The sequence below is a fragment of the Bombina bombina genome, chromosome 6 (genome assembly GCF_027579735.1).
Source record: "Bombina bombina isolate aBomBom1 chromosome 6, aBomBom1.pri, whole genome shotgun sequence".
NCBI classification, from domain to species: domain Eukaryota; kingdom Metazoa; phylum Chordata; class Amphibia; order Anura; family Bombinatoridae; genus Bombina; species Bombina bombina.
In genome coordinates this window covers 876,941,323-877,229,680 of record NC_069504.1, presented here as the reverse complement: position 1 = coordinate 877,229,680, position 288,358 = coordinate 876,941,323, and the positions used below count along the sequence as shown (strand labels likewise).

Sequence of the window (288,358 nt, the reverse complement as noted above, 5' to 3'; positions counted from 1 at the left end):
GGTAGCACCAGTATCCCGTAGACCACTGACCTCCTTCCCATTAACTTTAACCAGTTGACGGTTATTCCTGTGGGCAGCTTACATGGGGTCTGCTTCATGTAGGATGCCCCAGCATTCTTGCTGCTCTACGTAGTGGGCCGCAGGCTGAGGTTTACGTGGGATTCCGCCGGCGGGTCTTCTCCAGGACTGTGCTTGGTTCGCTGCGTTTAGGGGACACTCTGGTCTTTTGTGCCCTAGTTGCTTACATCCAAAGCACCGAATAGGTTGTGAGTAGCCCCGTGAATTGAACCGGGCTCTCTGAGGATAGTTTGTGGCTGGAGGCCGTGTGGTAGAGCGGTGCGCCGGGGGTTGGTAACTGGTAGCTACTGGGGTGACTGTGGGTCGGTACTCCACTCTGGCAGGGGGCTTAGTGGTAGCAGTGTCCAGTTTGCGGGCATCCATATACTCATCTGCCAAGCGAGCTGCTTCATGCAGGGTGGAGGGTTTACGTCCCGAAACCCACTCTCGAACTCCTGCAGGTAACTTGTCGAAGCAAAGTTCCAACAGGAATAGCTGCAGCACCTCTTCCCCAGATACGGCTTGGCACCCTGCTATCCAGTGAGCTGCTGTGCGGTGCACCTTACATGCCCACTCAACGTAGGAATCTCCAGCTAGCTTAACAGTGTCTCTGAACCGTCACCTGTATGCCTCCGGTGTAAACGCATACCTGGAGAGCAGAGCCTCTTTTACAGCATTATAATCCCCGACTTCCTCATCTGGAATGGCCCGAAAAGCCTCGCTGGCCCGGCCGGATAATTTTCCGGATAATATCATGACCCAGTCCTCTGCGGGTACCTTGTGTAGTGCACATTGCCTCTCAAAATCCGCAAGGTACCCATCAATCTCTCCTTCTGTTTCCAGGAAGTTTTTAAAAACTGCAAAATTTACTTTTCTCTTTTCCACTGGGGTTGCTGTGACTTGGGCTGCTGCAGCGCCGCCTTGGCGAAGTAGGTTGGCCTCCACAGCTGCTATGACCCGGTCGATAATTTCGGCAGATGGGTTGGGGCCATAATGTGCCAGTCTTATTTTAACCGCCCGATCAAAGCTTGCTTTTTCTGGGGTTCTGTCTGATATGCTGGGCCCATTGGTTCCTTCGGTCCCTGGTACTCCTTCCATCTTGGTCAGTATTGTAATAATCCCCCTCTTCCTGAGGTTACTGGCTTGTGTAGTTGCTCTTTTGGGCGATGAGGATCATCCCGTCGCTTGCCACCAATTGTTATGGTATAACCCGGATACCAAGAGTTAATACCAAATGAAAGATGTCCTGAATGTGGGATCAGCAACACACAACCCAGCTAATTCCCCCCAAACATGAGACCAAGCTCCATATTGAAGGTAAAAACAGAATGTGCTTTATTGAGGGCTATATGCCCAGTATTTATGCAGGTTTGAGACCAGATGGGGGGTTGGAAGTATTGTACATAGAGGGAAGACGCCCTTTTGCATGATACAATAGAATTGCGTTACTTAAGCAGATAAACAATTTAAACACAAGAAAACAATGGAGTCCTTCTTATCACCCAGCAGTCTGACTCTAGATGTGATTAAACAATGTGAATGCTTATCACATAAACCTAATTACAGTACACAATAGATGCTGCCAGGAAACCTGTCTTTAGAAAATAGCTTCTCAAAGCTGAACAAAGTTAACCCTTCCAGTACTGACAGAGGGGTCTGTCACAGAGCCTCCTTTGAAATGGATAATTTGGACATTCTGGCTTGTGATCTGATAGGAACTTTAACTTCACACCTTAGGCAGGAAATCTTTGAAAGCAATTCCTTTGTTCTCAGATGTTCTGTTAATCAGGAAAAAGGGGGGTTGAGGCTGGTCTGTTATGAGACCAATTCACATCAAATTAGGTTTTAGCTAAAATAAAATGAAATATTAGATTCTATGATACATCTGTAGTTTACTTAAGGTTACTCACAGATACCCTGACAGTAACCTCCATGGAGATGAGGACATTCCCACCAGATCCGCAAACCACATCCTTCGTGGCCATGATTGAGCAATTTGGATCGCCGAAGCGTGCTCCTGCTTGATGCGGGCCACTACCTGAGGTAGAAGTGGTAACGGTGGAAAAACAAACTAGATTGAACCTCCAAGGCACTGCTAATGCATCTATCAACTCTGCTGCCTGTGGATCCCTGGACCACGACCCCTATCTGGGAAGCTTGGAATTGAGTCGGGACGCCATGAGATCTATCTCCAGCGTCCACCATCTGTTGCAAATTTTTTGCAAACACCTCGGGATGGAGAGACCATTCCCCCGAAACGAAAGGATTGTCTGCTGAGGAAATCCGCTTCCCAGTTGTCCACACACAGAATGTAGATCGCTGACAGCGAGCAGTTGTGGGCCATTCCAGAATCCACGATACTTCCCTCATTGCTAGGGAGCTCCTCGTTCCCCCCTGATGGTTGATGTAAGCCACCGAGGTAATGTTGTCAGATTGGAATCTGATAAACTGGGACAAACCCAGAAGAGGCCAAGCCTTCAGAGCGTTGAGGATCGTTCGAAGTTCCAAAATATTGATCAGGAGAAGAGATTCCTCCCGAATCCACCGGCCCTGTGCTTTCCTGGCACCTGAAATGGCTCCCCATCCAGAGAGACTTGCGTCCGTAGTCACAATCTCCCAGTATCATCTTAAGAAGGATGTTCCTTGGGACAGGCGATCTGGACAGAGCCACCAAGAGAGCGATTCTCTCGACCGGTTGTCCAGAGAAATCTGTTGAGACAGATCCGAATGGTCTTCATTCCATTGCCTCAGCATGCACAGCTGAAGAGGTCTGAGATGGAACCTGGAGAATGGAATATCTATGCTGGACACAATGAGCCCAATTACCTCCATACACCGAGTCACAGATGGTCGAGGTGGTCTGGAGGGCAACACAATTGGAAGTAATTTTGCAATATCTCTGGTCTGTAAGGAATATCTTCATGGATATGGAATCTATTATCGTGCCCAGGAATTCCACCCTAGTACTGGGGACCAGAGAACTCTTTCCTAAGTTTATCTTCCATCCATAAGATTGAAGAAGAGCTCTTGAATGATCTTGTGCCAGCCGGCAGGACGGAGCCTGGACTAGGATGACGTCCAAGTATGGCGCTACTGCAATACCTCTGGACCCCAGAACCTTTGTAAAGACTCTTGGTGCAGTAGCCAGACCAAAAGAAAGAGCCACAAACTGGAAATGCTGGTCTGGAATCTTAAGAACTTGAAGTGATCCTTGTGTATTGGTACATGAAGGTAAGCATCCTTCAAGTCTATCGTATTCATAAACTGTCACACTTGAACTATGGGCAGAATAAACCTTATCGTCTCCATGAACGATGGGACAGACAGAAACTTATTTAGGCATTTTAGGTCTAGAATTGGGCGAAACGTACCCTCCTTCTTTGGGACCACAAAAAGGTTTGATTAGTACCATAGATCTCTCTCTGATAGGAGGTACTGGCACAATTACTCCCAGGGAAGAGAGATCCCTCATGCACCCTAGAAAAGCTTCTTGTTTTTCTGGTCTTGAAGATAGGTTTGATAAGAGGAATTTGCCCCTGGGCAGATAAGATTTGAAACCTATCCTGTAACCCTGAGCGATGACCTCTAGAACCCAAGGGTCTTGTACGTCCCCCAACCAAGTCTCCACAAAGAGATAGTCTGCCTGCAACACAATCTGTCGGATCGGGGGCCGCCCCTTGATGCCAACTTTGTTTCGGCAGGCTTCTTGTGCTGCTTTTATTTATTCCAAGATTGAGATGGTTTCCAAGTTGCCTTGGAGTGATCAGGCTTCATGAAAGGGATGAAAATTAGGACATTTCCTTTAGGTTTATTCTTCTTATCCTGCGGTAGGAAGGCACCCTTGCCCCCTTGCCCCCTGTAACCGGGGATATGATAGAGTCCAGGCCTGGACCGAAAAAAATCTTCCCCTTAAAATGGAATGGAAAGTAATCTAGATTTTAGAACTACCCTCAAAGCCTTAATTCTTTCCTGGATCTCATCGAGGGAAGTTTCCACCACGATCATCTCCGATAGAGAGTTGCACCAATAGGTAGAGGCTCCAGCTACCGCAGCAACTGCCGCTGCTTGTTGAAACAAGTACCCCGTGTGCTGAAACATTTTTCTTAAGAGTTTCAAGCTTCTTATCCATGGGCTCCTTAAACAACAAACTATCCTCCAGTGGGATAGTGGTGCGCTTAGCAAGCGTGGACAAAGCTCCCTCCACCTTAGGGACAGACCCCCACAATCCTAATTGAGAATCTGGAACGGGGAACAATTTCTTAAAGGAAGGGGAAAAAGAAGATCCAAGTCTCTCCCATTCATTCTTTATAATATTTGCCATCTTTACGGGAACCGGGAAAGTCTGTGGCACCACCCTGTCCTCATAAACTTTGTCAAGTTTAGGAATAGAAGGTTCCTCTGGTAATTTAGGTTCTGGAACCTCTAACATAGCCAACACTTCCTTTAAAAGGAAGCGAAAGTGCTCGATCCTAAATCTAAAGTCTGGTTCCTCCGCAGCTGGAGGTTTAGAGGCAGCAGATTCCGACCCAGAAAGAGCCTCCTCTGAACTATCAGAGGCATCTTCATCAGCGGATAATCTAGTATCAGATAAATCCAACAAATTGGTAGATGACCCCTGGGTAGGATAGCAATATTTGACCTTTTGCTTGCTCTTAGCAGGGCAAGATAAAGCACTGAAGTCCACAGACACTGCCGTCTGTAACTGTTGAGAAAAGTCTGACGGTAAGAGGGCCCCTCCCAAAGGAGGATTAGCAGCGCAATGGGAGGCTGCATATGTGTAATAGATGATTGCAGAGAACGCACCGCATGGGACAGAGACCCCTCAGAGGTGGACGGCTCAGTGGTACTAAACATCTTTGTCTTTTTAGATATAACTACTTTATCGAGGCATATGGAACATAATTGAGCAGGTGGGTATACCGTAGCCTCCTCACAATAAAAACAGGTATTAGATTTAGGAAAAGAGGGAGTGCCCTCTAACGCATCAGAATCCTCCATAGTTTGCACTTTAAGATGGACAATAGAAACAAGATAAATGGCACCTTTATACCCCTAATGGCCGGGGCACTCACCAACTCCTATGACATAGGCTCCACAGAGAAACCGCACGATCAGGAAAAAGGAAGTCAATGAGACTGCCCCTGTTCCAGGCGAGAAACCAAAAATAGGACGCAGTTATCTCAAAAACGAAAGTAAAACCTAAATGTTCCACATATGCCTGAGCCTCATCTCACACATATCACAGCATAAAACATAATAAAGCAAGTTATGTATAAATCCCCAATGTTCAATTACCTTGTTCCGGAGATATTAACCCTTGATTCCATACAGATAAAGGAGTCACACTGTGACCCTGTCTTCTTACGTTATATGAAATAAAATGAAACGATCTTGCCGCCTTGTAGCATCGCACCTGACATGGACTTAAATGATAGAAGCAGGCAGTAAAACTCGTCAACACCGATTGCTTAGTAGCTGTTAATAAGAGTCTGGATGGTTTCGCAGAAAGACACTCCCTGCATCTCCAGACCCTAACATTCGTCAATGCGCTCACTGAGAGGATGATAAGACTACTTGAAACTCCAGTCCCATACCGAAGAGTACTACCCTTCATAAGAGACTACTCCGAATCTTCCAACACTTCTCTGCCATCCTCCTGTGATGAAAGGCAAAGAATGACTGGGGGATGAAGGGAGTGGGGGAGGTATTTAAGCCTTTGGCTGGGGTGTCTTTGCCTCCTCTGGTGGCCAGGTTCTGAATTCCCACATGTAAGGAATGAAGCCATGGACTCTCCTCATATTAAGATGGAAGATATAAATTATGCTTACCTGATAATTTCATTTCCATCTGTGGGAGGTGAGTCCACTGCTTCATTCATTACTTGTGGGAATTTCCAACCTGGCAACCAGGAGGAGGCAAAGACACCCCAGCCAAAGGCTTAAATACCTCCCCCACTCCCATCATCCCCCAGTCATTCTGCCAAGGGAACAAGGAACAGTAGGAGAAATATCAGGGTATAAATGGTGCCAGAAGAATATTAAATTTAGTTCCGCCCACCGGAGCAAATAGGCGGGAGCAGGGGACTCTCCTCCCACAGATGGAAATGAAATTATCAGGTAAGCATAATTTATGTTTTCCATCTTAATGGGGGGAGAGTCCACAGCTTCATTCATTACTTGTGGGAATACCCAAGCTCTAGAGGACACTGAATGAACAAACATGGGAGGGTAAAAAGGAGGCAGACCCTATACTGAGGGCACCACAGCCTGCAGAACCCCTCTCCCAAAAACAGCTTCCACCGAAGCAAAAACATCAAATTTGTAAAACTTTGAAAAAGTATGTAAGGAGGACCAAGTAGCCGCCTTACAAATCTGCTCCACAGAGGCCTTGTTCTTAAAGGCCCAAGAAGAGGCCACAGCTCTAGTTGAGTGAGCCGTAATCCTCTGAGGAGGCTTATGTCCCGCTGTCTCATAGTCCAAACGGATAATGCTCCTCAATTAAAAAGACAGAAGTGGAAGAGGCCCTCTGCCCCTTATGCTTCCCTGAATACACACCACAAATAAAGATGAAGTCTGTCTGAAATCTTTCGTGGCCTGAAGATAAAACTTCAAGATTCGAACCACATTCAAGTTTTGTAGTAACCTTTCCTTAGACAAAGAAGGGTTAGGACAAAAAGAAGGAACTACTAGCTCCTGATTGATGTTACGATCTGACACCATCTTGGGAAGAAATCCCAACCCAGTGTGAAGCACAGCCTTATCAGCGTGAAGAACCAGATAAGGGGGCTCAGATTGCAAGGCCCCAAGCTCAGAGACTCTGCGAGCCAATGCAATTGCCAAAAGAAATAGAACTTTCCAGGAAAGAATCTTAATGTCAAGCGCATGCATAGGCTCAAACGGAGCCCTCTGCAACACCTTAAGAACCAAATTTAAGCTCCGAGGAGGAGCAGAATTTCTAAAGACAGGTCTGATCCTAGACAGAGCCTGAACAAAGAACTGAATATCAGTAAACTCCGCTAGCTTCTTGTGCAACAGCACCAACAACGCCAAAATCTGTCCCTTTAAGGAACTGGCAGCAAGACCATTATCCAGTCTATCCTGGAGAAAGGCCAGAATCCTGGATACCCTAACCTTGTGCCAGGTATATCTATGTTCCTCACACCAGGATAAGTAGGTCATCCACACCTTATGATAGATGTGATGAGTGACTGGCTTCCTCGCCTGGCTGAGAGTATCAATTACTCTCTCAGAAAACCCACTCTTGGCCAAAACTAGGCGTTCAATCTCCACGCAGTCAACCTCAGAGTATCGAGATTTTAGTGTAGAAAGGGACCCTGAACCAGCAGATCTCTGCGACAGGGCAACCTCCATGGAGGTTGCTCCTGTTGGATGCGGGCCACCACTCGAGGAAGAAGTAGCAACGGTGGAAAAATGTAAATTAGGTAGAACTCCCAAGGCACCGGGCTAAGGCATCTATCAGCTCTGCCTGTGGGTCCCTGGACCGTGACCTGTATCTGGGTAGCTTGAAGTTGAGTCTGGACACCATGAGGTCTATCTCCGGCGTCCCCCATCTGATGCAGATCTCCGCAAACACCTCGGAATGGAGAGACCATTCCCCCGGATGAAATTATTGTCTGGTGAGAAAGTCTGCTTCCCAGTTATCCACACCGGGAATGTGGATCGCTGAGAGCGAACAATTGTGAGTCTCTGCCCATTCCAGAATCGGAGATACTTCCCTCATGGCTAGAAAGCTTCTTGTCCCGTCCCCCCAGATGGTTGATGTAAGCCACCGGAGTAATGTTGCCCGACTGGAATCTGATGAATTGGGGCGACTCCAAGTGGGGCCAAGTCCTCAGAGCATTGAATATCACTCTAAGTCCACTTGCCCTGTGCCCTTCTGGCACCCCAAACAGCTCTCCATCCTGACAGACTTGCATCCGTTGTCACAATCTCCCAGGATGTCCTCAAGAAGGTTGTCCCCTGTGCCAGCTGTCCCGGTCGGATCCACAAAGAGAGGGATTCCCTTACTCTGTTGTCCAGAGAGATCTGTTGGGATAGATCTGAGTGATCGCCGTTCCATTGTCTCAACATTCATATCTGAAGAGGTCAGAGATGGAACCTGGCAAATGGAATGACATCTATGCTGGATACCATGAGCCCAATCACCTCCAAACACCTGGCCACGGATGGCCATGAGGAGGTCTGAAGGGCAAGACAGGTGGATGCAATCTTGGAACATCTCTGCTCTGTCAAGAATATCTTCATCGATATGGAATTTATCGTACCCAGGAACTCCTCCCTGTTGCTGGGAACCAGAGAACTCTTTCCTTTGTTTATCCTCCATCCTTGGGATCGAAGGAGAAGAAAATCCCTCGAGTGGTCCACCGCGAGACTGCAGGACGGAGCCTAGACCAGAATATCGTCCAGATAAGGAGCCACCGCAATACCTCTGGCTTTCGCCACCACAAGCAGTGCCCCCAGAACCTTCGTAAAGACTCTTGGGGCAGTCGCCACACCAAACAGTAGGGCCACAAACTGGAAGTGTTGGTCCAGAAACGCAAATCTTAGGAATCTGACGTGGTCCTTGTGGATTGGCACGTGAAGGTAGTCATCCTTCAAGTCTATTGTCATAAATTGCCCCTCTTGAACTAGGGGCAGAATCAATCTGATCATCTCCATTTTGAACAATGGGATTGACAAACTTGTTTAGGCACTTTATATCCAGAATTGGGCAGAACGTGCCCTTCTTTGGGACCATGAAAAAGATTGAATACTACCCTTCATTCCGACTCTCTCGGCAGGCTTCTTGCTCTGCTTGGTCTTGTTCCAAGAGTTAGCTGGCTTCCAAGATCCCTTGGACTGCTCGGTCTTCGCAGCAGGCAGCTGGCGTTGAGACTTGTCCGAACAAAAGGGACGAAAAGTAGATCCCTTAGGCTTATTCTCTTGCGGGAGGAAAGCACCCTTGCCTCCCGTGACCGTGGATATGATAGAGTCCAGGCCTGGACCAAAAAGAACCTTCCCCTGAAATGGAAGGGATAGTAATCTAGACTTGGAAGTCATGTTAGCAGACCACGACTTAAACCACAGAGCCCTACGGGCTAAAACCGAGAAACCTGATGTCTTAGCATTCAGACGAATAACCTGCATATTTGCATCACAGATAAAAAGAATTTGCGACCCTTAAGGCCTTAATCTTTTCCTGTATCTCCTCGAGGGGAATCTCCACCTTGACCATAGCTGACAGTGCATCACACCAATTGATAGTCACTCCACCCACCGCAGTGATCGCCGCTGCCGGTTGGAAAACAAACCCAGTGGGTTGGAACATCTTTCTCAACATGGATTCCAACTTTTTATCCATGGACTCTTTGAACGCCGAATTATCCTTGAGGGGAATAGTCATATGCTTAGCGAGCGTGGAGATCACTCCATCCACCTTAGGAATAGCCCCCCCCCCCATAGCTCAAGCTGAGAGTCCGGGACGGGGAAAAGCTTTTTAAAAGAGGTAGAGGAAGAAAAGGACGAGCCCAGTTTCTACCACTCATTCTCAATAATCGTAGCCATCTTCACGGGAACTGGGAAGGTCTGAGGCACCACCCTGTCCTCGTAAACCCTATCTAGCTTAGGGATCGAAGGTTCTTCTGGAAATTTCTGTTCTGGAACCTCCAACGTAGCAAGCACTTCAGTAAAAAGCGCACACCTGCCTCCTCCATAGCCGGAGGTCTAGAAGAAGACGCAGATTCCGTTCCAGAGAGAGCATCCTCCGACGAGTCGGAGGCGTCCTCCTCGTTGGATAATATCTCAGAGACATTCAACGGAGTAGATGTCCCCTGGGATGGAAAACCCTGTCTTCTTGCGTTATATGTGTATAAATGAAATGATCTTACCAGAATCTATGCCGTGGAACAGGAACACGGCCCTTCAAGTGTGACAGGTGAGTAGCATCGCTCCTGACATGGACTTGAAAGAATAAAGGCAGGCAGCAAAACTCGTCAACGCTGATTGCCCAGGAGCTGTTAACATGAGTCGGGATGGTTTCGCAGAGACGACACTCCATGCATCTCTGTCTGGACTCTATCTTTCATCCATGCTTTCACTGAGAGGCTGACATGATTACTTAAAACTCCTGTCCCATTTCGAAAAGTACTACCCTCCATAAGAGACTACTCCGAATCTTCCAACACTTCTCTTCCAACCTCCTGTGACGAAAGGCAAAGAATGACTGGGGGATGATGGGAGTGGGGGAGGTATTTAAGCCTTTGGCTGGGGTGTCTTTGCCTCCTCCTGGTGGCCAGGTTCTTAATTCACACAAGTAATGAATGAAGCAGTAGACACTCCTCCCATTAAGATGGAAATATGTTTCTTAGCATCAACAGGAATCAAGAACTGCAAACATTACTGGTATAATATTTCAAGTCTATGTTCAGGCTTTTCCCAACAATTCTTTGCACTTTTGAAATAATTTCTCCTCTGGTTCCATATGCCTGATTGTGTCCAAGTGAGCATGGCCTGTACTAAAGAGTTTTTCAGAAGATGGTGAACTACTCGAATGTAAGACTAATAGCTCTCGTATTTCACTGTGGTTCCTAAGCTGGTAGAATATTAGCACAAATGGAACATCAAAATGTATAGCATAAGAATCATTCAGGATTGACCGAATGCTCTTTAAAGTCTCATATATATATATATATATATATATATATATATATATATATATATATATATATATATATATATATATATATATATATATATAAAACTGAAATTCCAGCAAAGAGGGTATAAACACGGATGCCTGAAAGAAATAAAACAAGATGTTATCAAAACTGATCAGCAGTCTCCTATCATCAAGAAGTATTGAAAGGCAAGACAACAGGTTGATATTTACCACCACATATGATGTGGACAAGCATATCCTGGTTGATAGCTTGAGACGTAATTGGTCCATAATCAACAAGGATTAAGAACTACCCCTATATGGATCATCTCCCCAAAAATTGGGTATCGCAGAACTAGATCTCTTAGAGATCAGCTAATACAGACGGACCCCAGGAAAAGCTACATCAAAGATACATGGCTAAAAGCAAAACCAGGATGCTACTGCTGTGCAAGCTGCACTACCTGTGGAGGTCTCACTACAGGGGATACGTTAAGACATTCCTACACAAATAGTTTTAAATAGAGTTTTAAGATTAAACATAGGGTGACATGTACCACCACCCACATAGTCTATCTCCTCCATTGTAGATGTGGGTTATACTATGTTGGCAAAACAGTGGACGACCTACGGACCAGGATGGTGAACCACAGATCCGCAATTAGAACAGCCCTGGACAAGGACATCGGACCAGCCTGTGGCCAGGCATTTTGCTCAAGCCAAACACAAGGTGGGACAACCTCAAGTATATAATCATGGATCATATACCACCACCCACAAGAGGAGGGGGCCGTGCCAAAATGCTTTTACAATGGGAGGCACGGTTGATATATGAATTGGAGACAATGGCATTACGAGGCCTGAATGTCCATCTGGACTGGCACTGTTATCTGTAGAGACTTCTACCACATGAATTGACTATGAGAGTCCCTGATCCTCTTTGTTGAGAGTCCATGATCTGTATCGTGTAATATAAAAGATTTTATATACATGTTACCTGTAAGCAGGGACAGAAATTGAGGTAGTATATCTGTGTGTCCCCCCCATTATTATTATGTATACCATACATCATACATTGAGTTATGTTTAGTCTTGGATATAGGTAGTATCGCATATATATATATATATATATATATATATATATATATAGTATGCCTTGTATGCTGTAGATTAATAGGCTGTCTATATTGTGCTTAATGTGATACATTGGGGATTCCAGTCTACAATAATTATTATTACGTTATCTGGGGACTGACAATATTTGATACACTTTGCTGCATCTATGTCTGTCTCCCTACAACATTGTAACTCACATATGAAACCGTTTACTGCGATGCCCGCACAGTGCAATGTAACTTGTTGGTTTTTGATTATTCGCTTGTCTTTACCTCAGGCTAATTAGTACTTTTTCTGCTGTTAAATATTTAGCTGCCTGCTGGTAATGCGCGGCTCATTCTGTACGACTTGGATCCATATACTTCCTTGGAGGTGGGATACCCCTTTTTTCAATCCAGCTCATATCCTCAAAATCCTTTTGCTCTATAGGATATTATTGCCATGTTACACTTTCTATGTACAGTGTTTTTAATGGTTCACTAAGTACATCACGCACAACGGCTTTGCTGAGTAGCTTGCCGGTTACCATATTGATCAATGATGTGGAGTGTTACCACGTGATCACTGGGACTTCTGGTTGTTTGCTAGTGGTGCCGCGGGTGGGGATGCCGGGTTTAAGTTTGGTAAGTCACTTTCTTTGTAAGCTTATTGGTTTGAGGACGAGGACCTCGAAACGTCATCTTAATAAAGAAGTTTTTGTATTTCAAGACCCGGTGAGTGCCTTTCTTTCTGAACTGTACATAATAATATATTTCTTTCTTTCCGGATATTGTGTGTCCACGATATCATCAATTACTAGTGGGAATCTTTCCTGGCCAGCAGGAGGCGGCAAAGAGCACCACAGCAAAGCTTTTAAGTATCACTCCCCTACCCATAATCCCCAGTCATTCGACCGAAGGGAAATGGAAAAAGGAATAACACAAAGGTATAGAGGTGCCTGAGGTTTTGTCAAAAAATAACTGTCTTAAATATAAGGGTGAGGTCGTGGACTCCACCCTTGTAGCTGGAACAAGGGATCTCTTTCCCAGATTCACTTTCCATCCATGGGAATGCAGAAAAAAAAAAAGGATCTCTGTATGCGAGCTTGTTGAAAAGATGGCGCCTGAACCAAAATGTCTTCTAAGTAAGGCACCACTGCAATTCCAGAGACCTGATCACTGCCAAGAGAGCCCCCAGAACCTTTGAAAAAATTCTGGGAGCTGTAGCAAGGCCAAACGGAAGAGCCACAAACTGAAAATGTTTGTCTAGAAAAGTAGGGAGGGGAACAGAAAGACTCCAATAGTGCAGATGGTCACTAAAGCTTTCAAAAACCCAATATTAGGTCCCCACTGTAATTGGATACTCACATATGCTGTGCACTATAATACAGTGCAAGTAGTGCAAGCTGGTATATCAGAGTCTACCAGCTGACTCACTCCAGAATACAAGATCCACAGTCCAATAGAGGGTATGAAACCCCAAAATAAAGCTCATGAACCAAATAAAAATAAAATAAAATATCCCAAGACAAGGGATATATTTTATTAAAAATTGTATAAAAACAATACAAGATATTCTGCTACACGTTTCACGATGTAAGTGGCACCTATTCATCAGGCAGTGGTGACTTACCAGTGCCCCTGGGAGGGAGAAAATTGAATTCTGTCTGGATCTGGGACATTTTGTAACCACTCCTGACAAAACAGGGAAAGTCTGCCCCCCACTTGATCCGACTCCGGACCGTGGGCCGACCCATCATGAAGACTTAGACTCAGCTGAGGGTTTCTAAGATTGCTTCCCCTTGTTCCAGGACTGACTGGGTCTCCAAGAGGACTTGGATTGCTCCTGTTTGGAAGCGGAAGGCTTTTGACCTTTGAAATTACGAAAGGAACGAAAATTACTTTGACGTTCTTTAAATCTAATCTTCTTGTCTTGCAGTAGAAAATATCCTTTTCCACCCGTAATATCAGATATTTCTGCCAGTCAAAGCCCAAACAAAGTCTTACCCTTGTAAGGAAGCACCAAAAGCTTAGACTTGGGAGGAAACATCAGCTGACCAAGTTTTAAGCCACAAAGACCAAACCAGACATTTTGGCCCCCAATTTGATAACTTGCATGTTATCAGAAATAAAAGAATTGGCTAACTTAAGAGTCTTAATACTAGCCTGAATTTCCTCCAACAAAGTTTCCTCTAGAATAGATTCAGACAAAGCATCACACCAATAAGATGCTGCACTTGTCACTGTAGCAATACAAACTGCAGGTTGCCATTAAAGACCCTGATGCACATACATCTTCTTCAAATATACCTCCAGCTTTTAATCCATTGGAACCTTCAGAGCAACTATCCTATATAGGGATTGTATTCAGAGAAGAAATAGCCGCTTCTACTTTAGGTACCGTACGCCAAGAATCTTTTAATGGATTCAGCAAAAGGAAACTTCTTAAAAACTGAAGACGGGAGAAAGGATTCCCTGTTTTTTCCCATTCCGGTGCAATAATCGCTGTCACACTATCTGGAACAGGAAACACTTCAACAGAGGAAGAGACATCATAGAATCTATTAAGCTTACTAGATTTCTTAGGATTAACTACAACATGAGAGTCAGAATCATCCAAAGTAGTAAATACCTCCTGTAATAAAACATGACGGTGTTCAAGCTTAAACCTAAAGCTTTCTTCGTCTACCTTAGACAAAAGATTAACACTGTCAGAATCATAGATTTCACCCTCAGAAGGAATTCAGGTAACGTCCTCCCTAGAGTTATGAGGAAGATCGACCTGTATAGTAGCTGCTGAAACAGGCACCTTACCATCTATTAAGTGTTTGGTTTTCCTCTTGCGTTTACCTAAAACAGGAAAAGCAGAGAAAGCTTCAGATACAGCGGAAGATATCTGTGCAGCGAAATCTGCAGGCAAATATACCCCACCAGGAGGTTGAGAGGAACCACAGGGCACTGCATGCCATAGAGGCTTTGGACATTTGAGAAGGCTGCGGCATTGCCTGAACAGCATCATCCTGAGAGACAGGCTCATAGGACAATCATTTTTCTTTACATTGTAGCGTTCTAGCTAAAGAAGTAGTACAAAATTGCAAAGGAGAAACAATTTGCGCCTCTAAACATAAACATTTATTAAAAACAATATCATCATTATCCATGTCCATAGCTTAGAAAAATCAGCCCCAGAAAAAAAGGAAAACAAAAATTAGAATTAAGGACAACTGTCACTTTTAAGAGAGACCTAAAAACAAAAAACGTTATCAGAAAACTCAAACTTAAGAACCTGCCAACCGCAACTCCAGGAGACTTGAAAAGGACACTGAGATCGACACACAACTGCACATACACTGAGACAGACTGCAGAAACAGACGCCGTTACGTATAACAGAAACACAAGGATCACATGACCAGCACATCCGGAAAAGCGCAGACAAAAAAAAGGTGCGCAATCCGAAAAAGACATAGCACCAACCGTTACTAACAAACAACATAATTTATGCTTACCTGATAAATTCCTTTCTTCTGTAGTGTGATCAGTCCACGGGTCATCATTACTTGTGGGATATTAACTGCTCCCCTACAGGAAGTGCAAGAGGATTCACCCAGCAGAGTTGCTATATAGCTCCTCCCCTCTACGTCACCTCCAGTCATTCGACCAAGGACCAACGAGAAAGGAGAAGCCAAGGGTGTAGTGGTGACTGGAGTATAATTTAAAAAATATTTACCTGCCTTAAAAAACAGGGCGGGCCGTGGACTGATCACACTACAGAAGAAAGGAATTTATCAGGTAAGCATAAATTATGTTTTCTTCTGTTAAGTGTGATCAGTCCACGGGTCATCATTACTTGTGGGATACCAATACCAAAGCAAAAGTACACGGATGACGGGAGGGATAGGCAGGCTCTTTATACAGAAGGAACCACTGCCTGAAGAACCTTTCTCCCAAAAATAGCCTCCGAGGAAGCAAAAGTGTCAAATTTGTAAAATTTGGAAAAAGTATGAAGCGAAGACCAAGTTGCAGCCTTGCAAATCTGTTCAACAGAGGCCTCATTCTTAAAGGCCCAAGTGGAAGCCACAGCTCTAGTGGAATGAGCTGTAATTCTTTCAGGAGGCTGCTGTCCAGCAGTCTCATAAGCTAAACGAATTATGCTACGAAGCCAAAAAGAGAGAGAGGTAGCAGAAGCTTTTTGACCTCTCCTCTGACCAGAGTAAACGACAAACAGGGAAGACGTTTGTCGAAAATCTTTAGTTGCCTGTAAATAAAATTTAAGGGCACGAACTACATCCAGATTGTGCAAAAGACGTTCCTTCCTCGAAGAAGGATTTGGGCACAAGGATGGAACAACAATCTCCTGATTGATATTCCTGTTAGTGACTACCTTAGGTAAGAACCCAGGCTTAGTACGCAGAACTACCTTATCCGAGTGAAAAATCAAATAAGGAGAATCACAATGTAAGGCTGATAACTCAGAGACTCTTCGAGCCGAGGAAATAGCCATTAAAAATAGAACTTTCCAAGATAACAACTTTATATCAATGGAATGAAGGGGTTCAAACGGAACACCCTGTAAAACGTTAAGAACAAGGTTTAAACTCCATGGTGGAGCCACAGCTTTAAACACAGGTTTAATCCTGGCCAAAGCCTGACAAAAAGCCTGAACGTCTGTAACTTCTGACAGACGCTTGTGTAACAGAATGGACAGAGCTGAGATCTGTCCCTTTAAGGAACTAGCGGATAACCCCTTTTCTAAACCTTCTTGTAGAAAAGACAATATCCTAGGAATCCTAACCTTACTCCAAGAGTAACCTTTGGATTCGCACCAATATAGGTATTTACGCCATATTTTATGGTAAATCTTTCTGGTAACAGGCTTCCTAGCCTGTATTAAGGTATCAATAACTGACTCAGAAAAACCACGCTTTGATAAGATCAAGCGTTCAATTTCCAAGCAGTCAGCTTCAGAGAAGTTAGATTTTGATGTTTGAAAGGACCCTGAATCAGAAGGTCCTGTTTCAGAGGTAACGACCAAGGTGGACAGAATGACATGTCCACCAGATCTGTATACCAAGTCCTGCGTGGCCATGCAGGCGCTATTAGAATCACTGATGCTTTCTCCTGTTTGATTCTGGCAATCAATCGAGGAAGCATCGGGAAAGGTGGAAACACATGAGCCATCCTGAAGGTCCATGGTGCTGTCAAGGCATCTATCAGGACCGCTCCCGGATCCCTGGATCTGGACCCGTAGCGCGGAAGCTTGGCGTTCTGTCGAGACGCCATGAGATCTATCTCTGGTTTGCCCCAACGTCGAAGTATTTGGGCAAAGACCTCTGGATGAAGTTCCCACTCCCCCGGATGAAAAGTCTGACGACTTAAGAAATCCGCCTCCCAGTTCTCCACTCCCGGGATGTGGATTGCAGACAGGTGGCAAGAGTGAGACTCTGCCCAGCGAATTATCTTCGATACTTCCATCATTGCTAGGGAGCTTCTTGTCCCTCCCTGATGGTTGATATAAGCTACAGTCGTGATGTTGTCCGACTGGAACCTGATGAACCCCCGAGTTGCTAACTGGGGCCAAGCCAGAAGAGCATTGAGGACTGCTCTCAATTCCAGAATGTTTATTGGAAGAAGACTCTCCTCCTGATTCCATAGTCCCTGAGCCTTCAGAGAATTCCAGACAGCGCCCCAACCTAGTAGGCTGGCGTCTGTTGTTACAATTGACCAGTCTGGCCTGCTGAATGGCATTCCCCTGGACAGATGTGGCCGATAAAGCCACCATAGAAGAGAATTTCTGGTCTCTTGAATGGAATGAAGGACACGGCATGCACTTTGAAGTTTTGTTAACCTGTCCTCTGTCAGGTAAATCTTCATTTCTACAGAATCTATCAGAGTCCCCAGGAAGGGAACTCTTGTGAGTGGAAAGAGAAAACTTTTCTCTTCGTTCACTTTCCATCCATGCGACCTTAGAAATGCCAGTACTATCTCTGTATGAGATTTGGCAGTTTGAAAGCTTGAAGCTTGTATCAGTATGTCGTCTAAGTACGGAGCTACTGAAATTCCTCGCGGTCTTAGTACCGCCAGAAGAGTGCCCAGAACCTTTGTGAAGATTCTTGGAGCCGTAGCCAGTCCGAATGGAAGAGCTACAAACTGGTAATGCCTGTCTAAAAAGGCAAACCTTAGATACCGGTAATGACTTCTGTGAATCGGTATGTGAAGGTAAGCATCCTTTAAATCCACTGTGGTCAAGTACTGACCCTCTTGGATCATGGGCAAAATTGTTCGAATAGTTTCCATCTTGAACGATGGAACTCTTAGGAATTTGTTTAGGATCTTTAAATCCAAGATTGGCCTGAAGGTTCCCTCTTTTTTGGGAACTACAAACAGATTTGAGTAAAACCCTTGTCCTTGTTCCAACCGCGGAACTGGATGGATCACTCCCATTAATAAAAGATCTTGTACGCAGCGTAGAAACGCTTCCTTCTTTGTTAGGTTTGTTGACAAACTTGACAGATGAAATCTCCCTCTTGGGGGAGAGGATTTGAAGTCCAGAAGGTATCCCTGAGATATGATCTCTAACGCCCAGGGATCCTGAACATCTCTTGCCCAAGCCTGGGCGAAGAGGGAAAGTCTGCCCCCCACTAGATCCGGTCCCGGATCGGGGGCCCTCAATTCATGCTGTCTTAGGGGCAGCAGCAGGTTTTCTGGCCTGTTTGCCCCTGTTCCAGGACTGGTTAGGTTTCCAGCCTTGTCTGTAGCGAGCAACAGCTCCTTCCTGTTTTGGTGCAGAGGAAGTTGATGCTGCTCCTGCTTTGAAATTACGAAAGGAACGAAAATTGGACTGTCTAGCCTTGGCTTTGGCCTTGTCCTGAGGCAGGGCATGACCTTTACCTCCTGTAATGTCATCAATAATCTCTTTCAAGCCGGGCCCGAATAAGGTCTGCCCTTTGAAAGGAATATTAAGCAATTTAGATTTAGACGTAACATCAGCTGACCAGGATTTTAGCCACAGAGCTCTGCGTGCCTGAATGGCGAATCCTGAATTTTTAGCCGCAAGTTTAGTTAAATGTACTACGGCATCTGAAATAAATGAATTAGCTAACTTAAGGAATTTAAGTTTGTGTGTGATGTCATCTAGTGTGGATGATTGAAGTGTCTCTTCCAGAGACTCAAACCAAAATGCTGCTGCAGCCGTGACAGGCGCAATACATGCAAGAGGTTGCAATATAAACCCTTGTTGAACAAACATTTTCTTAAGGTAACCCTCTAATTTTTTATCCATTGGATCTGAAAAAGCACAGCTATCCTCCACTGGGATAGTGGTACGCTTAGCTAAAGTAGAAACTGCTCCCTCCACCTTAGGGACCATTTGCCATAAGTCCCGTGTGGCGGCGTCTATTGGAAACATTTTTCTGAATATAGGAGGGGGTGAGAAAGGCACACCGGGTCTATCCCACTCCTTAGTAACAATGTCAGTAAGTCTCTTAGGTATAGGAAAAACGTCAGTACTCATCGGTACCGCAAAATATTTATCCAACCTACACATTTTTTCTGGGATTGCAACTGTGTTACAATCATTCAGAGCCGCTAATACCTCCCCTAGTAACACACGGAGGTTCTCAAGCTTAAATTTAAAATTTGAAATGTCTGAGTCCAGTTTATTTGGATCAGAACCGTCACCCACAGAATGAAGCTCTCCGTCTTCACGTTCTGCAAACTGTGACGCAGTATCAGACATGGCCCTTGCATTATCAGCGCACTCTGTTCTCATCCCAGAGTGATCACGTTTACCTCTTAGTTCTGGTAGTTTAGCCAAAACTTCAGTCATAACAGTAGCCATATCTTGTAATGTGATTTGTAATGGCCGCCCAGATGCACTCGGCACTACAATATCACGCACCTCCTGAGCGGGAGATGCAGGTACTGACACGTGAGGCGAGTTAGTCGGCATAACTCTCCCCTCGTTGTTTGGTGAAATATGTTCAATTTGTACAGATTGACTATTTTTTAAAGTAGCATCAATACATTTAGTACATAAATTTCTATTGGGCTCCACTTTGGCATTAACACATATAGCACAGATATCTTCCTCTGAATCAGACATGTTTAACACACTAGCAAATAAACAGCAACTTGGAAATACTTTTCAAAGTAATTTACAAATAATATGAAAACGAACTGTGCCTTTAAGAAGCACAGAAAAATATTATAACAGATAAAATAATTAAGTTATAGCATCAATCTTTGTCAGAATATACAGTTTTAGCAAAGGATTGTTCCCCTCAGCAAATGATAACTAACCCAGGCAGCAGAAAAAAAATACACAAATAAACGTTTTTTATATCACAGTCAATACAATCAGCACAGCTCTGCTGTATGATTACTTCCCTCAAAAAAGACTCTTGAGATCCCTGAACTCTGTAGAGATGAACCGGATCATGCAGGAAGAAAATGAACCTCTGACTGAGTTTTTCTGATGCATAGTGAAAGCACCAAAATGGCCCCTCCCCCACACACATAACAGTGAGAGAGATCAGTGAACTGCTCTAATTTAAATCAAAACTATTGGCAAGTGGAAAAAAAGTGCCCAAAACATTTTTTCACCCAGTACCTCAGAGAAAAAAACGTTTTTACATGCCAGCAAAAAAACATTTTACCTCAATAATTAATTGTCATTTAAAACCTATTGCAAGTCCCTGCAAAATAGGTTAAGTCTATGTATACAGTTTAAAAGCCAGAGAAGTACCATTTCCCAGAAAACTGAAGTGTAAAATATACATACATGACAGCCTGATATCAGCTACATCTACTGCATTCAAGGCTGAGTTTACATTATAACGGTATGGCAGGATTTTCTCATCAATTCCATGTCAGAAAATAATAAACTGCTACATACCTCTTTGCAGATTAATCTGCCTGCTGTCCCCTGATCTGAAGTTTACCTCACTCCTCAGATGGCCGAGAAACAGCAATATGATCTTAACTACTCCGGCTAAAATCATAGAAAAACTCAGGTAGATTCTTCTTCAAATTCTACCAGAGAAGGAATAACACACTCCGGTGCTATTATAAAATAACAAACTTTTGATTGAAGATATAAAAACTAAATATATCACCATAGTCCTCTCACACATCCTATCTAGTCGTTGGGTGCAAGAGAATGACTGGGGGTGACGTAGAGGGGAGGAGCTATATAGCAACTCTGCTGGGTGAATCCTCTTGCACTTCCTGTAGGGGAGCAGTTAATATCCCACAAGTAATGATGACCCGTGGACTGATCACACTTAACAGAAGAAAAAACATAAGCCAACAATAAAAATCTAGCAGCACCCGGTCCAAAAAGAACAGTGCAATCCCCATATCACATAGTGCCTGCATACTGCCTATCAAATCATATTTAAAGGATTACTAAATCATATACAGAAAACTGCAGAATATAAATAATGAATCCTAGAAGACAAAAAAGCACTTACTTGCAGTCTAGCTGTCTGGCAGGAACCAACTCTGGCTTTCTATACTTAGGGCACCAATATGTTATGAAATAAAGTAAGCACCACCTTACAACTTCCTGGGAAAGCTATCCCAAAAAACATAATTTATGTAAGAACTTACCTGATAAATTAATTTCTTTCATATTGGCAAGAGTCCATGAGCTAGTGACGTATGGGATATACAATCCTACCAGGAGGGGCAAAGTTTCCCAAACCTCAAAATGCCTATAAATACACCCCTCACCACACCCACAATTCAGTTTAACGAATAGTCAAGAAATGGGGTGATAAAGGAGTAAAAAAAAAGCATCAACAAAGGAATTTGGAAATAATTGTGCTTTATACAAAAAATCATGACCACCATAAAAAGGGTGGGCCTCATGGACTCTTGCCAATATGAAAGAAATGAATTTATCAGGTAAGTTCTTACATAAATTATGTTTTCTTTCATGTAATTGGCAAGAGCCCATGAGCTAGTGACGTATGGGATAGCAATACCCAAGATGTGGAACTCCAAGCTTGATGAATCAAAAGCTTTAACCATGAAGCCAAGGAAAAAGCAGAAGCCTTCTGACCTTTCCTAGAACCAGAAAATATAACAAATAGACTAGAAGTCTTTCTTAAATCTTTAGTAGCTTCAACATAATATTTCAAAGCTCTTACCACATCCAAAGAATGTAAGGATAACTCCAAAGAATTCTTAGGATTAGAACACAAGGAAGGGACAACCATTTCTCTCTTAATGTTGTTAGAATTCACAACCTTAGGTAAGAATTTAAATGAAGTCCGCAAAACCGCCTTATCCTGATTAAAAATCAGAAAAGGGGATAATTCAGAAACTCTTCTAGCAGAAGAGATGGCCAAAAGAAACAACACTTTCCAAGAAAGTAGTTTATTGTCCAAAGAATGCATAGGCTCAAACGGAGGAGCATGTAAAGCCTTCAAAACTAAATTAAGACTCCAAAGAGGAGAGATTGATTTAATGACAGATTTGATACGAACCAAAGCCTGCACAAAACAATGAATATCAGGAAGTTTAGCAATCTTTCTGTGAAATAAAACAGAAAGAGCAGAGATTTGTCCTTCAAGGAACTTGCATACAAACCTTTATCCCAACCATCCTGAAGAAAATGTAAAATTCTAGGAAAACCTCTATAACTAAGAACTAAGCATTCAATTTCCATGCCTTCAAATTTAATGATTGGAGATCCTGACGGAAAAACGGACCTTGAGATAGGTTTGGCATTAATGGAAGAGGCCAAGGTTGGCAACTGGACATCAGAACAAGATCCGCATACCAAAACCTGTGAGGCCATGCTGGAGCTACCAGCAGCACAAACGAATGCTCCATGATGATTTTGGAGATCACTCTTGGAAGAAGAACTAGAGGCGGGAAAATATAAGCAGATTGATAACACCAAGGAAGTGTCAATGCATCCACTGCTTCCGCCTGAGGATCCCTGGACCTGGACAGGTACCTGGGAAGTTGACTGTCTGAAAACAAATGAACGGTTCTATCTTCAACACAGGCCAAAACTGAAGAGCCCTGAGAATCGCACAGAGTTCCAAAAAATTGATAGGTAATCTCGCCTCTTGAGATTTCCAAACCCCTTGTGCTGTCAGAGATCCCCAAACAGCTCCCCAACCTAAAAGACTCGCATCTGTTGTGATCACAGTCCAGGTTGGACAGACGAAAGAGGCCCCTAAAATTATACGATGGTGATCTAAACACCAAGTCAGAGAAAGTCAAACATTGGGATTTAAGGATATTAATTGTGATATCCTTGTATAATCCCTGCACCATTGGTTCAGCATACAAAGCTGGAGAGGTCTCATATGAAAATGAGCAAAGGGGATTGCGTCCGATGTTGCAGTCATGAGACCTAAAACTTCCATGCACATAGCTATTGAAGGGAATGACTGAGACTGAAGGTTCTGACAGGCTGCAACCAATTTCAAACGTCTCTGGACAAAGTCATGGACACTGAATCTATTTGGAAACCTAAAAAAGGTTCCCCTTGTCTTCGAAGAAGCAACAGTAGTTGATTTGTGTGAGATTCAACAGAACGTAAAGACTGAGGCCTAGATTTGGAGTTTGGCGGTAAAAGGGCTGTTAACGCTCCGCGGGCTTTTTTCTGGCCGCACCATAAATTTAACTCTGGTATCGAGAGTTCAAACAAATGCTGCGTTAGGCTCCAAAAAAGGAGCGTAGAGCATTTTTACCGCAAATGCAACTCTCGATACCAGAGTTGCTTACGGACGCGGCCGGCCTCAAAAACGTGCTTGTGCACGATTCTCCCATAGGAAACAATGGGGCTGTTTGAGCTGAAAAAAAACCTAACACCTGCAAAAAAGCAGCGTTCAGCTCCTAACGCAGCCCCATTGTTTCCTATGGGGAAACACTTCCTACGTCTGCACCTAACACTCTAACATGTACCCCGAGTCTAAACACCCCTAACCTTACACTTATTAACCCCTAATCTGCCGCTCCCGCTATCGCTGACCCCTGCATATATTTTTTAACCCCTAATCTGCCGCTCCGTAAACCGCCGCAACCTACGTTATCCCTATGTACCCCTAATCTGCTGCCCTAACATCGCCGACCCCTATATTATATTTATTACCCCCTAATCTGCCGCCCCCAACGTCGCCGACACCTGCCTACACTTATTAACCCCTAATCTGCCGAGCGGACCTGAGCGCTACTATAATAAAGTTATTAACCCCTAATCCGCCTCACTAACCCTATCATAAATAGTATTAACCCCTAATCTGCCCTCCCTAACATCGCCGACACCTACCTTCAATTATTAACCCCTAATCTTCCGATCGGAGCTCACCGCTATTCTAATAAATGTATTAACCCCTAACGCTAAGTCTAACCCTAACCCTAACACCCCCCTAACTTAAATATAATTTACATCTAACGAAATTAATTAACTCTTATTAAATAAATGATTCCTATTTAAAGCTAAATACTTACCTGTAAAATAAATCCTAATATAGCTACAATATAAATTATAATTACATTGTAGCTATTTTAGGATTAATGTTTATTTTACAGGCAACTTTGTAATTATTTTAACAAGGTACAATAGCTATTAAATAGTTAAGAACTATTTAATAGTTACCTAGTTAAAATAATAACAAATTTACCTGTAAAATAAATCCTAACCTAAGATATAATTAAACCTAACACTACCCTATCAATAAAATAATTAAATAAACTACCTACAATTACCTACAATTAACCTAACACTACACTATCAATAAATTAATTAAACACAATTCCTACAAATAAATACAATTAAATAAACTAGCTAAAGTACCAAAAATAAAAAAGAACTAAGTTACAAAAAATAAAAAAATATTTACAAACATAAGAAAAATATTACAACAATTTTAAACTAATTACACCTACTCTAAGCCCCCTAATAAAATAAAGCCCCCCAAAATAAAAAATTCCCTACCCTATTCTAAATTAAAAAAGTTACAAGCTCTTTTACCTTACCAGCCCTGAACAGGGCCCTTTGCGGGGCATGCCCCAAGAAGTTCAGCTCTTTTGCCTGTAAAAGAATAAATACAATACCCCCCCCCAACATTACAACCCACCACCCACATACCCCTAATCTAACCCAAACCCCCCTTAAATAAACCTAACACTAAGCCCCTGAAGATCTTCCTACCTTGTCTTCACCATCCAGGTTCACCGATCCTGCTCCGGAGAGCTCACAGTCTATAGGTTTAGGGTGCAGAGACATAAGGTTGGGGTAGCTTGTTACATTGGTTGTATTTGCAGCAGTGAGCCAGGCAGTTCATGTACATGTATTAGCTTGGTTCGGATGCGGGATGGAGGAGAGATGGTAAGCCTCTCTGAATAGGTGGGTTTTCAAGGATCTTCTGAAGCTATACAAGGTTGGAGACAGTCTGATGGAGCGGGGTAGAGAGTTCCAGAGGACAGGAGCAGCACGTGCAAAGTCTTGGAGGCGGGAGTGGGATGTAGAGATAACAGGAGTGTAGAGACGTAGGTCAGAGGTTGATCGAAGAGGACGGGATGGGGAGTATTTCACGATGAGAGAGGAAATATAGTTGGGAGTTAGACTGTTGAGTGCTTTGTAGGTTAGGGCTAATACTTTAAAATTGTATTCTGGAGTGTATGGGGAGCCAGTGCAGAGACTGACAGAGCGGAGCAGCTGATGTAGATCGTCAACTTAGGTGGATGAGTCTAGCAGAAGCATTCATAATAGATTGGAGGGAGGAGAGGCGGTGTTTTGGAAGGCCATTTAAGAGTAGATTGCAATAATCAATGCGTGACAGGATGAGGGAATGAATAAGTATTTTTGTAGTTTTTTGAGTAAGGAAGGGACGAATTCTGGAAATGTTGCGTAGGTGTGAACGGCAGCATTTGGAAAGCGTTTGTATATGTGGGTTGAATGTGAGTTCTGAGTCTAGTGTGACCCCAAGGCAGCGGACCTGGGGTGAGGTGTTGAGAATAGAGTCTCCAACCATCAGAGAAATGTCAGGTGTCGGATGTCTCGAAGAGGGGGGAATAAGAAGCAGCTCAGTTTTGGACAGATTGAGTTGGAGGTAGTGTGAAGACATCCAAAAGGAAACTGCAGAGAGGCAGTCAGAAATCTGGTTGAGTAAAGAGGGAGAGATATCAGGAGAGGAAAGATAGATTTGGATATCATCAGCATATAGGTGGTACTGGAATCCAAAGGAGGCTATAAATTTTCCAAGGCAGGATGTATAAAGAGAGAAAAGCAAGGGACCCAAGACAGAGCCTTGCGGTACTCCAACTGAGAGAGACGTATATCATCACAAGATATGTTAAAGGAAACTGAAAACGAGCGGTTTGAAAGATATGATGCAAACCAGGAGAGGGCTGTGTCTCGGATGCCAAATGAATGTAGTATTTTTAGGAGGAGAGGATGGTCAACTGTGTCAAAAGCTGCGGACAGGTCAAGAAGAATTAGTAAGGAGTAATGGCCTTTTGCTTTGGCTGATAACAGGTCATTTGTTACTTTAGCAAGAGCGGTTTCTGTTGAGTGTTTAGGGCGGAAACCAGATTGTAGTGGATCAAGTAAGGAGTTAGTAGTGAGAAATTGAGTTAGCCGTTTCTTTGGGACAATGAATAGATTTGAATAAAACCCCAGACCCTGTTCCTGAAACGGAACTGGCATGATTACCCCAGATAACTCCAGGTCTGAAACACACTTCAGGAAAGCCTGAACCTTTACTGGGTTTGCTGGAATACGCAAGAAAATAATCTTCTCACAGGCGGTCTTATTCTGAATCCAATGATTTTGAACCAAATTGATCCAAACATTTTTGAAAAATCTTAATCTGCCCCCTACCAGCTAAGCTGGAATAAGGGCCGCACCTTCATGTGGACTTGGGGGCTGACTTTGATCTCTTAAATGGCTTGAATTTATTCCAATTTGAAGAAGGCTTCCAATTGGAAACAAATTCCTTGGGGGAAGGATTAGGTTTCTGTTCCTTATTTAAGAACAAAATGGTTAGAAGCTGTAGATTTACCCTTAGATCTTTATCCTGAGGCAAAAAACTCCCTTCCCCCCAGTGAAATTATTGACTCCAGCTGTGAACCAAATAATTTATTACCTTGGAAAGAAAGAGATAGCAATCTGGATTTAGAAGTCATATCAGCATTCCAAGATTTAAGCCACAAAGCTCTTCTAGCTAAAATAGCTAAAGACAGAGATTTAACATCAATTTTGACGATATCAAAAAATGGCATCACAAATTAAATTATTAGCATGTTGAATCAAGTTAACAATGCTAGACAAATCGTGATTCGATACTTGTTGTTCGATACAAAAGTTTCCAACCAAAAAGTTGAAGCAGCTGCAACATCAGCCAAAGAAATTGCAGGTCTAAGAAGAAGACCTGAAAATAAATAAGCTTTCCTTAGATAAGATTCAAGTTTCCTATCTAAAGGATCTTTAAAAGAAGTACTACCTTCCATAGGAATAGTAGTACGTTTAGCAAGAGTAGAGATAGCCCCATCAAAATTGGGGATCTTTCCCCAAAACTCCAATCTAACTGCTGGCAAAGGATACCATTTTTTTAAACCTTGAAGAAGGAATAAAAGAAGTACCAGGCCTATTCCATTCCTTAGAAATAATATCAGAAATAGCATCAGGAACTGGAAAAACCTCTGAAATAACCACAGGAGGTTTATAAACAGAATTTAAATGTTTACTAGCTTTAATATCAAGAGGACTAGTGTCCTCAATATCCAATATAATCAACACTTCTTCAACAAAGAACGAATGTATTCCATTTTAAATAAATAAGTTGATTTGTCAGTGTCAATATCTGAGGAAGGATCTTCTGAATCAGATAGATCCTCATCAGAGGAGGATAATTCAGTATGTTGTCGGTCATTTGAAATTTCATCAACTTTATGAGAAGTTTTAAATGACCTTTACATTTATTAGAAGGTGGGATGACAGACAAAGACTTCTGAATAGAATTAGCAATAAATTCTTATAAATTCACAGGTATATCTTGTACATTAGATGTTAAAAGAACAGCAACAGGCAAAGCACTATTACTGATGGACACATTCTCTGCATGTAAAAGTTTATCATAACCACTTATTACAAACCACAGCTGGAGATATAATCTCCAAAGGAATACAACAAATGTACTTAGCACCTGTTCTGTTATCAGGCAGCAGGATTCCAACAGTGTTTTCTGAGTCAGGATCAGATTGAGACATCTTGTAAATGTAAGAGAAAAAACCACATATAAAGCAAAATTATCAATTTCCTAATATGGCAGTTTCAGGAATGGGAAAAAAATGCGAACAGCATAGCCCTCTGATAGAGAAAAAAGGCAAGAGGCATATAGGAATGGGGTTTAAATAATAAAAATATTTGGCGGCAAGCATGGCGCACAATCAGAATTTTTTTTGGCGGTAACAACATCCGGAAATGACACTCGCGTCATTGAAGACGCAACCTTGTGAAAGGACTCAGCATCGGCATTTTCCTAAAAAACAGTTATCAGTAGAGATAACGGAATATGAGAGTATATCGTCGATCTGAAAAGGGAGGTAGGGGATGAATCTCTACGACTGAAAACAGAGAACCTATGAAATAGATCTCCCATGAGGAAAACCGTTGCATTCAAAAGGAGATACTCCCTTCACATCCCTCTGACATTCACTGTACTCCGAGAGGAATCGGGCTTCAAAATGCTGAGAAGTGCATATCAATGTAGAAATCTTAGCACAAACTTACTTCACCACCTCCATAGGAGGCAAAGTTTGTGAAACTGAATTGTGGGTGTGGTGAGGAGTGTATTTATAGGCATTTTGAGGTTTAGGAAACTGCCCCTCCTGGTAGGATTGTATATCCCATACAACACTAGCTCATGGACTCTTGCCAATTGCATGAAAGAAAGTATTTCATTTCTTCAGACACCAAACCTCACCTCCTCCATTGACAGAGGCAAAGACTAGGGATTACGGGTAGGGGAGTGATTGACAAAGCCTACACTAAGGTGAAACGCGTAGACGTGTTTCGAAGGAGCAAACCAAGTGAAAAAAGTGACAATCTGGAACAGCAACTAGCCGTGCAGGCTACAACTCATCTGATACTCTGCGCAGAGTTACTAACCAATTCCAGATCACCAGCATCAACATCGATAAGCAAAGAACGGATTGTAAAAGCAGGAAGGATATCGATACACCAGTAGCGAAGTGGACACCTGGAGAGACCAAAGCAGTAGTGTCCGTTGTGAATGAGAACCGTGACACTATTACTCAAGGTCAGAGGTGAGAGCGTAATCCGACAGGTCAATATAGGGCCATAAGGACGCCACACGATCCACGCTGAAATCGCAACAGAAGGTGATCTGTAAAGTATACCTGCTTGTTATCACCAATCCTGCACTGAACTTTGTAGCACTGAATTTTAAAATGCTATAACTCTTTATATTTAACTAAAATTGAGTGTTTTTGGAGTCACCCCTCCACTCGCCAACAACAAATAACTTTTTGAATCACAAGCATATGAACTTTTAATCTTTTAAACTGATATCGCATGCATATTTCATACCTGCTCTATGTTAAATGTTTGCATATAATGTGTATTTTTATTATTGTTTTTGTATTTTATTGTACCCTATTGTATCAATGCAATGTTTTGTGATCCCAGGACATACTTGAAAACGAGAGAAATCTCAATGTATCCTTCCTGGTAAAATATTTTATATAAATAAAAAATAAATATTAATGCGAAAATCTCACGTCATCAATTGCTGAGTTCTCTATAAATTAAAAGGTGGAATAAACACCGAGAAGTGAGCTATAACAGTTGCAACATTTATGAGCGGATTGCAACACTAATAACTAATTCGCAACTTTGTATAAAGGTGGAGTGCAACAATCTTTTAACAAGAATATATATTATTACAAGCCAATACCTTTAATTTTGAAGGTTTAATTAGAATTTTATTGTTTGAGGAGGTGGAGACGTCCTCTCCTCTTTTTATACTCATATTTACATTTGCATTTTTGAATGTTTTGAATGGTTGTTTCATGAATAATAATTTTTCCTTGAATGTTTTTCTTTGAATTTTCATATATATGAACTGTATCAGTTAGTATGCATATTTATGTATGACTACAGAATCTGTATAAATAAATATCAGTATATTTCAATCATTTCCTTACTAAATCTATATAATCACACACTACATAGCATATTATATGACCAATTGATTAACATCACTAGCAATCCTATATTTAATATAGGTGAAGCGCTGTTTATTTCCTCTTTCATTTCTAACTTTGGAATATTTGTGAGATTATTCTATTAAACAGCTCATAGGGTGTAAGTAAGGCGCTTCATATATATATACATATATATATATATATACATATATATACATATATATATATATATACATATATATACATATATATATACATATATATATATACATATATATATACATATATATATACATATATATATATATACATATATATATACATATATATATATACATATATATATACATATATATATACATATATATATACATATATATATATACATATATATATACATATATATATATACATATATATATATACATATATATATACATATATATATATACATATATATATATACATATATATATACATATATATATACATATATATATATACATATATATATACATATATATATATATATATACATATACATATATATATACATATATATATACATATATATATATATATATATATATATACATATATATATACATATATATATACATATATATATACATATATATATACATATATATATATATATATATATACATATATATATATATATATACACATATACATATATATACATATATATATACATATACATATATATACATATATATATATACATATATATACATATATATATATATATATACATATATATATATACATATATATACATATACATATATATATATACATATATATACATATACATATATATACATATACATATATATATATACATATATATACATATATATACATATACATATATATATATACATATATATACATATATATACATATATATACTAGCTTCACATCTATACCCCAGGTAAGAAATACATTTTCCTAAAAAATGCATTTCCCAGATATGAAACTGACAGTCTGCAAAAGAAAATATACTGAAACCTGAATCATGGCAAATATAAGTACAATACATATATTTAGAACTTTATATAAATACATAAAGTGCCAAACCATAGATGAGAGTGTCTTAAGTAATTAAAACATACTTACCTGAAGACACCCATCCACATATAGCAGATAGCCAAACCAGTACTGAAACAGTTATCAGTAGAGATAACGGAATATGAGAGTATATCGTCGATCTGAAAAGGGAGGTAGGGGATGAATCTCTACGACTGAAAACAGAGAACCTATGAAATAGATCTCCCGTGAGGAAAACCGTTGCATTCAAAAGGAGATACTCCCTTCACATCCCTCTGACATTCACTGTACTCCGAGAGGAATCGGGCTTCAAAATGCTGAGAAGCGCATATCAATGTAGAAATCTTAGCACAAACTTACTTCACCACCTCCATAGGAGGCAAAGTTTGTGAAACTGAATTGTGGGTGTGGTGAGGGGTGTATTTATAGGCATTTTGAGGTTTAGGAAATTGCCCCTCCTGGTAGGATCGTATATCCCATACAACACTAGCTCATGGACTCTTGCCAATTACATGAAAGAAAGTATTTCATTTCTTCAGACACCAAACTTCACCTCCTCCATTGACAGAGGCAAAGACTAGGGATTACGGGTAGGGGAGTGATTCTTAAAGGAAAAGTAAACTATAATGAACGTCTATGTCGCACGAGAAAGTACTTATAAATTAAGGTGGAGTTTAATTCATGATTTTCCTAATTTCGTAATAATAACCATATAATTTTACCTTTAGATCCTCTATTGTAAGTCACCGTCACTCCGCCTGGCTATCTGGAAATGAAGATAGTCTTCTTCATTCTATAATAGGTCCCCCACTGGCGTCAGAATAGACTAACTACACCCCCAAATTAAAGTATGCATGCGTGTCTCATTGAATTGACTGTCAACAAACAAGCGCATTCATGAGACACGCATGCACATTGCCTTCAGTAGCCATAATTCAGTAGCCATAATGAGTCTGGCTCGTCCGACATATTCCACCACCACCTCCTCCGAACCATGCTCCCCAACTTCAGACAACTAGCAAACACAGTGATCTATAGAGATCAATACGCGAAGCGCAATCCAGCATGCTTCACTAGAGCCCGCACGAAGGAACACGTAAGAGCAGGTGGGACTGCTCTTACTTGTGAAAAAAAAATCCGGAAACGAGCAGGTGGGTGGAGGAATGAATAAAAAGGTATTTCTTAAAAAAACAAATTTATGCTTACCTGATAAATTTATTTCTCTTGTGGTGTATCCAGTCCACGGGTTCATCCATTACTTGTGGGATATTCTCCTTCCCAACAGGAAGTTGCAAGAGGACACCCACAGCAGAGCTGTCTATATAGCTCCTCCCCTAACTGCCACCCCCAGTCATTCGACCGAAGACAAGCAAGAAAAAAGGAGAAACTATAGGGTGCAGTTGTGACTGTAGTTTAAAAATAAAAAACACCTGCCTTAAAATGACAGGGCGGTCCGTGGACTGGATACACCACAAGAGAAATAAATTTATCAGGTAAGCATAAATTTGGTTTTCTCTTGTAAGGTGTATCCAGTCCACGGGTTCATCCATTACTTGTGGGATACCAATACCAAAGCTTTAGGACACGGATGAAGGGAGGGATAAGGCAGGAACTTAAACGGAAGGCACCACTGCCTGTAAGACCTTTCTCCCAAAAATAGCCTCCGAAGAAGCAAAAAGTATCGAATTTGTAGAATTTAGAAAAAGTATGACACGAAGACCAAGTCGCCGCCTTACAAATCTGTTCAACAGAGGCCTCATTTTTAAAAGCCCATGTGGAAGCCACCGCTCTAGTGGAATGAGCTTTAATTCTTTCAGGAGGCTGCTGGCCAGCAGTCTCACAAGCTAAGCGGATTATGCTTCTCAGCCAAAAAGAAAGAGAAGTTGTCGAAGCCTTTTGGCCTCTCCTCTGTCCAGAGTAGACAACAAACAAAGCAGATGTTTGACGAAAATCCTTCGTAGCTTGTAAATAAAACTTTAAAGCACGAACCACATCAAGATTGTGTAAAAGACGTTCCTTCTTTGAGGAAGGATTAGGACATAATGAAGGAACAACAATCTCCTGATTGATATTCTTATTAGATACTACCTTAGGAAGAAACTCAGGTTTGGTACGCAAAACTACCTTATCTGCACGGAAAATCAGATAAGGGGAATCACACTGTAAAGCAGATAACTCTGAAACTCTTCGAGCCGAGGAGATAGCTATTAAAATCAGAACTTTCCAAGATAAAATCTTAATATGGAATGCAAAGGTTCAAATGGAACACCTTGAAGAACTTTAAGAACTAAATTTAAACTCCATGGCGGAGCAACAGGTTTAAACACAGGCTTGATTCTAACTAAAGTCTGACAAAACGCCTGAACGTCTGGAACCTCAGCCAGACGTTTGTGCAAAAGAATAGACAGAGCAGAAATCTGTCCCTTTAAGGAACTAGCTGACAATCCTTTCTCCAATCCCTCTTGGAGAAAGGATAAGATTCTAGGAATCCTAACTTTACTCCATGAGTAACCCTTGGATTCACACCAATGAAGATATTTACACCATATCTTATGATAGATTTTCCTGGTGACAGGCTTTTGAGCCTGAATTAAGGTATCAATGACCGACTCGGAAAAACCACGCTTTGATAGAATCAAGCGTTCAATCTCCAAGCAGTCAGACGCAGAGAAATTAGATTTGGATGTTTGAAAGGACCTTGAAGTAAAAGGTCCTGCCTTAGCGGCAGAGTCCATGGTGGAAAGGATGACATGTCCACCAGATCTGCATACCAAGTCCTGCGTGGCCACGCAGGAGCTATCAAAATCACTGAAGCTCTCTCCTGCTTGATCTTGGCAATCACAATAACAAAAAATCAATAGTAGTTTGGGAGCGCTAAAAGCTAAATGAGAAAATTCTGGAAACTGATATATATTTTATCAAAAATATATTTATTAAAATAATATAAAACATGTATATAACATTTAGAATAGATTGTGGGACGTCTCCCTTTGTAGTTTAAGAACAAGTAAAATTTACTGCATCAAAAGAACACTTTCGTATATTTCTCTAAAAGATTCCACCTAGGTTTTTCTTTTTCACCTTAAATCGATTATCTTTTAATTCCACCTTAATTCTGATACTAAGTAGTCGTAAGAAATTTCTCAGATATTATATCGTTTCCTACTTTTGTATTATTACTTTGTATCAGATGGAAACAATTTACATTTCATAGTCCAATAAATTGTTATTTCAGTTGTTGTCTTTTTGTAGCAATGTCTTTTGGTGTATAATGTATAAACAGAGTTGTCTGTACTCAGTAAAAATTGATATTTTTTGATGGGGCTTACCGGTTCTTCTGACACGTCTGTGTCTGATGGTATCTCGGTCTCTCTTACCGTTTTTTTCTTTTGTGTCTCTCCTCCCTGTATACTGTAGGTATCTCCGATATCGAGAATAGAAACCTAGACCACGCTCCTGCGTGTATGGGTTTCCTTCTCTGCCGGTTTGTAGCGAGTTTGGCCTCTATGTTCAGGATCTCGTTTTTTCCCCCCGGCTGCTTCTTGATACAGGTGTGCACGTCTTCTGAATTTCAAATAAGCAGTAGATTATGTTTTTCTGACAAATTAGTTTTCTCCCTTTTTTTCCCCTCTGTATCATGTGACAAATCTGGGTTTCTATTCTCGATATCGGAGATACCTACAGTATACAGGGAGGAGAGACACAAAAGAAAAAACCGGTAAGAGAGACCGAGATACCATCAGACACAGACGTGTCAGAAGAACCGGTAAGCCCCATCAAAAAATATCAATTTTTACTGAGTACAGACAACTCTGTTTATACATTATACACCAAAAGACATTGCTACAAAAAGACAACAACTGAAATAACAATTTATTGGACTATGAAATGTAAATTGTTTCCATCTGATACAAAGTAATAATACAAAAGTAGGAAACGATATAATATCTGAGAAATTTCTTACGACTACTTAGTATCAGAATTAAGGTGGAATTAAAAGATAATCGATTTAAGGTGAAAAAGAAAAACCTAGGTGGAATCTTTTAGAGAAATATACGAAAGTGTTCTTTTGATGCAGTAAATTTTACTTGTTCTTAAACTACAAAGGGAGACGTCCCACAATCTATTCTAAATGTTATATACATGTTTTATATTATTTTAATAAATATATTTTTGATAAAATATATATCAGTTTCCAGAATTTTCTCATTTAGCTTTTAGCGCTCCCAAACTACTATTGATTTTTTGTTATTGTGTATTATTTAACGGTAATTATAGGGAAAATTACTTGTGAGGGAGCTTTGGGGAATAATACCTGGCGCTGCTCTTTATAAACTTATATTTAATGATCTTGGCAATCAGACAAGGGAGCAGAGGAAACGGTGGAAACACATAAGCCAGGTTGAAGGACCAGGGCACTGCTAGAGAATCTATCAGCGCTGCCTTGGGATCCCTGGACCTGGACCCGTAACAAGGAAGCTTGGCGTTCTGACGAGACGCCATGAGATCCAGTTCTGGTTTGCCCCATAGTAGAATCAACTGGGCAAATACCTCCAGATGGAGCTCCCACTCCCCCGGATGAAAAGTCTGCCGACTTAGGAAATCCGCCTCCCAGTTCTCTACTCCTGGGATATGGATAGCTGAGAGATGGCAAGAGTGAACCTCTGCCCATAGAATTATCTTTGAGACCTCCAACATTGCCAGGGGGCTCCTTGCTCCCCCCTGATGGTTGATATAGGCTACAGTCGTGATGTTGTCCGACTGAAATCTGATGAACCTGACCGCAGCTAGCTGAGGCCAAGCCTGAAGAGCATTGAATATCGCTCTTAGTTCCAGAATGTTTAACGAAAGGAGGGCTTCCTCCTGAGTCCACGAATCCTGAGCCTTCAGGGAGTTCCAGACTGTGCCCCAGCCCAGAAGGCTGGCATCTGTCGTCACTATAGTCCATTCTGGCCTGCGGAAACTCATTCCCCTGGACAGATGGACCCGAGATAGCCACCAGAGAAGAGAATCACTGGTCTCTTGATCCAGATTTAGCAGAGGGGACAAAACTGTGTAATCCCCATTTCACTGATTGAGCATGCAAAGTTGCAGTGGTCTGAGATGTAGGCGGGCGAACGGAACTATGTCCATTGCCGCTACCATTAAGCCAATTACTTCCATACACTGAGCCACTGACGGCTGAGAAGTGGAATAAAGAGCACGGCAGGAAGTTAGAAGCTTTGACAACCTGACCTCTGTCAGAAAAATCTTCATTTCTACTGAATCTATCAGAGTTCCTAGGAAGGAAACTCTTGTGAGAGGGGAGAGAGAACTCTTTTCTTCATTCACCTTCCACCCGTGAGACCTCAGGAATGCCAGAACAATGTCCGTATGGGACTTGGCGATTTGAAAATTCAACGCCTGTATCAGAATGTCGTCTAGGTAAGTAGCCACCGCTATGCCTCGTGGTCTTAGAACCGCCAGAAGGGACCCTAGAACCTTCGTAAAGATTCTTGGTGCCGTGGCTAACCCGAAGGGAAGAGCCACAAACTGGTAATAACTGTCTAGGAGGGCAAACCAGAGAAACCGATGATGATCTCTGTGTATCGGAATGTGGAGATAAGCATCCTTTAAGTCCACGGTAGTCATATATTGACCCTCCTGGATCATAGGTAGGATGGTTCGAATAGTCTCCATCTTGAAGGATGGGACTCTGAGAAATTTGTTTAGGATCTTGAGATCCAAGATTTGTCTGAAAGTTCCCTCTTTTTTGAGAACTATAAACAGATTTGAATAGAATCCCTGCCCCTGTTCCTCCCTTGGAAATGGGTGGATCACTCCCATAACCAGAAGGTCTTGAACGCAACGTAAGAATGTCTCTCTCTTTATCTGGTTTGCAGATAATTGTGAGAGATGAAATCTCCCCTTTGGAGATGAGGCTTTGAAATCCAGAAGATATCCCTGGGAAACAATCTCCAGAGCCCAGGGATCCTGGACGTCTCTTGCCCAAGCCTGGGCGAAGAGAGAAAGTCTGCCCCCAACTAAATCCGGTCCCGGATCAGGGGCTACTCCTTCATGCTGTCTTAGAGGCAGCAGCAGGTTTTTTGGCCTTGCTTTCCCTTATTCCAAGCCTGGTTAGGTCGCCAGACTGGCAAAAATTTCCTTCTTGTTTTGCAGTAGAGGAAGTTGAAGCTGCGCCACTCTTGAAGTTTGAAAAGAACGAAAATTAGTCTGTTTGGTCCTTAATTTGTTGGACCTATCCTGGGGAAGGGCGTGGCCTTTTCCTCCAGTAATATCAGAAATGATCTCCTTCAGTCCAGGCCCGAATAGGGTCTGCCCTTTGAAGGGGATGTTGAGAAGCTTAGACTTTGAAGTAACGTCAGCTGACCAGGATTTAAGCCATAGCGCCCTACACGCCTGAATGGCAAAACCTGAATTCTTAGCCGTTAGCTTGGTTAAATGAAAAACGGTGTCAGAAATAAATGAATTGGCTAACTTAAGGGCTTTAAGCCAGTCTAGGATATCATCCAACGGGGCCTCCACCTGTAGAGCCTCTTCAGAAAGCCGCTGCAGCAGTGACTGGGGCAATGCATGCAACAGGCTGGAGAATAAAACCTTGTTGTATAAAGATTTTCTTAAGGAAACCCTCTAATTTTTTATCCATTGGATCTAGGAAAGCACAACTGTCCTCGACGGGGATAGTTGTACGCTTAGCTAGGGTAGAGACTGCTCCCTCCACCTTAGGGACCGTCTGCCACGAGTCTCGTGTAGTGGCATCTATGGGAAACATCTTTTTAAAAGCAGGAGGGGACACCTGGTCTATCCCATTCCTTCGTAATAATTTCTGAAAACCTCTTAGGGATTGGAAAAACATCAGTGTAAACAGGCACTGCAAAGTATTTGTCCATTTTACACAATTTCTCTGGGACTACAATAGTGTCACAGTCATTCAGAGTCGCTAAAACCTCCCTGAGCAACAAGCGGAGGTGTTCAAGCTTAAATTTAGATGCTGTCATTTCAGAGTCAGACTGAAGTAACGCCTTCCATGAATCAGAAATGTCACCCACAGATAGAAGCTCTCCTACTTCGGCTTCTGTACATTGTGAGGGTATATCAGACATAGCTACTAAAGCATCAGAAAGCTCTGTATTTGTTCTAACCCCAGAGCTGTCACGCTTTCCTTGTAACCCTGGCAGTTTGGACAATACCTCTGTGAGGGTATGATTCATAACTGCCGCCATGTCTTGTAAGGTAAACGCATTGGACGCGCCAGATGTACTAGGCGTCACTTGCGCGGGAGATATAGGTTCTGACACATTGGGAGAGCTAGGTGGTTTAACCTCCCTTTTGTCAGTCTGAGAAACCTCTGGTGATAAATCTTTAAAAGCCATAATATGATCTTTATAACTTATAGAAAGGTCAGTGCATTTGGTACACATTCTAAGAGGGGGGTTCCACAATGGCTTCTAAACATAATGAACAAGGAGTTTCCTCTATGTCAGACATGTTTAACAGACTAGTAATGAGACCAGCAAGCTTGGAAAACACTTTAATAAATGTGAAAAAGCAATTAAACAAAAACGTTAAGAGAAAAAAAACTACCACAAACTGCAAAACAGTGTTAAAAAGTAGTAAACTCAACTAAATTTTTACAGTGTGTATAAGAGACTAAAGCAGCATTGCACCCACTTGCAAATGGATGATTAACCCCTTAGGCCCCAAACCGGATTAGAAAAACGGTAAAACCATTAAAAAACAGTCAAAACACACTGCCACAGCTCTGCTGTGGCTCCTACCTGCCCATAAACATGATTTTTGCAGGGGAAAAACCCCTTTATAGTGGTCCTAGATGCCAGAGGACTCCTTTAGGGAAGCTGGATGTCTCAGTCTGAATATCAACTGCGCATAAAGTGCGTGAAAATAGGCCCCTCCCACCATGCACTCAATGTCAGAGGGCCTTAAAAAAGTACTCCTAGGAGTAATCTAACAAGCCATGTGGAAAACTAGGCCCCAAATAAAGATTTATCACCCTCAGAGAAAAAACGTTTTTTTCTGTAAGTTATGCAAACGTTTTTACACTAAGTAATATGAGAGTTAACATGAATATTACCCTTATCTTTTAAGCATGATCCCAGTCGTTGTTAAATCACTGTATCAGGCTTACCTCAAATATATCAGGCACTGTCAGCATTTTCTAGACCTTATCTCTCTATAAAATAATATACTGCACATACCTCAAAGCAGGTGATCTGCAAACCGTCCCCCCAACTGAAGTTTTCTTTCCATACTCTTCAGTTATGTGTGAGAACAGTAATGGACCTTAGTTACAAACCGTTAAGAAGATCAACCTCCAGGCAGATTATTCTTCCAATTTCTGCCTGAGAGTAAAATAGTACAACGCCGGTACCGTTTAAAAATAACAAACTCTTGATTGAAGGTAAAAAACTACACTAAGTCACCACATATCTCTTGATACTTCCTTTCTTGTCGAGAGTTGCAAGAGAATGACTGGGGGTGGCAGTTAGGGGAGGAGCTATATAGACAGCTCTGCTGTGGGTGTCCTCTTGCAACTTCCTGTTGGGAAGGAGAATATCCCACAAGTAATGGATGAACCTGTGGACTGGATACACCTTTACAAGAGAAAAAAAGTTAGCAATTAGATATAGGGTTATGAGATGAAAAGATGTTATTAAAGTTTGGTCCGAAAATTTACTTTCACTTTAACAGCTTTGCTGTGGTGCTCTTTGCCGCCTCCTGCTGACTCACCATATCTTAGGAAATTTTATATATATATATATATATATATATATATATATATATATATATATATATATATATATATATATATATATACACATACATACATACATACACACACACACACATATATATATATATATATATAAGTGTCCACAGCATTCCCCCTGCGCCACTGCGCAGAACCGGGGGTAGTCATGGCAACCGGAATCAACAATACTCACAATCAGACATCAGACACCGGGTCCTATGGTCACGCCCATCTGCACTGTAAGTGCAAAAGGAAGCCGTAAGAGCCGGATAGCATTATACAGGGCTATTTACAATTCTGTTGGAAAGAAATAACAACAACACATTAGTAAGTATTCAATATCTCAGACTATTTGTAATCTGACTAAAGGTTATATATCTAATACAACAAAAGGATACAAGTAACCTAGAGATAAATCTATAGATAAGCCATCAATTAATCATTAACGATTTTTTTAACAATTTTTGTGAACAGATTGGCACTGTTTCCTATAAAAACTTTTCACAATCTAAATTTACATTTAGCCCATTAGGCGTTATAGTATTCAATGTATAAATCCATCTGGATTCTTTTTGTAGAAGTAGTTTGGCCCCGTCTCCCCCTCTATTAGGCCTGGGAACATGATCAATGATGACATAACGTAAGTTGGACACCGCATGGCCTGCCTGCGCAAAATGTCTGGCCACAGGTTGGTCAGATTGTTTTTTATCAATGGCTGCTCTGATTGCAGTGCGATGGTTGGCCATGCGGGTCCGTAGGTCATCAATTGTTTTGCCCACGTAGTATAACCCACAGGGACAATGAATCAAATAGACAACATATTCAGTGGTACAAGTAACACGAATTTAGAATTTTTTGTTAGTGTGTGGGTGTACAAAAAACTTGGTAGCACTGAGTCCACTACATGTAGTGCATCCAAGACATTTAAAGCAGCCTGGTTTTGAACGTTTTAGCCATGTTGTTTTCGTATAACAGTCAATCGGGTCCACCTTGACAAGAATGTCCCGAATGGATCTAGATCTTTTAAAGCAGACTCTAGGTGGTCCCATATTGACAAAAGGTAAAGTCTGGTCAGACTGCACAATTTCCCAGTCCTTTCTTAATACTGCTGGTAAATTCTGTTTGTCCACAGAATATGTTGTCACATATGTCATCCTGTCGGTGTCCGCTGTCCTGGTCGTTGCGCGTAGGGCTTCTTCTTGTGGCAGATCCCAGAATTGTTCCAGATGTTTGTTTAGATGTTGCTCATTATATCCTCGTTGGAGAAATCTGGACTTCATTTCTAACAGTTGTTGTTTTGTTTGTACAGGGTCACTATTATTTCTGACAACTCTTTTGAATTGAGAGATTGGCAATGCCTGCTTCAGAGCTGGAGGGTGGCAACTGGTAGCCTGAAGCAGGGAATTTCTGTCCGTGGCCTTACGGAAAAGTGTGGTAGAGAGACGATTCTGGTCTTTATATATCCGCAAATCTAGAAAATCTTCAGATGTATCACTATACTCCATCTTAAATTGTAGATTAGGACGTGATTCGTTCAGCTGATTGAACCATAGCAGGAGGTCCTGTGCCGATCCGTCCCAGATTAAAAACAAGTCGTCAATATAGCGACGAAATATCCTTATATTGGGATGAGAGAATAGATCAGTGTTGTATTGTTCAAACTCTGCCATGTATAAATTCGCAAATGATGGGGCCACACTCGACCCCATCGCTGTGCCTAAGAGTTGTAAATAAAACCGGGTCTCAAATCGGAAATAGTTCATAGTGAGGCAGTAGTTTAGCATCTCCATGATCCACTAGGTATTTGGTCCTCCAAAAGGATATCTTCTCAGGTGATTGCGGATTGCCTCCATACCTTGACTGTGTGGTATAATGGTATAGAGACTAACCACATCTAGGGTGACCAGTAATTCCGTCCCTTTTAGATTATCATATTGCTTAAGCTCTTGGATGAGGGCCATGGAGTCCAACAAAAAAGAAGGCATATTACAGACCATTGGCTGGAAAAGGGAGTCCAGATATGTGGCAATGGGTTGGAGCAGAGAACCAATAGCCGAGACTATTGGTCTCCCAGGAGGTTGGGTAAGGTGCTTGTGCACTTTCGGCAGTGTGTAAAAACATAATTTATGCTTACCTGATAAATTTATTTCTCTTGTAGTGTAGTCAGTCCACGGGTCATCCATTACTTATGGGATTATATCTCTCCCCAACAGGAAGTTGCAAGAGGATCACCCAAGCAGAGCTGCTATATAGCTCCTCCCCTCACATGTCATATCCAGTCATTCGACCGAAACAAGACGAGAAAGGAGAAACCATAGGGTGCAGTGGTGACTGGAGTTTAATTAAAATTTAGGTCTGCCTTAAAAGACAGGGCGGGCCGTGGACTGACTACACTACAAGAGAAATAAATTTATCAGGTAAGCATAAATTATGTTTTCTCTTGTTAAGTGTAGTCAGTCCACGGGTCATCCATTACTTATGGGATACCAATACCAAAGCTAAAGTACACGGATGATGGGAGGGACAAGGCAGGAACTTTAAACGGAAGGAACCACTGCCTGAAGCACCTTTCTCCCAAAAATAGCCTCCGAAGAAGCAAAAGTGTCAAATTTGTAAAATTTTGAAAAAGTGGGAAGTGAAGACCAAGTTGCTGCCTTGCAAATCTGTTCAACAGAGGCCTCATTTTTAAAGGCCCAGGTGGAAGCCACAGCTCTAGTGGAATGAGCTGTAATTCTTTCAGGAGGCTGCTGTCCAGCAGTCTCATAGGCTAAACGTATTATGCTACGAAGCCAAAAGGAGAGAGAGGTAGCCGAAGCCTTTTGACCTCTCCTCTGTCCCGAGTAAACGACAAACAGGGAAGAAGTTTGACGAAAATCTTTAGTTGCCTGTAAATAGAACTTCAGGGCACGGACTACGTCCAGATTATGCAAAAGTCGTTCCTTCTTTGAAGAAGGGTTAGGACATAATGATGGAACAACAATCTCTTGATTGATATTCCTGTTAGAAACCACCTTAGGTAAAAACCCAGGTTTAGTACGCAGAACTACCTTGTCTGAATGGAAAATCAGATAAGGAGAATCACAATGTAAGGCAGATAGCTCAGAGACTCTTCGAGCCGAGGAAATAGCCATCAAAAACAGAACTTTCCAAGATAACAGCTTAATATCAATGGAATGGAGGGGTTCAAACGGAACACCTTGAAGAACTTTAAGAACTAAGTTTAAGCTCCACGGCGGAGCAACAGTCTTAAACACAGGCTTAATCCTAGCCAAAGCCTGACAAAAAGCCTGAACGTCTGGAACATCTGCCAGACGTTTATGTAACAGAATAGACAGAGCAGAAATCTGTCCCTTTAATGAACTAGCAGATAAACCCTTTTCTAAACCCTCTTGTAGAAAGGACAAAATCCTAGGAATCCTAACTTTACTCCATGAGTAACTCTTGGATTCACACCAATATAAGTATTTACGCCATATTTTATGGTAAATTTTTCTGGTAACAGGTTTCCGAGCCTGTATTAAGGTATCAATAACTGACTCCGAAAAGCCACGCTTTGATAGAATCAAGCATTCAATCTCCATGCAGTCAGCCTCAGAGAAATTAGATCTGGATGGTTGAAAGGACCCTGAATTAGAAGGTCCTGTCTCAGAGGTAGAGACCATGGTGGACAGGACGACATGCCCACTAGGTCTGCATACCAGGTCCTGCGTGGCCACGCAGGTGCTATCAGAATCACCGATGCTCTCTCCTGTTTGATCTTGGCAATCATCCGAGGAAGCAGCGGAAATGGTGGAAACATATAAGCCATGTTGAAACCCCAAGGGTCTGCTAGAGCATCTACCAGCGCCGCTCCCGGGTCCCTGGACCTGGATCCGTAGCAAGGAAGTTTGGCATTCTGTCGAGAAGCCATGAGATCCAGTTCCGGTTTGCCCCAACGATGAATTAGTTGAGCAAAGACCTCCGGATGAAGTTCCCACTCCCCCGGATGAAAAGTCTGACGACTTAGGAAGTCCGCCTCCCAGTTCTCCACGCCTGGGATATAGATCGCCGACAGGTGGCAAGAGTTGGACTCTGCCCATCGAATTATCTTTGATACTTCCAACATCGCTAGGGAACTCCTGGTTCCCCCTTGATGGTTGATGTAAGCCACAGTCGTGATATTGTCCGACTGAAATCTGATGAACCTCAGTGTTGCCAACTGAGGCCAAGCTAGAAGAGCATTGAATATCGCTCTTAATTCCAGAATATTTATTGGGAGGAGTTTCTCCTCCTGAGTCCACGATCCCTGAGCCTTCAGGGAGTTCCAGACTGCGCCCCAACCTAGAAGGCTGACATCTGTTGTTACAATCGTCCAATCTGGCCTGCGAAAGGTCATCCTTTTGGACAGATGGAGTCGAGAAAGCCACCAGAGAAGAGAATCCCTGGTCTCTTGATCCAGATTTATTAGAGGGGACAAATCTGAGTAATCCCCATTCCACTGACTGAGCATGCATAATTGCAGCGGTCTGAGATGCAGGCGCGCAAATGGTACTATGTCCATTGCTGCTACCATTAAGCCGATTACTTCCATGCACTGGGCTACTGACGGGTGTGGAATGGAAAGAAGGGCACGGCAAGCATTTAGAAGTTTTGATAACCTGGCCTCCGTCAGGTAAATTTTCATCTCTACAGAATCAATAAGAGTCCCTAAGAAGGGAACCCTTGTGAGTGGTAATAGAGAACTCTTTTCCACGTTCACCTTCCACCCATGCGACCTCAGAAATGCCAGAACTATCTCTGTATGAGACTTGGCAGTTTGAAAACTTGACACTTGTATCAGAATGTCGTCTAGGTACGGAGCCACCGCTATGCCTCGCGGTCTTAGTACCGCCAGAAGTGAGCCCAGAACCTTTGTAAAGATTCTTGGGGCCGTAGCTAACCCGAAGGGAAGAGCTACAAACTGGTAATGCCTGTCTAGGAAGGCAAATCTTAGATACCGATAATGATCCTTGTGAATCGGTATGTGAAGGTAGGCATCCTTTAAGTCCACTGTGGTCATGTACTGACCCTCTTGGATCATGGGTAGGATGGTTCGAATAGTTTCCATTTTGAATGATGGAACTCTTAGGAACTTGTTTAGGATCTTTAAGTCCAAGATTGGTCTGAAGGTTCCCTCTTTCTTGGGAACCACAAACAGATTTGAATAAAATCCTTGCCCTTGTTCCGAACGCGGAACTGGGTGGATCACCCCCATTAATAAGAGGTCTTGTACACAGCGTAGAAACGCCTCTTTCTTTATTTGGTTTGCTGATAACCTTGAAAGATGAAATCTCCCTTGTGGAGGAGAAGTTTTGAAGTCCAGAAAATATCCCTGAGATATGATCTCCAACGCCCAGGGATCCTGGACATCTCTTGCCCAAGCTTGGGCAAAGAGAGAAACTCTGCCCCCCACTAGATCCGTTTCCGGACAGGGGGCCCTTACTTCATGCTGTCTTAGGGGCAGCAGCAGGTTTTCTGGCCTGCTTGCCCTTGTTCCAAGACTGGTTGCCTTTCCAACCCTGTCTGTAACGAGTAGCAGTCCCTTCCTGTTTTGGGGCGGAGGAAGTTGATGCTGCTCCTGCCTTGAAATTACGAAAGGCACGAAAATTAGACTGTTTGGCCTTTGATTTGGCCCTGTCCTGAGGAAGGGTGTGACCCTTACCTCCAGTAATGTCAGCAATAATTTCTTTCAAGCCGTGCCCGAATAAGGTTTGCCCTTTGAAAGGAATATTAAGCAATTTAGATTTAGAAGTTACATCTGCTGACCAGGATTTAAGCCATAGCGCTCTGCGCGCCTGGATGGCGAATCCGGAGTTATTAGCCGTTAGTTTGGTTAAATGCACCACGGCATCCGAAACAAATGCATTAGCTAGCTTAAGGGCTTTAAGCTTGTTCATAATCTCATCCAATGGAGCTGTGCGAATAGCCTCTTCCAGAGACTCAAACCAGAATGCCGCCGCAGCAGTGACGGGCACAATGCATGCAAGGGGCTGTAATATAAAACCTCGTTGAACAAACATTTTCTCAAGGTAACCTTCTAATTTTTTATCCATTGGATCTGAGAAAGCACAACTATCCTCCACCGGGATAGTGGTACGCTTGGCTAAAGTAGAAACTGCTCCCTCCACCTTAGGGACCGTCTGCCATAAGTCTCGTGTGGTGGCGTCTATTGGGAACATTTTTCTAAATATCGGAGGAGGGGAAAAAGGCACACCGGGTCTATCCCACTCCTTGCTAATAATCTCTGTAAGCCTTTTAGGTATAGGAAAAACATCAGTACACACCGGTACCGCATAGTATTTATCCAGCCTACATAATTTCTCTGGGATTGCCACCGTGTCGTAATCATTCAGAGCCGCTAACACCTCCCCTAGCAATACACGGAGGTTCTCAAGCTTAAATTTAAAATTTGAAATTTCTGAATCCGGTCTCCCCGGATCAGATCCGTCACCCACAGAATGAAGCTCTCCGTCCTCATGTTCTGCAAATTGTGACGCAGTATCGGACATGGCTCTCGTGTCATCGGCGCGCCCTGTCCTAACCCCAGAGCTATCGCACTTGCCTCAACTCAGGCAAATTAGATTTGTAAGGGCCTTGATGTACTTGGCGCCACAATCTCACGCACCTCCTGAGTGGGAGGCGAAGGTACTGACACGTGAGGAGAGTTAGACGGCATAACTTCCCCCTCGATGTCTGGTGATAATTTCTTTACCGGTAAAAACTGACTTTTATTTAAAGTAACATCAATACAATTGGTACACAAATTTCTATTGGGCTCCACATTGGCTTTTAAACATAATGAACAAGTAGATTCATCTGTATCAGACATGTTTAACAGACTAGCAATGAAGGCTAGCAAGCTTGGAAAAAAACTGTCAGTGAATTTACAAGCAATATGAAAAAAACGCAGCAGCGCTTTTAAAAACACAAAAAAACTGTCACAGTTGAAATAACAATGAACTAATTCAGTTATAGCCAACAATTTTAACAATAAATGTATGAATTTAGCAGAGGATTGCACCCACTAGCAAACGGATGATTAACCCCTCAATACCCACAACCGGATAATCAATTTTAGATTTAACATTTTTCTCACAGTCAAAAACACTGTCACAGGTCTGCTGTGACTGATTACCTCCCTCAAAATTGAATTTTGAAGACCCCTGAGCTCTCTGGAGACGTCCTGGATCAAGGAGGAAAAGGCAGGAAGACTGTGCTAGAATTTTATCTGCGCAACAAGGCGCTAAAAAAGGCCCCTCCCACTCATATTACAACAGTGGGAGACCTGTTACAACGGTTTCTATGCAGAAATAAACGTTAGCCATGTGGAAAAAAATCATGCCCAAAAAGATTTATCACCAAAGTACCTCACAAAACGAATAACATGCCAGTAAACGTTTTAAAAACAACTTTTCCAGTGTTATGTAAAGTTATCACTAAGCCTGCTACCAGTCGCTTCTACTGCAGTTAAGGCTCATACATTTATGTCAGTATTAACAGTATTTTCTCAGTCAAATTCTAGTCCCTAGAAAATAACTCAACTGCGCATACATTTAACAGCCTGATACCAGTCGCTACTACTGCATTAAAGGCTGTACTTACATCATATGGGTAACGGCAGAGTTTTCTTAGTCAATTCCATTCCTAGAAAATATTATACTGCACATACCTCATTTGCGGAGGACCCCGTATGCTATTCCCCTTTCTGAAGTTACCCCACCTCAGAATGCGCGAGACCAGCCAGTGGATCTTAGTTACGTCTGCTAAGATCATAGAAAACGCAGGCAGATCTTCTTCTTCTAAATACTGCCTGAGAGAAAAAACAGCACACTCCGGTGCCATTTTAAAATAAACTTTTGATTGAAGAATTAAGTAAAAAACTCCTGTCTCCTCTCACAACCTCCATTGTTGAGACTTGCAAGAGAATGACTGGATATGACATGTGAGGGGAGGAGCTATATAGCAGCTCTGCTTGGGTGATCCTCTTGCAACTTCCTGTTGGGGAGAGATATAATCCCATAAGTAAAACAGAATGAGAAGCAGTCTGCCAGGAACGAACAGCAGCATCAATAGCTTGTTCTATGGCCCGGTTACCACCTGGTAGTAGCTTCTTTCTGCCCAATTGTGCTTTCACAGAGGAAAACTTTCCTGAAGTATATCAGTCTGATCCCGCCGACATGGTCAGTCCAGCCCCGAAATACCAGGCAATTCTCCTCTGAACAAGGAACATGACAACCCCAGACGATCGTTTCGGCCTCCTTTGGGCCTCGTCAGTGAGGTGCAGCCATATCCCTCTAAGCACATTGGGCAAGGAGTCCACGTCTGGTTTCCCCCATCACCCTTAGGGAGACTATCCCCAGGGTCATATTTACATATGCAAAACAGAATGAGAAGCAGTCTGCCAGGAACGAACAGCAGCATCAATAGCTTGTTCTATGGCCCGGTTACCACCTGGTAGTAGCTTCTTTCTGCCCAATTGTGCTTTCACAGAGGAAAACTTTCCTGAAGTATATCAGTCTGATCCCGCCGACATGGTCAGTCCAGCCCCGAAATACCAGGCAATTCTCCTCTGAACAAGGAACATGACAACCCCAGACGATCGTTTCGGCCTCCTTTGGGCCTCGTCAGTGAGGTGCAGCCATATCCCTCTAAGCACATTGGGCAAGGAGTCCACGTCTGGTTTCCCCCATCACCCTTAGGGAGACTATCCCCAGGGTCATATTTACATATGCAAAACAGAATGAGAAGCAGTCTGCCAGGAACGAACAGCAGCATCAATAGCTTGTTCTATGGCCCGGTTACCACCTGGTAGTAGCTTCTTTCTGCCCAATTGTGCTTTCACAGAGGAAAACTTTCCTGAAGTATATCAGTCTGATCCCGCCGACATGGTCAGTCCAGCCCCGAAATACCAGGCAATTCTCCTCTGAACAAGGAACATGACAACCCCAGACGATCGTTTCGGCCTCCTTTGGGCCTCGTCAGTGAGGTGCAGCCATATCCCTCTAAGCACATTGGGCAAGGAGTCCACGTCTGGTTTCCCCCATCACCCTTAGGGAGACTATCCCCAGGGTCATATTTACATATGCAAAACAGAATGAGAAGCAGTCTGCCAGGAACGAACAGCAGCATCAATAGCTTGTTCTATGGCCCGGTTACCACCTGGTAGTAGCTTCTTTCTGCCCAATTGTGCTTTCACAGAGGAAAACTTTCCTGAAGTATATCAGTCTGATCCCGCCGACATGGTCAGTCCAGCCCCGAAATACCAGGCAATTCTCCTCTGAACAAGGAACATGACAACCCCAGACGATCGTTTCGGCCTCCTTTGGGCCTCGTCAGTGAGGTGCAGCCATATCCCTCTAAGCACATTGGGCAAGGAGTCCACGTCTGGTTTCCCCCATCACCCTTAGGGAGACTATCCCCAGGGTCATATTTACATATGCAAAACAGAATGAGAAGCAGTCTGCCAGGAACGAACAGCAGCATCAATAGCTTGTTCTATGGCCCGGTTACCACCTGGTAGTAGCTTCTTTCTGCCCAATTGTGCTTTCACAGAGGAAAACTTTCCTGAAGTATATCAGTCTGATCCCGCCGACATGGTCAGTCCAGCCCCGAAATACCAGGCAATTCTCCTCTGAACAAGGAACATGACAACCCCAGACGATCGTTTCGGCCTCCTTTGGGCCTCGTCAGTGAGGTGCAGCCATATCCCTCTAAGCACATTGGGCAAGGAGTCCACGTCTGGTTTCCCCCATCACCCTTAGGGAGACTATCCCCAGGGTCATATTTACATATGCAAAACAGAATGAGAAGCAGTCTGCCAGGAACGAACAGCAGCATCAATAGCTTGTTCTATGGCCCGGTTACCACCTGGTAGTAGCTTCTTTCTGCCCAATTGTGCTTTCACAGAGGAAAACTTTCCTGAAGTATATCAGTCTGATCCCGCCGACATGGTCAGTCCAGCCCCGAAATACCAGGCAATTCTCCTCTGAACAAGGAACATGACAACCCCAGACGATCGTTTCGGCCTCCTTTGGGCCTCGTCAGTGAGGTGCAGCCATATCCCTCTAAGCACATTGGGCAAGGAGTCCACGTCTGGTTTCCCCCATCACCCTTAGGGAGACTATCCCCAGGGTCATATTTACATATGCAAAACAGAATGAGAAGCAGTCTGCCAGGAACGAACAGCAGCATCAATAGCTTGTTCTATGGCCCGGTTACCACCTGGTAGTAGCTTCTTTCTGCCCAATTGTGCTTTCACAGAGGAAAACTTTCCTGAAGTATATCAGTCTGATCCCGCCGACATGGTCAGTCCAGCCCCGAAATACCAGGCAATTCTCCTCTGAACAAGGAACATGACAACCCCAGACGATCGTTTCGGCCTCCTTTGGGCCTCGTCAGTGAGGTGCAGCCATATCCCTCTAAGCACATTGGGCAAGGAGTCCACGTCTGGTTTCCCCCATCACCCTTAGGGAGACTATCCCCAGGGTCATATTTACATATGCAAAACAGAATGAGAAGCAGTCTGCCAGGAACGAACAGCAGCATCAATAGCTTGTTCTATGGCCCGGTTACCACCTGGTAGTAGCTTCTTTCTGCCCAATTGTGCTTTCACAGAGGAAAACTTTCCTGAAGTATATCAGTCTGATCCCGCCGACATGGTCAGTCCAGCCCCGAAATACCAGGCAATTCTCCTCTGAACAAGGAACATGACAACCCCAGACGATCGTTTCGGCCTCCTTTGGGCCTCGTCAGTGAGGTGCAGCCATATCCCTCTAAGCACATTGGGCAAGGAGTCCACGTCTGGTTTCCCCCATCACCCTTAGGGAGACTATCCCCAGGGTCATATTTACATATGCAAAACAGAATGAGAAGCAGTCTGCCAGGAACGAACAGCAGCATCAATAGCTTGTTCTATGGCCCGGTTACCACCTGGTAGTAGCTTCTTTCTGCCCAATTGTGCTTTCACAGAGGAAAACTTTCCTGAAGTATATCAGTCTGATCCCGCCGACATGGTCAGTCCAGCCCCGAAATACCAGGCAATTCTCCTCTGAACAAGGAACATGACAACCCCAGACGATCGTTTCGGCCTCCTTTGGGCCTCGTCAGTGAGGTGCAGCCATATCCCTCTAAGCACATTGGGCAAGGAGTCCACGTCTGGTTTCCCCCATCACCCTTAGGGAGACTATCCCCAGGGTCATATTTACATATGCAAAACAGAATGAGAAGCAGTCTGCCAGGAACGAACAGCAGCATCAATAGCTTGTTCTATGGCCCGGTTACCACCTGGTAGTAGCTTCTTTCTGCCCAATTGTGCTTTCACAGAGGAAAACTTTCCTGAAGTATATCAGTCTGATCCCGCCGACATGGTCAGTCCAGCCCCGAAATACCAGGCAATTCTCCTCTGAACAAGGAACATGACAACCCCAGACGATCGTTTCGGCCTCCTTTGGGCCTCGTCAGTGAGGTGCAGCCATATCCCTCTAAGCACATTGGGCAAGGAGTCCACGTCTGGTTTCCCCCATCACCCTTAGGGAGACTATCCCCAGGGTCATATTTACATATGCAAAACAGAATGAGAAGCAGTCTGCCAGGAACGAACAGCAGCATCAATAGCTTGTTCTATGGCCCGGTTACCACCTGGTAGTAGCTTCTTTCTGCCCAATTGTGCTTTCACAGAGGAAAACTTTCCTGAAGTATATCAGTCTGATCCCGCCGACATGGTCAGTCCAGCCCCGAAATACCAGGCAATTCTCCTCTGAACAAGGAACATGACAACCCCAGACGATCGTTTCGGCCTCCTTTGGGCCTCGTCAGTGAGGTGCAGCCATATCCCTCTAAGCACATTGGGCAAGGAGTCCACGTCTGGTTTCCCCCATCACCCTTAGGGAGACTATCCCCAGGGTCATATTTACATATGCAAAACAGAATGAGAAGCAGTCTGCCAGGAACGAACAGCAGCATCAATAGCTTGTTCTATGGCCCGGTTACCACCTGGTAGTAGCTTCTTTCTGCCCAATTGTGCTTTCACAGAGGAAAACTTTCCTGAAGTATATCAGTCTGATCCCGCCGACATGGTCAGTCCAGCCCCGAAATACCAGGCAATTCTCCTCTGAACAAGGAACATGACAACCCCAGACGATCGTTTCGGCCTCCTTTGGGCCTCGTCAGTGAGGTGCAGCCATATCCCTCTAAGCACATTGGGCAAGGAGTCCACGTCTGGTTTCCCCCATCACCCTTAGGGAGACTATCCCCAGGGTCATATTTACATATGCAAAACAGAATGAGAAGCAGTCTGCCAGGAACGAACAGCAGCATCAATAGCTTGTTCTATGGCCCGGTTACCACCTGGTAGTAGCTTCTTTCTGCCCAATTGTGCTTTCACAGAGGAAAACTTTCCTGAAGTATATCAGTCTGATCCCGCCGACATGGTCAGTCCAGCCCCGAAATACCAGGCAATTCTCCTCTGAACAAGGAACATGACAACCCCAGACGATCGTTTCGGCCTCCTTTGGGCCTCGTCAGTGAGGTGCAGCCATATCCCTCTAAGCACATTGGGCAAGGAGTCCACGTCTGGTTTCCCCCATCACCCTTAGGGAGACTATCCCCAGGGTCATATTTACATATGCAAAACAGAATGAGAAGCAGTCTGCCAGGAACGAACAGCAGCATCAATAGCTTGTTCTATGGCCCGGTTACCACCTGGTAGTAGCTTCTTTCTGCCCAATTGTGCTTTCACAGAGGAAAACTTTCCTGAAGTATATCAGTCTGATCCCGCCGACATGGTCAGTCCAGCCCCGAAATACCAGGCAATTCTCCTCTGAACAAGGAACATGACAACCCCAGACGATCGTTTCGGCCTCCTTTGGGCCTCGTCAGTGAGGTGCAGCCATATCCCTCTAAGCACATTGGGCAAGGAGTCCACGTCTGGTTTCCCCCATCACCCTTAGGGAGACTATCCCCAGGGTCATATTTACATATGCAAAACAGAATGAGAAGCAGTCTGCCAGGAACGAACAGCAGCATCAATAGCTTGTTCTATGGCCCGGTTACCACCTGGTAGTAGCTTCTTTCTGCCCAATTGTGCTTTCACAGAGGAAAACTTTCCTGAAGTATATCAGTCTGATCCCGCCGACATGGTCAGTCCAGCCCCGAAATACCAGGCAATTCTCCTCTGAACAAGGAACATGACAACCCCAGACGATCGTTTCGGCCTCCTTTGGGCCTCGTCAGTGAGGTGCAGCCATATCCCTCTAAGCACATTGGGCAAGGAGTCCACGTCTGGTTTCCCCCATCACCCTTAGGGAGACTATCCCCAGGGTCATATTTACATATGCAAAACAGAATGAGAAGCAGTCTGCCAGGAACGAACAGCAGCATCAATAGCTTGTTCTATGGCCCGGTTACCACCTGGTAGTAGCTTCTTTCTGCCCAATTGTGCTTTCACAGAGGAAAACTTTCCTGAAGTATATCAGTCTGATCCCGCCGACATGGTCAGTCCAGCCCCGAAATACCAGGCAATTCTCCTCTGAACAAGGAACATGACAACCCCAGACGATCGTTTCGGCCTCCTTTGGGCCTCGTCAGTGAGGTGCAGCCATATCCCTCTAAGCACATTGGGCAAGGAGTCCACGTCTGGTTTCCCCCATCACCCTTAGGGAGACTATCCCCAGGGTCATATTTACATATGCAAAACAGAATGAGAAGCAGTCTGCCAGGAACGAACAGCAGCATCAATAGCTTGTTCTATGGCCCGGTTACCACCTGGTAGTAGCTTCTTTCTGCCCAATTGTGCTTTCACAGAGGAAAACTTTCCTGAAGTATATCAGTCTGATCCCGCCGACATGGTCAGTCCAGCCCCGAAATACCAGGCAATTCTCCTCTGAACAAGGAACATGACAACCCCAGACGATCGTTTCGGCCTCCTTTGGGCCTCGTCAGTGAGGTGCAGCCATATCCCTCTAAGCACATTGGGCAAGGAGTCCACGTCTGGTTTCCCCCATCACCCTTAGGGAGACTATCCCCAGGGTCATATTTACATATGCAAAACAGAATGAGAAGCAGTCTGCCAGGAACGAACAGCAGCATCAATAGCTTGTTCTATGGCCCGGTTACCACCTGGTAGTAGCTTCTTTCTGCCCAATTGTGCTTTCACAGAGGAAAACTTTCCTGAAGTATATCAGTCTGATCCCGCCGACATGGTCAGTCCAGCCCCGAAATACCAGGCAATTCTCCTCTGAACAAGGAACATGACAACCCCAGACGATCGTTTCGGCCTCCTTTGGGCCTCGTCAGTGAGGTGCAGCCATATCCCTCTAAGCACATTGGGCAAGGAGTCCACGTCTGGTTTCCCCCATCACCCTTAGGGAGACTATCCCCAGGGTCATATTTACATATGCAAAACAGAATGAGAAGCAGTCTGCCAGGAACGAACAGCAGCATCAATAGCTTGTTCTATGGCCCGGTTACCACCTGGTAGTAGCTTCTTTCTGCCCAATTGTGCTTTCACAGAGGAAAACTTTCCTGAAGTATATCAGTCTGATCCCGCCGACATGGTCAGTCCAGCCCCGAAATACCAGGCAATTCTCCTCTGAACAAGGAACATGACAACCCCAGACGATCGTTTCGGCCTCCTTTGGGCCTCGTCAGTGAGGTGCAGCCATATCCCTCTAAGCACATTGGGCAAGGAGTCCACGTCTGGTTTCCCCCATCACCCTTAGGGAGACTATCCCCAGGGTCATATTTACATATGCAAAACAGAATGAGAAGCAGTCTGCCAGGAACGAACAGCAGCATCAATAGCTTGTTCTATGGCCCGGTTACCACCTGGTAGTAGCTTCTTTCTGCCCAATTGTGCTTTCACAGAGGAAAACTTTCCTGAAGTATATCAGTCTGATCCCGCCGACATGGTCAGTCCAGCCCCGAAATACCAGGCAATTCTCCTCTGAACAAGGAACATGACAACCCCAGACGATCGTTTCGGCCTCCTTTGGGCCTCGTCAGTGAGGTGCAGCCATATCCCTCTAAGCACATTGGGCAAGGAGTCCACGTCTGGTTTCCCCCATCACCCTTAGGGAGACTATCCCCAGGGTCATATTTACATATGCAAAACAGAATGAGAAGCAGTCTGCCAGGAACGAACAGCAGCATCAATAGCTTGTTCTATGGCCCGGTTACCACCTGGTAGTAGCTTCTTTCTGCCCAATTGTGCTTTCACAGAGGAAAACTTTCCTGAAGTATATCAGTCTGATCCCGCCGACATGGTCAGTCCAGCCCCGAAATACCAGGCAATTCTCCTCTGAACAAGGAACATGACAACCCCAGACGATCGTTTCGGCCTCCTTTGGGCCTCGTCAGTGAGGTGCAGCCATATCCCTCTAAGCACATTGGGCAAGGAGTCCACGTCTGGTTTCCCCCATCACCCTTAGGGAGACTATCCCCAGGGTCATATTTACATATGCAAAACAGAATGAGAAGCAGTCTGCCAGGAACGAACAGCAGCATCAATAGCTTGTTCTATGGCCCGGTTACCACCTGGTAGTAGCTTCTTTCTGCCCAATTGTGCTTTCACAGAGGAAAACTTTCCTGAAGTATATCAGTCTGATCCCGCCGACATGGTCAGTCCAGCCCCGAAATACCAGGCAATTCTCCTCTGAACAAGGAACATGACAACCCCAGACGATCGTTTCGGCCTCCTTTGGGCCTCGTCAGTGAGGTGCAGCCATATCCCTCTAAGCACATTGGGCAAGGAGTCCACGTCTGGTTTCCCCCATCACCCTTAGGGAGACTATCCCCAGGGTCATATTTACATATGCAAAACAGAATGAGAAGCAGTCTGCCAGGAACGAACAGCAGCATCAATAGCTTGTTCTATGGCCCGGTTACCACCTGGTAGTAGCTTCTTTCTGCCCAATTGTGCTTTCACAGAGGAAAACTTTCCTGAAGTATATCAGTCTGATCCCGCCGACATGGTCAGTCCAGCCCCGAAATACCAGGCAATTCTCCTCTGAACAAGGAACATGACAACCCCAGACGATCGTTTCGGCCTCCTTTGGGCCTCGTCAGTGAGGTGCAGCCATATCCCTCTAAGCACATTGGGCAAGGAGTCCACGTCTGGTTTCCCCCATCACCCTTAGGGAGACTATCCCCAGGGTCATATTTACATATGCAAAACAGAATGAGAAGCAGTCTGCCAGGAACGAACAGCAGCATCAATAGCTTGTTCTATGGCCCGGTTACCACCTGGTAGTAGCTTCTTTCTGCCCAATTGTGCTTTCACAGAGGAAAACTTTCCTGAAGTATATCAGTCTGATCCCGCCGACATGGTCAGTCCAGCCCCGAAATACCAGGCAATTCTCCTCTGAACAAGGAACATGACAACCCCAGACGATCGTTTCGGCCTCCTTTGGGCCTCGTCAGTGAGGTGCAGCCATATCCCTCTAAGCACATTGGGCAAGGAGTCCACGTCTGGTTTCCCCCATCACCCTTAGGGAGACTATCCCCAGGGTCATATTTACATATGCAAAACAGAATGAGAAGCAGTCTGCCAGGAACGAACAGCAGCATCAATAGCTTGTTCTATGGCCCGGTTACCACCTGGTAGTAGCTTCTTTCTGCCCAATTGTGCTTTCACAGAGGAAAACTTTCCTGAAGTATATCAGTCTGATCCCGCCGACATGGTCAGTCCAGCCCCGAAATACCAGGCAATTCTCCTCTGAACAAGGAACATGACAACCCCAGACGATCGTTTCGGCCTCCTTTGGGCCTCGTCAGTGAGGTGCAGCCATATCCCTCTAAGCACATTGGGCAAGGAGTCCACGTCTGGTTTCCCCCATCACCCTTAGGGAGACTATCCCCAGGGTCATATTTACATATGCAAAACAGAATGAGAAGCAGTCTGCCAGGAACGAACAGCAGCATCAATAGCTTGTTCTATGGCCCGGTTACCACCTGGTAGTAGCTTCTTTCTGCCCAATTGTGCTTTCACAGAGGAAAACTTTCCTGAAGTATATCAGTCTGATCCCGCCGACATGGTCAGTCCAGCCCCGAAATACCAGGCAATTCTCCTCTGAACAAGGAACATGACAACCCCAGACGATCGTTTCGGCCTCCTTTGGGCCTCGTCAGTGAGGTGCAGCCATATCCCTCTAAGCACATTGGGCAAGGAGTCCACGTCTGGTTTCCCCCATCACCCTTAGGGAGACTATCCCCAGGGTCATATTTACATATGCAAAACAGAATGAGAAGCAGTCTGCCAGGAACGAACAGCAGCATCAATAGCTTGTTCTATGGCCCGGTTACCACCTGGTAGTAGCTTCTTTCTGCCCAATTGTGCTTTCACAGAGGAAAACTTTCCTGAAGTATATCAGTCTGATCCCGCCGACATGGTCAGTCCAGCCCCGAAATACCAGGCAATTCTCCTCTGAACAAGGAACATGACAACCCCAGACGATCGTTTCGGCCTCCTTTGGGCCTCGTCAGTGAGGTGCAGCCATATCCCTCTAAGCACATTGGGCAAGGAGTCCACGTCTGGTTTCCCCCATCACCCTTAGGGAGACTATCCCCAGGGTCATATTTACATATGCAAAACAGAATGAGAAGCAGTCTGCCAGGAACGAACAGCAGCATCAATAGCTTGTTCTATGGCCCGGTTACCACCTGGTAGTAGCTTCTTTCTGCCCAATTGTGCTTTCACAGAGGAAAACTTTCCTGAAGTATATCAGTCTGATCCCGCCGACATGGTCAGTCCAGCCCCGAAATACCAGGCAATTCTCCTCTGAACAAGGAACATGACAACCCCAGACGATCGTTTCGGCCTCCTTTGGGCCTCGTCAGTGAGGTGCAGCCATATCCCTCTAAGCACATTGGGCAAGGAGTCCACGTCTGGTTTCCCCCATCACCCTTAGGGAGACTATCCCCAGGGTCATATTTACATATGCAAAACAGAATGAGAAGCAGTCTGCCAGGAACGAACAGCAGCATCAATAGCTTGTTCTATGGCCCGGTTACCACCTGGTAGTAGCTTCTTTCTGCCCAATTGTGCTTTCACAGAGGAAAACTTTCCTGAAGTATATCAGTCTGATCCCGCCGACATGGTCAGTCCAGCCCCGAAATACCAGGCAATTCTCCTCTGAACAAGGAACATGACAACCCCAGACGATCGTTTCGGCCTCCTTTGGGCCTCGTCAGTGAGGTGCAGCCATATCCCTCTAAGCACATTGGGCAAGGAGTCCACGTCTGGTTTCCCCCATCACCCTTAGGGAGACTATCCCCAGGGTCATATTTACATATGCAAAACAGAATGAGAAGCAGTCTGCCAGGAACGAACAGCAGCATCAATAGCTTGTTCTATGGCCCGGTTACCACCTGGTAGTAGCTTCTTTCTGCCCAATTGTGCTTTCACAGAGGAAAACTTTCCTGAAGTATATCAGTCTGATCCCGCCGACATGGTCAGTCCAGCCCCGAAATACCAGGCAATTCTCCTCTGAACAAGGAACATGACAACCCCAGACGATCGTTTCGGCCTCCTTTGGGCCTCGTCAGTGAGGTGCAGCCATATCCCTCTAAGCACATTGGGCAAGGAGTCCACGTCTGGTTTCCCCCATCACCCTTAGGGAGACTATCCCCAGGGTCATATTTACATATGCAAAACAGAATGAGAAGCAGTCTGCCAGGAACGAACAGCAGCATCAATAGCTTGTTCTATGGCCCGGTTACCACCTGGTAGTAGCTTCTTTCTGCCCAATTGTGCTTTCACAGAGGAAAACTTTCCTGAAGTATATCAGTCTGATCCCGCCGACATGGTCAGTCCAGCCCCGAAATACCAGGCAATTCTCCTCTGAACAAGGAACATGACAACCCCAGACGATCGTTTCGGCCTCCTTTGGGCCTCGTCAGTGAGGTGCAGCCATATCCCTCTAAGCACATTGGGCAAGGAGTCCACGTCTGGTTTCCCCCATCACCCTTAGGGAGACTATCCCCAGGGTCATATTTACATATGCAAAACAGAATGAGAAGCAGTCTGCCAGGAACGAACAGCAGCATCAATAGCTTGTTCTATGGCCCGGTTACCACAGAAGGAACAAGTCTCCCTATGGGTGATGGGGGAAACCAGACGTGGACTCCTTGCCCAGTGTGCTTAGAGGAATGTGGCTGCACCTCACTGACGAGGCCCATAGGAGGCCGAAACGATCGTCTGGGGTTGTCATGTTCCTTGTTCAGAGGAGAATTGCCTGGTATTTCGGGGCTGGACTGACCTTACTTGGCGGGATCAGACTGATATACTTCAGGAAAGTTTTCTTCTGTGAAAAGCACACTGGTCTAAAAGAGGCTGCTTCCGGGTGGTAAATCGCCATAGAACAAGCCACTGAGCTGTTGTTCGTTCCTGGTAGAGCGCTTCTCTCTTTGTATGCAAATTATTATGACCCTGGGGAAGTCTCCCTATGGGTGATGGGGGAAACCAGACGTGGACTCCTTGCCCAGTGTGCTTAGAGGAATGTGGCTGCACCTCACTGACGAGGCCCATAGGAGGCCGAAACGATCGTCTGGGGTTGTCATGTTCCTTGTTCAGAGGAGAATTGCCTGGTATTTCGGGGCTGGACTGACCTTACTTGGCGGGATCAGACTGATATACTTCAGGAAAGTTTTCTTCTGTGAAAAGCACACTGGTCTAAAAGAGGCTGCTTCCGGGTGGTAAATCGCCATAGAACAAGCCACTGAGCTGTTGTTCGTTCCTGGTAGAGCGCTTCTCTCTTTGTATGCAAATTATTATGACCCTGGGGAAGTCTCCCTATGGGTGATGGGGGAAACCAGACGTGGACTCCTTGCCCAGTGTGCTTAGAGGAATGTGGCTGCACCTCACTGACGAGGCCCATAGGAGGCCGAAACGATCGTCTGGGGTTGTCATGTTCCTTGTTCAGAGGAGAATTGCCTGGTATTTCGGGGCTGGACTGACCTTACTTGGCGGGATCAGACTGATATACTTCAGGAAAGTTTTCTTCTGTGAAAAGCACACTGGTCTAAAAGAGGCTGCTTCCGGGTGGTAAATCGCCATAGAACAAGCCACTGAGCTGTTGTTCGTTCCTGGTAGAGCGCTTCTCTCTTTGTATGCAAATTATTATGACCCTGGGGAAGTCTCCCTATGGGTGATGGGGGAAACCAGACGTGGACTCCTTGCCCAGTGTGCTTAGAGGAATGTGGCTGCACCTCACTGACGAGGCCCATAGGAGGCCGAAACGATCGTCTGGGGTTGTCATGTTCCTTGTTCAGAGGAGAATTGCCTGGTATTTCGGGGCTGGACTGACCTTACTTGGCGGGATCAGACTGATATACTTCAGGAAAGTTTTCTTCTGTGAAAAGCACACTGGTCTAAAAGAGGCTGCTTCCGGGTGGTAAATCGCCATAGAACAAGCCACTGAGCTGTTGTTCGTTCCTGGTAGAGCGCTTCTCTCTTTGTATGCAAATTATTATGACCCTGGGGAAGTCTCCCTATGGGTGATGGGGGAAACCAGACGTGGACTCCTTGCCCAGTGTGCTTAGAGGAATGTGGCTGCACCTCACTGACGAGGCCCATAGGAGGCCGAAACGATCGTCTGGGGTTGTCATGTTCCTTGTTCAGAGGAGAATTGCCTGGTATTTCGGGGCTGGACCGACCTTACTTGGCGGGATCAGACTGATATACTTCAGGAAAGTTTTCTTCTGTGAAAAGCACACTGGTCTAAAAGAGGCTGCTTCCGGGTGGTAAATCGCCATAGAACAAGCCACTGAGCTGTTGTTCGTTCCTGGTAGAGCGCTTCTCTCTTTGTATGCAAATAATCCCATAAGTAATGGATGACCCGTGGACTGACTACACTTAACAAGAGAAATACAGGAACCCTTTGGAACTGTACTGTTAAATATCTATAGAGCTGTTCATCTATTAGATTGTTACTTAGTGCATTTTGTAGAGAAGCATCAATTTGTTTTTTGAAAGACCACACTGGATCTCCTGAGAGTTGTTTGTAGGTGTTAACTTCATTCAACTGTGTTATTGTTTCACTGCGGTAGTATGAGTAATCCAAGATTACCACCGCCCCACCTTTATCTGCTTCACGGAATACCAATTCGGTATTTTCTTTTAAACTTTTCAAAGCATCCCTCTCCTGTCGTGAGAGATTATTGCGATGTTTCCCAAAATTTCCTTGTAGTTCTTTTTTGGCTCCATCCTCCAGTAGCCTGCTGTAGGTCTTAATACTGGCATTTGAACTGCTGGGGTCATACTTCCCTTTTGCTCGAAATCTTGGTATCTCTGCTGGTCTATTCCCAAAATGTTCTCGTAAACGCAACATTCTTTCAAACTTATGTTTATCCAGGAAGGATGTGAAAGGGTCATCATATTCGGTGGGTATGAAGGAAAAACCTTTATTGAGTACCCTCACTTCAGTGGGAGACAAGGAGTATGAGCTGAGATTAATCACAATATCTTCTGTCAGAATCTCTGTGGTCTGGGTGGTCTTCCTCTTCCTCTTGTGCTCCCCCCTCCGATTATGTGGCCTGTGCCCCTGAAGTTTTTTGACCGGGTAGTTACACCCTGGGGGACAATTCCTAGTTCCACATGTGTACTGGGGGCCCCATCAGATTCTGAACTGTTCCCAGAAGAATCTACTGTGGTGAGATTCCTTGGTTTGCGATATCTTGGCTTACGTGTGTAAGAGGTGGTTATAATTCTCCTCTCTTCTGGGCTCAAAAGCCATCGGTACACACGTTTATCCTTGTAGTCTGCCATCACTACGTCCCATTTTCTGTTTTTGAATGTTGTTAATTCCAGTTGGTATTGGGCAACTTGTTGTTCAAGTTTAGCCAGCCAATTATGTTCACTGTCTGCTTCCAAAGTTGGTTTGTATTGTTCTTCAAATTTGTCAATCTCTATTTTAGCTGCCTGCATGAGGGTCCTCACCTCTTCAATTACCAGGAGCATGAGATCCAATGAACACTTGTTTAAAATACTGCACCATTTGATACAGAAGGCAGTATTGTTGCGACCTATTGTTGGCACACTTTTCATTCTGAATCCTCTAGGGATCTCTGACTGGTATCTCTGACTGGTAAGGCATCAAATCTGATGCGGTCAGCATCCTCCTGTGTGAAATTGAACACCGTAGCCCCCTGTATGTCTTGTTCAGCATCATAATCCATGTCTGTGTCATGTTCCGCATTTGCGGTTGTCTCCATTATGTTGTGAGTTAGTGCACACCAACAATTAGTGCTCCAAAATATAACGTGAATCCTAAAACAAGTGTACAAACCATAAGGAAGGAGGCAGTCATTAAATTTTTAGGACGCCTAATGGGCTAAATGTAAATTTAGATTGGCACTGTTTCCTATAAAAACTTTTCACAATCTGTTCACAAAAATTGTTAAAAAAATCGTTGATGATTAATTGATGGCTTATCTATAGATTTATCTCTAGGTTACTTGTATCCTTTTGTTGTATTAGATATATAACCTTTAGTCAGATTACAAATAGTCTGAGATATTGAATACTTTCATCTTGGGACACTAATGACAAATGTTTCGACTAATGTGTTGTTGTTATTTCTTTCCAACAGAATTGTAAATAGCCCTGTATAATGCTATCCGGCTCTTACGGCTTCCTTTGGCACTTACAGTGCAGATGGGCGTGACCGTAGGACCCGGTGTCTGATGTCTGATTGTGAGTATTGTTGATTCCGGTTACCATGACTACCCCCGGTTCTGCGCAGTGGCGCAGGGGGAACGCTGTGGACACTTCCGGCATAGAATCTTGGTGGAGGGTAAGGTAATATAAGTCAGCAATGTTTGTATATATTTTATTGGTCTGAGGACGGGGCTTACTACCCCGAAACGTCACTGGTGGATTAAATACATCGTTTATTAAGACCCGGCGAGTGCGTCTCTTTTTCCTATATACATGTTCATTTTGGATGCACCCCGGGCATATACTGCTTATTTATTACAGTGAGTGCGGAGCTCTGGGACTGTTTTGTATATATATATATATATATATATATATATGAGAATGTTTGTATCTAAAATTTATTAAAAAGCCAGTATACATTTTTTTTTTGTATTTAAAGACCTGAGAATGCCTATCTTATTTATCATGTATTTTTATATAAAATGTTTTTAAAAGATAGGAGGGCATTATATTGGAAAGTAGAAAGTGCAAGAAAAGTTTATGTTGAGATATATCAACTCTTTATCCAAATTGCTTGGGACCAGAAAAGGTTTGAATTTCTGAATAGATTGGATTTTGGGCTTTTACCATCTTTAAAATGGGACAGTTTGGAGAGGTGATAAAACCAATTGTAACTCCAGGAGACTTGAGAAAAAGATAATACAGTACTTAAAACAAATATAGACTTTGTAAGACATGGGGTTTCTACATTTTTCCATTAATAGAGTCACAGAATAAAGCAACACCAATGATACACGACTCACAGTATCTAGTCATAGAAGTACTTTATTCCTCATCAAATAAATGAAAACAAAATGGGTGAGTTAGGAATACTTACAGTCCATATACATTTGCAACCAAGCAATACAAATACGTTACTAAAACCATAGACTTTTCACAAGTTTTTACTGTGACCTCTCTATTTTGGGAAAGAAAACCGAAGTGAAAATAGTGGCGCTTCTGCAGAGTGTGAAAACCTTTCAAGCGTTATAATTGGTAGATCAATTACCAAGGTATACACATCCCTCAGCTCCAAAGCAATTAAATTAGAAAATAAATGTCTATATAAGGTGTTCAAATTGGCAGATAAATAGGCAGTCTAGTGCATCTGTTATGCTTAAATAAGGTTTTGAAGTTAGTGACACGCTCACATTAAAGAAAGAAAAATATCATGTATAAAACCGTATTTAAATGCCTTAACATGTAGTTTTGTAATATGGTTAAAGAGACAAAACAGTTAACAGGTAAGTGCCATTAATTAAAAAAAAAAAGTAAAAAAAAGCAGCAAACACTGAATGCAGTGAAGTTTTCCATTACTCACAAAAAGCACTGACTTGTGAAAAGGTGGCTATATCAGCTCAGATAAGCTGCTGGCAGCTTCCCGCAAATATATCCAAAATTCACGGGTGAGGTATTTTTGTGGGCAGTGGAAAACTCAAGTGGCAACTGGGCCTTTCACATTTGGAACTGCAAAAATGACTTTGACAGGTGACCTTCCTGTGTTAAAAAAAAAAGAAAAAAGAAAAAACACTTTCCTGTCAACTGTTTAAATGGACAATTTCATTGTAGGATTTATGCCCCTTTAAACCCTGCAAACATTTATATTAAAACAAATATGGAAATATATCTTGTGCATAAGCATAAACAGTACTCCTGTTTACTGGCTTGTAAGAAGAAAAAATAGTATATTTATTCAGCACAGGAACAATTTGTTAAAATATTAAATACATTTTGAAATACTATTGACTACAACAAAGAAAAGCAATGCCTTCTTAAAGGGCCACTGTAAGTAAATATTTTCTATGCCTGTTACTAACTACCCCAAATACGCTTTTTATCAATAACATTTCATTAACATATCTCTACCGTAGATCAGAAATCTTGTCTGCAAATTTAATTGTTTTCCAAACCCACTCCGTGGGTATCCTTTGCTCTGTACCAATCCGTTTACAATACCTAGGTTTCAAAATGGCACTTTAAACACAAAGTTATTGGTTTAAGTATTTTGAACATGCAGTGCTGAAAATAGTGGGCAGGATAAAGTGACATCATCGGCGAATAAAAGATATAACAGAATAAAATATATAATAGAACGTTATGAAACTTCGTTTTGGAGAAAATATAGGTCAGTAGGTTTTAATTAATGTTTATTAACTTTAATGTTAGTTGTTTAGCTTAAAAATTATAACTGAAAGTAATCCTTTAATTTAGTCTACGATACTGCACCCAAAAGTTTGATTTGATCATAAAATTCATAATTCCAAAACATGCAAATTAAAACGAGTTTTTTATTACAATCTGCAGAAGGTGGCAGTGTTCTCTTATGTTCACCATAAGCTTTATGAATTATCTGCCGCACATTATACATATTAAAAAAAACAGGGTAAAGGAAGCACCATCAAACTTAAATATTATAGAGGAACGTAAAAGCAGAATTGGAAGTGCATAGCATTAAATTTCAGATTTGATTATACAGATTCTTAAAATAAATCTGTTTGCAAACAAGCTTCTTTAAATTTTATTTCTGCTTGAGTGTTGCTTTATTGTACACAAGAAAACACTACTATATTCAGTATGCTGAAAACATGCATTTATCTAGATTGCTGTTGCATGATATCACTGGATAATGTATGTAAGTGCATGCAGCCTATGGACGTGTCCCATGCACAATAAATTCTCCAGCGGCGTTACAGAATTTGTCAGTGTTGGCACTTGAAGCATGCACAGATCAAAAATCCAGGTGAGCACAACCTACTGTCGTGTTGGTAACAGGTCACATGAACAATTAAAGGGACAGCATTCTGTAAAATCGTTTTTCCCTTAATGTGTTTCCAAATAATTTCTTTACCAACTGCACAGTATAAAATGTTTGAGAATTTGCCTTTTAAGGTTTGTCTATATGAATTAGCAGGTTTTGTGTTTTGAAGTCACAACCTAATACAATGGGTTGAAGCTTGTAGGGTATGATAAGATCTCATTATCACAGTGTGTACATATACCTGCTTCTTTATCTTATATCTGTATGTAAATCAAAGACCAATACTTGGAGAGAACAATGGAAAATTAACATTTATTACCTTATCTATTCTTAATCTTTTCCCCACTGGGAGTGTAATTTCCTCTGCTGGCTGTGTTTATACAGCTTATCTATAACTTGGACCTAAGGGCAGAAACTTTCAGAATAGGTGGGGATACCACAGGCTAAATCAACTATTTGAAAAGTCAATATAAGGGTAAAGGAAATACTTGTAAACAATGTCATACACTCCAGCAGATAAAGTGGATAATTGGGAACAAATTAAAGGGGAGAACATTTTTGAATAAACTGTCCCTTTACGGTTGCCCAGAATTTATAACTTGCAAGTCTGAAATGCAATGCTGTGCATTTTAAATTCAATCCATGCTCCTTTAATATTAGCTAGTTGAGGAACAATACCCAAATACAACCACATAATAAAATCTAAACTTACAAGAAACATACTCAAGAACGGCATGGTTCACTTCCAACCAAAACAAAATTAAAAATTTCTTCAAACTGTGAAGCAGTGCAATAAATCTTAGTGTAATAACCCCTTAGCAAAATGTATATAAAAATACACACATACAAAAATACATATCGCCGGGTGTGTATATCCACACAAACCAAAAAAGGTCTAGGGAGGCACATCTGAAAGGCCATGCAGACTTAAAACAGATATTGTCATCACAGATTCTGGGTCTTTAAAGAGTGAGACAGCATGATTATTCAGAGAATTCTCAGTATGTTGGAGGGGAGCACACTAGTTTCTATAGCGGCATAAAATCTTAATACTCCTATACATAGTTCTATATATGGTTGCAATAAATATTTTCAATTTTAAAGTGTTCTAAAGATTTTCTGTTTGTAGTGTTAACAGTTCGCATTGCAAACTACAGCTCTATATTAATATAATGTACTTTTACCATTACTGACTCTAGCTAACTGTGTTTAACCCCCATAACGTAAACTACTCAGATGTCACAAGCATTGTGGCTACCAAACAAGAAAACAACCTCTGGTCATCTGGTATATTCAATTGCAATTCCCAATTGTCTTTCTGGCTACTTTCCTGATCTCGTTGCATGATTAAGGACCTTGTTGTCCGAAACGTTGCACTTATTTTTGTTGCACTTGAATAAACATTGAATTTACTTCACTGGTGCTGCTGCATTTTCTAACTGATATTTCCTGATCTGGAGCTGTGGCGGTTAAATGACAAGTCCGCTGGAACAGGTATTAACATTTGAATGCATTCAAATGTCCTTTTAGAGCATATTTCTAAAAGGCTCCAAATTATTGTTTGAATGTAGTAGAAATAACAAGGGCTGGGTACAGCAACTGGATCAATGTTGCTGCTGGTGAGAAGAGTCTTAAAAAAAATGCCTGTTAACGTTTTGACCTATTTAGTTTTTTTTAAAAAGGACCATTTAGAAATTATAAAATGTAAAATCAAGGTGGGTAGGTGATCCTGGCATATACATAAATTCTTCAATGCCAACTGGTAAGTTAAGAAAGCGAAACAAAATGGCCTGTTAAGAACAGAGGTGAAGAATAAACTAGCTGTGTGTCTAGGAATTATATAATATATTGGACACCAACTTAGATGTTTTTCAAGTGGGCAAATTACTATAATAGATGCCAAACCTTAAAACAAAAGCAATAAAGTGAATTATGGTTATGAAATAATGACCAGTGTTAACTAAAACTTGTATTTAAAAAAAAAGGAAAAAAAAAAAAAAAAGGATAAAATAATACAAATTAGGAGCTAGCCAGAAAGTTGAGGGGCCAGCTAAATGTTTTATTGTTAGACAATGGTGTTATACATTTTGAATAACCTAAAGAAGCAATAGCTAGGGGTAAAATTGTAGGAGCTGTAATTTGTCAAGCTATGAATATATATATATATATATATATATATATATATATATATATATATATATATATATATATATATATATATATATATATATATATATATATTAGACTGACATCTATATCTACATACACACACCTACATCTACACACACACACACACATTACTTACAAGTGTAATATGTGAATGTGTGTATATATATATATATATATATATATATATATATATATATATATATATATATATATACACATACATACACACACACACACGTCTTGTATATACACAGATATGTATACCTGCATGTGTGTACATAAAATATACAATGGTCTCTGTATGTATAGATGAACACACATATACACACATTCATATACAGAAACAAAATATATACACAACAAAATATATACTTATATTTTCTTTAAATTGTTCCATTGTAAGGCACTGTGGGGCACCCCTGCAGTTCCACCATTATATTTTGTGATTGCAAAATATAGACATCCACACATTACTCTGGGAAATCATTAAGAATAACTGAACAGATCAGCAGAGCATTAACTGCATTCCAGCCCAATATTTCAAACTACCACCATGTTTTCACAACTACTTTAAAGTTCTTCCAGACTGATGAATTCAGCTTCCCGGGAAACTGCGATTGTAAATATGCTTTATTGTTTTGTTAAGTCCAAGCTAAATAAAGTGTCAGTGGTTTTCCTCTAGTGTTCAAGACAACTTTTCCTATTCCGAGTATGAAGATTTAAAATCCTCCAATAGCAGCTATTTAATACAGAACAAGCTCGGTAAGGAAGATACTGCTGAGAATTATCAGCTCAGTGAGCGAAAAAACAAGTTTGAAAATATTCAATAGCAAAAAAAAATGTTAAATTGTAGAATTACTTCAATCTCAGTCTTAAAATCTTGTAATACCTTCTTAAATTATGAATGCTACGTTCATTTCCTTTCTTCATTTTATTAACTTTCTGCTTTCATTCTCATCTCCACTCTTGCAGAGAGGAGCCATATGCTCCCTTCCATTATTTTTTTCCTTACCTCAGTGCCTTGTTTTATTTTTTAACCATTCTCATACTTTTATTCTTACATTCATTACCTAACTTTAACCATAATGCATCCTTTTCCCAACACCTCCCACTTTTCACACAGGTGTTTCACTATCCCTCAAATCCGGGGCAGAGTTCTGGCGACGCATCCTTGGGGGTGCTGTATATGGATGGTATTTATACGGCCTCTCCTGTGGAGACTGTGGGTGATTTATCTGTCGACCTTCCACATAACCTTCCCTGCCCTTCATTCCCTTTACTTGCTGTTGTCGATCATCTCCATACTGACGATTGTGCCTGTGTTGTATCCTCTTTCCTCTGGTTGAACCTCCATCTAATGAGTTCCTTCTCTGTCTGCTATGGTCACCCTCCTCGTGGCGTCTTTCTCTACGATCATTCTGTCTTTCAACTTCTTCATCAAATTTTCTCCCTGTTATCCCACCAGATACTAAATCTTCTACAACATATGTGGTACCAGGTGCCCATGAAAAGCGATGTTGTGGGTTGCTTTTAAAGGGAAAGCGAAGCTTGCAGTCTAATGGCGGGATAAATCTACCAGATCCTGGTGGCCGTCTGAAACCACGAGTTATTTGTTGTTGTTGAAGGTTCTGAATTCTTGTTTGCTCCTGCTTTATCCAACGCATCCTACCACGACGAAATACAGCATCCTCCTCCATTATTTGGGAAACACAAGGCTCTTTGGAGGACTGATCTGGGGAATCTCCATTTCTACTGGTTTCCAGGGAATCAATCTCATTTTTGGGGTACCATGAAAAGGACTGGTCATCTGGATAATCCTCAGCACCATCATCCTAATGACAAATAAGTAGAAAGATTAATAATACCAAAATACTTTCAAAGACCCTAATGTAACATATTACATACAGATTATTTACATGGACATAAAAGCAGAAATGTAAAGCTTAGGAGCCGACCATTTTAGGTTCAGCATCCTGGATAGCACTTGCTTATTGGTGGCTACATTTAGCCACCAATAAGCAAGCGTAACCCAGCATCAGAACCAAAAATGGTCCGGCTCCTAAGCTTTACGTTTCTGCTTTTTAAATAAAGATAGCAAGAGAACCAAGGAAAAAATGATAACAGGAGTAAACTAAACATTGCTTAAAATAGCATGCTCTATCTGAATCATCAAAGAAAAAAATGTGTTTAGTATCCCTTTAATGTAGGAGTCCAGAGACATTTGTGCTTTGATCTTTTTTTGCCTAGTTCTGGCCCATTCCCGGTTTTACCAGCAAGGACCTTGTTGATACGATCAGACTGAGTGGTTGTTTGGAGCACAGTTCTTGGCTTTACATTTTTTATTCTTTATAAGGCATCCCTTCCTTAACAGACATACTACCCCTCATTTAAAGGGGGGAATCTGCCCTTTCAAATGAGAGACTGCATGCCATCCAGAATGTGTTTACCATAAAATATCAAAATATGGTTAGTACCTGAAGAAGAAAAAATAAAAGAAAAATGCTTGCAGTTTGACTAAGAGGGAGTGACGGTTCATTTAAGAATAAAAGCCCTTAAAAAACAAAATTTATGCTTACCTGATAAATTATTTTCTTTCCTGACAGGGAGTGTCCAAAAATTCATTAATTACTGTTGGGAATACAACACCTGGCCACCAGGAGGAGGCAAAGACACCCCAGCCAAAGCTATAAGTATCCCTCCCACTTCCCCTACTCCCCCAGTCATTTAGCCGCGGAAATAAGGAAAGTAATAGAAACACTATGGGTATAGAGGTGCCAGAAGAAAAAACGCTGCATTAAAAATAATACGACGGGTTCATGGACTCTCCCCTACCAGGAAAGAATTTATCAGGTAAACATATATTTAGTTTTCTTTCCAATGGCAGTGAGAGTCCACAAATTTATTGATTACTGTTGGGAATCCAATACCCAAGCTAGAGAGGACCCAGAATGAACAGGGAGAGAAAAGGAAGGCGGACCTAATCTTAAGGCACCACTGCTTGAAGAACTTTTCTCCCAAAAGAAGCCTCAGTCGAGGCAAAAACATCAAACTTGTAAAATTTTGAAAAGGTATGTAAAGAGGACCAGGTAGCCACCTTACAGATTTGTTCCAAAGAAGCTTCATTCTTAAAAGCCCAAGAGGAGGACACTGCACGGGTAGAATGAGCTGTAATCCTCTCAGGAGGCCATTGGTCAGCATCCACATTAGCCAAACAAATGACACTCCTCAGCCAAAAAGAAAGAGTGGTCACAATGGCCTTCTGACCCTTGTGTTCACCATTAAACGGGACAAACAAGGAAGGAAATAGTCTAAAACCCTTGGTTGCATGAAGATAGAACTTCAAAGCACACACAACGTCCAGACTGTGCAACAAACGCTCCTTTTTTTAGGGCAAAAAGTAGTATCTACAATTTCCTGATTGATATTGCGTTCAGAGACAACCTTAGGTAGAAAACCTAACTTAGTACGTAAAACAGCCTTATCCACATGAAAAACAAGATAAGGGGGATCACACTGTAGCACAGATAACTCAAACTCTGGGAGCAGAAGAAATAGCAAAAAAAACAAAACTTTACACGATAGAAGTTTAATATCAATAGAATGCATAGGCTCAAACTGTGACTTTTGAAGAACATAAAGAACAAGATTAAGCCTCTTAGAGGAGTAACTGGCTTAAACACAGGCCTAATTCTAACCAGGGCCTGAACAAAGGACTGACCGTCAGAAAGACTAGCCGATTTCTTGTGCAGTAATACAGACAGGGCAAAGATCTGACCCTTGATAGAACTGGGAGGTAAGACTTTCTCCAAACCAAATTGGAGAAAGAAGAGAATTCGAGGAACCCTCACCTTATGACAAGGGAATTCTCAATCCTCACACCACACATATGATACTTGCGATGCGTCTCTATCAACCGGAGACTTCCGGAGTAAGAAAAACTGCGTGGCAATTACTGGAGAGTGCGCCAAGTCTAAACTCCGCCCATCGTGGGCGTCGACAATGTCCAATAATCAGACTCCGGTAACATATCCCAGCATCTGCCCAAAATATAAAAGCATTTACCAGCCCCTCCTGTTGTCTAATAAAGAGTAAGGCTAAATGCTCACAGTGTCCTAAGTGTATTCTTATTAACACAAACAAACACTCTCTGACACATATAGCCGTGTTGGTTAACATTCACACACTCTAAAAATAAGGAAGCCCTTTACTAAGAGCCAGGTTCCCCAAATATGAAAGGAGTACAGCCAGTTCTGAGATATGCCCAAAAGCCCTAGAAATGAAAGACTGCACTCACCTTAATGCCGAGTACCAGCATGACGAGACTCACAGTGTAAAGAGGTCCATTTGCTCCCTCCTTCAGCTCTGTGAACACAGAAGGCCCTTAGTTAATACTCTCTAAGACCATCAACATAAGGGCAGCACAAGTATGGGAGGCGCAGTGAAGCTAAAACCCCAACAGTTCCCATTGCTTTAAAGCCACCTGTAGCTCTACTCTAGAGGCTGACAAGGAATACGGCTACACCCTATAGAAAAATGGCACACTTTGGTACCATTTTCAAAATAATAAACTCTTTATTGAAGAATCTAAACTAACACCTCACTTTACCTCTTCCTATCACTAACACAGGCAAAGAGAATGACTGGAGTGGGAGGAGCTATATATACAGCTCTGCTGTGGTGCTCTTGGTCTCCTCCTGCTGACCAGGAGGAGATATCCCACAAGTAAGGATGAAATCAGTAGACTCATCGTATCTTGTAAAATAAATAATGTTTTTCATTAGAAAACTGCACCTTTATACTCCCAATGGCTGGGGCACTCACCACCTCTTAGACCCAGACAGTTAACAGAGAAAACGCAAGTAATATGAGCTGTGTAAAACGAATGTGAAACTAAAAAGTGAAACCTGTTTGTTCCATCCCAAAACACACAGTCTATCAGCCCAGGAAAAAAATTACACAAAGCAGCATTTTATATAATACACTGATTAATTAACCCCAACTGTTCAATAAACCTCCCCTTCAGAGGATATTAACCCTGGATCCTATCAAGGTATAAAGGAGCCACACTGTGACCCTGTTATAGCATTTATGAGTAAAAAATTGAAATGATCTTACCTCCAGTATCCATGCTGTGGAACAGAACACAGCCTCTCAAGTGTGACAGTCTTATAGCAGCGCTCCTGACATGGGCTTGAGTGAGAGAAAGCAGGCAGTGAAACTCGTCAACACTGATAGCTTAGGACCTGTTAGCAGTAGTCTGGATGGATTCGCAGAAAAACTTTCCCTGCATCTCCAGACTAACTTTCATCAATACTTTCATTTTAAAAGCGCAACATCTGCGTGTATTAAATGCTTTTACTCTTAGATGGGATGCGCTGTGTTTTCTTTTTCTGCAGTTTCATTAATAATCTCACTGAGAGGTTGACATGATTACTTAAAACTCCAGTCCTATCTCGAACGGCAGATACCCTTTTTCGGGATACTCCGAATATTATGACAGTCCTCTGCCACTTCCTAATGTGACAAAAGGCAAAGAATGACTGGGGTAATGAGGAAGTGCGAGGGATATTTAAGCCATTGGCAAGGGTGTCTTTGCCTCCTCCTAGTGGCTAGGTGTTGTATTTCCCAACAGTAAGGAATGAAGCCGTGGACTCTCCCTATCTTAGGAAGAAAAAGCTACTATTTTTGTACTGAAAACAAATTATGCTTACCTGATAATTTAATTTCTATCTGTGGGAGGAGAGTCCACTGCTTCATTCACTACTTGTGGGAATTAAGAACCTGGCCACCAGGAGGAGGCAAAGACACCACAGCCAAAGGTTTAAATACCTCCCCAGTCATTCTGCCAAGGGAACAAGGAACAGTAGGAGAAACATCAGGGTATAAATGGTGTCATAAGATTAATAAATTTAGGTCCACCCACCGAAGAAATGGGCGGGTGCAGTGGACTCTCCTCCCACAGATGGAAATTAAGTTATCAGGTAAGCATAAGTTATGCTTTCCATCTTAATGGGAGGAGAGTCCACTGCTTCATTCATTACTTGTGAGAACAAATAACCAAGCACTAGAGGACACTGAATAAAAAAAAACAAAAAACGGGAGGGTAAAAGGAGGCGGGACCCTATACTGAGGGCACCACAGCCTGCAGAACCTGTCTCCCAAAAGCTGCTTACGCCAAAGGAAAAACGTCAAATTTATAGAATTTTGCAAAAGTATGTAAGGAAGACCAAGTGGCCGCCTTACAAATCTGCTCAATAGAAGCCTCATTCTTAAAGACCCAAGAAGAGGCCACAGCTCTAGTCAAGTGAGCCGTAATTCTGAGGAGGCTTGTGACCCGCTGCCTAATATGACAGACGGATAATACTCCTCAACCAAAAAGATAGAGAAGTGGCAGAGGCCCTTTGTCCCTTGCGCTTCCCTGAATACACAACAAGGACAAAGTCTGTGTGAACTCCTTCGTGGCCTGAAGTTAAAACTTCAACGCCCGAACCACATCCAGATTATGAAGTAACCTCTCCTTCGAAGAAAGAAGGGTTAGGACACAAAGAAGGAATTACTATTTCCTGATTGATGTTACGACTCAACACCACCTTGGGAAGGAATCCCAATCCAGTGCGAAGAACAGCCTTATAGGCATGAAAAACCAAGTAGGGAGGCGCACATTGCAAGACCACCAACGCAGAGACTCTGTGAGCCGATGCAATAGCCAGTAATAGGTCTTTCCATGAAAGAACCTTAATGTCAAGTGCATGCATAGGCTCAAACGAAGCCCTCTGCAAGACCTTAAGAACCAAGTGTAAGTTTCAAGGAGGAGCTGGAATCCTGAAAACAGGCCTGATCCTAACCCCCCCCAAGGCAGAACAGTGTGCGATGTGCGATCTCATCGCAGAAACTGTAGTGTGTCTGCAGAAAGACTGGCCGTGACTGTAAAAAAAAAAAAAATTTGCCTGCACTTTTAATTTCTACCTGCAGGTGTCACTGTTGCGTTCTATCACGGTGTAAATATTTACTACGTTCCTCTCTTTTCAATTTCCTACCACTTCCTGAACTCCAGTGCGGTACAGGGAAACAGCACATTGCAGAAAAGGTCAGGGGTTAAATTTATTCTAGGAGCTAACTATACTAATATACTTAGAAGCCAGATTTTTTTTTTTTTTTTAAATAAAAGTGTGTGTGTATATAATATATATATATACACACGAATGAATGAATGAATATATGTATATATATATATATATATACATACACACACACACATACACACACACACACACATACATACATATTGGACGGTATGCACTACTTAAATAATCAAACCCTACTCATTTGAATGACCTGATTCTTAAAAATTCTTATCAGGACAAGACTGTACACGGGGGGATAAATTGAAAATTGTTACAAGGAGAAGAAAAAAAAAATCTATGGGCTCTAAAGCTCATAGTAAAATCCTTATATCCGGCACCAGAGTTTGGGGTAATATCTCACTAACTAGTAATTAATCAGAAAAGTGGTTTGCCCTGTCTGTTCCCAAATAACTATGGAATACAAATTGCAATACATATTTTTACTCCAAAAATTATATCATACACAGAAAAACAGATTTTAAACAGTGCACATATGGTTCAATTATTGCTGACAGAACCCAAAAGATATTTAGAATAATTCATTAACGAACGTGGGCCCACTTGATATCTATAAAACATTGTGACAATATATATATATATATATATATATATATATATATATATATATATATATATATATATATATATATATATATATATATATATATATATATATATATATACATACACACACACATACATATACACACACAGGTATACCCCGCTCATACAGTGGGTTATGGACCGGATCCCTGCTGTAAAGTGAAAACTGCCTTAAAGTGAAACAAGGCAGTTTTAGCCTTCTTTTCACTTGCCAGTGTGTTTAAAGACTTGAAAACATATTTGCACTAACAAATATTAGGGGTGCAATAGTGCTATGTTTAGTCTACTACTAGCACAGTATTCAATAAATACTGTACCTGTAAAATAGTGACAATTACTGTAGTACAAATTGCCAGACTACAGCACTGAGACACAGGTTGCACTGTAACGATGTAAACAGAGTGAACTAAGCATAACAAAATGGTGCCAGTCACTTTTCTCGCAATCTCCCCAGCACTACAGTAGAGCAGGTTCCCAGGCAGACTGACACTGTGGGAACGTACAGCAGACATCAGCGAGGCCTCATCCTCATGCACACTGAGTAAGGACAAAGAACGCATTACTGGCTCCTGAGACACTGCAGAAAATTTTTCACAAAAAACAAAAAAACTAACCAGAGCCTGAACAAAGGACTGAATGTCAGGAAGCTCTGCAAGCTTCCTATGCAAAAGTACAGATAAAGTCAAGATCTGTCCCCTTAGGGAACTAGCGGCAAGACCCTTATCCACACCGTCCTGGAGAAAGGCCAAAATCCTGGATACCTTATGCCAGGGATATCCTCGTTCTCCACACCTTGTGGTAGATGCGTCGAGTGACTGGCTTCCTGGCCTGAACTAGTGTGTCAATCACTTTTCCGAAAATCCTCTCTTGACTAAGACTAGTCGTTCAATCTCCACGCAGTCAGCCTCAGAGAATCAAGATTTTGATGTAGAAAGGGACCTTGAAACAGCAGATCCCTGCAACAAGGTAACTTCCACGGCGGAGATGACGACATTGCCACCAGATCTGCAAACCACATCCTCCGTGGGCTCGACGGAGCAAATCAGAATAGCCGAAGATTGCTCCTGCTTGATGCGGGCCACTATCCGAGGTAGAAGAGGAAACGGTGGAAATATGTAAATTAGGTTGAAGTCCCAGGGTACCGCCAAGGCATCTATCAGTTCTGCCTGGGGATCCCTAGATCGCGACCCGTATCTGGGTAGCTTGTAATTGAGTCTGGACGCCATGAGATCTATCTCCGGCGTCCCCCATCTGCTGCAGTTTTCTGCAAACATCTCTGGATGGAGGGACCATTCCCCTGGATGAAACATCTGTCTGCTCAGAAACTCCGCTTCCCAGTTGTCCACATCCGGAATGTGGATCGCTGAGACCGAACAATTGTGAGTCTACGCCCACTCCAGAATCCAAGATACTTCCCTCATGGCTAGGGAGCTTCTCATTCCCCCCTGATGGTTTATGTAAGTCACTGAGGTAACGTTCTCCGACTGGAATCTGATGAATCGGGACAACCCCAGAAGGGGCTAAGCCCTCAGAGCATTGAATATCACTCAAAGTTACAAAATATTTATCGGTAGACTTGATTCTTCTCGAGTCCATCTGCCCTGTGCGCCCTTCTGGCACCCAAACAGCTCCCCATCCTGATAGACATGCATTTGTGGTCACAATCTCCCAGGATGGTCTCAAAAAGGATGTCCCCTGAGACAACTGCCCCGGTCGGGTCCACCCTGATAGGGACTCCCTCCCTCACCATTCTGTTTAGAGATATCTGTTGGGACAGAATGTTCCACTGTCAACATTCACAGCTGAAGAGGTCTGAGATGGAACCTGGCAAATGGAATGACATCTATGCTGGATACCATGAGCCCGATCACCTCCATACCCCTGGCCACAGATGTCCGGGAGGATGTCTGAAGAGCTAGACAGTTGGACGCAAGTTTGCAACGTCTCTGATCTGTCAAGAATATCTTCATGGCTGAAGAATCTATTATCGTACCCAGGAATTCCCGCCTGTTGCTGGGGACCAATGAACTCTTTCCTTCGTTTATCTTCCACCTGTGGGACCGAAGGAGAAGAGCTCTCGAGTGATCCTCCGAAAGACTGTAGGACGAGCCTGGACCAGGATATCATCCAGATAAGTTGCCACTGCAATTCCTCTGGCTCTCACTACTGCGATAAGAGCTCCCAGAACCTTTGTGAAGACTCTTGGGGCAGTCGCCAGACTGAATAGAAGGGCCACAAACTGGAGGTGCTGGTCCAGGAAGGCGAATATTAGAAACCTGAAGTGATCCTTGTGGATTAGAACGTGAAGGTAAGCATCCTTCAGGTCTATAGTCATGAATTGCCCCTCTTTAACTAGGGGCAAAATTGACCTGATCGTCTCCATCTTGAACGACGGAACTGACAAAAACTTGTTTAGGGCCTTTAGGTCCAGAATTGGACGGAACGTGCCCTCCTTCTTTGGGACCATGAAAAGGTTTGAATAATACCGCAGGCCTCTTTCTGCCGGAGGGACTGGGACAATTACTCAGATAAGAGATCCTTCACACACCCCAGTAAGGCGTCTCTCTTTTCTGGTCTTGAAGATATGTTTGACAGGAGGAATCTGCCTCTGGGTGGATAAGACTTGCCAAGTTGTAGAGGTTTGTATATATATATATATATATATATATATATATATATATATATATATATATATATATATATATGCAGGTATGTATGCATGTGTATATGTATGTGTACACATATGTTTATGTGGATTTGTATATTTATATACTTATGCCTTTGTTTCCAACCCCATTTTTTATGGTTCTTTTTCCTATATGTCCCTTTATTATGAAATGGAATTTGAGAGTTAATTTGATGAAATAGTTGTACCCTTTTAATATATATGTGCACATATGTTTATGTGGATTTATTTATATATTCATATACTTATGCTTTTGTTTTCAACCCCATATTTTCGGTTCTTTTTCCTATATGTCCTTTTGTTATGAAATGGAATATAAGAACTAACTTGATAAAACAATTGCACCCTTTTTCCCATTGTACATTTCCTGTTTTTGATATAACGCTATTTTGCCGTATTGTGTGGATTGTCATAATTATATTGATAAATTAAGTTTTGTACAATGTATGAAATAGTGTGTGACATATCCTCATAACTCGCCAAAATATTTATGTATATAGTGATATGAATTTGTATAGATTTGTAATCACTTCCTTTTCTAGGTGCATATGTCTAGTAGTTTTGACAAGCAGATTGTTTATTTTCATGTTTGAAATTAGTGTAAATTTGGATCTTGCATAAATTTTAAATTTATCTAATTGTCTATTCAAAATGCATTTGTACACCTTTAAATGATCGATGTTCTTTGTAGTATAATTGAGACCAAGGTTTCATTTACTGTTTTTAATGTGTGAATGAGAAGCACTGCTCCATCCCTTTAAGATTAAACATTTGTTAATAACGTTCAGCTGTTTTTGTGAATGAACGTAAATCGTATAAAGAGGTGGATCAGTGTATGCTCTGGTTATCCTATGACTAAGTGCCAGCAGGCACGAAACGCGTAAGGATGTTGTGTATAGCCCTCAATATCTTTGGAATGTGCTGTTTTAAAGGATACAAATAAAATTGACTTTTAATCTTTCCCTAAAAGAGTGCTGCTTAAACGTGGTTTTCTTGGATAAGACTTGAAACCTATCCTGTAACCCTGGGATACGACCTCCAGAACCCAAGGATCTATAATGTCTCTTCTCCAGGCCTCTGCAAAAAGAGATAGTCTGCCCCCTACATGGTCCGAAGATGGACCGGGGGCCACCCCTTCATGCAGACTTTGATTTGGCGGGATTCTTATTCTGCTTGGACTTGTTCCAAGAGTTAGCTGGTTTCCAAGATCCCTTGGATTGCTCCGATTTAGCGGCAGGCTGCTGGCGCTGAGACTTGTCTGCACGAAAGGTACGAAAAGTAGATCCCTTAGGTTTAGCCTTCTTATCCTGAGACAATAAGGCACCCTTGCCACCCGTGACCGTAGACATGATAGAATTCAGGCCTGGGTCAAACAAAACCTTCCCCTTGAATGAGAGGGAAACCAAGCGAGACTTAGAAGTCATGTCTGCAGACCACAACTTTAGCCACAGAGCCCTGCGGGCTAAAACAGAAAAACCTGACGTCTTAGCATTCAGGCGAATAATCTGCATGTTAGCATCCCAAATGAACCAATGTGCCACTCTTAAGGCCTCGATTCGTTCTAGAATTTCATTGAGGGGAGTCTCCATCTTGACCATAGCTGATAGAGCATCACACCAGTAGGTAACTGCACCAGCCACAGTAGCGACTGCCGTAAGTTAGAACATCTTCCGCAGCATGGACTTAATCTTTTCATCCATGGGTTCCTTGAAAGAGGAGCTATCTTTTAGCGGAATAGTCATTCTCTTAGCAAGCGTGGAGATAGCACCATCAGGAGGAGAAGAAGAACCAAGTTTCCCCCATTCATTCTTAATAATAGCCATGTTGACTGGAAGGGGGACGGCCTGGGGCACTACCCTGTCCTCATAAACCCTATCCAGTTTAGGGATCGAAGGTTGCTCCGGTAGTTTCGGTTCTGGAACCTCCAACGTAGCAAGCACCTCTTTCAGCAGAAAGCGCAAATGCTCCATCTTAAATTTGAAATCTGGCTCCTCAGCGGACAGAGGCTTAGACTTAGTCGATTCCGACCCAGAAGCGGCATCCTCCGATAAGTCGGAGTTGTCCTCCTCAGCGGATAAAATGTCCGAGACATCCAGCGGAGTCGAAGACCCCTGAGACTGATAGCAGTGCTGTACCTTCCGCTTGCGCTTAGTAGGGCGGCGCATTGCATTAATGGCCGCAGAAACCGCCGTCTGTAATTGATCAGTGAAGTCTGGAGGCCAAAGGACCCCTCCTGCAGGAGGATTAGTAAGGCCCCGGGGAACTGCTTGTGTAATCTGAGATGATTGCAGGGAACATACCTCACGGAGCAGGAAGCCCTCAGAGGTGGATGGCTTAGTCGTACTAAATACCTTATTCTTTTTGGAAATAGCAATATTGTCAAAGCATGTGGAACAGTGTTGCATAGGCGGTTCGACTGGAACCTCCTCACAATATACACAGTTAATGGGTTTGGATAAAGAGGAAGTATCGTCTAACATATCAGAGTCCTCCAAAGCTTGCGCCTTATTATGGACTTGTTAAAAAATAAATGGTACCTTTATATCCCAATGGCCGGGGCACTCACCACCTACTATGTCCCGGACTACTAGAAACCGCTTTTGTCTGCTTCGAACACAGGTCGAGAAAGAGGAAGTTGCAGAGACCACACCTGGTCACATGTAGTGCCATGCAGAACCGCCCCTGCACTCGAGAGGACGCTCCAAAAAAGCCTGCCTCAATCTCTCGCTAATGAATGTTCCATACTGAATGTTCCATATAATATTGTTCCATACTGAATGTTCCATACTGATGGAGCCTCATCTCACACAAATGCAGTAGAAAAACACAATAAACAATATTATGCATAATAGTATCCCCCCTGTTCAACAGCCCCCTTCCGAGGGTATTACCCTAGATTCTATAAAAAACAGAATTTATGCTTACCTGATAAATTTCTTTCTCTTACGGTGTATTCAGTCCACGGATTCATCCTTACTTGTGGGATATTCTCAATCCCTACAGGAAGTGGCAAAGAGAGCACACAGCAAAGCTGTCCATATAGCTCCCCTCAGGCTCCGCCCCCCCAGTCATTCGACCGACGGTTAGGAGAAAAAGGAGAACCATAGAGTGCAGTGGTGACTGTAGTTATTTTAAATTAAATTTGAACCTGACTTAAATGTCAGGGCGGGCCGTGGACCGAATACACCGTAAGAGAAAGAAATTTATCAGTTAAGCATAAATTCTGTTTTCTCTTACTTGGTGTATTCAGTCCACGGATTCATCCTTACTTGTGGGATACCAATACCAAAGCAATAGGACACGGATGAAGGGAGGGAACAAGTCAGGTAACCTAAACGGAAGGCACCACTGCTTGCAAAACCTTTCTCCCAAAAATAGCCTCTGAAGAAGCAAAAGTATCGAATTTGTAAAATTTGGCGAATGTATGCAGTGAAGACCAAGTCGCTGCCTTACAAATCTGTTCAACAGAAGCCTCATTCTTAAAAGCCCATGTGGAAGCCACAGCTCTGGTGGAATGAGCTGTAATTCGTTCGGGAGGCTGCCGACCAGCAGTCTCATAAGCCAATCAGATGATGCTTTTCAGCCAAAAGGAAAGAGAGGTAGCAGTCACTTTCTGACCTCTCCTCTTACCAGAGTAGACGAAAAACAAGGATGATGTTTGTCTGAAATCTTTAGTCGCTTTTAAATAGAATTTTAAAGCACGAACCAAGTCACGATTGTGTAAAAGTCGTTCCTTCCTAGAAACTGGATTAGGACACAGAGAAGGAACAATAATTTCCTGGTTAATATTCTTATTAGAAACCACTTTTGGAAGAAAACCAGGTTTGGTACGCAAAACAACCTTATCTGCATGGAACACCAGATAGGGTGAATCACACTGCAAAGCAGACAATTCAGAAACTCTTCGAGCAGAAGAAATGGCTACTAAAAACAAAACTTTCCAAGATAATAACTTAATATCTATGGAATGTAAAGGTTCAAACGGAACCCCTTGAAGAACTGAAAGAACTAAATTTAGACTCCAAGGAGGAGCCACAGGCTTGTAAACAGGCTTGATTCTAACTAGGGCCTGTGCAAACGCCTGAACGTCTGGTATAGCTGCCAGGCGCTTATGTAACAGAATAGACAGAGCAGATATCTGTCCTTTTAAGGAACTAGCTGACAAACCTTTCTCCAGTCCTTCTTGGAGAAAAGCCAGTATCCTTGGAATCCTAACCTTACTCCACGAGTAACCCTTGGATTCACACCAACCAAGATATTTCCGCCATATCTTATGGTAAATTCTCCTGGTGACAGGCTTTCTGGCCTGTATCAGAGTGTCTATAACTGATTCAGAAAAACCACGCTTAGCTAGGATTAAGCGTTCAATCTCCAAGCAGTCAGTTGCAGAGAAACTAGATTTGGATGCTTGAAAGGACCTTGAATTAGAAGATCCTGCCTTGATGGCAGTTTCCATGGTGGGACCGATGACATGTCCACTAGGTCTGCATACCAAGTCCTGCGTGGCCACGCAGGCGCTATCAGAATTACCGAAGCCTTCTCCTGTTTGATTCTGGCTATTAGCCGAGGGAGAAGAGGAAACGGTGGAAAGACATAGGCTAGACTGATTGACCAAGGCGCTATTAAAGCATCTATCAATGCCGCCTTGGGATCCCTGGATCTGGATCCATAAAGGGGAAGTTTGGTGTTCTGACGGGACGCCATCAGATCAAATTCTGGAATGCCCCATAGCTGGGTTAGCTGAGCAAAGACCTCCGGGTGGAGTTCCCACTCCCCTGGATGGAAAGTCTGACGACTCAGATAATCCGCCTCCCAGTTGTCTACTCCTGGGATGTGAATTGCAGATAGATGGCAGGAGTGATCCTCCGCCCATTTGATGATCTTGGTTACTTCCTTCATCGCCAGGGAACTCTTTGTTCCTCCCTGATGATTGATGTACGCTACAGTCGTGATGTTGTCCGACTGAAATCTGATGAATTTGGACTCCGCTAGTTGAGGCCATGCTTGGAGCGTGTTGAATATCGCTCTCAGCTCCAAAATGTTTATCGGGAGAAGAGATTCTTCCCGAGACCATAGACCCTGAGCCTTCAGGGAGTTCCAGACCGCACCCCAGCCTAACAGACTGGCATCGGTCGTGGCAATGATCCACTCCGGTCTGCGGAAACTCATTCCCTGAGACAGGTGAACTTGAGACAACCACCAGAGAAGAGAGTCTCTGGTTTTCTGATCCATTTGTATTTGAGGAGATAAATCTGCGTAATCCCCATTCCACTGCTTGAGCATGCACAGTTGCAGTGGTCTGAGATGAATTCGGGCAAAAGGGACTACGTCCATTGCCGCAACCATTAAACCAATTACCTCCATGCACTGAGCCACAGAAGGCCAAGGAATGGAATGAAGAACTCGGCAGGTGTTCATCAGTTTGGACTTCCTGACCTCTGTCAGAAAGATTTTCATTTCTACCGAGTCTATTAGTGTTCCCAGGAAGGGAACCCTTGTAAGCGGGGACAGAGAACTCTTTTCTACGTTCACCTTCCACCCGTGAGACCTTAGAAAGGCCAGAACAATGTGCGTATGAGCCCTGGCTCTGTGGAAAGACGACGCCTGTATTAATATGTCGTCTAGGTAAGGTGCTACTGCAATGCCCCGAGGTCTTAGCACCGCCAGAAGGGACCCTAGCACCTTTGTGAAAATTCTGGGAGCGGTGGCCAACCAGAAAGGAAGGGCCACGAACTGGTAATGTTTGTCCAGAAAGGCGAACCTTAGGAACTGATGGTGATCTTTGTGGATAGGAATATGTAGGTACGCATCCTTTAGATCCACGGTAGTCATATATTGACCTTCCTGGATCATCGGCAAGATTGTCCGAATGGTTTCCATCTTGAAAGACGGAACTCTGAGGAATCTGTTTAGAATCTTTAGATCCAGGATTGGCCTGAAAGTTCCCTCCTTTTTGTGAACTACGAACAGGTTTGAGTAAAAGACCAGTCCTTGTTCTGCAATTGGAACTGGGTGTATTACTCCCATTTTTAGGAGATCTTCTACACAGCGTAAGAACGCCTGTTTCTTTGTTTGGTCTGAAGACAAACGAGAACTGTGGAACCTTCCCCTTGGGGGAGAATCCTTGAATTCTAGAAGGTACCCCTGAGCAACTATTTCTAATGCCCAGGGATCCAGAACGTCTCTTGCCCGAGCAAAGAGAGAAAGTCTGCCCCCTACTAGATCCGGTCCCGGATCAGGGGCTACCCCTTCATGCTGTCTTGGTAGCAGGAGCAGGCTTCTTGGCCTGTTTACCCTTATTCCAGCCCTGCAAGGGTTTCCAGGTTGCTTTGGGCTGGGAAGCGTTATCTTGCTTTGCGACAGCAGAGGTTGCAGCAGGTCCGCCCCTGAAGTTGCGAAAGGAGCGAAAATTAGCCTTGTTTTTGGCCTTAAACGGCCTATCTTGTGGAAGGGCATGACCCTTGCCCCCAGTGATATCTGAAATAATTTCTTTCAGCTCTGGGCCGAAAAGGGTCTTCCCCTTGAAGGGAATATTTAACAGTTTTGTTTTGGACGACACATCCGCCGACCATGATTTGAGCCAAAGCGCTCTTCGCGCCATGATGGCAAAACCTGAGTTTTTCGCCGCTAGCTTAGCTAACTGGAAAGCGGCATCAGTGATAAAAGAATTAGCCAGCTTTAGAGCATGAATTCTATCCATGACTTCATCGTATGAAGTCTCCCTCTGGAGCGACTCCTCCAGGGCCTCGAACCAAAAAGCCGCTGAAGTAGTTACAGGGATTATGCAGGCAATTGGTTGAAGTAGAAAACCTTGCTGGACAAAAATTTTCTTCAGCAATCCTTCCAATTTTTTATCCATAGGATCTTTGAAAGCACAACTGTCCTCTATTGGTATAGTTGTACGCTTAGCAAGAGTTGAAGCAGCCCCCTCTACCTTAGGGACCGTCTGCCACTCGTCCCGCCTGGGGTCGTTTATGGGGAACATTTTCTTTAAGATAGGGGGGTAACAAAGGGTACACCTGGTCTCTCCCACTCCCTATTCACAATATCCGCCACCCTCTTTGGGATCGGAAATGCCTTAGTGTAAACAGGGACCTCTAAAAACCTGTCCATCTTACACAATTTTTCTGGGACCACCATGGGGTCACAATCATCCAGCGTAGCTAAAACCTCCTTAAGCAGTACGCGGAGGTGTTCCAGCTTAAATTTAAACGCTAAGGAATCTGAATCTGCCCGCTGAGAAACTTTTCCTGTATCAGAAATTTCTCCCTCAGACAGACCTTCCCTCACTGCTACTTCTGAGTTTTGTGAGGGTACTACAGATAAATTATCAAAAGCATCTGATTGCTCATCCTCTGTATTTAAAACTGAGCTATCACGCTTTCTTGGAAAAACTGGCAGTTTAGATAAAAATGCTGCAAGAGAATTATCCATTACTGCTGCTAATTGTTGTAAAGTAATAGGGGCCAATGCGCTAGAGGTACTAGGCATCGCTTGCGCGGGCGTAAATGGTGTCGACACATGGGGAGAGGAAGAAGGACTATCCTCATTACCCTCTGTTAAAGAATCATCTTGGGCTACATTTTTAATTGTCACTGGATGGTCTTTAAAATGCTTAGATGTTTTAGCACACTTGACACATAAATGCAATGAGGGTACCGCCATGGCTTTCAAACATAAAGAACAAGGTCTATCTGAAGTCTCAGACATGTTTGACAGAGTTATACAGCACTACAATACAGAAAAAAACACTTTTTGAAAAAACGTTACTGTCTCTTTAAATAATAAAAAGCACACACTTTTTTCCAAATCACTAAAAAAACATACGATCTTTATGAAAATTTCACCACATGATCCTAATGCTTTGAAATGATTGCACACAAATTTTCAACTCAATTAACCCCTTATTGACCAAACCAGAGCAAATTGCAGTAAACAACCGGTTTAACACACTACAGCACGGTGCCACAGTCTTTGCTGCCCTACCTTCCCTTAGGGTTATTTGGAGCAGAAATATAAGCCTCCTTGATGTCCTCCCGCACACATGAAGCTGCATGAGCTGTCTTGAAAATCAACTGCGCAACTGAGGCGCGAAAATGAGGCCCCCTCCCTCTTCAGTCCAGAGTTATGGGGCCTTCCTGAGTCAGACTAGGCGTCTGATAATATGCCAGGCAAAATAAAAACCCCAAAAAGTGTTTACAACGTTTCAAACACTTAAATAAATATAAGATTCCATTAATAAAATAATCGATTTAGCCCATCACAGTGTCTACCAGTACTTAAGCCCTTAACTGAAGCCATCCTTCTATACTGCTTTTCAGAAAATGGCTTACCTTCCCTCATGGGGATTTCTGTCAGTCTTCTAGCATTACCAGGTCTTGTTAGAAATAAATGACTGAGCATACCTTAAGCAGTTAAGCCTGCAAACTGTTCCCCCCAACTGAAGTTCTCCGGTACTCAACAGTCCTGTGTGGGAACAGCAATGGATTTTAGTTACAACATGCTAAAATCTTTTTCCTCTCAGCAGAAATCTTCATCACTTCCTGCCTCAGAGTAAATAGTACAAACCGGCACTATTTTAAAATAACAAACTCTTAATTGAAGAAATAAAAACTACAAATCTAACACCACAAACTCTTTACCCTCCCGTGGAGATGCTACTTGTTAGAGCGGCAAAGAGAATGACTGGGGGGGCGGAGCCTGAGGGGAGCTATATGGACAGCTTTGCTGTGTGCTCTCTTTGCCACTTCCTGTAGGGATTGAGAATATCCCACAAGTAAGGATGAATCCGTGGAATGAATACAACAAGTAAGAGAAAGGAGCCACACTGTGACCCGGTCTTCTTGCGTTATCAAATATATATATATATATATATATATATATATATATATATATATATATATATATATATATATATAAATGGAACAATCTTACCAGAATCAATGGCGTGGAACAGGAACACGGACCTTCAAGTATGAGAGAGTAGTAGCATCGCTCCTGACATGGACTTGAGAGAAGGCAGGCAGCGAAACTCGTCAACGCTGATTGCTAATGTAGCTGTTAAGCTAAGTTTGGATGGGTTTGCAGAAAGACTCTCCCTGCATCTCCGGACTCTAACATTCACCCATGCTCTCACTGAGAGGCTGAAAGGACTACTAAAAACTTTAGTCATTTCTCCAACATTGGTGTGTCCGGTCCACAGCGTCATCCATTACTTGTGGGAATATTCTCTTCCCCAACAGGAAATGGCAAAGAGCACAGCAAATGCTGTCCATATAGCCCCTCAGGCTCCGCCCCCCAGTCATTCTCTTTGCCGCTCTGAACAAGTAGCATCTCCACGGAGATGGTGAAGAGTATGTGGTGTTTAATTGTAGTTTTTTATTCTGCTATCAAGAGTTTGTTATTTTAAAAGTGCCGGTTTGTACTATTTACTCTAAAACAGAAAGGGATGAAGAGTTCTGTTTAAAAGAGGTGTATGATTTTAGCAGCAGTAACTAAAATCAATTGCTGTTCCCACGCAGGACTGTTGAGCCCAGAGAACTTCAGTTGGGGGGAACAGTTAGACTTTTCTGCTCAAAGTATGACTAGTCCATTTTCTAACAAGACTGTGTAATGCTAGAAGACTGTCATTTTCCCTCTTGGGGATCGGTAAGCCATTTTCTTAGACTCCTAACAGAATGAAGGCTTATTATGGGCTATACACTGGTTGACACTCTTATGGGCTAAATCGATTGCTTTATTTAAGGTTTTTATGAAATCTAGAGGTGATTTATAACACTTTATTGTGAGGGAACGTTTTTAGACGCCAGGCAGTTGTTTAGACACCTTTCCAGTCAGGAAGGGCCTTTCACTATAGTAGGCAGAGCCTCATTTTCGCGCCATAATTGCGCAGTTTCTTTTGGATGCAGTGCATGCAGCTGCATGTGAGAGGGTCTGGTGATCATTGAAAACGTTCCTGGAAGGCTTAATTTGGTATCGTATAACTCCTAAGGACAGGTGAAGTCGCAGCAAACGCTGTGGCTGGGACTGTAGTGGGGTTAAAAAATGTTATTTGATTAAACGTCTCCGGTTTCCTCATTTAAGGGGTTAAAAGCTTGAAAATTGGGGTGCAATACTTTTAAGGCATTAAGATACTGTGGTGAAAATTTGGTAAAGATTGGATAATTCATTCATAGTTTTTCACACATTCAGAAATAAAGTGTGCTCTGTTTAACATTTAAAGAGACAGTAATGGTTTTGTTTTAAAACGTTTTTTTTGCATTATTAGCCTGTTTAAGCCTGTCTAACATGTCTGTACCTTCAGATAGAACATGTTCTGTATGTATGGCGGCCAAGGTGGTCCCCCCTTCAAATGTATGTGATAATTGTGCCATAGCGTCCAGACAAAGTAAGGACAGTACTGTCACATTTAATAAGGTTGCCCAAGATGATTCCTCAAATGAAGGTAGTGGGGATAGTTCATCATCCTCTCCTTCTGTGTCAACACCAGTTATGCCTGCGCAGGCGACCCCTAGTACATCTAGCGCGCCAATGCTGGTTACTATGCAACAATTAACGGCAGTAATGGATAATTCCATAGCTAATATTTTATCCAAAATGCCAGCATTTCAGAGAAAGCGTGATTGCTCAGTTTTAAATACAGTGGAGCATGAAGGCGCTGACGATAGTTTATCTGTCATACCCTCACACCAGTCAGAAGTGGCAGTGAGGGAGGGTTTGTCGGAGGGAGAGCTTTCAGATTCAGGAAGAATCTCTCAACAGGCAGAACCTGATGTTGTGACGTTTAAATATAAGTTAGAGCATCTCCGCGCATTACTTAAGGAGGTGCTATCTACTCTGGATGATTGTGACTCTTTGGTCATTCCAGAAAAATTGTGCAAGATGGACAAATTCTTAGAGGTCCCGGTGCACCCTGATGCCTTCCCGATCCCTAAAAGGGTGGCGGACATAGTGAATAAGGAGTGGGAGAGACCAGGCATACCCTTTGTCCCACCTCCTATATTTAAGAAATTGTTCCCCATGGTCGACCCAAGGAAGGACACATGGCAAACAGTCCCTAAGGTTGAGGGGGCAGTTTCTACCCTAGCTAAGCGCACGACTATTCCTATTGAGGACAATTGTGCTTTCAAAGATCCTATGGATAAAAAATTGGAGGGTTTGCTTAAAAAGATTTTTGTTCAGCAAGGTTACCTCCTCCAACCAATTTCGTGCATTATTCCTGTCACTACGGCGGCGTGTTTCTGGTTCGATGAACTAGAAAAGTCGCTTAATATGGAGACTCCATATGAGGAAGTCATGGACAGAATTCACGCACTTAAGTTGGCTAATTCCTTTATTTTAGATGCCGCTTTGCAGTTAGCGAGATTAGCGGCGAAAAATTCATGGTTTGCAATTGTCTTGGTCGGCGGATGTATCTTCCAAGACAAAATTGCTTAATATCCCTTTCAAAGGTAAGACCCTTTTTGGGCCAGAATTGAAAGAAATTATTTCAGACATCACTGGGGGAAAGGGCCATGCCCTCCCACAGGATAGGCCTTTCAAGGCTAAGAATAAGTCCAATTTTCGTTCCTTTCGCAATTTCAGGAACGGACCGGCTTCTAACTCTGCAGCCTCTAGACAAGAGAGTAACGCTTCCCAGACTAAACCAGCTTGGAAACCAATGCAAGGCTGGAATAAGGGTAAACAGGCCAAGAAGCCTGCTGCTGCTACCAAGACAGCATGAAGGGGTAGCCCCCGATCCGGGACCGGATCTAGTAGGGGGCAGACTCTCTCTCTTCGCTCAGGCCTGGGCAAGAGATGTTCAGGATCCCTGGGCACTAGAAATAGTCTCTCAGGGTTATCTGCTAACCCTAGAAATAGAAATAGTCTCTCAGGGTTATCCCCAAGGGGAAGGTTCCACATGTCTCACTTATCTTCAAACCAAATAAAGAGACAGGCATTCTTACATTGTGTAGAAGACCTGTTAAAGATGGGAGTGATACACTCAGCTGTGGAACAAGGTCAGGGGTTTTACTCAAACCTGTTTGTAGTTCCCAAAAAAGAGGGAACTTTCAGACCAATTCTGGATTTAAAAATTCTAAACAAATTCCTCGGAGTGCCATCGTTCAAAATGGAAACCATTCGAACAATTTTACCTACAATCCAGGAGGGTCAATATATGACTACCGTGGATTTAAAGGATGCGTACCTACATATTCCTATCCACAAAGATCATCATCAATTCCTAAGGTTCGCCTTTCTGGACAAACATTATCAGTTTGTGGCTCTTCCATTCGGACTAGCCACTGCTCCCAGAATTTTCACAAAGGTGCTTGGGTCCCTTCTGGCGGTTCTAAGACCAAGGGGCATTGCAGTGGCACCTTATCTGGACGACATTCTAATTCAAGCGTTGTCTCTTTCCAAGGCAAAGGCTCATACAGACATTGTTCTAGCCTTTCTCAGATCTCACGGGTGGAAGGTGAACGTAGAAAAGAGTTCCCTGTCTCCGTCCACAAGAGTTCCCTTTTTGGGAACAATAATAGATTCTTTAGAAATGAAGATCTTCCTGACAGAAGTCAGAAAGTCAAAGCTTCTAAACGCTTGTCAGGTTCTTCACTCTATTCTGCAGCCTTCCATAGCTCAGTGCATGGAAGTAGTAGGGTTGATGGTTGCAGCAATGGAAATAGTTCCTTTTGCTCAAATTCAACTAAGACCATTACAACTGTGCATGCTCAATCAGTGGAATGGGGACTATGCAGACTTGTCTCCAAAGATTCAAGGTGGTTGTCCCAGGATCACCTGTCTCAGGGAATGAGTTTCCGCAGACCAGAGTGGGTCATTGTCACGACCGACGCCAGTCTATTAGGCTGGGGCGTGGTCTGGGATTCCCTGAAAGCTCAGGGTCTATGGTCTCGGGAAGAGTCTCTTCTCCCGATAAACATCCTGGAACTGAGAGCGATATTCAATGCTCTCCGGGCTTGGCCTCAACTAGCGAAGGCCGGATTCATAAGATTCCAGTCAGAAAACATGTCGACTGTAGCTTACATCAACCATCAGGGGGGGACAAAGAGTTCCTTGGCGATGAGAGAGGTATCCAAGATCATCAAATGGGCGGAGGATCACTCCTGCCACCTATCTGCAATTCACATCCCAGGCGTAGACAACTGGGAGGCGGATTATCTGAGTCGTCAGACTTTCCATCCGGGGGAGTGGGAACTCCACCCGGAGGTTTTTGCCCAGTTGACTCAATTATGGGGCATTCCAGACATGGATCTGATGGCGTCTCGTCAGAACTTCAAGGTTCCTTGCTACGGGTCAAGATCCAGGGATCCCAAGGCGACTCTAGTGGATGCATTAGTGGCGCCTTGGTCGTTCAGCCTAGCTTATGCGTTTCCACCGTTCCCTCTCCTTCCCAGGCTTGTAGCCAGGATCAAACAGGAGAAGGCCTCTGTGATTCTGATAGCTCCTGCATGGCCGCGCAGGACTTGGTATGCAGACCTGGTGAATATGTCATCGGCTCCACCATGGAAGCTACCTTTGAGACAGGATCTTCTAGTACAAGGTCCATTCGAACATCCAAATCTAGTTTCTCTGCAGCTGACTGCCTGGAAATTGAACGCTTGATTTTATCCAAGCGTGGGTTTTCAGCTTCAGTGATAGATACTCTGGTCCAAGCCAGAAAACCTGTGACTAGAAAGATTTACCATAAAATATGGAAAAGATATATCTGTTGGTGTGAATCCAAGGGATTCTCCTGGAGTAAAATTAAAATTCCTAAGATCCTCTCCTTTCTCCAAGAAGGTTTGGATAAGGGATTGTCAGCAAGTTCGCTAAAAGGACAGATTTCTGCTTTATCTATCTTGTTACACAAACGACTGGCAGCTGTGCCAGATGTTCAAGCCTTTGTGCAGGCTTTGGTCAGAATCAAGCCTGTTTACAGACCCATGACTCCTCCTTGGAGTCTAAATTTAGTTCTTTCAGTTCTTCAAGGGGTTCCGTTTGAACCTTTACATTCCATAGATATCAAGTTACTATCTTGGAAAGTTCTGTTTTTGGTTGCTATTTCTTCTGCTAGAAGAGTTTCTGAACTATCTGCTTTGCAGTGTAATCCACCCTATCTGGTATTCCATTCAGATAAGGTCGTTTTGCGTACTAAGCCTGGTTTTCTTCCGAAAGTTGTTTCCAACAGAAATATTAACCATGAAATAGTTGTTCCTTCTCTGTGTCCGAATCCAGTTTCAAAAAAGGAACGTTTGTTACACAATTTAGATGTAGTTCGTGCTTTAAAGTTCTATTTAGAAGCAACAAAAGATTTTAGACAAACCTCATCTTTGTTTGTCGTTTACTCTGGTAAGAGGAGAGGACAAAAAGCTACTGCTACCTCTCTTTCTTTCTGGCTGAAAAGCATTATCCGATTGGCTTATGAGACTGCCGGACGGCAGCCTCCTGAACGAATCACAGCTCACTCTACTAGGGCTGTGGCTTCCACATGGGCCTTCAAGAACGAGGCTTCTGTTGATCAGATATGTAAGGCAGCGACTTGGTCTTCTCTGCACACTTTTGCCAAATTCTACAAATTTGATACTTATGCTTCTTCGGAGGCTTTTTTTGGGAGAAAGGTTTTGCAAGCTGTGGGGCCTTCCGTTTAGGTTACCTGATTTGCTCCCTCCCTTTCATCCGTGTCCTAAAGCTTTGGTATTGGTTCCCACAAGTAATGGATGACGCTGTGGACCGGACACACCAATGTTGGAGAAAACAGAATTTATGCTTACCTGATAAATTACTTTCTCCAACGGTGTGTCCGGTCCACGGCCCGCCCTGGTTTTTTAATCAGGTTTGAAAAATTTCTCTCTTTATACACTACAGTCACCACGGCACCCTATAGTTTCTCCTTTTTTTCTCCTAATCGTTGGTCGAATGACTGGGGGGCGGAGCCTGAGGAGGGGCTATATGGACAGCTTTTGCTGTGCTCTTTGCCATTTCCTGTTGGGGAAGAGAATATTCCCACAAGTAATGGATGACGCCGTGGACCGGACACACCGTTGGAGAAAGTAATTTATCAGGTAAGCATAAATTCTGTTTTCGAAGAGTACTACCCTCCATAAGAGACTACTCAGACACTTCTCTGCCAACCTCCTGTGACGAAAGGCAAAGAATGACTGGGGGATGAGGGGAGCATTTGGCAAGCATTTGGCTGGGTGTCTTTGCATCCTCCTGGTGGCCAGGTTCTTAATTCCCACAAGCAATGAATGAAGCAGTGGACTCTCCTCTCATTAAGATGGAAATTAATGTTTAAAACACAGTTAAGGCAAACAGCTAAAAAATCTTTTTTACAGGGTGCAACAGGCCTAATAGTAAAAGGGATTAAGAAAATCTCAAAAAAAAAAAAAAAATCCATAAAATAATGAAAACTATGGGCTCGCTTGCATTGAGCCATAAGCTACCGAAGTGGCCGACAGCTAAAAGTAGTTTACGGTTCCATTTTAGTACCACGTTTCCGTTTAAATATTTTGTGGATTGTGTGCAATCTCTTTCTCCAACATAGGTGTGTCCGGTCCACGGCGTCATCCTTACTTGTGGGATATTCTCTTCCCCAACAGGAAATGGCAAAGAGCCCAGCAAAGCTGGTCACATGATCCCTCCTAGGCTCCGCCTTCCCCAGTCATTCTCTTTGCCGTTGCACAGGCAACATCTCCACGGAGATGGCTCAGAGTTTTTTGGTGTTTAAATGTAGTTTTTATTCTTCAATCAAGAGTTTGTTATTTTAAAATAGTGCTGGTATGTACTATTTACTCTGAAACAGAAAAGAGATGAAGATTTCTGTTTGTAAGAGGAAAATGATTTTAGCAACCGTTACTAAAATCGATGGCTGTTTCCACACAGGACTGTTGAGAGGAATTAACTTCAGTTGGGGGAAACAGTGAGCAGACTTTGGCTGCTTGAGGTATAACACATTTCTAACAAGACTTGGTAATGCTGGAAGCTGTCATTTTCCCTATGGGATCCGGTAAGCCATTTTCTTAATTTTCAATATAAGAATACAAGGGCTTCACAAGGGCTTTAAAGACTGGTAGACATTTTTCTGAGCCAAAACGATTACTATATAAGCATGTTTAATGGTTTATAACTTAGGAGAGTTATTTTAATCTTGGCAAATTGTTAAAAAAACGGACAGGCACTGTATTGGACACCTTTTTCACTGGGGGCCTTTTCTAGTCATAGGCAGAGCCTCATTTTCGCGCCACTAATGCGCAGTTGTTTTTGAGAAGCAAGGCATGCAGATGCATGTGTGAGGAGCTCAGATCCACTGAAAAAGCTTATTGAAGGCGTCATTTGGTATCGTATTCCCCTCTGGGCTTGGTTGGGTCTCAGCAAAGCAGATACCAGGGACTGTATAGGGGTTAAATGTAAAAACGGCTCCGGTTCCGTTATTTTAAGAGTTAAAGCTTTCAAATTTGGTGTGCAATACTTTTAAGGCTTTATGACACTGTGGTGAAATTTTGGTGAATTTTGAACATTTCCTTCATACTTTTGCGTATATTCAGTAAAAAAGTGTGTTCAGTTTAAAATTTAAAGAGACAGTAACGGTTTTATTTTAAAACGTTTTTTGTGCTTTGTTACCAAGTTTATGCCTATTAACATGTCTGAACTATCAGATAGACGATGTTCTGTATGTTCGGAAGCCAAGGTTCCTATCCATTTAAATATATGTGATAAATGTGACAAACAAAGTAGGGACAATGATACCACTGATAATAATGTTGCCCAAAACGATTCCTTAAGTGAGGGGAGTAAGCATGGTACTGCATCATCCCCTTCTATGTCTACACCAGTCTTGCCCACTCAGGAGGCCCCTAGTACATCTAGTGCGCCAATCCTCCTTACTATGCAACAATTAACGGCTGTAATGGATAATTCTATTAAAAACATTTTAGCCAAAATGCCCACTTATCAGCGAAAGCGCGACTGCTCTGTTTTAGATACTGAAGAGCATGAGGACGCTGATGATAATGGTTCTGACATGCCCTTACACCAGTCTGAAGGGGCTAGGGAGGTTTTGTCTGAGGGAGAAATTTCAGATTCAGGAAAAATTTCTCAACAAGCTGAACCTGATGTTATTACATTTAAATTTAAATTGGAACATCTCCACGCTCTGCTTAAGGAGGTGTTATCTACTCTGGATGATTGTGACAATTTGGTCACTCCAGAGAAATTATGTAAAATGGACAGGTTCCTAGAGGTCCCGGTGCCCCCCAAAGCTTTTCCTATACCCAAGCGGGTGGCGGACATTGTAAATAAAGAATGGGAAAGGCCCGGCATACCTTTTGTCCCTCCCCCTATATTTAAGAAATTATTTCCTATGGTCGACCCCAGGAAGGACTTATGGCAGACAGTCCCCAAGGTCGAGGGGGCGGTTTCTACTCTAAACAAACGCACCACTATCCCTATAGAAGATAGTTGTGCTTTTAAAGATCCTATGGACAAAAAATTAGAGGGTTTGCTTAAAAAGATGTTTGTTCAGCAAGGTTACCTTCTACAACCAATTTCATGCATTGTTCCTGTCACTACAGCAGCGTATTTCTGGTTCGAGGAACTAGAAAAGTCGCTCAATCAAGCATCCTCTTATGAGGAGGTTATGGGCAGAGTTCAAGCACTTAAGTTGGCTAACTCTTTTACCTTAGACGCCACTTTGCAATTAGCTAGATTAGCGGCGAAAAATTCAGGGTTTGCTATTGTGGCGCGCAGAGCGCTTTGGCTTAAGTCTTGGTCAGCGGATGTGTCCTCCAAGAACAAATTGCTTAACATACCTTTCAAGGGGAAAACGCTGTTTGGCCCTGACTTGAAAGAGATTATTTCAGATATCACTGGGGGTAAGGGCCACGCCCTTCCTCAGGATAGGTCTTTTAAGGCTAAAAATAAACCAAATTTTCGTCCCTTTCGCAGAAACGGACCAGCCTCAAGTTCTACATCCTCTAAGCAAGAGGGTACTACTTCTCAAACCAAGCCAGCCTGGAGGCCAATGCAAGGCTGGAACAAAGGTAAGCAGGCCAAGAAATCTGCCACTGCTACCAAGACAGCATGAGATGTTGGCCCCCGATCCGGGACCGGATCTGGTGGGGGGCAGACTTTCTCTCTTCGCTCAGGCTTGGGCAACAGATGTTCTGGATCCTTGGGCGCTAGAAATAGTCTCCCAAGGTTATCTTCTGGAATTCAAGGAGCTACCCCCAAGGGGAAGGTTCCACAGGTCTCAATTGTCTTCAGACCACATAAAAAGACAGGCATTCTTACATTGTGTAGAAGACCTGTTAAAAATGGGAGTGATTCATCCTGTTCCATTAGGAGAACAAGGGATGGGATTCTACTCCAATCTGTTCATAGTTCCCAAAAAAGAGGGAACATTCAGACCAATCTTAGATCTCAAGATCCTAAACAAATTTCTCAAGGTTCCATCGTTCAAAATGGAAACCATTCGGACAATTCTTCCTACCATCCAGGAAGGTCAATTCATGACCACGGTGGATTTAAAGGATGCGTATCTACATATTCCTATCCACAAGGAACATCATCGGTTCCTAAGGTTCGCCTTTCTGGACAAGCATTACCAGTTTGTGGCACTTCCATTCGGATTAGCCACTGCTCCAAGAATTTTCACAAAGGTACTAGGGTCCCTTCTAGCGGTGCTAAGACCAAGGGGCATTGCAGTAGTACCTTACTTGGACGACATACTGATTCAAGCGTCGTCTCTACCACAAGCAAAGGCTCATACGGACATTGTCCTGGCCTTTCTCAGATCTCACGGGTGGAAAGTGAACGTAGAAAAAAGTTCTCTATCTCCGTCAACAAGAGTTCCCTTCTTGGGAACAATAATAGACTCCTTAGAAATGAGGATTTTTCTGACAGAGGCCAGAAAATCAAAACTTCTAAGCTCTTGTCAAGTACTTCATTCTGTTCTTCTTCCATAGCGCAGTGCATGGAAGTAATAGGTTTGATGGTCGCGGCAATGGACATAGTTCCTTTTGCGCGAATTCATCTAAGACCATTACAACTGTGCATGCTCAGTCAGTGGAATGGGGATTATACAGACTTGTCTCCGACGATACAAGTAGATCAGAGGACCAGAGATTCACTCCGTTGGTGGCTGACCCTGGACAACCTGTCACAAGGGATGAGCTTCCGCAGACCAGAGTGGGTCATTGTCACGACCGACGCCAGTCTGGTGGGCTGGGGCGCGGTCTGGGAACCCCTGAAAGCTCAGGGTCTTTGGTCTCGGGAAGAATCTCTTCTCCCGATAAATATTCTGGAACTGAGAGCGATATTCAATGCTCTCAAGGCTTGGCCTCAGCTAGCAAAGGCCAAATTCATACGGTTTCAATCAGACAACATGACGACTGTTGCGTATATCAACCATCAGGGGGGAACAAGGAGTTCCCTGGCGATGGAAGAAGTGACCAAAATAATTCAATGGGCGGAGACTCACTCCTGCCACTTGTCTGCAATCCACATCCCAGGAGTGGAAAATTGGGAAGCGGATTTTCTGAGTCGTCAGACATTTCATCCGGGGGAGTGGGAACTCCATCCGGAAATCTTTGCCCAAATAATTCAATTGTGGGGCATTCCAGACATGGATCTGATGGCGTCTCGTCAGAACTTCAAGGTTCCTTGCTACGGGTCCAGATCCAGGGATCCCAAGGCGACTCTAGTGGATGCACTAGTAGCACCTTGGAACTTCAACCTAGCTTATGTGTTCCCACCGTTTCCTCTCATTCCCAGGCTGGTAGCCAGGATCAAACAGGAGAGGGTATCGGTGATCTTGATAGCTCCTGCGTGGCCACGCAGGACTTGGTATGCAGATCTGGTGAATATGTCATCGGCTCCACCATGGAAGCTACCTTTGAGACAGGACCTTCTTGTTCAAGGTCCGTTCGAACATCCGAATCTGGCCTCACTCCAACTGACTGCTTGGAGATTGAACGCTTGATTTTATCAAAGCGAGGGTTCTCAGATTCTGTCATTGATACTCTTGTTCAGGCTAGAAAGCCTGTAACTAGAAAAATCTACCATAAAATATGGAAAAAATATATCTGTTGGTGTGAATCTAAAGGATTCACATGGAACAAGATAAAAATTCCTAAGATTCTATCCTTTCTTCAAGAAGGTTTGGAGAAAGGATTATCTGCAAGTTCTTTGAAGGGACAGATTTCTGCTTTATCTGTTTTACTTCACAAAAAGCTGGCGGCTGTGCCAGATGTTCAAGCTTTTGTTCAGGCTCTGGTTAGAATCAAGCCTGTTTACAAACCTTTGACTCCTCCTTGGAGTCTCAATTTAGTTCTTTCAGTTCTTCAGGGGGTTCCGTTTGAACCCCTACATTCCGTTGATATCAAGTTATTATCTTGGAAAGTTTTGTTTTTGGTTGCAATTTCTTCTGCTAGAAGAGTTTCAGAGTTATCTGCTCTGCAGTGTTCTCCTCCTTATCTGGTGTTCCATGCAGATAAGGTGGTTTTGCGTACTAAACCTGGTTTTCTTCCGAAGGTTGTTTCTAACAAAAATATTAACCAGGAGATAGTCGTGCCTTCTTTGTGTCCGAATCCAGTTTCAAAGAAGGAACGTTTGTTGCACAATTTGGATGTAGTTCGTGCTCTAAAATTCTATTTAGAGGCTACAAAGGATTTCAGACAAACATCTTCCTTGTTTGTTGTTTATTCTGGTAAAAGGAGAGGTCAAAAAGCAACTTCTACCTCTCTCTCTTTTTGGCTTAAAAGCATCATCAGATTGGCTTATGAGACTGCCGGACGGCAGCCTCCTGAAAGAATCGCAGCTCATTCCACTAGGGCTGTGGCTTCCACATGGGCCTTCAAGAACGAGGCTTCTGTTGATCAGATATGTAAGGCAGCGACTTGGTCTTCACTGCACACTTTTACCAAATTTTACAAATTTGATACTTTTGCTTCTTCTGAGGCTATTTTTGGGAGAAAGGTTTTGCAAGCCGTGGTGCCTTCCATCTAGGTGACCTGATTTGCTCCCTCCCATCATCCGTGTCCTAAAGCTTTGGTATTGGTTCCCACAAGTAAGGATGACGCCGTGGACCGGACACACCTATGTTGGAGAAAACAGAATTTATGTTTACCTGATAAATTACTTTCTCCAACGGTGTGTCCGGTCCACGGCCCGCCCTGGTTTTTCAATCAGGTCTGATGATTTATTTTCTCTAACTACAGTCACCACGGTATCATATGATTTCTCCTATGCAAATATTCCTCCTTTACGTCGGTCGAATGACTGGGGAAGGCGGAGCCTAGGAGGGATCATGTGACCAGCTTTGCTGGGCTCTTTGCCATTTCCTGTTGGGGAAGAGAATATCCCACAAGTAAGGATGACGCCGTGGACCGGACACACCGTTGGAGAAAGTAATTTATCAGGTAAACATAAATTCTGTTTTTTGTGTAGGTGTAAGTCAACGTTGTATTAACGCTTCCATCCAATAATCAAATTTATTGAAAATTAGTTGCTATGGTAACCTGACCTTACACTATAAAATGTATGTTAAATTTCTGTGCTCCTTACCTGTGATCACCTCTAAAAAGAAACAAAAACAAAGTTACACTTATTTAGAATACATATATTTTTTAACTATACGCAAATACTATTTTTTAACATAATTATATTTTCCACTTTATTAAAATATGTCATGTATTGCTGCCCTAGGCATAGGTCTAGTTTGAATTTTGTATATATGTGCTTGCATATATATATTTTTTTACATGTAAATACATACTGATATTTCCATAATAACAAACTGCAATTATTACTACATATGGGTCAACAATAAATATTACATATTTGAGTTTTTTTTCTACTTTGAAACACTTGCATGTTTTAAAATATCAAATGGGAAATAGGTCACAAAAAGCTCCTTTTTCCTCTTTTTACACCTAGTTGAGTTGGCTGTATCGACAGCCTCTGACAGTGTATTAATGCTTTGCACTTTCATTGGAAACCTGATATAAGTTATCGCTTAATGGCTTCTAATACTTTCTACGGGATGCAAAAATGTCTTCTGGCTGCCGATATTGAGGTATAACGCGCCATTGGAAGCAGTCGACACACTAAATTGCTTCCGACAACATATTTATCAGCTCAATGGAAGCAAGCCCTATGTGGGTAGAAATGTTGGCTTCTGTAGAGAACCAGATACCTAAATATTAAAATTACTACATTCTGACAAATCAACCACTGTGTTGTACAACTAATAGTATACTAGTATGACTGAATATGTAGCATTCCTTTCTAATATATAAAATGGATTTCTGATTAATTTTGTTTACCCCGTTTTCTTGCAATGTTTTATACAAACTGTTTCTGATATACAATATACTAGGCGTCATTATTGCTTTTACATTTCTGTTTAATATTTTTACTTCCTAAAAAGACATTCTAATGTGAAAATAAAATGTTCTATTTTGATAGAGCATTTTATTTGTAACCAAATTGCCTTCCATAAAAAGGTAAAACATGTAGTCAAACTTGCACTCCTTGAACACCTCCATCCTACTCCAGAGGAAATACAGCCAGTGACTGGAGCATTTGCATGCATAACCTTCTGCTGATTGGCTCACCAACTGTATCCTAATCTCGAGTGGAAAAGTGGCATGACTGAGCATGCAATTATACCCAAATGAAGGAAAAGAAAGGAATTTCTTTAAAAATAAAATGCTAAAAAAAAAAACGCATAATTTATGCTTACCAGATAAATTCCTTTCCTTCCTGGCAGGGAGAGTCCACAACTTCATTCCTTACTGTTGGGAATACAACACCTGGCCACCAGGAGGAGGCAAAGACACCCCAGACAAAGGCTTAAATATCCCTCCCACTTCCCCTATCCTCCAGTCATTCTGCAGAGGGAACAAAAGAAAAGTAGGAGAAACATCAGGGTATAAAGGTGCCAGAAGAAATATAAAAAGAGAGCCACCCAACAAAAAATAATTATGGCTGGGGTCGTGGACTCTCCATGCCAGGAAGGAAAGGAATTTATCTGGTAAGTATAAATTATGTTTTCCTTCCATAAGGCAGGAAGAGTCCATGACTTCATTCCTTACTGTTGGGAAAACTATACCCATGCTCCAGAGGACACTGAAGGAATAATGGGAGGAAACAAAAAGGAGGCGGACCCTATTCTGAGGGCACCACAGCCTGCAAAACTTTTCTCCCGAAAGCTACTTCAGCCGAAGCAAACACATCAAACTTATAAAATTTAGAAAAAGTGTGTAAGGAGGACCAGGTAGCCTCCTTACAAATCTGATCTATAGAGGCTTTGTTCTTAAAAGCCCAGGAGGAAGCCACTGCTCTAGTGAAATGAGCCGTAAACCTCTAAGGAGGTTGTTGTCCCGCTGTCTCATAAGCTAAGCAGATGACACTCCTCAACCAGAAAGATAGGGAAGTCGTAGTAGCCTTCTGCCCCTTACGCTTCCCCGTATAGATGACAAACCACATCGAGATTATGAAGCAAGCGTTCCTTCACTGAAGAAGGATAAGGACACGAACATGGAACAACAATTTCTCTATTAATGTTACGATCCGACACCACCTTAGGGAGGAACCCTAATTTAGTACGTAAAACCGCCTTATCAATATGTAAAATAAGATAAGGGGGGTCACATTGCAAAGCAGAAATCTCAGAAACTCTGCGCACAGAGGCAATAGCCAACAAAAAAAAAAAAAACTTCCAAGATAATTTAATGTCAACAGTATGCATAGGCTCAAACCGAGCCTGCTGCAAAACACGAAGAATAAGATTGAGGCTCCAAGGTGGAGCCCCAGATCTAAACACAGGTCTGATCCTAGTCAGAGCCTTAACAAAAAGGACTGCACATCCGGAAGCTCAGCCAATCTCGTGTGCAGTAACACCAACAGGGCCGATATCTGTCCCTTCAGGGAACTAGCGGATAGACCCTTCCCCCCTCCATCCTGGAGAAAAGATAAAATTCTGGCAACATTAACCCTATGCCAGGAAAAGCCAGCTCTTCACACCAGTACAAGTTCTCCACACTTAATGGTATATACACGAGTAACTGGCTTACAAGCTTGAATCAGAAAACACTCCTAAGACTAAGCGTTCAATCTCCACGCACTCAGCCACAGAAAATCTAGATTTTGATGTACGGAGGGACCCTGTATCAGCAGATCTCTGCGACAAGGTAACCTCTATGGAGGAGATGAGGACATCCCCACCAGATCCGCAAACCACGTCCTTCGCGGCCACGATAGAGCAATCAGAATCACTGATGCTCTCTCCTGCTTGATGCGAACCCCCACACGAGGGAGAATCGAGGAAAAAGATATGAGTCTAAACCTCCATGGTATGATAGGGCATCTATCAGTTCTGTCTCGACCCGTACCTGGGTAGCTTGGTATTTGAGGCGGGATGCCATGAGATCTCTCTCTGGCGTCCTCTACTCGCTGCATATCTCTGCAAACACCTTGGGGTGGAGAGACCCTTCCCCTGGGTGAAAGGATTGCCTGCTGAGGAAGTGAGCTTCCCAGTTGTCCACACCCGGAATGTGAATCGCTGACAGCGTACATCTGTGAGTCTCTCATCGCCAAGGGACTTCTCGTTCCCCCCTGATGGTTGGTGTAGGCAACCAAAGTTATATTGTCTGATTGGAATCTGTTAAATTGGGACGAACCCAGAAGAGACCAAAGTCTTCAAGGCATTGAAGATTGCCCGGAGTTCCAATATATTTTATTGTAAGGGAGGACTCCTGAGTCCACAGCCCTTGTGCCTTCTTGGCACCCCAAACGGCTACCCAGCCGGAACGGCTTGTGTCCATAGTCACAATCTCCCAGGACGGTCTCAAGAAGCATGTGCCTTGGGACAGATGGACAGAGCCACCGAGAGCAGGTCTCTCGACAGGTTCTCTAGCACAATCTGTTGAGACAGATCTGAATGGTCTCCATTCCCTTGTCTCAGCATGCATAGTTGTAAGTGTCTGAGATGGAATCTGGCAAAGGGAATGATGTCCATACAGGACACCATGAGTCCAATCACCTTCATACACTGGGCCACTGAGGGTCTCAATAAGGCCTGGAGGGCAAGACATGCAGTAGTTTGCAAAGTCTCTGATCTGTGAGAAATATTCTCATGGGTATGGAGACTATTGTTGTCCCCAGAATATTCACCTTGGTATTTGGAGTAAGAGAACTCTTTTCCAAGTTTATCTTCCATCCATATGATCGAAGAAGGCTGAGAAGGGACTCGGAATGTTCTTCCGCTAGATGAAAAGATGGTGCCTGTACTAAGATATCTTCCAGGTAAAGCGCTACTGCAATACCTTGTGGTCTGGCAATGGCTAGAAGAGCCCCCAGAACCTTCGTAAATATCCTTGGAGCAGTAGCTAGGCCAAACGGAAGAGCTATGAACTGGAAGTGCTGGTCCAGAAAGGCAAACCTCAGGAACTGAAAATGCTTCTTGTGTATCGGAACGTGAAGGTATGCATCCTTTAGGTCTATGGTGGTCAAACTGTCCTTCCTGAACCAGAGGAAGGATTGACCGTATTGTCCCCATCTTGAAAGAGGGAACACTCAGAAACTTGTTTAGGCACTTTAAGTCGAGGATTGGACGAAAAGTTCCTTCCTTTTTTGGAACCACGAAAAGGTTTGAATAAAACCCCAAACCTCATTCTGCTGTAGGTATCTGTACAATTTCTCCTAGAGAGGAGAGATCCTGTATGCAACCTAAAAAGGCAGTCCTCTTCTCTGGTCTTGTAGACAGTCTGGAGAGTAGGAATCTGCCCCTGGGTGGATGAGATTTGAATCCTATCCAGTATCCCTAAGATACAACCTCCAGGACCCAAGGATCCTGTACACCCTGGAACCAAGCGTCTAAAAAAAAAATAGTCTGCCCCCTACTCGATCCGATCCCGGATCAGCGGCCGCCCCTTAATGCCGATTTGTTCTCGGAGGGCTTTTTAGTCTGTTTGAACTTATTCCAGGACTGAGCCGGCTACCATGTACTCTTGGGCTGCTCGGACTTGGTTGAGGATTGCTGTCGTTAAGATTAGTCAGAACGAAAATTAGACAATTGCCATCCCTTAGGCCCATTCTTCTTATCCTGTGGTAGGAAGGCACCCTTCCCTCCGGTAACCGTAGAAATAATAGAGTCCAGCCCTGGACCGAATAAAATCTTCCTCTTGAATGGAAGAGAAAGGAGTCTGGATTCAGAAGTAATATCCGCAGACCAGGACTTCAACCAGAGAGCCAGACGGGCTAGGACCGCAAAAGCCAGAAGCCTTTGAATTTAGGCAAATCTGCATATTTGCGTCACAGATGAAGGAGTTAGCCATTCTCAGAGCTTTAATTCTCTCCTGAATAGCCTCAATGGGAGTTTCCACCTCATTGAGCTCAGATAGAGTGTTGCACTAGTAGGATAGCTGGGACATAGTAGCTAAATCCGACAAATATTTAGGTGACTCTAGGTCAGGAGAACTGTTTAACCTTTCTCTTACGTTTGCTAGAGGGAGGTAAGGCTCTGTCAGGCAAGCTAGAATCACTATGAGAATAAAGATTTACTAGTAATTTGAGCCACAGCTGCTGAGATTAATAAATGTGGTTTTGTTGCTAAGTGTGAGGTAAGCAAATAAATCACCTAGTTGGTGATCTGCAAGCCTCATAAACTACTTAGCAGTTTTTATAATGGTTCAGATTGTACATAGAACTCTAATGCTGCCACCTGTGTTAAATACACTAAAACTAGATCAGGAACCAATGAATAATATAACTTTGCAAATAGGCAACTATAATACAATATACTCAAAACAACAGATGGTAATAAGAAGCGTGTGAGAGGTAGTCAGAGCTAATAATATGAAATACAGAGATGAGCTTGACTAAAGTTACGGTAGTCCTGTAAGTAGTTCACATGTATGTAAAACTGCTATAGTACCTTGTAATGTATGAAGGAAGCAGGCAGTACAAGCTTCGGTAGTCAGGAAAGCAATGAGGCTGACCAGTCTTAGTAACGGAGCGGTAGGAGGAATGATAGTGTCGGGTAGATCCGTGAAGCTGGCGTGTGATGTCACCGCGGAGTAATTCTTGAGTCCTGCTGAATGTAGAAAGGTGTTCCGGCTAAGAGAGATCTGGCGATCCGTGCTGCCGAGTTTCAGGGTGAAAAAAGTGTTGCGTTTAGGAGATTAACCTAAAAGTTGTTAGAACAGGTAAAAAGTTACTGAAAAATGTAGATCAGATAACTCTGGCAAGTTTCTAAGATAAATGAGATTTTCTCAAGGCTTAGTGAATAGTTTACCACTTCAATACCAAGCAAAGTAGTGAGGGCTGCTGGGAAATTTATAGGAGTGTGGATTGAATGTAAATGAGATTTAAAGGTACAGCAAGATATATATATACAAACAACGAAAAGGCCGATTGCTGAGTGAAATCCTGACAGGCACTAATTTTAACTGCGCGGTAAAGTCCGCAGGAATAAAGCCCCCTCCAGATAGAGGAATAGTTGAGCCGCGGGAACTGCATGTGGAGCGGTAGTGTAGAAAGGGTAGTAATCTCTTGTGACACAGATTCCTGAGAGGTAGACGGCTAAGAGGGGCTAATAGCAATATGAGTATTAGCAGTCTTGTCTCCCCTCTTAGACTTTAGAACAGTGCTAACGCAAATGGAACAAAAAGGAAATTTATGCTTACCTGATAAATGTATTTCTTTTACGATATGACGAGTCCACGGATTTCATCCTTACTTATGGGATATCGCCTCCTGGTCAGCAGGAGGCGGCAAAGAGCTCCACAGCACATCTGCATAAATAGCTCCTCCCTCCCCCCCTCAACCCAGTCATTCGACCAAAGTTAGGAAGAGAAAGGAAAAACCAAGGAGCAGAGGTGACTGAAGTTTAACAAAAAATAAAAACCTGTCTTTAGAAAAAAACGACAGGGTGGGCCGTGGACTCGTCATATTGTAAAATAAATAAATTTAACAGGTAAGACTTCCGGTGGGCGGGCCAAGGAGTAAGCAGCTCTGAGTGTGAGCTCCGGAGCTGTTCAGCAAAAATACTGATTTTAACTAACCTACCCGTGGCATTTCTACCTGCCCTAACAGAATAATACCCTCCTAGGAGCCCAGGTGCACTTTGGCCTTGATACGTGGGGTATCCGGCACCCTCAGCACTGGTCTAACACCACAGACCCCCGCCGCAAGTCAAACAGCACATAAGGTGCATCTGTAAATACATACCCAGCAATACCGCACTTTGGCACGAAGGCAGTACCTGGATGAGGAGCCTGCTATAACCCGAAGAGAGCTGGAGAGCTGGGCAGCACCTTTTCCCCCGGAGCAACAACCCGGTATCACAGCGGTGACGGGACCGGCCCCCTACCCCACGCATGCCTATGCTTCATACAGGGGTTAACTGAAAGGCGGAGGAGAGACGGAACCCGGGTGAGATAACGACTGCACCCACCTGCCGGTAGGGACCTGAGGGGGGCAGAGAAGTGGAGAGAGAGGCTATCGCATTATATGAGCAGGCTCACTCTTTCTGCAGCAGCGACCCTCATTTGGCGCGAAAAACTCCATGCGCCATCTTAACCCCACGCATAGCCGACTGCCTCAGTTCTCAAACTACGGACAGGAACAGACATCCATGCACGGCTGCACAACTGGCTGATCCCCTACTTGCCTCCGGACAGCATCTGGAACAAAGAGAAGCAGCTCACCACTTGAGACGGAACGACGACAGGGTAAAGTACTTTACACCCGCCCCAGCATAGGCCTGCAGTGTGTTTCCCTAAGGCACATCTCTGTCAAGGGCTAGAACACCCCATCACCAGAATCATAACATCCCCTTAGCTGGAGGACTCACCATTTTGTTTAAACTGCCCCAGCCTGTACAACACCGGGCCAGATACACTGTTCTTTCTCATATCTGATAGAGGGGAATACTATCCAAATAGCGAGTGGTGTGGGGGCTAGACTCTTGGATTGCCTCTGATAGACAGGGCCACAGTCTGGATGTGAGGGAAAGGCTTACCCTCTACAACTCTAAGTGAAACCCATACACCGGGACTGAAAAATTAGCCACCTTCTTCACAACCTTGGGTAATCACTTTGCTAGCCTTAATTATTCAGGCTGTGACTTTGGACATAACACATAGGAGAATAACTTCTGATTTTGGGCCCTCCTGGAACATCAGAACGCACTGAAACCTATACTTTGCAGGACACTGAGTGGGGCTTATATGTTTTGTTTCTTTATGGTTTTGTCTATCTACACAGTGTTTTGCTCTTCTTACTTTTTTTTTGCAGGTGTATGCTCTGTTTTTGCTATTTGCTCATTGAAAAGCCATTAGATCACACTGCATTGGTACATGGATAGATTCCTATCTGGGGGAAAAATGTCAGGCAAAAATAAAAGTGGAAACAAGAACAGGGGAGCTGCTGACCACCTGAAGGAAACAACCCCTGGAGGGCAGGAAATTGCTGCAAATTCCATAGACACCCATGCAGTGGTTCAGCAGCTCTCCTCTATCTTTCTCCCAAAAATGGAAAACCTCCAGAGGGGTCTGGACCATCTGACCGGAGAGATGAAGCAGTTCTCTGTCAGATTCACCGAAATACAGGACAGGGTGTCAGGGCTAGAGGATACCTCAGTAACACACGACACACAGCTAGATGCCCTACTGAAGCAAAACATTAATCTGCATCAAAGGTTAGAAGACCTGGAAAACAGGTCTCGCCGCAATAATTTGCGCATATTAGGTATCCCAGAGAGTGTGAAACCCAAAGATCTTATCTGCTTCATAGAGGAGACCCTACCTAGGCTCTTAAAAATAACACCGGCTGTGTTCAAAGGCAGCGTAGAAAGGGCGCATAGAATAGGTCCAGAGAGACAAACTGATAGGGGTAATACTCAACCCAGACAGGTTATGATCAGGTTGCTACACTTTCAGCTTAAAGTGGAGATGCTGCGAGCCTTTAGGAAAGCTTCCCCTGTTTTGTTTGATGGCTCTAAGCTACTAATTTTTCAAGACTTTTCTGCTGAATTAATGAGAAAGCGTAAAGAGTTCTCCCCAATATGTTCTGAATTAAATAGAAAAGGGAGAAAAGTGTACCTCCTTTACCCCGCTAGACTGAAGCTTCTGACCCCCTCCGGCCCCAAATTTTTTGATACCCCACAAGAGGCCAATGTGTATCTAAATAGTGTGGGAGACAGGGAGGGTGCAGACTCACCCAGATCATCCCGCTCTGACCCAGGGTGAGAGGTGGGGGGGAGGGAGGATGGTAAATGTGTATTTTATACCAGGGGTAAGGGTTAACTTTATCCCTAACCGCTATATTTTACTGTTATATCAATGTGTTTAATATCTATGTTTAACAGGGAAAGCAGTTTGACTCGTTATGTTATACTTTCCTATGTTGCACTGGCTATACGCAATATAATACTTAGTTTAAGTAAGCACTCTCACACACCCTGTATGCTCACTGTTGTTTGTAGGACCTATTGGTATATGCTACTCTTTTTAAATGATGCAGCCAAAATATTAATACTTTCTCTCAGGAATGGATCACTGGCTCTATATCTGGATGTGGCGTATCCAGTGTGCATTAGTTTAAATGTTCGTTACAAAGAAGATGTAGAAAGCAAACTCCATTCTAGAATGCTTTGTAATCTGTCAGGTTTCCTTTCAGAGCTGCAGATGACAGGCGTGCTTAGGTCTCGGATACTGCACAATGTGTGTGAACCAATTGTGGATACAAGTGGGAAGGTGAGAAGTGTTTTTTTTTTTTTTTCTTTTTCTTCTTGTCTCTCCTCCTCCCTCACAGGGCACTGGTGCGATTCGAACTCACATGACATCACATAGATGGCGGTAAGATTTATATCTTGGAATGTAGGGGGGATTAACTCTCCCGCTAAGAGAAGCACTATACTGACAAATTTAAGACGCTTAGGAACTGACATTGCACTACTACAGGAGACACACCTATCTGAGGCAGAACATGAGAAACTGAAGAGGGATTGGGTGGGGGAAGTGAAACATATCTCTTACACTAATTCGAGTAGGGGCATCGCTATACTGTTTGGGAAGAGAGGGAACTTTGAAATCTTGCACACACTTAAGGACAAGGAGGGCAGATTTCTAGTAGTTAAGGTTAGAATAAATCAGAAGGTGCTAGTAATATGCAACATATACGCCCCAAACTGTAAGTCTACAGCCTTCTGGACACGACTTATACAAACACTTATGCCTTTCACGGGCTCCGAGATTATCCTCGGAGGCGACTTTAATTTAGCTCCAAACCCCGTCTGCGATAGAATGAGAGATCCGGAACGTATAGCGGAGGGGCGTCGGTCGGGGTGCAATGGCACTTTTGAACGCAAAATCTTCTCTAGAATCTCTAACTCCTTACAGCTGGTGGATGTTTGGAGGTTAAGGAATGCGGAAAGTAGAGATTTTACATGTATCTCTAGAGCTACCCCAACACTGTCGCGCATAGATTTATTTATGACATCCTCTAGCATGATTCCAAGGATTACTAAAACCAAAATCCACAACGTGGTGGTCTCTGACCATGCCCCAGTTGAACTTATCCTCGCGGTCGGCACCGTGATTGCAAATAAGCAGACGCTTAGATTCCCAGGCTTCCTTTACACCTCTGACGCTTTTTCCAAGCATCTAACACATGCATGGAACGACTTCTATACAGACAACCAAGCTCACCGTGATAATCCAGAATTGTTTTGGAATACGGCGAAGGCGGTTTTAACGGGTGACATTATCTCTTATGTAGCCGCCCTACGGAGAAAAACCCAAACCAAGTTGCAAAAACTACAAGAGGCCTTAACAGAAGCTTATCAGGCCTACTGTGGCAACCCATGTCAAGTCCTGAGGGACAAGTACCTTGAGAGCAAAGGAGAGCTGGATGTGTTCTTGGGTCACCAAGCGGTCACACAACTTCTCAGAACCCAGGCGAAGTATTATAGAGAGGGAAACAGATCGGGTAGGCTATTGGCCTCACTGATTAAAAAGCGGACTGCCCGTCGGCCTATTGCGGCGATCATCCACCGCAACAAGACGCATAAGACCCCAGAGTCCATAGTGGCGGCCTTGGCGGACTACTATACCACCCTATATGCTAGCCAAACGAAACCTCCCCAGGAGGTTGTAACATCCTTTTGGAGAGATCTTGATCTCCCACAACTCAAGGAAGAACAGGTGGCGGCCCTCAACTCACCTATCTCTCCTGAGGAAATTTTAAAATCTATAGCCTCCATGTCCAACGGGAAGGCAGCAGGCCCCGACGGCCTCCCTGCTGAGTTCTTCAAAATGCTGAAGACCCAGATTACACCGACCTTGACTACTTTGTACAATCTATATTATACAGAACTGACGCCTCCTTCTCAGACATTTACAATGGCGCATGTGTCACTGATTCCGAAGCCTGGGAAGGACCCGGGGCTCCCTGAGTCCTATCGTCCCATCTCCCTACTCAATTCGGATTACAAGATACTGATGAAGATCCTGGCTGACAGGCTGAAAGTAATCTTGACCGACATTATTCACTCGGACCAGACCGGATTTATGTGCCGCAGAACGTCCGTGACTAATGTGCGAAGGGTATTGCATGCCATAGCGCATTATGAAAGAGACTCGGAACTTCCCACAGCACTAGATAAACCGGAGGCCTTCCTGCTATCCCTTGATGCGGAGAAGGCCTTCGATAGGGTGGAGTGGAGCCACTTGCTGGATGTAATGCGACGCTTTGGCTTCTCGGGACCCTTTCTCCAATATGTCAACAACATCTACAAGGCCCCATGGATCTCCATCATGGCTAATGGCTTGTTTTCACCGCGTATTACCTTACAAAGGGGCACCCGTCAAGGGTGTCCCTTGTCCCCCCTCCTTTTTAACCTGGCCTTAGAGCCGTTGGCTGTTAAATTACGCAAGGTATATCCAGGTATGAAGCTGGGAAATGAGAAAATGCATCTAGCATTATATGCGGATGACATGCTCCTCTTTGTGGAGCACCCAGCAAAGCACATCCCAAAAATCCTGGCGACAATTGAGACCTTTGGGTCCTTTTCAGGATACAGGATAAATAAAACGAAATCGGAAATCCTGTGGCTTCGGAAGCGTAAGGCACAGACGGACTCCTATCCGTTTCAGGAAGCTAAAGACACTTTGATTTACTTGGGCATTCAATTGTCCACCAACAGACAAGTCTTATACCATAATAACGTCACACAGGTGTGTCAGGAACTGGCCCAAACCTTGGAAGGGTGGAGAAACCTACCGATCTCCCTCACAGGACGAATCAACTTGGTAAAAATGGTTATCTTACCACGGATCCTGTATCCTCTCTTGATGCTACCTTTTTTGATTACAAAAAAAGATCTAGCGACATACACAAAGGCTTTATCTAAGTTTCTATGGAAGGGAGGCAAACCTAGGATAGCTCTCATGAAATTATATGCACGACCCTCCTCTGGTGGACTGGGTCTTCCCGACCTGAAGCTATACAACTGGGCAACACTAAGCCGTCTCATGCTGGACTGGCAACTAAAAACAGAACACTTTTACACGTATGAACTAGAGAGAAATGCTTTGGGGGGATTTGATCCCTCATTCCTGCCATACGCCCCACTTAATGACATCCCTATGGATGTCAGAGATAGCCTTCTATATGGGGATGTATTGAGAGCATGGCGTCTAGCCCTGGGTCACACTGGCCGATGGCACGTGTCCCCCAGACTAACCCCGTTGAAAAATAACACTTGTTTCCCCCCCGGAATGGATACCTACCCGTTTACCATTTGGGAAGCTAAGGGTTTATGTTCGGTGGGGGATGCTTTAGACATCCCTAGAAAATGTGTCAGGTCTTTTGAGGAGCTGCAGACTCAATATGGGCTACCTCGGACCCACTTTTATGCCTATCTCCAGTTGAGGCATTATATCGGTCAACTAATTAGGGAAGAACCACAATTCTGGGAACCGCACGTATTTAACGCGTCGGTCTCCTCTTTCAAGCTTGGAAACTTTTCTATTTCGGGGATATATAAAACACTGCTGAACCAGGTTGAATCTAAGCATTTAACACTATTAGAAAACAAATGGAGGGGACAATTAGATAGGGAAAATATGTCAGAACTAATTCAACACAGTATAGAGAACGTTAAAAGGGCAACACTATCCTTGACACTGAGAGAATCCCAGATCAGAATGCTGCATAAAGATTACATTATCCCACGAAGACTAGCTAAATGGAAGCTTGGGGTGGTAAATAAGTGCAGTAAGTGCGGGATTAACGACCCAGATTTTCTTCATTACTTCTATGCCTGCCCACGAGTTAGACAGTTCTGGGGTAGGATAACTCACTGGATCACAAACATTATCAAAATCAGGGTCAAGTTAGAAGTGGAGCAAATCTGCTTCTTGGATTGGGAGGAACAGGACGCTAGGCACATCCCAATACTAACTACCATAATTTTAATAGCCAGAAAGACTATTCTTGGGGTCTGGACCGAGAATGCTGCTCCTACCTTTAGTGCATTTAAACACAGCATACACAAACAACTGATTACCGAACAGCTAGACACTAAGATGGACACCGACAGACGACTCAGACACTTTATAACTAAATGGCGGAAATATATTGAAACCCTAACTATGGACTCACAAAAACAATTATTGCTCCCCTTTGCCCATACTGAATACATGCTGACAGCCTCTCTGAGGGGAGAATGGAGATTCCTGCAACAGATGAGAGGGGGTGGGGAGGAGGAGAGAGAAAACATCTCTATCTAGGGAGCTGGAGAGATTTATTTTTCTCTTTTTTTTTTTTTTTTTTTTTTTTTTTTGCTTCTCTTCCTTTCTCTATGTACCACAAAGAATGATCTAGAGCAGTTTTAATATTATAAGATGATGGATTCGGCATCATATGGTTAGTGAGTTTAAATGTAGTTAGGTGATGTTTGAATCTTGGGAGGGGGGAGTGGGGGGGGGATGGGAGAGGGAAAGTTAAAACAAGTTATTACCAATTAAAGGATAAGAAAGAATAACTGTAAATCAAGAACTGGGACATGAGAGATTGCTATATGGTATTATCTGTTACTATACCTACCTATACTTAACTGTACAATTGTTCACTTACACTGGATAACGCTGTTTTGATGTAACACTGTAAACACATATGTTCCTGTTCATTTGTAACTGGAAACCAAAAAATGGGACATGAGAGAATGCTCCATGGCAATATCTGACAATGTGCCCACCTGTACTTAATTGTACAAATGTTCATTTACTAATGAGTATGCCGTCTTTGATGTAAAATTGTGACCATATTTGTCCTTTTTCTTGTGTCCTTAATAAAAAAAGAATTTAAAAAAAAAAAAAAATTTAACAGGTAAGCATAAATTTCCTTTTCTTTTACAAGATATGACGAGTCCACGGATTTCATCCTTACTTATGGGATACAATACCAAAGCTATAGGACACGGATGAAAGGGAGGGACAAGACAGGAGCCTAAACAGAAGGCACCACTGCTTGAAGAACCTTTCTCCCAAAAACAGCCTCAGACAAGGCAAAAGTATCAAATTTGTAAAATTTGTAAAAAGTGTGAATAGACGACCAAGTTGCAGCCTTGCAAATCTGTTCAACAGAAGCATAGTTTTTAAATGCCCATGAGGAAACCACAGCCCTAGTAGAATGAGCCGTAATTCGTTCTGGAGGCCGCTGTCCAGCAGTCTCATAAGCAACACGGATGATACTCTTCAGCCAAAAAGAAAGAGGTAGTCGTAGCTTTCTGACCCTTACGTTTCCCAGCAAAAACAACAAATAATGAAAATCTTTGACGAAAATCCTTAGTCGCCTGCAAGTAAAACTTTAAGGCACGGACTACTTCCAAATTATGTAACAGGCGCTCCATCTTAGAAGAAGGGTTAGGACATAATGAAGGAACAACAATTTCCTGATTAATATTCTTGTTAGAAACAACCTTAGGAAAAAAAAAAAAAACAGGTTTGGTACGTAACACCACCTTATCAAAATGGAAAATAAGATCAGGAGAATCACATTGTAATGCTGAAAGCTCAGAAACTCTGCAAGCAGAAGAAATAGCAACCAAAAATAAAACTTTCCAAGATAATAACTTAATCTCTATGGAATGCATAGGTTCAAACGGAACCCCTTGAAGAACATTAAGAACTAAATTCAAACTCCAAGGAGTAGCAATTGGTCTAAACACAGCCCGGATTCTAGTCAGGGCTGACAAAAAGATTGAACATCTGGAACATCTGCCGGACGCTTGTGTAGCAAAATAGACAAAGCAGAAATCTGTCCCTTTAAGGAATTTGCTGACAACCCTTTCTCCAATCCTTCTTGGAGAAAATATAAAATCCTGGGAATCCTAACCCTACTCCATGAGTAGCCCTTGGATTCGCACCAATAAGATATTTACGCCATATCTTATGGTAAATCTTTCTAGTAACAGGCTTACGAGTCTGGATCAAGGTACCAATGACCGCATCAGAGAACCCCCACTTAGATAAAATCAAGCGTTCAATCTCCAAGCAGTCAGCTGCAGAGAAATTAGATTTGGATGATGGAAGGGTCCCTGAATGAGAAGGTCCTGCCTCAATGGAAGCTTCCATGGTGGCAGAGAGGACATGTCCACCAGATCGGCATACCAAGTCCTGCGAGGCCACACAGGAACGATTAGAATCACTGAAACCTTCCCCTGTTTGATCCGTGCAATCACCCGGGAATGAGAGCAAACAGTGGAAACACATAAGCTAGGTTGAACGACCAAGGCACTGCCAAGGTCTCTATCAGTTCGGCCTGAGGATCCCTGGACCGGGATCCATATTTTGGGCGCTTGGCATTCTGACGAGACGCCATCAGATCCAATTCCGGTCGGCCCCACCTGAGAATCAGGTTGGCAAAGTCCTCCGGATGGAGTTCCCATTCCCCCGGATGAAACGTCTGTCTGCTCAAAAAATCCGCCTCCCAGTTGTCCACTACTGGGATGTAGATTGCTGACAGATAACAAGAGTGAGCCTCCGCCCACCGAATTATCTTGGAAACTTCTGTCGTCGCTAAGGAACTCCTTGTTCCTCCCTGATGATTGATGTAAGCCACAGTCGTGATGTTGTCCGACTGAAATCGGATGAATTTGGTCGAAGCCAACTGAGGCCAAGCCTGAAGCGCATCGAATATTGCTCTCAGTTCCAGAATATTGGAAGTAGAGACTCCGATCGAGTCCACACACCCTGAGCCTTCAGGGAATTCCAGACCACACCCCATCCTAGAAGACTGGCGTTACTGAGCCACTGATTGCCGAGGATTGGACATACGGCATGTCAAGAAGATTTTCATGGATACAGAGTCTAATAGAGTTCCCAGGAAAGGAACCCTTGTCTGAGGAATTAATGATCTTTTTTTAGATTCACCTTCCACCCGTGAGTCCTTAGAAAGGACAGAACCATGTCGGTATGAGACTTAGTTGATAAGACGACGCCTGGGTCAGAATATCGTCTAGATAAGGCGCCACTGAAATGCCCCACAGTCTGAGAACCGCTAGCAAAGACCCTAGAACATTCGTGAAGATCCTGGGTGCCGTGGCCAACCCGAAAGGAAAAGCCACAAAGTGAAAATGTTTGTCCAGGAAGGCAAACCTTAGGAACTGGTGATGATCTTTGTGGATAGGAATATGAAGAAATGCATCCTTTAAGTCCAAGGTAGTCATATATTGACCCTCCTGGATCAATTCCTATCACTAACGCAGGCAAAGAGAATGACTGGGTTGGGGGGGGAAGGGAGGAGCTATTTATGCAGACCTGCTGTGGAGCTCTTTGCCTCCTCCTGCTGACCAGGAGTCGATATCCCATAAGGATGAAATCCGTGGGCTTGTCATATCTTGTAATAGAAATTGAGCAGACAGGCAAACCACGGCCTACTCACAATATAAACAGGAATTATTAATCAGTACAGAAGGAGCTGAACCTTCTAATGTAGTAGAGTCCTCCATAGCCAAGAAGGACATACAAAAAAGAAACCGTTTAAAAAAAAACAACAAAAAAAAAAACAGCACCTTTATAATCCCAATGGCTGGGGCACTCACCACCTCCTAGACCCAGACAGCTAACAGTGAAAACGCTCTCCTTAGGAGTGATGTCTGCAGTAGGATCGTAGGAAAAATGAAAACACCGCACCTGGGCACGGTGTGCGTAGGACAGGACATCTTTTGCTATGAAAAAGGTGATAAGCTATTATGAGCTGTGCAACACTCCAAATACGAAAGTAAAACCTGTTTGTTCCAAGGCAGAAGCACACAGTCTATGAGCCCAAAAAACTCTCACATTAAAGCAGTTATAAATAACCCCTAGCTGTTCAAATAATCTCCCTGAAGGAGATATTAACCCTTGATCCTATTGAGGCATAAAGGAGCCACACTGTGACCTTGTATAGCAAAAGTGTATATTAAAAAGGTCTTGCCCTCCAGGATCCATGCTGTGGAACAGGCACAGCCTCTGAAGTGCGACAGTCTTGCAGCTATGCTTCGGACATGGACTTAAATGTGTAACAGCAAGCAGTGAAACTCGTCAACACTGATTGCTCAGGAGCTGTTAGGCGACAGCCTGGATGGGTTCGCAGAAAAACTTTCCCTGCATCTCCAGACTAACTTTCATCAATACTCTTTACCGAGACGTTGACATGATTACTTAAAACTCCAGTCCTTTCTTGAAGGGAACATACCCATTAAAGGACTATCCAAATCTTCTGACACTTCTCTGCCACCTTCTATTCTGTCTAAAGGCAAAGAATGACTGAGGGATAGGGGAAGTGGGAGGGATATTTAAGCCTTTGGCTGGGGTGTCTGCCTCCTCCTGGTGCCCAGGTGTTGTAATCCCAACAGTAAGAAATTAAGTTGTTGACTCTCCCTGCCTTATGGAAGGAAATAAGAATTTTATTATTTGTCCATTTAATTAGTTGAAATGAGGCAAATGTATTATCTATTTCTCTTCTCACAAGTCTAACCAATGTTACCTTACCTGTGTCACAGGCATCACACGCTCCATCTTCATCATCCTATCCCTTAGCGCTCGAATTTCCTCATCCTTCATATTGTTCTGTAATTTTACTTCTTGGAGGATGTCGGTCAGCTTGTCAATATGTGCCTTCAAATCCTGCACCCCACCTCCTCCTTTTCCACTTCCATCATCTTCTCCCACACCTACTGTGTCCCAGACATCCCGGGCCACTGCTTTCCACCACTCCTTCTCATTACCATCAGGTTTGCCGTAAATGCGGCACAACTCCTTCATTTTGATGACAGCCATAGCTTCAATCTCCTGTCTGCTATGTTTGAAGTCATTAAGAGCCACCTCATAGCAAATTTCTTTCACCGCCTGCATCTTCAGATCTGCAAGTGTAGCCCAACGTGGATCTTTGGCAAGTCGTCTCCGCTGGGGTATCTGGTAGACGCGTATAGGCTCCCGCCGCTTGCCACTGCTTGGGAGACCGCAACGGCGAACAATACTTTGAACCCGACCTGCAGGGACCTTCTCCCGCAAAGAGGATATGAGACGCCAGCTCTCCTCACAGGAACGCTTATCTGAGTCATCCCCACTGTCTGAGTCACCATACTGTTCAAGTGGAGAGAAGACAAAGAAAAGAGATGATTGTAACTTCAGAAATTCTTAGTTATCTGTACTGAATTTATGTTAGAGCATTGTTGAAATTTATATAATGATATATTTTATTTAAAAAGGGACATTACACACTAACTTTCTCTACCCCTATGTTCTATGAATTTAATATTACTAGGAAACTGTTCTTGGGAACTGAAAAAATTAACTTATTTTGGTGTACCAATATCCATAGTGTGTAATCCACATAATTTGCCTTAGACTTCTTTGTTGAAGTTTGCATCTCTTAAAACTAAAAAGGGTAACACTAGAGACCAGTAAGGGATGAGAGCTTCGATAGTATGTTGGAACTTGTGTTCCCTTGTGCACTACTGTGATAAACCAACAAGAGCACTCTATATTTTCAACAATCTGAACACTTGCCTAATCTCTAATACTGACACCAGGCAGGGCCGGTGCTAGGAGTTTTGGCAGCACAGTCGAACACACATTTTGCTGCCACCCCCAAAAGAAATTATATATCCTACATTACGGCTTCTTAGCAAAATGTTCTGCTGATATGTTAAGTAGCTATAAAGAACTATTTTATCTATAATGATATAGAAAATAGATTTAATTTATCACTTTAAATGAATGACTGTTAGCTATAATGGTGGGATTTCTCAACCTCGGTCCTCAAGTACCCCCAATAGGCCAGGTTTTCATTATAGCTGAACCAGTGCACAGGTGAAGTAATCAGCTGATCAGTAACACCTTGGTTACTAAGTCTGCTCTCACCCATCAGCTAATTATTTCACCTGTGCACTGGTTCAGCTATAACCAAAACCTGGCCTGATGGGGGTACTTGAGAACCACAGTTGAAAAACAATAACATAAGGTACCAAAGTTGTGGTTATGCAAAATGAATCAGACAGTAGTGGCAATATACAAAAACACAAGCACCTGGAGGGCAGGATGACCTTTTTTACCATTATACCTCGACTAATATAAACATGTCTAACAGAAAGATTTATCAAGCTACAGGCAAACATGTTCTCAAGCATAGAACCTGTCCACTTGAAATCGCCAATTGGCAAAATTTAAGACAGCAGAAGAGCAGGGCCTGTCAATCACCCGAAACAATCTGGTTTGTTTATCTCTGTCATCTTGGATAAGAAGCAAAGACTGCTTCTTAAACTTGTGGTTGGAGACTCACTCTTACAAGCCTGAACTGCAAGGTCTCAGAAGCTTAATAAATTTGGATTGTTATTTGTATTTGAAAAGCAGGAATGTAAGGTTAGGTGCAGGCCTATTTTTGGTTAAGCATCTGGGTAGCGCTTGCTGATTAGTAGCTAAATGTATTATTGTTCTTTTTACAAGAGACTGATAATATATGTGTACTATATATATATATATATATATATATATATATATATATATATATATATATATATATACAGTATATATATATATATATATATATATATATATATATATATATATATACAGTATATATATATATATATATATATATATATATATATAAAACACATTGTGCTCTTTCCCGTGGAGTTGTGCAGGACACAGCACTAACAGGCTAAAATGCAAGTTAATAGATAACTAGCCATGTGAAAAGGGGCTGTCAGAAGAGGCTAAGATACAAGTTAATCACAGAGGTAAAAAAAAAAAAATATTAATATAGCCATGTTGGTTATGCAAAACTGGTGAATGGGAAATAAAGTGATTATCTTTTTAACCAATAACATTTTTGGAGTAGACTGTCCCTTTAAGAAGATGGTTTCAATTAAAAGTCTGAAATTTGAGCTTACAAGTCTCTGCTGTTCCAACGTGAGGTCAGCTTCCTCCTTCTCTTTCTTATATTGATGCTCCAGATCCTGCAACCTTTGTAAAGAGGACACAATTTCAGTGTATGTTGATACTTATTAAAGAGACATTAAAATCAAAATTAAAACTGTTCTTTGTTTAAAAGTTAAAACTTGTATTATCAAATTTAACACATCAACTGCACACAGTGTTTCCATATGTCCTATATAGCTAGTTATCACAAAAAAACTGGAGGTGATTTTCTGACACTTAAAAGGCCCGTAATAGAAAAAAAAAAAAAAAAAAAAAAAAAAGGATGCTTACCCGATATATTCTTTTCTTTCGGAATTATGGCCCACAGTCCTCAATAACATACGGGACATATTTCCCGCCACTAGGGGGTGGTCAAAAACCCATATCAGAACTTAAAATCACTCCCACCCCCCTCTAGTTTAATGTATAATAATAACTAGTATTTATATAGCGCCCGTCTCCCAGTGGGACTCAAAGTGCTTTTTCAGCGCTCGCTCTAAGAATTAACCAAATCGGCAGCTGAATTGTAAGAGTTATTACCGAATTTAATGGTACTCATTTTATCGACCTTAGAAGGATGAAGGGCTGAGTCAGCCCTGCCGGGATTTGAACCTGTGACCTTGGATCTTTTAAACAGGCTTTTTTGTAGTCAGGGCATTTACCAACTGAGCTACCTCACCGGCTGAGTAGAGAATAGGCAAGATATAGGTAGGAAAAACAAAAGCAGGGTCTGTAGAGGTTTCATTAAAAAGGTCACCCAAACATTGAAACGGGCGGGGCCTGTGGACCATCATCATTCCAAAAGAAAAGAATTTATCAGGTAAGCATATTTTTTTTTTTTGTTCTGTAAAATGATGGTCCACAGTCCTCCATAACATATGGGATTAAAGTGAATGTAAATTTTGATGCAAAAGTGCCTGTTTTAAAAAAATAAAAAAAAATAATAAAAAAAAAAAAAAAATCGATTAAAAACAGGGGCACTTTAATTCATCAAAATTTACATTTCACTTGTGAAACAATACTTATCTTTTAAACTTGACAGCCGCTCCAGCTTTCCCCATTTACATTCACTTTAATAGCCTAGCAGATGGTCTATGTTGTGGAAAGGGAGGGACAATTTTTCTGGAAGTTCTTTTTAGACCACAATGCAGCCTGAAGGACTTTCCTGCCAAAAGATGTTTGAAGAAGCAAAAACATCAAAGAGACAAAATTTGGAAAAAGTATGCAAAGAAGACCATGTTGCAGTTTGCAAATCTGCTCCAAAGATGCATAATTTTTAAAAACTCACAATGTTGCAACTGCTCTTGTAGAAAGAGCTGTAATACGCTAAGGAGGAGACTTTCCCGCCACCAAGTAAGCCTTGTGAATCTCTTATTTGAGCTAAGAGGCCAACGCTAACTTAGCTTTCTGCCCCTTACGAGACCCAGAGTAGTGAACAAAAACTAGAAGTTTGTCTGAAATCTTTAGTAGCTTGGAGATGGAATTTCAAAGCCCTGACTACATCAATATGATGTAATAGCTGCTCCTTAGAGTTAGCAGGATCTGCACACAATGTGAAACTGCACTACACGCTCCCAGGCTCCAGACTCTAGCCCAAGTAACTCTCTGGCAGCTACCTGTAAGGGAAGTGCTTAGAAAAATCAATTACTTGTTAAGTATTTTAAGAAATTACTGCCATATAATTTCCTGAGCGGTTTTCTGCCTAGTAACAGCTCCTGAGGAATAGGAAAGCCTAGAGGCGGGGCTACCACCAGGAGAGATGCCAGAGCCTCAGAGAAGGCTGCAAAGCCATTCTGAGTGTAATACAATGTTTATATATATATATATATATATATATATATATATATATATATATATATATACACATATACATATATACATATACACACATATATACATATACACACATACATACACATATATATATATATATATATATATATATATATATATATATATATATATATATATATATATATATATATATATATATATATATATATATATATATATACACACACACACACACACATATACACACACATATATATATATATATATATATTGTGCACCAAGCATAACAAATACATTTCCTTCATAAAAACATGCTCCCTGCCTAACCAGAGTTTCCTGTATTGAACAGCTTACTGCAGTTAGTGGTTTTCTTAAAGGGCCAGGCACCTATTTTCTAAAAAGGGCCATCAATATTTCCCCAGAGATGCCAGAAGGCTGTGAAGGGCAACGGTGTTACCTGGCTTTGTCCCCGATAAGAATAGGGTAGGTAGAGCAAGCTAAGTCCCCTGGCTATGCTGTACCTGTGTCAGACTACCTACAAATAGCCTCTGGGCTGTGTGTGTGCTGTGTAAAGTCACTTGCCTTACACACAGCAGCCCTCCACTGGCTTACCAGGCATGTCAATGCAGCAGTATCCAGTAGAGAACCCATCCAGTCCATGTACGGATACCGCAGAGGATTGCAGTAGGAAATATCTGTGTCCCTCAGGGGGAGGCTAAGGACCTACAACACTTGAGGGTAGTTATGGATGAAGTTCCTTAGTGAAATACTGTACACATAACAGGGTATTCCTATGTCCCTGTGAATGATAATTCCCAGGGACTCTGGGTCTCACATTGCTCTGAGCTCCCAAATGTAATCCCTAACAAGTAGCTGTTAACATCTCTTTTCACAATCAACTCCTACGAGGCCAAGAACAAAACAGAGAGGTGAGAGATTTTAAGCTCAGATATGGGTTCTTGACCTAGTGGCAGGAAATATATCCATATGTTATGGAGGACTGTGGACCATCATCATTTTAAGAAATAAATTACTTTCTCTTATCCGTAATGCACCACAGGTCCCAAGCAACACTTCCACTGTGTGTTTCATCCCTTTACGGGAGATTAAAGCATGTCATATTTCGACTATAATGGCAATTTAAAAAGGGACAGTAAAGGTTATTTTTTCCCCCATTCAAACAGTGATGGTTCTCATTGCAGCAACCGACTGCGCACATAATGCATAATTATTGAAATGGGGAGTAACATTTACAGTCCCCTTACGCAGGAAAAAAATAAAACAAACAAATAAAAAAATAAAAACAGAACAGCAGCATTCATAGGGGTCGATTTATGAAGCTGCGGCAGACAGGGGCACATATATGCACCCCTGTCTACCGCAGCTTGCCTCTGGCAGGCTGAATTCCGCTGCTGGAATTCAGCATTGCACACAAGCGCTATTTTCACACGCGGGCAGGAACTGTCAGTCATCGCGGTCGGACGAGACCGGGGAGATTGAAATTCGACACATAAAAAGTGGCGAAAGGTTAGGGAAGCAGCGGTCTGATGACCGCTGCTTGTTAAATATGGTCTGCAGGTTCTTGTGAGAACCTGCAGTCGTAGGGGGTTGAAAGCTGGCGAAAGCCTTTGATAAATCGACCCCTTAATCTGGTAACAAATTTTAGGGAAACTTAGCGAGTACTGCTTGGGGCCAAAAAAATGGAAATTTTTAAAACAATTTTTCTAGGCTTATCCTAGTAGAACTCGCCAACAAATAATTTACCATGCAGTAAAATACATAAGACACAAATCAGTAATCCTGTTGAAAAATAAGAAAGCTTTGTTTAAAAGCCAATACAGAAAAGATTCCTTCCAAAATTAGTCTCAGGAGATGCGGTTAACCAATCTGCAGTGTTTTCTAAATCTGAGAAGTACAAACTCTTGCTTTAGAATGTAAACTGAATGTCTTCCTGTCCTGTCAATCATTTTATGTAAAGATGGTTTACAGCTTACAGTGACTGAAGGGCAGGGCCTTCTAGTCTTATGATTTATGTAATTGTCTTCTGATTATTGTACATGTCTTCTGTTTATTGTACCCCATAACTGTATACTTAATAGTACAGGGCTGCATATGTTGGAGCTTTATAAACAACAGCAGTGACGGTCACTAGGAGAAAAATCTATTTCAGCTACCAAAGAAGTTGAATCTGTAAATAAGCTTTTAACCGACATTAAACATTTCTTGATTATATGTAAAAATTGTGCTTTGTCCCATGCGCCATAGAAACCAAAAAGCTAAATCTGTAACCTAGGTTTTTCAAATGATACAAACTGCATACCACCACTATTTGATTTGCAGTTAGAGCATTTGCTTTTTGGCCTCATAGGAAGTGTGAACATGCAGTTTAACACAAAAGCAAGGGGGACATACTTTTACGCCCCAGCAGCATTGATGCCTTCATAACGCACCGAAGATCAGGAAACTGAAGTTTTTGCCTGAACACATCCTGACTAGTAGTCTGTCAGTCTGACCTCAAATCTCCTCTTATTTTCTTTTTTTAATAATCATGTGTTTACCAAGTAATGTATGGTCAAGAAGGGTCACAGAAGGAGGGTGGTGTATAATTGTCTGTGTATAACTGTGTACTTAAGACAAGGGACAAATCTATTCTGGGGGGGCAACACCAAATGGACGACTGACCATACATGGGCTTGTCTATCGAGTATATAATCACTGCATTCCTCATCCTCACAATATCCTGCATTACCTACTGAGGTATAATTGTTTATCATCTACCTTTGCTAAATCTACACTTGTTAAATGTATTTTTTTTTTTTTTTACAAAGTTGTATTGCTTTACTAAAATTTATCTCTAATAAAGCCAAAGTTTATGTAGACCGAGTCTCTTAGGTCTGACGGTTACCCTGCATCCACAGCAAACCAAGTGGAAAGTCCAAAAGGTTAGGCAAACTGAAAATGACCCTATGGTAAATCTGAATAAAACTTAGATGCCCAGTGGCAAAAGGAATATGCAGATATGCATCCCTGAAGTGCAATGTCACAATAAATACTAGCAGAGGGAAACACTGATCTGCATTAGCAAAGAATTACAATTAAAATGTTTATTTATTTACATAATTGTTCAATTTCCAAAGATCTCTGAAACCCTTTCTTGGGAATCAGAAATACAGTTTTGCATTTGTACAGCTCTCTACAGAGGGTTTATTGGAATTGGACAATACAGCAATATAAAAGTGCTTAAAAAGGACAGCAAACAACTTCTAAATTACAAGACACGTATGTCTTGCTATAAAAAACACTAGAGACACTGTCTTGTATTTACCTAAAAAGGTTGCGTCTTAGGCTTTGGGTTTACTGTTCAGATCATAATAAAGAAATGCCAGTTTATATAAAAAATGTTTTCTAGACATAAGACAATTCCATTTTTCATGAAAAAACAAACAAACAAAAAAGTACAAAAAATGTAACTGATAAAAGTAAAATGCTTTTATGTTTTAACATACAATTCAGTAGTCTCTCACCTCTTTTCCATCTCCAGTTTGATATCAATCCCCTGCTTTTCCAGAAGTTCACGCTGTGCAAAATTCCAGTCAACAGTTTCTGCCTGATTCTCCCCTGCAGCACTGCTCCTTTCCCGCTCTAGACGTGCTTGCTCAGGATGATTAAAACGGAATACATGATTCTTCCCCATAACGATCCTAGTACCTGCAGAAGACAGAGTTTTCAGCTTTCATCTTATGCCAAACTCTTCAAGGTATTATAGAATTTCTGCCGGTACCATGGACATCCTGAGGTGTGTGCTCATGATGAGCAGATATAGAACTTTCTTCTATGAGTGTCACCTGAGGGTTGGTGTAAATCCATAACCTTTTCCTGTTTGTGAAACCATTGCAGAAGAATACGTATCATATGCCTCTGATACTTACCAGATTTTAACACCAGTGTCTGCGTGACTTGTTTGCCATTGACATATGTCTCTGCTCCTTCACAAGACTCCAGGGTGACTATTACTAAGGACAAATGAAAGAAGAGTTAAAATTTGCAGTGAAAAGCCTCATACTGCCCATATATCTTCCCTCCGGTTTTCCTCACCTTCTCCATTAGCATTGGTGTTGCAATGAAACAAGCAATGTTGCTCCTTGATAAACTGACCACTCAGCTTAATATCAACATCCACCTGACCAACCCTATGATAAAGTAATAAAAGTGAAGACTGAGAAGAGACTGAAATAGGAATAGAGGAGGTGTAGATTAGTGGAGAATGATGTGAAAGAATCTTTTAAAGTAAGAGACACAGCTCTGGTTACCTTGTGACACCCTCTTTAATATGATACAGCAAACATTCTGACATCAGTGGATCTTCATTCAGGTTCACCAAGTGAGGAATCTAAACATAACACCCTCTATTAATATAACAGCAAAGTACAGTGCAGACAATAGCAGTATCAGCCTCCCCCTCACACGACTACACCAGAATATACATACAAAGCCCACTCACAGTACATAAAGCAATGTCTGCATATTCCTCCCAGGCAGGGCTATTGCACAGCAATATCTTCCATACATCTAGCACTACACCAGGTTATGTACAGCAAACAAAACAGAAGCATTATTTCGGTATACATAATGCTTCAACAGGCTTTGTACAAAAAGATACAAGCATGCAGCACTAACGTTAGCTTCAGTACATAGTACTAAATCAGATTATGTACGAGGTACAACAGAGCAGTAGTAAACCCGTTTGTAAAGGTGAAGCACACACAGCTGTGCATAGTATTTTACAATGAATGTGTACAAATTCTAGTGTAGGTTATAGCAGCATCCCATCATAAAATCAGAGGTAAATATACTACTAGATCATCATATGTATAGAACATCAATCTCCCACAGGCACTCACGCAAAGTATAAAGCACTAAAATACTGCAAAAAGTAATGTTAGACTTCACGTACATTTTTAGGAGAAAAGACCCCGACTGTGCCCCCATCTTCTCTTACAGCTACACCAATCTCTGCTAACAGGGATTCTCTACAATGGAAGAAATGACATATTATTGTTAGAGATTGCCATCCTCCCAAACCCCCTGAAATCGCCCCCTATTCTCACCTCTCCATTCTGATGGTCTCTGTTTTTCGCAGTTTCTCTTCCCAGGTCTCATTCAGCTCTGCAATCATTTTTTCAGTCTCCTGAAGCCTCTCAATTGCTTCTTCAGTACATATCTCTCCCTCAGCCTCTTCTACAGGTAAAGACTCCGATTGGCCATTCATAACTGGGGGACATAAGGAGGGTGAGGATGCCGTTTCTGCGGGTGCAGCTATGGTTGGTGGTGGGAGTGCAGAGTGGGGAGCACTCACACTCTCGTCTAAAGTGAGGTCTAAATGGGAGAAAGGTTAAAATAAATAAGAACAAAGAAAGGGATCAATCATTAAAATAAATTCAGTTTAGTCACTTGTTATGATTTTAAAAGGGTTTAAAGATGAATCTTAATACAACCATAAAACAATTGCTAAAATGTTAGTGAATTTATTTCTGCACAAAGTCAATACATTTCCTATTAAATGTACCACAATTCAACAAGAGACTAAATAGTGGATTATTATATCTTCAAATAAACCAGTTTACTGTAAATTAAGTACACCAATCTACAGCTACCTGTGGAAGCTGAATGCCACACCGTTGTGGTGTCGTATGAAGTAGGCACTGGAGTTGATGCATTAACAGAGAATGCATTAATCTACATTTTGAGGGAATTTATGTTGCAAAATTATTCCAATGGGATAACGTTCTTTGATATAATTTATGCTTAAAGGGCCATAATACCCAAATGTTTAAACAGTTGAAAGTGATGCAGTATAGCTGTAAAAAGCTGATTAGAAAATATCACCTGAATATCTCTATGTAAAAAAGAAAGATATTTTACCTCAAAAGTTTCTCAGTAGCCACATCCCATTGTAAAGGACTTCTAAGCAGCAAATCAGTATGTCTGACCCGGGACAGCGGAAGGAGCGAGCTTTCGTGCACACTCATCTTATTTCCCTATTCAGTGTAAGGAAGTTTACAATGAAATCTCATGAGAGTTAAGTGAAATCTCATGAGATCACAGTAAAAGAGTTCATGACCTCAGCACTGTTGATGCTGATTGGCTGCTGTTCCTTTCTTTTTTCTTTTACCTGCAGCTGGGCTGCAGCTGAGTATAACTTTTTACACAGAATTTACTCTGGGGTACCGCTATGGGCACAAGGTTCGCTCCCAGCTATGCGAATCTATTTATGGGATTCTTTGAAGAAACTTTTTTATCCAATGATGTGTGGGAAGCGAACCTTGTGCTCTATAAAAGATTTATTGATGATATCTTCCTAGTCTGGAGGGGTGACTACGAAATTCTAGAACTATTCCTTGAGGACATGAATACTAATGATGTAGGCCTCACTTTCACTTATGAACACAGCACTAGTTCAATACATTTCCTAGACATTGAGGTAGAGATAGTAGAGAATTTAATTAAAACCAAAACCTACTTCAAAACTATAGACTCAAATAATTTTATACATTATCAAAGCTGCCATCTGAATAGGTGGAAGGATAACATCCCAAAAAGTCAGATGCTAAGAGTCAGAAAAAACTGCTCAGACATAGAATCTTATGACTCACAATGTAACATTCTACTAAATAGATTTGCAGATAAAGGTTACAATCAGAAAAAAATCCAAGAAACCATAACTTCTGTAAGAAAAACTGATAGATCCACCTTATTACAAAAGCAACCAAACAAAAGAAAAAATTTATATACAAATAATTCAATGCCTTCTAATGTCAATAATTTTATTCCATTTATAACTGAATATAACTCAAACCACAAAGAAATAAAAACCATCCTTCAAAAACACTGGCACTATATCAAAAAGGATCCTATATTAGGAACTACAGTTAAAAATCACCCAGATCTCATTTTCAAAAAAGCTAAAAATCTCAAAAGCTATCTGTCACCAAGTGAATTCAAAACAAAAAATGATTATTCAAAAGATATGAACTTAAAGAAAGAACAAATTTTTGGATTCTATCCATGTCACAAGTGTAAATCCTGTAGATACAGTAATAAAACTAAAAAGATAACATTTATCAACCAACAGGTTACATTTACAATCAAGGACACCATAACATGTAACGACTCAAATATAATTTACTGCATAAGATGTTCGTGTAATTTATTCTATATAGGTCAAACCAGTCGCACATTCAAAGATAGAATGAGAGAACATATTTGGAACATAGAACATAAAACCACAAAAACCATACTTTATAAACATTTCACTGAAATACACCATGGAGACCTTAAATGTTTTCAATGTTGGGGAATGAAAAAAATTAGACCTAACAAGAGAGGGGGAAATATAGAAAAGGTACTCCTAAAAAAAGAAGCAGAACTCATATTTGAATATAAAACAGTACATCCATTGGGACTTAATAGTTCCTTTGATCTTAATTCTATCTTATAAACAATTACTAGACAAACAAAATAGTTGAACACATATTCCAAATTACATCTATCATATAAAATATTATTTCACTAAAAATCGAACTCATACACTATCGAAATAAACATAAACGAGACTGTACAATAACCGTCTTGAAGCTATATCTACAAAACTTTTACTTTGTATCACATCCTCCCCTTACCCCTTAGCGTATAGACAAGTTGATTTAGCGCTTACTAAAGAACAACCTGATATTGCAATTTTGCAAGATTATTATAATAAAATGAAAAAAACCTTTGGAGCAATGTATATTTACATATATAAAAATCACTTTCAACAAAAACTGCATTAAAGAAAAACTGGTTATAGTATAATGTTGAGATATAGGCGACTATATCTTTATACTTAATTTCACATTCTCATATATAGTTTACAAGACATTAAACCTGAAATGATGGGATTTCTCATAAATTTAAACATTAACCTCTTAAGGACATATGACGGAATTTTTCCGTCATAAAACAATTGAGCAAACTGAAAGCTGTGTCCTTAAAGGGTTAATTCAATATTCCAATTCTGTTTATGTATTTTGTTCATGTATTTAATTCTAATGCAATCATTTCAAAAACACTTAATTTAACACTTAAGTCTTTGAAAAACTCTTTTTTAATAAGATGTACCTCATCTATCTATGAAACTGACTTCAACACATTCACTTTAGAAGCACTTAAGGGTTAATCTAGACTATCCTCTAACCACACCTATCCTGAATCAAACACTCCTTATAAAAAGGCAGTAATTTCATGTAGTAAGCATCTTGATAAAGGCAGCTAACACTGCCGAAACGCGTAGATTTGCTTACTCCTGTCAATTCAGAATTTTATTACTGGTAGTGTTACACTCCACAGGTTCATCCCTATCTCTATGATTAATATAGAGGGAGGACATATGAGTAATTCCTGTGTGTAACCAATTATATACTAAGGCTATTGAACTGCTAAATTGTTTTACTGGCACAAAAACAGGTTCATTTCTATCTCCTTGAATCAACACTGAGATCGATGTATGAATAATTCCTGTGTGCCCCCTTGTTTCTTCCTTTGCTCCCATCATAGCCCTAATATACACTAAAAACCAAGTGCTTAGGAGCTTCTTCGCAAAAGGACAAGTTTCACATTTCAGAACGGACATAAAACCAAACGGATCAACACCTCATAGGATTCAGAGCTGCTGATAAAACAAACCGTTTTTTTCAAAATTTGGACAGATTCTTTGGACATTGGACACTTGCAAGTATTGATACTAACCATCACATAAACAAGTATACTTTGTTACAATTGAGAATTGGATACAAATTTCAAACTTGTTGTGTTTAAGCATATCACAGAGATTGGAGGAATACAATAGTCAGGTGACGTGACGTCACACCTCCCGATCCATCACTCACAGTTACTCCTAACGGCTGAACAGATCAGACGCCTCCACTGAATACTGTGACCAAATATTCCATTGCTTAAAAATAATACTGGTAACATTTAGCCGAGCCAATTTCACTGTGCTAAGAGTCATTTACCTTTATCAAGTTTATTCATATTCGTATATATTTTTAAGAAACACTCAGGGAACCTTTTAGAAATTTTATATCGGCTGTATTTCTCTGTTTTTAATATGATTAATATGTTTGATTGTTACTGATGCCGGCATCTTATGTAATTGAGTATATGCTAACATATTCTGTATGCATTAACTAGTTATCTACTTAAATCACTATAAAAATTCTCTTTTATTATCATTAGTTCCTCTTGTTATTTCATTTTATTTTTCATAATAATCTGGTTGGCTCCACTTAGCTGGAGCGCTTATCCCACACCATTCTCACCTCTATAATTTATGCTTAAAGGGCCATAATACCCAAATGTTTAAACAGTTGAAAGTGATGCAGTATAGCTGTAAAAAGCTGATTAGAAAATATCACCTGAATATCTCTATGTAAAAAAGAAAGATATTTTACCTCAAAAGTTTCTCAGTAGCCACATCCCATTGTAAAGGACTTCTAAGCAGCAAATCAGTATGTCTGACCCGGGACAGCGGAAGGAGCGAGCTTTCGTGCACACTCATCTTATTTCCCTATTCAGTGTAAGGAAGTTTACAATGAAATCTCATGAGAGTTAAGTGAAATCTCATGAGATCACAGTAAAAGAGTTCATGACCTCAGCACTGTTGATGCTGATTGGCTGCTGTTCCTTTCTTTTTTCTTTTACCTGCAGCTGGGCTGCAGCTGAGTATAACTTTTTACACAGAATTTACTCTGCTGAGCTGAGGAGATTGTGAGGTAAAATATCTTCCTTTTTTACATAGAGATGCTCAGGTGATATTTTCCTGTCAGCTTTTTACAGTTATACTGCATCAGTTTCAAGTGATTTAGCATATGAGTATTATGCCCCTTTAAATTATTGAGGCACTTTATCTTTGAGTAATGGATTTACAATTTCTGATGGATGTATAGGACGACAGAGGTTGAGCGTGCTGCGCCCAGCAATCTTGGGATAATAAGGAATATCCATAAGTTGTAAGCTAAACATTAGAACTTTAGCTAGAGGGGTTTAGAAGCCTCTCTCCACAAACATTGAAAGACTGCTGAAATATGAGACAACTACAATAAAATATAGGTGAATTGAAGGTAAGTGAAACACTAATATTTTACTACAGCTACTCAATATGAAAATTGATTTGCAGGATGGCTTACTGTGCTAGGAGCTTATACATTCCCACTCATAATACTGGACTATGGATAAAATTTATATTATTCTAACAAGAAATTCTCATTTCCCTTCTGTGTTTAAATTTAACAGTAAATTAACTTTAATTAATTTTCTAATTTATTGATCATGTTGTTTAGAGAATGAGTTTAGTTCTATTTGTCTAACTGTACATATGCCATAATGACCAACAAAGGTCACCACTTTTATATCTTATGTAACTAGCTATTTAGGATTAGTTGTGAGTTGCAGTGTTGTTAAGCAGGTAGGAAATTCTGTTTATTTTCTTCATAATTAACCATCATCCAGTCTCTTACCTGCCAGACCCTGGCTGAATAGGATCTGTCTCAGTCTGGCCACTTCCTCCTTCAGTTCCCGAATTAGCCTTGCATTCGGATCCTCATTAATAACTGCATTACACTTAATTTGTTTTGCACGGTCTGCATACCTAAGTATAATAGAAAAATGCTATTTATGCCAGAGTTCTCATTCAAAAGCTAAGAAATTCCTAACTCAAATACCTCCCTGGAAGAAACAATGGCATTCTGTGATAGCAATTGGGGCAAGGTAAATAAGTAGTGATGGATACAGAAGTAGAGGACTATATTTAAGGCCACCTTTTAGCTCCAGGACATTAAACTGATTGTAAACTTTGACAAATTAAAGCCTAGTATCAAACAATACTCTTAAAAAATGAATTAAAGCTAGCTTATGATGCTTATTTTTTTTTTTAAAATACTTACCTTTGCGCTATGGTAATATAACGTTGATCCTCCACCCGCATCTGCTGCTTTCTTTAGCAAATGGATGACAAATCCGGCTTCCTCTAATCGTCGTGTGCCCCCTTTGGTGTCCAGCTCGTGGGGCAACGATTGGAGGAAGCCGGATTCGTCATCAATATGCTAATGAAAGCAGCAGATGCGGGCGGAGGATCTGCGTTATGCTTACCTTAACACAAAGGCAAGTATTTTAAAAAAAAAAAAGCATTGTAAACTTTAAAGAATTAAAGTGTCCCTGTTTCTAAGAGTATTATTCGATACTGGGCTTTAATTTGTTAAAGTTTAAAATCACTTTACGTAGGACAGTCAAGCCCCACTTTCAGGTTTTGCATGCTTATAGCTTTAAAAACATGGTGACACTAACACTATATCCGAGCAAATTAAAGTTTTAACAGATCATGTTATTTATAAACTGTTTGTAGTAAACTACAATATATTTGTGTTGCCCATGTTACCTGAGGGTGCTGAGAGTCTCCTCATAATTTATATCAGCTGGGCTTAGAGCAGCGATCATTGCAGTACGGGAGTTACCGCCTGGGACACAAAAGGAAACGTAGGATAACGCCATTGTATTTAATTTTCCATACAGAATAAATATATATTTACAGTCTACATTGCCACAAAATGCATAGGCATATTTTTATGTTTAATTCTTCAGGTTGAGGGAAGACTGTTGGAAGACTGTTGAAAAACTGCTCACAAACCCCCCCCCCCCCATCATAAATAAGGTATATTTCAGAGTGGTATTCATTGAGACATCGTCTCTCTCTCTCTATATATATATATATATATATCCCATAAATAAGGTATATTTCAGAGTGGTATTCATTGAGACATCGCCTCTCTATCTATATATATATATATATATATATATATATATATATATATATATATATATATATATATATATATATATATATAGCAAAAGGAAGAATTTTGCAGACAACGGTCAATATAGATAAAACTTCATCTTTATTGTAGAAAACATTAAAACACTCCAGGGGTCATCACAAGTACACAACACGAGTGTCCGCTAACATGTTTCGGCCCTCAGGCCGTAATCATAGCTAAAGGACTGTGCACCTGTGTTTCTTAAAAAGCAACAGGAACTCTTTGATTGGTTTAAAATTGAAGGCGTGTTGTGTAAAGGTTAACCCTTTGGGAACCAACTTTAATTTACATACATATATGAATGTGTATATAGCCCTTCTAAGAATTAAATCTAATCAATACTAGGTAACCGACGTTATTACATAAATTACTATACTACTTGCTCATATACAATGTAGAGATTTAAGATGAACTTAGTAAATAAAACATTAGATATTAAAATAATAATGTTGATGTTAACCCTTTAAGTTCATAGTAGAATAAATAATTCTATAGTTCCTATACGATATTTATCGACAGGTTAATCTCACTAGTATACACTTTAAAAAATTCAAGAAGTATGTTTCTTAATCGTCTATTGGTATAACCTAAAGAATTGGGAAGAATAATAATAATAATAATCTAAACTGTACTCAACTAGATTATTATCCTAGACTGTACTTGACTAATGTGACTAAGACTAATGTGACTAAGAATGTTTGCATATATATTTTTTTTTTTAAAAAAAACACAAAAAAAATAAAACAAAACACAGGTTCACAACAGAGTGGGCAGTCTAGTTAAAATTAAACTATTCAGTATTCAAGTAGGGCATGCGTTTTTTTTTTGTTTTTTTTTAATTAATATTTTTATTGAGGTTCGAAAATTAAAGTACAAACAAGAAATAAAACACAATACAAAAAACTCTAATCGTATACACTGAGGCGCCAAGGTATAAGCAATTAAACTTACAACACATATAATCTCAAGATGCTAGATTACAAAAAAAAACAAAAAAACACTGTATATTCAAATACCATACTGCGCAATAAACCTCTTTTTCTCGTAATTTTGTTTGAAAGGGGATTTATAGAAAAGGTATAAACATATAAACCTAAAGTACCCCTATTTACAAATAACACGTTATAGGTACTGATTCTATATAATAACGTAGATAATGAATAAACATATAGTAATACACTATATGCAACTAATATAAAGAGAGTATACCAGTTAAGTTTCTATATAATGGCAGAGATAAGAAATAAACATATTGCACTGCACTATGCATAACTGATATAGAAACTATGCACTAACTGAGTTGATTATTTATTAATCTTTTGATGCCCTAAACCCAAAAATAGATGAATAATAAATGGTAACTTGCAATATAGAGGGACTAAAAATGTGAAGGTAAACTGTAATTGAAGAAAATATCTTTAAATGCGGTTTAATTTAAGAAAAACCGTGCAAGGATACTCTAATTTAGTCAGAGTTCCATATATGGGGGGGGGGGAGATTATAATAATAGGCCTTAGTAACTGGGAATAAGGACCTCTGAATCCAATTCCTCTATATAGATGCCCTCAAGAAGGGTCAAACAAGTGGAGCCTGAGGGGAAATATTCCATGGACACACATACACATCTAAATACCCGTTAAGGGACCAGTTCTGTTTGGCGAAATATAGCTATTAGGCTAAAGAAAACAATTATGACATCTCTGATATTTCAATTGCCCTAGTCTATACTGCACATATAAAATCTAAGATCTAAATATGCTCTAAGTATAAGTGCCCTCAGACCAACATTATATATTCCTCCAGATCATTAAGGTGCAAACTGACTTACAGTGATGCAGAAAAAAACAGACATATCTAGAATATCCAAAATGGCATCCACCGTCTGGGCACGGGCCCTATACCCAGCGATAGGAAGACAAGTAAAAGCAGATGTCTATATTTAAAGAGAGTGAGACCTTGCGCACAGCGCTAAAGGCACCCTTATCATATCACAGCAATATCTTACTCTGGAAGGATGGCATACATAAGCTAGGGTTGCATTGTGGTGCAGTGAGAAAAGGATCTAGGGCATAGTAAAAACCTTGTATAACAGATCACTGTAAACGTCACATAAATTAACATATAAACTGCATTTCAAAGCTCTGTAGTCTATATCTGACCCTTAGCCAACTGTCTCAGAATAGAGGATCACTAAGACGTAAACTTGTTATATAGGCTAACAAATATGCTAATGGAGTAGCAAAAATAAGACAGGAAGCAACATTATTTCACACTGAAATTGGTCACCATGAAAGTGCCTTTCTTATAATAAAATTCCATAAAATGAAGGTTTGCGTATCCCAAGATGAGAAAATACAGAATTTATGCTTACCTGATAAATTACTTTCTCTTGCGGTGTATCCAGTCCACGGATTCATCCTTTACTTGTGGGATATTCTCATTCCCTACAGGACGTAGCAAAGAGAGCACACAGCAAAGCTGTCCATATAGCTCCCCCTCTAGCTCCACCCCCTAGTCATTCGAGCAAAGGTTAGGAAGAAAAAGGAGAAACCATAGGGTGCAGTGGTGACTGTAGTTTAAACAAACAATTTTTTACCTGACTTAAATGCCAGGGCGGGCCGTGGACTGGATACACCGCAAGAGAAAGTAATTTATCAGGTAAGCATAAATTCTGTTTTCTCTTGAAAGGTGTATCCAGTCCACGGATTCATCCTTTACTTGTGGGATACCAATACCAAAGCTTTAGGACACGGATGAAGGGAGGGAACAAGACAGGTACCTTAAACGGAAGGCACCACTGCTTGAAAAACCTTTCTCCCAAAAATAGCCTCCGAAGAAGCAAAAGTATCGAATTTGTAAAATTTGGCAAAAGTATGCAGTGAAGACCAAGTCGCTGCCTTACAAATCTGTTCAACAGATGCCTCATTTTTGAAAGCCCATGTGGAAGCCACTGCTCTGGTAGAATGAGCAGTAATTCTTTCAGGAGGCTGCTGGCCAGCAGTCTCATAGGCCAAACGGATGATGCTTTTCAGCCAAAAGGAAAGAGAGGTAGCAGTCACTTTCTGACCTCTCCTCTAACCAGAATAGAAAACAAACAAGGAAGATGTTTGTCTGAAATCCTTAGTTGCTTGTAAATAGAACTTTAAAGCACGAACTACATCAAGATTGTGTAATAGACGTTCCTTCTTCGAGGATGGATTAGGACACAGAGAAGGAACAACTATTTCCTGGTTAATATTCTCGTTAGAAACAACTTTAGGAAGAAAACCAGGCTTGATACGCAAAACTACCTTATCTGCGTGGAACACTAGGTAAGGTGAATCACACTGTAAGGCAGATAATTCTGAAACTCTTTGAGCAGAAGAGATAGCTATCAAAAACAAAACTTTCCAAGATAACAACTTAATGTCTATGGAATGTAACGGTTCAAACGGAACCCCTTGAAGAACTGAAAGAACTAGATTCAAACTCCATGGCGGAGCCACAGGTTTATAGACAGGCTTGATTCTGACTAAAGCCTGAGCAAACGCTTGAACGTCTGGTACCTCTGCCAGACGCTTGTGTAACAGGATAGACAAGCAGATATTTGTCCTTTTTAAGGAACTAACTGACAATCCTTTCTCCAATCCTTCTTGGAGAAAGGACAATATCCTGGGAATCCTAAACTAAATTTGGATGCTTGAACGGACCCTGTATTAGAAGATCCTGCCTCATTGGCAGTGTCCATGGTGGGACAGATGACATGTCCACTAGGTCTGCATACTAAGTCCTGCGTGGCCACGCAGGCGCTATCAGAATCACCAAAGCCTTCTCCTGCTTGATTTTGGCAACCAGACGCGGGAGGAGAGGAAACGGTGGAAAAATATAAGCCAGATTGAAGGACCAAGACGCTGCTAGAGCATCTATCAATACCGCCTTGGGATCCCGGGACCTGGACCTGTAGATAGGAAGTTTGGTGTTCTGACGGGACGCCATCAGATCCAACTCTGGGGTGCCACATAGCTGAGGCAGCTGGGCAAATACCTCCGGATGGAGTTCCCACTCCCCCGGGTGAAAAGTCTGACGACTTAGAAAATCCGCCTCCCAGTTGTCTACTCCTGGGATGTGAATTGCTGAGAGATGGCAGGAGTGATCCTCCGCCCACCTGATTATTTTGGTTACTTCTGTCATCGCTAGGGAACCCTTTGTTCCCCCCTGATGATTGACGTAAGCTACAGTCGTGATGTTGTCCGACTGAAATCTGATGAATTTGGCCGCCGCTAGTTGAGGCCATGCCTGAAGAGCGTTGAATATCGCCCTCAGTTCCAGAATGTTTATCGGAAGAATAGTTTCTTCCCGAGACCATAAGCCCTGAGCTTTCAGGGAGTCCGAGACCGCACCACAGCCTAACAGACTGGCGTCGGTCGTTACAATGATCCACTCTGGCCTGCGGAAACATATTCCTTGAGACAGTTGATCCTAAGACAACCACCAGAGAAGAGAGTCTCTGGTCTCCTGGTCCAACTGAATTTGAGGAGACAAATCTGCATAATCCCCATTCCACTGTTTGAGCATGCAAAGTTGCAGTGATCTGAGGTGTATCCGAGCAAAAGGGACTATGTCCATTGCCGCAACTATTAGTCCGATTGTCTCCATGCACTGAGCCACAGATGGCCGAGGAATGGAATAAAGAGCTCGGCAAGTAGTTAAGAGTTTTAGCTTGGAACTCTTGTGAGGGGGGAGAGAGAACTCTCTTTTGATGTTCCCTTCCACCCGTGAGACCTCAGAAAGGCCAATACAATCTCTGTGTGAGACTTGGTTCTTTGGAAAGTTGACGCCTGAATTAAGATGTCGTCTAGGTAAGGCGCCACTGCTATGCCCCGCGGTCTTAGAACCGCCAGGAGGGACCCTAGCACCTTTGTGAAAATTCTGGGAGCAGTGGCCAACCCGAAAGGAAGAGCCACAAACTGAAAATGCTTGTCCAGAAAGGCGAACCTGAGAAACTGGCGATGATCTTTGTGGATAGGAATGTGCAGATATGCATCCTTTAGATCCACGGTAGTCATATATTGACCCTCCTGGATCATTGGTAAGATTGTCCGAATGGTCTCCATCTTGAATGATGGGACTCTGAGGAATTTGTTTAGAATTTTAAGATCCATGATTGGTCTGAAAGTTCCTTCTTTTTTGGGAACCACAAACAGGTTTGAGTAAAACCCCAGTCCTTGTTCTGCAATTGGAACTGGGTGGATCACTCCCATTGGATGTAGATCTTCTACACAGCGTAAAAACGCCTCTTTCTTTGTCTGATCTGTAGACAGACGAGAAATGTGGAACCTTCCCCTTGGAGGAGTGTCCTTAAATTCTAGAAGGTATCCCTGGGCTACAATCTCTAATGCCCAAGGATCGTGTACATCTCTTGCCCAGGCCTGAGCGAAGAGAGAGTCTGCCCCCTACTAGATCCGGTCCCGGATCGGGGGCTACCCTTTCATGCTGTCATGGTGGCAGCTGCAGGCTTTTTGGCCTGTTTACCCTTATTCCAGCCCTGGTAAGTTTTCCAGTTTGCCTTGGGCTGTGAAGCGTTACCCTCTTGCTTTGCAGCCGGAGAGGATGAAGCGGGGCCGTTCCTGAAATTGCGAAAGGAATGAAAATTAGCTTTGTTCTTTGTTTTAAAGGCTTTGTCCTGAGGGAGAGCATGGCCTTTTCCCCCGGTGATATCTGAAATAATCTCTTTCAATTCAGGCCCGAATTGGGTCTTCCGTTTGAAAGGAATGTTCAAAAGCTTGGATTTAGACGACACATCGGCCAACCAGGACTTTAGCCATAGTGCCCTGCGCGCCAAAATGGCAAAACCTGAATTTTTCGCCGCTGACTTAGCTATTTGGAAAGCGGCGTCAGTGATAAAAGAATTAGCTAGCTTTAGAGCCTTAATTCTATCCATAATTTCCTCATATGAGGTCTCCGTCTGGAGCGAGTCTTCCAGGGCCTCAAACCAGAAAGCAGCTGCAGTAGTTACAGGAATAATGCAGGCAATAGGTTGGAGAAGAAAACCTTGTTGAACAAAAATTTTCTTAAGTAAACCCTCTAATTGTTTATCCATATGTCTTTAAAAGCACAACTGTCTTCAATTGGAATGGTTGTGTGTTTAGCTAGTGTAGAAACAGCCCCCTCCACCTTAGGGACCTTCTGCCACGAGTCCCGCATGGGGTCAGATATGGGGAAAATTTTCTTAAAAACAGGAGGGGGGACAAAAGGGACACCTGGCCTATCCCACTCCCTAGTAACGAAATCCGCAATCCTCTTAGGGACCGGAAACGCATCCTTGTAAACAGGGACCTCTAGGTACTTGTCCATTTTACACAATTTCTCTGGGATCACCAAAGGGTCACAGTCATCCAGAGTAGCTAATACCTCCCTAAGTAAAACACGGAGGTGTTCTAGTTTAAATTTAAAAGCCAATGTATCTGAATCTGTCTGAGGAGGAACTCTTCCTGAATCAGACTTCTCCCTCAGACATCAAATCCCTCGCTCCCACTTCAGAGCGTTGTGAGGGTATATCGGATACGGCTACCAAAGCATCAGAATGCTCATAATCTGTTCTTAAAACGGAGCTATCACGCTTTGCAGGTAACACGGGCAGTTTAGATAAGAAGGCTGTAAGAGAATTATCCATGACTGCCGCTAAGTCTTGTAATGTAAAAGGGTTAGACGCACTAGAGGTACTAGGAGTCGCTTGCGCGGGCGTAACTGGTTGTGACACTTGGGGAGAGGCAGACGGGCTACCCTCATTACCATCAGTCTGAGAATCATCTTGGGCCACATTCTTAAGTGCAACAATATGATCTTTAAAGTGTATAGACATATCAGTACAAGTGGGACACATTCTGAGAGGGGGTTCCACCATGGCTTCTAAACACATTGAACAAGGATTTTCCTTAGTGTCAGACATGTTTAACAGACTAGTAGAGTACACAAACAGGCTTGGAAATCACTTTAATCAAATAAAAAACACAATTTGAAAAAAACGTTACTGTGCCTTTAAGAGATAAAAAGAGCACACAATTTTACAAAACAGTGAAAAATGCATCAATCTTTCTGAAATTTTCACAGTATGTAGCTAAAGCCTTAATTAGATTGCACCACAAGTTTCAAAACGATTAACCCCTTAATGCCCAAACCGGAGCAGCCTAAAGCCAACACCCGGTTAAATCACTACAGCACCTTGCCACAGCCTTGCTGTGGCCCTACCTTCCCTTAGGGATCAGATTTGGGGGAATATAGCTTCTTTTAGGCCCTCAAACATCAGCAGGACCCTCCATGTGAAACAGCATGAACTTATCTGCAATTCTAAGTGCGCATCTGAGTCGCGAAATTAGGCCCCTCCCACTCTACTCCGCAGCTGTGAGGCCTAGTAAATCACTCCTAAGTGACTAAAAAACAGCCATGTGGTAATAACCCTAGAAAGAACCCAAAAGTGCTTTCAAAGTGTCTTGCAAAACGATTTTTCCTTAGCCAAACAATCGATTGCCCTGAATAAGTGTCAACCAGTATATTAGCCCTATTATGTAAGCATTCAATTCCTTACTAAGTCTGTGAACATAGCTTACCCTCCCCTCATGGGGATATTGTCAGTCTCTTCTAGCATTATCTCAGTCTTGTCTAGAAATAAATGACTGAACATACCTTATTGCAGATCACCCTGCAAACTGTTCCCCCCAACTGAAGTTTTCTGGTACTCCCCAGTCCTGTGTGGGAACAGCAGTGGATTTTAGTTACAACATGCTAAAATCATTTTCCTCTCAGCAGAAATCTTCATCACTTTTCTGCTAGAGAGTAAATAGTACAAACCGGTACCATTTAAAATAACAAACTTTTGATTGAAGATAATAAAACTACAATTCTAACAACACATTCACTTTACACTCCCGAGAGAGACCCTAGTGCTTAGAGCCAGCAAAGAGAATGACTGGGGGGTGGAGCTAGAGGGGGAGCTATATGGACAGCTTTGCTGTGTGCTCTCTTTGCTACTTCCTGTAGGGAATGAGAATATCCCACAAGTAAAGGATGAATCCGTGGACTGGATACACCTTGCAAGAGAAATTCTATTTCAGATAAAAGAGCAACCTCTAGCATTAAGCATTAGTTAATACAATATTCATTAAAGTGCAGGGTGTTGCCCCGGCCGCAGACAACCTCCCCACACCAACCAAGCAGAAAATCAGTATTTAAAAATAAAAGATGTATCCTTCTCATCTCAGGCTAACACATAGGAGTAGCTTTATCACAAACAGTTCACACTTTGTAATGCTCAAAACTACAGGCACTTCCAAAACATTCAATTACAATATATATAAATTTCTATATCAAATATCAGGACTACAGCAATCATTAAAAAACAGAAAATGATAGAGCCTGAGTTCACATTCAGTCTGTGGCTTCAATAATAACAAATGCCACCAATGATGAGCCTTGTTGGGGATTTTGTCTTAAACTCCAACTCTGTCTTTTTTCTAAGAGATCTTTATCCTATGCCAGATCGCATGAACATATTTCCGTTGAAAGGATTAATAGGCAGGCTTACATATCATCCTGGAGGAGGTCGATCATTGTGGGCAAAAAGCCCTGAAAGTTCCCAGCTGTGAGAGCAAAGTAGCCGTGTAGGTTTGAAGCGTGGTATCTGGGGTGGTGCTTTCCCGTTACTGTACTCTTTTGGGGTAATTCGAGCTACATCCAAGAACGATGCCCTATAGTCTAGGTCAGTGATATTTTTCCAATCCTCCACTAATCTATGCTTCTGAATGCATGGCCCCATGGGGGATGTATGTAAAGCTGGCAAGCAAAGGTGTGAGGGTATCAGTAATTCCTTACCGCTCTGAGAGAAGATTGCGTGCGGAGTACCACGTGGGTGGGTCGATGGCGAACACTGTGACTCTACGGGAGAAACATCAGCCTGCATTGATAATGGCCCAGGACTCAGCATCCGCGATGCACAACATATCTCTGCTTCTTGAAGTTCCGCCATTGATGGTAGGTTTTACAGATCCCTCTGTAAGCATTGAAAGTGCTGCGTTATTAGTGTCTGAACCTTTCGGTCCCATATATCGACTGCCTCCATTTCAGCGTTACCCCACTTCAGTAGATGTTGTTTGCCGGCAGCTGAACACCTCTGTTTCATCCGTCAAGCTTGTGTAGGGACTAGGGATCAGCAAGTAGGTCTTTGATAGTGGCGTCCGTAATCACCAGTCCCATGGGCCTGTTAGAGTAGCAAATCCCGGTTCCAAGCACACTGCAAGTTCAATAGCTACTCCTGGCCATCAATATGTGGAACTGTCCCAGTATACATTAGATTAATAAATTTTAATGCCATCCAAGTTCACTTTTTGGCTCTAAAAAGACAAAGTCAGGAGCTCTTGATTTTCCCGTCCTGCCATGTTGGTAGTTAGCTCCGCCCCCCAGGGCATGCGATTTTAAACAACTTGTCAATTTACTTTGAATCATCTATTTTTTCTTTGTTCTCTTACTATCTTTATTTGAAAAAGAAGGCATCTAAGCTTTTTTTTTGTTTAGACCACTGGACAGTATTTTTTTTATAGGTGGAAGAATTTATTCACCAATCAGCAAGGACAACCCAGGTTGTTCACCAAAAATGGGCCGGCATCTAAACTTACATTATTGCATTTCAAATAAAGATACCAAGAGAATAAAGAAAATGTGAAAATAGGAGTAAATTAGAAAGTTGCTTAAAATTTCATGCTCTCTCTGAATCAGAAAAAAAAATCGGGTTCAGTGTCCCTTTAACCTAGGTAGGCTCAAATGTTAATTTTTAAGCCTTTGAAGGCTGCCTCTTATCTCAGTGCATTTTGACAGTTTTTCACAGCTAGACAGCGCTAGTTTATGTGTGCCACATAGATAAATAACTCCACGGGTGTGAGCACAATGTTATGAGTCAGCACTTTATTGGCTAAAATGCAAATCTATAAAAAGAACTGAGATAAGGGGGCAGTCTACAGAAGCTTAGATACAAGGTAATCACAGAGGTAAAAAGTATTTTAATATAACCGTGTTGGTTATGCAAAACTAGGGAATAGGTAATATATAAATTTGAAAACAGAAGTAAATTGGAAAGTGCTTAAAAACAAAATTTATGCTTACCTGATAAATTTCTTTCTTTACGGACATGGAGTCCATGACGTCATTCCAATTACTAGTGGGATATTAAACTCCTGGCCAGCAGGAGGCGGCAAAGAGCACCCCAGCAAAGCTGTTAAGTGTAACTTCCCTTACCCTTAATCCCCAGTCATTCAGCCGAAGGAAAATGGAAAAAGAAAAGGTGCCTGGGGTTTAGTCAAAATGCCGAATTATGTATTAAAATGAGGGCGGGGTCGTGGACCCTCCATGTCCGGAAACAAAGAAATTTATCAGGTAAGCATAAATTTTGTTTTCTTTCCTAGGACATGGAGAGTCCACAAAGTAATTTGAATTACTAGTGGGAACCAATAACCAAGCTAGAGGACACGGAATGAACAGGGAGGGAGAAAAAGGCAGGAGGACCTAAACAGACAGCACCACCGCTTGAAGAACCTGTCTCCCAACGGAGGCCTGAGCCAAGGCAAAAGTATATAAATTTGTAGAATATGGAAAAAGTATGCAGAGAGGACCATGTAGCTGCCTTGCAAATCCGTTCCACAGAAGCTTCATTTTTGAAAACTCAAGAAGAGGAGCCCTAGTGCAATGAGCCATAATTTTCTCAGGAGGCAGCTTTAAGCACCGCCTTATCTGCATGAAAAATAAGATACAGGGAATCACACTGTAGATCTGAAAGTTCAGAGACTCTGCGAGCGGAAGAAATAGCAAGGAGAAACAAAACCTTCCAAGATAGCAACTTTATATTAACAACATGCATCAGCTCAAACGGAGCCTGCTGCAAAACTTTAAGAACTAGGTTAAGGCTCCACGGAGGAGCAATAAGTTTAAACACAGGCCTGAACATCTGGTAAGTCTGCCAGACGTTTGTGCAAAAGGATAGATAGAGCAGAAATCTGACCCTTTAGAGTACTGACCAACAAACCCTTCTCCAGGCCATCCTGAAGAAAAGACAAAATCCGGGGAATCCTTACCTGGCTCCAGGAGAACCCTTTAGATTTGCACCAATAAAGATATTTACGCCATATCTTATGGTAAATCTTGTGAGTAATCGGTTTGTGAACCACTTAAAAAAAACCATGTCTAGACAGAACTAGGAGTTCAATCTCCAAGCAGTCAGCTTCAAAAAAAGACCCTGAATTAGAAGGTCCTTCCTCAGAGGAAACCTCCAAGGAGGAAGAGATGACATCCGTACCAGATCCTGGGAGTCCATGTAGAAGCCATTAGGATCACCGATGCTCTCTCCCGTTTGATACGAGCCATGACTCGTGGAAGGAGAGCAAACTGAGGAAACGGATATGCCAGAGAGAACATCCAAGGAACCACTAGAACATCTATCAGAACGGCCTGAGGATCTCGACCTTGAACCGTACTTTGAAACCTTGGCGGGACACCATCAGATCCCACTCTGGAACTCCCCACCTGAGGGTTATCTGAGAGAATACTTCCGGATGGAGAGCCCACTCCCCGGGATGAAAAGTATGTCTGCTCAGAATGTCCGCCTCCCAGTTGTCCACCCCTGGAATGTGGATGGCAGATAGAAGGCAATTGTGAGCTTCTGCCCACTGCAGAATGCGAGTCACCTCCTACATGGCTAAGGAACTCAGTCCCTCCCTGGTGGTTGATGTAAGCCACTTAGGTGGTGATGTCCGACTGGAATCTGATAAACCAGACAAAAGACAGTTGAGGCCACGCTGATAAAGCATTGAAGATAGCTCTTAACTCTAAGATGTTTATGGGTAGAGAGGACTCTTCCCGAGACCACAGGCCATGAGCCTTCAGAGAACCCCAAACAGCTCCCCAGCCTGACGTCCATAGTCACAATTTCCCAGGAAGGTCCCAGGAAGCAAGTGTTCCTGAAACATCCACCACGAGAGAGTCTCCTGTTAGGGGGTCCAGATATATCCTCTGCGACAAATCTGAATGGTCTCTGTTTCATTGACGGAGCATGCAAAGCTGCAGCGGTCGCAGATGGAGCGAGCAAAAGGGATAATGTCCATTGATACCAACATCAGACCAATCACTTCCATGCATTGAGCCACTGATTGACGAAAGGCAGACTGGAGAGAAAGGTCGGAAGCAAGAAGTTTGGATTTTCTGACCTCCATCAGGAAAATCTTCATGGACATGGAATCTATTATTGTCCCTAGGAAACACACTGTTGTAGATGGAATTAGAGAACTCTTTCCCAAATTCACTTTCCACCCGTGGGAACGTAGAAAAGACAACAGCATCTCTGTATGAGATTGAGCTAGTTGAAAAGATAAAACCTGAGCCAAAATGTGGTCTATATAAGGCGCCACAGCAATTCCCTAGTATCTGATCACTGCCAATAACGCCCCCAGAACCTTTGTGAATATTCTGGAAACCGTGGCCAGACCAAACGGAAGCGCAACCAACTGGAATGTTTGTCCCGAAAGGCAAACCTCAGAAACTGGTGACGTTCTCTGTGAAACATGAAGGTATGCATCCTTCAGGTCTATGGTCGTCATAAACTGACCTTCCTGTACCAAAGGAAGAATGGAACGAATAGTTTCCATTTTGAAGAATGGAACACTGAGGAATTTGTTGAGACACTTGAGATCTAGGATTGGACGAAAAGTACCGTCCTTTTTGGGGACCACAAATAGATTTAAATATAGAATCCTAGACCTTGTTCCTGTATAGGGACTGGTACAATAACTCCCAGGGAGGATAGGTCTTACACAATTTAAGAAGGCCTCCTTTACCTGGTTTGAGGATAGTATTGACAGGAGAAATCTGCCCCTTGGAGGGCAAGACATGAATCTCATTCTGTAACCCTGGGATACTATGTCAACAGCCCATGGATCTAGAACATCACGTTTACAGGCTTGACGAAAAAGAGAAAGCCTGCCCCCCACCTGATCCAAACTTTAAATCAGCATGAAGGTTCCGCCCCCGATTAGAGTCAGGAGAAGGCTTCCCTTATTTCAGGGCTGGCTGGATTTTCAAGAGGACCTGGATTGGTCTGGTTTGGAAGAGGAAGACTTCTGTCCCTTAAAGTTGCGAAAGCAATGAAAATTAGAAGTCTGCCGACCCCTAGGTCTATTCTTCTTGTCCTGAGGCAGGATAGAACCCTTTCCACCCAAAATATATGAAATGATTTCCGCCAGACCAGGACCAAACAGTCTTACCCTTATAAGGTAAAGCCAAAAGCTTGGCCTTCGAAGAAACATCAGCCAACCAGGACTTTAACCACAGAGCCCTGTGTGCTAGTACAGTGAAGCTAGACATCTTAGCTCCCAGTCTAATTATTTGCATATTGTCATCACAGATTAAGGTATTGGCTAGTTTGAGAGCTTTGATCGTATCTTGGATCTCCTTTATCATAGTTTCCTCTGTAATAAGATCAGACAAGGCATCACACCAATAAGATGCTGCTCCTGCAAACGTGGCTATACTCGCTGCAGGTTGCCACTGTAATCCCTGATGGATATACATCTTTTTTTTAAGTAAGCCTCTAGCTTCTTATCCATAGGATCCTTAAAAGAGCAACTATCCTCTATAGCAGAGCTTTCCAAACTTTTCATATTGGTGACACACTTTTTAGACCTACATATTTTCGCGACACAGTAATTCAGTTGTGCTAGCAAAAATGAGGTTAAAACTAACTTGTTTTAAAAGATACGGACACATACATAAATTATATAATAACAAAATGCATTTACAAGTAACAGTATGTATGTGCAAGAATTAAAAAAAGTTTAATAACACCAATAGCTACTTACTATTTTAATGGGATGTATGAGGTTGATGGGATGAACAGTTTCGGAATATTTGGTGGAATATTAGATAAAGGCACTCACATTTCATCATCAGGCATTTTTAAGCTTCCACTTCCTATCCATATATCAAGAGCAGGAGAAGCAATGCACTACTGGGAGCTTGTTGCAAAAAAAATCCCACTGACTTCAGCTCAGCGTTTAAGCTGCCACTCTCAGAGCTCTGTGAGTCCGACTGACTACTGCCCACGCTGCAAACACACTGCTGTCCCACTTACTGACTACACGTGGAGTCAGGAGCCAATTAAGTAGACTACACGTGCAGTCAGGAGCCAATGTGCCACCAAATCCGCCAATGGTAATAGTTTCAGTTCCCACTGAGCTGTGCCAATTGGTTAAGATGATCTGTGACCCATTAGGTATCAATCACGTGTCAACCATGTGATATGCGTAGCAAGATGGCGGAAAGTCAGAAACCAAAAAACAATTTAAAAAAAAATAATTAAAATTTTAAAAAAATTGTGCTAAAGCAGGGACACACCTACACACTGCTGCCGACACACTAGTGTGTCCCGACACACAGTTTGGAAAGCACTGCTCTATAGGAATGGTAGTTCTCTTAGCAAGAGTAAAAATAACTCCTACTTTAGGCACAGTGCGCCAGGAGTCATGAATAGAGTCAGCAACAGGAAACATTTTTTTAAAAACAGGGGAAGAGGAAAAAGAAACCCATGGCTTATCCCATTCCTGAGCTATAATTTAAGACATCTTCCTTGGAAAACGAAAACCTCCTCAGAAGATGGAGAATCATAAACTCTATCCAGTTTAGAAGACTTTGTGGGATTGACAGCAACCGAAGGTTCGGAGTCATCTTAAGTAGCTAGGACCTCCTTCAGTAATAACCGGAGGTGTTCCAGTTTAAAACTAAAATTTACCTCTGAAGATTTTCCTGCCAAAGTGTCAGAGTCTGAGATTTCACCTTCAGAAGCTACTGAAGTATGCTCCTCATCAGACAAATGAGAAAGGTTGACCAGAGCAGAATTAAGAGGGGGTCAGAAGCCTTACTAGGAGAGAAATGTTTAGATTTCCTGTTACGCTTACCCAAAGTAGGGAAAGCAGACAAAGCCGCTAATACCGTAGAAGTTATCTGTGCACATTAACTTGTCCTTATACTTTAAGGTCTTAGCTAAACAATAGAACAAAATTGCATAGCTAGTACAATTGGGACTTCTAAGCAAAGTAAACATTAATCCATATTTAATGGAGAATCTTTTTCAGATTTCATTGCAGATAGTTCGCACAAAAAATAAAAATAAAATTTATAGTATAAAACAAATAAATTCACTGAAAAAAACGTTGAAAATATATCATCCAAAAAACGGCATCTGTTACTTTAACAAAAAAAACTCAGAGTGCCTGAGGCTCCTACCGTACCAGAGTCGAATAACCCACTAGCAAGGGAACTCTCCTGATTCACAAGTTCAGATAGGCAATCCTATCATAAGAAAAGAAAGCCGCAGTGTCAGGGTCTTTTCCCTGGTTTGTTTGCCATGTGCTGCTGGCAGCCATTTTACTTACCTCTTACTGAATCTGGTGCAGAGTGTCTGATGCTGCTCCATTCCTGCACGCACTCTTATGGCCGGACTGGTGTACATCATCCGTGTGAGACAGGTTGCAGTCTCAGTATTGTGATGTCATCACTTATTATTTAAAGGGCCTCTGTTCACTATTCTTTGCCCTTGCTTTGTCTCAGACCCGTTTGTGAGTTCCTGTGTATTACATGGCTGTCTGACGTCTCTCCTGGTTCCTGACTCGGCTCGTCTGACTACTCGTTTTGGCTCCTGACTCGGCTCGTCTACCAGCTCTGGCTTTGACTCCTGGCTTGTTATTTGACTTGTGGACTTTTTATTATTTCTTTGTTAATAAAGGTGTGATTATTTTTGAACTTCTCGTCTCAGTCTGATTCCTGGCACCCAGACATTACGCAAGGGCTATGAATCCCGATGGTGCTAATAATCCACCTTTACCTACCATCATTTCCAGGATGGATGAACAGGATCAACGCTTGGATCAATCTGCACTAGCCCGGCAAACCCTGCACATTTGGACGAGAGTGTCCCACAAGTTATGGCTGCTTCTGTTTCCGCTGCTGCACCTAGTCCTATACCAGGAGCATGTTAGGTTCTGCACCTCTACCTCAGCAATATGGAAGCGATCCTATTCAGTGCAGAGGGTTTTTGAACCAGGTTGGCATTTACTTTGAGATGTTACCTCAGGCGTTTCCCACTGACAGAGCTAAGGTGGGATTTCTCATCCCGTTACTCTCTGACACAGCTCTTGCCTGGGCTAATCCCTTGTGGGAGACTAATAAACCTGTGATTTCAAATTACCCTGAATTTATGGCCTCCTTTCGAAGCGTATTTGATGTTCCGGCTCTCTCCTCCTCTGCTGCTAAACGACTCATGTCCATTCAGCAAGGTACGAGATCTGTTGCTCAGTATGCTCTTGAGTTCCGTACGCTTGCCGCAGAGGTAGTTTGGAACAATGAAGCCCTTGTTGCCGCCTTCTTTCATGGGCTCTCTGATGCGATTAGACAAAATTGCTGCCAGAGATTTACCAGAGGATCTTGAGGTATTGGTGTATTTTTTAATCCTAATTGATATCAGACAAAATGAGAGGCCCTCTTTCAAGGAGCGCTTGCGTAATCCTCCTGTTCCGTTGTCTCCTACGTGTTCGTTCCCACCCATGCCTCCCTCTCCTCCCATGCCTCCTGGTCCTGAGTCACCAGGTACTGCTGAGCCGATGCAGTTGGGATTCACGCATCTCTCCGCGGCAGAGAAGGCCTTTAGGAGAAGGGAGGGGCTCCGTTACAGGGCCACCTTTTAAAGTCTTGTCCTACACGGCCGGGAAACACACACCTAAGGTCCTGATGGGGGCAGACCTTGGGTGGTTTATCCTCGTCCCCGGAACCGCTAAAGGAGAAACCTTTGGTCACGGTTGTCCTTTCCTGGGTGGACTCCTCCATAGTCACACAAGTTCTTGTTGACTCCGGTGCTGCGGGCTATTTCATTGAAAGTGCTTCTGTCCCTTCCGCTTTCTATTGAGGCCATTGATGGCAGGCCCCTTAAGCCCGCACATGTTTCTCACGAAACCGCTCTGTTATCCATGGCTGTTGGGGCTCTCCATTTTGAAACCCTCCAGTTCCAGGTGATAAACTCTCCGCATTTTCCTGTTGTTCTGGGTTATCCCTGGCTCCAAAAGCACAATCCTAGTCTCGACTGGCGCAGGTCCGAAATTTTGTCATGGTCCCCGCAATGTATCTCCACTTGTCTTTGGAAACCAGTTAAAGTCTTGTGCACTTCTTCGGTATCTCAATTGCAAGAGGAGTACCGAGAGTTCAAAATGTTTTTGACAAGGTGCGTGCCGGTACGTTGCCTCCTCACCGGTCTAACGGTTGTGCCATAGACCTGCAACCCGGAGCCATTCCTCCTCGGGCCGGGTTTACCCTCTGTCTGTTGCGGAGAATTGTCCTATCGCGGGGGGATCATCCGCAAATCCTGCTCTCCTGCAGGGGCTGGCTTCTTCTTTGTGAAGAAAAAGGGTGGCGAGTTAAGACCATGCATCGATTATAGGGGTCTTAATCGTCTTACCATTAAGAATGCTTACCCTATTCCACTCATTACGGAACTCTTTGACCGCCTCAAGGGAGCTACGGTCTTTACTAAACGTGATTTGAGAGGAGCGTACAATCTCGTTAGGATCAAGGAGGGCCACGAATGGAAAACATAATTTAACATCAGGAGCGGGCATTATGAGTATCTTGTAATGCCCTTTGGCCTATGTAATGCTCCAGCTGTTTTCCATGAATTTATTAATGATATCCTACGAGATATGTTGCAACAGTGTGTTGTGGTGTACTTAGACGACATCCTCATACACTCACCCACACTTGAGGCTCATCGTTCTGATGTTACACAGGTTCTTCAGAGACTACGTGAAAACGGCCTGTTTTGTAAACTCAAGAAATGCGAGTTCCATTAGACTCAAGTAACCTTCCTAGGTTATGTAATCTCCGTTGAAGGGTTCTCCACGGATCCTGACAAGTTGTCTGCGGTCCTGCAGTGGCCTCGCCCAGTTGGTCGTTGCTCTATTCAACGTTTTTTGGGCTTTGCCAATTACTATAGGAAGTTTTTAATAAACTTTTCTTCCTTGGTCAAACCTATCACTGACATGACCCGTAAGGAGAATGATCCACTCCATTGGTCACCTACTGCCAATAAGGCTTTTGAGAGTCTTACGACTGCCTTTACTGCCGCTCAAGTTCTGGCTCATCCTAACCCTGTCCTGCCTTTCATTCTTGAGGTTGATGCATCTGAGACTGGAGTAGTTTCCCTCTTGTCTCAACGTCCTACGTCTGACGGTTCCTTGCAACCATGCGGTTTCTTCTCTAAGAAATTGTCTCCGGCGGAGTGCAATTATGAAATTGGCGACAGGGAATTACTGGCCATAATTTTGGCACTCAAGGAATGGAGGCACCTTCTCGAGGGTACTAGCGTACCAGTGCTCATTCTTACTGACCACAAGAATTTGACTTATCTATCCGAAGCAAAACGTTTGTTGCCCCGACAGGCCAGATGGGCCCTATTTTTGTCTCTGTTTAATTTTGTGGTCTCCTACCTGCCTGGTAGTAAGAATGTTAGGGCTGATGCCCTCTCTCTACAATTTTTGACTCTGTCCAAGAAGGAGTCTGAACCTATTCCAGTTATACCTCCTGACCATATTTTGGCTACCATACGTAGTAATTTGAGTTATCCCTTGGGGGAGGAGTTCCTGGCTGCACAAACCAATGCACCTCCTGAGAAACCTAGTGGTAAGTGGGTTCCTGAGAATCTTCTAACTAAACTATTGCACACTTACCACTATCCTAAAGCCGCAGGTCACCCGGGCAAGAACCAAATTATTTGGTCTGTAACTCGACAATTCTGGTGGCCAGGTCTTCGTTCTGATGTTGCTGCGTATGTTGCCTCCTGCTCAGTCTGTGCACAGAATAAGACTCATTGACGTCTTCCTGTGGGTCTTCAACCTATTGCTAATGGTGAGCGTCCTTGGACACATCTTTCCATGGACTTCATTGTCGAGCTCCCTGTTTCCAATGGCAATACTGTTATCCTAATGGTGGTTGAACGTTTTTCTAAAATGTCACATTGCATTCCCTTGAAGAAGCTGCCTACTTCTCAGGAACTTGCTTAAATTTTTGCCCGGGAGGTCTTCCGTTTACATGGGTTACCCAAGGAGAAAGTGTCGGACCGGGGTAGCCAGTTTGTCTCCAATTTTTGGCGTTTAGTGCTCAAATGGGGATCCAGCTTTCCTTCTCCTCAGCATATCACCCTCAATCCAATGGGGCTGCAGAACGGTCTAATCAAGCTCTGGAACAGTTCCTCCGTTGCTATGTCTCAGATCACCACAATAATTGGTCTGAACTGTTACCTTGGGCAGAGTTCGCTCGTAATAGTGCTATTAATGCTTCCTCCCAGTTATCCCCGTTCATGGCGAATTATGGGTTCCAACCATCCTTGTTGCCCGATTCATTCATGTCTCAAGGTATCCCGGCTTTGGAGGAGCCTCTCTGGCAACTCCGTTCCACGTGGGTGCAGATTCAGAATTGCCTTCATCGTTCTATGCAGCGCCAAAAAATCCAGGCTGATCGTAGGCGTCTGCCCGTGCCTTCCTACCAGGTTGGTGAGAGGGTTTGGCTGTCCTCCCGCAACTTGAACCTTTGGGTGCCTTCCAATAAACTGGCTCCCCATTATGTTGGTCCTTTTTGAATACTCCGACGGGTCAATCCTGTGGCCTATGCTCTTGACCTTCCTCCTACAATGGGCATCTCCAATGTTTTTCATGTCTCCCCCTTGAAACCATTGGTTTGTAATCAGTTTACCACTGTGTTGCCTCGTCCTCTCACTGTTGACAACCATGAAGAATATGAGGTCAGCAGCATTATTGACTCTCGTATGTCCAGGGGCCGCGTACAGTATTTGGTTCACTGGAGGGGCTTCGGTCCGGAGGAGCGTTCATGGGTTCCCTCCTCTGATGTTCTTGCTCCCGCCCTTCTCCGTGCCTTCCATGTTAACCCAATAAGCCTTTTGTCCTCCCGCGGGGGAGGGGTCGTTGAGGGGAGGGTACTGTCAGGGTTTTTCCCTGCTTTGTTTGCCATGTGCTGCTGGCAGCCATTTTACTTACCTCTTACTGAATCTGGTGCAGAGTGTCTGATGCTGCTCATTTCCTGCACGCCCTCTTATGGCCGGACTAGTGTACATCATCCTTGTGAGACAGGTTGCAGTCTCAATATTGTGATGTTGTCATCACTTATTATTTAAAGGGCCTCTTTTCAGTATGCTTTGCCCTTCCATTGTCTCGGACCCGTTTGAGTTCCTGTGCATTACCTGGCTGTCTGACGTCCCTCCTGGTTCCTGACTCGGCTCGTCTGACTAGTCGCTTTGGCTCCTGACTCGGCTTGTCTGACTACAAGCTCTGGCTTTGACTCCTGGCTTGTTATTTGACTTGTGGACTTTTTATTATTTCTTTGTTATTAATAAAGGTGTGATTATTTTTGCACTTCTCGTCTCAGTCTGATTCCTGGCACCTTGCCATGCAGCAGTCCAGGCTCAATGAATGACTAAACTCCGCTCCTCATACACACGAAAGAGCGGAGATTTACGTGAGCTGGCCGAGTGTATAAAAGGAAACTGCACCACTAGACAGTTAAAATGGCGGAAATTTAAAAAACGGCTCAATAGTAAAAAATATAACCGAGCCGTAACAGCCTAAATATTGCCCGGATTCCAATGAAACAGATCTGTCCCTTGCAATATGCATTTACAATAAATGCTTAAATGACGAAACTTTCCAACAGTTTGTCAAATAAAATTAAGTCTTAAGCACACAGCTTAAAATTAACCCCTTAGTCTCTCTACATGCCAGTTTTAAGCATACATTGTGCCTGCAAATCTGCCCCAAAAGTGTATCTAAGAAAACTTAGATAATCTATCTCCCGAATTTGATCCACTAGAGGTTTTACCTCTAAAGTGCTATCCATCAGAACCTAGAAGGAAAATGCACTTACCTGTGGATCCAGCTGCAGGGCAGGTAACAGCTACTAGGTGTGAACGATACTCCACTCCCTGTCAGGAACCTGTAGTAAAAGAAAGAACAGAGTAACTAACTCTGGCTTTCTACAGAGGGGTAGCAAAATGTTAGAAGTAAAGCAAAGACTTCTTCGCCCCTTTCTAACTGCTAAAAGCCACCGCTACTTTTACTCAAAAGATTGACGTGGACAAAGCTAGACCCCAATCCTTGCTTGCAGGGAAAGTACCCATAAAGGGATTATAATCTTCAGACACCAACTTCGCACACCCTCCATTGACAGAGGCAAAGAGAATGACTGTGGATTATGGGTAAGGAAAAATTACACTTAACAGCTTTGTTGGGGTGCTCTATGCCTCCTCCTGCTGGCCAAGAGTTGAATATCCCACTAGTAATCGGAATGAAGTCGTGGACTCTCCATGACATAGGAAAGAAAATGAGTAACATTTTAGGAGCAAATAGCAACCAGAAATAGTCTTTATAATAAAATGCTGATAAGTATGTCCTACAACCATCATTTATACTCACCTAAATTCTCCTTTAAGAGCCAGGTGAGGGCTGAGTCACGATATGGGATAAAATCGGATTTCTTCTTCTTTGTTTGCTAGAAAAACGAAACAAAAAAACAAAACAAAACAAAACAAAAAAAAACTTAAAAAAAGGTCATTTTAACAATGCAGGTGGCTCACTTCCAACTTTAGGACTTAAATACAAGTTGCATTTCCGAGGATACTTACAGTTTATTCTTAAAGGGTTCTCCACAATAAATTATGCAGCATTGGAGAGAGAAATACAGTTATTCAGTTTCACCAGCTTCTTCATACCCTGAGGTCTGGCTTTTGTGTCAGTATTATTGTTAAAAATGGATACCCTGAGTTGATAACAGTACTATAAACTAAAGTAAAATATGGATTCCAGATGTGGACAAACAACCCGCAAAAGGCATCTTTGTAAATAAATGGATAACCGATACCTGTCCATTATTATTTTTACAAATCATGCTGTTCGCTTTCTAACTTTTTTTTTTTTACGTTTACTATAGGTTTACTTCACTTATGTATGGAGGCTCTTTCTATAATTTTTCTGGAAGAGTCAACTTCAGAATAAATAAGTACCATGACCTTTATTTTAAAGGGCCATTATACACTAATTTTTTCTTTGCATAAATGTTTTGTAGATGATCTATTTATAAAGCCCATAAAGTTTGTTTTTTTTAAAAATGCATAATTTTGCTTATTTTTAAATAACATTGCTCTGATTTTCAGACTCCTAACCAAGCCCCAAAGTTTTATGTGAATACCGTCAGCTACCTTCTTCAGCTTGCTCCTGTTTGTGTAAAGGGTCTTTTCATATGCAAAAGAAGGGGGAGGGGGGGTGTCTTATTTCCCACTTGCAGTGGGCTTTCCAACTACCTTTTCAACAGAGCTAAACTGAAAGCTTCTAAGTACGTTTTTAAACAGTTTTATACTGGATTTTTATATCAGTATCTGTGCATCTTATTCTTTATAGTAGTGTCTATTACATGCAGTTATATGAAAATGAGTGTATACTGTCCCTTTAAGTTTGCTTATTTGAGAACCTGTAACAAGGGATTGTGTTGTCAATGGAAAGAAACATCCTACATTTACTCACCATTTCAGCCAATGCAGAAATGACCTTCCCAAGAGTGGTTAGAGACTTATTGATGTTTGCTCCTTCCTGGGTAAAAAAAACAAAACAAACCCTATTGTACCTGGAGACAAAACAAAATGAAACACCTATATTGTCGGTGTAAAGCATTATTTACCTTGAGTCGCATTCCTTTAGCACCTGAGGAATCTGCTCTTTCACTGCCAGCCAGATCCACAAGGCTGATTTTACTGACCTGAGGTCAAAATAAATGCACATAAGACATTTTTATTAAGTATTTTACTGAAAAATACGCCTGTGGAATGCACTCTAGTCCCTTTACCTTTTCTGTATCCAGATCAGTCATTTCATCATGTCTCTTCTGCGTGAACACAATGGTGAAGACAGCATGAGATCGACTGCTTGTCTCATTCATATTAGTGGCAGCAACAGTCCTGCAGAAGGAACAAAAATGTAGGAAAATATTTATGATGCTGTAATTCATTAAAATGATACTTTCAGATAGAGCATGCAATTTTAAGCAACTTTCTAATTTACTCCGATTATCAATTTTTCTTCGTTCTCTTGCTATCTTTATTTAAAAAGCACCTGCTTGCTTATTGGTATCTAAATGTAGCCATCAATAAGCGCGCGCTATGGTGCTGAACCTAAAATGGGCCAGTTCCTAAGCTTTAAATTCCTGCTTTTTAAATAAAGATAGCAAGAGAACGAAGAAACTTTGATAATAGGAGTAAATTAGAAAGTTGCATTCTCTATCTGAATCATTAAAGAAAAATAAAGAATTTAACACTAATACCAGAATGTGAATAAGGGGTATGATCACTTCAATATACAACACCTAATCCAAATGTAGAATTTAAAAAAGGACATTAAACAAAATTTCATCTCCACACAAAATTAAGAAAATAAAACACTGAAGGCATGATCATTATTTTGCCTGCATTTACTGTAACATAAAATCTGAGCATGCAACATTCTATACAGTGATTGGTTAGCTCAAATCTCAAGTTCATTTACATATGACCCTAATTGGCCACAGCAAGGGAGATCAGGAACAAGGATTCCACCAAGCTTTTAAAGGGGTGCATCGCTGATACGCTTTTGATTTTAAAAACCTTGTTTTCTAAAACCCTGTAAATTGTAACACTATGAGAGAGTTAAATATTAAAACATTTATTTTGTAATGCAGTGCTTAGTTGCTGGTAAGTTTAATGTCCCCTTTGGACAGGAATTTTTTTTTTATTTGGTCCATTATTACATTTTCTAAAATCTTCAGACTAGTCTAATTCTATTCCTCTGTTATTATTAAAAGGAGGGGGCATCTGGGTTACTCTTTTGGTTAAAGGGATATGAAACCGAAATGTAGTTTAATTACAGAAAAAGGGGCCAAAATAACTAAAAAGTACATTGTGACACTTCCTCGAGATGTCAGACTTGCCCCTAACCTCTCCTCCTTTAAACGTTCCCTAAAGACCTTTCTGTTCAGGGAAACTTATCACCCGACTTATTAACAAACTAACTTCACTTAACTAACAGTTGCCCTCTATCTCCTCACCAATATCATTCTCACCTCTGCAGTCCCCACCTCCTGTTTTCAATCCTCCTACCCGTCTAGATTGTAAGTTCCCACGGGAATAGGGCCCTCAATTTCCCCTGTATTTGTCTGTAAAATTTTGTGTCGTATCGTATTGTTTCTCCACTGTACTGTTATCCTTGTACCCATGGGCAGCGCTGCGGAATCTGTTGGCGCTTTATAAATAAAGAATAATAATAATAATAATTGTGCAGTTGTTTCACTACACTTAAAGGGACAGTGAAGTAAAAATTAAACTTTCATGATTCAGACAGATAAGATTTATACAACTTTCCAAATTTACATATTTTACCTAGTTTGCTTTGTTTTCTTTGTATCCTTTGCTGAAAAGCCTACCTAGGTAGGCTGAGGCACAGTAATGCAATACTGGGAGCTAGCTGCTGCTGTTGTCAATGGCTCACCCCTTTGTTCATCTAGTTCAGTGTATTGCTTCTCTTTGAACAAAAAGATACCAAGAGAACAAAGCAAATTTGGCAATAGAAATAAAATGGAAAGTTGTTAAAAAAAATAAACTATATCCCTTTAAACATTTTATGGAGAATTCAAATTTTAAATTCATGTGCCTTTAAATCAATGTGTTTCAATCTCCCTTTAAGTTATTCAATGCATTCCACATGCTACCAGATAAGGGGCAGATTCTCAAAAACTCTTGACATGGAGAGAGACCATCAGCTTTTATAGAGCACTATGCAGTAAATAATGTTTCTCTCATTCACATAAAAAATATTAGTAAAGTTCCAAAGTAAAAATTGGCTTTAAAAAAAAACAATCCCAGAGAATCCTCGTAATACTGACGAGGCATCTCACAGAATCTCGGTAAACAGAACTTTAGAGAATCAGGCCCCCGAAGAGAAGTGGGAAATAAGGTTGGTGTCTCAGAGGCTTGCACATCTAGGAGCTGGAGAAAGCTCCTGTAAAACATGAGCATTTGGCATGTTAAAGAAATTAAGTACTGGATTTATGAGTACAGCTATATGAATTCTTCAGTTTGTGTTCTATTTTTATGTAAGATGAAAGAAGATATTATGAATAACAAGGTAATCCTATTATAAAGTATTTTTCCCGTCTAGAATTTTAAATAGCATATTTATATGAATAATCATATTTCCACATTGTTCCTTTCAAAATGTATTTATTATATATATATATATATATATATATATACATATATACATATATATATATATATATACACATATATATACACATACACATACATATATATGTCTACAAGTATTCAGGGCTGTGGGTTTTACAGTGACTTGGACTGTACTCTCAGACTGGACTGGGTACACATCCCATTTCCATGTTTTTATAATATACAGATTGGTGGCTGCACAAATTTGCCTCTTCTCATTGGCTCAATGTGTTCAGCTAGCTCCTAGTATTACATTGCTGCTCCTTAAACAAAAAGTTACTAAGAGAATGAAGCAAATCTGATAATCGACATCTCATTCTAATATTTTTCAATACAATGATGTAAAAGTACTTTGATGGGGCCAACATCAAATATCTACCACCATCTTTCTTACCTAGCCTTGTTTCCACAGTCCATGAGGTCTGCAATGTCAGGGTAAGAGGTCACAGCTAATTTAGACAGGTCTTCCACATATGGCCCCATAATTGGGTGCTCCCTCACACGCAGGTTTCCTTTACTTTTAGGGTTAAGAAGATCACGGACCCGCTCACAGTAAATCTCCATGTAGCTTACCTGTGAAAATAAAGAGGATTCCAAAAAAAAAAAAAAAAAAGGGAGGGAGATGGGAGGAGATTGTAAGCAAACTCATTAAGCAGTAAAGGGGGGGGGGGGGGCAGCTTAATCTGAAAAGATGGGAATAGTAAGGACTAAAACAGAAAAGTGAAACACAAAAGTAGCGGCGAGGAAGTTGTGTTATATATAAAATACATATATACAGTCGTATGGAAAAAGTTTAGGCACCACTGACAATTTCCATGATTTTCATTTATAAATAATTGGGTGTTTGGATCAGCAATTTCATTTTTATCTATCAAATAACTGAAGGACACAGTAATATTTCAGTAATGAAATTAGATTTATTGGATTAACAGAAAAATGTGCAGTATGCATCAAAACGAAATTAGACAGGTGCACAAATTTGGGCACCCCAACATAAATATTGCATCAATATTTAGTAGAGCCTCCTTTAGCAGAAATAACAGCCTCTAGACAATTCCTATAGCCTGTAATGAGTGTCTGGATTCTGGATGAAGGTATTTTGAACCATTCCTCCTTGCAAAACATCTCCAGTTAAGTTAGGTTTGATGGTTGCCGAGCATGGACATCCCGCTTCAAATCACCCCACAGATTTTCAATGAAATTCAGGTCTGGGGACTGGGATGGCCATTCCAGAACATTGCACTTGTTCCTCTGCATAAATGCCAGAGTAGATTTTGAGCAGCGTTTTGGGTCTTGTCTTGTTGAAATATCAAGCTCCGTGGTAACTTCAGCTTTGTGACTGATTCTTCAACATTATTCTCAAGTATCTGCTGATATTGAGTGGAATCCATGCGACCCTCAACTTTAACAAGATTCCCTGTTTGTGGCGTGTGTGCAGAAAAGGCTTCTTCTGCATCACTCTCCCATACAGCTTCTCCTTGTGCAAAGAGCGCTGAATTGTTGAACGATGCAGTGACACCATCTGCAGCAAGATGATGTTGTAGGTCTTTGGATGTGGTCTGTGGGCTGTTTTTGACCGTTCTCACCATCCTTTGCCTCTTCAATAATTTTACTTACGGCGTTAACAAGAACTGTGCCTGTGGTCTTCCATTTCCTCACTATGTTCCTCACAGTGGACACTGACAGCTTAAATCTCAGCAATAGCTTTTTGTAGCCTTCCCCTAAACCATAATGTTTAACAATCTTTGTTTTCAGGTCATTTGAGAGTTGTTTTGAGGTCCCCATGTTGCCACTCTTCAGGGGAGAGTCAATAAGAACAACAACAACTTGCAATTGGCCAACTTAAATACAGTTTCTCATGATTGGATGCACCTGCCTATGAAGTTCAAGGCTTAATGGGCTCACCAAACCAACTGTGTGTTCCAATTAATATCAGTGCTAGGTAGTTACAGGTATTTAAATCAACAAAATGACAAAGGTGCCCAAATTAATGCACCTGTCCAATTTTGTTTGGATGCATATTGCACATTTTATGTTAATTCAATAAACCTCATTTCACTACTGAAATATTACTGTGCCCTTCAGTTATGATAGATCAAAATGAAATTGCTGATCCAAACACCAAATTATTTATAAATGAAAATCATGGAGATTGTCAGGGGTGCCTACACTTTTGCATACGACTGTGTGTGTGTATATATAGACAGGCTCTGGGCCAGATAGATTTGTTTACCTCCACGGAGTAGGAGAGGTCCGGGCTCTTGCTGCTAGCGACTCTGGCAAATAAATCTTCACATAGCTGTATTGAAAACAAAACATTTTTGTTTGTGAATTTCTATACATTCAATCCTAGTATCCTACCACTTTTTTTAGTGGAATTGTCAAATTCCCTCTGCTCTGAGCCCAAAGGGATAACCCACAAAAAGTAGGTTTCTGGTATCATTCACAATCTTCTCAGTATTTTTAAAACAGAAAAAAAAAGAAATAAGATGGGGGCAAGCTCATAAAAATCAGTATATTACTTTCCCAATCAGTAGAACTATCAACAGCTTTTAAAGCAAATAAACATAGCAAACCTTACTACTATTTTCTTGAGAAAACATAAAAAATACAAAAAACAAACAAATGTGTTAAGTGGTTTTCTTGGAAAGCCTAGTTAGGATGATCCCACCAGTCAGAATGCATCAAGTTACCATTTTACTTCTTTTTAGTCCTGTGTTTTTAATTCTTGACCTATAAGTTTCTCCAGCATTATCTGACATGTTTGCTGTAATTGCACCTGTGTAAAGATAATACATTTATACTCTCAAGTACCAACTACCTAAATATTGTTTCCCTTTGCGTGCACTATTCTTCCATAACCTTTTCTATACAATGGGTTTCTGTGTGCCCATATTGTTCCAGTTTTTAGAACAGCTCATATAAAGCATGTAATTCCTTCAATCCTTTTTTAGATTTTCTCTCTTTAAAGGGCCATAATACCCAAATGTTTAACTTTTCACTTGAAAGTGATGCAGCATAGCTGTAAAAAGCCGACTAGAAAATATCACCTGAACATCTCTATGTAAAAAAAGAAAGATATTTTACCTCAAAAGTTTCTCAGTAGCCACATCCCATTGTAAAGGACTTCTAAGCAGCATATCAGTATGTCTGTCCCGGGACAGCCAAAGGGTTGAGTCTCGTGCACTCTCAATATTATCTCCCTATTCAGTGTAAGGAAGTTTACAATAAAATCTCATGAGAGTTAAGTGAAATCTCATGAGATCACAGTAAAAAGGAGTTCATGACCTCAGGACTGCTGATGCTGATTGGCTGCTGTTCATTTCTTTTTTTTTTTTTTTACCTGCAGCTGAGTATAACTTTTTACACAGAACTTACTCTGCTGAGCTGAGGAGATTGTGAGGTAAAATATCTTCCTTTTTTACATAGAGATGCTCAGGTGATATTTTCCTGTCAACTTTTTACAGTTATACTGCATCAGTTTCAAGTGATTTAGCATATGAGTATTATGTCCCTTTAATGAAGTTTCCAGTCTTTAAAAATGGACAGTAAAATCAAAATTAAAACTGCATGCTCTATGTGAATTATAAAAGTTTTTAAACAACTTTCCCTTATCTAATTTGCTTTGTTCTCTTGGTATCCTTTGTTGAAAAGTACACCTAGGTAGGCTCAGGGAGCTAACTGCTGATTGGTGGCTGCACAAACGCCTCGCCATTGTCTCAACCAATGTGTTCAGCTACCTCGCAGTAGTGCATTTCTGCTCCTTTAACCAAGGATAATAAGAGAATTAAGCAATTTTGATAGTAGAAGTAATTGTAAAGTTGAATAATTCTATACTTTATCTAAATCCTGGGTAAAAAAAAAAATTTGGGCTGTATCTTTCAAGGCCATTCAAGTAATTCCTAATGTTTTGCCATTTAGTTGCTAGAAATGATACCTGTGGGATGATGCCATGCTGCCCAGGTTCTGGTTTGCCCATCATGGTATAAGATTTACCAGCACCAGTCTGACCATAAGCAAATATACAGACGTTATAACCCTCAAAAGCGTGCAGCAGCATTTCCTCCCCTATATCCTTGTACACCTGTTGTTGTGAAGCAAAGTTTGGGTCTTCTTCCTGTAAAAAAACACACAAAAGGGAGAAACAATACATTTTAAAGTACAGTGATTTTTTTTTTTTTTTTAAAAATAAAACATATTTAACCCCTTAATGACCGGAACATTTTTCAATTTTCTTACCCTTAATGACAATGGCTATTTTTACATTTCTGTGGTGTTTGTGTTCAGCTGTAATTTTCCTCTTACTCATTTACTGTACCCACACATATTATATACCGTTTTTCTCGCCATTAAATGGACTTTCTAAATATACCATTATTTTCATTATATCTTATAATTTACTATAAAAATTTTTATAAAATATGAGGAAAAAAATGGAAAAAACACACTTTTTCTAACTTTGACCCCCAAAATCTGTTGCACATCTACAACCACCAAAAAACACCCATGCTAAATAGTTTCTAAATTTTGTCCTGAGTTTAGAAATACCCAATGTTTACATCTTCTTTGCTTTTTTTGTAAGTTATAGGGCCATAAATACAAGTAGCACTTTGCTATTTCAAAACCACTTTTTTTTCAAAATTAGCGCTAGTTACATTGGAACACTGATATATGTCAGGAATACCTGAATATCCATTGACATGTATATATTTTTTTTTAGAAGACATCCCAAAGTATTGATCTAGGCCCATTTTGGTATATTTCATGCCACCGTTTCACCGCCAAATGCGATCAAATTAAAAAAAAAGTTCACTTTTTCACACATTTTGTCACAAACTTTAGGTTTCCCACTGAAATTATTTACAAACAGCTTCTGCAATTATGGCACAAATGGTTGTAAATGCTTCTCTGGGATCGCCTTTGTTCAGAAATAGCAGACATATATGGCTTTGGGGTTGCTTTTTGGTAATTAGAAGGCCGCTAAATGCCGCTGCGCACCACACGTGTTTTATGCCCAGCAGTGAAGCGGTTAATTAGGGAGCATGTAGGGAGCTTGTAGGGTTAATTTTAGCTTTAGTTTAGTGTAGTAGACAACTCCAAGTATTGATCTAGGCCAATTTTGGTATATTTCATGCCACCATTTCACCGCCAAATGCGAGCAAATAAAAAAAACTTTAAATTTTTCACAATTTTAGGTTTCTCACTGAAATTATTTACAAACAGTTTGTGCAATTATGGCACAAATGGTTGTAAAAGCTTCTCTGGGATCCCCTTTGTTCAGAAATAGCAGACATATATGGCTTTGGCGTTGCTTTTTGTTAATTAGAAGGCCGCTAAATGCTGCTGCGCACAACACGTGAATTATGCCCAGCAGTGAAGGAGTTAATTAGATAGCTTGTAGGGCGCTGGCAGGGTTAATTTTAGCTTTAGTGTAGAGATCAGCCTCCCACCTGACACATCCCACCCCCTGATCCCTCCCAAACAGCTCTCTTCCCTCCCCCACCCCACAATTGTCCCCGCCATCTTAAGTACTGGCAGAAAGTCTGCCAGTACTAAATAAAAGGAGTTTTTTTTATTTTATTTTTTAAAAAAATGTATTATGCTGTAATGGAGCCCTGCCTTAGCCCCCAACCTCCCTGATCCCCCACCAAACAGCTCTATAACCCTCCCTGCTACTTAATTGCCACCATCTTGGGTACTGGCAGCTGTCTGCCAGTACCCAATTTGCCCCCAAAAATATTTATAAACTTTTGCCCCCAAAAATATTTATAAACTTTTCTGTAGTGTAGCAGCCCCCCCCCCCTCAATACCCCCAACCCCCCCCAGATCCTTTTATATATATATTTTTTAATGTTAATGTTTTGAACTTTTTTTTTTTTCATTGGTGTCAGTGGCTAATATGCGCGCGCTCCCCACGTGCACGTGCGCGCTCCCCACGTGCACGCTCCCCACGTGCACGCGCGTGCCCGCACGCTGCCGCCTCCTTGCTTCCCTTCCCCCCGGAACACAGCACCATTGTTACTGGTGCAGAGAGGGCCACAGAGTGGCTCTCTCTGCATCAGAGGCTTGTTGAAAGGTATTGCAGGATGCCTCCATATCGAGGCATCACTGCAATACCCTGAGAGCTGCTGGAAGCGATTGCGATCGCTTCCAGCACTCTCTTAAACAACTGACGTACCAGGTACGTCCATTGTCACTAACTGCTAGTTTTTGCAGGACGTACCTGGTACGTCAGTTGTCATTAAGGGGTTAAAATTTGCTCAGTTGCTTAAAGAAATGCCTAAATTGTTGGTATGTTAGTAAGGGAGAACAAGATTTTAGGTACATGATTGAGAAACAGGAAACACCAACATTTTCAAAGCTGTTAAATATCACTTCCTACCCACAATCCCCCAGTCATTCGACCAAAGGGAAAGGAGAGAAAGGAAGCAACACAAGGTGTAGAGGTGCCTGAGGTTTATATAAAAAGAAACTGTCTGAAAAACAGGGCGGGCCGTGGACTCACCGTGCAAATAAATAAATAAATCAGGTAAGCATAAATTTTGTTTTCTTTCTAATAACACGGTGAGTCCACGGATCATCATCAATTACAGTTGGGAATCAATACCCAGATGATAAGGGAGGGACAAGACAGGTAACCTAAACAGAAGGCACCACTGCTTGAAGAACATTTCTCCCAAAAGAAACCTCAGTCGAGGCAAAAGTATCAAATTTATAGAATTTAGAAAAAATGTGCAAAGCAGAGCAAGTCGCAGCCTTGTAATTTTGGTCCACAGAGGCCTCATTCTTGAAGGCCCAGGAAGAAGAAACAGCCCTAGTGGAATGAGCTGTAATTCTCTCAGGAGGCTGCTGTCCAGCAGTCTTATACGCCAAACGAATAGTACTTCTCAACCAGAGAGAAAAAGAAGTGGCAGTAGCTTTCTGTCCTTACGTTTCCCAGAAAGGCAAACAAACAATTCAGAAGACTGACGAAAATCCTTAGTCGCCTGCAAAATAGAAAGCCTGCACAACATCTAAGTTGTGCAACAAATGATTCTTATGAGAAGGTTTAGGACAGATAGAAGGAATAACAATTCCCTGATTAATATTTCTGTCCAAAACAACCTTAGGAGGAAAACCAAACGTGGTACGAAGAACTGCCTTATCGGCATGAAATATGAGATAAGGAGAGTTATACTTCAAGCTGAGAGTTCAGAAACCCTCCGAGCAGAAGAAATAGCAGTAAGAAACAAACACCTTCCAAGATAATAACTTAATATGTATGAAATGCATAGGCTCAAACGGAGCCTGTTGCAAAACTTTAAGAACAAGGTTAAAGACTCCAAGGTGGAGCAACAGACTTAAACACAGGCCTGATTCTGACTAAGGTCTGACACAAAAAGATTGCACATCTGCCAGACGGTTGTGCAGAAAAATGGATAGGGCAGAGATCTGACCTTTCAGAATACTGACAGACAAACCCTTCTCCAGACCTTCCCGGAGAAAGGATAAAATTCTTGGAATCCTAACTCTCCTCCAAGAGTATCCCTTGGATTCACATCAATAAAGCAAATCTTTCTAGTGACAAGTTTATGAGCCTGAATCATGGTCTCAATAACCAACTCAGAGAATCCGCGCTTGGATAAAATTAAGCGTTCAATCTCCAAGCAGTCAGCTTCAGAGAAACGAGATTTGGAAGAAGAAAAGGACCCTAACACATAAAGGTCCTTCCTCAGAGGGAGTCTCCACAGTGGTAGAGACAACATTTCCACTAGGTCTGCATACCAGATCCTGCTAGGCCACGCAGGAGCTATTAGAATCACTGACGCACTCTCCTGCATGATCCGAGCATATAACTCGTGGAGGAGAGCAAACGGAGGAAAACAGATATGCCAATCTAAAGTGCCAAGGAACTGCCAGAGCATCTATCAGAAGGGCTTGAGAATCTCTGGACCCTGAACCGTACTTTGGGAGCTTGGCGTTCTGATGAGACTTCATCAGATCCAATTCCGGTTGGTTGTTAACTCAGAGAACACATCCGGATGGAATTACCACTCCCCAGGATGGAAAGTTTGTCTGCTCAGGAAATCCGCTATCCAATTGTCTACTCCTGGGATGTGGATGGCAGGCAGACAGACAGCAATTGTGGGCCTCCGCCCACAGAATGATTCATGCCACCTCCTTCATGGCTAAGGAACTCTGAGTTCCCACCTGGTGGTTGATGTAGGCCATCGAGGCTATGCTGTCCGACTGGAATCTGATTAAACGGGCTATGGCTAACAGACCAATCCAAGGCATTGAAGAGCGCTCTCAACTCCAAGATGTTAAAGAGGAGAGCAAACACTTCTGACCTTAAACAAAACCCAGACCGCTTCCCAGCCCAGCAAGTTGGCATCCATAGTCACATCACCCAGGTAGAAATCATACTAATCCCTTCCATACATTAAATCACTGAAAGTGAAGAAAATGAACTGCAGCTAGGTGCAGACTCCCAAACCCCTTGGTTACACTATCAACAGGACCACCAGAACTTGCTGCTGGTTTGACAATAGACTGCAGAAATAGGAAAGGAACAAGTCCTAGATTATCTGACCTCTGTTAGAAATCTTCTCCTAGATAGATAATCTATTAAGGTCCAGATTAAATTCCTCCATGGGAAAAAAAAGATAGGGAAAGATCTTATGAAGAGAGTGACACCTGAACCTATATATTGTCCAGGAAGGAACCCTTGCAGCATCCCAAGACAAAGTCTCATAGGATGGAGAAACTCAGAAACCTGAGAAAAACACGAAACATGGGAACAATAAATCATGGTTTAGGTTCGTCATGAACAGACCCCTTGAACTAAAGTAGAATTGCTACTACTGAGAAGGTCAAAACCTGAGAAACTCAAGGTAAATACCTAGATCCTGTTCTGGGACTGAAAACATCACTCCCAGAGAAGAAGGCACTGAACCCAGTTCAAGGAATACCTCTGCCCCCGTTAGGAAGTCTTAGAGATTCAACTAAGTTTGGTTGGATACTAACCAACAAGACTGACCCTGCAAAAAGAGAAAAAAGGAGAACATTCCTTTAATCTTACTCTCTTGACGAGTGGAAGAAAAACCCTTTTTCACCCGTAAGGTCTGTCAAGGTATTTGAAATATTATTAAATAATATATAGAGGTATATTTGTCTTTTTTTGATAGATCTGTGGATATAAACATGGTCTGTAGGACAAAGGATTAGATCTCCCCCACTCCAATTGCACAGGAGACATTCTTGGCTGAAAGGAGAACAAAGGATTATCTCTGGGAGATCTCACACACTCAATATGTTAAATTATGCAATTGTATAATTTAGCAAGGAACTAAAATATAACAGTTTCAGGATACAGGCAAATATATGGAGACGAAATGTCTGAATTACCCTTTTGGAACTGATCAAAATCATGGAGAGGCAGCTTTTAGGCACATGGGTGTTAATTATCAAATACACATCTGCACTGCTGGCTAAACAGGAAATATGCTGTTTTAAAGACTTTTACAACTCCTCATGGATTGACCCCATGTGGAGCAATGGAGGCCTTGAAAAACACAGACAAATGCTAAGGTGTGACTCTGGCAGGCAGCAAATAGACATCAATTAATTTTTTTTTTCTATTTGAATGCATGCCTCAGAATGTATCAAATATAGAAATTGAAAATTGTCTAATTCTCTATTATTACATGGATATTTACTAAGCTTGGGAGGTAACTGTTTTAGTCAGTCAAAAATGTGTAATAACCTCTGTTTTGCTTATATTTCTCAGACAGATAATCTCAAATCTACATAGAAATGAATGTGCATATATATATATATATATATATATATATATATATATATATATATATATATATATATATATATATGTTTTGAAAACATGAATATCTTGGCCTCTGTGTGTTTGAAAACATGAGTGGATGTTTGTGGACCTGAGGAGAGGTGATTATTGACATTTATTTATTTTTTTTATTTCAGATCTACATAGACAGGATTCACTTGGAATACAGTACAATACTGAAATAAAAATAGGCTGTTATTTGCAAAGAAGTGCCAGAATGCTGACAAAGTTGTGATGCATTTTGGGCTAGTAATTGGCAGTGTTAAATTACCTTAATATAATAAAATGTTAATAATATAACATATTTGGTATCAGAATAATCAGAAAAAAATAACCTAATATTAACCATCTGTAATTGGGGTTATATATGATTAATGCAGAGAGTGTGATCTGATTAAATAACCATCTTATGAAAGAAATTTTTTTTTTAACTTGCTTAAAAATGTTAGAGATGGTCTTGTTGTATTTGTTTGTTTGTACGTCTGCTGCCACCTAGTGTTATGATGCGGAATTGCAACCATGAGATGATTGGTTGTTGCAAAGAATGCATTTCCTTGACAACACATTTACCAAATAAACCAATCCATGTTCAGTTGCAAAGAACTAATCCAAGACAAGGCCGTGGGCGTTTCCAATATTCACCAATGACTGATAAATAATCAAAAAGGGGAGGGGTGAGATCAGATGATTTAACCCCAGCATAGAGACTAAGAAGAGGTTGTGTTATTTTGATCCAGAAAGGAGTAACTGCGGAGTTATTAATCAAAAGCACACATCTACCATTGGACTCCATATGCTTTACCCCAATTTTGAATTTCTGAGGTGAATTGGATCTGTTGCAAAACATTGGGAACCGGATTGCTGTTTATTTGGGTGATGTATACAAGGTTTTTGTAAGATAAGTTATAAGCATAGCCACTACAGTAAAATTACAATTTTTGAATTGGAAAGAACAAATTGGGCTTTTAGATTGTATTATATAACCTTAAATAGCTCTTAGCCTGCCTGTTTGTACGCAAGCATTTAAATTAAACATTTATTATTGCTATACTTAGCAGAGTTAAGGAAATATTTCAAGTTAGCATTTCACAGCCTATATACATATATTGTTTAAATCTGCGTCTGATTGACCAAGTAACTCATCTATGCAAGTTCTGATATTGTCAGTTAATTTTGTATTAGGATAAATTGCAGTTAAATAGCAGAATATATATATTATCCTATTGTTTTATAAACACTGTTTAGAATTGTATTGCTTGGATGTTAAAGGTTTTTAGTCCCATTGTGTTAAATAAATAAGGCTGAATTGTGAAGGTATATTGTTCTGGGTTTTGTAAGAAGAATAGCATATCTTAAGAGTTGATTTTAACGCATATAAATTTTATTTAGTTTCCTTTTATTGCAAATATAGTTCAATATGTTCATGGATATTAACTAAATAAAAGAATTCAGGTATTTATATTAATTGTATGGTCTAGTAGATGCATGGTTAATTAGGGTTTCTATTTTTTTTTTTTGTATTGTGTTTGTAACCCTGCCATAAACTGATTTATTATTTGGATAGCACTACTAAGATTCTTATAAATATACTGACATAATAATTGGAGGCACTTTTTCTGAGATTTATTAATATTCCATCATAATTGATATAATATATTTGTAAGTAAATAGAAATTATTATAAAAGAGAAGAAAAAAATAAATAAAAAAAAATTCATATTTCGATATTAATATTTTGAAGATATAAATTTTTTTTGAAAAGTTGAAATATTAATTTTCATATTTCGAGATTGTATTAATATCTTGAAATATTATTAAAGATTAATTTTGAAAAATTAATAAAAATATTAATTTTTCATATTTCAAAATTAATCAAAAATATTGATTTTTCATATTTTCAAAGTTAATCAAAAATATTAATTTTTCATATTTCGGAATATTAATTTTTCATATTTCAAAATTAATAATATTTTTTTTTTTAAATATAAAATTTTTCCTTCTCTCTTTTTATTGGCAAAAATTGTATTAGCATTTTAGTTAAATAAATACTAAACCAATACAATAATGTCTGTAGCCAGAAGTGACTCATTTAATTCTATACATAGCAATGAAATTGGTCCCATAACCATACCTATTACTAAAGGTCAGGTCCTTAAGAAAGATATCTTAAGTTACCTTAAAGGGAAGTTTAATATTGCGGGTGAAAAATGATTTTATGGATATGCTTGAAACTAGGGCTAAAAATATTACGGTTAATAATAATATGTGGAATGAAGAGAATGAATTCTTCCAGGAATTATTAATGATTAATCAATGCGAAGCTCCCAAAAAGCGAGATGAACTAATACTAAAATCCTGGCCCCTTTTAATATGCATAATTGACGAAATGTCGTTTTGTGTCACAGACAAACGATTGCAAATACAGGAGCTAGAAAATAGTATTCGTTCCTCGCGCAGACGCGAAGAGGGTTTAAAAATAGCCAAAAATAAAATGGATGAATTTGCCCAAAACCTAGCCACCTTAGATAAGCACAATATGGACTTAATCGCGCAGATACAAGATTTAAATGAACAGCTTGCGCAAAGCCAGAGAGAATTAAGCGATTTAAAAAGGTCACATCGCCATAATGAAAACCCCTATATTAGCAATGAGAATAATACAGATAATGCTAACTCCTTTAGCGAACGCGTCAGGGACGAGGTACGAAAATATATAGAACAACATAGACAAATGACCCCTAACGGGTCAGAAGTAGATTTCCAAAATAGACAATCCCCTCAGGATATAAATCCAGAGGACAGCTGTAGCGCAGCTGATGCGGGGGAGGGAAACTCTAACAGAGAATCCCAAAATAAGTCTGATAAAGTCTATGATTCCCATAAAATAATCACCTTCGTACAACGCGCAGTACCTATATTCTCCAATAAGGGAACAACATCTGTAATTGATCATTTACAGGCTTTTGAAAATGCGTTAGCTATAATGAATGTTACAAGTGAGAAATTGAAAATTGAATTTCTGCCTTGGGTATTTGACAGTAGGCATCACAAATTCTTTGTTTCACTAAAGGATATGAATATTCATTCCTGGAATGGGGTAAAACAACAATGCAGAAAAGAATTCGGGCAATATCGCACTAAAACTGCCGCGAAAATAGCGGTATATGGTTTAAAGTGTCGTGCAAATCAGAGTCCAGTCGAATTCCTTTCTGTATTGAAATATGCGTACAGTATGGCTGAAGATAATCCCAGATTTGATGGCTCAGAATTTGTAAATTTATTTTTTGAAGCATTGCCTACACCCATCAAAATCAACTTAGCTAGAGATTTTGATGAGGACTGCTCATTGGAATGGCTGATCAAAGAGAGTACGAAGTTATACTCTATTCAGCAGTCCAGTGAGCAGGGGGTTAAAAAGGAGTCAAAACCCAAAATTGTGGCAGAAACTAGGGTGTCACCTAGCCCACTCAATTTGGAGTCTAACAAGAGGACTTATGCAGAGGTGGCCAGTCAAAACAGGCCATCTCCACAGAGGTTTAATTCTGCCCCTCCCCCTACACAGGTTGAGGCGCAGGGAGACTATAACCAAAGTGGGGGACATAATCAGGTGAATAATTACTCACAAAGAGAATACTCACCAAATAATTGGTATCCGCGCAAGGGTAGATACAATAGACGGCGAAGATATTCTAAGGGTAACCAGACACCCCAGGTATATAATGCTCCCCAAAGTACTAATGCTGAACAAGCTGAACCCCAGGGGCAACCACGCCAGAATAGAAATAGTGGCCCTGATTCTGAGGGAACCCAATGGTCCAGGAATCAGTACAATGGGGCACCAAGAGATAGGCCCAGGGGTAGAGGTAACTTGTACAATCAGGTAGATATGCTGTTTACCCAATTAAATCGGTTGAGCGAACAAATCGCTAATATGAGTCAAAAATCTACGGCTCAGCAACCGAACAATACTTTTTTAGGGGTACAGCCAGTGGTCAGCAGTGGACCACAGGCACAGTCATAAATACTGCAGTATCACTTGAAGGGGAGGGTAGAGATATACAAACTGTAATAATAAATATCAATGATACTAATCATGTTATCTCCCCACAGACCGGAAACGGACGATTTGGCCGTGATGACAAGCAACCTCATCCGGGAAAAGTTAACAAATCTCTTCCCTTGCAGCTCTCTCCTAACCTTATCTCCACAGATGCAGTACAAAAGAATCCAACCAACCCTGTCATAGAGGAAACAGGTAGGTATGAAGGTTCCTCTGCATCGAATGACACAGCGAATTCAGGTAAAACGTGGCGAAGCCCACAGATGTACAAGAATGCAAATTTTATGTGTGAAATGATAGAAACTGCAGGAAGATATTATGTACTAGTTGAGCTGCAAGATTCAGTCTCCAACCCTATCAGGGGATTAATTGACACTGGGTCACAGGCAACTATCTTATCCCACAGGTACTACACACAGCTAAATGAGCTAACACCCCACAAACCTAAAATAAAAGAATTTGACGGTTCTCTAATAGGTGTTGGGGGTGACTCCCTAAAAGTTTACGGTACTGCCTGGTTAAAATTTAAATTGGGGAACAGGGTCATAAGACACCCTGTCATTATAGTGGATCTGCCAACTGATCGTTTAATTATTGGTAGTGATCTCCTGAAACGATTAAGCACCATAATTGATTGCATAAATAATGTAATTTGGTCACAAGTTAAACGGCCTATCAATTATGAAAAATCTGGTATATCTCGCACCCGACATAGCTGTCACGTGGTGGAAGAGAAACCAGATGCTGTGGAGATTCATTTCAGGAATAACTCTGTACCTGAAATCACTATTCTACAAATAGATGATCAAACTCCTTTTAGTGGCTCTGATGGTAATACTTTTAAAATTTCGCCTGGAAAGATAGCGAATATTTCCCTAGATGGCGATGTATTAACCATATCGCTCCACAAGGGGGATCATAAAATCCCTAAGGGGGGAGACCACACTCAATACCTCACAGGGATTGAGAGAGTTAAAGAGGATCTATTTATCCCTATACAAGTGCATGACCTTGGTAAAACCAAGTATGCTAAAATAAATTTAAAACAGGAAGCTAGCTATATAAGCGAAGGTTTATTAGCGCAAATAGCTGAACCTAAAGTGATTAAATATCTTTCTCCCCAAGACCACTGTGTCAACGGCCTGGATGACAGGTCTGAAAGCTATAACATCACAGCTAAGTGCTTATTATCTATCTCTATTGGTAATAAGTCAGTGAAGCACCTGTTTTTAGTTTTAAATACTCCCCATAATCAAATATACATTGGCAATGATATCTTACATAGATATGCCATATAAATAGATTTGATTAACTCTTGCCTTTGGAGCAGGTTAAAGGGGGACCCTGAAGTATTTCAGGATGAAAATGCAGCCCTAAAATCAAACCAGCAATTGCCATATGCTGTGAATATGCAGGTATCTAGCGATGTTATAATTCCTGCTGGGGCTGATAAATTTCTTTTACCCTTACAGGTAAAGAGAGGTCAGAAATTAAAAACTTCTGAAACACTGATTTGCCTCTCCCATAGAATACAAAATCTGGGTGTCACCGTGACCTACACTCCTATGGTGAATATTGGAACTATTCCAATACATATTATTGTGCATAACATGACCCCACAGGATATAACATTATCCAAGGGAACTACCATAGGATATGCACTGGAATCAAGTTATTACACTTTTGGATTCCAGAATAATGTAATTGGGCTAATACCTGAAGGATACCTAACTGAAGAACAATTAATAGAACAATCCTTTGCATCTATGCCAGAGGGTCTATTTAAAATTCAGTCTATTTATCCCTTCAGCTCAGAGGAAGGCATCTGTAAAATTGAAGAAGCCTCTCTAGTGTTTGATCAGCCAATCAAACAGCAAGATTACCCCAACACCCAGAGTCATGGGAGCAATGTAAACTATAATCAAGGGGATCTCACCTCTAGATTGGAAGAAGCCTATGAAATAGGACAGCCTGAAATCTTTCCAGGATTTCAGCAAATAGTCGAAGAGCAAATATCCTTAGCCAATGGCTGTTCTAGCGATGATGAACGCCAACAGCTGCGAGAACTCCTGATGGAGTACAAGGATATTTTCGCTAAGGATTCTTATGACTGTGGTACCACAGACTTGCACATTGCAAGAATACAAACAGATCCTAATGCGCCACCTGTATTTGTCAAACAATACAGACTTCCCTTAGCCTCATATGATTCTCTTGCAGAGATCATAAGGAATTTGGAAGAAAGAGGTATTATCAGACAGGTGCACAGCTCTTATAATAACCCTATTCTAGGTGTCCTTAAACCCAATGGACAATGGCGTTTGTGTGCTGACTTAAGACAGCTAAACAAACGAGTATACATGTCTGGCTGGCCTGTACCATACATTGACCAGTGCCTAGCACAAATGCAGGGATCCAAAATATTCACTGCCATTGATTGTGCACAGGGATATTGGACCATAAAGGTACATGAAGAGGACCAATATAAGCTAGCATTCTCCTTCCAAAAGGTTCAGTATGCATTCCAGAGACTTCCATTTGGATACATAAATTCTGGACATGAATTTGCTGTATTCATGCATAAGGCTATGCCTGACGCACTGGAAAGGGGGACCTTATCTTATGTTGATGATGTTTTAATCAAAAGCACAGACTTTGAAAAACACATCGCAGAGCTTAAACACGTCCTCAGCCAACTTAAAAGGGCAGGTGTCAAATTATCCCTGCAAAAAGCTCAATGGTGCCGCACTCGTGTAAACTTCTTGGGACATGAAGTTACCTCTGAAGGATTAAATCCCCAAAAGAAAAAGGTGGAAGCTATAGTGAATTCTAAAAACCCAACTAACTTAAAGGAATTGAGATCATTCCTGGGTATGACAAATTATTCTCGCAAATTCATTGATAATTATGCGGAATTAGCTAAACCACTACTACTTCTTCTAAAGAAAGATGTGAAATGGCACTGGAGTGAGTCTCAAGAGACAGCCATCAGAGAGCTAAAGAGAAAACTCACTCAAGCACCTTGCTTAGCGTACCCTGAAGATGGTAAACCTTTCTTCTTAGAGACAGGTTACACAGATATAAGCATGAGTGCTGTGTTATACCAAAAGCATGATAATTTGAACAAAGCCATTGCTTATGCGAGCAAAAATCTATCCCCAGTAGAAATAAAATTTAGCGATTGCGAAAAAGCCCTCTTATCTACTGTATGGGCTCTACAAAATTTCCGCAGCTATATACAGGGCGAGAAAATTATTGCGGAAACAGCCCACCAGCCTTTGCTATATTTGCAAAGTGAGAGAATAAGAGATGGGAATTTGTCTAATAGCCGCATAACAGCTTGGACTCTTTCCTTACAAGGCTGGCCCTTAGAAATTCGCTACAAGCAGAATAAAAAGAATCCAGTCGCACAAGGGCTTGCTGAGCTCCACGACTGTACTGCTAGAGATCCTGGGGAAGAATTATCAGAAGATGATTTTCTGGAGGAACAATTGCTTTCCCCATATAAAATGTACAATGAGGAAAATTGCCAAACATTACCTTGGGTGTATGTTGATGGTTGTTCTTACCATGCCACTATTGATAATGAGCGCAGATTAGTCGCTGGCATTGGTATAACTGGGGCAAATGGATTCCCAAATATATCTATAGGTTTCAACATTGGACCAAGATCCAGTCAAGTTGCAGAACTGCTGTTTTCAAAACCATTGAAATGGCTATTGAACATGGTATTCATGAATTTGTGATCATAACTGACTCAAATTATGTGCGTGACAGTTTTGTTGAATACCTGCCAACTTGGAAAAGAAATGGCATGCAGAAAAGCAATAACAAACCAGTCAAGCATGGCAAGTTGTTCTGCGAGATTGATAATCTGGTAGTATCCAATGATTTAACCATACACTGGAAAAAGACCAAGGGTCATTCCAGAGTTCTAGGTCCTAATAAGGAAGGCAATGACCTTGCGGATTCATTAGCCAAACAAGGAGCCATAACTGGAGAACTCCTTAATATTGACCACTTAATGGGTGCAATTCAGGTAGAAGCCATTACCAGAAACCAGGCAAAACAACAGAGTGAGCCTAACTTGGTACAATGGAGTCAGGATTCTCCTAGTGAGGACCTGATCACTAGTCAAAAAGAAGACCCCATTGTAGGCATCTTCTATAAACACATAGAAGATCCTGAAAACAACCCCATCTCAAAAGATGATTGTATTGGCAAAGAAGATCTGAGAATCTTAATACAATCTAAATCACAATTCAAGTTACAGGATGGTTTGTTAATTAGAACCTCCAAAACTGGCATCCAGCAGTGGGGTAGTACCCACCAAGTTCAGAGGTCTAATGTTTCAACATGCCCATGATGCTCCCACATCTGGTCATCGCGGTGCCAAACTCACGTATGAAATATTGCGTGATTATGCTTTTTGGCCACACATGTTGAAAGATGTTCAAACCTACTGTCAAGGGTGTTTAATCTGCCCACAGTTCCAACCCACTGCACCAACGCATAGAGCGCCATTGCAGAAAAGGGGGATGGTAATGCCATGGTCAGATATACAAATTGATTTTATTGGCCCAGTAACAAGATCATCAAGAGGTAACAAATACATGTTAACCGTGACATGCCTGTTCACTAAATGGGTAGAGTGCATTAGTGCACCTAACAATAGTGCTGAAACATGTGCAGCATTGCTAATCATCCATGTATTTTCCAGATTTGGTTTGCCCCAAAGAATCGAATCAGATCGGGGCACCCACTTCACTAGCGAAGTGATGACAAAAATGTGGAAAATACTAGGGGTTAAAAGAAAGCTCCATATTGCTTATAGAGCTGCCTCAAGTGGTGGTGTAGAGCGTTACAACCAGTCTATTGTTAAAATCCTCAAAAAGTTTGTGAGTGAAACAGGTAAAGACTGGGATGTAAAACTACCTCTAGTCTTAATGGCATTAAGAGCAACTCCAAGTAGTGCTACCAAAATGTCACCTTTTGAACTGATGACTGGTAGAAGAATGGTTCTACCTCAGCATCTGCTGTACCGTACATCAGACCAAAACTTGATAAATGCTGCCAATACACATCAATATGTGGAAAACCTAAGAAAGCACCTGCAATATGCCTTTGCATTTGCTCAAAGGAATTTAGAAAGAGCCGCAACTGCCACTAAAACCTATTATGATCTCAAAACGTCCAAAAAGGAATATGAAATAAATGATAAAGTTTATCTTTATAACTTTGGAAGAGATCAGGTTAGGGAGAAGAAATTTCTTCCCTCATGGAAAGGTCCTTTCGTCATTACTGACAAAATATCTCCAGTGGCCTATAAAATACAGATCCCCAAAAATGAAAGTTTCATAGATAAATGGGTCCATATCAATCAATTGCGAGCGTGTCATCCCAGATCCCAACTACAAGTCATAGAGGGAGAATGAAGTGTCATATCCCCAAATGAACTAAAGACATACTGTAGTTTAAAGATGACCAGCTGATGAACATGAAGGCTCGAAATTGACAGACTATCTACATAGAAGACTGTCCATGATGTGTACGGTCAACATCCTCACCAAATACCACTAACTTTGATCCAATTCAAATACATGTGTCCTACATGTTTTTGAATTGGAAAGGGGGATTTATGTCAAGGTATTTGAAATATTATTAAATAATATATAGAGGTATATTTGTCTTTTTTTGATAGATCTGTGGATATAAACATGGTCTGTAGGACAAAGGATTAGATCTCCCCCACTCCAATTGCACAGGAGACATTCTTGGCTGAAAGGAGAACAAAGGATTATCTCTGGGAGATCTCACACACTCAATATGTTAAATTATGCAATTGTATAATTTAGCAAGGAACTAAAATATAACATAGTTTCAGGATACAGGCAAATATATGGAGACGAAATGTCTGAATTACCCTTTTGGAACTGATCAAAATCATGGAGAGGCAGCTTTTAGGCACATGGGTGTTAATTATCAAATACACATCTGCACTGCTGGCTAAACAGGAAATATGCTGTTTTAAAGACTTTTACAACTCCTCATGGATTGACCCCATGTGGAGCAATGGAGGCCTTGAAAAACACAGACAAATGCTAAGGTGTGACTCTGGCAGGCAGCAAATAGACATCAATTAATTTTTTTTTTCTATTTGAATGCATGCCTCAGAATGTATCAAATATAGAAATTGAAAATTGTCTAATTCTCTATTATTACATGGATATTTACTAAGCTTGGGAGGTAACTGTTTTAGTCAGTCAAAAATGTGTAATAACCTCTGTTTTGCTTATATTTCTCAGACAGATAATCTCAAATCTACATAGAAATGAATGTGCATATATATATATATATATATATATATATATATATATATATATATATATATATATATGTTTTGAAAACATGAATATCTTGGCCTCTGTGTGTTTGAAAACATGAGTGGATGTTTGTGGACCTGAGGAGAGGTGATTATTGACATTTATTTTTTTTTTTTATTTCAGATCTACATAGACAGGATTCACTTGGAATACAGTACAATACTGAAATAAAAATAGGCTGTTATTTGCAAAGAAGTGCCAGAATGCTGACAAAGTTGTGATGCATTTTGGGCTAGTAATTGGCAGTGTTAAATTACCTTAATATAATAAAATGTTAATAATATAACATATTTGGTATCAGAATAATCAGAAAAAAATAACCTAATATTAACCATCTGTAATTGGGGTTATATATGATTAATGCAGAGAGTGTGATCTGATTAAATAACCATCTTATGAAAGAATTTTTTTTTTTAACTTGCTTAAAAATGTTAGAGATGGTCTTGTTGTATTTGTTTGTTTGTACGTCTGCTGCCACCTAGTGTTATGATGCGGAATTGCAACCATGAGATGATTGGTTGTTGCAAAGAATGCATTTCCTTGACAACACATTTACCAAATAAACCAATCCATGTTCAGTTGCAAAGAACTAATCCAAGACAAGGCCGTGGGCGTTTCCAATATTCACCAATGACTGATAAATAATCAAAAAGGGGAGGGGTGAGATCAGATGATTTAACCCCAGCATAGAGACTAAGAAGAGGTTGTGTTATTTTGATCCAGAAAGGAGTAACTGCGGAGTTATTAATCAAAAGCACACATCTACCATTGGACTCCATATGCTTTACCCCAATTTTGAATTTCTGAGGTGAATTGGATCTGTTGCAAAACATTGGGAACCAGATTGCTGTTTATTTGGGTGATGTATACAAGGTTTTTGTAAGATAAGTTATAAGCATAGCCACTACAGTAAAATTACAATTTTTGAATTGGAAAGAACAAATTGGGCTTTTAGATTGTATTATATAACCTTAAATAGCTCTTAGCCTGCCTGTTTGTACGCAAGCATTTAAATTAAACATTTATTATTGCTATACTTAGCAGAGTTAAGGAAATATTTCAAGTTAGCATTTCACAGCCTATATACATATATTGTTTAAATCTGCGTCTGATTGATCAAGTAACTCATCTATGCAAGTTCTGATATTGTCAGTTAATTTTGTATTAGGATAAATTGCAGTTAAATAGCAGAATATATATATTATCCTATTGTTTTATAAACACTGTTTAGAATTGTATTGCTTGGATGTTAAAGGTTTTTAGTCCCATTGTGTTAAATAAATAAGGCTGAATTGTGAAGGTATATTGTTCTGGGTTTTGTAAGAAGGATAGCATATCTTAAGAGTTGATTTTAACGCATATAAATTTTATTTAGTTTCCTTTTATTGCAAATATAGTTCAATATGTTCATGGATATTAACTAAATAAAAGAATTCAGGTATTTATATTAATTGTATGGTCTAGTAGATGCATGGTTAATTAGGGTTTCTATTTTTTTTTTTTGTATTGTGTTTGTAACCCTGCCATAAACTGATTTATTATTTGGATAGCACTACTAAGATTCTTATAAATATACTGACAGGTCAGAGGATAATTCTTCCAGACTGAGTCCAAACAAGGTCTCATCCTTGAAAGGAAAAGCCGAAAGCATGGATCTGGAGGCAACATAAAATATTGAATCTGCAATTGCAGAACTATAAAGCCTAGGCTGTACCACTAAGCCCCAGGTAGGCTTCTCAGCTGCCCAAGATTCCATCCACAACGCCCGGCGGCCTAGCCCAGCAAGTCTAATAAGACAGGGCAATGCTCAAAATGAACATCCAGTGCTAGCAGATGGTTTCAAACCATCAACCTTCGAGTTGCAAAGCCACAGAGAGAGCATTAGCTTGCATCCTAATTTTAGCCATGGGTCCGAAAAGGAGTAGCTATCCTCCATAGGGATCTCAATTCTCTGAACCATAGTAGAAAAAACTCCTGTCTACTAAGGTATTGTGCAGTAAAATGGAGTCAGCGACAGGAAGATCCTGTAAAGGACAGGAGAAAGGTATCCCTAGAGTCAACTATTCCTGGGAAAATATCTAAGGCAGTTCTATGGAAACTTCCTCATAGAAAAGAACAACCTAGAATGAAAAGTTAACAAAACCTTTCAAAAGGTTGACAAGACAGAGGTATCTATGTCGTCCAAGTCGCCCAAACCTCCTTTAACAGTACACCAGGTGAAGAAGCATACATCTGAAAGAGACCACTTCAGCACCAGATGAAAGAATTATACTGTCTAAATCTGAGACTTTACCCATAGAGGCTACCGGTGAATTCTCCTCACCAGACCTAGGAGATAGAGTAATCCGTATAGCAGAATAGGGAACAGAAATCTTACTATTTGAATTTCCAAACGTCCTCTTGCCTTTTCCCTGTAGAATAGGGAAAAAAAAGATAAAACCAGAGATACCGTAGAGGATACCAGGGTTGTAATATCTTTACACAAATACACTCTACCAAGAGTTTGAGAGGAACCGTAGGGCACTGCATGTGACGCCATAAAGGCTTGGGACGTTAAGGGGAAGCTGTGGCATTGCCTACACAGCATTAACCTAAGAGACATAGGGTACAGAGGCAAACACGTCACTACCTGTGAAAGTTAATCTAGAAAACAGCACAAAAAGGCATATAGCCCACAGCTTGTGCCTCTCTAAAGTCACAGCACCTAAAGTTCTTAATGCAGAATTTATATTCTTTTTAAAACATTTGAAAAATCTTGGATCTGATAGGATTAACCTCAGATTGGATACAGAATCTCCGATAGGGCTTTCCTTAACACTAAGCAGGAGAGAGAGAAAAACATTATAAATCAATATAATACATTATCACATTATACAACCTCAGTCTAACTGAAGAAATTACATTAGATCTAATTTAAAGTTGCCAAGGCAGGTCTCCTGAGTAGAGAACCATTATAAAAGAGACGTCACTCCGCTAGCCGACTCCTGAGAAATCAAGGCTCCGGCGGAGAATCTGGTCCGTGACCCGCCAACAACAATGTGCCGCATAATCTGTGAGTGCCTCAAAATTATGAATATTAGAGAAAAGGCAGGCAATCGTAATACCGCCATCACAAATACAACAGAAACTGTCTCCGCTGGATATTAAAACCAGAGGAGAGGTCACGTGTCCTGCTAGGGCACACCGAGCACAGAGAGAAAGCGCACGCTTCTGTCCCGCCATGAAAATGCAATGGCGTATCTAGCACAGTTTAGAATGAGGCACGATTACAAGTGCTTATGACCCCTTCCTGTCCCAAAGAGACAGTCGCATAGTCTTATTTCCTTAAACTATAGCTTTTGAAATAAAGGGGTCTCCTGTAATAGGTTCCTTAGCGTGAAAAGCACTATGAACAACTGAGCATCTAAAGTCTTTCAAACAGTTAAACACTGACTGTAGTGCAGAGCGGGCTGAGTCCGCTGCTGGACTCAGGGGCAGCCCGATTGAGATGAAGATAAATTTATTTCTCTACAAAAGCATAACGTCCAAAAACAGTTTCTGCTAAGCTACAGCCCATAAAAATAAATTAGGATATATACTCTTAAGATTCAAAAGGAATAATCCCAGTCTCAGAAGTCACAAGATCAGTGCCTGCTCCCTGCCAGAAAACATTCTTTATAAAAGGATTATTGTCCCAATAAAGTGCATTTTAGAGTTAACCTCTTCAGTGCCAGCCTCCTCCCTAGAGACAACAAGGCACCTGCACATCTAGCTGTCCGGCAGGAGGACAGTACACCCGGCATGAGAGGATGCCATTTCTCACAGAGACCTGTGGAAAAAAGTTATGACAGAGTAAGCCTACTCTGGTATTCTGACATAGGGCAGCAATCTGTTAGGAAAACACAGTGAGGCCCACCTCACAAGTTCCCAACTGCTTTAAAAAGCCACCACAGCCCTCCTGAAGAGACTAACGTGGAGTACAGCTATACCCAGTTGTGAATGAAGATCAGAGCAATCCTGCCCTGACTTCAAAACAAAAAAATCTTGATAGAAGAATCTTAATCAGGGCACCCAATTACTTCACCTCCTCCTTGCACTAGAGGCAAAGAGAATGACAGGTGGATTGTGGGTAGGAAGTGATATTTAACAGCTTTGCTGTGGTGCTCTTTGCCTCCTCCTGCTAGCCATGAGTGATATTCCCAACAGTAATTGATGATGATCCGTGGACTCACCATGTCATAAGAAAGAAAATGTATAATATTAGTAAATTAGAAAGTTGCTTAAAATGGCATGATCTATCTGAATCATGAAAGTGTAATTTTGACTAGAATATCCCTTTAAAGATACAGCAAGTGCTAAGGTTTCAAAGAGATCAAAAGCAAGGAAATGGAGAAACACACAAGTGGCAAGGTCAGTGAAAGAAACACTACTTAGTAATGGCATACAAAGTACTGAGCATTAGTTTGTAAAGTAAGTGTCTCTCCTTCACATAAAGCAATTAGTGAACTCCCCTTAATTATATACACAGACCCCAATGTAAAAAAAAACAATTCCTGACAATCCTCGTAATACTGACAACGCTTTTTAAATGGGACAGTCTATTGTTTTAAAAGATAGATAATCCCTTTATTACCTATTCCCCAGTTTTGCATAACCAACACAATTATATTAATACACTTTTTACCTCTGTGATTACCTTGTATCTAAGCATCTTCTGACAGCCCCCTGATCACATGACTGTGACTATTTAAAATCTATTGAGTTGCATTTAGTACTGTGTTGTGCTAACTCTTAAATAACAATCGCCTAGATTACGAGTTTTGCGTTAGAAGCTGTGCGGTGCTAATGAGCAGTTTATGCTTACCGCTCACTTACAGACAGCGCTGGTATTACGGGTTTTTACAAACCTGGCGTTAGCCGCAAAAAAGTGAGCGTAGAGCAAAATTTTGCTCCACATCGCACCTCAATACCAGCGCTGCTTTCATTAGCGGTGAGCTGTTAAAACGTGCTCGTGCACAATTTCCCCATAGGAATCAATGGGGGAGAGCCAGCTGAAAAAAACTTAACACCTGCAAAAAAGCAGCGTAAAGCTCCTAACACAGCCCCTATTGGGAAATACTTTTTATGTCTACACCTAACACCGTAACATGAACCCCTAATCTGCCGCCCCGACATCGCAGACACCTGCATTATATTATTAACCCCTAATCTGCCACTCCGGACACCACCGCCGCCACCTACATTATACTTATGAACCCCTACGCTGCCTCCCCCAATGTTGCCGCAACCTACCTACATTTATTAACCCCTAATCTGCCGCCCCCAATGTCGCCGCCACTATAATAAAGTTATTAACCCCTAAACCTAAGTCTAACCCTAACACCCCCTAACTTAAATATAATTAAAATAAATCTAAATAAAATTACTACAATTAACTAAATAATTCCTATTTAAAACTAAATACTTACCTATAAAATAAACCCTAAGATAGCTACAATATAACTAATAGTTACATTGTAGCTAGCTTAGGGTTTATTTTTATTTTACAGGCAACTTTGTATTTATTTTAACTAGGTAGAATAGTTACTAAATAGTTATTAACTATTTAATAACTACCTAGTTAAAATAAAATTGACCTGTAAATAAAACCTAACCTAAGTTACAATTACACCTAACACTACACTACAATTAAATTAATTACCTAAATTAAATACAATTAAAAAAAAATTAAAGTACAAAAACAAACAGTAAATTACAGAACATAATAAAGAAATTACAAGATTTTTAAACTAATTACACCTAATCTAATCCCCCTAACAAAAACAAGCCCCCCAAAATAAAAAAGCCCTACCCTACACTAAATTACAAATAGCCCTTAAAAGGGCCTTTTGCGGGGCATTGCCCCAAAGTAATCAGCACTTTTACCTGTAAAAAAAAAAAAAAAAAAAAAGTACAAATAACCCCCCCCCCCACCAACATTAAAACCCACCAACCAACCACCCAACCCTACTCTAAAACCCATCAAATCCCCCCTTTAAAAAAAGCTAACACTAACCCCCTTGAAGATCACCTTACCGGGAGTCGTCTTCACCCAACCGGGCAGAAGTGGTCATCCAAACAGGCAGAAGTGGTCCTCCAGACGGGCAGAAGTCTTCATCCAGGCGACATCTTCTATCTTCATCCATCTATAATTCCTATTTAAAACTAAATACTTAACTATAAAATAAACCCTAAGATGGCTACAATATAACTAATAGTTACATTGTAGCTAGCTTAGGGTTTATTTTACAGGTAAGGATTTAGTTTTAAATTATTTAGTTAATGATAGTATTTTATTTAGATTTATTGTAATATATTAAAGTTAGGGGGTGTTAGGGTTAGATTTAGGATTAGGGGTTAATACATTTATTATAGTGGCGGCGATGTTGGGGACGGCAGATTAGGGGTTAATAATATTTAACTAGTGCTTGCTATGCAGGAGTGCAGCGGTTTAGGGGTTAATATGTTTATTATAGTGGCGGCGATGTCCGGTTCGGCAGATTAGGGGTTAAAAAAATTTATTTTAGTGTTTGAGATGTGGGGGGGGGGCTCGGTTTAGGGGTTAATAGGGAGTTTATGGGTGTTAGTGTACTTTTTAGCACTTTAGTTAAGAGTTTTATGCTACGGCGTTGTAGTGTAAAACTCTTAACTACTGACTTTTAAATGCGGTACCAGGCTTGACAGGAGAGGGTTTACCGCTCACTTTTGGTCAGACTCGTAATACCGGCGCTATGCAAGTCCCATTGAAAATATAGGATACGCAATTGACGTAAGTGGTTTTGCGGTATTTCCGAGTCTGGCCAAAAAAGTGAGCGGTACACCTGTACCTACAAGACTCGTAATACCAGCGGGCGTTAAAAAGCAGCGTTAGGACCTCTTAACGCTGCTTTTTAACCCTAGCGCACATCTCGTAATCTAGGCCAATGAGTTCACACCCGGGAACTTATTTATATGGCTCACATGAACTATAATCAGTCTCCTGTTGTGAAAAGCAAATACAAAAGCATGTGATTAAGAGGCTGTCAATAGAGCCTTTAAAATAGGCAGACATTTAGAGCTTTAAATGTTATAAACATATATTAATCTAACAATGTAGGTTGTGCAAAGCTGGGGAATGGGTAGTAAAGGCATTATCTATCCGTTTAAACAGTAAAAAAAAAAAAAATTGTGTAGACTTTCCCTTTAAAAGAGTCTTGCCAGGGGTGGCGGATATCTTAGAGAATGAGAGACTTCTTCCATTTTCCGAATTACAGGCAAAATTACTGCCGGACAAGTTACACTGGTATCTATACCTAAAAATAAACTCCTCCCTGCAAACCTTTAAAAAAAAAAAAAAATTCCAAGTAAGGTGTCTACAGTTCTGGAGATGTGTGGTGCTGGTTGTGGTAGAGCTAAGCATTCTATATCTAGAATAATTGTGGCTCTGCAGTCCTACCCGAACAAAATAAAAAACCCTATTATGATAGCGTGGGAAAGAGTTAAATGTATCTAGGGAGGTTCAGGAATGGGAGGAATTATTCCACTCTGCGGACAGAGGCCTTGTGAGTGCAGACCTCCAGGAAAACATGATGAAGACTATATTTAGATGGTATTTAACACTAGTTAGGACTTCCCATATGTATCCACAAGGGAACAACTTATGTTATAGGGGTTGTGGGGAAGTGGGCTCCTACAAGCATATGTGGTGGGAATGTGTTGAGGTGTGAGGGGTGTGGAGACGGCTATCAGATTTCATTAGTCAACTACTAGATGAGGAGTTTGCTTTCACTGTTCAGCAAGCACTGCTACACAAACATATAAAGAGATTTTATAGACACCTTAACATCTTTATTAGAATCTTATGCACGGTCACAAGGACCTGTAATGCAAAATATTGGAAAATAGGCGCCCCCCCATGGTTGGAGATCTACAACAAACTTCAGCACACATATATATAGGTATGAGTCTGCAGCGGGTATTCTAAACAACAGAGACCTAATTAACAAGATATGGTACTACTGGATAAGTAGGGCTGAGCAAAATAATTGAGTATTGTCCTGAGGTTCTAGTTGTTGTTGTGTCATGATTTATTATATAGTAAAGACAAGACGATAGATCAATATTAGGTGTCCTTAGATTAATGGAGGTTATCCTCCCCCACCCTCCCCTTTCCCCCACTAGCTCGAGCTAGTAAGGTTTTATATGAAAAATGTTAATGCATATTGAAGATTGTGGTGTATCACCTGGAAATGTCTAAAAAGTTGTTCACCTTGTGTCTTGACACAGGAAATTGTGTTGCACTCTATGATGTATGTGATTTATAATGTATATTAATGCTTCAATAAAAAAAAAAACTTTAAACATAAGAGTCTTGCCAGACCAGATAGCTTTAGAGAATCTTATGTGCCCTTTGCTACTAGTCTCTTGGTATCGGAGCTGGTAGTTAAAGGGACATTCCAGTCAAAATTTAAATGCACATAGATTAATTACATATTTAAATAGAAACATATTTGCAATATAAATATATTCTCAAAAATGCTTCTAGTAAAAGTTATCACCGTTTTAGTGTTAACATTTTTCTCTGCATGTGCAGCATAGATAGATATTCTCACTGCACCAGAATTTTAAATACTGCAGCTGCTCAGATCATCCCTGGGGCTTGTATCATGTCAGCAATTAACAAATTGAGTCAATACTAGATGGTACAAGCACCTTAGGCTCTCTGAGCAAGTTCTGTGTTTAAAATGCTGGTGCACGGTGCATACTTAAATACACTTTTAAAACAGCTATAGCTTTTATTAGAAGCATTTTTGCTAATGCATGTGTATTACAAAATTGCTTCTGTTCTATACCTAAATGCACCCATGTGGTTTCCAATTTTGGCTGGAATATCCCTTTAGATCTGACAAAAGGATCAAGTAATTATCACTATTTGCATATTATTGTCCAGTAGTGACATAGCATGCCTTTTTCCCCCCCCCCGAGTATTGTAATATTTTCTGAACATTCAGATGTACAAAGAAGTGTAAGAAACAGTCAAAATACTCACAGTAGTGTGTGACCAGTAAGAATAATCAAAGGTAAAATTCTTGGCTGAATCTTTTTGTTGCTTGGGATTGGAAATACCTGGAAAAATAAAGAGAGATTACAATCAAATATTCACACATGGAAATCTATCTATACTATAATCACGTTTGTAACACGTCCGGTGTCGCCAGTTGCGCACGCATCCTCATGAAATTTTCAAAATTAACCAATAGGATAAGAACTATTGAAATCTTATTGGCTGATTTGAACAGCCAATAGGATTTCAGTAGCTCTAATCCTATTGGCCGTTTTGAAAAATTCAGCCAATAGGAATGCAAGGTACCCCAAATTGATTGCGGTACCTTGCATTTAATATTAAGTATACGACGGACATCGGATGAAGAGGAGCCTTCATGCTGCGAAGGACCGCCACAGATGACCACCGCTGAGGATCGCCACATCTGGGAAGATCACTCCGGACCTCCTCTCTCAGTGCCGCCTTTGCTGTGGATGAAGATGATGGACCTGCCTGGATGAAGACCTTCTCCACCGGACTTCTGAAACCATGAGTACCTATTTGGGCTTTAGTGTTAGTTTGGGGGGGGGGGGGGGGGTATTTTTTGGGCAATTTCAAAAAGAGCTGAATCCCCTCCCAGTTTAACATTGTTGATGTAGTCTGGGACACCCACTAAAAAGGGGCTTGGTAAACAAAAAGAGCAGACACTCCCCACCTTCCCTGCATATGAAGAGACAGATAACATAAACAGGAGTCTGTAAACGCGTGTATACATCTGGCAATATGGGGCTTGGTTAGGAGTCTGAAAAAGTAAATTTATGCTTACCTGAGAAATTTATTTCTTTTACGATATGTCCACAGATTTCATCCTTACTTATGGGATATTGCCTCCTGGTCAGGAGGAGGAGGCAAAGAGCACCACAGCAGAGCTGTATATATATATAGCTCCTCACTTCCCTCCCACTCCAGTCATTCGACCGAAGTTAGGAAGAGAAAGGAAAAGCCAAGGTGCAGAGGTGACTGAAGTTTAACAACAAACACCCGTCTTAAAAATTGACAGGGTGGGCCGTGGACTCGTCATATCGTAAAAGAAATAAATTTATCAGGTAAGCATAAATTTCCTTTTCTTTTACAAGATATGACGAGTCCACAGATTTCATCCTTACTTATGGGATACAATACCAAAGCTAAAGGACACGGATGAAAGGGAGGGACAAGACAGATACCTAAACGGAAGGCACCACTGCTTGAAGAACCTTTCTCCCAAAAAAAGCCTCGGACGAGGAAAAAGTTTCAAATTTGTAAAATTTGGAATAAGTGTGAAGAGACGACCAAGTTGCAGCCTTGCAAATCTGTTCAACGGAAGCATCATTTTTAAATGCCCATGAGGAAGTCACAGCCCTAGTAGAATGAGCTGTAATTCTTTCAGGAGGCTGCTGTCCAGCAGTCTCATATGCCAAACGGATGATACTCTTCAGCCAGAAAGAGAGGTAGCCGTAGCTTTCTGACCCCTACGTTTCCCAGAAAAGACAACAAATAATGAAGATGATTGACGATATTCTTTAGTCGCCTGCAAGTAAAACTTCAGAGTACAGACCACGTCCAAGTTATGTAACAGACGCTCCTTCTTAGAAGGAGGATTAGGACACAATGAAGGAACAATAATTTCCTGATTAATATTTTTATTGGAAACAACCTTAGGTAGAAAACCAGGTTTGGTACGCAATACTACCTTATCGGAATGAAAAATAAGGTAAGGGGAATCACATTGTAATGCTGAAAGCTCAGAAACTCTGCAAGCAGAAGAAAGAGCAACCAAAAACAAAACCTTCCAAGATAATAACTTAATATCTATGGAATGCATAGGTTCAAACGGAACCCCTTGAAGAACCTTAAGAACTAAATTCAAACTCCAAGGAGGAGCAATAGGTCTAAACACAGGCCTGATTCTAGTCAGAGCCTGACAAAAGGATTGAACATCTGGAATATCTGCCAGACGTTTGTGTAACAAAATAGATAAAGCAGAAATCTGTCCTTTTAAGGAACTTGCTGATAACCCTTTCTCCAATCCTTCTTGGAGAAAGGACAAAATCCTAGGAATCCTGATCTTACTCCATGAGTAGCCCTTGGATTTGCACCAATAAAGATATTTATGCCATATCTTATGGTAAATCTTTCTAGTAACAGGCTTACGGGCCGGTATCAATAACCGAATCAGAGAACCCTCGCTTAGATAAAAATCAAGCATTCAATCTTCAAGCAGTCAGCTGCAGAGAAATTAGATTCGGATGATGGAAGGGTCCCTGAATGAGAAGGTCCTGCCTCAATCGAAGCTTCCACGGTGGCAGAGAGGACATGTCCACCAGATCGGCATACCAAGTCCTGCGAGGTCACGCAGGAGCGATGAGAATCACTGAAGCCCTCTCCTGTTTGATCCGAGCAATCACCCGGGGAAGGAGAGCAAACGGTGGAAACACATAAGCTAGGTTGAACGACCAAGGCACTGCCAAGGCATCTATCAGTTCGGCCTGAGGATCCCTGGACCTGGATCCGTATCTCGGGAGCTTGGCATTCTGACGAGATACCATAAGATCCAGCTCCGGCCTGCCCCATCTGAGAATCAGGGTGGCAAAGATCTCCAGATGGAGTTCCCATTCCCCCCGGATGAAACGTCTGTCTGCTCAAAAAATCCGCTTCCCAGTTGTCTACTCCTGGGATGTAAATTGCTGACAGATAACAAGAGTGAGCCTCCGCCCACCAAATTATCTTGGATACTTCTGTCATCGCTAAGGAACTCCTTGTTCCTCCCTGATGATTGATGTAAGCCACAGTCGTGATGTTGTCCGACTGGAATCGGATGAATTTTATCGAGGCCAACTGAGGCCAAGCTTGAAGTGCATTGAATATTGCTCTCAACTCCAGAATATTGATTGGAAGTAGAGATTCCGACCGAGTCCACACACCCTGAGCCTTCAGGGAATTCCAGACTGCACCCCATCCTAGTAGACTGGCGTCTGTTGTCACTATCACCCATCAAAGAAGAGAGTCTCTTGTCTCCTGATCCAGATCTGAGGAGACAAATTTGCATAATCTCCATTCCACTGCCTGAGCATGCTCAGTTGTAGAGGTCTGAGATGAAAACAAGCAAATGGAATGATGTCCATTGCCGCCACCATCAATCCAATTACCTACATGCACTGAGCCACTGATGGCCGAGGATTGGACTGAAGGGATCGGCATGTATTCAGAATCTTTAACTTTCTGACTTCCGTCAAAAAAAAAAATCATGGATAGAGAGTCTATTAGAGTTCCCAGGAAAGGAACCCTTGTCTGTGGAACTAGCAAACTCTTTTCTAGATTCACCTTCCACCCGTGAGTCCTTAGAAAGGATAGAACAATTTTGGTATGAAACTTTGTCAGCTGATAAGACGCCTGGATCAGGATATCGTCCAGATAAGGCGCCACTGCAATGCCCATGGTCTGAGAACCACCAGCAGAAACCCTAGAACCTTCGTGAAAATCCTGGGTGCCGTGGCCATCCCGAACGGAAGAGCCACAAACTGAAAGTGTCGGTCCAGAAAGGCAAACCTTAGGAACTGGTGATGATCTCTGTGGATATGAATATAATGATATGCATCCTTTAAGTTCACGGTAGTCATAATTTGACCCTCATGGATCAATGGAAGAATTGTCCAGATAGTCTCCATCCTGAAGGATGGAACTCTGAGACACTATGTTCTATATGCTTAGTTTATAGACAAACTGACAGAATGATTTGCAAAGTCCCTATATTATATTGCTTACAATATGAAAATATTTACTACTGCAATGTCAGGGCCTGAGCCTTATAATGCCCTTTGCCGCATAACATATTAGAATTTGCAATACCTAAAATGATATAGAAAAAAAAAATATATATTTATATATATATATATATATATATATATATATATATATATATATATATATATATATATATTTACAAGAAAGATCAGCACTCACCAATGTAACAACCACTCGAATGCACGGCCAAGATAAATGTAAACAAAAGTAGAAGCATAGAGACAAGACCTGGTGTTGATCCCTGTAGTCCCACGCCACAAAAGCCAGCACACGAGATTTAAGCAACACACCTTCCTTTAATACAAAGCATAACGTTTCAGCTCCCACTGGAGCCTTGTTCACATGCAATAATTCATCACGATAGATCAGGCATATTACAACATACACAAGAAAAACCCTTATATACCCCCACCCACCAATCGGAAAGCCACATAAAAAACCGCCAAATACAAAGCTAATTGATACAGCTGTGTGTCAAGCGTGTCAAACCTGGACCGCAAGCCAAAATGCGTGTCCATGGTAACCTGCTCGTGGGTATAATGCTACTGCGCATGCGCGCTTGACGGAATAATGCGCGCGTACGCAGTGACGACATGGCGTCAGAACTGGTTGTCATGGTAACCCCAAGCAACATATGCTAGAACAGCGGAACACCACGCTACTAAAGAGAAATAATGTATATACGTCAACGCATTCATGTATGGGCACCAGGGCAACACAGCGCATTACACACCTCATTAAACTAAAGATCTAATATTGATCGATGCCATAAACATATGTTAATAGACGTATGCCTAGTAAATGATAAGAACAGGTCAGAATAACTATAGGATACACAAAAAAAAAAAAAAAAGTGAATTACATCCGATTGGACAGTGAAATTAACTTATTTATATCAATTTTAAAACATGTTGTTTTACTAATTGCTAGCCACTTATATGGTTATGAGTATCAGATCTATTACTTAAATGGGCTATATCATGCCACTAGTATATTCCAATTAGGAATTAAAAGTAATTTAGATCATTCATATATTTATCAAAAGCACATAGTGACTAACAAGAGAAAAACTAAAATATATATACACAAAATTTTGCAGCGTGTATCTAGGGTATGGTAGGAACGTCAATAATGAGATGAGAAGAGACCCACAGTCATTTATAGAAGCAACTATAGTCAATGGACATATTTAAGCCACGAGGTGCTATAGTGTCAAGTCGGTAGATCCACCGTGATTCCATTTTTAGTAGAGCCTTGGCTCGATCTCCCCCACGTCTATTTTTCGGTACGTGGTCAATTAGAATGGTTCTCAATGAAGAGATAGAATGTCCAGCTTGTGCACAGTGGCGTGCCACCGGTTGGTCAGAGGTGCCTTTTTCCAAAGCCAATCGAATGGCTGTCTTATGGTTGGCCAACCTCTCTCTAAATGATGTGATTGTTTTGCCCACATAATACAGTGAACATGGGCAAATGATCACATAAATAACATAATCCGAAGTGCAAGTGAGCCGATGACGTATCTGGAAGGTTTGATTTGTGTGTGGGTGATGAAACTTATTTCCAATGATCATTCCATTACAAGTGATGCAATTTCCACATCTATAACATCCCTTCTTCTTAGGGGGTAACCAAGTTTGACTTTGGTAACTAGTAATGGGATCAGTCTTCATCAGTATATCACGAAGATTGCGCGCCCTCTTATACACCAATCTTGGCGGCGGTGTTACTCCAAATGGTAATGTGGTGTCAGTTGACACAATCGGCCAGTGTTGCTTAATTATGTCTTGTACTCTTCGTGAAGCTGGGGTGTACGTAGTAATGAAATTCATCCGTTGTTCGACCGGCTTGAGTGGTTTTGTTAGCAATGATTGTTGGCTGAGTGCTAATGCTTTATCACCTTGTTCTTTAATCAGCGATTTAGGATAGCCTCTGTCGATAAATTTTTGTGCCATTGCTTCTAGTTGAGCCTTCTTGTGGGTCTCCTCGGTGTTATTGCGTACAACACGCAGGAGTTGAGATGAGCTTACCCCCTTTTTTTGAAAGGATGGATGAAAACTATTATAGTGTAAAGTTGAGTTTTTGTCAGTAGGTTTGTTATATAGTGTTGTGAAGAGTCTAATGCCAGATGGTGTATCTTTCTTATAGATCTCAAGGTCCAAAAAATGGATACCTTTGTCATTACAGTCCATCTTGAACCGTACAGTAGAATCAAGACTATTAAGATTATTAAACCAAGAGGTTAAAGACTCTTTGTCACCCCTCCATATCATGAACACATCATCAATGTAGCGCTTGAAGAACCTGATGGAGCCCCGCTCAGCAAAAAAGATATGCTCCCGTTCATACATCGACATATATATATTTGCATAGGAAGGGGCCATGTTAGACCCCATGGCTGTTCCAAGTACTTGCAAATAAAAGGTGTTCTCAAATCGGAAGTAGTTTTTTGCTAAGCAGAGCTCCAAAAGCTCCAACAAGAACTCCACTGGTGGGCCACAGTAGTAAGAATTACCTGATAGGATTCTCCTGACCATCTCCATCCCATGTGAATGAGGGATAATGGTGTATAAATTCACAACATCCAATGTGACTAAAATGTCACCCACCTGTATATCATTCATCTGGGATAGAAGATGTATAAGTTCAGAAGAGTCCCTCAGGTAGGAATCAGTCGATTGGACAACAGGTTGCAGGAAGTGATCAATGTATTCAGCGAGAGGCTGGAGAAGCGAGCCCCTCGCCGATACTATTGGACGACCTGGTGGGTTAACCATACTCTTGTGTATTTTGGGCAATAAATACAAAATAGGACTAATAGGGTTCGCAACCGTTAGATAACCAAAGGTGTTCTCATCAATAAACCCTGCATCCAAAGACATACACAAGAGTTTGTCAACCTGTTCTTTAAATTTGGTGGTAGGATTAAATGACAACTTTCGGTAGGTTATACCATCTTCTAATTGTCTGAGTGCTTCACATCTATACATATGATAATCTAATACCACAATGGCACCGCCCTTGTCGGCTTGTCTAATCACAATGGTGCTATCGTCAGTTAGAGTTTTTAAAGCACTTCTTTCCATTGTGGTGAGATTATCATATGTATTGTTCAAATGAGATTGACTCGCACTGATGTCCGTGTTGACCATACGTGTGAATGTTTTAATCGTTGGGTGAGTAATAGGAGGTTCAAAAGAGCTCCTAACTTTAAATGGTTTAGGTTCATACTCAACACTATTTTTAAAAAACTCTTTGAGTTTTAGTTGCCGTTGAAAACGGTGCAGATCAACACGGATATCAAGTAAATCCGTTTTTGGAGTAGGGATAAATGATAAACCCTTGTTAAGAAGTGAAAGCTCAGCATCAGACAAATTCCGTGTATTCTTAGAAAACCTGCCCTTTTTATTGTAAGTAGTTTCATTTTTCCCATACAACCATCTGTAAACCTTTCTGTCTCTGTAGTCATTCTCGACCGTGTTATATTTTTTATTTTTAAATGTCAGTAATTCCTGTTTGTATTTGGAAACCTGCGTTGCCAATTTATTCAACCAGTCAGTCTCAGAGTCATTACTTAATATATGTAGGAGTTTGTCTTTAATGAGTGTAATATCATTTTTCACTATCGTTTTTAATCTAGATACTTCTTCAATTACCAAAAGCATTAGGTCATGTGAGCATTTATTTAGGATTCCGCACCAGCGCCTGCAGAAATCCATATTAATCCTACCTAAGGTTGGAATATTTTTAACTCTGAAACCCCTTGGTATAAACTTTTCTTTATGGTATTTTGAAAGATATACTGCATGAAGGTAGTAATCAACCTCTTTCTTTTCTAAATGTAATAATTTATGATAAATATTAAGTGGGGTCTCACCTTTCGTCTCATCCAACTCCTGCATGTCAGCCTCGCACCTGATGCGGAGTGCATCATCATCCGTATATGCAAAATCTTCTATTGCCTCATAAGGATCCTCTTGGGATAACATCATGGTGGCAGTCTCTGTATTCATATCCCTATTTATAACACACTGCAGAATAAAGTAACAGCCAATCCCCAAAAGAGTACCGTAGATAGGGCTTTGCTGGACTGTTATAATGAATGCCCAAAATAATATCCACAAGTCACATCCAGGAATCTTGAAAGATCCCACTTGAAAGGGCCAAATAGACCCAATTGGGTGCAAGATCCAAAGAGATAACAATATTTACAAGAAAGATCAGCACTCACCAATGTAACAACCACTCGAATGCACGGCCAAGATAAATGTAAACAAAAGTAGAAGCATAGAGACAAGACCTGGTGTTGATCCCTGTAGTCCCACGCCACAAAAGCCAGCACACGAGATTTAAGCAACACACCTTCCTTTAATACAAAGCATAACGTTTCAGCTCCCACTGGAGCCTTGTTCACATGCAATAATTCATCACGATAGATCAGGCATATTACAACATACACAAGAAAAACCCTTATATACCCCCACCCACCAATCGGAAAGCCACATAAAAAACCGCCAAATACAAAGCTAATTGATACAGCTGTGTGTCAAGCGTGTCAAACCTGGACCGCAAGCCAAAATGCGTGTCCATGGTAACCTGCTCGTGGGTATAATGCTACTGCGCATGCGCGCTTGACGGAATAATGAATAATGACGACATGGCGTCAGAACTGGTTGTCATGGTAACCCCAAGCAACATATGCTAGAACAGCGGAACACCACGCTACTAAAGAGAAATAATGTATATACGTCAACGCATTGGCTTTGGAAAAAGGCACCTCTGACCAACCGGTGGCACGCCACTGTGCACAAGCTGGACATTCTATCTCTTCATTGAGAACCATTCTAATTGACCACGTACCGAAAAATAGACGTGGGGGAGATCGAGCCAAGGCTCTACTAAAAATGGAATCACGGTGGATCTACCGACTTGACACTATAGCACCTCGTGGCTTAAATATGTCCATTGACTATAGTTGCTTCTATAAATGACTGTGGGTCTCTTCTCATCTCATTATTGACGTTCCTACCATACCCTAGATACACGCTGCAAAATTTTGTGTATATATATTTTAGTTTTTCTCTTGTTAGTCACTATGTGCTTTTGATAAATATATGAATGATCTAAATTACTTTTAATTCCTAATTGGAATATACTAGTGGCATGATATAGCCCATTTAAGTAATAGATCTGATACTCATAACCATATAAGTGGCTAGCAATTAGTAAAACAACATGTTTTAAAATTGATATAAATAAGTTAATTTCACTGTCCAATCGGATGTAATTCACTTTTTTTTTTTTTTTTGTGTATCCTATAGTTATTCTGACCTGTTCTTATCATTTACTAGGCATACGTCTATTAACATATGTTTATGGCATCGATCAATATTAGATCTTTAGTTTAATGAGGTGTGTAATGCGCTGTGTTGCCCTGGTGCCCATACATGAATGCGTTGACGTATATACATTATTTCTCTTTAGTAGCGTGGTGTTCCGCTGTTCTAGCATATGTTGCTTGGGGTTACCATGACAACCAGTTCTGACGCCATGTCGTCACTGCGTACGCGCGCATTATTCCGTCAAGCGCGCATGCGCAGTAGCATTATACCCACGAGCAGGTTACCATGGACACGCATTTTGGCTTGCGGTCCAGGTTTGACACGCTTGACACACAGCTGTATCAATTAGCTTTGTATTTGGCGGTTTTTTATGTGGCTTTCCGATTGGTGGGTGGGGGTATATAAGGGTTTTTCTTGTGTATGTTGTAATATGCCTGATCTATCGTGATGAATTATTGCATGTGAACAAGGCTCCAGTGGGAGCTGAAACGTTATGCTTTGTATTAAAGGAAGGTGTGTTGCTTAAATCTCGTGTGCTGGCTTTTGTGGCGTGGGACTACAGGGATCAACACCAGGTCTTGTCTCTATGCTTCTACTTTTGTTTACATTTATCTTGGCCGTGCATTCGAGTGGTTGTTACATTGGTGAGTGCTGATCTTTCTTGTAAATATTGTTATCTCTTTGGATCTTGCACCCAATTGGGTCTATTTGGCCCTTTCAAGTGGGATCTTTCAAGATTCCTGGATGTGACTTGTGGATATTATTTTGGGCATTCATTATAACAGTCCAGCAAAGCCCTATCTACGGTACTCTTTTGGGGATTGGCTGTTACTTTATTCTGCAGTGTGTTATAAATAGGGATATGAATACAGAGACTGCCACCATGATGTTATCCCAAGAGGATCCTTATGAGGCAATAGAAGATTTTGCATATACGGATGATGATGCACTCCGCATCAGGTGCGAGGCTGACATGCAGGAGTTGGATGAGACGAAAGGTGAGACCCCACTTAATATTTATCATAAATTATTACATTTAGAAAAGAAAGAGGTTGATTACTACCTTCATGCAGTATATCTTTCAAAATACCATAAAGAAAAGTTTATACCAAGGGGTTTCAGAGTTAAAAATATTCCAACCTTAGGTAGGATTAATATGGATTTCTGCAGGCGCTGGTGCGGAATCCTAAATAAATGCTCACATGACCTAATGCTTTTGGTAATTGAAGAAGTATCTAGATTAAAAACGATAGTGAAAAATGATATTACACTCATTAAAGACAAACTCCTACATATATTAAGTAATGACTCTGAGACTGACTGGTTGAATAAATTGGCAACACAGGTTTCCAAATACAAACAGGAATTACTGACATTTAAAAATAAAAAATATAACACGGTCGAGAATGACTACAGAGACAGAAAGGTTTACAGATGGTTGTATGGGAAAAATGAAACTACTTACAATAAAAAGGGCAGGTTTTCTAAGAATACACGGAATTTGTCTGATGCTGAGCTTTCACTTCTTAACAAGGGTTTATCATTTATCCCTACTCCAAAAACGGATTTACTTGATATCCGTGTTGATCTGCACCGTTTTCAACGGCAACTAAAACTCAAAGAGTTTTTTAAAAATAGTGTTGAGTATGAACCTAAACCATTTAAAGTTAGGAGCTCTTTTGAACCTCCTATTACTCACCCAACGATTAAAACATTCACACGTATGGTCAACACGGACATCAGTGCGAGTCAATCTCATTTGAACAATACATATGATAATCTCACCACAATGGAAAGAAGTGCTTTAAAAACTCTAACTGACGATAGCACCATTGTGATTAGACAAGCCGACAAGGGCGGTGCCATTGTGGTATTAGATTATCATATGTATAGATGTGAAGCACTCAGACAATTAGAAGATGGTATAACCTACCGAAAGTTGTCATTTAATCCTACCACCAAATTTAAAGAACAGGTTGACAAACTCTTGTGTATGTCTTTGGATGCAGGGTTTATTGATGAGAACACCTTTGGTTATCTAACGGTTGCGAACCCTATTAGTCCTATTTTGTATTTATTGCCCAAAATACACAAGAGTATGGTTAACCCACCAGGTCGTCCAATAGTATCGGCGAGGGGCTCGCTTCTCCAGCCTCTCGCTGAATACATTGATCACTTCCTGCAACCTGTTGTCCAATCGACTGATTCCTACCTGAGGGACTCTTCTGAACTTATACATCTTCTATCCCAGATGAATGATATACAGGTGGGTGACATTTTAGTCACATTGGATGTTGTGAATTTATACACCATTATCCCTCATTCACATGGGATGGAGATGGTCAGGAGAATCCTATCAGGTAATTCTTACTACTGTGGCCCACCAGTGGAGTTCTTGTTGGAGCTTTTGGAGCTCTGCTTAGCAAAAAACTACTTCCGATTTGAGAACACCTTTTATTTGCAAGTACTTGGAACAGCCATGGGGTCTAACATGGCCCCTTCCTATGCAAATATATATATGTCGATGTATGAACGGGAGCATATCTTTTTTGCTGAGCGGGGCTCCATCAGGTTCTTCAAGCGCTACATTGATGATGTGTTCATGATATGGAGGGGTGACAAAGAGTCTTTAACCTCTTGGTTTAATAATCTTAATAGTCTTGATTCTACTGTACGGTTCAAGATGGACTGTAATGACAAAGGTATCCATTTTTTGGACCTTGAGATCTATAAGAAAGATACACCATCTGGCATTAGACTCTTCACAACACTATATAACAAACCTACTGACAAAAACTCAACTTTACACTATAATAGTTTTCATCCATCCTTTCAAAAAAAGGGGGTAAGCTCATCTCAACTCCTGCGTGTTGTACGCAATAACACCGAGGAGACCCACAAGAAGGCTCAACTAGAAGCAATGGCACAAAAATTTATCGACAGAGGCTATCCTAAATCGCTGATTAAAGAACAAGGTGATAAAGCATTAGCACTCAGCCAACAATCATTGCTAACAAAACCACTCAAGCCGGTCGAACAACGGATGAATTTCATTACTACGTACACCCCAGCTTCACGAAGAGTACAAGACATAATTAAGCAACACTGGCCGATTGTGTCAACTGACACCACATTACCATTTGGAGTAACACCGCCGCCAAGATTGGTGTATAAGAGGGCGCGCAATCTTCGTGATATACTGATGAAGACTGATCCCATTACTAGTTACCAAAGTCAAACTTGGTTACCCCCTAAGAAGAAGGGATGTTATAGATGTGGAAATTGCATCACTTGTAATGGAATGATCATTGGAAATAAGTTTCATCACCCACACACAAATCAAACCTTCCAGATACGTCATCGGCTCACTTGCACTTCGGATTATGTTATTTATGTGATCATTTGCCCATGTTCACTGTATTATGTGGGCAAAACAATCACATCATTTAGAGAGAGGTTGGCCAACCATAAGACAGCCATTCGATTGGCTTTGGAAAAAGGCACCTCTGACCAACCGGTGGCACGCCACTGTGCACAAGCTGGACATTCTATCTCTTCATTGAGAACCATTCTAATTGACCACGTACCGAAAAATAGACGTGGGGGAGATCGAGCCAAGGCTCTACTAAAAATGGAATCACGGTGGATCTACCGACTTGACACTATAGCACCTCGTGGCTTAAATATGTCCATTGACTATAGTTGCTTCTATAAATGACTGTGGGTCTCTTCTCATCTCATTATTGACGTTCCTACCATACCCTAGATACACGCTGCAAAATTTTGTGTATATATATTTTAGTTTTTCTCTTGTTAGTCACTATGTGCTTTTGATAAATATATGAATGATCTAAATTACTTTTAATTCCTAATTGGAATATACTAGTGGCATGATATAGCCCATTTAAGTAATAGATCTGATACTCATAACCATATAAGTGGCTAGCAATTAGTAAAACAACATGTTTTAAAATTGATATAAATAAGTTAATTTCACTGTCCAATCGGATGTAATTCACTTTTTTTTTTTTTTTGTGTATCCTATAGTTATTCTGACCTGTTCTTATCATTTACTAGGCATACGTCTATTAACATATGTTTATGGCATCGATCAATATTAGATCTTTAGTTTAATGAGGTGTGTAATGCGCTGTGTTGCCCTGGTGCCCATACATGAATGCGTTGACGTATATACATTATTTCTCTTTAGTAGCGTGGTGTTCCGCTGTTCTAGCATATGTTGCTTGGGGTTACCATGACAACCAGTTCTGACGCCATGTCGTCACTGCGTACGCGCGCATTATTCCGTCAAGCGCGCATGCGCAGTAGCATTATACCCACGAGCAGGTTACCATGGACACGCATTTTGGCTTGCGGTCCAGGTTTGACACGCTTGACACACAGCTGTATCAATTAGCTTTGTATTTGGCGGTTTTTTATGTGGCTTTCCGATTGGTGGGTGGGGGTATATAAGGGTTTTTCTTGTGTATGTTGTAATATGCCTGATCTATCGTGATGAATTATTGCATGTGAACAAGGCTCCAGTGGGAGCTGAAACGTTTATATATATATATATATATATATATATATATATATATATATATATATATATATATTATATATATATATCAATCCCATGGCCATTTAAAATCCTAGGTCACGTGTTATATGTATTAGCTCAAGCTCCTCTCGCACCGCCAGCAGCCGAGGTGGTGCGGGACAGATTCCTACATAAAACTTAGACACTGCTGCTAGCTTTTTGTGAGGATTTGCCATATCCACTTAGTGGAGCTCAGTTCTGGCTAAATTATAGTCCAAATTACCATTTACATGGGATGCATGAGATGGGATCGCAAGTCTTTGTATATTTGAAGGTTAAAATAATTATTCATCAGTAAGGTTAAAGATGTGGTAGAAACTCATGACATTTAATCAAGTTCTGGTTGTTTGTAACATTTCTTTTGTTTATCCATCATTATATTTATAATACTCATACAGACTGTTTATCAGCAAGTTAACCCCATCATTACCATTTCAGAGTTTCTATTTTGTTGTGAGATCCAAAAGAGGTCTCTTCCACTGGGGTATAGAAAGAGCATTCAGTAAGCACAGCCCACACATCCTGCTTATGGATCCAAACAATATTCCTAAGAGTAGGAATATCTTACCTCTACTTATAAATTGTCAGTTTACCAGATCTTCATTTACCATTTCTCAAGCTTATTATATAGTGTTATAAAAATTATGAACTGTTGGATATGTGGGAACACAGGAAAAGGATATGGTTTTATTAACCAACCAGTAATATGCAGTTTATTTTCATGTACCTACGTTTTGTTTGAAATGTTTATTTCATATTTTCTGTAAAACATCAAATTTTCAATAAAACTCTTACAAAAAAAAAAAATCTCTCTCTCTATATATCTATATCCCATTTGCCTTCCCTTTTATTTTTTTTTTAGGATAAAGGCCCCCCATGTTGATATTGTCAAATACACTAGAAGAACATCAGTTTGTCGTCATTTTCCTATTAACATTTTACTTTTTATTGAAAGGTACAGTGTGCTAAATAAATTTTATACGAATAGTAATTGACATTCCCCACCTCCCACGCCACAATGTTGAAATCTAGGCAGATGCCTTAGGTCAGCCCTGCAGGGGGCACAAATTTGCAGCCAATTATTTGTTTTGTTATCTTAAAAGGACAGTCAAGTTAAAAAAAAAAAATCATGATTTCATTAGGTTATGTAGTTTTAAACAACTTCCCAATTTACTTTTAATCACCAATTTTGCTTTGTTATCTTGGTATTCTTAGTTGAAAGCTAAACCTAGGAGAATCATATGCGAATTTCTTAGACCTTGAAGGCAGCCTCTAATCTAAATGCATTTTGACAGTTTTTCACCACTAGAGGGCGTTAGTTCAGGTGTTTCATATAGATAACATTGAGCTCATGTACGTGAATTTACGGAGGAGTGAGCACTGATTGGCTAAGATACAAGTCTGTCAAAATAACTGAAATAAGGGGGCAGTCTGCAGAGGTTTAGATGCAAGGTAATTACAGAGGTAAAATGTGTATTATAACTGTGTTGGTTATGCAAAACTGGGGAATGGGTAATTAAGGGGATTATCTATCTTTTAAAACAACAAAAATTCTTGTGTTGACTGTCCCTTTAAGTTTGATTTGCCATACAGTGGATGACCAGCAGTCAGCACGGCTTGTTTATGACAGTTTTAAGGGACAGTCTAGTCAAAAATTAAAATATCATGCCCTATCTGAAGTCTTTGTATATTTGAAGGTTAAAATAATTATTCATCAGTAAGGTTAAAGATGTGGTAGAAACTCATGACATTTAATCAAGTTCTGGTTGTTTGTAACATTTCTTTTGTTTATCCATCATTATATTTATAATACTCATACAGACTGTTTATCAGCAAGTTAACCCCATCATTACCATTTCAGAGTTTCTATTTTGTTGTGAGATCCAAAAGAGGTCTCTTCCACTGGGGTATAGAAAGAGCATTCAGTAAGCACAGCCCACACATCCTGCTTATGGATCCAAACAATATTCCTAAGAGTAGGAATATCTTACCTCTACTTATAAATTGTCAGTTTACCAGATCTTCATTTACCATTTCTCAAGCTTATTATATAGTGTTATAAAAATTATGAACTGTTGGATATGTGGGAACACAGGAAAAGGATATGGTTTTATTAACCAACCAGTAATATGCAGTTTATTTTCATGTACCTACGTTTTGTTTGAAATGTTTATTTCATATTTTCTGTAAAACATCAAATTTTCAATAAAACTCTTACAAAAAAAAAAAATCTCTCTCTCTATATATCTATATCCCATTTGCCTTCCCTTTTATTTTTTTTTAGGATAAAGGCCCCCCATGTTGATATTGTCAAATACACTAGAAGAACATCAGTTTGTCGTCATTTTCCTATTAACATTTTACTTTTTATTGAAAGGTACAGTGTGCTAAATAAATTTTATACGAATAGTAATTGACATTCCCCACCTCCCACGCCACAATGTTGAAATCTAGGCAGATGCCTTAGGTCAGCCCTGCAGGGGGCACAAATTTGCAGCCAATTATTTGTTTTGTTATCTTAAAAGGACAGTCAAGTTAAAAAAAAAAAATCATGATTTCATTAGGTTATGTAGTTTTAAACAACTTCCCAATTTACTTTTAATCACCAATTTTGCTTTGTTATCTTGGTATTCTTAGTTGAAAGCTAAACCTAGGAGAATCATATGCGAATTTCTTAGACCTTGAAGGCAGCCTCTAATCTAAATGCATTTTGACAGTTTTTCACCACTAGAGGGCGTTAGTTCAGGTGTTTCATATAGATAACATTGAGCTCATGTACGTGAATTTACGGAGGAGTGAGCACTGATTGGCTAAGATACAAGTCTGTCAAAATAACTGAAATAAGGGGGCAGTCTGCAGAGGTTTAGATGCAAGGTAATTACAGAGGTAAAATGTGTATTATAACTGTGTTGGTTATGCAAAACTGGGGAATGGGTAATTAAGGGGATTATCTATCTTTTAAAACAACAAAAATTCTTGTGTTGACTGTCCCTTTAAGTTTGATTTGCCATACAGTGGATGACCAGCAGTCAGCACGGCTTGTTTATGACAGTTTTAAGGGACAGTCTAGTCAAAAATTAAAATATCATGCCCTATCTGAATCATGAACGTTTAACAACTTTCTAATTTACTTTTATCATCAATTTTGCTTTGTTCTTTGTATTCTTAGTTGAAAGCTAAACCTAGTTAAGCACATATGCTAATTTCTAAGCCCTTGAAGGCCGCCCCTTATCTGAATGCATTTTGACATTTTTCACAACTAGAGGGTCGTTAGTCCACGTGTGCCATATAGAAAACATTGTACTCAAGTACATGGAGTTACCTAGAAGTCAGCACTGATTGGCTAAAATGCAAGTCTGTCAAAAGAACTAAAATAAGGGGCAGTCTGCAGAGGCGTAGATACAAGGTAATCACAAAGGTAGAAAGTGTATTAATATAACTGTGTTGGTTATGCAAAACTGGGGAATGGGTAATAAAGAGATGATCTATCTTTTTAAACAATTACAATTCTGGTGTATACTGTCCCTTTAAGCGTTTAGTATTTTTTTTTTTTTTTAATACCTTTCCTTATACCCGCGCACAGGCTGCATCACTAATGTATTGTGCTTTTAGAGAGGGGATAAGGATGTGGGAGGAGCAGTTTTGCTGGTTACAGAAATTAAGAATAGGTAGACAGGAGAGCACGAATTCTGTGTACAGTACTGCATAACCATAATTTTATGCTTCCTATAGCTGTTGTCTATATCATGGCAGTTACGCTTAGTGTTTTACGTGGGGGTGACATGCTCTTAAAGGGACATTATACACTAGATTTTTCTTTGCATAAATGTTTTGTAAATGATCCATTTATATAGCCCATACAGGGGTTTTTTTTATAAAAAATAATTAGTTTGGCTTATTTTTAAATAACATTGCTCTGATTTTCAGACTCCTAACAAAGCCCCAAAGTTTTAGGAGAATACTAATGTATACCTACACCAGCTTGATTCTGTTTGTGTAAATGGTCTTTTCATATGCAGAGGAAGGGGAGACTGTCTGCTATTTCCCACTTGCAGTGGGTGTTCCAGTAATCTTTAAACAGAGCTAAACTGGAAGCTTCTAAGTGCGTTTTTAAATGGTTTTATACTAGATTTTTATATCAGTATCTGTGCATATTATTCTTTATAGTAGTGTATTACATGCATTTATATGAAAATTGGTGTATACTGTCCCTTTAAGAGCTCAACAAAGGCTACACTGTATGCATTTTCATTCAATGCTGAATGCGGAAGTAGGTGGACTTTTGTGATGTTCGGATCTTTTCAGAGACAAATTTCTTCTTGTGAAAGTGAAGCACACTAAAATCTGGAATTGCACAAATTTTAGTGTACTTCACTTTTGCAAGAATAAATTTGAGCCCAAAATAATTAAACGTTACGAGAGTCTGTCAACTTTTACATTGAACAAAAATGCTGAATGCACAAGTGTTTGCCATTAAGTGGTAAAAAATGGCTGGGCTCAAAGGAAGGAATTTATTTATCAACCTGTGTGTAATTTGTTTTTGTTTTAAAGAGGCAGAGGTTTGGAAAAGGCATTAATATTTTTCAACTATAACAGCTCTTTAAAGGGACAGTCAAGTCCCAAAGAAAACGTTCATGATTTAAAATTAGGGTACTCATGCAAATGCACCGATAGTTAAACCGATACCTCCAATTCCTACCCATACGCCATATGTGGTGTTTTTCAAACTGCATGTTCCCATTTCATTTTAAGCTGGAGTGGAGACTTAACTGAAAATTGTTCACTTCTGTTCTGCCAATACAATTTGCTGTTATTTGTATTATTGTACGTCAGAGCAGTGCTCCAAAAGCTGCTACTTTACAGCTGGAAGCCTACCTGGGAGAGATCACTGTACCTCAAGTACTGGGCAGCAGGGCCGCCATCAGTGGGTGACAGGGGTGACTCCTGTTAGGGGCCCAATGGGCCAGGGGGGCCCCATGAAACAAGAACTAAAAAAAAATTATTTTTTTTACATTTTAGCTGCCACCAGTGGTGCTAATTGAGCATGGGAAATGTTATTACAAGGAGTAAAGTATTAGCATTTGAGAGGATTTCTGAGTGTGCACTAAACCACTATGCACAGTGTGAGACTGACTTGGCACTTTGTTTGTACAGTGTGAGTCAGACGGCAGATCACTTTAATTTGCAGAGGAGGTAGGACTTACTTAGCAAATGTTTTTTATTTCTTTGTGCAATTTCGGATTGTAACTTCAGTGTGGTAGTAGTTGTATGGTGGGGCCAGGGGTCCATAAAAACAATTTTTTTAGCAGCAGTGTATTTATGATTATTTGACAATGCTGTAGGAATTCTATATTCAAAACCATGCAGAAAGGTTTCCTCCTCAATACACAAATGGTATTGAGGACATTCCAGTTTACTGGCCCTTTATGCAAGGACTTTCTATATGCAAGGAGGCATTTTATCTAAGATTTGTACATCTGCATAAAATGTTATACTCTCAGACTAAGATTGCTTAGTGTTTGAAATGAGACAGGTTAACTTAAAACTGTTCAGTTTACACTACAGCTGACTTAAAGGGACACTGTACCCAAATTTTTTCTTTTGTAATTCAGAAAGAGCATGCAATTTTAAGCAACTTTCTAAATTACTCCTATTATCAATTTTTCTTCATTCTCTTGCTATCTTTATTTGAAAAAGAAGGCATCTAAGCTTTTTTTGGTTTCAGTACTCTGGACAGCACTTTTTTATTGGTGGATGAACTTATCCACCAATAAGCAAGGACAACCCAGGTTGTTCACCAAAAATGGGCCAGCATCTAAACTTACATTCTTGCATTTCAAATAAAGATACCAAGAGAATGAAGAAAATGATGATAGGAGTAAATTAGAAAGTTGCTTAAAATTTCATGCTCAATCTGAATCACGAAAGAAAAATTTTGGGTACAGTGTCCCTTTAATTTTGCAATACATACCAACAAGCCTAAATCCTGCATTTAACCAGATCCAAATGGTATGAGTAACACAGCTTATGGTTCCACCAAGACCATATAGAGTACAGCTTTTTCAAAATCCATAAGTACAGCTGACAGATGGGAACATTTGTACACTATATTTGAAGTGGTGCTCTTGGTTGGGGAAAATGGGGAAACAAACATATGTCAACCTTTTAAAAGTACTTTTCTTCATCTAGCCATCTACCCAGATCATTAATGTACAATTTTGAATTCACAGAATTATTTTTGTTTGCACATTTAAAAATATGATTCTTTAAAAAGCAATCTCTTAATTTCTGCAATTTTTTTATCATGCACGTCACACACTGTTGATTTAGGGGATGCAAGGTGCATACATGTTTCCTCCTGTGAGTGTTTCTGTCTTTGTGATTTGATTTGTGTCTCTATGAGTGTGTATGTATTTTTTTCTGTGGGTCTCTCTGTGAGGGTGGGTGTTTATGTCTTTGTGCATTTTACGGTGGATGTCTGTGAGGGTGTATGCATATGTCTTTGAGCTTTTTATATGGGTGTCTCTGTGAGGGTGTGTGTATGTTTGTCTTTGTGTATTTTCTCTGGATGCCTCTGTGTGTGTGTGTGTGTGTATGTATGTCTGTGTTTTCTGTGGATGTCTCTGTGAGGGTGTGTGTTTTCTGTGGGTGTCTCTGTGAAAGTGTGTGTAGGTCTGTGTGTTTACAGTGGATGTCTCAGTGAAGGTGTGTGTATGTCTTTCTGTGTTTTCTGAGGCTGTCTATGTCGGTGTTTCCTTGGGTGTATGTGCAAGTTTGAGTTTGTGTGTGTGTCCATTGTCTGTTCCTTTTTAGGACATTTTTACCTTACTACTTATTATTCACATCTTTCTACAGACTTTGAGACTAACGAGACCTTTCCGGAAGTCACCAATCCACCATTTAACCTTTAAATTATTGTTTAGGCAGTTCAGGGCCCTTCCTTTCAGCCACTGCATGCTGTTGTCATTTATTTGGCATCTTCCTTTACAAAAAGATAATCAGAACTCCGTATTTTGTTTTTTTAAATCTCTTTTTTTTTTTTTACAAAACTATAGTTTACCTTATTACTTGTCAGGTCAATGTAAACAAGTGCTGAGTGTCTGTTTGGGTGTCTGAGTGTGTTTCTTTGCGTGTCTGCTAGAGTGTCTATATGTGAATCCTTATCTGTGAGTGTGTGTGTGTGTGTGTGTGTGTGTGTGTTTCAGTGTATGAGTGTGTCTGTGTATGTTACTACCTTTACAACATTTCCAAGTTTAAATAGACACTTAAGAATAAAGTGCATATACGTTTTAGTCACTTGGTCAAAAATTGCACATGGGTGGGGGCCCTGATCAATGGTTATGTCAGGGGCCCCAAAATTTCTAGTGGCGGCCCTGCTGGGCAGTTAAAGTGAAGGTCCATTTTGATGAATTAGTGCCCAGTTTTTAATAAACCTATTAAAAAAAGGGCACTTTAATTCATCAAAATTGACATTTCACTGTTTTCTTCAGAAACTTACTTTTTAATCCTGAATGCCGCTCCAGCACTTCCTCCGACCGTCGCAAGCCGTCTTCGTGGGTCCAAAATGACAAATCTGGCTTTCTCTAATCACAGCGTTGCATCAGGCCAAGATTCCCCCAGGGGGGAAGCTATGATTGTAGGAAGCCCGATTCGTCATTTCTGACGTCTGCACAGGCTTCCAACGGCCGGGGGAATCGCTGTAGCGGCATTCAGGATTAAAAAGGTACGTTTTTGAAGAAAACAGTGAAATGTCAATTTTGATGAATTAAAGTGCCCTTGTTTTTAATAGGTTTATTAAAAACCGGGCACTAATTCATCAAAATGGACGTTCATTTTAACTGCCCAGTACTTCAGGGGTTTGTCTGAATGAGGTACAGTGATCTCTCCCAGGTAGGCTTCCAGCTGTAAAGTAGCAGCTTTTGGAGCACTGCTCTGATGTACAATAATACAAATAACAGCAATTTGTATTGGTAGAACAGAAGTGAACAATTTAATTCATTCATCAAAATGGACCTTCACTTTAATAAACTGAGATTTAATTGCCAAAAAATATCTTTGACCCATGCAGTAGTTTGAAAAGTGAAACTGTTCAGCTTAGTGTCAAACATCCTTGCTGATAGCAGAAACAGACTTATAGCTGAACATGCAGAGATGCTTATGTTCCTTAATAAGAACTTGCCACTAACTTTTGAAAAAATATTCTAATTGCTAGATTGCCTGTTATACTGCTAGTTCTCATCTTGCACAATTATGCTCAAAACATACTGTACTTTGAGGAACATCCTTAGCCAGGGATGAACTGGGAATAAAAAGCAGCCCTGCAAAAAAAAATATGAAGACCAGCCCTATTTTCTGTTAAGTCAGTAGAATACGAATGCCCCATTTTTCTCAAAGGGGATTACTGGGATACTCCTTCCAATATTATTTTCTGAATTAAATTACTTTGTATTAAGAACAAATGTCAGATTGATGAGTTATATAGGCACCCTACAACCTATTTGCATCCAGTAATCACTCCTTTAAATTGTAGCTTTCCAGTCGCAGCTGTCATTTATTTAGTTTTGTTTTTATTAATATATGTTATTGTAATATTTTTATTTATAAACATGTTCTGTGCACTTTGTGACAACAAGCACATAAAACTGTTTTATGAACTGTATCTCAAAATGTCTTTTGAGATACAGTTCATAATTATAAAGAAGCGATCTTAAAATCATTAGTCTGTATTGTGCTTGGTAAACTGTCATGACATTAAAAAAAAAGTAACCGTATTTCCAATGTACTTTTATCACCAATTTTGCTTTGTTCTCTTGGTATTCTTAGCTGAAAGCTAAACCTAGGAGGTTCATATGCTAATTTCTTAGACCTTGAAGACTGCCTCTATTCTGAATGCATTTTGACCACTAGAGGGCATTAGTTCATGTGTTACATATAGATAACATTGAGCTCATGCACGTGAAGTTACCGTGGAGTGAGCACCAATTGGCTAAAATGCAAGTCTGTCAAAAGAACTGAACTAAGGGGGCAGTCTGCAGAGGCAGAGATACAAGGTAATAACAGAGGTAAAAAGTGTATTTCTATAACAGTGTTGATTATGCAAAGATGGGGAATGGGTAATAAAAATGGATTATCTTTCTTCTTAATCAAAAATTCTGGTGTTGACTGTCCCTTTAATAATGAATAGAGGCAGACACATGCATAACAATGAAAAAGATGGCTGCTCACAGGTTGTGTTTCCTTGCATCTGGATGACACATTTGGCATCATGTGTGATTTCTCTTGTGTTAAATGGCCGGACCCGGACAGCCACCTTTACTGAGGCTCCCGCCATCTTGATAACAATTTACTGTCACTTGTAGATGGATCAGAAAACTGCAAGGAAGAAAATAGAAAGGATAGTGTGAATACGAGTGAAAAAAAATACAAAAGAGGGGCAAATTAAGCAGGTTAACAAAAGTTATATATGGCTAAATTAAACACAGAAAGAAATCCATTTTGAATACTTTAGTCATTGCTGAATGGCTGATAGAGACAACCCCAACATTCTAAAAGTGGAGAGGGAAAAGTCTAATAAAAATTATGGGGTTTATTCAGCACAGGAACACTGGAGTACTATGAAAGAATTAACTAATGTGAAAGGTAAAAGGGACAGAGGATTGTAAAATAGTTTCCCCTTAAAGGGATATGAAACCCATTTTTTTTTTATAAATCAGATAGAGCATGCAATTTAAATAAACTTAATTTATTCCTATTATTTTTTCTTTGTTGTCTTGGTATCTTTATTTAAAAAGCAGGAATGTAAGCTTAGCAGGCAGCCCATTTTGTTTCAGCACCTGTGTAGCGCTTGCTGATTGGTGGCTACATTTAGAAACATTTATAATAGGAGTAAATTAGAAAGTTGCTTAAAATTGCGTGCTCTATCTGAATCATGAAAAAAAACATTTGGCTTTCATATCCCTTTAATGTGTTTACATTGACATTTTTATACCCGCTGCAAAATATAATACATGAGAAACTGCTCCTTTATATTATGCTGTCTATGCTAATTGTAACCACAACCCAATGAAATGGGCCGAGTTTGCAGGGAGAGTAGACCTCATCTTAAATATCTATGGTTATACAAACTCCTCTATATCATATCTCACTATAACACAGCTGAGACCAATACTTTGAAAACAATGGAGAGAAAATGAACATTTTAGTACCCCCATGTCTAACCCTCTACTAGGAGTGTGATTTTATTCCCCTAAAGCTTCTTAAATGGATATGAAGCCCAAAGATTTTCGTACGTGAGCAAACAATTTTACAAAAGTTTCCAATGTACTTCTATTATCAATTTTGCTTTGTTCCCATGGTATTCTTTATTAAAGGGACACTCAATCAAAATTAAACTATCATTATTCAGATAGAGCATGCCATTTTAAACAACTTTCCAATTTACTTCCATTAACAAAACGTGCACATTCTTTTTATATTTAAACTTTTTGAGTCACCAGCTACTACTGAGCATGTGCAAGAATAAATGTGTATGCATTTGTGAATGGCTGATGGCTGTCACATGGTACGTGTATGCATTTGTGAATGGCTGATGGCTGTCACATGGTACAGGGGGAGTGAAAAAAGACATAACTTAACATTGTCAGAAAAAAAAAAAATCTACTCATTTGAAGTTCAGACTAAGTGCTATTGCATTGTCTTGTTATCTTGCATTTGTTGATTATGCAAATCTACTGTTTTGACTGGTCCTTTAAAGAGATACCTAGGTAGGTGTCTGGAGCACTACATGGCAGGAAAAAGTGCTGCCATCTAGCGCTCTTGCAAAACTGCTGCCATATAGTGCTCCAGACATGCTGCTCCTGCTTTTCAACAAAAGATACCATGACACAAAAACAATTTGAGAGACTTAAAAAAGTTGTTTAAAACTTGATGGGTTTCATGCCCCTTTAAGCATTGACATTTTCATTATAGGTGGCGATACAGCAGGTAAAAAACTTATTTCAAGTGACAAAACCAAGGTAAAGAAAAGGGGATGTTCATTCAGCAGTTTCCTTAGGCTAATTCAGCTCTGAAAATATCCAAATGCAAAAGCGAGTGGCAGACTTCTTCCGCATTTGGCAGCTAAGAAAACTATTGAATGCACAATCCTATTCATTACCATGAATTTGTCACTTGAAATAACTTTTTACCCTTTGTATCCCTGCCTATGCACATCCCTAGTAAAGAAGTTATCTGTAAACAATTTACTACAGTCCAGCAAGTAAAATAGATCATTGAGAACAATGTCCCTTTTCTAATGTGCATGAAAAAGCAACAATTAAATATTTTGTATGAAAACATTAAGGGCTAGATTTATCAAGTCCCTGCGGCAGCAAGTTCTCACAAGAACTTGCTTGCCGTGATTTATCAAGCAGCGGTCACCAGACCGCTGCTTCCCTAACATCTTCGCCACCTCTATTGTGGCGAAATTATATCTCCTCGGTCGAGTCCGACCTAGGAGATTGACAGCTCCTGCCCGCGCGTGATTGGCTGTGCGCGGGCAGGGGGCGGGATTGCACGCGAGCGCAAAATTGTGTGCAATGTTAATTACCTGCGGGTAATTTCGCCCCGCCACAGACGAGCTGAGGTGTACAGGGTCGCGTATACGCGCCCCTGTACGCCTCAGCGTTGATAAATCTAGCCCTAAATGTGGTTTTCATTTTAACTGAAGTTAAAAGGTGATATGTTTTGTGTCCACTGTTACCTTTGGAAGCTAAGGACAAAGCTCCACAAGAAAAGTAAGTTTATGCAGCACAAGAACAACCAGTTCAGTGTTCTCCACAGAAAATGTTGCCAGCCGGGAGGCATTATAAAGTGGCCAGGTGGGGGCAGTGTAATATTTTCTAATATTATATCATTTTCTGTTATCGAAAGCACAAATTAATTGCATAATTTAACATAGGTATTTAATGATAATTTGTAGAATAAAAATGGCATATTTTTAATATTAGCTCATTTTAGCATAATATTGGCTAAAATTGTAGCCGGAAGGGCAGTAAAATTAGCCGGGTGGTGCACCAGCTAAAAAGGTCCTGGGGAGAACACTGCAGTTAAAAATTTTTTTTAAAAAAAACGCAAACAAAACAAAAAGCACTAAACTTTTTCAAAAGGTTTATTCTTAAAGTCTGTTTTGATATTTTTTCCCTTAGCGAAAAAAATCTTTCTAATTTACTTTTATCACCAATTTTGCTTTGCTTCCTTGGTATTCTTAGTTGAAAGTCAAACCTAGGAGGTTCATATGCTAATTTCTTAGACCTTGAAGGCCACCTCTAATCTAAATGCATTTTGACAGTTTTTCACCACTAAAGGGCGTTAATTCATGTGTTTTATATAGATAACATTGAGCTCATGCGTGTGAATTTACCATGGAGTGAGCACTGATTGGATAAAATGCAAGTCTGTCAAAAGAACTGAAATAAGGGGGCAGTCTGCAGAGGCTTAGAAACAAGGTAATTTCAGAGGTAAAATGTGTATTACTACAACTGTGTTGATTATGCAAAAGTGGGGAATGGGTAATTAAGGGATAATCTATCTTTTAAAACAACAAAAATTCTGGTGTTGACTATCCCTTTAACAGTTTAATAAAGTAGCATGACCAGCTGTCCATAGTTGTTCATTCTGCTTATTTAGCAAAATGGGTTCAGGAAAATCCACACCCTATTGTTTAATAAGGTGGGGCTGGAAAATATTTCCTATATGCTGCATCCACCCTACAGGATACCTTACAAAAGTGTTAAATATTCCATGAAAAAAGTAGTTTGCAAATTTACGTAAAGGGACATTAAACCCAAAAAAATTCTCTTTCATGATTCAGATAGAGAACACAATTTTAAACAATATTCCAATGTACACCTATGGTCTAATTTGCTTCATTCTTTAGATATCCTTTGTTGAAGAAATAGCAGTGCACATGGGTGAGCCAATCAGACGACACATCTATGTGTAGTCACCAATCAGCAAATACTGAGCCTAGATATGCTTTTGAACAAAGGATATCAAAAGAATGAAACAAATTAGATACTAGAAGTAAATTGGAAAGTTGTTTTAAATTGTATTCTCTATCTGAATAATGAAAGATTTTTTTTGTGTTTCATATCACTTTAATATAAAAGTTGGATCAGAAAATGAACAGTGAACACAGGTGCTAAGAGTTATAAACATTAAAATAATGATATTGCAAAGATAAAATTTTAACACATAATTACTAATTTCTTCTAGATTTTGTTTGTGAACACTAAAGATTTGCAAAAACTAGGACATTAACTGGTCATTAATTTATATTCTTAATATTTAGTCTATGTTAATTTACAACAACCATTCCCTTGGGACACTCTTTTAAAAGCAAAAGTGTTCTGACCATTGTTTTGTATTAGTGGTTATGAAACGCAAACACATTCCAAGCTTTTAGTACAATATTTTGGTCTCAAATTTGGATGTGGAATGCTTTAAGATGCTATCAGACAAGTTAACTCTGCTGTTTCCAAAGTGGCTTATTAAGCCATAATATGCAAAGGGATGCAGTTCTGTCTGGCAGCCAAGGGGATAAACAAAGGAGGGGTTTTAAGTCTGAGATCACTCAGTGCATGGCAGGTTCAGCTTTAAATTCTTGCCCCAATGCACAAATATTTCAAGAATTTTCCTCTTGCTCAGAATCCTCAGATATGAAACAGATCACACCCTTGCTCCAATTCAATCCATTGCTTCGTACATTATCACACATGCAAAGTCTGCTTGTTTCCATCTCATCTCCATTCCCTCCTTCTGTTAAACATGATCTTACAATGTATTTTTTCCCCTGTCTCTGGTCGACCCTTTCTTACACTCCAAAGCTTCTCCTGTTCTAATTCTCTCTCACTCCTCCCCCACTTCTCAGCTATATATACCCAGTAAAGAGCTGTGCTTCTGTCAGCATGAAGTGTGTGCGAGAGGACACTCCTGGTGCATGCCAAGTGATACAGTCACTTTCCAAACAGTGTGACACTGCCAGGAATTGCAACATGTGATAAAGATGTAGAAATCAACAATATGTAGAAAACATAATGGATACTGAGATTATATATATATATATATATATATATATATATATATATATATATATATATATATATATATATATATATATATATATATCTGTCTATAGTTTACAAGTCAGGGTGAAAATGTACTAGTGAAGAGTAAGACCAATATAAAAAGTTACTATAAAACACTCAAAGAAAGGAAAAATCAAATTTCTTACTTACCCACGACTAGTGGAAATTTCCAGCACTCTATTTTAGTCTAATGAAGGGGACTTGCTCCCAGAAATGTCCCCTTTGTAATAAAATACTGCTTTCTGTATTTTTTGTGTGTGCATAATTAGACTATTTAATGAATGAATCTGAATTGAAAACCTGCAAGCCAATAAAATAACCACACTTATTGAAAAGTAACAAAAAGGTGGACAAAAATAACAAAACAATGCGCTACACAATAATTGCGACAAATTTTGGTGCATCCCTACTTAAAACAATATTAAATATACTGTATTATTCTTTACTTAGTTCTGTGTAACAGAATCGGATTTAAGTTTTTTGTTTTTTTTAACCAATCATCCAAATAAAGTATAGTCATAGAAAATTATATGCAAAACAGTAAGTCAAGAAATTAACTCAAACCGCAGCAGCTCAAGGCTAGCATCAAATTTGAAATAAGCTACACAATAATTTTACCAAAAATAACAGGCAAAAAAACAAAAAATGAAATAACCCAAAATGCAATTTTCGGCCAAAATGTTTCTGCGGCTGAAATTGCAGTGCATCATTATAATGTGTGTGCTTTTAGGTGTTACAGTCCTGGATTTTACAAGTGATGATTTATAAAAAGAGATTGCTTACATACTCCCTTATAAGCCCCTTTTTTAGATAATATATGTGATAATTATATGCACCGTTTCATTTCACCCCATCTCATATTACCCATCATTTGTTCACTGCTTCCTATTTTTCTCAATCCTTTATTCTCTTCCCTATATCTGATCACTTCTTTCTCTTTTTGGTAGCACCCTACATCTTACTTCTAGAAATGCTTTCCCTTTCTAATCCTTGTCCCAACATCACGTTCCTGTCCCATGTGTTACTGGTAGTGCTATCCAAAATCTAATTATAACTCTAGTATTTAGAACTACTGATCTCTACCCCCCTTCAAATGAAAGCATATTTGACTATGGTCAGTTGTTATTTTAAATTAAATATCATAAAAATAATACAGCCAAGCTATCCATAATACAAACTCTTTAAAAATAGTGTTGGGTCAATTAACCACGATCGGGGGAAAAAAACAAGCCTTATTAGAGCAATGGTTGCCAAATGTACACCAAAACCAGGAGACAAACATTTTTAGGAATCAGAAAAAAAATGTGTGTTTGCACTGAAACAAATGCAGAATAATCCAAAAATCTAGAAGCCAAAAAATAAAAATAATAATAATCATCAACATGAGTGGCTCTCAAATTTTTCAAACCATGCTTTAGTGAGTGAAAAAAAAATAAAATATTAGAATCACAATCCTTTATCAAATGTGACTAGACTGTAATGGGGAAATATGTCGAAAAATGATTATATAAACTTTACTAAACAATGATCAACTTAAATATATGGACAAAGAAACACATTTTTTTTAAAAAACATCTGCGGTTTGTTTTTATACCTGTTCACCAAGACAGCTGGATAAACATTCACGTTAAAAAAAAAAAAACTTGCCTAATTGCCTTTAATGCTTGCTAAAAGTTTTTTTTTTGTACTCTATGCCTCTTTAGCTATCTTATGGCTATAGATATCAAGCTAAAGGTGGTGGGGAAAAAAGAGAAAAAAAAAAGAAATAGAAAGTCTCAGGTAGTCAGGAATGTTTAACAGTCAAGCAAAACTAACCTCAAATACAATCAAAAAGGAAATGTTTAAAGGCCCACGCCTGAGAACAGTAAAATTACTGAAAGGTATTCTATACAAAAAGCTTTTACTTTTTTATCTCTACGATTGTGGAGGCATGTCCACATGGACCAATAGGAGTTGCGTGTTGTCCTCAGTCAGTGAGCAATTGATACTTAAGGGATAGTAGAGTCCAAATTAAACTTTCATGATTCAGATAGGGCATGTCATTTTAAACAACTTTCTTATTTTTATCAAAAAATGTGATTTGTTCTCTTGGTATTCTCATTTCAAAGCTAAACCTAGGTAGGCTCATATGCTAATTTCTAAGCCCTTGAAGGCTGCCTCTTATCAAAATGCATGCGACAGTTTTTCACAACTAGAGGGAATTTTTTTTTTTTTTTTAAAGAATATTTGTGGGGGGGCATTTTTTAGTTTTGGAGATTAATATTTAAATTATGAATCTATTTTTTTCTATGGGATATCCCAAGACTGGATAAGTAAATACAGGTACAAATCCTGAAATCAAGACTTTCATTATTAAAAAATACCATCCCAACAATCGTCTCTGCCTGTATCTGTTTTTTGTGTGTTCTAAAATGCAAATGCTAGTCTATGTTTATTTAATCCACAATCAATATCAGACCAACACTCAGGTCAACTAGCATGGGACACTGCCAAAGCCCACAAGTCAATAAAAAAACAACAAAAATGGTAGCTGCTAGAGTATAAAACCATTCCTTCAATAATATAGCACAGTGATACTGAAGTATGCATACTTTTGGATCCCCATGCTATATTAATAAAGGTATGGTCTTATACTCTAGCGGCTACTGTTTTTGTTTTCTGTATTTATTTAAAAACAAACAACTATTACCTTATTGACTATAGTACTTTGCATTAAAAAATGAAATAAAACAACCTTTATATTGCATGCATAAGTTGCATTATGCCATGTAAATATTGCCCAATTCACATGACTATTGCTGTTTACACTTGGTCCCATCCCTTCTCCAAGCTGTCCCATACACAAAACCCAAACCTTTTTTGATCCCAAGCAGTTTCGATAAAAGGGTTTTTACCTGTTCAAAGTAATATTCATCTACTTTTTACTGCCCTTGATAATTATCAGATTTGCAAATACATAATGATCTCTTCCCCCCACCACATTCTAGCAGTGGTTGAACGACAGTGTAATTTATGGTGGTGTCTACAAAATGACCTAGCACTTATGTAGGACTTGCATGAATTAGAGTAATGTGTAGTGGCATGTGCAGGCACTACACCCTCAGCTATTCATGTCTAAATCTGTTAGACTTGTCATACTTGCTATGAGAAAAATGTTAAACTACTTAGTGGTAGGCTGCATCACCACTTAGGGTTGGCATACATTTACTTTCCTGTATATAAAACATATACAATTCTTTTCTTAGACCTCTTTTCTCTCCTGTGGCGCAGGATTGTTTGGAAGAGGGGGACCTACAGTTACCAGTGAAAGTCAGAAACAGAGATTCTATTATAGTGCTGACCGTTCCAGACAGGAAGACACATTAATGAATCCATGGAAAACAATATACATGATGACTTGTCTGTTAAGATTTTAGAACCATTGATAATTCTCACTGTTAAATTGGTGTTACAAAAAAAAAAATGTTGATATATTAAAGCAATTTTTTTTTTCTTCAATAAACTTTTACGAGTTTCTCAGAAACTTGCTCACTCATCACCAAATACTGACAAATTAATGTTAGAAGCCGGCAATGAAATTCAAGGTACTATAGTATCCTGGTTTTGTCAAATTCTGCGTGTGTGCATATACATATCTCTCACACAAGTGTGTGTGTGGTGTGAGATAGATTAGATATAGATAGAATATATATATATATATATATATGGTCTGATGAAGGGGAGCATTCCCCGAAACGTTACCGAATAAACAATTTGTTTTATACTTAAGTCCAGAGAGTGCTGTTTCCTGTTTTGCTATATATATATATAACAAAGTGCAGGGAGATCTAACTGCATGAAATATGATAAATCGGGAATGAATCATATAGTGGGCGTCAAAAAAAAAAAAAAGATATACCAATTACTCTGAAATGTGTACCTGATGCCAATAATAGAATGACAAAGCTAAATACTCTACCACTTAGAGAAAATGGTGCATGCCTCACAAATGGTTATAACATAGGGCCTGTTCTTCCTGCTTTAAAAAGGACTAAGCCTGCATACATTTATTGTAATAACATGTTATTGTAAAATGCACTTAAACACATTCAGGTGGTGAATAAACTCATCTGTTTCAGGGCTACACCACTCACTAATATGCTGTGAGAGTTGTCTGCCAGTGACCACTGCAAAATTGTTGACAAACATATTGCCTTTCAACTTTGACAGGTTTTACATAAAAGAACATTAAACTAAAAACAAACAGCATTTCCCATCAAATGTTCAACTGCTCATAGTAAAACTATTTACTTTCCTGTTCTGCAATTGACCGCTGAAAATTGTGCTTTTCCACTGCTGCCAGAAAGTGTGGAAATGATCCTGCAGACTCCTGATCCCTATTACTACAACATGCTACATTCATTTATTATAACACAACATATGTAATCTATGAGAAAAAAAATAAAAATTGTACTCTGTAAATAAAAAGCAACACTCTCTTAAATCAATTAATAAATAATGTTTTGAGAAACCTAGAATGTCAAAGCAACAAAAAATATAAAATAAAAATTCAAGTTTGTGCTACTGTATTTTGTATTATTTGCATACATCATGATATAAATAATTCCCTACCCAATAAAAATGAAGTACATGCATAGACAGAACCTAGGTTTTAAATACATTTCCCAGCCCTACGAAGACTGAAGATTTATTTTCTCACCTGTATTTAATTCATCCTCTTCATAAAGGAAATTATATTATAATAAGCAGTGCTTTTATGACTTCTCAAATTTCAAAGATGTTTTAACCCTTTAAGAGGATTTGCCCCAGCTGCAGAATTTTGCCAGGAGTTTGGTGCAAATAAGTAAACATACTGCATCACCAGGCAGTAAAAACGTATTTACTTTGGGAGTATGTTGCACCAAGGTGTAATTTCTCTGCAAATATAAAAAAAATCAAACTAACATAACAGCAAAACTTCTTTGTCTCCAGAAAAAAAAATGCTTGCAATGCAACAAGGTTTAATTTCATAACAAAATGAAAATTTAAAGTATTGAACTCTCCTTAACCGTTGTGATATTTAACTTCTTTTCAAATCCTTTTTTGTCTGCCTCAGTGTCAAGATATACAAGTTAAATGAAATTGAACAACCGTCTGGAAGTTATAGTTGAAAATCAGCAGATTCTATATCCAAAAAGGAGATTTCCACGTTGCTTTGTGCTCAATTTTTTTCACAAACATATGATGTATTACAATAGTTGGATTCTTCTGTTAATGACACTTTAAAAGCTCAGAATTTCAAATGATTTTTTATTGAGTTCTTTTTTGAGTAGGTAAATGGTGAACACTTATTTATAAAGTTTATTATGAGAACTGGGGAGGGGGTGGGTTGTTTTTTCTTCAAATAGCAATAAGATTTGGTGCTCTTTCCACTAGTGGGTATCAGCCTAAAATCAGAAGATGCAGAATCTTGTGCGAGTAACCATTAATCACACCTGGTTATAAAAATAAAAAATAAATAATCCAGAAAATGGGCTGGTTCACATCTCTGGAGATCCCTTAAGCAGGTAACATGCGTCATTCATTGCATAGATTTCTTTACACTTGCCACATCAAGATTCTATTCATCAGATTTAAATATTCATGAATTAAATTGCCATTTATACAATTTATAGTTTGGCGCTTGATTGGTTACTTTTTGAGATACAACCATGTAAAAATGTAGTTTTACTTTCATTTGCTTGAAGAGTTTTCTTAAGAAGGCAGTTTATTAGAGGATGTCCCAAGTATCAAATTCTGAAAGAAAGGGGGGGAGGGGGGGGAAGAAATCAACATTATGAATATAATTCAACACAATACTTTGCAGCAATATATAAAACTCAGAGGTTGTTCACAAAGTAACAGTCAAAGTGTCATGACATAGAAATAGTCTCCTATTATGAAATTTGTCAGTTTGGTACAATTACATTTGTATGTAGTAAATATATTATTCATTTCTATGTGCAAGTGTCAGTGCACTCATTTGCTTGATCCAAATACCAGGGTGCAAAGAAGGCATAATATAAAAGTACAAAAACAAGGTCACACTCTCTGGATTTAACACAGCAAATGTCTTAATTCTGTGATGTGTTGGGGTCTTTGCCCCTTCCGCTGTGTGTAAAATTTATATATATATATATATATATATATATATATATATATATATATATATATATATATATATATATATATATATATACACACAGATAGAAAACACTTTATCCAAACTTCTTGGGACCAAAAATAGATTTGGATTTTGGAATATTTATTTCTTTAAAATCGGACAGTTTGGAAAGGGGATGGAACCAAGTGTATACAATAACTTCTTATGTTTATTAGGCAATATTTACATATCAATACAGCTTATAGATTAGAGGCAACATAAAGCTAGTTTTAAATCATTTTAATACTAGTGTATAGTACCATCAGAAAAAAATATTAAATTAAAAAGTTTGGATTTCATAATATTTGGGTTTTGGAATAAGTACACACACAAACATTACATAGCATAAAAGTGAAAATTAATAAAATGCGTGTAAATAAGCACATTCTATATGAACTTTAAAATTAATTATTACTTCCAGTCAGTGGTAATTTATGCACAGTTTATCTCCTCACTAAAATTTAGCCACTCCAGTTGGTTAGTTTATGTTCCTGTTATTTCTATACTAAACCACGTCCAAAATATGAAAAAGTACATTTGTCAAAAATAGATGTGAAGAAAGTGGCCGCTATACTTAGCCCTGCGTTTCGGCACATACTTCTACAGACACTTCTATGCACTTGTACTAAAGTTTCTCAGACCGGAAGCGGCAGCACAGGACAGCAGGTTCCGGTTGTACAAACTAATTACATAACTATTTTGGAACTTCTATGAGATATAAACACACATACATGGGAACGATCCTTCAATACGAGAAGTCCCACCGAGTCCCTTTAATCTTGTCAGCTCCTTCTCCCGGCGGGAGCCGCCATCACCAAGCCGGGAATCCCCGCCCACCTCCTGACATCACGGAGACCACGCCCAGTGATCAGCGTGCTCACGTCTGAACCAAACCCAAGCGGTAGGCGAAAAGGCATGTCATTCACACTGTACGCCCCGCCTATGTGGTTATTAACCTACACTCCCTTAAACAGACCGTCTTTCAATGACATGACAGCCCATAGACATATGACAATATCCTTTAGGAAGTACTGTTTAAGCCCCTTCCCTATGAAGAGATACTTGTCAATCACAAAATGTCCCGCCTACAAAGTGATGTCATTAGCTCAACATTAGAACACGCCCCCCAAATTATCTGTCAATCTGTCAGTGAGTGGTCACTCTCTGCAAGTAGGTGATTGTCATTTAGCAGTATGGGCCGCCCACAGTATTTATGTATCACTAGGACAAGCTCACACCTTTTGATGTGTATCATTTAGGGTTAGGTCTTTGCTAGTTATGTAGAAAATTGGTTTGTTATTAGGTAAAATGCCATTTTTGCATTAGTATCAATGCTCAGTAATTGGTTGTGTGGAAAGTAAGCGCCTATTGTGAGTCAAGAAAAGTAGTGGCGAGCGCTAAAAGGGAGTATGAGGTAAAAAAACAGAAATCCCATGTGAGGAGTTTATTGCCCGAATAATGTGCCACGTGTGAGGTAACGTTATAGTGGAGGCAAATAAGTCCCAAAACTATTCAATTCAGTACATACATAGTGTAGAAATTAATTTAGTATATATATATATATAAATTAAGTTTTTGGGTGGGGGGAAAAACATCAGTAAATGCTTAAAGAAAATGTACAACAAACCTTTCCCATTAAAACTTAATCTGTAAACTGTTAAAGTACGTATTGTGAAAAGTCTTATTCTAGAAAAAAGGCTTGCTGTGATTATCTACACTACCAAAATAGAAAATGGAATATATGCACATAAATGTTCATATTAAAGCAAACATAAACTGAACACAGTGCCAGTTACTTGTCATTTTGGGTCACAAATACACTGTATTACATTTAAGGAAATAGACACTGAACCAAGGGTTTTTGTCACATCTTTTTCACTTTTTATTTGTCCTAGATGTAGGTACTTGTCTGGATCTCCTTTATCCTATTTTTGTTTAGCACTAGATCCTCAGAGACACTACACTGGTTCCTTTGAAAACTAAATATTCAATACCTTTCATTCCTTTAACCTTTTAAAGCCGTTATGCCGTTCCATTCCGTCATAATTAGACTGGGCTTTAAAGCCGTTATGACGGAATGGAACGTCATAACTAACGGCTGTCCTGAAGCCTTCTGTGCTTCAGGGATTTAATCGCGGTCTGGAGGGCGTTCCTAGGATTGTAGGGACGCCCCCCAGATGCGATCCAATAATTGAAATCTCGCGATCGTATGCACGATCGCGTAGTTTCAATTTGTCTACATCGGAACAGTTGTTCCGATGTAGGCACTTTAACCCTGTCACGAAAGGGTTAAAGGGACAGTTCACCCAAAAACTTTCTCCCCTTTAAATTATTCCCAATGATCCTTTATACCTGCTAGAGTGTATTAAATTGGTTGCAAGTAGCTCCTTTACTCATATTTCAGCATTTGAAATAGCTGATTTAGCTTGTGGTTTCCCAACCTATACTGAAAGTTTTGATACTGGCGTATACACTATTGACAAGCCTAAGTAAACACAGCCAGCAGAAGAGATTACATCCTCAGTGTAGGGGCATGATTGTTAAGTAATAAAATGATAATTTTCCATTGTTCTCTCTATGTATTGAGTTGGTGTTTCAGACAAATATAAGATAAGGAAGCAAGTCTGTGTACATGAAAGTGATAACATAATGAGATCTGATATTACCTGAAGCTCAACACATTGTAATAGGCTGTGGTTTCAATGCACAAAACCAGCTACTTCAGATACACAAATAAACCCGAAAATGCAATTTCTCAAATATTTTATACCCTGCAGTTGGTATAACAAGTCATTTAAAATACATTTATGGAAAAACAATTTTACAGTGTACTGTCCCTTTAATTGCATGCAAGAAAAAACGTACTTATTTTACATGTAGTACTCCTAGCTCTTCAGTTCTTTTTTGTCTTCAAGAAGCAGAGCGCTACAGCCAATTAGAAGCTGTAATGATAGTTTCTTTTGAGACCAAATGTGCAGATTTATGCTGCCTGCTATCAGCCTCTGCTATATGGTATCCGGAAAGACTAGCTGTTACTTGCTCACATACAAATAGCTGCAAATATCAAAAACATAAAATGGAGGATTAGTTATAGCTATTGGCTATGGTATGACAAACCCAAATCAAGTGCTCCTTCACAGCTTCTCCAATATTTGGGTACCTAAATTCTGCATTCAAAGGTGGCTTTTTACTAATGAATGTTTGCCTGCACCTTTAATCGTGGCTCTAGCTGTTTTGGGGATTCAGAAAAATATAAACAAAACATTACAAAGAACTGCTCTCAGAGCATACTGAGTACAAATCTGGTATTACTGGCAGACAATTTAGAATAAACTGGTTGTTTTTCACCAATAACATTCAGTAAATCTGTATCCACATCCAGTGACCCAGGAAGCTAATCCCACTGCAAATTGGAAGAAACAATCCACCAAGTTTTACAGCTGACGCAATCATTAGAATGCTTGATTAGCTTTTAACAATGTACAGCTAAAGTATGGGCAAAGTAGTCCAATCCACAAGCTTTCTTGAGTCCTCTTGACGCATTATCATTTATTTATAAAGCGCCAAAATTTTACACTGCTATACAAAGGTACATTACAATCATAAGGGTACAATATAGTAAGACTATACATTGCACATTACTACACTTAAATTGACAAACAAAAGTAGAGTAGCAAAGCGGCCTGCCCTTGAGCACAATCAGTTGTAGATGCACTTTTATGCAGAATGAGCTATAGTTAGAGAGGCTCTCAAGCTTAGAATCCAAAGGCTTGTTAAAAAGCCTTTTTGAGAAATCTACTAGTGTTTCTCTGGTTTAGAATTGGAGTTCAACTCCATTTTAAACTGTTATCAAAGAGACAAGTACTACTGAGTTTGGCCTCATCTTACTTAAATATATGGAGAGCTATAAGAGTCAGACTGGTGGTGTGTTGATTGACCTGTCTCTAGAAGGCTTTGAGGAGAGCCTGGTTGGCCTTACGGGTCTGTCTTTCACAGTTCCTACTCTGCTGTTAATGGAGAGACACAATGTAGATTAGGCAGATGTAGGTACAGAGCACAATCGATAATGTTGATGCAATGAAGTCATAGAGACACCTTTTGTATTCTGCCCTCTAATCTGTATCTGCTGAAGGGATAAGATAACTCTTAGTGTTTCTAAGCAAATGAGGTTTGGGGAGCAAATTGGAGATGAGTGATATTCCAGGGAGTCCACTACACTACCAATAGGAGCATCACAGAGGCCATAAGTTCCTCAGCGTGCAGAGTGTTTCACAAGACAACCTGGACACTGCAGGTGTGGTCTGGAGTGGGATGAGGCTGTAGCAGTACTTCCACAGATGATCCTTGTTTTTTTAAAGGGACACTGAACCCAATTGTTTTCTTTTGTAATTCAGATAGAGAATGCAATTTTAAGCAACTTTCTAATTTGCTCCTATTATCACATTTTCTTCATTCTCTTGCTATCTTTATTTGAAAAAGAAGGCATCTAAGCTTTTCTTGGTTTCAGTACTCTGGATAGCACTTTTTTATTGGTGGATGAATTTATCCACCAATCAGCAAGGACAACCCAGGTTGTTCACCAAAATTGGGTCGGCATCTAAACTTACATTCGTGCATTTCAAATAAAGATACCAAGAGAATGAAGAAAATTTGATAATAGGAGAGTAAATTAGAAAGTTGCTTAAAATTTCATGCTCAATCTGAGTCACGAAAAAGAAAAAATTTGGGTACAGTGTCCCTTTAAGTATTGCTGCAGTTTGAAAAGTAAGATGCCTATAGTATGCCTGCATTGACTTAGATCTGTCCATCGAAAAATCTGGTAGCGTTTGCTCCTGCTCTCACTTAGGCCCCAATGTTAAAAGCATTGAAATAATGGCAATATTTTAAAAAGGGATCCATCTTGCAATTGAGATCTTCTTATGTATAAGATTAGAGTTAAAGTATAGAAGCTTTCTGTTTGGTTTTATGCTCTAGTTCTTTCTGTAAAGAGATTTGCAATTCTCTTCCAATAGTTAAAAAATGTCATTTTTATCCAGTATATGTGTTTGTATGTATATGTGTATTTATATATATATATATATATATATATATATATATATATATATATATATATATATATATATATATTTATTTATTTATTTTATTTATTTATAAAATATTTTACCAGGAAGGATACATTGAGATTTCTCTCGTATTCAAGTATGTCCTGGGATATATATATATACTGTATATATATATACTGTATATATCTCAATATAATAGTAAGGTATGTACATTTAGTAGTTTCGTGAGGAAACGAATGGGGAAGATGGCTGCTACTAGCAGCATTCGCTTATTTTCAGAGACTGTTTTCTTTTTTTGAAAGTGCAACACTCTAAGATTTGTTCAAATTCAGATCTTAGTGTGTTGCACATCCACAAGAAGAAATCTGTCTCTAAAAAGAGCCAAATCCTGCTGGTGGCCTCCATCTTCCCCATTTTGTTTCCTCACAAAACTGCCAATGGCACATCCCTTATAATAGTGATATACCTGCATAAATGTATTCTTATCAGCATTCAGGTTTTCAATTGTATAGCTGATTTTGTATTGTTTGATCACCTGTGACTTGTGTTGTATGTAAATCAGAACCTCAAAAATAAAATTAAAAACAAAAACCACCAGGGCATTAGCACAAAACTATGTACAGAAAATCAACAGCAAAGGCTAGTTGGCTTCCACTCACATAAAAGTAGCTGCAAATAATACATTAAATGGAGGCTTTTGGCCAATAAATGGCAAGTCCAAGTGCACATTCACATTAAGGTAATCAGTCTTTGAAAAGTGCCGAATGATGCTGGTGGCCGCCATCTTCCTCATCCGTTACCTCACGAAACTGCCAAATGCACATCCCTAAATATAGTGATGTACCTGCATAAATGCATTGTCAGCATTGAGATTTTCAATTGCATAGCTGGTTTTGTATTGTATGAATATCTGTGACTTTACTAATCAGAACCTAAATAAAAAAAATCCACTAGGGCATTACCACAAAACAATGTACAGAAAAATAACAGTGAATACTAGCTGGCTTCCACTCACATAAAAGTATCTGCAAATATTTACTACATTAAATGGAGGAATAGTTACAGTTGTTTGCCAATAAATGGCAAGCCCAAGTGCTCCCTCAGTGCCCTTACAATACTTGGCCCCCTTGGTCTAAAAGCAGGATGCTCATAAGAGCAGTGGGAACTCATAAACATGATCACACTGAAGGAGATGCAATTTATAATGTAAATTATGTGTAATGGTCTTAAAGGGATAGAAAGGTAAAAATTGGAATGTGCACATATGCTTCGAGGGCTGGTCAGTATTCAAACACGGCACATGGCCCTCACAGCATATATATGCTGCTGAAAGCCTGTAATAACTTTTACCAGAATGCTATTGGAAGTCTATCGAAAAATGTTTTTATTTACAATTTAAATGCACCTATGCACATTTCAGTTTTGACCTTTCAATCCCTTAAAGGTAAGGGTCACAAAATTATTAATATTGGTTTAAGAAGACATTCTTACCTCTAAGGATTCACTCATGATCTGTACTGATCATCTCCACGTCTTCAATAACCCAGGAAGGGTCTTACTTACCTGTTGACAGACTCTCCATATTCATGCACACAACCATGAGTATATGTGTGCTGTTTTATTCTGGTCTCCAAATGGCTTTTTCAAAGCCAAGATTCATCCTTTGCAGAAGAACAATGTAATCAGATTTAGGCTTTCTTAAAGGCGGTACCTACCTACAAAATAAATTACTCATATAAACTCTTGCCTTGAAAAGTTACACTGTTTAAAGGAAGGTGGCATTCCTTATTAACTGAAAGGCAACCATTAATGGAGTAGTAATATTGTGAGAGCCTCATTAGTGATACTGTTTGGTGTGAAACAGTACAAATACAGTTTATAACTAAATCGGAATACCAGCACTACAAAGCAAAAGGTAATCAAGATATTACCACCTCTTTCTCCATGATATAATGCTGTATGCCACAAGTAATAATACAAGTGTTCATATCCTTTCCAGAACAAGAGTAAAGTTCTCATATCAAGTATAACTTCTCCCTAGATTCTCTACTGTGTTAAAATAAAAAAAATAAACATAGCAAAATATATATATAAAAAAAAAAAAAAAGCTTTATTCAAAGTGGGCTGGCAATGGTGGGGGAGAAGAGGATAACCACAGAGCATTATTATCCCCTTGAGGAATGATTTTATATTAAAGTAATGGTACTAATATACCATTTATTCAACCAAGATTTCATATTTCAGTTTAAATGATTCTTAGTTTACATCACTTAAAAAAAAAATAAAAAAACACAGATGGCAAAATGTACTTGCATAACATGAAAAATACACTAGGTGGCAATCTCATAAGTCTTGATACCAAGACAGTCTATATACACAACAGATATTGCATATGCTAGGGAAAAACAAAGAAATTGAGATAAAAAAATCCCTAAAATATACAGCTCAAATAAAAACCAAAAACATTTTGAGTGTCCTTTCCATGAGGTCATTAAAAAGAAAAATATGAGCATTTTATTTAAAAGGACATGCCACTCAAATATTGTCTCTGTTCTATATAAAAGAGGATGTTTCAAAAACTATCATTCTCATTTTTTTTGGATGTTCTTGTTCTAAATACATCAACTGCCAAATTCAGTGGCAGTTGTCCCTAGTAAGCTGTAGACACCCAGAATCATGTACTTCTTGTATAATTTTAGAATCATTTTACATTTAAAGGGGCATGAAAGTCGAAATTCAAATGAGTCAAATAGAGCATTCAAACATTGATACTTTTCAAATTACGTCAGTTAACATTTACTTTGTTCTCTTTGTAGTCTTTATGAAAAAAGCATACCTAGGTAGGTACAACAATGCACTATTTGGAAGCTAGATGGTGATTGGTGTCTACACATGCCTCTTCTTATTGGCTCACCAGATGTGATGAGCTAGGTCCCAGTAATGCATTGCTTCTTAGTTGACTTTCACTATGAGTTTAACTCCTTTGCAGGAGTTAACCCCACACTTATATCAAGCAATAGTGTGATAATAAAATGCTTTAACACATTTTATTTAAGAATTCTTCATTGAAAAATATTTTAACATGTTCAAAGGAACAGAAACCCCAAAAAAATCTTTCATGGTTGAGAGAGCGTATAATTTTAAACCACTTTTTAATTTACTTCTATTATCAAATTTGAAGGAGCAGTAGAGCACTACTCTGAGCTAGCTAAACACATTGGGTAAGCCAATTACAAGAGACATATGTGTGCATGCACCAATCAGCTGCTAGCTCTTAGTCATGCATTACTACCCCTGAGCTTATCTAGGCATGCTTTTCAAGAAAGGATACCAAGAAAACAAAATTGGATAATAGAAGTAAATTGGAAAGTTGTTTAAAAAGGTATGCTCTATCTCACTGGTTTTCAAACCTGTCCTTACACCTCCCTAGCAGGCCATATTTTGAAGATATCTGACCTAGAGCACAGGTGAAATTATCAGCTGATTAGTAAACATGGTTATTTTGCCTGCTCTCGTCCAAGGTAATCCTGAAAATCTGGCCTGTTGGGGAGGCGTGATGACAGGTTTGAAAAACAGTCAGTGCTCTATCTAAACCATGAAAGAAAAAAATTGATTTCTTTAACTGCTGCTCTTTTGTATATGAAACATTTTGGAGAACCATGTATGTTTATGGCATGGACAGCACTATATGATTTTTCAGTCCAAGCATACTTGGTTTGGTAGCCAATATTGTTATCATTTATCTAATGTACGTTATTGGTCATTCTGTGTGTGTTGAGTATTTATCAAGTGCCTTTGCATGTTAATTTTTATGTGTTGATTTTGTTGTTTATGTTTAGTCGATAACTTGTGGTCGGGAGGCTTGTGATCGCCAAAGTCTGCTCTCCATGCATCGTATGGGTTACTTTTCTGATAGTGAATATAACAATTTTTCAATACAAGAATTGTTTTACTTTGCATTGTGTTAGTTCATATGATTAAAAAATGGCATATTTGGAGCCATAAAACATGATTCACTAGATTGGAATAAACCCAAACATTTAATTAAGAAAATATTTAATAGTTTTCATGTATTGTCATTTAATAAAGTTCCCAAATTAGTAGAACTTCCCTCTCTATATTTTCTTAATATTAAAAAAATCGAATTAATTCAATAACAAAATATTGCATCATTGCTTGCCACTCTTCAAGACAAGATGGCATTTCAAACAAACTCATTTACAGAGCACATGTAATCGCAGTATCAAAAAGTCATGTTACTTTGCTTTCTATTTTGCCAGAAAGCCCACCTGTGTTGTACGGCTCATCACTGACAAGGCAAAACTGTCAACTTTCCAAACTGAAAGACCCTTTAAGGCTTTGATGAAAACAGAAAATTAGAACCAGTAAGGTTAGCTACAAATGGTCTTATAAACAGTGCATGAATGATACATCTTATAATTACCTATAGTGGATGATAAATATTTCCAACTGTCTAAGGAACTGACCTGATTTACCATCAGCTAGATTTAGAGTTTGGCGGTAGCCGTGAAAACCAGCGTTAGAGGCTCCTAACGCTGGTTTTGGCCTACCGCTGGTATTTAGAGTCAGTCAGGAAAGGGTCTAACGCTCACTTTCCAGCCGCGACTTTTCCATACCGCAGATCCCCTTACGTCAATTGCGTATCCTATCTTTTCAATGGGATCTTTCTAACGCCGGTATTTAGAGTCGTGGCTGAAGTGAGCGTTAGAAATCTAACGACAAAACTCCAGCCGCAGAAAAAAGTCAGTAGTTAAGAGCTTTCTGGGCTAACGCCGGTTTATAAAGCTCTTAACTACTGTGCTCTAAAGTACACTAACACCCATAAACTACCTATGTACCGCTAAACCGAGGCCCCCCCACATCGCCGCCACTCTATTAAAATTTTTTAACCCCTAATCTGCCGCTCCGTACACCGCCGCCACCTACGTTATCCCTATGTACCCCTAAACTGCTGCCCCTAATACCGCCGACACCTACATAATATTTATTAACCCCTAATCTGCCGCCCCCAATGTCGCCGCCACCTACCTACACTTATTAACCCCTAATCTGCCGACCGGACCGCACCGCTACTGTAATAAATGTATTAACCCCTAATCCGCCTCACTCCCGCCTCAATAACCCTATAATAAATAGTATTAACCCCTAATCTGCCCTCCCTAACATCGCCGACACCTAACTTCAAGCATTAACCCCTAATCTGCCGACCAGAGCTCACCGCTACTCTAATAAATTTTTTAACCCCTAAAGCTAACTCTAACCCTAACACCCCCCTAAATTAAATATAATTTTTATCTAACGAAATAAATTAACTCTTATTAACTCTTATTAAATAAATTATTCCTATTTAAAGCTAAATACTTACCTGTAAAATAAACCGTAATATAGCTACAATATAAATTATAATTATATTGTATCTATTTTAGGATTAATATTTATTTTACAGGCAACTTTGTATTTATTTTAACCAGGTACAATAGCTATTAAATAGTTAATAACTATTTAATAGCTACCTAGTTAAAATAATTACAAAATTACCTGTAAAATAAATCCTAACCTAAGTTACAATTAAACCTAACACTACACTATCAATAAATTAATTAAATAAAATACCTACAATTATCTACAATTAAACCTAACACTACACTATCAATAAATTAATTAAATACAATACCTACAAATAAATACAATTAAATAAACTAACTAAAGTACAAAAATAAAAAAGAACTAAGTTACAAAAAATAAAAAAATATTTACAAACATTAGAAAAATATTACAACAATTTTAAACTAATTACACCTACTCTAAGGCTCCTAATAAAATAACAAAGACCCCCAAAATAAAAAAATGCCCTACCCTATTCTAAAATTAAAATAGAAAAGCTCTTTTACCTTACCAGCCCTGAAAAGGGCCCTTCTGCCCCAAAGAATTCAGCTCTTTTGCCTGTAAAAAAAAAACCATACAATACCCCCCCACCCACCACCCACATACCCCTAATCTAACCCAAACCCCCCTTAAATAAACCTAACACTAAGCCCCTGAAGATCTCCCTACCTTGTCTTCACCACGCCGGGTTCACCGATCGATCCAGAAGAGCTCCTCCGATGTCTTGATCCAAGCCCATTCGGGGGGCTGAAGATGTCCATGATCCGACTGAAGTCTTCATCCAAGCGGGAGCTGAAGAGGTCCATGATCGGGCTGAAGTCTTCATCCAAGCGGGAGCTGAAGAGGTCCATGATCGGGCTGAAGTCTTCTATCAAGCGGCATCTTCAATCTTCTTTCTTCCGGATCCATGGTCATCCCGCCGACGCGGAACATCCATCTTCACCGACGACTTCCCGACGAATAACGGTTCCTTTAAGGGACGTCATCCAAGATGGCGTCCCTCGAATTCCGATTGGCTGATAGGATTCTATCAGCCAATCGTCCCTTAAAGGAACCGTCATTCGTCGGGAAGTCGTCGGTGAAGATGGATGTTCCGCGTCGGCGGGATGAACTACATGGATCCGGAAGAAAGAAGATTGAAGATGCCGCTTGATAGAAGACTTCAGTCGGATCATGGACCTCTTCAGCTCCCGCTTGGATGAAGACTTCAGTCGGATCATGGACATCTTCAGCCCCCTGCTTGGGCTTGGATCAAGACATCGGAGGCTCTTCTGGATCGATCGGTGAACCCGGCGTGGTGAAGATAAGGTAGGAAGATCTTCAGGGGCTTAGTGTTAGGTTTATTTAAGGGGGGTTTGGGTTAGATTAGGGGTATGTGGGTGGTGGGTTGTAATGTTGGCATGGGGGGGGTATTGTATGTTTTTTTTTACAGGCAAAAGAGCTGAATTCTTTGGGGCATGCCCCGCAAAGGGCCCTTTTCAGGGCTGGTAAGGTAAAAGAGCTTTTCTATTTTAATTTTAGAATAGGGTTGGGCATTTTTTTATTTTGGGGGTCTTTGTTATTTTATTAGGGGGCTTAGAGTAGGTGTAATTAGTTTAAAATTGTTGTAATATTTTTCTAATGTTTGTAAATATTTTTTTATTTTTTGTAACTTAGTTCTTTTTTATTTTTTGTACTTTAGTTAGTTTATTTCATTGTATTTATTTGTAGGTATTGTATTTAATTAATTTATTGATAGTGTAGTGTTAGGTTTAATTGTAGATAATTGTAGGTATTTTATTTAATTTATTTATTGATAGTGTAGTGTTAGGTTTAATTGTAACTTAGGTTAGGATTTATTTTACAGGTAATTTTGTAATTATTTTAACTAGGTATCTATTAAATAGTTATTAACTATTTAATAGCTATTGTACCTGGTTAAAATAAATACAAAGTTGCCTGTAAAATAAATATTAATCCTAAAATAGCTACAATATAATTATAATTTATATTGTAGCTATATTAGGGTTTATTTTACAGGTAAGTATTTAGCTTTAAATAGGAATAATTTATTTAATAAGAGTTAATTTATTTCGTTAGATTTAAATTATATTTAACATAGGGGGGTGTTAGTAATAGGGTTAGACTTAGCTTTAGGGGTTAATACATTTATTAGAGTAGCGGTGAGATCCGGTCGGCAGATTAGGGGTTAATTATTGTAGGTAGGTGGAGGCGACGTTGGGGGCGGCAGATTAGGGGTTAATAAATATAATATAGGGGTCGGCGGTGTTAGGGGCAGCAGATTAGGGGTACATAGGGATAACGTAGGTTGCGGCGGTGTACAGAGCGGCAGATTAGGGGTTAATAATAATATGCAGGGGTCAGCGTTAGCGGGGGCGGCAGATTAGGGGTTAATAAATATAATATAGGGGTCGGCGGTGTTAGGGGCAGCAGATTGGGGTACATAGGTATAATGTAGGTTGCGGCGGTGTACGGAGCGGCAGATTAGGGTTTAATAATAATATGCAGGGCTCAGCGATAGCGGGGGCGACAGATTAGGGGTTAATAAGTGTAAGGTTAGGGGTGTTTAGACTCGGAATACATGTTAGGGTGTTAGGTGCAGACTTAGGAAGTGTTTCCCCATAGGAAACAATGGGGCTGCGTTAGGAGCTTAACGCTGCTTTTTTGCAGTTGTTAGGTTTTTTTTCAGCTCAAACAGCCCCATTGTTTTTTATGGGGGAATCGTGCACGAGCACGTTTTTGAAGCTGGCCGCGTCCGTAAGCAACGCTAGTATTTAGAGTTGCAGTGGCGGTAAATATGCTCTACGCTCCCTTTTTTGGAGCCTAACACAGCCCTTCTGTGAACTCTAAATACCAGCGGTATTTAAAAGGTGCGGGAGAAAAAAGCATGCGTAGCTAATGCACCCCTTTGGCCCAGAACTCTAAATCTAGCCGCATGTTAATAAAATTTCCTCTATAAGGAAAAACTAAGAGGCGCTATAAGTAATGTCCACAACAAAAAATAAGTGTCCAAAGTTTGCAAAGGTGGAAAAAAAAGATGGTTCATGTGCAGGATAAGCAGCTCTTCTTCAAACCCACAAACAATGATATCCAGCTTCCTAAAAAGGACAAGATATGCGCCACAGTGTGTGAACTATAAAACATATAACACCAATCACGTTGAGATGGAGATACTCATAAAGGAAGCAGCACCAAATCATGTAGGCTGAACTATTTGCAGCGGCCCAGCTCACTGTCTCTCGGTCTCCCAGGCAGAAGTCTTTAGCTTTGTTTTAATAACTTTTACTATATCTGGAATAGGATTGTTTTAATGTCTGATTCTATGATTATTACTTATCTACAACACTATGTGAGTCACTAGGGCTATGGAGTGTTAATCTTCATCCCTAAAAGTGCAGCTGATCCTTGAAGCTTGAGACAATATGTTCGCTGCATCTTTGGGATGTTTCGAGAGATCAAGAGACAGTGAGCTGAGCTGCTGCAAACAGTCCAGCCTGCGTGACTTGGCACGATTTGGTGATGCTTCCTTTATGAGTGTCTCCATCTCCACATGATTTGGAGTTACATGTTTTATAGTTCACACAATGTGGTGCCTTTCTTGTCCTTTCTAGGAATCTGGATATCGCTGATTTTCCATGTGACCAGTTCATACTTAATACACATTTTAATCTTGCAACCAAATACTGTACATATGTAACTTATTGCCTTTCATTTTGAGTAATCGGGTTGTTAGCAATACAAATGAATATTTAAGAAATTAAAAAAACTATACAAAATATGTGACAATATTACTACATTATGAATTTGGGTGCACTTTTTTTCCTTGTCTTATTTCATTGTGATTGTAATTTAGAAATGTTTAAACCACTATATATCGAAACTTACCAGAAAGAATGTTGTATAGATCTTTCCATGGCTTTTTTATAGTAGTAAGTCCAGAAATCATAGAAAGAACTGAGAAGTACCATGACATTACACAATTTCAAAATGAGCATAAATTGTTTAAGCCAAGGGTTTACCTTCATATTACAGAGCTACAATAGCTTTATGTATAATGATCAATATATACTTCAATGGAGAGCTGCAACTCTTCTAGAAAAGGTAAATTTACTCAATACATAAAAAGACTTAAAAAGAGTCACTCAGGGTTCATCACATATCACTGAGACAAAACACCTTTACTTTTAAAGGGATACAAAACCCAATATTTTACTTACATGATTCAGATAGAGCATACAATGTTAAACTACTTTCCAATTTCCTTCTATTATCAAATTTGCTTTATTCTCTTGGTATCTTTTGTTAAAGGAGCAGCATCAACTACACATCTTACACAGAATGGAACCTAAAAGTACCATGTCACTCATAGTTCATACTTTTTTCGCCCTCTCTTATAAAAAGGTGGGAATATGAATAATTGGATAATTTTGGCCCCTAGAAACTGGGAAGAGTTTACTTAAACTGTACGATGGGTTATAGAAAGAAATAATTTATCTTATCAGATGTAATAACTGTTTATTGACATGCTAAAGTGTTAGGATCCTTCAGATATTTTGCTATCAAACCAATCCAGGCCAGTAGTCTTGTTATCCTGGCATCAAGTGGAGTGATAACAAAAAATCTTTGCGATAGTAGTGATAGGACCCAGGAGGAGGATGTCTGAGCACCAGGAGAATAGCAAGGAGATAAGTACCAGGAAATGACCGGAAAGGTCAAGGCAGAGTTGATAAGCCAGGGAGTCAAACCAGATGGTCACAGTAAACAGAATTGGAGTCCAAAAGCTTAGTCAGGGAGATCCAAGGTCAAAACCAATCGAGCAACAAACAGAGTTAAATCAGCAGGCAGAAGAATGGTCAAAGGAGGTCCGAATCACAAGCCAGAATTCGATATCCAAAAATAAGTACAAAGCACACCCACGAGATAGACTCAATACTAGGGCAATGAGACAAAGAAACTGAATGGAATTTAAGAGAAAAAGGGCGCCAAAGATGATGCGAGAACGATGCGTCGAGAATGACGCAACATACGAAAAAACACGGAGCGAGGCGTCAAAGATGACGCGAGATGGACTGCTTCGAAAGAGTAACCGCATCATAGTAATCGTGACTAGGCAACCCGGCGTCATGGTAACCCGGCGTCTTAACAGTACCCCACCCTCAAGATTCTTAGGAAGAGGGCCCAGGGTTATTGGGATTAGAATGGTGGAAGGAACGAACCAACCCAGGAGCATGAACATCGGTAGTAGGTACGATCCACCACTGAATAACCCTTCCAATCTACCAGATACTACAGCTTGGAGTCCAGAATACGAGACACTTCGTATTCCTGGTGACCATCTACCACAAGAGGAGGAGGGCAATGGACCGGACGGGAGTTCTATGAAAACACTACAAGTTTGAGCAGCGAAGCATGAAAGACAGTGTATACTCGGAAGGTAGAAGGCAAGGCTGACAGGGACTACTTTCTGCAAGATACTGAATGGTCCAACATATCGAGGACCAAGCTTGGCCGAGGGTTGTTTCAGCTTCAAATGTCAGGTAGAGAGCCACACTTTACTATCAACCCGAAGATGATTACAATCAGATCTGTGCCGATCAGCGAAAGTCTTAGCTTTAGTAAGGGAGTGGAGTAAAGCCTGACGAATGTTTCGCAAGTGTCTGAGGAGAGAGCATACTCTTTGAGAAGCAGTAATCCAAAGTCACCAAGGGAAAGGTTGATATCCCAGGGCTGCTTGAGTGGGTGTGGTTTTAAGGGAGGCATTCCATTGTGTGTTGTGTGCTAATTTGGCCAGAGGCAAAAAAGAGAACCAATTGTCCGGGTGAGTATTAACATAGTGTCGTAGGTAGACCTCTGACTGATTGTTACGTTCAGTAAGTCCAATAGGTTGCGGATGGAAGGCTGTGGAAAGTGATATTGTTATTCCCAACTGTTTACAAAAGCTCTCCAAAACATAGTCGCAAACTGAGTTCCCCGATCAGCGACAATACCAGTATCAGTATATGTTGAATGAAAAAAACGGATAATTTCTGTGCAGTTGGCAGAACAGGTAAGGCAATGAAGTGAGCCATACAGAAGAAACCAGTCAACAACAACCCATACGGTAGTATTACCATCTGAAGGAGGTAGAACAGTTATAAAGTCCATTGTTCAATGGATCCAAGGAAGATGAGGAATAGGCAGTGGATGGAAGAGACCTGGAGGTGGTTGTCAGGAGGTCTTGTTGGAGTTGCAGACAGAACAAGAAGATACCTATTTTTTAGCATCATTTTTTTTTTAATGTCGGCCACCATACATGCCTTTTTCATCTCTCCAGGGTGTATTTGACAACTGGGTGTCCAGAGAGCTTATTGTCATGTGCCCAAGCGAGAAGTTTGACACGCAGCTTCTTAGGTACATAAAGACAATTGGTAGGAGGATGATTTCCAGAAGGGATTCAAGTTTGTGCAGTCCCAAGTATCTTGAGAGTGGAAACATCTACATGAGACACAATTCTGTCTGGAGAGATGATGGTCTTGGAAGAGGACATGGATCCTTTAGAAGGGAATTTTCTGGATAGTGCATCTGCCTTGACATTTTTAGTACCAAGAACAAAAGACAAAATAAAATTGAAACGTGAGAAGAATAATGATCGTCTGGTATTGAGTCTTTTAGCAGATTGTACATAAAGAAGATTCTTGTGATCACTGAGGATTACAAAAGGAACAGATGTGTCATGCTCGGCTGAGCAAGTTCAGGGGTATAGAGCATATGCAAGGTGATGGCTGAGTTAATCTGTGAGGGTGTGGAGAGGTGTGTGTGGAACTCAGTATGCCGGAATGGAAACGCAGAACAAAGAGTCCTTTTCTTGAACAAACTTTACTGCAGGTAATGCAAAGAAACCAGAGATAAAACAATTTAAGGTCATAATCCAACCTGATAATAGTCAAACAAAAGTCTTTTATAAAAGAAAACTTTAAGCAGAAGTCCTTCAACAAACAAAGACTACCCCTGCGGGCACTGTTGATGAGGATTTGGCTTTCAGGATACAGATAAGCATACCCAGGTATCACAACAAGGGCACTTGTTTTCAGAATCAAAGTGAGCATACACTGGTATCACAGCAAGGGTACTTGGTTTCAGAATTAAGGTTAGCATACACCGGTATCACAGCAAGGGTACTTAGTTTCAGGATCAGGAGAGCATATACCGGTATCACAGCAAGGGAACTTGGTTTCAGGAACAGGATTAGCATACAAAGGTATCAAAGATGCTCGGCTTCAAGAACAGGGTAAGCGTACACAGGTATCACAGTAGAGATGCTTGGTTTCAGGAACAGGATTAGCATACACAGGTATCACCATAGAGGAGCTTGGATTCAGGAACAAGGCAAATGTACACAGGTATCACTGTAGAGATGCTTGTCTTTAGGAGTAGGGTAAGCACACACAGTTATCATAGTAGAGATGCTCGGCTTCAGAGCAGGGTAATCATACACAGGTATCACAGCAGAGATACTTAGCTCCAGGAACAGGATAAGCATACACAGGTGTCACCGCAGAAATGCTTGGCTTCAGGAACAGGATAAGCATACACAGGTGTCACAGCAGAGATGCTTGGCTTCAGGAGCAGGGTAAGCATACACAGGTATCCAAGTAGAGATGCTTGGCTCCAGGAACAGGATAAGCATACACAGGTGTCACAGCAGAAATGTTTGGCTTCAGGGGCAGGATAAGCATACACAGGTTTCACAGTAGAGATGCTTGGCTCCAGGAGCAGGATACAAAAGGATCATCAGAATACAAGCCAAGGGTCTATATACAAGGAAAGCAGTCCAATCTTTCATCAAGCTCAGGGAAAATCCAAAAGAATAGTCAATCAGCAAGCCGAGTTCAGAAGCCAGAAATCCACCAACAAAACAGGAATTCTGAAAGCAGAACAGAGGCACAAACAATGGAAACAATCACAATGTCAAGGCAGGAAGTGAATAGTGAAGCAGCCCTTTATAGCAGAGCTGATTACAAAACTACATTGAGCTGACAAGCAGGTTGAGTCAGAGATCAATCCACTGCAGGTAACAAGTCTCTACAAAACTGCAAGCATAAGCAAATACCTCTGGTGGCGAAGAAAAATAGAATCCGGCTGAGATCCAGGAGTTCTAGGTTCAAATCCAGGCATGGCCATGACAAGATGTCCCCTCTAGTAAGTGGAGGCATTCCTCCAATGTCATTTTGATGGCTAAAAGTTATTTATTTCCCACATCATAATGTTGTTCAGGTAGGGAGAATTTCAGAGAAAAGAAGGCAACAGGCTGTATTCAGGAGGTTTTGGGATCTCTTTGAGAAAGAATTGCACCAGCTCCTACATCAAAAGCATCCAGTTCAAAGATAAACTGATTAGCGGGATTTGGATGGTGGAGTACATGAGTGGAACAAAAGGCCTCCTTAAGGAGTTTGAAAGCTTGGACGGCAGTCTCAGATCATTTCTTTACATCTGCACCTTTGTGAGTTAAATTGGTAAGAGGAGTACAGATCGAAGCAAAGTCCTTCATTAATTTTCTGTAGTAATTGGCAAACCCCAGAAAACCTTGCAACTCTTTCAGGTTGGAGGGTTGATGCCAGTCTAGAATGGCAGATAACTTTCCATAATCCATCTCAAATCCATGTTTGTATATAATATATCCCAGGAAAGGGGTTCTTAGTGGATGGAAGGAACACTTCTCAAACTTGGCAAAGAGATGATTATCCCGGAGCTGTTGAAGAACCAAACTAACATGCTTTATGTGATCCTCTGGGGTAGCAGAAAAAATCAGGATGTCATCTAGATAGATGATCACAAATTGATTCAGGTAGTCTCTAAATATTTAATTCACAAAATTTTGAAAGACTGCTGGGGCATTACATAGCCCAAACGGCATCACCAGGTACTCATAATGTCCAAACCTAGTATTGAAAGCAGTCTTCAACTCATCTCCTTCACGGATACGATTCAGGTTATAGGCCCCCCTAAGGTTTAAGTAAGTGAAGATCGTAGAACCTTTCAGGTAGTCGAATAGCTCCAGAATGAGAGGCAGCGGATAGCTATTCTTGATGGTGATTTTGTTTAGAGCTCGATAGTCGATACAGAGGAGTAAACCTCCATCTTTTTTGGAGATGAAGAAGAATCCTGGCTCTGCAGGGGAAGAGGATGAACGAATGAAGCCTCTTTCAAGGTTTTCAAAAATATATTGCTCGAGCTTTAGTCTCAGGTATGGACAGTAGATAAGTCTTACCCTTAGGTAAAGGGAAGCCAGGAAGGAGATCAATAGGGCAGTCAAATGCTCAATGAGGCAATTCTTCAGCTTTAGATTTGGAAAATACTTCAGCAAAGTCAGTATACTCTGGTGGTAACTCTGAATATACAGGGGCTAATTTGCAAGAAGACCTCTTGTGAGTAACAGGGCTACAAAGCTTAGTGCACTGTGCACCCCAGGACAGAAGATCTCCAGAAGACCAACAGTTAAGAGGATTATGAGTCTTGAGCCAAGGTAAACCTAGGATTAAGGGATATCGGGAGGAAGAGACCAAGTTGAAACTCAGGGTGTCTTTATGGAGCCCTCCTACGGTAAGATGCAAAGGTTTGGTTTCATATTGGATGATGCCAGTACCCAATGGTTGACCACTAATAGTGGAGACCCGGAGAGGAACATTTCTAAGGACAGTAGAAATTCTATTCCTTGAGGCAAATTCATCATCCATGAAGACACCTGCAGCTCTGGAGTAAATCATGGCTTTTAAGTGAAGGGTAGTAGCATTGAAGTCCAAAGAATCAGGAACAGAAAATATAATTTTAGGAGAGGAAGTATGGCTTAATTCAACCCCTGCCCCACCTAAATTTAAGCCTTGTCTTTTACTGGGTGAGTTGGACAACTTCATAGGAGATTACCTTTTTGTCCACAATATAAACATAACCCCATATTCTGTCTTCTTAGTCACTCAGAGTTTGAAAGGTGAAGAGACCCAACCTGCATTGGTTCCTTAGTCTTATCACCAGATGAGTTGGAATCAGGATAGTTGAAGTGACGAGGGTCTATTAATTTCTTTGAAGGATATTCAAAATTTTTCACTTTCCTGAATTCTTTCTAGATGTCGGTTGTCTAGACAGATACACATCTCAATGAAATAATTAAGTGATTCAGGAATCTCTATACACCAATTCATCCTACAGACGGTCAGATAACCCTTCCGAAAAGTAGCTTTTAGTGCTCTCTCGTCCCAACCGGTTTCAGCAGCTAGGGTCCGAAAATCAATGGCATATTCGGATACTGGTCGATTTCCCTGTTGAAGATCCAGGATAGATAATTCAGCAGTGACTGATCTACCAGGTTTATCAAAAACGCTTCTTAAGTCAAAAAGAAAAGTCTCAAAGTTGTTTAGTACTGGGTCATCTTTCTCAATTAGGGGTGATACCCAGGTCAGAGCCTTGTCTTTCAGAAAAGAGATTATGAAGGAGACCTTAGCTGAGGAAGTTGAAAACACTGAAGTATTACATTTGAAGTGTAGCAGACATTGGTTGAGGAAACCTCTGCAGTTCTCTGGATCACCATCAAATTTCTCTGGCAATGGGAGTTTCAGGGATGTAGATTGAGTGTCTTGATCCACCTTGGAATCCAAATGTTGTAATTGTGCAGCATGAGCTCCAAGCAATTGACATTTGATGGGTTGCAGCTTTAGCCACCTCTTCTAGGCTAGTTATGGCCCTAGTATTCTGTTAGGATCCTTCAGATATTTCGCTATCAAACCAATCCTGGTCAGTAGTCTTGTTATCTCAGCATCAAGTGGAGTGATAACAAAAAAATCTTTGGGATAGTAGCGATAGGACCCAGGAGGATGACCTGAGCACCAGGAGAATAGCAAGGAGATAAGTACCAGGAAATGACCAGAAAGGTAAAGGCAGAGTCGACAATCCAGGGGGTCAAATCAGATGGTCAGAGTAAACCGAATCAGAGTCCAAAAGCTTAGTCAGGGAGATCCAAGGTCAAAACCAATCAGGCAACAAAAAGAGTGAAATCAGCAGGCAGAAGAATGGTCAAAGAAGGTCCGAGTCACAAGCCAGAATTCAATATCCAAAATTAAGTACAAAGCACACCCACGAGATAGACTCAGTACTAGGGCAATGAGACAGAGAAACTGAATGAACTTTAAAAGAAAAAGGGCGCCAAAGATGATGTGAGAATGATGCACCGAGAATGACCCGACACACGAAAAACACGGCGCGAGGTATCAAAGATGACGTAAGGCAGACTGCATTGAAAGAGTAACCGTGTCATAGTAATCGCGAGTAGGTAACCGGGCATCATGGTAACCCCGCGTCATAACATAAAGTTTAATAAAAATTATCAGGATACCGACCATTGGTCATGGAGAATTACATATACGCTCCCTTAAGAGGATTCACCTCACTCACCCAGTATGAAGATGCCGTTGTGGAGCAATCAATGTTTGTGGAGGAAGGTGACACAGCTCTGGCAGATCAGAGATAAAAAGGATCCTGGTGTGAATTTGTGAAAGTTCTAATCCCCAGCACGGGAAATATGAGAGTTGGAGTGGGATAGACATAGCTAGACTTAATGATATTTGCTGGACTGGGTTTTTTTAGTTTATAGCTAGACTTCATGATATTTGCTGAGGGTCTAATCTTTTCCAGTGGCAATCTCTAATTATTGTAGACTAAGTCCAGAATCATTGTCACACAATCTTCATAGCTGTCCACACAATTTTGATTATATAATCAGGATCCTTAGCTTACATTAAAGGGACAATCAACACCAGAATTTTTGTTGTTTAAAAAGAAAGATAATCCCTTTATTACCCCTTTCCCAGTTTTGCATAGCCAACACAGTTATAGAAATACACTTTTTACCTCTGTGATTACCTTGTATCTAAGCCTCTGCAAACTGCCCCCTTATTTCAGTTTTTTTGACAGACTGGCATTTTAGCCAATCAGTGCTCACTCCAGGGTAACTTCACGAGCATGATCTCAATGTTATCTATATGAAACACATGAACTAATGCCCTCTAGTGGTCAAAATGTATTCAGATTAGAGGCAGTCTTCAAGGTCTAAGAAATTAGCATATGAACCTCCCAGGTTTAGCTTTCAACTAAGAATACCAAGAGAACAAAGCAAAATTGGTGATAAAAGTAAATTGGAAAGTTGTTTAACATTACATTCCCTATTTAAATCATGAAAGGTTTTTTTTGGGACTTGACCGTCCCTTTAATACCATAATCGTATTACTGCATGATGATGCCTCTTTTGGCTGATTAACTCTTTGTAAATTTCCTATTTATCTGGATTGCTTACAAATAACCTGCCATCTTAATATAGGATTATGTATTTTTTTTTTATTCTTAATTTTAATAGTCAGTTACATTGTTACATACATTTTATAAACATGATATTCATATCCTATCTAGCCAAAGTAGTAGCAAGAAAAAAAAAAAAAAAAAGAAAAGAAAAGCCAAACAAACATGTCACCACATAATTATTTAAGATCTATCTTCTGCTTTACAGACACAATCTATATATTTGTATATGGCTACAATACGTTCACTTGCCACAAGGGTGACAACCAACTCTCTGTTGTAAACTACTAAGCCAATTTTGTGGGGAAAATCTTCTTTCAAACTCAGAATGTACAAGGTTATCCCTGAGACTTGCTACTCTTTTTGCAGTTAACAGGGGATTGGGGCAGAGAAACTGACGTAGTGCCTCATCAGTGTGTAAAATATGCCAATGTTTACGCATTATGTGCTGCAACGTACCAGAATGACAATTATACGTGGTTATTAACCGCACCATTTCTGCTTCATCACTTTTTTTTATATTTTTCACTATAAAGCATTTTCTGTCTATCTGTCATACGTGCTCTGACCCAAGCCTTTTTAATACTTCTATTTGAATATCCCCTTTCCCTAAACCTGTCGGTAAGCTCACCTGCTTGTCTTTCAAAAGCGGCTTCAGTGGAGCAGTTTCGTTTGAGACGTAGAAACTGCTCCACAGGAATGCCATCTTTTAAATTGTTTGGGTGATGACTAGTGGCATGGAGCAAACTATTTGTGGCAGTGTCTTTACAAAAAACCTCAGTATGTATTGCTCCATTCTGTTTTTTGATTCTTAGATCTAAGAAAGTTATTAAATCTTTGCTCACTTAAAGAGTCAAAAAAAATGATGAGGATTTTTATTTTTATTTAGCTCTGCCACAAAAGTCTCCACCTCGTCCACTGTGCCATCCCAGGTTTAGTCCACCTCATTCACTGTACCTCCGCAGGTTTAGATAAGTTTGAATTTACAAAAGATTTGCATTTATTTGCACGTAGGTTAACTCTTAAAAAGATAAGAGGTTAAAAACATAACTTTGGATACAAAAGAGGATGCAGAAACTTTAAAAACCCTAGCATCCTTAATTGGAGAATAGGAAGAAGTTATGGCCTCTCAGAATATATCAATTAGGTCTGATTTAAAACCAAAATACAAATATATGCCTCAATTATCTTTGGCCCCCAGTGTCTCCACCTTCGTTAAAGGGACACTGAACCCAAATTTTTTCTTTTGTGATTCAGATAGAGCATGGAATTTTAAGCAGCTTTCTAATTTACTCCTATTATCAAATTTTCTTTATTCTCTTGGTATCCTTATTTGAAATGCAAGAATGTAAGTTTAGATGCCGGCCCATTTTTGGTGAAAAAAACCTAGGTTGTCCTTGCTGATTGGTGGATAAATTAATCCACCAATCAAAAACTACTGTCCAGAGTTTTGAAACAAGAAAAAAACTTTGGTATCTTATTTTTCAAATAAAGATAGCAAGAGAACAAAGAAACATTGATAATAGGAGTAAATTAGAAAGTCGCTTAAAATTGCATGCTCTATCTGAATCACAAAAGAAAAAAATTGAGTTCAGTGTCCCTTTAAATGTGTTGAAGCTGATATTGAGCAAATAATACATACAGGTATAGTTGAGGATAATCTCACTAAATTGCAAAGACAGGCATTAAGAGAACTTTCCAGTACACCTGACATAATCGTAAAACAATCTGATAAGGGCGGGAATGTAGTCCTTATGGACCAAGATTTTTACATTAGACAGGTAAAACAATTATTAGATGATCCATTACAGTATATAAAAGTTACACAACATACTTTTTTTTGGTTTTATGTTGAATGATGCCAGGATGTCTGGTCTTATATCCATAAAAGAATTTGATTTCTTGCTCAATTACTTTGCGATTATACCAACCTTTTATTGCATTCCAAAATTGCATAAAAATATAAAAAAAAAAAAAACCTGGGAGGCCGATTGTTTCTGGGACGGGGAGCCCTACTGAAGGTATAAGTAAATATGTGGATAATTTCTTGAAACCATTTTTACCCACTTTGAGTTCATACGTACAAGACACAAATTATGTTTTGCGTAAACTCTATAATGTAAAGATTAGTGACAACATTCTTTTTGTGGCTTTAGATGTGGAATCTCTTGACTCCTCAATTCTACATAGTGTTGGTCTGGCAGCTGCCAGATATTTTTTGGAATTGAGGGGAAAAGAATTACAACAACATACTGAGTTACTCCTAAAATTTCTCAACTTTGTTCTCACAAATAATATTTTTTCTTTTGATGGCAGATTCTATAAGCAGATTAGAGGCACGGCCATGGGGGCAACATGTGCGCCCACCTATTTACACCTTGGCCTCTGGGAACGGCGAGATGTGTTTTGCAGTATGTCAGAATGGGTGGACGCACATGTGCTCCTATGCTTACGCTATGTGGATGACATCCTCATCTTGTGGGATGGCACAGTGGACGAGGAGGAGACTTTTGTGTCAGAGCTAAATAAAAATCCTCATAATATTTTTTTGACTCATCAAGTGAGTAAAGATTCAATAACTTTCTTAGATCTAAGAATCAAAAAACAGAATGGAGCAATACATACTGAGGTTTTTCGTAAAGACACTGCCACAAATAGTTTGCTCCATGCAACTAGTCATCACCCAAACAATTTAAAAGATGGCATTCCTGTGGGGCAATTTCTACGTTTTAAACGAAACTGCTCCACTGAAGCCGCTTTTGAAAGACAAGAAGGTGAGCTTACCGACAGGTTTAGGGAAAGGGGATAGTCAAATAGAAGTATTAAAAAGGCTTGGGTCACAGCACGTATGACAGATAGACAGAATATGCTTTATGGTGCAAAATGTAAAAAAAGTGATGAAGCAGAAATGGTGCGGTTAATAATCCCGTATAATTGTCATTGGGGTAAGTTGCAGCACATAATGCGTAAACATCAGCATATTTTACACACCGATAAGGCACTACATCAGTTTCTCTCCCCCTATCCCCTGTTAACTGCAAAAAGAGCAGTAAGTCTCAGGGATAACCTTGCACATTCTGAGTTTGAAAGAAGATTGTCCCCACAAAATTGGCTTAGTAGTTTACAACAGAGAGTTGGTTGTCACCCTTGTGGCAAGTGCACGTATTGCAGCAAAATGCAAAAAAACAAAATTTTTGGTACCAATCCACAAAAAATGTTCAAAATTAGACAATGGATAACTTGCAACACATCAGGAGTCATCTATTTATTATCCTGTTCTTGCCCCAAATACTACATAGGGACAACTGGTAGAGAGTTGAAAGATAGAGATATTGATAGTCCGGTAGCTAGACATTTTGCAGTATGTCATGATGCTAATTACACCTGTTTAAAAGTGATAGGTATTGAGCACCCTAAACAAAAGAGAAGAGGTGGAAATCATGATAAAATTCTTCTCCAGCAAGAATGCAAATGGATGTATAGATTGCAAACACTAGCCCCTAAGGAGTTAAATGAAAAAATAGAATATGCTTGTTTTTTACAATAAGTAAACAGGCGTTAAATGTAATTGACAAGCGCATTTTGTTTGTTCTTCTTTCTTCTGTTGTTTCACATGAATATCAATGACTATTATTAGTTATTGTAGTTAAACTGATAATTGTAACAATATAGATGAATTTATTTTCGATATAAATTATGTTGTTGCTATGCCGCTCCCTCTCTCCACGTAACTAGTCCATTTTACATATATTATAAATGTGTTTATAATCACCAATAAGAATGTGATATAGCTTTAAGTAAGCGTAATTTGAATGTGAATGGATGATATAAAAAAGCCGTTTAGGCTCTCTGACAGCTATCTGACAAAGCCCTGGCCAAACCCCAAGTGGGAGGGGCGAAACGCATCATCTGACATTACACACATGGTGTCTGTTTTATGAAGACTGCACTTGGTGAGACTTTGTTACAAAAGTATCCCATCTGGGAATACTTCAGGCAGCTAAGTTATAAGGTGTTAACTTTGTAATGGAACAAGACTTCCTGGATCTTGTTTCGCACCTTGCCTAATGGACCTTACCTAACGGAGTTCCATAGCCGCAGCTAGTCGGAGTGTCGAGTAAGGCTGACAGCTAACACAGAGACACGGGAAGGAGGTAAGATGGCCTCATTGTGTCAACTAGTGATCGAGATTATATTCACCGCTTGTACGGACATACGCTAAAAGGTGAGAGAACCTTCCTAAATCACACAGAAATTGTGAACAGTGTCAGGGATAACGCTGACACCTGAAAGCGGTTAATCCACTTTGAAGCACCTTATAAGACAATCAGCCCCGATATAACGGGTGATTGTTGGGAATTTCCTAAGTTATAAACTTACATTTATAATCAAAAGGATATATTACACTGGGGAACTATTCCATTTTGAAATCAAGCACGAGACATTATTGAACTTTGAGAAAATTGGATACTATTATTTGAATTTGTAATGAGATTTTTTAGGCATTTATGTGTTTAACATTGTGATTTTTATTGCACAGTATATATGGAAGTATGAGTGTTGTTGTATGATCAATTATAGTTGGAAGTGAATGTGTGTTTTATTATATTACAGTTTCAAAATAAATTTTGGGAATATTAAAACGGCTGAAATAGCATTTTTAAAAGGTTGATATATATAGAGTCTCATACATATCTACATTTCCTACCGCTCTAAGCGCCAACTATATATATTATTTGTTATATTTGATTTCCAAACTATCCAGGAAGGGGGTAGTTAAATTAGTTAGGCTGAGTAGGATAGATTTAGCGCTTCACCCAATTATCTGTTGACAAATTGTTTCTCACAATAAATACAAGATTGGTTACTAACTTTTCCATTGGTGCGGCCTTGCCATTCTTTGACTTTTGAATAATTATCATTAGTCCTCTCTTTTTCTCCAACATTGGTGTGTCCGGTCCACGGCGTCATCCATTACTTGTGGGAAATGTTCTCCCCCACAGGGAAAGGCAAGGAGAGCACACAGCAAGAGCTGTCCATATAGCTCCCCCTCTGGCTCAGCCCCCCAGTCATTCTCCTTGCCACTCTGAACAAGTAGCATCTACCACGGGGATGGCGAGGAGTTTGTGGTGTAGTTAGTTGTAGTTTTTTATTCTTCTATCAAGAGTTTGTTATTTTAAAATAGTGCTGGCGGTAGACACTGTTAGGGGCTAAATCGATTGGTTTTTATTACAATATTATACCATTTGAAATATTTTATAAGCTCACATACACTTGGGAACGTTTTTTATTGATCTGGCTTGTTTTAGACACCTAAATCTAGTCAGGAAGGCCCCTTCACTCTAGTGTGCTGAGGGAGGAAGCCTCATTTTGGCACTTCAGCTGCGCAGTTGAATTTCAAGGCAGTGCATGCAGATTCATGTGAGAGGGTCCTGTGGTTCAGAAAGTGACTCCAAAAGGTTTTTTTCTGTGAATGGTGACCCCTAAGGAAGGTAAAAAGCTGCAGCAAGGCCGTAGCTGGGATGGTGGTGTATAAAAACGGTTAAATCCAACAATTAGCTCCGGTTTGCTTGTTTTAAGAGCTAGAGTCTCCATATTTGCTGTGCAATACTTTCTAAGCATTAAGACACTGGGGTCCAAATTTCAGAAACATCGGATATTGCCTTCATAGTTTATTGAACATTCAGAAATAAATGTGTCATTTTATTATTTAAAGAGACAGTAACGTTTTTGTTTAAAATAGTTTTTATTGCATTGTTTGCCTGCCTAAATCTGTTTAACATGTCTGTTCCATCAGATAACCTATGTTCTGTGTGTATAGAGACAAATGTGGTTCCCCCTTCGAGTGTTTGTGATAATTGCGCCATTGCGTCCAAACAAAATCAGGACAGCTCTGTTATTTTTCATAATGTTGCCCAAGATGATTTATCTAATGAAGGTAGTGGGGATAGCTCTACATCCTCTCCTTCTGTGTCTACACCAGCTTTGCCCGCGCAGGCGACACCTAGCGCGCCAGTGCTTATTTCTATGCAACAATTATCAGCAGTAGTGGATAATTCTATAGCAAATCTTTTATCCAAACTGCCATTTTTTCAGAGAAAGCATGATTGTTCAGTTTTAAATACAGATAAAAAGGATGAACAATCAGACGCTGACGATGCCTTATCTATTTTACCCTCACATCAATCGGAAGGGCTGTCTGAGGGTGAAATTTCAGACTCAGGAAAAATTTCTCAACAGGCAGAACCTGATCTAGTGGCATTTAAGTTTAAGCTAGAACATCTCCGCGCTTTGCTTAAGGAGGTATTAGCTACTCTGGATGACTGTGATTCCATGGTAGTACCAGAGAAGTTGTGCAAATTGGACACATTTTTAGAGGTCCCAGTGCACGACGACGCTTTTCCAATACCTAAGAGGGTAGCGAACATAGTGGAAAAGGAGTGGGAGAAGCCAGGTGTACCCTTTGCCCCACCTCCTATATTTAAGAAAATGTTTCCCATAGTAGACCCTAGAAGGGACGCATGGCAAACGGTCCCGAAGGTTGAGGGAGCTGTTTCAACACTAGTGAAGCGCACAACTATTCCTATAGAGGACAGCTGCGCTTTCAAAGATCCTATGGATAAAAAATTGGAAGGATTGCTTAAAAAGATTTTTGTTCAGCAAGGGTTCATCCTTCAACCAGCTACGTGTGTTATTACTGTCACTTCAGCTGCGTCCTTTTGGTTCGAAGAACTAGAAAGGTCGCTCCAGAAAGAGACTTCCTATGAAGAAGTCATGGACAGAATTCACGCATTAAAGTTAGCTAATTCCTTTATATTGGATGCCGCCTTTCAAATAACGAAATTGGCGGCAAAAAACTCAGGTTTTGCTATAGTAGCGCGGAGGGCGCTTTGGCTAAAATCCTGGTCGGCGGATGTGTCGTCCAAGACTAAGTTACTGAATATTCCTTTCAAGGGTAAGACCCTTTTCGGGCCGGAATTGAAGGAAATTATTTCAGACATCACTGGGGGTAAGGGCCATGCCCTCCCACAGGATAGGCCTTTTAAGGCTAAGAACAAGTCTAATTTTCGTTCCTTTCGCAATTTCAGGAACGGACCGGCTAATAACTCCACTGCCGCTAGACAAGAAGGTAACGCGGCCCAGCCCAAACCCGCTTGGAAGCCCATGCAAGGCTGGAACAAGGGTAAACAAACCAAGAAACCTGCTGCTGCTACCAAGACAGCATGAAGGGGTAGCCCCCGATCCGGGACCGGATCTGGTAGGGGGCAGACTATCTCTCTTTGCTCAGGCTTGGGCAAGAGATGTTCTGGATCCCTGGGCACTAGAGATAGTTTCCAAGGGATACCTGTTAGAATTCAAGGGACTTCTTCCAAAGGGAAGGTTCCACCTGTCTCGCTTATCTTCAGACCAGATAAAGAAACAGGCATTCTTACATTATGTAAGAGACCTATCAAAGATGGGAGTGATAAACCCAGTCCTCTCCGGGGAACAAGGTCTAGGGTTTTACTCAAACCTGTTTGTGGTTCCCAAAAAAGAGGGAACTTTCAGGCCAATTCTGGATTTAAAGATATTAAACAAATCTCATCATCAGTTCCTGAGGTTCGCCTTTCTGGACAAACATTACCAGTTTGTGGCTCTTCCATTCGGTTTAGCCACCGCTCCCAGAATTTTCACAAAGGTGCTAGGGTCCCTTCTAGCGGTCCTAAGACCGAGGGGCATCGCTGTAGCACCTTATCTAGACGACATCCTAATCCAAGCGTCGTCTCTTTCCAAAGCGAGGGCTCATACAGACATTCTATTCCTCAACCCTCCATAGCTCAATGCATGGAAGTAATAGGACTTATGGTCGCAGCAATGGATGTGGTTCCTTTTGCTCGAATTCATCTAAGACCATTACAGCTGTGCATGCTCAATCAGTGGAATGGGGACTATACAGACTTGTCTCCCCAAATTCAAGTAGACCAGGTAACCAGGGACTCACTTCTCTGGTGGTTGACCCAGGATCACCTGTCTCAGGGAATGAGTTTCCGCAGACCGGAGTGGGTCATCGTCACGACCGACGCCAGCCTCTTGGGGTGGGGCACGGTCTGGGACTCTCTGAAAGCTCAGGGCCTATGGTCACGGGAAGAGTCGGTTCTCCCGATAAACATTTTGGAACTAAGAGCTATATTCAATGCGCTCCTGGCTTGGCCTCAGCTAGCGGAAGCCAGGTTCATAAGATTTCAGTCGGACAACATAACGACTGTTGCGTACATCAATCATCAGGGGGGAACAAAGAGTTCCCTAGCGATGAAGGAAGTAACCAAGATAATCCAATGGGCAGAGAATCACTCCTGCCATCTATCTGCTATTCACATCCCAGGAGTAGACAACTGGGAGGCGGACTATTTGAGTCGTCAGACTTTCCATCTGGGGGAGTCGGAACTCCATCCGGAGGTCTTTGCTCAGTTAACCCAATTATGGGGCATTCCAGACATGGATCTAATGGCGTCCCGTCAGAACTTCAAGATTCCTTGCTACGGGTCCAGATCCAGGGATCCCAAGGCGACTCTAGTGGATGCATTAGTGGCGCCTTGGTCGTTCAACCTAGCATATGTGTTTCCACCGTTTCCTCTCCTCCCCAGGCTCATAGCCAGGATCAAACAGGAGAAGGCCTCGGTGATTCTGATAGCTCCTGCGTGGCCACGCAGGACTTGGTATGCAAACCTGGTGAATATGTCTTCGGCTCCACCATGGAAGCTACCTTTGAGACAGGACCTTCTAGTACAAGGTCCATTCGAACATCCCAATCTAGTTTCTCTGCAGCTGACTGCTTGGAAATTGAACGCTTGATTTTATCCAAGCGTGGGTTTTCAAATTCTGTGATTGATACTCTGGTCCAAGCCAGAAAACCTGTGACTAGAAAGATTTACCATAAAATATGGAAAAAATATATCTGTTGGTGTGAATCCAAAGGATTCTCCTGGAGTAAGATTAAAATTCCAAAGATTCTCTCCTTTCTCCAAGAAGGTTTGGATAAAGGATTGTCAGCTAGTTCTCTAAAAGGACAGATTTCTGCATTATCCGTCTTGTTGCACAAACGACTGGCAGCTTTGCCAGATGTACAAGCTTTTGTTCAGGCTTTGGTTAGAATCAAGCCTGTTTACAGACCCATGACTCCTCCTTGGAGTCTAAATTTAGTTCTTTCAGTTCTTCAAGGGGTTCCGTTTGAACCTTTACATTCCATAGATATTAAGTTACTATCTTGGAAAGTTCTGATTTTTGGTTGCTTTTTCTTCTGCTAGAAGAGTTTCTGAATTATCTGCTTTGCAGTGTGATCCACCCTATCTGGTGTTCCATTCAGATAAGGTTGTTTTGCGTACTAAGCCTGGTTTTCTTCCAAAAGTTGTTTCCAACAAGAACATCAACCAGGAAATAGTTGTTCCTTCTTTGTGCCCGAATCCAGTTTCAAAGAAGGAACGTTTATTACACAATTTAGATGTTGTTCGTGCTTTAAAGTTCTATTTAGAAGCAACAAAAGATTTTAGACAAACCTCATCCTTGTTTGTCGTTTACTCTGGTAAGAGGAGAGGTCAAAAAGCTACTGCTACCTCTCTCTCTTTCTGGCTGAAAAGCATTATCCGCTTGGCTTATGAGACTGCCGGACGGCAGCCTCCTGACAGTATCACAGCTCACTCTACTAGGGCTGTGGCTTCCACATGGGCCTACAAGAACGAGGCTTCTGTTGACCAGATATGTAAGGCAGCGACTTGGTCTTCTCTGCACACTTTTGCCAAATTCTACAAATTTGATACTTTCGCTTCTTCGGAGGCTATTTTTGGGAGAAAGGTTTTGCAAGCCGTGGTGCCTTCCGTTTAGGTAACCCGATTTGCTCCCTCCCTTCATCCGTGTCCTAAAGCTTTGGTATTGGTTCCCACAAGTAATGGATGACGCCGTGGACCGGACAGACCAATGTTGGAGAAAACAGAATTTATGCTTACCTGATAAATTACTTTCTCCAACGGTGTGTCCGGTCCACGGCCCGCCCTGGTTTTTTTGTTTAATCAGGTTGAAAAATTTTTCTTTATACACTACAGTCACCACCGCACCCTATAGTTTCTCCTTTTTCTCCTAACCGTCGGTCGAATGACTGGGGGGCGGAGCCAGAGGGGGAGCTATATGGACAGCTCTTGCTCTGTGCTCTCCTTGCCTTTCCCTGTGGGGGAGAACATTTCCCACAAGTAATGGATGACGCCGTGGACCGGACACACCGTTGGAGAAAGTAATTTATCAGGTAAGCATAAATTCTGTTTTTTTTGTGCACATATAATTGTTAGTGGCTGCATGCACATTGCTTGTTAAAATAAATTATTAAAAACAGTTTTTGAGTGCCACATTTCTCATAAAATACATTTTTTTTCTTAGGTTTATTTGGACATTTCGGACCAAAACTGAAAAAAGTTATGTTATATGGAGGACACAATTAACAGTGAAGACTTAATTCCTTTTACAAAGTAAGACTCACTTGAAATAATAGTTTTTTAAAAAAATAGACATTTTAAAAGATTGAAAAAAATGACTGAAAAAATTAATTAAACTTTATTGAAAACCCAGTATCTAAAATCAAAAGAATACAGAGTGGATGCTGAAACTGCACAGTGAGTTTAATCACTTGTCATCTCATCTGTTAACTCAGCATTACTTCACAAAAAAAAACAATAAACCCATTTATTTTCTTTCATGATTCAGATAGAGAATACTATTTTAAGCAACTTTCTAATTTACTTTTATTATTGAATTTGCTTCATTCTCTTGATATTCTTTCCTGAAAAGCATATCTAGATAGGCTCAGTAGCTTCTGATTGGTGGCTGCACATAGATACCTCATGTGATTGGCTCACCCGTGTGCATTGCTATTTCTTTAACGAAGGATATCTAAAGAATGATCAAATTATATAATAGAAGTACATTAGAATGTTGTTTAGAATTGTATTCTCTGTCTGAATCATGAAAGAATTTTTTGGGGTTTAATGTCCGTTTCAAAACTGAGAAAAGGCGAGTGTATATACAGTAGCTTAATCATGAGGATACATAAATTCCATATATCTCAGCATTCACCTATGTGCTCAAAGGCAACCTCCTACCTGTAAGCATCTAGGGAAAGAACCCTTTCTGAAGATTTTTGACTCAGTCCCTATGTAAAGATTCAACCATGCCCACAACTGTGAGTATTCTCAATTATAAAAATCTAGAATAATTCAATCATGCTTATGCATGTTCTCACTCACAAACACATGGCTTACAATCGCCCCACAAACTCATTTAATCTCATGATGTGACTTCACCAGGGAAAATGGATAGTCTCCAAATGTCTTCACTATTAAATAGATTCCAGTTTCCATAGTAACTTGGTCATTAGTGTCTTTATTTGTCCCACCTTCATCTTACTTTTTTATCTTCAAGGCCCAGATAACTTTATTTAAACAATTTTCCACAACATAAATGGCGCATTTTACAATGTAGCTATAGAGTATCAAAATGTATATATAAAAAAAAATGGATGCCATTTTAAAAAGACCAAAGAAACAAAATTGGTTAAAGGGACATTAAAACCCAAAAAATATTTTATGATATAGAGTGTACAATTTTAAAATTTTTTCCAATTTACTGTTGTTAATAAATTTGAATCATTTTCTTGTTATTCTTTGTTGAAGGAGCAGCAATGCCCTACTGGGAGCTAGCTGAAGACGTATAGTTATCCAATCACAAGACACATACAAGAACAGCTACCAACCACCAGCTAGCTCCCAGTAATGCATTGGTGCTTCTTAGCCTACCTAGATATACTTTTTAGCAAAGAATACCAAGTGAATGAAGCTACTTATAAAATAGAAGTAAATTGCAAAGTTGATTAACATTGCATGTTCTCTCTGAATCATAAAAGAAAAATTGTGGGTTTTATGTCCTTTTAATGAAAACCATAGGATTTATAAACTATAAAGTCAAGCACCAAAAGGCTTGAATGAGATGTCTTTTAAATGCTTCCTCTAAATTATGAACTATAGCTATTCTTTATACTTTAACTGATGAAAAATTATAATACAAACCCGTGGCAGACTAAAATAAAATATACATTGATGTATCCAATTACATCTCTCTGTAATACACTGGTATGCATCTCTCCTGCTTCCTTTATCTGCCTGGTTACCATACACTGGTATGCTTCCCCCCCCCAATCTAATTTGCAAGTGTGTGTAACTCCAGTCTCCTAACTAGTCTATTTGTACACAGCTGCCTTGAATTAAATCATTCCAACTCAAATCTCACTGCTATATACAGCTGAGCAAAGGCTATCTGAGCCTTGGCTATGTGTGCCCTGTGCTTCTAAGTGCCCTGTCTTACAAGTGTTGAGTTAAGAACTGAAGTTAGAAACCGGAGGGGGAAACTGCAGTCCCACTAACAGGTAAAACGTACTTACTATACACCTGCACAATCCTCTCCGTGTCTTTTCTGCTATTTCTGTCTGCCATTTTCCTAAAACACACTGCACTTCCTTGTAGCAACAATAACCCCCACACTATCCATATCTTACCCTCAATTCTCTCATGCTGTCCTCTGTTGAACTACTTTGTCTCCTTAGAAATACTTCCCCATCTAACTCTCCTGTGTCTAATAATACCCACTCCTACAAGTCTCACTCTCACCTTTTGTCACTCACACTCCTACTACTGCTTGCTGCTGTATGTCTCCTAACCCTGGCCCTGCAGCAATCACCACACTTTTACACTCACTCAGTCCCCCACTGCAAAAACTCTAGGTCACGCAATCCTAACAATCTCATCTCTAGTAACCCACATCGCTTATCCCCTCTCTTTTCTGGTTATCATCTTTTGACACTGCTTCCATTGCTGCTCTCACACACGGTGGTCTCCACTTTAGCCACACACCTAGGCCAGGTGAGAGACATGGTGGCAGTGTTGGTATCTTACTCTCCCCTCCTGCTCCTATCAGCACCTGCATCCTCATCCATCTCTCTCCTTTTCTTCCCTTGAAGTTCACTGCATCCGCCTGTTATCCCCCCTCTCCCTCAGGGTGGCAGTTATCTATGACCCCCCCAGACCAACCTCCAAATTCCTTGATAACTTTGCTGCCTGGCTTTCTCGCTTTCTCTCTACAAATACACCTGCTCTAATCCTGGGGGACTTCAACATCACCATTGATAACCCATGATCCCTCTAAACTTCTCTCACTCACAAACTCTTTTGGTCTCTCACAATCCACCCATCACCGTGACGGACACTCTTTTGATCTGGTATTCTCCTACCTCTGCTCTCTCTCTGACGTCACCTGTCGCCTATTTCCCATCTCAGACGACCATCTGCTCACCTTTAATCTTAATATACAGGTTACATAAAGAGAAAATGAAGCGCAAAAGAATGGATTCAAATGTAGTTTTTTAGAAAACAGTATGATGCGCTACATAAATGTACTCACCAGATGTAAATTCAGCCTTTACTGTTCACTCAAAATTTTAAAAGCAGATCAGTGTCCACAAATGCCAAGTCACATAAAACTGGCAGCTGGAGTTCAAACAATAACAGGATGCAACCTGCGGCGGGTATTCCGGACTCCCCGCCCTCAGCTATTCAGTTCTGATCGTCAGTGCCGTGGTACAGTGGTGTGGATGAAGTCCTTATGTAGGAGTCTCCGCTATTTGACCCCAACGCGTTTCCCCCGGTTCTCGCCGGGCTTTATCAAGGGTATACTTTCAAACAAACAAATGTGCTGTCAGATTGTCCGGACTGCAGACTTTTATACCCGTATGTACAAAACAACTCCGCCCTTTTGGGTGGTTTCTCCAGGGGCCCGGTTCTTAAGCTCTCATTGATTGGGTGTCTGATATTCAGCCACACAAGACTTTTGACATAATATAGCAATTCTTTCAAAAACTCCTCTATTAGGATTATACTGAAAATGTTTAAAAACGAACTATATAAAACATTGAAAAGGTAAAAGAAGTTAAAAGACATCTCTAAAAAAGTACAATTACAATTGATAAAAAACTTTTAAACACAATTATATCTCGTTATATACAGATAACTAATAATTTATAAAATGCTACATATACCTAAAACCCAAATTGAATTGATATATTATTAAAAAAGAATACATTGCTACCGCTAACATTTTCTCCTAATACAAAAAATTAAAATAGGTGATCAGATGCAGGGTCTATGAACATGTATATAACATCAAAGAAAAATCACTTAAACATAATGTAGCCAAACATTTTCTAGATCACCATAATGGTGATCCTGTCTCTTTAAAAGTACAGGTTATTGGTTGGATATCTCCAAATAAACACAATAGACAATAGAAAACTAGAGACATATTGGATATATAAATTAAATAGTTTACACCCCCTGGGTCTTAATATTGATATTGATGTGGCAGCATATATGTGAATTGTAGATCACCTATTTTAATTAATTTTTTGTATTAGGAGAAAATGTTTGGGGTAGCAATGTATTCTTTTTTAATAATACAGGTGGCCCTCGGTTTACAACGGTTCAATTTACACCGTTTCAGAATAACAACCTTTTTTTTCAGTCATGTGACTGCTATTGAAAAGCATTGAGAAGCAGTGCATTGATTAAAATAGCCAGTAGGTGGAGTTGTCCGCTTGTGTTGCAGCAAAGATATGCAAGCTAAGCAAGCTGAAATTAATCCGTTTAACCAGACCTGAGCTATCGAGCAGATTTCGAAGGAACAAGATCTTCCTGTCTATAAATCAGTCCATATTGGAATGCATAGAAAGAATTGTTTGCAGAAAAATGCAAGTGAAGTCTGTGTTGTGTGATTATTTTGTTAGGTTTATAATGCTGTTTAGCATGTAAAGTCTTAATTTCAAAGCTTTAAAAATAATGTATTAGGTGTTACTTATGACAATTTTGAGAGGGGCCTGGAACCTAACCCCCTCACTTCCCATTGACTTACATTATAAACTGGGCTTCAATTTACAACGGTTTCGATTTACAATCATTCCTTCTGGAACCTAACCCCGGCATAAACTGAGGGCTACCTGTATATCCATTCAATTTGGGTTTTAGGTATATGTAGCATTTTATAAATTATTAGTCATCTGTATATAACGAGATATAATTGTGTTTAAAAGTTTTTTATCAATTGTAATTGTACTTTTTTAGAGATGTCTTTTAACTTCTTTTACCTTTTCAATGTGTTATATAGTTTGTTTTTAAACATTTTCAGTATAATCCTAATAGAGGAGTTTTTGAAAGGATTGCTATATTATGTCAAAAGTCTTGCCGTGGCTGAATATCAGACACCCAATCAATGAGAGCTTAAGAACCGGGCCCCTGGAGAAACCACCCAAAAGGGCAGAGCTGTTTTGTACATACGGGTATAAAAGTCTGCAGTCCGGACAATCTGACAGCACATTTGTTTGTTCGAAAGTATCCCCTTGATAAAGCCCGGCAAGAACCAGGGGAAACACGTTGGGGTCAAATAGTAGAGACTCCTACATAAGGACTTCATCCACACCATTGTACCATGGCACTGATTATCAGAACTGAACAGCTGAGGGCGGGGAGTCCGGAATACCCGCCGCAGGTTGCATCCTGTTATTGTTTGAACTACAGCTGCCAGTTTTATGTGACTTGGCGTTTGTAGACACTGAACTGCTTTTAAAATTTTAAATATACAATAAAGGCTGAATTTACTTATACATCTGGTGAGTACATTTATGTAGTGCATCATACTGTTTTCTAAAAAACTACACTTGAATCCTTTCTTTTGCGCTTCATTTTCTCTGTATGTACATTCGGATCCTGGATCCCACAACTTTTGGCAAGAAAGGCTTGGTTTAAAAGGAGCAGCAAAAAAGGAGACAACAACCAATTTCATACTGTGGAAACTATCTAAAGATATTCAGAAATCTGAAAGACATATTGTTCTCTTCTACCAATTTGGGGGACTGAAGGTACCATATTGTATTAATAAGCACAAAGCTATACTGGATGCATTATATGTCTAATGAGTTTGTTTTCTTGAGACCTTCGAGTATACCCCTATAAGGACTTTCTATATGAGTTTGTTCTTATGAATTGCAATGTTCATTTGTGTTTTTAAAACTGTGTATTACACTAACTTAGCGCTGAATAGTTCTGTCTAGTTTATAGTTAATATACAGGTTAAACTTACTTCTCCCCCTCACCCTCGCACCTGTAGAAATCTGCACACTGTGGATCCTCTCCAACTTTCCAAACTTATTCAAAAATGCCTCCCCCACACTTCTACGATATCCTGCCCTGACCTTGCTACAACCCACTATAACAATACTCTCTCCTCTGCACTTGAAACTTTTGCTCCTCCCCAAATACGCAAAAAACCCACGTTGTCAGCTCCAACCCTGGCACTCTAAGCAAACACGCTATCTGCAAAAATGCTCCCGTGCTGCTGAACGTGCCTGGAGGAAATCCCGCTCTGAACCAGATTTCCTCCACTATAAGTTCATTCTTTATTCTTACTCTTCTGCCCTTCACTTAGCCAAGCAAACCTACTTCTCTTCTCTTATATCTACTCACTCCTCAAACCCTAAATGTCTCTTCTTCATTTTCAATTCTCTCCTCTATCCACCTGCACCACCCCCTTCATCTGCCTTTAGTGCTCAAGACCTGGCAGACTACTTTTTCAACAAAACACTTACCATCCAAAGTAATATCCCAACACAAGACTGAAACCTTTCATCTCCACCACTCTCAGCACCTTCCCCCCCACCACTAAGAATAAAGTGAGTTCCCTATTGTCTTCCTCACACCTCACTACCTGCCCACTTGACCCTATCCCTTCACATCTAATACCTTCTCTGTCTTCTACCCTCACTCCAGCTCTTACTCACATATTCAACCTATCCCTTACTACCGGTTCATTCCCATTTTCCTTCAAACATGCAAAGGTCATCCCCATCCACAAAAACCCTCCCTCGACCCCAATTCTCCTGCAAACTACCGCCCCATATCACTGCTTCCGCTAGCTTCAAAAGTCCGGGAAAACTAGTTTTCGATCGCCTAACCCACTTCTTGTCCTCCAACTCATTGCTTGATCCCTTGCAATCTGGCTTCCCGCCCAAAAATTCAACTGAGACTGCCCTCACCAAGGTTACTAACGATCTTCTTTCTGCTAAAAACAACAGCCACTACTCAATACTTATCTTACTTGACCTGTCTGCTGCCTTTGACACCATTGACTATCCCCTTCTCCTACGGACTCTCAGCTCCCTTGGGCTCTCTGACACTGCCCTCTCCTGGATCCACTCTTATCTCTCTAATAGGTTCTTTTCTGTCTCCTTTGCATGGTGACTCCTCTCCATTGCCTCTGTCTGTTGGAGTACCTCAAGACACTGTTCTGGGTCCTCTACTCTTCTCTATTTATACTTCCTCACTGTGTAAACTTATCAGTAGCTATGCCTTCAACTATCACCTCTATCCTGATGATACTCAGATTTACTTATCCACCCCTACACTCTCTCCTTCTGTCCTTTCTCACATCAGTGTCTGCTTATCTGGCATTTCTTCTTGGATGGCCTCTCACCACCTAAAAATCAACTTGTCCAAGACTGAGCTCCTTCTAATCCCCCCCTCTAATTCTACCCCGGATTCTAACTTTTCAATCACTGTTGGTGACAACACTATCTCCCCATCACCCCAAGTCCGCTGCCTAGGAGTTACACTTAACTCCAATCTGTCCTTCATACCACACATCCAATTGCTCTCTTCATCCTGTCGCAACCAGCTACGTAATATCTCCAAAATTCATCCGTTTCTGAGTGCTGAAACTACTAAACAGCTAATCTACTCCCTGGTAATTTCCCAACTTGACTACTGTAATAGCCTACTCACTGGCCTCCCTCTCTCCTGCCTCTCCCCTCTTCAATTCATCCTAAATGCCTCTGCTAGGCTAATCCACCTCTCCCGAAGCTCTGTATCTGCTGCACCTCTCTGTGAGTCCCTTCACTGGCTCCCCATTCACAGCAGAATTAAATTAAAAGTTCTCAGCCTGACCTACAAAGCCCTTACCAACCCCCCCCCACCTGTCCTCACTCATCAACAAATATACTCCAGCCCACCCCTTAAGATCCAACAATGACCTGCTCCTTGCATCTTCTACCATCACCTTCTCCCATGCTAGACTACAGGACTTCTCTCGTGCAGCACCAACCATCTGAAACGCACTTCCTCAAGCTGTCAGACTTTCCCCCAACCTTTCCTCCTTTAAACCCTCCCTAAAGACCTTTTTGTTCAGGGAAGCCTATCTCCAAATCAGTAACAAATGAATTCCACTAGCCTAATAGCGGCCCTCATCTAATTCCACACAAACATCATTCTCACCTTTGCAGTCCCCACCTCCTGTTTCTCACCCTCCTACCAATCTAGATTGTAAGTTACCACGGGAACAGGGCCCTCAATTCCCCCTGTATTTGTTGATAAATTTTGTCTGGTGTCTTTTATATTGTATTGTACTGTACTTTTATCTTTGTACCCATGGACAGCGCTGCAGAATCTGTTGGCGCTTTATAAATAAACAAATAATAATAATAATAATCTATGTGAAAATGTAGGATGGATGATTATCTGATTTATTTTTTTCTTCTGTTAAGTGTGATCAGTCCACGGGTCATCATTACTTGTGGGATATTAACTGCTCCCCTACAGGAAGTGCAAGAGGATTCACCCAGCAGAGTTGCTATATAGCTCCTCCCCTCTACGTCACCTCCAGTCATTCTCTTGCACCCAACGACTAGATAGGATGTGTGAGAGGACTATGGTGATATATTTAGTTTTTATATCTTCAATCAAAAGTTTGTTATTTTATAATAGCACCGGAGTGTGTTATTCCTTCTCTGGTAGAATTTGAAGAAGAATCTACCTGAGTTTTTCTATGATTTTAGCCGGAGTAGTTAAGATCATATTGCTGTTTCTCGGCCATCTGAGGAGAGGTAAACTTCAGATCAGGGGACAGCAGGCAGATTAATCTGCAAAGAGGTATGTAGCAGTTTATTATTTTCTGACATGGAATTGATGAGAAAATCCTGCCATACCGTTATAATGTAAACTCAGCCTTGAATGCAGTAGATGTAGCTGATATCAGGCTGTCATGTATGTATATTTTACACTTCAGTTTTCTGGGAAATGGTACTTCTCTGGCTTTTAAACTGTATACATAGACTTAACCTATTTTGCAGGGACTTGCAATAGGTTTTAAATGACAATTAATTATTGAGGTAAAACGTTTTTTTGCTGGCATGTAAAAACGTTTTTTTCTCTGAGGTACTGGGTGAAAAAATGTTTTGGGCACTATTTTTCCACTTGGCAATAGTTTTGATTTAAATTAGAGCAGTTCACTGATCCCTCTCACTGTTATGTGTGTGGGGGAGGGGCGATTTTTGGCGCTTTTTCTAAGCATCAGAAAAACTCAGTCAGAGGTTCATTTTCTTCCTGCATGATCCGGTTCATCTCTACAGAGTTCAGGGATCTCCAAAGCCTTTTTTGAGGGAAGTAATCATTACAGCAGAGCTGTGCTGATTGTATTGACTGTGATATAAAAAACGTTTATTTGTGTATTTTTTTCTGCTGCCTGGGTTAGTTATCATTTGCTGAGGGGAACAATCCTTTGCTAAAACTGTATATTCTGACAAAGATTGATGCTATAACTTAATTATTTTATCTGTTATAATATTTTTCTGTGCTTCTTAAAGGCACAGTTCGTTTTCATATTATTTGTAAATTACTTTGAAAAGTATTTCCAAGTTGCTGTTTATTTGCTAGTGTGTTAAACATGTCTGATTCAGAGGAATATCTCTGTGCTATATGTGTTAATGCCAAAGTGGAGCCCAATAGAAATTTATGTACTAAATGTATTGATGCTACTTTAAAAAACAGTCAATCTGTACAAATTGAACATATTTCACCAAACAACGAGGGGAGAGTTATGCCGACTAATTCGCCTCACGTGTCAGTACCTGCATCTCCCGCTCAGGAGGTGCGTGATATTGTAGCGCCGAGTGCATCTGGGCGGCCATTACAAATCACATTACAAGATATGGCTACTGTTATGACTGAAGTTTTGGCTAAACTACCAGAACTAAGAGGTAAACGTGATCACTCTGGGATGAGAACAGAGTGCGCTGATAATGCAAGGGCCATGTCTGATACTGCGTCACAGTTTGCAGAACGTGAAGACGGAGAGCTTCATTCTGTGGGTGACGGTTCTGATCCAAATAAACTGGACTCAGACATTTCAAATTTTAAATTTAAGCTTGAGAACCTCCGTGTGTTACTAGGGGAGGTATTAGCGGCTCTGAATGATTGTAACACAGTTGCAATCCCAGAAAAAATGTGTAGGTTGGATAAATATTTTGCGGTACCGACGAGTACTGACGTTTTTCCTATACCTAAGAGACTTACTGACATTGTTACTAAGGAGTGGGATAGACCCGGTGTGCCTTTCTCACCCCCTCCTATATTCAGAAAAATGTTTCCAATAGACGCCGCCACACGGGACTTATGGCAAATGGTCCCTAAGGTGGAGGGAGCAGTTTCTACTTTAGCTAAGCGTACCACTATCCCAGTGGAGGATAGCTGTGCTTTTTCAGATCCAATGGATAAAAAATTAGAGGGTTACCTTAAGAAAATGTTTGTTCAACAAGGGTTTATATTGCAACCTCTTGCATGTATTGCGCCTGTCACGGCTGCAGCAGCATTTTGGTTTGAGTCTCTGGAAGAGACACTTCAATCATCCACACTAGATGACATCACACACAAACTTAAATTCCTTAAGTTAGCTAATTCATTTATTTCAGATGCCGTAGTACATTTAACTAAACTTGCGGCTAAAAATTCAGGATTCGCCATTCAGGCACGCAGAGCTCTGTGGCTGAAATCCTGGTCAGCTGATGTTACGTCTAAATCTAAATTGCTTAATATTCCTTTCAAAGGGCAGACCTTATTCGGGCCCGGCTTGAAAGAGATTATTGCTGACATTACAGGAGGTAAAGGTCATGCCCTGCCTCAGGACAAGGCCAAAGCCAAGCCTAGACAGTCCAATTTTCGTTCCTTTCGTAATTTCAAAGCAGGAGCAGCATCAACTTCCTCTGCACCAAAACAGGAAGGAGCTGTTGCTCGCTACAGACAAGGCTGGAAACCTAACCAGTCCTGGAACAGGGGCAAACAGGCCAGAAAACCTGCTGCTGCCCCTAAGACAGCATGAATTGAGGGCCCCCGATCCGGGACCGGATCTAGTGGGGGGCAGACTTTCCCTCTTCGCCCAGGCTTGGGCAAGAGATGTTCAGGATCCCTGGGCGTTAGAGATCATATCTCAGGGATACCTTCTGGACTTCAAATCCTCTCCCCCAAGAGGGAGATTTCATCTGTCAAGGTTGTCAACAAACCTAACAAAGAAGGAAGCGTTTCTACGCTGCGTACAAGATCTTTTATTAATGGGAGTGATCCATCCAGTTCCGCGGTTGGAACAAGGACAAGGGTTTTACTCAAATCTGTTTGTAGTTCCCAAAAAAGAGGGAACCTTCAGGCCAATCTTGGATTTAAAGATCCTAAACAAATTCCTAAGAGTTCCATCGTTCAAGATGGAAACTATTCGAACAATTTTGCCCATGATCCAAGAGGGTCAGTACATGACCACAGTGGATTTAAAGGATGCTTACCTTCACATACCGATTCACAAAAGTCATTACCGGTATCTAAGGTTTGCCTTTTTAGACAGGCATTACCAGTTTGTAGCTCTTCCATTCGGACTGGCTACGGCTCCAAGAATCTTCACAAAGGTTCTGGGCACTCTTCTGGCGGTACTAAGACCGCGAGGAATTTCAGTAGCTCCGTACTTAGACGACATACTGATACAAGCTTCAAGCTTTCAAACTGCCAAATCTCATACAGAGATAGTACTGGCATTTCTAAGGTCGCATGGATGGAAAGTGAACGAAGAGAAAAGTTCTCTCTTTCCACTCACAAGAGTTCCCTTCCTGGGGACTCTGATAGATTCTGTAGAAATGAAGATTTACCTGACAGAGGACAGGTTAACAAAACTTCAAAATGCATGCCGTGTCCTTCATTCCACTCTAAATCTGAATCAAGAGACCAGAAATTCTCTTCTATGGTGGCTTTATCGGCCACATCTGTCCAGGGGAATGCCATTCAGCAGGCCAGACTGGTCAATTGTAACAACAGACGCCAGCCTACTAGGTTGGGGCGCTGTCTGGAATTCTCTGAAGGCTCAGGGACTATGGAATCAGGAGGAGAGTCTTCTTCCAATAAACATTCTGGAATTGAGAGCAGTCCTCAATGCTCTTCTGGCTTGGCCCCAGTTAACAACTCGGGGGTTCATCAGGTTCCAGTCGGACAACATCACGACTGTAGCTTATATCAACCATCAGGGAGGGACAAGAAGCTCCCTAGCAATGATGGAAGGATCGAAGATAATTCGCTGGGCAGAGTCTCACTCTTGCCACCTGTCTGCAATCCACATCCCGGGAGTGGAGAACTGGGAGGCGGATTTCTTAAGTCGTCAGACTTTTCATCCGGGGGAGTGGGAACTTCATCCAGAGGTCTTTGCCCAAATACTTCGACGTTGGGGCAAACCAGAGATAGATCTCATGGCGTCTCGACAGAACGCCAAGCTTCCGCGCTACGGGTCCAGATCCAGGGATCCGGGAGCGGTCCTGATAGATGCCTTGACAGCACCATGGACCTTCAGGATGGCTTATGTGTTTCCACCTTTCCCGATGCTTCCTCGATTGATTGCCAGAATCAAACAGGAGAAAGCATCAGTGATTCTAATAGCACCTGCATGGCCACACAGGACTTGGTATACAGATCTGGTGGACATGTCATTCTGTCCACCTTGGTCGTTACCTCTGAGACAGGACCTTCTGATTCAGGGTCCTTTCAAACATCAAAATCTAACTTCTCTGAAGCTGACTGCTTGGAAATTGAACGCTTGATCTTATCAAAGCGTGGTTTTTCTGAGTCAGTTATTGATACCTTAATACAGGCTAGGAAGCCTGTTACCAGAAAGATTTACCATAAAATATGGCGTAAATACCTATATTGGTGCGAATCCAAAGGTTACTCTTGGAGTAAGGTTAGGATTCCTAGGATATTGTCTTTTCTACAAGAAGGTTTAGAAAAGGGGTTATCCGCTAGTTCCTTAAAGGGACAGATCTCAGCTCTGTCCATTCTGTTACACAAGCGTCTGTCAGAAGTTCCAGACGTTCAGGCTTTTTGTCAGGCTTTGGCCAGGATTAAACCTGTGTTTAAAGCTGTGGCTCCACCATGGAGTTTAAACCTTGTTCTTAACGTTTTACAGGGTGTTCCGTTTGAACCCCTTCATTCCATTGATATAAAGTTGTTATCTTGGAAAGTTCTATTTTTAATGGCTATTTCCTCGGCTCGAAGAGTCTCTGAGTTATCAGCCTTACATTGTGATTCTCCTTATTTGATTTTTCACTCGGATAAGGTAGTTCTGCGTACTAAACCTGGGTTCTTACCTAAGGTAGTCACTAACAGGAATATCAATCAGGAGATTGTTGTTCCATCCTTGTGCCCAAATCCTTCTTCGAGGAAGGAACGTCTTTTGCACAATCTGGATGTAGTTCGTGCCCTTAAATTTTATTTACAGGCAACTAAAGATTTTCGACAAACGTCTTCCCTGTTTGTCGTTTACTCTGGTCAGAGGAGAGGTCAAAAAGCTTCTGCTACCTCTCTCTCTTTTTGGCTTCGTAGCATAATTCGTTTAGATTATGAGACTGCTGGACAGCAGCCTCCTGAAAGAATTACAGCTCATTCCACTAGAGCTGTGGCTTCCACTTGGGCCTTTAAGAATGAGGCCTCTGTTGAACAGATTTGCAAGGCTGCAACTTGGTCTTCGCTTCATACTTTTTCCAAATTTTACAAATTTGACACTTTTGCTTCCTCGGAGGCTATTTTTGGGAGAAAGGTTCTTCAGGCAGTGGTTCCTTCTGTATAAAGAGCCTGCCTATCCCTCCCGTCATCCGTGTATTTTTGCTTTGGTATTGGTATCCCACAAGTAATGATGACCCGTGGACTGATCACACTTAACAGAAGAAAACATAATTTATGCTTACCTGATAAATTCCTTTCTTCTGTAGTGTGATCAGTCCACGGCCCGCCCTGTTTTTTAAGGCAGGTAAATATTTTTTTTTAAATTATACTCCAGTCACCACTACACCCTTGGCTTCTCCTTTCTCGTTGGTCCTTGGTCGAATGACTGGAGGTGACGTAGAGGGGAGGAGCTATATAGCAACTCTGCTGGGTGAATCCTCTTGCACTTCCTGTAGGGGAGCAGTTAATATCCCACAAGTAATGATGACCCGTGGACTGATCACACTACAGAAGAAAGGAATTTATCAGGTAAGCATAAATTATGTTTTTATATACTTTATAGCTACATTGTAAAATGTGCCATTCATGTCATGGAAAATTGTTTAAATAAAGTTAGCAAATCTTGAATAAAAATAAGATGAAGGTGGGAAGAATATAGATGGTAATGTTATTGTTACTATGGAAACTGGAAGCTATTACATAGTGACAAAATCTAAAGTACTCCCCTTTACCTTGATGTCATGTGACAAAAAACGCAGGTGATTTGTATGCTGAGTGTTTGTGACTGTGAACATGCAAAAGGATGATTGAATAATTCTAGATTTCTTTCTAATGACACGGTGAGTCCACGGATCATCTACAATTACTGTTTGGAATATCACTCCTGGCCAGCAGAAGGAGGCAAAGAGCACCACAGCAAAGCTGTTAAGTATCACTTCCCTTCCCACAAACCCCAGTTATTCTCTTTGCCTGTGGTGCAAGGAGGAGGTGAAATTTTGGGTGTCTGATCTACAATCAAGATTTATTTTTATTTTGAAGCAGAGTAGGTTTGCTCTGATCTTCCCTGGGGTCTAGTCTTAGTCCACATCAGTCTCTTCAGTAGGGCAGTGGTGGCTTTTAAGCAATTGGGAACTTGTGGGGTACAATCCCCTCTGCGTTTTCCCAAACAGTTTTGCTGTCCTATGTAGATAGCCTGAGTAAGCTTACTCAGTCTTTCATTTGTCCACAGGTCCATGTGAGGGATAGCACCTCTCAAATTAGGTGAGCTGTCCTGCTGCCGGACAGATGAACACTAAGGTAAATGCCAATTATATTTTTCTTTTTTATTGAGGGAAAAAATCTGGCACTGATACAGCCTAAGGGCTGCAGGGATGTTTATTCTGCATTGTATCTGTATATAGAGTTAATCAGGGCAGCTAGCAGGCACTGTATATGAGATTAAGCATTGGTGGCTCAGTTTCTTCTGTTATGTGCGATCAGTCCACGGGTCATCATTACTTCTGGGATATAACTCCTCCCCAACAGGAAATGCAAGAGGATTCACCCAGCAGAGCTGATATAGCTCCTCCCCTCTACGTCAGTCCCAGTCATTCTCTTGCACCCAACGACTAGATAGGATGTGTGAGAGGACTATGGTGATTATACTTAGTTTTTATGACTTCAATCAAAAGTTTGTTATTTTACAATAGCACCGGAGCGTGTTATTACTTCTCTGGCAGAGTTTGAAGAAGAATCTACCAGAGTTTTTTTACTATGATTTTAACCGGAGTAGTTAAGATCATATTGCTGTTCTCGGCCATCTGAGGGAGGTAAAGGCTTCAGATCAGGGGACAGCGGGCAGATGAATCTGCATTGAGGTATGTAGCAGTTTTTATTTTCTGAATGGAATTGATGAAAAAATCCTGCTATACCGTTATAATGACATGTATGTATACACTTCAGTATTCTGGGAATGGTTTTTCACCGGAACTACTCTGTTAAAGGTCACTAATCCTTTTAATAAATATTGTCATGTTAAACGTTTTTGCTGGAATGTAGAATCGTTTACATTGCTGAGGTACTGAGTAAATAAATGTTTGGGCATTATTTTCCACTTGGCAGTTGTCTGTTTTAAATTGTGACAGTTTCGTTTCTCCTCACTGCTGTGTGTGAGAGGGAGGGGCCGTTTTTGGCGCTCTTTTGCTACGCATCAAAAAATTCCAGTCAGCTACTATTATATTTCCTGCATGATCCGGTTCACTGACAGATCTCAGGGGTCTTCAAACTTCTTTGAAGGGAGGTACATTCTCTCAGCAGAGCTGTGAGAATTTTTATTGACTGTGAATAAAAACGTTACTCTATAATTTTTTATATCAAATTTAGTTATTTACTAATGGGAACAAACCTTTGCTAAAAGTTGTGTTATTTTAAACTTGATGCTATAACTGTTTCAGTTCATTATCTCAACTGTCATTTAATCGTTTAAGTACCTCTTTGAGGCACAGTACGTTTTTGCTAAAAAAGATTATAACCAAGTTGCAAGTTATTGCTAGTGTGTTAAACATGTCTGACTCAGAGATTATCTGTGTCATTTGTTCCAATGCCAAGGTGGAGCCCAATAGAAATTTATGTACTAACTGTATTGATGCTACTTTAAATAAAAGTCAATCTGTACAATGTGAACAAATTTCACCAAACTGCGAGGGGAGAGTTATGCCGACTAACTCGCCTCACGCGGCAGTACCTGCATCTCCCGCCCGGGAGGTGAGTGATATTATGGCGCCTAATACATCTGGGCGGCCATTACAGATAACATTACATGATATGGCTACTGTTATGACTGAAGTTTTGTCTAAATTACCAGAACTAAGAGGCAAGCGTGATCACTCTGGGGTGAGAACAGAGTGCGCTGACAATACTAGGGCCATGTCTGATACTGCGTCACAGCTTGCAGAGCATGAGGACGGAGAGCTTCATTCTGTGGGTGACGGTTCTGATCCAAACAGATTGGATTCAGATATTTCAAATTTTAAATTTAAATTGGAGAACCTCCGTGCATTACTAGGGGAGGTCTTAGCAGCTCTCAATGATTGTAACACCGTTGCAATACCAGAGAAAATGTGTAGGTTGGATAAATACTTTGCGGTACCCGGCGAGTACTGACGTTTTTCCTATACCTAAGAGATTAACTGAAATTGTTACTAAGGAGTGGGATAGACCCGGTGTGCCGTTCTCACCCCCTCCAATATTTAGAAAGATGTTTCCAATAGACGCCACTACTCGGGACTTATGGCAAACGGTCCCTAAGGTGGAGGGAGCAGTTTCTACTTTAGCTAAGCGTACCACTATCCCGGTGGAGGATAGCTGTGCTTTTTCAGATCCAATGGATAAAAAATTAGAGGGTTACCTTAAGAAAATGTTTGTTCAACAAGGTTTTATATTGCAACCCCTTGCATGTATCGCGCCGATTACGGCTGCGGCAGCATTTTGGATTGAGTCTCTGGAAGAGAACCTTAGTTCATCTACGCTAGACGACATTATGGACAGGCTTAGAGTCCTTAAACTAGCCAATTCATTCATTTCGGAGGCCGTAGTACATTTAACCAAACTTACGGCTAAGAACTCTGGATTCGCCATACAGGCACGTAGAGCACTGTGGCTAAAATCCTGGTCAGCTGATGTTACTTCTAAGTCTAAATTACTTAATATACCTTTCAAGGGGCAGTCTTTATTTGGGCCCGGGTTGAAAGAAATTATCGCTGACATTACAGGAGGTAAGGGCCACGCCCTACCTCAAGACAAAGCCAAAGCTAAGGCTAGACAGTCTAATTTTCGTCCCTTTCGGAATTTCAAACCTGGAGCAGCGTCAACCTCCGCTGCACCAAAACAGGAAGGAGCTGTTGCTCGTTACAGACAAGGCTGGAAACCTAACCAGTCCTGGAATAAGGGCAAACAGGCCAGGAAACCTGCTACTGCCCCAAAGACAGCATGAACCGAGAGCCCCCGATCCGGGACCGGATCTAGTGGGGGGCAGACTTTCTCTCTTCGCTCAGGCCTGGGCAAGAGATGTTCAGGATCCCTGGGCGCTGGAGATCATATCTCAGGGATACCTTCTAGACTTCAAATTATCTCCCCCAAAAGGGAGATTTCATCTGTCAAGGTTGTCAACAAACCAGATAAAGAAAGAAGCGTTTCTACGCTGTGTACAAGATCTGTTATTAATGGGAGTGATCCATCCAGTTCCGCGGTCGGAACAAGGACAAGGGTTCTACTCAAACCTGTTTGTGGTTCCCAAAAAAGAGGGAACTTTCAGGCCAATCTTAGATTTAAAGATTCTAAACAAATTCCTAAGAGTTCCATCGTTCAAAATGGAAACTATTCGGACAATCTTACCTATGATCCAAAAGGGTCAGTACATGACCACAGTGGATTTAAAAGATGCTTACCTTCACATACCGATTCACAAAGATCATCAACGGTATCTACGGTTTGCCTTCCTAGACAGGCACTACCAGTTTGTAGCTCTTCCATTCGGATTGGCTACGGCCCCAAGAATCTTCACAAAGGTTCTGGGCGCCCTTCTGGCGGTACTAAGACCGCGAGGGATTTCGGTAGCTCCGTACCTAGACGACATTCTAATACAAGCTTCAAGCTTTCAAACTGCCAAGTCTCATACAGAGTTAGTTCTGGCATTTCTAAGGTCGCATGGATGGAAAGTGAACGAAAAGAAAAGTTCTCTTTTTCCTCTCACAAGAGTTCCATTCTTGGGGACTCTTATAGATTCTGTAGAAATGAAGATTTACCTGACAGAAGACAGGTTAACAAGGCTTCAGGATGCATGCCGTGTCCTTCATTCCATTCAACACCCGTCAGTAGCTCAATGCATGGAGGTGATCGGCTTAATGGTAGCGGCAATGGACATAGTACCTTTTGCACGCCTACACCTCAGACCGCTGCAATTGTGCATGCTAAGTCAGTGGAATGGGGATTACTCAGATTTGTCCCCTACCCTGAATCTGAATCAAGAGACCAGAAATTCTCTTCTATGGTGGCTTTATCGGCCACACCTGTCCAGGGGGATGCCATTCAGCAGGCCAGACTGGACAATCGTAACAACAGACGCCAGCCTGCTAGGTTGGGGCGCTGTCTGGAATTCTCTGAAGACTCAGGGATTATGGAATCAGGAGGAGAGTCTCCTTCCAATAAACATTCTGGAATTGAGGGCAGTTCTCAATGCCCTTCTAGCTTGGCCCCAATTAACAACTCAGGGGTTCATCAGGTTTCAGTCGGACAATATCACGACTGTAGCTTACATCAACCATCAGGGAGGGACAAGAAGCTCCCTAGCAATGATGGAAGTATCAAAGATAATTCGCTGGGCAGAGTCTCACTCTTGCCACCTGTCAGCAATCCACATCCCGGGAGTGGAGAACTGGGAGGCGGATTTCTTGAGTCGCCAGACTTTTCATCCGGGAGAGTGGGAACTTCATCCGGAGATTTTTGCCCAAATACTTCGACGTTGGGGCAAACCAGAGATAGATCTCATGGCGTCTCGCCAGAACGCCAAACTTCCTCACTACGGGTCCAGATCCAGGGATCCGGAAGCGGTTCTGATAGATGCTTTGACAGCACCTTGGAACTTCGGGATGGCTTATGTGTTTCCACCCTTCCCGCTGCTTCCTCGATTGATTGCGAAAATCAAACAAGAGAGAGCATCTGTGATTCTAATAGCGCCTGCATGGCCACGCAGGACTTGGTATGCAGATCTAGTGGACATGTCATCCTGTCCACCTTGGTCTCTACCTCTGAGACAGGACCTTCTGATACAGGGTCCATTCAAACATCAAAATCTAACTTCTCTGAAGCTGACTGCTTGGAAATTGAACGCTTGATTTTATCAAAGCGTGGTTTTTCTGAGTCGGTTATTGATACCCTGATCCAGGCTAGGAAGCCTGTTACTAGAAAGATTTACCATAAAATATGGCGCAAATACCTATACTGGTGCGAATCCAAACGTTACTCCTGGAGTAAGGTTAGGATCCCTAGGATATTGTCTTTTCTACAAGAAGGTTTAGAAAAGGGTTTATCGGCTAGTTCATTAAAGGGACAGATTTCAGCTCTGTCCATCTTGTTACACAGGCGTCTGTCAGAAAATCCAGACGTCCAGGCTTTTTGTCAAGCTTTAGCTAGGATCAAGCCTGTGTTTAAAGCCGTTGCTCCGCCATGGAGTTTAAACTTAGTTCTTAACGTTTTACAAGGTGTTCCATTTGAACCCCTTCATTCCATTGATATAAAATTGTTATCTTGGAAAGTTCTGTTTTTAATGGCTATTTCCTCGGCTCGAAGAGTCTCTGAGTTATCAGCATTACATTGTGATTCTCCTTATCTGATTTTTCACTCAGATAAAGTAGTTCTGCGTACTAAACCTGGGTTCTTACCTAAGGTAGTTACTAACAGGAATATCAATCAAGAGATTGTTGTTCCATCCTTGTGTCCAAATCCTTCTTCAAAGAAGGAACGTCTTCTACACAATCTGGATGTAGTTCGTGCCCTCAAGTTCTACTTGCAGGCAACTAAAGATTTTCGCCAAACTTCTTCCCTGTTTGTCGTTTATTCTGGACAGAGGAGAGGTCAAAAAGCTTCTGCTACCTCTCTCTCTTTCTGGCTTCGTAGCATAATACGTTTAGCCTATGAGACTGCTGGACAGCAGCCTCCTGAAAGAATTACAGCTCACTCCACTAGAGCTGTGGCTTCCACTTGGGCCTTTAAGAATGAGGCCTCTGTTGAACAGATTTGCAAGGCTGCAACTTGGTCTTCGCTTCATACTTTTTCCAAATTTTACAAATTTGACACTTTTGCTTCTTCGGAGGCTATTTTTGGGAGAAAGGTTCTTCAGGCAGTGGTTCCTTCCGTATAATGAGCCTGCCTATCCCTCCCGTCATCCGTGTACTTTTGCTTTGGTATTGGTATCCCAGAAGTAATGATGACCCGTGGACTGATCGCACATAACAGAAGAAAACATAATTTATGCTTACCTGATAAATTCCTTTCTTCTGTTGTGCGATCAGTCCACGGCCCGCCCTGTTTTTTAAGGCAGGTAAATATTTTTTAAATTATACTCCAGTCACCACTTCACCCTTGGTTACTCCTTTCTCGTTGATTCTTGGTCGAATGACTGGGACTGACGTAGAGGGGAGGAGCTATATCAGCTCTGCTGGGTGAATCCTCTTGCATTTCCTGTTGGGGAGGAGTTATATCCCAGAAGTAATGATGACCCGTGGACTGATCGCACAACAGAAGAAAGGAATTTATCAGGTAAGCATAAATTATGTTTTTTTATCTTTTGATCCGGTGTACACTGCTTGGAGACAGTTTTCAAATTTAGTCTGCTGTATTGGGGGTTTGTTTTTCTGCAGACGGTGTATGGCCGTGTATGTGTTTAAAAACTTTATTACTTGGCCTTTGTGGGCGCCGGGACCGCCCCTGATCTGAAGGCAGTTCCGTTCTGAGGCGGCAATGTATTTTGCGCGCTTTGTCACTTCCCAGAACTCCGGAGTGTGATGCGCATGTAATAGTGGCGGCTCTGCTATACAGGAAGCTTTTCACTATTTGCCATAGTGTCATGCACTTTTGATCAAGGAAACTGTGTTAAAAGCGGATCATCTTCTAACTGAGCGGCAGTCAACAGGACAGGTAGGCTCCTCAGCAAGATAGCTGAGATGTAGAGGTTGTCTGGGGTTGATTGCTACTCCATTCGGTTTTTTGACAAAATTTTATTTAAAGGAACAGTAACGTTTGTTTGCTAAAAATATTTTAAAAGAAAATAAAGTCTTTTTATTGTGTTTCTTTTCTTTTGGCTTTGTTGTGTGTTAAGATGGACCAAGAGGCCTTGCAAGATGTTACTTGTAGTCTATGTTTTAATGCTCAGGTGGAACCCCCAGTACCTTTCTGTTCCTCCTGTATTGAAAGAGCATTATGTTATAGGAATAGACTTTTTTATCCTGAGCCACCATTAGCTAAGACGGATCCTGTTCAGGTATCTTCTGTGCCTGATATGCCTTAGCTTTCTCCTCAAGCGTCCCAATCTTTTTCGTCTCCACATGCAGTGCCCTGTGTTTCCTCTCATGCTCCGACTGGAGTTACTTTTCAAGATATTGCTGCCCATGTATCCTCTGTGGTATCTGAGGCGCTATCAGCTTTTCCCATGCTGCAGGGAAAGCGCAAGAGGAAGTTTAAAGAGTCAGTGAGCAAGGTTTCTGATCCAAGCTTCTGAGGTACGGGTCGAGATCAAGGGATCCACAGGCCGTCCTGATAGATGTTCTGGCTGTCCCTTGGAATTTCAGTCTAGCATACCTGTTTCCTCCGTTCGCTCTGCTTCCACGAGTCATTGCTCGGATCAAACAGGAGAGGGCATAGGTGATTCTCATTGCACAGGCGTGGCCTCGCAGGATCTGGTATGCAGACCTAGTGGAAATGTCATCTTTTCCACCTTGGAGACTACCTCTGAGGAAGGACTTTCTACTTCAGGGTCCCTTCCTTCAACCTCGCTGAATATGGCGAGCAATACGCTCGCCGTATTCAGCATTGAACCGGCAGCTCACAAGAGCTGCTGGTGCAACGCCGCCCCTGCAGACTCAGGGGGTGTCAATCAACCCGATTGTACTAGATCGGGTTGATATCCGGCGATGTCTGTCCGCTTGATAAATATGCCCCATTGCATTCCTTAGATATTAAGATGTTATCTTGGAAAGTTTTGTTTCTTGTTGCCATTTCTTCTACTCAGAGATTCTCTGAGCTCTTGGCGTTGCAGTGTGATTCCCCTAATCTTATCTTTCCTTCGGATAAGGTGGTTCTGTGTACTAAGTTAGGGTTTCTTCCTAAAGTGGTTTTGGATAGGAATATTAATCAGGAAATTGTTGTTCCTTCTTTGTGTCCTAATCCTTCTTCTCATAAGGAGCGTTTACTGCACAATCTAGATGTGGTGCGTGCGTTAAAATTCTGTTTGCAGGCGACTAAGGATTTTCACCAGTCTTCTGCTTTGTTTGTAGTTTTCTCTGGGAAACTCAAAGGTCAGAAAGCTACGGCTACTTCTCTTTGTCTCTGGCTGAGGAGTATAATTCGTTTGGCCTATGAAACTGCTGGACGGCAGCCTCCTGAGAGAATTACAGGTCATTCCACGAGGGCTGTTTCTTCTTCCTGGGCCTTCAAAAATGAAGCTTCTGTGGAACAGATTTGCAAGGCTGTAACTTGGTCCTTTCTACATACTTTTTCAAAATTCTATAAATTTGATACTTTTGCCTCGGCTGAGGCTTCTTTTGGGAGAAAGGTTCTTCAAGCAGTGGTGCCTTCTGTTTAGGTTCACTGTCTTGTCCCTCCCTTATCATCTGTGTTCTCTAGCTTTTGTATTGATTCCCAACAGTATTTGAAGATGATCCGTGGACTCACCGTGTCATTAGAAAGAAAACAAAATTTATGCTTACCTTATAAATTTATTTATTTCTAGACACGGTGAGTCCACCGCCCGCCCTGTATTTTTCAGACAGTTTTTTTGTTGTGTAAACCTCAGGCACCTCTGCACCTTGTGTTACTTCCTTTCTCTCCTTTTCCTTCGGTCGAATGACGGGTTTGTGGGAAGGGAAGTGATACTTAAAGGGACATAATACTCGTATGCTAAATCACTTGAAACTGATGCAGTATAACTGTAAAAAGCTGACAGGAAAATATCACATGAGCATCTCTATGTAAAAAAGGAAGATATTTTACTTCACAATCTCCTCAGCTCAGCAGAATAACTTTTGTGTAAAAAGTTATACTCAGCTGCTCCCAGCTGCAGTAAAAAAAAAAAAAAAATAATAATGAAGAAAGGAACTGCAGCCAATCAGCATCAACAGTGCTGAGGTCATGAACTCTTTTACTGTGATCTCATAAGATTTGACTTAACTCTCATGAGATTTCATAGTAAACTTCCTTTAAACTGAATAGGGAAATAACATGAGAGTGCACAAGGCTCAACCCCTTAGCTGTCCCGGGACAGACATACTGATTTGCTGCTTAGAAGTCCTTTACAATGGGATGTGGCTACTGAGGAACTTTTGAGGTAAAATATCTTTCTTTTTTACATAGAGATGTTCAGGTGATATTTTCTAGGCAGCACTTTCAAGTGTTTCAACATTTGGGTATTATGGCCCTTTAACAGCTTTGCTGTGGTGCTCTTTGCTTCCTCCTGCTGGCCAGGAGTGATATTCCTAACAGTAACTGAAGATGATCCGTGGACTCACTGTGTCAAGAAAGAAATAACTTTATTAGGTAAGCATAAATTTCGTTTTTTATAATTAAGGATACTCCCAGTTGCTTTTAATAGAAAGATATTGTGAGCATGGTTGAATCTTTACATAGGGACTGAGACTGTAATCAGCAGAAGGTAGGAGGTTGCCTTTGAGCACATAGGTGTGCCTGTTGTAACTTAGGTAAATCCATACCCTCTAACCCCAAGTGAATTCTGATATAGAGAATTTATGTATGCTCATAATTAAAGTGAAAGTAAATCTAGCGTTTTACAAACACTAGGATTTACTATTGAAACAAATAAAGGGCAAATAGCCGTGCGGTAAATACGGCTTGGCGCCCATGGGAGCCGGATTTACCGCACGGCTATTGGCTAAGAGGTGAAAACGTCACCTCTTAGCCAAAAAATTATTTAGCCGTGCGCTGTGATCGGTTCAATCAAATAAAGGAGCTTTCTACATGAAGTATCTTAAAGTGCAGTTTATTTGTTTCAATAGTAAATCCTAGCGTTTGTAAAACGCTAGGATTTAATTTCACTTTAAGCTATATAAACTCACGCATTCGTCTCTTCTCTAGTTTTAATGGTTTCTAGATGTGTGAAGCAACATTGAATTAACAGATGAGATAAGTTATAACCCTCTCACTGGCCTAGATTTGGAGTTTGGCGTTAGCCGTGAAAACCAGCGTTAGAGGCTCCTAACGCTGGTTTTAGGCTACCGCCGGTATTTGGAGTCACTCAAAATAGGGTCTAACGCTCACTTTTCAGCCGCGACTTTTCCATACCGCAGATCCCCTTACGTAAATTGCGTATCCTATCTTTTCAATGGGATCTTTCTAACTCCGGTATTTAGAGTCGTGTCTGAAGTGAGCGTTAGACATCTAACGACAAAACTCCAGCCGCAGTAAAAAAGTCAGTAGTTAAGAGCTTTCTGGGCTAACGCCGGTTTATAAAGCTCTTAACTACTGTACTCTAAAGTACACTAACACCCATAAACTACCTATGTACCCCTAAACCGAGGTCCCCCCACATCGCCGCAACTCGATTACATTTTTTTAACCCCTAATCTGCCGACCGCCACCTACGTTATACTTATGTACCCCTAATCTGCTGCCCCTAACACCGCCGACCCCTGTATTATATTTATTAACCCCTAACCTGCCCCCCACAACGTCGCCTCCACCTACCTACACTTATTAACCCCTAATCTGCCGACCGCAAAGCGCCGCCACCTACGTTATCCTTATGTACCCCTAATCTGCTGCCCCTAACACCGCTGACCCCTATATTATATTTATTAACCCCTAATCTGCCCCCCACAACGTCGCCTCCACCTGCCTACACTTATTAACCCCTAATCTGCCGACCGGAGCTCACCGCTATTCTAATAAATGTATTAACCCCTAAAGCTAAGTCTAACCCTAACACTAACACCCCCCTAAGTTAAATATAATTTACATCTAACGAAATTAATTAACTCTTATTAAATAAATTATTCCTATTTAAAGATAAATACTTACCTGTAAAATAAATCCTAATATAGCTACAATATAAATTATAATTATATTATAGCTATTTTAGGATTTATATTTATTTTACAGGTAACTTTGTATTTATTTTAACCAGGTACAATAGCTATTAATTAGTTAAGAACTATTTAATAGCTAAAATAGTTAAAATAATTACAAAATTACCTGTAAAATAAATCCTAACCTAAGTTACAATTAAACCTAACACTACACTATCAATAAATTAATTAAATAAACTACCTACAATTACCTACAATTAACCTAACACTACACTATCAATAAATTAATTAAATACAATTCCTACAAATAAATACAATTAAATAAACTAGCTAAAGTACAAAAAATAAAAAAGAACTAAGTTACAAAAAATAAAAAAATATTTACAAACATAATAAAAATATTACAACAATTTTAAACTAATTACACCTACTCTAAGCCCCCTAATAAAATAACAAAGCCCCCCAAAATAAAAAAATGCCCTACCCTATTCTAAATTACTAAGTTCAAAGCTCTTTTACCTTACCAGCCCTGAACAGGGCCCTTTGCGGGGCATGCCCCAAAGAATTCAGCTCTTTTGCCTGTAAAAAAAAAACATACAATACCCCCCCCCACATTACAACCCACCACCCACATACCCCTAATCTAACCCAAACCCCCCTTAAATAAACCTAACACTAAGCCCCTGAAGATCTTCCTACCTTATCTTCACCCTGCCAGGTTCACCGATCCGTCCTGAAGAGCTCCTCCGATGTCCTGATCCAAGCCCAAGCGGGGGGCTGAAGAGGTCCATGATCCGGCTGAAGTCTTCATCCAAGCGGGAGCTGAAGAGGTCCATGATCCGGATGAAGTCTTCATCCAAGCGGGAGCTGAAGAGGTCCATGATCCGGATGAAGTCTTCTATCAACGGCATCTTCAATCTTCTTTCTTCCGGATCCATAATGCAGACCTCCGACGCAGAACATCCTCTTCTCCCGACGCCTACTAGCCGAATGACGGTTCCTTTAAGGGATGTCATCCAAGATGGCGTCCCTCGAATTCCGATTGGCTGATAGGATTCTATCAGCCAATCGGAATTAAGGTAGGAATATTCTGATTGGCTGATGGAATCAGCCAATCAGAATCAAGTTCAATCCGATTGGCTGATCCAATCAGCCAATCAGATTGAGCTCGCATTCTATCAGCCAATCGGAATTCGAGGGACGCCATCTTGGATGACGTCCCTTAAAGGAACCGTCATTCGGCTAGTAGGCGTCGGGAGAAGAGGATGTTCCGCGTCGGAGGTCTGCAAGATGGATCCGGAAGAAAGAAGATTGAAGATGCCGTTGATAGAAGACTTCATCCGGATCATGGACCTCTTCAGCTCCCGCTTGGATGAAGACTTCATCCGGATCATGGACCTCTTCAGCTCCCGCTTGGATGAAGACTTCAGCCGGATCATGGACCTCTTCAGCCCCCCGCTTGGGCTTGGATCAGGACATCGGAGGAGCTCTTCAGGACGGATCGGTGAACCTGGCAGGGTGAAGATAAGGTAGGAAGATCTTCAGGGGCTTAGTGTTAGGTTTATTTAAGGGGGGTTTGGGTTAGATTAGGGGTATGTGGGTGGTGGGTTGTAATGTTGGGGGGGGTATTGTATGTTTTTTTTTACAGGCAAAAGAGCTGAATTCTTTGGGGCATGCCCCGCAAAGGGCCCTGTTCAGGGCTGGTAAGGTAAAATAGCTTTGAACTTTAGTAATTTAGAATAGGGTAGGGCATTTTTTTATTTTGGGGGGCTTTGTTATTTTATTAGGGGGCTTAGAGTAGGTGTAATTAGTTTAAAATTGTTGTAATATTTTTATTATGTTTGTAAATATTTTTTTATTTTTTGTAACTTAGTTCTTTTTTATTTTTTGTACTTTAGCTAGTTTATTTAATTGTATTTATTTGTAGGAATTGTATTTAATTAATTTATTGATAGTGTAGTGTTAGGTTAATTGTAGGTAATTGTAGGTAGTTTATTTAATTAATTTATTGATAGTGTAGTGTTAGGTTTAATTGTAACTTAGGTTAGGATTTATTTTACAGGTAATTTTGTAATTATTTTAACTAGGTAGCTATTAAATAGTTCTTAACTATTTAATAGCTATTGTACCTGGTTAAAATAATTACAAAAATGCCTGTAAAATAAATATTAATCCTAAAATAGCTATAATATAATTATAATTTATATTGTAGCTATATTAGGATTTATTTTACAGGTAAGTATTTAGCTTTAAATAGGAATAATTTATTTAATAAGAGATAATTAATTTTGTTAGATGTAAATTATATTTAACTTAGGGGGGTGTTAGTGTTAGGGTTAGACTTAGCTTTAGGGGTTAATACATTTATTAGAATAGCGGTGAGCTCCAGTCGGCAGATTAGGGGTTAATAATTGAAGTTAGGTGTCGGCGATGTTAGGGAGGGCAGATTAGGGGTTAATACTATTTATTATAGGGTTAGTGAGGCGGATTAGGGGTTAATAACTTTATTATAGTAGCGCTCAGGTCCGGTCGGCAGATTAGGGGTTAATAAGTGTAGGCAGGTGGAGGCGACGTTGTGGGGGGCAGATTAGGGGTTAATAAATATAATATAGGGGTCGGCGATGTTAGGGCAGCAGATTAGGGGTACATAGGGATAATGTAAGTAGCGGCAGATTAGGGGTTAATAATAATATGCAGGGGTCAGCGATAGCGGGGGTGGCAGATTAGGGGTTAATAAGTGTAAGGTTAGGGGTGTTTAGACTCGGGGTACATGTTAGGGTGTTAGGTGCAGACGTAGGAAGTGTTTCCGCATAGCAAACAATGGGGCTGCGTTAGGAGCTGAACGCGGCTTTTTTGCAGGTGTTTTTCAGCTCAAACAGCCCCATTGTTTCCTATGGGAGAATCGTGCACGAGCACGTTTTTGAGGCTGGCCGCTTTCGTAAGCAACTCTGGTATCGAGAGTTGAAGCTGCGTTAAAAATGCTCTACGCTCCTTTTTTGGAGCCTAACGCAGCCTTTATGTGGACTCTCAATACCAGAGTTATTTTTATGGTGCGGCCAGAAAAAAGCCGGCGTTAGTTTTTCGGGTCGTTACCGACAAAACTCCAAATCTAGCCGACTGTGTTGTTTCAACATCCACTCTGTATTCTTTTGATTTTAGATACTGGGTTTTAATAAAGTTGAATTAATTTAATCTTACCTTTCAATGCAATTAACATTGATTTGTTTATTGAATATAAGTGTAGTATGCACAGTAATGGGAAATATTTTTCTAGTTATAATTAGAGGTCTTCTTTTGCCAAAACTGCTCATAAATGGGTTGACATGTATTTTCTAATGCTAAACTGTATATAGCCTTGTATATTATGTTATGTGTCTGTTTTTGTTTTTTTTCAGTATTTCTTTTAGCATTGTTAATCTTTTGGTACACAGCAGTACTCCTGATTCAAAGCTTCCATGCTACCCATCCTCAAAAGATGGTAATTCTAATTCAAGATATTCCCATTCTGTGGTCTAGAATGTTGCTGTGCAACTCAGCTGTGTGACTACCTCCACGGATTATGGCTCCTGTGTGGTACTTTTAACTTTGTGTTTAAACACATACAGTTGGGGCGTCGCTAGTGTTAAAATAAGTTGCGCTAACAAATTAGAGTATATATATTTTTTTCATTATTATGGTCCTTTAAATATGCAAAATTACTTTTGTCTGGATTAATACATAACTTCTCCCCCGATAAAACGCAGAGATTCCCACATTTCAGAGTAGATTCCATTACTGCCAAGTAAAGGGGTGAGGCATTTCTCAGCAAGAACAATGATGCCTATTACATATATATATATATACTGTATATACTGTATATAGAGATAGATACTAACACGTGGACAATTTTTTATTTTTGATTTATGCTTTAAACTAAATATCCTACTATATACCTTAATAAACTTGCATGCAAACAATATACACCAAGTACATGTTATAAACTAGCAGAGTCCACGCTTTTTCACATAAAGGGCTCCATTTAAGAAATGTCTAATGGAGATCTATGAACCTGTCTGCCCGGCATTGTGGCTGTAAATCTTCCCATTTGGACAATTCCGGGGGGGGGGGGGGGGATTACTAGTCGCAATGCTGGGCAAATAGGTTTGTACATGTCCACATGGCGGCTAGTGTGCAGCAATACACTGCCCACATTTTTTCATTGCACAAGCTTCTGCTTCTGCAACGCAGCCCCCTACTTGCACCTGGCTGTCACTCTCACCGGTCGGACAAATGCAGGGGGATTGAAAACCGCCAGCTTATAGCTGAAGGTATTCCAGTGCTGCATCCGCAGCTCCTAGGCACCAACATGCTGTCCCAATAAAACATGCCACATGTCTGCACATCTGCAATACACTGTGAGAAGCTGTGGTAGTAACTATGTCCACTTAGTACTAGGATTTGAAAAAGAAAAATTAAAAATCAGTAAACTCTACAAGTATTCTTAAAATGTGACTTAATTATGTGTAATGGTTGTTAAGGCTTCATTTAGGAATGGTTGAAGAAACTTGTGAACTACACCCGGGAGGTGTACACCTCCAGTTTTTAGGAGATAATGATTGTATTTGGGCACAAGAGCAATAAAACAGTCATATATTTATGGTATTACCCTTATTTCTATACTTTATTATAGCCCTGAGCAAAATAAGGCCTAGATTAGAAGTAGAGCGCAATCACAACTGCAAGAAGCATAAACATGATCATGAGGTTGCCAGGGGTTGAATTACCATTGGGGCAGCAGGAGGGGGCAATAGCAGCCAGTCTATACATAGGCCCTCTGTTGAGTAGGTCCGCTACTGGAGGTAACAATATTTGCTAGCACCATTATTACAAGTCACAATTTTAAACAATATTGTAAACTAATGTTCCCTAGACCTATCCCCTCCTGCTGTAAGCTTCCCCCAGGCCAAAGTAGACACACTACTTATAGTATTCTGAACCTTATATTGGACTTTAGTTATCTGCATTGGGCCTATGTTCAAACTTTTCAATTTTCCCTGATCTTCTATTTGAGCTACCAAATGTTCTTTTGCTTATCAATCGGTAAAGCTTTTAAAAAAACTTACATTGTTCTGTGTATATGTTCCTGCATTCTGAATTCCACACATCGTAACCTCCTCACAGTACTGTAAAATTAGTTTCCCTTTGTGTTTACAATGAATTGTTATAACAGCCACAGAGTTTAAAATATATATGCAAAATTTCTCATTTAGGTATATTTTCTATACGAAAAGCTGTCTATGCTAATTAAAACCACAACCTAATCAATTTGGCTGAGTTTGCAGGGAGATCTTATCTCTATTTATTCCAAATCCTGCTTATCTTTTCTCTCACTGTGTACTCAATGGTATCAGTACTTAAAGAACAATGCCCCCACCGGGAGCTTGATTTCATCCAAACTTTCTATACTTTCCAATAACCAGTACATAAATATTGAAATTTACAGTGTAGGTAAAGGCAGCTGTTTCAAATGAAAAAATAAAGATATTTTAACACACTCCAACATGTAAAATGGATCATTCGGAATACATTAAAGGGGAGAAAAAAAATGACAGTACACTGGTCTAGATCAGTGGTCTAGATCAGTGGTCACCAAAGTGAATGGTATTTCCCCCTGGGGTGCGGTGGGATTACTGAGGGGGGCATTCATAGGCATAAGAGGTGGAATGGGACACTGGGATTACCATAAGGGGCACTAGTAGGAAAGGAGTGGAAGAGAATGCTAGTAGGCCCCTCCAAGTATAAGTATCATAATTTGTTGTGCTTTATCCTAGATGTGCAAAGCAAAACCACTTTTTTTGCTTTGTTTTCGAAGTTTTACTGCTCTTTGCCAATGCTTTGTCAAAGATTTCTCTTCTATGACAGTTCAGGTTTAGCAGCAACTTCCTTTGCCAGCGCTGTACATTAGCACGTATTATGTATATTAACTGCACAGTTTAGAATAATTGTGTAGTAGCAGGAAACAAAAAAGTTAAAAAAAAAAAAAGTAAAGGCCTGTTGTGCTTGTCTGAGTAGCTTTGTAAACAGTTAACCATCTAAGGTTTTTAAGTCTTCTGTCATTAGAAATAATCTTGTGGTGCACTACTTAATACTTTGGCAAGTAGAATACACATTCTATAAAGTTGATTTATTAGTGAAGTAGTACAACTATTTTCCAAGTAAAGAAATCTTCTCCAGATCACCGACTATGGCAATTTAAGAATCCTGCTAAGTGACATGAAACCAGAGATTGGGAAACTGGTATCACTTCATCAAAAAGATAAAGATAATACAGTTTTCTCTTGTAAGATGTATCGAGTCCACGGATTCATCCATACTTGTGGGATATTCTCCTTCCCTACAGGAAGTGGCAAAGAGAGCACCCACAGCAGAGCTGTCTATATAGCTCCTCCCTTAGCTCCACCCCCAGTCATTCTCTTTGCCTACTCTAAGTATTAGGAAGGGTAAAGTGAGTGTGGTGACAAAAATGTTAGTTTTTATTTCTCAAGCAAAAGTTTGTTATTTTAAATGGTACCGGTGTGTACTATTTACTCTCTGGCAGAAAAGGGATGAAGATTTCTGCAAGGAGGATGATGATCTTAGCACTTTGTAACTAAGATCCACTGCTGTTCTCACAAGGGCTGAAGAGTATTAAGCTGTATTCAGACACTTTGTAGGAATCCCAGCTTGCATGAAGGGCTCATTAGTTACTGGTGACACTGATAGGAAAAAACGTTTTTTTTTACAGGCAGTCCCCGGGTTACGTACAAGATAGGGACTTTAGGTTTGTTCTTAAGTTGAATCTGTATGTAAGTCAGAACAGGCACTTTTTTAGGTGAAACTCTAGCCAAACAATCTTTCTAATGAGGATACAGACAGCAGTGAAACCTCAAGTGGCTCTAACCCCATACCATACTCACCAGAACTAAATTGAATGGCGTTCTACTCAGGAAATGCAACAAATGCAACTTGGACAGATGTTTGTCTTAATATATTATTTATTTTTAACTCTGCATATAAATGCTTAAACATTTTCAAATACAGGTATTGTACAGTACAGTACAGTACTGTACACTACAACCTTAAACAAACATTTTCAAATATTGCAGTACAACCTTAAACAATCTTGGTATATTGTAGCTATCTTAGGATTTATTTTTATTTTACAGGTAACTTTCAATTTATTTTAACTAGGTACAATAGCTATTAAATAGTTATTAACTATTTAATAGCTTACCTAGCTAAAATAAACTGAAATTTACCTGTCAAATAAATCCTAACTTAAGTTACAATTACACCTAACACTACACTATACTTTAATAAATTATTTCTATTTAAAACTAAATACTTACCTTTAAAATAAACCCTAAGATAGCTACAATGTAATTAATAATTACATTGTAGCTATTTTAGGATTTATATTTATTTTACAGGTAACTTTGTATTTATTTTAGCTAGTTAGAATAGTTATTAAATAGTTATTAACTATTTAATAACTACCTAGCTAAAAGAAATACAAAATTACCTGTAAAATAAATCCTACAATTAAACCTAACACTACACTATCATTACATTAATTAAATAAATTAACTACAAATAACTACAATTAAATACAATTACATAAACTAACTAAAGTACAAAAAATAAAAAAAGCTAAGTTACAAACATTTAAAAAATATTACAACAATTTTAAGCTAATTACACCTAATCGAAGCCCCCTAATAAAATAACAAAGCCCCCCCAAAATAAAAAAAATTCCCTACCCTATTCTACATTAAAAAACTTCAAAGCTCTTTTACCTTACCACCCCTCAAAAGGGCCTTTTGTGGGGCATGCCCCAAAGAAAACTGCTCTTTTGCCTGTAAAAGAAAAATACAACCCCCCCAACATTAAAACCCACCACCCCATCGGAACAGCCAATAGAATGCAAGCTCAATCTGATTGACTGATTCAATCAGCCAATCAGATTTTTCCTACCTTAATTCCGATTGGCTGATAGAATCCTATCAGCCAATCGGATTTG

At 40.7% G+C, this 288,358-nt stretch overlaps 1 protein-coding gene across 2 annotated transcripts; it reads right to left on the bottom strand.

Annotated features, from left to right (window-relative positions):
- Positions 1–67,832: 67,832 nt before the first annotated feature.
- KIF1C (kinesin family member 1C) lies at positions 67,833–222,692 on the bottom strand. 2 transcript variants are annotated; one of them, XM_053718354.1, is made up of 23 exons: positions 222,558–222,692; positions 220,345–221,420; positions 215,796–215,945; positions 210,745–210,891; positions 187,744–187,820; positions 162,352–162,531; positions 160,648–160,713; positions 158,809–158,987; positions 156,005–156,116; positions 155,840–155,917; positions 155,686–155,751; positions 154,582–154,657; positions 132,610–132,688; positions 131,693–131,823; positions 126,248–126,515; positions 126,094–126,169; positions 125,450–125,529; positions 125,235–125,329; positions 125,069–125,152; positions 124,664–124,847; positions 119,318–119,390; positions 116,913–117,506; positions 67,833–69,311 (listed from the first exon to the last, which is right to left on the bottom strand). In XM_053718354.1, the coding sequence occupies exons 4-23, from the start codon at positions 210,848–210,850 to the stop codon at positions 68,595–68,597; spliced, it is 3,321 nt and encodes a 1,106-aa protein (XP_053574329.1). In that variant the 5' UTR covers positions 210,851–210,891; positions 215,796–215,945; positions 220,345–221,420; positions 222,558–222,692; the 3' UTR covers positions 67,833–68,594. The 2 variants fall into 2 exon arrangements, with proteins under 2 accessions (XP_053574329.1, XP_053574327.1); XM_053718352.1 differs by lacking the exon at positions 215,796–215,945.
- Positions 222,693–288,358: the final 65,666 nt, after the last annotated feature.

Bases quoted from the DNA above. Each gene is read 5' to 3' on its own strand.
- KIF1C (XM_053718354.1), bottom strand. From the start codon at position 210,850: ATGGCGGGAGCCTCAGTAAAGGTGGCTGTCCGGGTCCGGCCATTTAAC. The intron at 156,117-158,808 runs GTAAGAAAGATG...TTCCTTCTGCAG, and splicing joins GACTGTGGAAACAAGGCTAG to GACTGTTGCTGCCACTAATA. The intron at 125,153-125,234 runs GTGAGGAAAACC...ATTTGTCCTTAG, and splicing joins CACCAATGCTAATGGAGAAG to TAATAGTCACCCTGGAGTCT.